The following is a 288,358-nucleotide window of genomic DNA, read 5'->3' on the forward strand; positions in this document are numbered from 1 at the left end:
GGGACTGATAAAGTAGTGCTTCAAAGTTCTTAGTGTTTTTTGTTTGGGTTTTTTTTTCAAATTCCATGTAAGATAGTATTATACATTGATCATAGTTACATTACTATGAGTATATTTTATCTCTAACTTAAGAAGCTATCCTACTTTTAAAGCTGAATAAGAAAAATTCTGTTATCTGAGTAATCCAGCAACTAAGTATTATGCTTTCCATGTGTTCATAGATAGGAAAAACATGAAATTGTTTGTAAAAAGACTTCTGAATTCCTCTGGTTTTCTACTTTTTATTTGTATTAGATCTTTATCTTTCAATGTGCTTGAGTTTATCATCTAATTCCATATTATAATTACATTATTATGTTACTTACACTGTGGTGCATTCCCATGAAAATTTTAACTGCAGGTTTGTGGCAAATATACAGTACACGAATTGCTGAATATCTTTATTACAGCCAGAACAAAAACCTCACAGGAAATTTCATAAGTATATATTTAGGCCATACAACTTTGAAGGGTTAATTTCAAACTGGCTTTTTATCCAGATGCATATTTATTGTCAAATATTTGCCAAGTTAAAATCAAATAAAACAAGGCTGATTCTGCTCTGAAAGTAGTTGCTGACACAAAAATTACTCATCTTTATGAATTCAGAGTATAGCAATACAGACTTCTTTAAAAATGTACTTTTTGGACCATGTGTGCCAATTTTGTAATTGAAATAATATTATTTTTAAAAATATAGAAACCTTAAGTGTATTAGCTTAGAGTAGAAACACATTTATTTAGAAGAGCAAGGGACAGGGGAGAATGTAAAACTTGCTGACTACCCAAGTTTGGCTTTGGATGCTAAAAGTGGGGAATGTGAAAATGGTAATGCAACAAAAATTAATTGAATCAACAACCAAAAGAATTTGCTTATCAGCATTGCACATATTCAGGTGCACTTGTCAATCTCCCCTTAGAGGCTTGAGAGGCAGTTCTGTTCTTTAGATAAAATTCTGAGCGCTGGAGCACCTCTCTTATGAAGAAAGGTTGAGGGAACTGGGCTTGTTTAGCTTGGAGAAGAGAAGGCTCCAGGGAGAACTCATTGTGGCCTTCCAATACCTGAAGAGGGCATATAAACAGGAGGTAAATAGTGATAGTTGAAGGAGGAATGGTTTTAAACTGAGACAGGGGAGGTTTAGATTAGATATTAGGAGGAAGTTTTAAACACAGAGAGTGGTGACACACTGGAACAGGTTGCTCAAGGAGGTTGTGGATGCCCCATCCCTGGAGGCATTCAAGGCCAGGCTGGATGTGGCTCTGGGCAGCCTGGTCTAGTGATTGGCAACCCTGCACATAAGCAGGAGGCTTGAAACTTGATAATCATTATGGTCCTTTTTAACCCAGGCCATTCTGGGTTCTATGATAAAAGATCAGAGATCAAGCTCAGGAACCGAACTCCTTAGTCCCCACATGGCTTGGGGGTTATTCCTCCTTGACTCTGTTCTTGACGACTGTAGGTAAACCCTCCCAATAAAAGTTTGCTACTGCTATCAGTTGCAAGGGTAAAAGCTACCTGGGAAACAGAGCTTAGATTATGTTCCTCTCCCTTTTTTTTTTTTAATTTTACTTTATCAATATAGATCTAGTCTTTCTCAGCAGACAGTCACAGACCTGAGAAGAAATGTGTATCCTGCAAGCACACTCTTTCTCAGCCTGAAGGCTACTGAATTTAGGCTATTTTTCTAATTATAAGGTATTTGATTATTACATTAATAATTATATAGAGACAGAAATTTATCCTTGCTATCAGATAGACTGTCATCCACTCCACCTTGGAATACAGAGTTGTGAAAGAAATTATGGCATTTTACAGCGTCTCAGTCAGGCACTGAGACATGCATGGATTCTCTATGAATTATACGTTATCATATTATGGGACTATTTTGTTATTTGATAAATGTAGAGAATGAGAAGCAGATATGGGCAGTGATGAATGACAACATGTTTCTCTTGCAACTGGAGAGTTCAGTTCCAGTAGTATATAGGCTATTCATAGGTGAGCTCACTCCCTTCACAGTGGTTGCCCTATATATTCTTCATATCACCAGCTACCACTCATTTTTCTTTCTTGCATTACTTCAACATCCTGTAGTGCAAAATAGTAACATGATACCTTGATCTCATATTTGCAAGCTCACATGTTGGCTGAGAACCTGGATAACAAAGAAAACTCTATTACAGTTTGTTATGAAGCACCCTGATGTTAATTTTTAACCCTACAGCCAGTTATAGCTGCAAGTCCTTGCACAACAAATGCTGCAGATCATGCATACCCTCCAGCACTCACCTTCCTGAAACCCTGGCTGACAGAATATTTCTGTCTAGAAACTTGACAGGTGAAAAGCATTCCTCCTATCTGACTGAGTTCCTAACTGTGAAATGTAAAGCCTTTTACTCTTGTCATACAGACAGATTCTACTCTCAACCATATCTGTTGAAAAACCAGTATGTCTATAGCAGTCAAATCTCTTATTTGGCATGAGTCCTCTTTTCAGTATAATGCATTCCAATTGTGTTTATATATGGTGGCATGCTAAAAACTGGAAAGATAGTTTTTTTGTAAAAACACTATATAGAAATAAGTGTCACACAAACTCCTGTACTGATCTTTCTCTAGTGAATATGAAGGTGCAATCTAGACAGACACTAGGGCACACTCACATCTCTATCCAGTTAAATACAATGAGGTTACATAGTACTAGTAACCAAAGAGATTCTTTCCACCACTGTTTTTCTAAAATTGTTTTGTTTGTTGGATATTCTTCTGTTTTAAGTACTGATACCATAAAATTGTTTTTCTGTCTTTAGAAGCAGCAAAAATGAGGGCCTTCTTCAGAATTAATGTCCAGAATCCAGTAAAATACACACTGTAAGGATTGTGGGTCAAGAATAAAGGCATGGATTTATACATAATATAAATTAATAACACTGCCTAGAATGGGATGAATATTATAGTAATGAATCACAGGTTTTACCTGCCTCTTACATGCACAGCAACAGGAGAAGAAAAATATTTCAGCTTTCTAAGTCAATCACAGTCTGTACCTGAAGAAAACCTCAGCTTTTCATCCCTGCAAAATAGTAGACCTATTTTGTATATCTTTAGAGTGGGACATGGTTACTGTTTTCCATTGATGTGGATTTTACAGATTCCTTCTGCCAAACATTCACATAAACAGTGTATGGAAAGTGTGAAGAGAAAAAGATGATAAGAGAAAGGGAGAACTCATGGCTGCTTTCCGTGACAGAAAATAAATGGTTTCAAGTACACATCTGAACAACAGATGTAGAAATATTAAATATTCCAGCGCTAAGCAAATGAGTTCATCTAATAGCCTCATTACAGAAGACCACGAAGCTGTGAAAATGCATTATCTGCAAGAATACTTAAGCCTGAACAACATAGGATTCTGACTGTGCCAAAACCAAGCGTGCAAGTCTAAAAGACATGCTAAATCTCATGAAACAAAATATGCTTCTTAGATTGTAGTTTTTTGTGGGTATTGATTCAAACAAACATTGCATTCAAACAAAAAATCTCAGTGACAGAGAGTTGTAAAAAGAATCAATAATGATAAAAAGATATTGGAAATTTACTGCAATATTGGTTGTATAGAATGGTAATGCAAGAAGTTTATATGCTGCAGCCTCCAAAGCTCCAATAATATCTGTTCTGCTGAAGTCTTAAAGTTCAACAGAGTTAAATGGGTTTGTCTAATTTGGAGAAAAGGAGCTAAGAATTAACCTCATTGCTCTCTAAAATTTCATGGGGAAACGGAGCGAGAGATGACAGTCTCCTCTGCCTGGTAACCAATAATAGGAAACATGAGAATGACATAAAGCTGCTGGAAAGGTTCACATATTAGAAAAACTTTCTTTGCAGTGAGAGTGATCAAACAATAGAACAAGCTTCCAGAGAGGTGACTGATGCCCTATGGTTGTCAATGTTCAAGGGGCACGTGGACAATTGCTGGAACAGGCTGCTCAGAGAGGTTGTGGAAGAACCATCCCTGAAGGTGTTCAAGGCCAGGTTGGATGGAGCCCTGGGCAGCCTGGTCTAGTATAAGATGTGGAAGTTGGTGGCCCTGCCCATGGCAAAGAAATGGAGCTTCGTGATCCTTGACGTCCCTTCCAATCTGGGCCACTTTGTGATTCTATGGTTCTGTGAATGCCCTTAGTGTTACGCATTAACTTTTGGTGAGAGCTGAAGTGGTCAGAAGCTGGCCTATTCAACCTTTGAGATCCTCTCCAAGTGAATTATTCTATTTTTCTTCTTTTAGTTTCAAACAATTTGGTCAAAGGTCTACACATGTGGATTCAGTTGTAGTGCCAACTGTCATTCTTACATCCATGTTACCCACCATTCATGCTGTTGAACAGAAGCATAATCATAACTTTTTTTCAAAGACAGATTTGACCTACATTAGGCAATATTAAAGCGATTCCACATAGTATGTCAAACTGATTTTTTATGGCAACGTGGATCAGTAGACCAACACCAACAGCATTATATATAATCAATATACTTTCCAGACAAACCCTTTACAACAGGGAATTACTAAAATTTGACAAAACACTCTATTCCCAGTCCTATGAATTTTGATTTTATAGTGCAGTATTGATTCTGTGTTAATGTAAGTCCCCAATCTCACTCACTGGTGAAATCTTTTTATCTCTCTCTTCAATGAACAAATCACTATGTTAGCAATAGTACCATAACCTAAGAAAATAGCACTGATTACCATTGCTTATCCCATCTGCACTGTTGTAAACTAAATGGTGTTAGTAATTTGCAACACAGCAGGCCATGACTTAAAGTCTACACTGGCTACTAATTCTAGCTGCTTTGCTTACGTACATTTTCATACAAAAGCAGAAAGCATTCAGGTTTCTAGTTTTAATATAAACTTATAATCACAAACATTATTTAGAATTTGGATTCAGAATATTTTCATAGCCAGTTATGTATGTAGTTGTTACAGTTTTTTGCAAACAGGAAAAAATATTTAAGATGAATTCAGAAATTATTTTATTTTTATGCACTTTTATGTAAACAGCATACATACATTTGAGGTATCAAAATCCATGCAACAGCCTGAACTCTGGTATTAGCTTGGATACAGATTAAATTTTTCAGTAATTGATGAAATATATTAATGTTCTTGCAACATATTCAAGGCATTTCAACACTGAAAAACATGAAAACTCAGGCTGTCCAAGTAACCTTGAATCAAGCCCTTCCATGCAAAACAGCATAACTAATGTCAGGTAGCGAAGAACAGTAGTTTTCACAAGACCTTTTCCTCCTTTCAGTACCTAGGAGGCATGATGTTCAAAGTAGATGTATTTATATATATCTATTCAATGTAAAGTTATCTAAACTTCCTTTTATTGACATTCAGTGGTACATATAATTTACAATATATAGCATCTACAATCTGCAATGATTAAGAAATTACTAACCTTTTAAAAAGATTTGCATAGTATATATATTGTATACATACCTCACAAGTATTAATGTTGTCTTCAGAAACTCATTCTCAGAAATTTTTTTCCTGAACCTAGCTGGCTGAGCCTTTTTGATGACTGTTTCCATCAGTTCTCTACTGTTCTTCATCTTTACTCATCATCCACTATTTCCTGTTTGAATCTTTTACAGGAAAATAATTAAATAGTATTGTGTAAATATTCGTTCATCATTCCTTATTTTCATTTCTTGTGCAGTTGTATTTTACTGTAAAATACCTTTTCATATTAATCAGTGTCCGAGGCTAAGTCATATAAATGAATCAAGTAACGTATTTTCTTCTCTGAGCATATATACTCAAATATCTGTCTAGTGTTTCTGGATGACAACTAAAAAAATGTTTGGAGAGGGAGAGGGAAAAAGGGAAAATGCACATTCCGAACTTCATGGACACACATCCCAGAAGGATTACACCCATAACACATATTCCCCTTGTTATTTCTTGTTCTTTTGCTGCCTTCTTCTACTGCATTCTTCCAGAACCACGAATTGTAATTGAAAAAGGAATAGGAAGAAAAATAAATAAATAAATAAATAAATATCTAGCAGATTAAATTAATGTATCATGTATAAAGTAAAATATTCAGAAATATAAGATTAATTGGAAACAACATCTCCCTTTGGATCCTCTCCCAAAAGAGAGGTTGAGATGTGCGTTTCTCTAGCTTGGAGAGGAAAGTAAGAATATTGTTAATGCATGTTAGAATTTCTGTTCAATTACACACTTTTTTAGTCATGATTGGATATATTTCTTTTATAAATTATCTTCCAGCTGGAAACATGTACAGAAGGCTCGTGATTTATTATGGGCGTTAGCCTGGGAAGGAGCTGCCAGCAGCTCCAGGTTTCTTTACCACATTCACACCACTAGACAGCTATCTCTGAACTCCCAGAAAAGCACATTATCATTGAACCTCAGTGAATTCAAATAAATCGAAGCTCTCATCACAAAAGTAGGGAAGAGTTTTCAGACTGTAAATGACAGTAAAAATGACTGGAACAAGCTCTGTTTGTTAATAATTTTTTAAGTCAGAAGGAAGCACCAAGAAGTAAAAAAAAGAGACAGAAGGACAGATAGGGTGGAGGCTTAGGATGTGCTAATAGATAGCACTTTCAAATGTGTTTGTTTATTAAATCCTCTAATTCAGCATAAAAAGGTCCATTGACAATGTTCATTTTTTATCTGAGACAATATTAATAGAAAATGGATAGCTGAAGACTGGTTACAAACTACTGGTGAAAATGTGAGATGTTGGAAGTGAAAAAAGAGTAATTAATTCTGAAAATAACAGAAAAGTTAATATTTGTACACTATATTTATTGCTTGTTAAGAGAATTGACAATTTTCTTTCTGGGTTGAGTCAGTGGGCATGAGAAAAAGAAATTTCGTAATCAGAAATACAAAACATTTAAAATGTGAGAAGAACAATATGTAGATTAAAAAGATAAAAAATAAAGAATGGCTGAATCTGTGTCTAATATTTGTTTGCTATCCCCTATGAACTGTTGGTAAGATTGGAAAAGTTGTATTATAACAGAGATGATTGACTAAGAGTGGGTCTATTACTGTTTTGACAGCCTTATGGAAAAGTAAAATACATTTTGAATTAATCTTTGCTGACATGTAGCAGGAATAATGAGACCTGAAGATTTTTCTGTTCAGTTTTAGAGCTCTGAAATTGCTTGAATTGGATTTGAAATTTTGAAGTGTACCCACAGAATTGTTTGATCTGATACAAGGCAAAGTATTTTGATCCATTTACATTATATTACATCAATTTTACATCCTCCTCAAGAGGAGTAGGTTTGGTTAGATGCACTTGTGTCATTGAACTAAACATACTTAATTTTCAACATGACAGAAAAGCTGATCATCATTTTAGGGGGCATTCCAATTGCTAGGAAACAAGTTTCTGTGCACAGTGTTTTTGCTGTTGTTCTTTATTATTTTTTTCTCAGTTTAGTTTTTTTTTTTTTTTTGCCCTAAGTGACCAGGCAGCCAGTACAGAACTCAATTTCATGGCTCTTCTCCCATACCAAGTAGTCATTAACATTTGCTTGATTTCTACCTTAGTAAAATGAAATAAATAAAGGCAAAAAGTGAAAACACTGAACTGAGTAAAGCATACTCTGCTATCAAGGAAGTTAGGATAACAGTATTGAATATTGTTTGAAAAGCATTCTCTGATGACTAAAACCTAGCATTTGGATTTTTTCACATTTACCAGGTGTTTGCCATTAGTCTGAAAGAAAATCTCCTTCCATTCCATTCCTTTGAGTCCTAGTTGGCATGGTACATTCCCTAAATTTTAAGCGAACCTAAGAAAAAGTACAGCACTTCAGTTTTATGGTTAAAATATTTCACACATCAGTACAATGCCATTTTCTGTTCCAGAGAGTTTCACTGTTCATACAAAAGAGTAGCAGCAGCAACTGTGACAACAAAGAGGTTTCTTTAATGTCTCTTGAATACTACTTTTTCCCTCCCAGCTGCCCAAAAGCCTTTAGTCTCATGGTCTGGGAACTCTTCTGAGCAAAAGGAAGGTTCACAGAGGATCAGAAATAAATCATTATTGGACAAATTCATCACAACAAACACTTGCTTTCTTTGAAGCAAACCAGCACCTGACAGAATGGAGGTAATCACTCAGTACTCCACACCTTTTACACATTTGCATTTGAAATGCTTCTCTTAGGTTTGTGAATAACAAGCTGGATTACAAGGCATGATTTCTGAAGTATCGCAAGGTAAACTTCACCATTGTTCAACATCATAACTTGTGAAGGCCTACCTCTCACACTGTTTAAAATTTAATGCATACTTGGATTACCTTGTGCTGCCTGTTACAGATTTAGAAAAACCAACCAACCAAAAAAAAAAAACCACCCAGATAAATAGTTTACTAAGATTCTACATCAAAATAAAAACAAACTAAACATATTTTTTCTGTAGTTGACAAATCTGGGTAGTTTCTTTTCAAGTTGCCAAAAGCTAAACATAATTTGCTAAATGTACCAATAAGTTTGATTTATAAGATCATGATCTATATTTTCTGGAATGCCAATATTTTTACAAATTGCAGTGAATTTTTACTTTTCTACTCTTTTCACGTTAATAACTTTCATCCCTTCCTTTTGTAACTACTTCAACAGGCAAAAATATTCTTACAAAGTAATATTTAAATTTAAATTGCGCAAGTCTGAGGCAAAAAAAAATCCACAGGAATTTCAGTGCATTTTATTATTGTTCTTATGTTTGATTCATTTATCATTACTTACCAACATTTGATTTATTGGTAAAGAAGACTCCATCTCCAATTACAATTATTCTACAATTCACATATTTCCCACTGAAGAGATGTGAAGTAAAAGGCATGCAAAAGGTAGGCCGTCTTTGAAATATCTTTTTGGTTTTTGTTGGATGGGTTTCGCTTTTTTAAAATTACCCTTGTAAGAACAGTATTTCATACTCTGAAGTTCTTTGGATAAAATTCTCAAGGTAAACCATGAAATGTTTGTTTTCTGAATCCATGTCATCCCTTACAGTAGTTCTGGTTGAAAGAAAGATTAAAGAAAATAATGAAAAAATTATTCACATTTTTGAATATAAAATATTTAAAAATATAACCTTGATTTCACAGGGTTGAAACTCTGTAAACTGCAAGGTGATTTTTCCCTTCTGGAACCCTGTGTCGATTTCACCCTCTGTGCATAATGCAATATAAAATAATTTACAATTAATTAATTTAATTATTCAATTAATTAATTAATTTGCAAATAATGCAATACACAATTGTCTAGCTTAAGCAAACACCATAGTTTTATATAACATGGGTTTATGAACTGAAATTTACATTTTCATTGCTGAAAATGAGAAATTTACATTGACGAAATTAATAGATGCCTTCTTTGTTCTTAAAATTGCAAATGTAGTACTGCTGAATAACGTAAACTGCAAGAGAAAAAAACGAGACTCAATCAATATCTCTTCTTTGAACAGTATAGAAAAGCACTGTTGGCTGATTTGTGAAAGAAGTTAATTGGGTCAGATATGAATACTTCTGCAAGAAATCAGTATGGACACCTGAACCTGTCCAAAATGTATTTCTTTGAACTGAGTTTCAGTAAAACATTCAGCTGTATATCTACATTTCTATGTAAACAAGAGCTTTTCTAATGAATGGTAACACAGATCCTGATAATACTTCCAAAATACCTTTTTTTCCTTATGCATGCCTCATACTCTCCCAACAATTTTTTTTAAAGAGAAAAATAATATCAAACACAGATTTGCCAAGACCAATCTTATTAAACGTATCTAATTTACTTAAGCACAGAGAAAAAAAAAAAGTTGACGTCAATTATATTGCCTTTATAAAACATTTGTCTAATGTTGCAAACAAGTTAGGAGAAACAGTCTTGCTGAAATATCTACATAAAATTGCTCAGATAGCATTCAGAAACTATTTATCATCAGCTTCTCTCAGCACTTACTTAAAGCACTACAGATTCTTTGAGGTCAAATGGTCTTACATGGAGTAATTAATAGTAAAGTTGTAAATTTGAGTATTTTCCTATATCAAAAAGACAAGCTAAGAATTTAAAGGTATTTTCGTTAAGGTTTATCTCCCTTTCAACTTCTTCTCCTTAAACCAGTGGGCTAAAGTTGGGATCCTTTTATTTCACAGGCATAGTGGCAGTTATTGGACTTTTGTCTTGGAGCTTTGGAATGTGATTATCTACCTCAGTCAATCAACCACTCCGTTCTTTTCACTAATATAAATATGTCCTACAGATATGAATGTTAAACATCTAACATTCTGAAGTGTTAAATTTCATTAAGAATGCAATGGAAAACTTAACAATAAGGAATGGAACATGTATTCATTAGATCCTTACGTAAATTTACTATATGTTAATATGGCAAAGAAAGATATAGAAGAATCAATATTAGGAAAATATCATAAGATATTATAAAATATCATAAAGCTCTACTGGATAAAACAGTGTTATGATATGTCTCATAGAAATATTACCTCATTGTCTTAGAGAACTGCTCAGTAGAAAACCATTATTTTATTACTCCACGTAGAGGTTGATGAGATAAGGTTAGATTTTATATTAAGTTGTTAGACATCAGAATTTGTATAAAACTGTTTATGTCTAAATTTCATACCTTGAATATTCAGATGTATTTCAGAATGAAAAAAAAAAGAGTGGAAAAAAATAGCGACACTCTGAAGAAGTATTATTATAATAGTAAGATTTTAATATTGCAGGAAAATATGTATCAAGTGACAAAGCAAGAAACTATACAGCTTTATGCTGACTTGTCACTCTATACAGACCAAATCTGAAAATATATCTTCAAGATAAAATTTTCAGGTTGGATTATTTAAAAAATATTATTTTGAACTCATACTTTGAAAAAAAAAAAACAAATAAAAATGAATGTCTCCAAAAATATGCAAGTCAGATATGAATTGAGAATTACAATTTTCATTTCCCAAGCAGTTTCTTATTACAGAGAATGGGACGAGTTAAATGAGTTAAACACTAGAAGAGCAAAAATAAAATGACGTAGAAGATTTTTGCTCTCTTTACTTTTCAAAGGCCCCATTTAGGGTTTGTCAGCTTTTTTGAATATCATCACATTCAACTTCACACATGCAAGACAACTGCGACTCTCTTTTCTCCGTTTTCTGAAAAATTCCCATGGGCAATGTGGAGCTTTTGTCTAAAAATTATGAATCTTGCAATTATTGATGCAAATCAAAGAAAAACCATGAAAATATCAAACAGAAATGAAATGAGAACTCTTTGAATGGCATGTTTAATCTCAGGAAACATGCTAATTCTAATCTTTTATAATGTGAAATTCACAACATGAAAATAAACAAGTCCATTTATCTAAACTAAATAAGGAGAAATAAAATGGCCAAACATAACATGAAGAAATGATATTACAGAGAACTACAGTGAGCAACTAAAGGTTATAAATCAGCTTTGGGATTTCAAAACAGAAACAAGCAAAATGGAAAGATTGTGTGGTGGGGGGTTAAAAAATAACCTCTAAGGAAGCTGATGGACTTTGTTTAGTCTAGAAAAGACAATGTGGAGGAAGGACATTGATAACAACTTTCTGGTAATTAAGTGGTTGTCATTAAGAGAACAACAATCATTTTTGAAGCATCTAGAGATAGAATGAGGAGTCATAATTTGTAGCAAAGAAAATTTATGTTAGGGAGTATGAATACTTTTTCCTTCCCTAAAACACTCCAGTAAGTATTTTAAAGTCATTATGTAAGAGTTTTAGGAAAGGTAATTCGTCCTGTGGTATGATCTAAATCTACTTAATTCTGCTCTCCATGATGAGACATAACCTTTTGAGAACTTTCCCTAGCTTACTTTTCTGTGTTAGTTTAATAAGGGAAGACAGAATAAAGAAAACAGAAAACAGAAACTATAATCCACGTTTTAAAAATGCTTAGGGACAAGGTTAGGTTATTAAAAAATTATAAAACTGAAAAAGGAAAATCAAGACTAGAAAAATTGTCTCTCCTTAACTCTAGATAAATATTTTGCAGGAAATAACTTTTTATGCTTATGATTCTCCCAGAAATTTTTTTAGCAGGAAGCCATTAGCACACAATTGCCTAGGATTTCATTATGGTTATGCTTTTGCAAGAGATTATTTTGAGAGTAACTGCAAGCATCAACAAAACATGTTGACTGTAGTTTAAATTGAGTTTAAGAATAGACCTAGCTAGTTTGGAAAAGAAAACCAAACAGCTGAAAAAGAATAAAATCAAACAGATTTGCTTTATTTATTTTTTTTATTTTATTTTAAGATGTATTAGATATCAAACAACACTAACAAAGCATGTTCATTAACTAAGAAAGTAGTTATGGATTCCAACTCACAGGATGATGAAAACTGTTTTTTATTGGTGATTGTAAAAAGTGGTGGTTAAAATGTTAGTGTGGTTCTTTAATTGAAATTTTACTAACAAAATTTACTTTTTTATTAACGTATATGTATAGATCATTACAAGAAATCTTAGTGGTAGAGTCTCCTGAATGTGACAAAGTGTCATTCAGTATTTTGACAATCAATTAAAATTTATTTCAATGAACTAAATGAACAAAAAAATGTTTAGTTACTTTATTACAGTAATTTTACAAAATTACTGTTGTCAACTTATTTAAAAAATGTATGTTTATCAAATCACCCAAACTAGAAGTATAAACATGAATCCCCTTCTTAATGCATGAGCTGGCCAATGTTATAAGGGTAACCAGTGGCTACATGCACTTTGTTTCTCAAGAATTTTTTTTATTCTATTTCACCCCCATCATTTACCTTTAACAGACTACAGAAAATGCTACAGCAGAACATCAGTCGACCCCTAATTTTGCAAGATGCATAACCAAATGTGTGAGAACATGTGAATTGTCAACACTATTAAAAATGGGCAGATACTTGAGAATTCTGCTGAACTAGGGACCCTAAATAAGGGGTAAGGGATACTGAATTAATTTCCTGGAAGGTAACTGTCAGCTTTTCCTGCTAGAACAGCACTAGTTCTGTTCTTGAACATGTCTGCATCAAGGACATGACAGAGAGACTGCCAGCAGTCTGTGAGATGTACTAGCTGCTGCTTTTTCATGTAGGCACCACTGACATAGCTGTCAGTAATCTAAAGAGTATAAAGAAGTACAACAAGGAGCTGGGAGCAGCAGTGAAGAACTCAGAAGTACAGAAAGTATTCTCATCAATCCTCCAGGTTAGGGGAATGGGGAGGGAAAGGACTAACAGAATTAAGAGAATCAATAAACGGCTAAGTGAGCGGTGTTGTCAACAGGATTTTGGCTGCTTATGTCACGAAACTAATTTCAAGAAATCTGCTCTTCTGGAGGAGGATGGGGTTCATCAGTCAGACAAAGGGAAGACCATCTTGTCTGCAGCAAGCTGTCCAATTTAACTGGAAAGGCTTTAAACTAGAGTTGGCTGGGATGTGGATCCTCAAATCATTGCACTTTGAGGCTGACAATGGTAATGGATGCCCTGGGCCTTGAGTCGGATCACCTAAGATTCATTACAAGGGAACTCTAATTGGTAAATCAGCCTCAGTGGGAGCCCAATTCAAGTGCCTGCACACCAACGTGTGGAGTATGGAGAACAAGCAGGAGGAGTTACACGTGTGTGTGTGCCTACAGGGCTATGATGTCATTAGCATCACTGAGATGTGGTGGGATGACTCTCACAACTGTAAAGTAGGAATAGATGTGTATAAACTCTTGAAAAAAGACAGGCAGGGGAGAAGGAGAGTGGGGTGTTGTCCTTTACATCATGACCTTTTTTTTTTTTTTTTTTTTTTTTTTAATTTCAACTTTTTGTCTTTTCTAATTCTCAAAACTAGTCGTATTAGTTAAGAGCTGTCAGATTTAGGAGCTGTATGATTTAACATCAAACTGCTTACAGACTGAACTTGGCAAACGTTTTGGAAGTCTCATTTTCTTCATCACTGTTTCACTGATACTTCGTTCTGTGTCCTTTAAAGACTAAATCCTCAAATGACTATAGATCTAAAAATGCTCTGCAGTTTATGAATTTCATTTACTGCAGTGATATTATTAAGGTTCCAAGCTAATTACATACAAATATCAGGTGCAATACTAACATGTCCTCTGCTGCAGCCAGTGCTATTGCTTATTCAAGCCTGAGCTTGAATAAGAGCTCCATCAAAATTGTTCTTTTTTGTAAGCTGTTCTTCTAATATTACTTGGCTAATTATCTTTATCAAAAAATAGGCAGCATGTTTATTCTTTTAATGGAAAAAGCAAGAGTACTGAGCACTATCTTAATACAGCACAGTGTTGGTATTTTTTCTCCTTTTGTTTTGCTGATTACAATACTTATTCAAAGACTTCTTTGAAATTTGAAATATGCATGAGATTTCTGCACAATTATTTACATTATAATAATCCAGAAAAAATAACAACTGAAAAAAAAGTACAATAAGTAGAAAAAATCAGACACTTCATCAATAATGTCTTAATTTTGAGACTTTCTAGAACATTCAGCAAAAAAAATTCTAGCACAGAAAGAGCAGATGGATTAAAAATTCAGCTCAGAACAAATACTGTGTTAGATTATGGATTCTGATCAGGTATATGATGACTCTAAATTTACTTGGAAGAATCTAATAAGGAATATTAAATGCTTTGAATGATTCCCCACAATATCTTAACATCACAGAGCAAAAAAAAATGAGTAAAAATTAGATCTTATGGCTCAAATTTACATTTCCCAAACCATCCACACCCAAAGGAAGAAAAAAAAAAAAAAAACAACATCTGCAGGATGGAGTAGGACCCTAAATCAGTCAAAAACCAGCCTATACTTTTTACAGTCTTTCATATCTTCATGCTGTCAGGAACTCAATAGTACTAACAGGAAAGTTAAGAACTAAGTCTGAGAAAACTAGAATTCCTGGCTCTCATGCTGGAAAAATTGAAGATTTGCTACATAGAAAATGTTTAGGAGAAAGTTCCAAAAATGATTTGTATGTGTTTCAGTAGAAACCTATTTCTAATTTAAATTAATACTAATGATTTAAAATGGAATTTATTGGACACTGTCTGCCAGAAGAAAGATATCTAATATACTCCAAACATCAAAGTTTTCAAAAGTTTTCTTTTACTGCAGACATCCCAGGATAATCTATTATTTGCTTAAAATCTCAGCCATGGATTGTTATGTTCATTGTACAACATTGTGGTCGTCATTTCTCTGACAGCCAACAAGGAAGCAAAAGGTTAGATAGGGTATTGTATGAATGAACAGATTTTTACAGCCAAGAAGAACCCCTTGCATTTTCTGACATGTGATATAATGACCAAAGGGACAGTAAGAAGAGAAATGGCAATGTAGGAATATCAGATGTTTCTGACAATCCATGTAATAAATTAAACTGGGATTAGAAGATATTTAAAAGTCATCATGAGGAACTAAAAGGCATGGGTTTCATTTATATAAGCATTGTTTCTATGGGAAGCCACATTGAAAATTAATCCACATATTTCTGTTAGCTGTAGAGCAGTGTGATCATTAGAAATGAAAAAAAAAAGGAAAAGAAAAAGAAAAAGAAAAAGAAAAAGAAAAAGGAAAAGAAAAAAAAGAAAGAAAAAGAAAAAGAAAAAGAAAAAGGAAAAGAAAAAAAAGAAAGAAAAAGAAAAAGAAAAAGAAAAAGAAAAAGAAAAAGAAAAAGAAAAAGAAAAAGAAAAAGAAAAAGAAAAAGAAAAAGAAAAAGAAAAAGAAAAAGAAAAGAAAAGAAAAAGAAAAAGAAGAAGAAGAAGAAAAAGAAGAAGAAAAAGAAGAAGAAAAAGAGTGAGGTTTAGCTAGAACAAGATTTCATAATTTGATACTTATTTTTTTTCTTCATATTTCATAATGAGCTGGGCAGCTCCACATTGGAATGATAAGCCAGCATCTTTAGGGAGAATTAGAAAAGACCTTGTGCTTAAAATGTCTGGCCAAAGCATTGCAATTCTCACTGCAGCACCTTTTGTGAAAAACACAGAGTTGAGAAGCAGATATAGAGGCTATTGAGTCAAGTTAATTTGGGCAATTTGTATGCAGTGATAAACTCTGTGATACTAGCTGATCTCTAAAAGCTACAGGAAACTAGTTAGTGTTCTTATTGACCACATAAGTAGAAAAACATCACAGGATGACTAAGTTTTATTTCCACAAGTTTAAGAATGATTATCAAAGAGCACAACCTAAATGGAAAGAAATAGTGTAAATGTGGCTTTGAAACCCTACAAGGAGCCCAGAGACAATGAAAGGAAACAAGTCCAACCAAAGCAACTACAGTCTGCTGCTACAGCAGACAGGTCTGGGAAGTCTAGCAAAGGAAGTTCACTTGTGGAGCATTTGAGTTAACTGTTTTGTTTCTGCACCATTAAATTATTTTTATAATTGAAGCAAAATCAGAGAAGTGAGGAAGACAACTTTTAAAATCTACACATGGGCTGGAAAACTACATCATCTGAGTAATAAGATTCTTCACAGAGATGAAGTAGAAAACTAAAATAGTTTATTTGTATGTAGTGAAATTGCAAAATTTTTGGCACATTGAAGAAGGTTGCTCAGATCAATACGGGAAAAGAACAAAAATCAGGCAAAAATTGTCTTTTAGCATCATAGGAGCTGCAGAAGATTAAATATCAAATGAAATATATTTAAGAATGTTGCCAACACAAATCTGAGAAAGAATTCTAGTGCATTCTTCTTAAATAGGTCTTAAAATCAAGACAAAAGTATGTATACACTAAGATCACAACAAACTAAAAAGCATGAAAAAAAATAAAGAGCATGCAGACAGATGATAAAAAAATTTCACAAGAAAAATTCTCAAACTGTATAATTGAACAGCAGGTATGTGGAGTTGTCTTCTTTATTTTTGTTTTATGCACTGTTGGAATTTGCTATGAAAAGTAGAAGTCATTATTGTAAAACAAATAGTTCAGTGACTAAAGATTCAAGAAAATCTCCCCCATACAGATGCTACACTATTTCTGCCATTCAGCTTTAGGAGCAAAGTGACACGAGGAATTGGCACTGAGTTGCTCCACAGAAGGATTAGATTGAAAATCAGGAAGAACTTATTCACAAAAAAAAAAAAAAAAAAAAAAAAAGGATCTCCAGGAACTGGAGCTGTCTGCAAGGGAAGTGATGGAGTCACTACCCTCGGAAGTGCTTTAAGAAATTATTCAGTGACAGTGAAAGTATTAGATTGGATGTTGGCCTTGATGATATTAAGGGTCTTATCCCTAAATAATGATCAACATGAGCTCCATCTTGGATGGACTGTTCACCAGGGACCATTATTCTACTTTTAGCACTTCCTGAAAAGCATAGATCCTCTCCACAATTATGGTTGACTCAGGTGTTTAGATGGCATGCAATTTTCCCTCTATTTCAGATCTTCTACTCAGATAATCTACTGCACCCCCTATTGCTTCTGTCAGTCCTCATTAAAACCAATACTGGAGATCCATGCTAGATAAATCCAAGCATATCTGAAAGATGTGAGTGAAAAGAGTTAAGCATTTTCTATACTTCCAACTGGATTGTTAACGAACACATAAATGAACCAAAACAGTTAAATTCTTTCTTTTTTTGCAGAATCTGTTTATATTCATAGAATCATAGAATCATAGAATCAGCAGGTTGGAAACAACCTATAAGATCTAGTCCAACCATCCTCTATTACCATTGCTACCACAAGCTACTAAACCGTATCTCACAGCTCGTCATCCAGACACCTATTGAACACTGCCAGGGACAGCGACTCCACCACCTCTCTGGGCAGCCATTCCAGTGCCCGACCACTCTCTGAGAGAAAAAGTTTTTTTCTCATGTCTAACATAAATCTCCTCTGGTACAACTTGCAGCCATTTCCCCAGGTTCTGCTTGTTGCCTGGGAGAAGAAACCAAACCCGTCTTCACCACAACCTCCCTTCAGGAAGTTGTAGAGTGCAGTGAGGTCTCCCCTGAGCCTCCTCTTCTCCAGGCTAAAGAATCCCAGCTCCCTCAGCCACTCCTCATAAGACTTGTGCTCCAGACCCCTCACCAGTTTCGTTGCCCTTCTCTGGACACACTCCAGGGCCTCAATGTCCTTCCTGTAGTGAGGAGCCCAAAACTGAGCACAGTAACTGAGGTGCAGCCTCACCAGTGCTGAGTAGAGGGGGATGATCACCTCCCTGCTCCTGCTGGCCACACTATTTCTAATGCAGGCCAGGATGCCGTTGTCCCTCTTGGCCATTTGGGCACACTGTTTGCTCATGTTCAGCCAAGCATCAACCAACACCCCCAGGTCCTTCTCTTCTTCACACTCATCCAGCCACTCATCCCCAAACCTATAACGCTGCATGGGGTTGCTGTGGCCAAGGTGCAGGACCTGGAACTTGGCCTTGTTGAACCTCATCCCATTCACCTCAACCCAGCAATCCAGCTTATCTAGATCCCTCTGAAGGGCCGCCCTACCCTCAGGCAGATCGACACCACCTCCCAGCTTGGTGTCATCTGCAAACTTACTGAGGGTACCCTCAATCCCCTCATCTAGATCATCAATGAAGATATTAAACAAGATTGGCCCCAATACTGACCCCTGGGGGACACCACTTGTAACAAGTTGCCAGCTGGACTGAACTCGGTTAACCACTACCCGCTGGACAGAGCCCTCTAGCTATTTTCCTACCCAAAGAAAAGTATACTTGTCCAGACCACGGGCAGCCAGTTTCCCCAGAAGAAGCCTGTGAGAGACCGTGTCAAAGGCTTTGCTGAAATCTAGGTAGACTGCATCAACAGCTCTTCCCTCATCTACCAATCTGGTTACCCAGTCATAGAAGGAGATGAGGTTGGTCAAGCACGACCTACCTTTCACGAGCCTGTGCTTGCTGGGCCTGATCCCCTGGACACCACACACGTGCCATGCGATCTCACCCAAGATGATTTGCTCCATTATTTTCCCTGGTACTGAGGTCAGGCTAACAGGCCTATAGTTCCCCAGATCCTCCTATGGTTCTTCTTGAAGATAGGAGTCACATCAGCAAGCCTCCAATCATCTGGGACCTCTCCAGATAACCAGGAGCTCTGATAGATGGCCAAGAGCAGCTCAGCAATCACCCCCGCCAGCTCCCTCAGCACCCGAGGGTGTAGCCCATCCAGTAGATAATACCAGAAGATATTCTTCTGTAAGTCTTACCTAGACAATGCCAAAGTGCCTGTGTTGTACTTAGAAGTTATTTCCTACCTCAGTAATCAATTCTGTGACTTTTTTTCTAGATACATTGTATTTCATATCTTTGATCACACCACTCAAAAATGAACTCTGCTTCAGAGAGGAGAGATCAGCTTCATTCATCGTGTGTCTATTCATGTACCTGTTCTTTGGCATCTTTCAAAGTCATACAAGATGGATGGCTCCTGTCCACTTTGTAGTTCTCCATATCTTTAACCCCTTACTAAGCAGCTGTTACTCATACATTCTGGATTTCCTGGAGCTTGGGCAAACCATCAGCTATGACTTCTACATCATGATGCTGACTAAGCAGAAGGCTCAAACTTCCAGAGTCAGGCCAGAGAGAAGACAAACTTTCTCCCACAACACAATAACACCAAGCCACCATACCAGATTGAAGTCTGTGTATCACATTGTCAACCATGTCTGGACTGTTCTGCCACACTCACTGTATAGTCCAGATTTGGTGCCTTCTGAATTCCATCTCTTTGCATCCATGAAAGATGAACTGCATTTGCAACATTTTCCTAGTGATGACACCATCTTAGCAGCTGTGAAACAGTGGCTTACCTTCACTGGTGAAAATATTTACAAGTGTGGTATGTAGACTCTTGTTCATCATTGGTGAAAAAGCATAGCTAATGGTGGTGACTATGTTGAAAAATAGTGCTTTGTAACTGAGACTTTGCTCTAACAGTGTTATTGTACTCTTTGTATCTGCTGTGGTTTCCATGGCAATAAATAGGAGGCAAACTATGTATATAAACTTATCTCTTATTTTTCTGGAGGGAAACAAAAAGCAAAATGCTGCAAACTGAGCCATCTTAATCTGTTAATACTACTTTTCACTGCAAACCAGAAATCACATGAGCTGACTGAATAACAGAGCAAAAGTTTCTGAGAACTCTGAATCCTCATACTTCTTTTAAGCTCAAGTTTCTCTTCAAATAAGAATTCCAAAACAAACACAATCCACTGGAAATTTTCTCAACTTCAGCTGGATGGAAAATGAAAGGGCTCAATTTCCCATCACTTCACCTTCGTTGGTACTCTGACCTTTGGTGTCCCATTCATAGTTCCTTTAACAGGCAGGAAGCCTTCTATCTGGCTTCCTTCAGCATATGGCTCTATTATTACTCTTGAGCCAGAGATCAGACTGAAAGTTTAAGGAGGCACCAGTGGCCACAAAGGACTCACTGGAGTGTGCACATATACTTGCAGATTCAAAGTTCTGCTAAAAATGTTTAGAAACACTGGTTTTGGAATCAGCATCCATGAGTTGTTGGAAACAAGTTATGTTGCTGAAAATAACCAAAACAACATAAAAATGTATCAGATTCTCTTTCATACTTTCGAAAACACACAGAAAAAAAAGCAGTGTCTGGAGTAATTAATTGTTAATAAACGGAAAGAGTTTGAGAAGTCAATTGATAAATGAGGCTGGAAGTCATTGGGAGAGAAAAAATTCAGGAACTATTGAAAAAAAATTCTTTAAAAATTCTTCCTGGCGTTTTCTTTGTTGGTTTATATTTTTTAATTTTTTCAACACTGAATTTTTCTCAACACTGAACAAGTAAAACACACATGGCAAGGGGCATCTAATCACTACTCTGCTTTAGTTTAGGCACAACAGTGCCATCATATGTCCAAAGTTTATGCATTTCAAAATCTTTTGTGAGAATCACAGTGAGACTTAGAGTAGCAGAGAATAAAATAATGTTCTGTTTTTCAAGCATATGAACAGTGTAGCACAAGCAGCTTCTGTGCAATTAAATGTAGATTCAATGATGGAAATTGTTCTGTTGGGTCGGTAATAAAAACAATTTCTATTTAGTGCAAATAGTTCATGAGAGACTTAGAATTAGAGTTTTCTATTTTGTAAAAATCTGATGACCGCAATCACTTAAGACAACTCCCCCGTGCAAAGAGCTTAGACATAAAAAAAAAAAGAGAAATCAATAAAAAATAAAGACTTAAGACCTTCTACAAATTTTATATCCATTGTGAGTGTACTTAAAGATATAAATGCCATTGGGAAATCTGGCATATTCTCTGATTTCTGACATACCTGAAGCTAGCAACCCTACATTAAATTCTGTTGCTTCTGCTTTTCCTAAAGAGAAAAAGTGTTATTAAGATGGCTCAGATTAAGATGGCTCAGACTGCAGCATTTTGCTTTTTGTTTCCCTCCAGAAAAATAAGAGATAAGTTTATATACATAGTTTGCCTCCTATTTATTGCCATGGAAACCACAGCAGATACAAAGAGTACAATAACACTTACAGCCAAGTCTGTGGCCACTGGAAGAAAATATCTTCAGTACTGTTGAGACCTCTGAATTCTTCTAACTCTAGAGAAAATTCATAGCAATCATCTCAGATCTTGTTATGGAAAAATGAGTTCTCCCTAAGCAAATCTGAGCATAAGCATGATTATCCAAAACAGCAGTCAAACCCTATGCTTTCATTCAGTTGGTTTTAGATTGTCCCTGGCATTTTCAATTTAAGATCTGCTATAAAGTTTTTACAATTATAATGTTCACGGCTTCATAAAAGCTGCCAGGGGAAATTGAAGATTTTCACAGTGGGATATTGGGCAGCTGGAATTTTTGGCACCTGAAAAAGCAAGGAAAGCAGCTTGCAAATGAGAGATAAGCACATTGGTTGGATTACTCAACACAAATATTCAGAAGATAAACTGTAAGCATGGCTGACATTTCTCTTGTCATTTTGAAGTTTCAGAACAACACCGCAATACAGACATGGGAATCTCATGCACTCTTATTGTTTCAGATTTTTTGCAAAGTTAAGGAGTCTTTACTGATATGGTGATATTCATGCTTTCATTTTCACTACTTCATATTTTGAAACCCATATTAATATTCCAAAATTATTAGTCTTGAAAAGTCTGTCTGGAATAGGAGTATTTACAGCAGAAGTAAGTATTGTACATACTGTGAAATACATAATGCTTTAGGTTTGTTTCAAACCTAAACAAACCATATCCAAAGTCTGTTGAGTGCTCCAACTTGCATGTTTCCTTATGTTAGCTGGTACTTAAGCTGAAGAAGAAAAGCAAGGAACTATACAAAATACAATGTGATGTAAGGAATAGGAAGTTATAAAATGACACAAATTTCCCCAGAATTCAAGACATATCAGAATGGAAATTCATTTAAAAGGAAAGAAAAAATCATTTTACATTCTCTAGAGAATATGGATAATTTCTAGAATTTCTTTTATTTAGGCTTTTTAACTTTTAATACTTGTAATAATTATTTTTGTTCTTATCAACTAAGCAACCAGAAGGAGACAATCTATATTTTCTACAGAACTGAGAAGACAAATGAGTAAATTTTCAGCTTGACAGAATTTCCATTTAAGTCAATGGACTTTGAAGTACCTTAGATAAAGTAAATTCTGATAAATGAATAAATTTAACAACCACTTTGTGCAGTTTGCTCAGTTGAGGATAAATCATGAGAAAGTCCAACAGCAGACTTGAAGCATGTTTCCTTATCCTGACTTTGTTTATAAAACAGAATTCTTAATGAAAATGAAACACCAATATCAAATTTCAAGAGAAATTTTAAAAGCCTATGGCAATACAATTCTTCTAAATTTAAAATATGATCCAAAAATCATATATTTGGCTCTCCCCATAATTACAAGGGATATGGTATGCTGTCCACCAATTTTTAATTCACCATAGTCAGAATCATGCCTAACAGAGTAACCATAGCATTAAAGAAATTGAAATGAATTAAATAAGCAAAATGCCATGCTATCTGCTAAATCTATTAAGGTAAAATTAGGAAGAATCTGCTTGATGTTTCAGTGAGTGGTGGAAAAGTGAAAGGGAAGGGAAGGGGGAAAGAAGAAAGGGGAAAGAGGAAAGGGGAAGAGGAAGGAAAAGGGGAAGGAAACGGGGAAAGAAAAGGAATGGAACGGGAGGGGAGGAAAAAGTGGTGATGTTAAGGAAATAGTGCATCTTAAAATGCTAAACTTCCTAAGCATGATTCTTCCTCCCTACCACATCCTTAAACATCTCAGTTGCACAAGATTACACATGAAGAGAAAACTTGAATTACACATAAAATCAGATAATAAGACAAGACATTGTTAATTACAGTCAATAAAATACTGCTATGATATTTTTATTCCATTTTCTGTTTAAACCTGTTATAGAACCAGTCTATATGGCAACAGTTTAACAGGCAAGGTCATCCATCATCTCCCAGCCACAGCTCGAGGCACATTATTCATAATGACATTATCAGGCAATAATATAATTTCCAATAGTGGGATCAGCTAGATTCATATTGTTCATAGTATTAATGTTTATCACTCCCATGAACGTGAAATGTAAGCTTTTATTTCAACAGAGCAGAGATTTAAGGGCTGAAAAATCACAAACTGAACTTCTGTTGCAGAAGAAAAACTTAATTAAGAAAAACAATTAGCAGGCGACAGAGACAACATTTGCATTTTATGGACATAAAAGAAATTTAAGTACTTGAAGTAGATTACAGAACTATACAAACGAATTTCTTTCATCCCCTTTCAGGAGTTAGTATACCATACTCACTTGAGTCATACGGCTTACAATTGTTAGGAATTCCAATCTGAGTGAGGAATTACATTTTTATAATTCTGTTGAATATAAGTTGTGAATTTAAGTTCTTCGGAAAGGAAGAAAAAAACCATTTACAGAATGCGTTTCTCAAGATAATCCAAAAGCCTTCGTCCCCCCCACAGTCACACATCCATTCTTTTGGTGCCATACATGAGAACTGCACCAACTGATGTTCTGAATACTTATCTACATGCTAGAAATCTTTGCGTGTTTAATCCAGTTTTATATTTCTTTTGATAGAGAAAAACTAGAGAGAATTTTCTCTTTCGTATACTACTTTTTTTCACTGTGTTTTGTTCTGCAGCATGTTTAGGGGTATATACTTTTCCTGAATACATAAATGATGGCCTAGTACATGCAAAACTACTCTGTCATTAAGAGATTTTTGACTGCGATTGTGCCAGGTAGCTTCTAAAGAGGTGGAATTTGATTCAGAGAATTTGTAAATATGAGAAGATTTTGGTAATGCACCCTATGGGAAGAATTGACTACTGCTTAGTCTGTGGGAAAGAGTGATTTTTGGATGATGCTGCTCAAAACAACTGTACTGAACGTTCTGATCTCTAGCTAGTAGAATCATCCAGAACAACAATTCAGAGTTCTGTAAAATATCTTTTTTTTTTTCTCTACTAGTAAGCAAGCTGATCTGCCTCCTCCATCTACCTCCTCCAGTTTTTTCACAGAGTGATTTAGAAAGATTATCAAAGTTTTCCAATATTTTTTAATAAAAAAATATGTTAATGACTTCAGAACTATATGAACAGATTGATTTAAAAGCTCAGGAAACAAGCAAACAAACAAACAAAAAAAACATAACTCCATAGAAAAATCTGGGCAGGAAATCTTGGCTGAAAATCAAAACCCTAAAAAAATGGAAAGTAGAGGAAAGGGAAGAAGAGGAGAGAATAAATAGGCTAGAAATACACTTATTCCATAGTTCCACAACTACCTATTTCAACAAGCAGAGATTCACTGAAGTGCCTCATTAATCCAATTGCCCTGTATTGGTGTTGATGAAAATGCTTAGAAGCCTAGCTTTCAAACCAGTAAAGCACAGTGTAAGCAGGACATGGTAAGGTTTAGTCCACACCTAATAATACGAATAAAAAAATTATCCTGATTTTGTATCTATTACACTCTCCATACAGAGTTTATTTTTCTCTTTTATGTAATCTATATTTTATTATTGCACCAGGAAATAATCTGTTTTGCATCTCCATAAACATTGGTTTTTTTCCTCATTATCTTGAAGTTTTGAGGTAAACTTACCCTTTCTGTTCTTATTTTGAATTCAAGTTCTGGAAGTTTTGAAAATCTGTTCTTAAAAGTTTAGAAAAGAAAAGAAAAAATCATCAACACATCCTAAAAAGAAAAAGAAAAAGAAGGAAGGAAGGAAGGAAGGAAGGAAGGAAGGAAGGAAGGAAGGAAGGAAGAGAGTATATATATATATATATATATATATATATATATATATATATAAGTATGTTTATTTTAAAATATTTTTGTAATTTCTTTCCAGATAATAATGAGGAATATGTTTGCACATGGTATACTCCTTTATTAAGATTAATTAATTTAGGAAAAAAAAAAAACAACAAAAAAAACAAGCTTTCCTTGCTGTTTCAAAGTGATATCAAAGTTTGTGTTTTGTTGTTGTTTGTTTGGGTTTTGCGGTTTTTATACTGCCTTAATTATCTGTTGTTTAATTAATAGATTTACAGCTGAGGAGCTTGAAACCGTGACAACAAAAAGTGCTTTTCACAGAGATCAAGGAGAAATGTTTTGACATTGCATTTCCACTGAATTGTTTGCTTGGGTGGTCAGAAACCAAGACAGTCTATAACTGTGGGAGTTCAGAATAGTCTTACTGCAGTATGCCTACAAAAAAAAAGTAATTAGATGTTTCAAGGGAATGGCTGTTTAGAAAATAAAATGGTTTTCTGTAATTTCTTTTCTGCTAATTCCACTGAAGCATTTTTTAAAAGCTCCACTTATATTCATCTACGAGTGGAAGCCAGAAGCAAGAAGGATAAATATCACCAGAAATTAATACTGCAACTTCAAAGAAAAAAAAATACGCAAGGTCAAATCCAGAAGTTCTTATTCATCCTTCTGTCCACAGGAGTCAGAAACCACATTTTCAGTAGAATTTGCTGATGACAAAATTTTTATACAAATAATAAGTGTAATTTTCTAAAAACATCACTGTTTCAAGCTATTTTGGTTGCCCAAAAGGAAAGATTTCAAGAAATATTTAACATAATCCAACTTTGCTGCAGCTGAAATTATTAAAGGTCAGAAGTTCAACAATGAACTCTGAAAATCTTCTTATTATTAATTTCAACTAATCTATTCACACTTTTGAGTTGTGAATGTGTTTTCAAAGATTGAAGGTCCAACAAGTCTTAGCAACATTAATATTAATTTATCTTTTTAAAAACAGAACAGCACAAAACTACCAGGACATTTTTGTCTTTTGAATAAACATATGCCTTGAAAATCTGTTTGATTTAGTCTACAACAAAATAGAGCACAATACAAAAACTACACTTCTCAGTAAGAGAGTTGTATGAACTTCTGAATTTGACTAGCATAATTCATTTGTATTTATACATTATATATATTGTGAATCAATTCTTCAAGTCAAGGAATGAATTTTTTCTTTGTTTTGTTATTTCAAAGACTATATAGACTGATTCTATTTTCTTCATACTAGAAAAGTTTCCACAGGTAAATTTTGATAAAGTTTGAGCATCAGCAATAGCCTTTTCACAGCACATTAAGGAGGACAAGTGGCAAAATCCAACAGAGAAGCTACACTAATATAGGGTAAGTTTCCCTGCTCCAAATTACATGCTATTGACAATATGATCAAGGACATTTGGACAGGACTTCTATTCATCTTTTCCACTCAGATGAGACAGTGAGCAGAGGCTCCTCTCTGGCCATCATTGTCATCCTCCCAAATCTCCTTTGTTGCTACAGGCCATGGAATGCCTGCACTGCAATCTTCTCCCCAGCACTGCTGTGTTCCCATCAAGAAAAGGACAATCATTTCTTCACTGAACAGGAATGATCTAGAGTAGTCACCAGCCTGCTTTCCTACAGTTACATATCTGTTCATACCTTATTGATTATCTGAGGAGAGTACTTAGAAAAATATTAACTTTTGCTGAAAACTGATCTTTACAGACCCCAAATTAATCAAAAAGTTGGATTTAATTTGGGTAATAGCTTCAGTGGAAAGAAAAAAGTGTGCAAGTGAAATGTTTTTACCATAATCATTTTCTGACTATCTGCAGGTTTCAAACAAAAGCTTTTCTTGCATGTTTTGACTCAAAGTCTCATTTTGGTTTAAAATAAGAAATTTGAAATAATGATTAACATGGAACAAAACTAAATCTGTCATCTTAGCTCAAAGAATATCTTTCAAGTACTTATTTTTAAAATAAATATTTTTTTTAATTTCTGATATTTGTCTCTGGAAAGCCTGGAAAGCATATGGCCAAGCTGTCTAACCTCAGGACTGAGAAAACTGTTTAGATGTATCATTCAGCACAGAGTGCATCAAAGTATGTGGTGGGTAAAAACAATCCATGCCAGAGTCTACCAGCAGGTCTACACCAGCTTGTCTTGAGGAGGAGGAGATAAAATGGGACATGTGTGTTTAGGGAGCTCCTTCCCACCCCTACTTTGTCTTTGAACCTGAATCTGGTGTACTACAGAGGCTTAGCCTTCAAGCAACATGCATATAGTTCAACTTCACCAAATGCTATTGAGTATTTCTCTCTTCTGTACAAGTAGGACACAAACTCTTGAAGGAAGCACTAAGGAAAGAGAGACAGAATTAAAATGCTTCTGCCTACAGATAGAAAGATGATGGTCTGTTTAACAGAGGCTTCCCTCTCTGCTCTAGGTACGCATACAGTGCTGTCAGCAGCATTTAGCATCAATGGTCACAAACTGCACCAAAGAAAACACATCATAAACACATCGTAAAATCCTCCATAGTTAAAACTCCTGAACTAGTGTGACCCATCCTGCCTGCTGCATCCATCAGGCCAGAAAACTGCCAGTTCACCATATTCCTGGGACTAATTATTTGGATGATCTTCCTGCAGAGAGCTTTGTGTCATGCTACAGAAAGATGATAATCTTCAGATCCATTATATTATCAAAGAAAAAGTCCTTAAACTGGTAGGAGTAAAATTTTTTTTTTTTTTTCTTTTTCCTCTCAGGAGTCTGAAACTTCCTGGCAGATGGAAAAGGCAAGAAAATTTATAACTATTTGGTATTCTCAAGTCTCAAGATGAATATTTTCACTGCCAGTTTGTGAGTTCATCTCCCCTCCAAAAACATTAACATAAACTTATTCAGAAATAATTTAAACAATTAAGAAAAACAGCCTGCCTTTTGTAATAGAAAAAAATGAGTCTTCACAGCTGCAATTATTATAATACCATTCTTTTGACCATCTTCTTAGCCAGGAAATGTTTTTCTATATCCTATCTTAGACTGAACAAAGAAACCATGCCAGAAAAAAAGTATTTCTTCCACAAATCCTGTTTTAGACTTATAAGTAGCAGAGAGTTCATTAGAACTGTTCCAGTTCTATCATCAATTAGCAGTAGAGGGCTAAAAGTGACAAAAAAATAAAATGAGAGGAGAAATGTATTTTAAAAAGAGCAGGAAAGAAGTAGCCAGTTCTTTTTTTCTCTCCAGAATAAAGAGGTGAATATCATACATCTATTTCATACTTGCAACAACCCACAGTAGACATGTATAATGATGAGTTTAACTCACCGTCTGCATGTCTAAAAAGATGTGGCTTGGGCTGAGCTTCTTTCTCTCCATTATTTCCTACTTGTCAGAGAAATAAGCTGATTAGGGGAGTAATTTGATTAAAAAACAACCATCTTCTACACAACTTTAATTTTTGACCAGATTACTCCCCCACATTTACTTCCCATCACATCACAGGAATCCCAGCCCAGGCATAACTAAATGATGCAGAAGATGACGTGTTTTAGATTAGCTAAAGATACTTCAAATCTATATCCTAAGTCTAGATCTTCCCATGCACATTAAGTAAATACTCTTGTTTTGAAAATCAGCCTAACTTCAGTCCTGATCAATAAACCCTGCTCCTGTACAATCCTTTGTTTTCTCTTATGGCAATAAATGATTTTGTGCCACTATCTGGTAAACTCAATCTGGTAAAGTAATACCACAGATCCATTCTCCAGCTGCACATTATAGCCACACAGAGGCTGATGCTTACAAGAGGGAAGGGAAGTGGGCTGAAGGGTGAGGTTGCTTCTTCAGGAAGATGACAGCATATTTGGAGAAGCTGAGCTGTCACTGACAGGGGTGGTCTCTTCCCTGGGCTCAATTGCTGTTTCACTCCTTCACATCAGATCCAACTAGTCCACAGCTGCAGAGTGAGTCACTTCAGCAATCCAATCTAATGGAAAAACAATTTTTTGTTTGTTTGGGGTTTTCACTGGATCTGACTCAAGGGAAACATTGGACATATGCAGCTAAATGAAGAACTGGAAGGAGTGGGATGAGTTTCTTTTAACACTAACTCACATGAACACTGGATTAGGGCAAATGTACAATCTGAGAGAAGAGGCAGAAAGTATCTATTGACTACTCCATACAGTATCTGCATTCACCTAAACGATTATAGGTGAAATCGATAAATCCAAGCTCACTGAAGTCACTGATAATTTGCTACTGAGCTAATATAAATACAAAATTCTCATCTTACTGAGAACTGACATTTTCTCCAAGATTTTTTTTATGTTTCCTTCTCTGTAATATAACAGACTGGCTACTTGCATGAGAGGCTTCTCAGCAGCAGATCTGGTTTGAATCATTACCACCTCGCACCCACTGTCAGATGTTTGTTCCCACAGTTTTCTCCTGCCAGATACACTGACAAACTGCTTAACCATTCCTTAAGCCTCATATGTAAAATGATCGAGGTTAAGAAAAAGAAAAACTAAAAACCTAAAAAATTGTAGGTCATTCTGAAAGTATTTACATGGAATTTACAACAGATACAAAGAGCACAATAATAATATTTGATAGAGCATATTCTCAGCTTACAGAACACTACTTTTCAACACAGTCACCACCATTAGTTGTACATTTTCACCAGCATCAAAGAGCCTGCATGCCATGCTCATCAAAATCTGCACCAGCAGAGGTGACCCACTGTCAATGTCATCATCACTGTTAACATGCACCACCCACCCCCCCACACTGTGCTCACATCCACTGTTTTGTCTCCATAAACATTCAGCAAGCATCAGTGAATGTCAACAGATGACATTTTTTCCACATGGAGAAATTCATTTCTACTCCTTTGCTTCATATGTGCTTCCATGTTTGACACTGTTTTGTCACACTGCACTTCTGCTGCCATCTGTCACACGGCAACAAAATGAAACACAGAATATTGGTGGGAAGGTTCTACCTCTACTGCCATATCAGCAACATCTGCCTCTGATGTCATGGGCCAGTATAATAAATGAGGGGCCTTGCTTTCAGAGCAGCCCTCATACTTTTTGCCTTCTTCACAGATCATTTCACATAAAAATTTGAGTAAGCAACACAGTATGAAGATATGTCAGCGGATTTGTGGGGCTAGAAACCTCCATCACAGTTATGAAAATAGTAGGTTTAAACTGTCCTGGGGCATCTTTGATCTCATTCACATCTTATTCCAGGAATTATTTGTGTGTTTTGGTGGTAACTTGTATTAGCAAAGATGTACAAACACAAAACACACTTTTAACCACATCTTAAATAGATGGAAGGTTGTACTTCCTTTTTAGTTTTTAGTTTTACTTTCCAATTAAGAAGTCTAACTTCTGAGGTTGGCTAAGCCACTACTCTTGAACCTGTTGGTCTGACATCCTGTTGATACTGTCTCCCACAACATCCTTGTTGTGAAGTTTAGGAAGTGTGGGATAGATGAGTGGGCAGTGAGGTGGACTGAGAACTGGCTGACTGGCAGAGCTCAGAGGGTTGTGATTAACAGCACAGAGCCTGGTTGGAGCGTTGTAACTAGTGATGTTCCCCAGGAGTTGGTACTAGATCTGGTGTTGTTCAACATTTTCATTAGGGACCTAGATGAAGGGATAGAATCTACCCTCAGCAAGTTTGTTGATGATACGGAGCTGTGAGGAGAGACTAACACACCAGAAGGCTGTGCTGCCATCCTGTGAGACCTGGACAAACTGGAGACTTGCGCAGGGAGGTTCAACAAAGGCGAGGGTACAGTTCTCCACCCAGGAAGGAATAAACTCATGCATCAGTACAGATTAGGGGCTGACCTGCTGGAGAGGAACTCTGTGGCTAAGGACCTGATTGTCCTTGTGGACAAAAGGTTGGTCATGAGCCAGCAGTGTGCTCTGGCCAAGAAGGCCAATGGTATCCTGGGGTGCATTAAAAAAAGCATGGCTCAAGGGAGGTGATCCTACTGTGTACAGTACTCCATAAGGATATTATGGGAATAATAGGATATTATGTCAAAGGTCTTAATGAATTCCAAGAAGACAATATCCATGGTTCATACATCATCCATAAGACTGGTCATTTTATTATAGAAGTCTGTCTGTGGTCGGTTAGCATGACTTCCCCATTGTGAATACATGTTGACCAGTCCTGACTGTTGTCTTGTCCTTCACTTACCTGGACATTATTCCAGAATTAGTTGTTCCATCACCACCCCAGGGAATAATGTGAGGCTGACCAGCCTGTACTTCCCCGGGTCCTCCTTCCTACTCTTCTTGAAGACAGAATCATAGAATCATAGAATAGCTTGGGCTGGAAGGGACCTCAAGAATCATCAACCTCCAACCACCCTGCCTCAGGTAGGGCTGCCAACCTCCACATTTAATGCTAGACCAGGCTGCCCAGGGTCCCATCCTCTAGTCTTTAGGGAGTTTTCTCATTTGCCACAATCAACAAATGTTACTGAATGAGCCCCCCATCACATTTCCAACTCCCTTAGCACACGTGGGTGCTCAGGCTGGTTTTCAACTTCACTGGCTCCAGTTTCAGCGTATTAGGACAGTCTGCTACTGTGCTTTTTATATTTCACTCTTGATGAATGTCCAACTTTTCTTTACTCTTTGTCTTTCAGAGCTTCTCAAGTGACTTCGTCGATCAAATCTCTAAATAAGCCAGAGTCTGCCCTCTGGAGGCAGAATATTTGTTCATCTACCAGTTGATCACACAGTTCCATTGCTATAAAACTCAAGGGTTTTGTAAGACTTTTTCTCATGCATCTAAAACAATATAGCTGTACACACATTAGGCTGCTAAAGGTCCTCCCTAACTATTTAATTTTTTAAAACTCTAGTCTTATAAAGTAAGGTACAAGCGAAAGAAAGAATTGCATATCTGAAAAAATAATGCATGCATTTTTACAAGAATTCTAGTTTCTTCAACAGAGCAGTAATTTGGAATGCATACAAAAATTCATAACAGTGAAAACAGTGAAGCAAAACCTTATGATGTTTGTTCAAAACTACTTTTAGCTATATTTACTGGAAAAAAATAAATTACAGAAAAGATTTATCCCTTGGAATCCTGTGCATCTCATGTATGGCATATAAGTTTAGCAATTTGATCTTAAAATTTCAATATTATATTAGCTACATTGTATAGGCAAATTATAATTACCTTATGAGAACTTTTTTATCAGAGCATCATATTGAGAGGCAGCCTTATTAGTATGCTATTCAGGTCACTGGATCAAAAACGATACATCTGTTTCAAATTTGCATGACTACAATTATTTTCATTGTTTTTCTTCCTATTGAGGCTGCGTGCTAAAAGATTTGGCATACAACTCTGTTTGGATCATATTGCTTCCTTCATTGTGAATTTCACAGATCTTGGCTATATAGGGCTCCATCAGCTCAAATTTCAAGATATTCTTTCAGGCGTCCTACATAACAGACACTAAGCATTTCCACTGCCACCACTTTCCACAGACCACCACTTAGATAGCCTAAGAACAGTTGCTGGAGAAGAAAAATATCTCAATGTCATCAGTAATGGAAAAAGTTTCCAGATTGTAATATCAAAGTGACAAGTTGCATTCTTCACCCGCTTTTGGTAACATCCCCAGTGCACACACAGTCACTCCTATACTCCATGAACTCCTTACAAATTTGCCTTGAGGAATTATTAACAAATTTTAATTTTGTGTGTGTGTTAGGAAGAAGCTACCACAGCTTCATAAACAAACTTGGTCCTCAAAATTCAGGTGAATTATGGACTCATTAAAGAAAAAACAGATAGTAAATGCTGTGAACAGGTTTGAACCATTCCCAAGGTACAAGACAGTATGGGCTTCTCGTTCACTGAGCACATTGCAACACATGCAGTAACAAGCTTCAGATCTGAATCGAACTTTCCCTACCATTTCTAGCCACATAGACACACTTCTAATTCACCAAGGCAATATATCACCTCCATCATGTAACTGATAACAGAAGCCTGGGAAGGCAAGAACCAACTTCAGCACACATCCTCACATGTTTACATAAACTGATTTTGAACTGTCTTCTCTTCATTGTTGTAATTTTCTCCTTTGAAAATGTTGGTGGCTACTCAGTAAATCAAATTCATGAGAAGTTCTCTTGTGTATCAGATTCCACAGACAGCAAAAATGTTATTCCTCAGAATTCTGTTTATTTTCCATTTATCTCTCAAAATTGGTAATAATTCTCTACATATCAAAGTGGGATCACTCAGTTCTGTAATTTATCCCTGCTATTAAAAATTTGTTAAGCGAGGCCTGAAGGTTTCATTCAGGATCCATTTTGTAATGTGCTATCAAAGCACAGCCTCTTCAGATTAGAGAGTTGATTGCATAGCCTTTGCCAGAACTCTGAAGAGAACTATACTTAAAAGTGTATTTCCTATTTTCACATAGAATCTATTAGATAAAATGCAAATTTGATTTATGAGAACTTGATTCTTTTGAAGTATTGTCAGCATATTTAACATTCTCCTACAGAATGTATAACTCTTAAGTGTTTCCTTTTTGTTTAAAGCAACATTTCATTTGCTCTCTTAGTGTAACAACCAGTTACAACCTGTAAAATATACTTCCATATAAAAACATTTAAATAATTAGGGAGTAGCTTATAAGCACATAGAACACTATAACTTGTCATTTTACAGTGTTAACTATACATGCTTCATAAATCATAATTTATAAAAGACAAGTAAAATCATCATGGTTTTTCATTCTCCCACAGAAATGAGTAAATTAGAGGAACAGCAGGAAGCTATTAAAAACATCAACTTAAATAAGGAAAAGAGGGTAGATAATTTAAAATTTTTGAAGTTTTAAGAGAAGCACTTTGGCCTAATAGTTTATAATAGACTGAAATGATAAAGCACTGGCTATCAGAATGCCAATCAAGAAGATACTATGACTCCAAAGGCTACTGTACTGAATTCACATTTGAAACTTGAAGTGAACATGCTGCAAGTTTTTCTACTGTTTTTCCTCTATTTCCCGTGGGCTGCCTAAGACAATATTGCATTCTAAAGCAAATTTAAGTGTTTGATCCCTGCAGCAACCTCCACAGTTTTTGCTTTTTCTGCTTCCTTGACATAAATGTGACTTCTGCATCCTGTATTAACCTGGCAATAAATATTAAAAGAGTCACTGACTAGCCAGAAACAAAGTAGTGTGACTAGATATTTACACATTTGTCTAGCTTGGCTTTTCTATTATTCCTCTCTTCCCTTATTTTCATTTGAGCTTTGCTTTTTTATTTGCTCTTTGCCTTGCTTGAAGGTACGTAGACCACAGACCAAACTCTTAACTCCTCCTTTGAGACACTAGTCTACCTTCTCTCACTTGGGAACTAAATCTGCTGCCACAAATATTTATATCTTATATTGCTGTTCTCTGTCATCTTTAATAGAGGAAAAAAGATTAATTTAATCCAGTGGTACCAACACAATTTGTGTTTCACTTGATCTAGGTATACTAGAGGAAGCTATTCACAAATACATAAGAAATTATACAACTATACATGAAAAAATATTGCAGCATGCTAAATGGAAATTGTAGAAGCTCCAAGAAAAGGCTTTCCTACTTTTATGTAATCGGTTCAATTGACATGTAGTCATCAATGTTAAGGAAATTATCATGTGTTGATGCTATAACCATATTAGTATTCATTTAACATTCAATACAATGCTTTCATCAAATAAGAAAATATCTGCCAATAGTCCTGATATGAATACAGTGGTATAGCTACCATGTCAACATCTATTTTGGTTGTACAATACTCTATTCTACTTTAGACGGGATTATTTTCAAACTGTCTCAAAATTACAATCTGAAAATTCCCTTAAAGGTAAAGCATAAAATAATTAATTTTTCAAATTTAAAAAAAAAAAAATAGGGACTTTTAGTAGGGTTAGTAATTTATTAGAACCAATCATTTGACAATGTTTTCTTCATACAGATGAGTTTTGATACCAGCGTACATTAAGTTATCCAATACAGCTGAATTCATTGTTTCATGACGTTTTCACTAGAATTAAGATATCTGATATGTGGAAAAGTGAGAAAGCTGGGAGAGTGGTAAAAAGGTATAACAAAAAGAGGAACACAAATATCAACAACATTTGGAAGCCAGTACTAATAGGCAAACAATAAAGCTGCTAGCAACAGGGAGAGTCTGGATGGAAGTAACCTTCAAAGGTTTGACTTGGTCCAACTCTCCTGCAATGAACAGAAAAACCTACAGCTTGATCAGTTTGCTCAGAGTCCTGTCCAGCCTGGTCTTGAATGTCTCCATGGACTTCTACCTCTCTGTGGAACCTGTTCCAGTGCTTCACTACCTTTCTTATACCCAGATAAGTTTTCCCCATTCTTACATCAGTGTCCAGCAAGCTACTCTCCCTTCCCCAGTCTGATAAACTTTATCTAGACATTGCCTTTGTGCTTTCTTTATTTTCTGGAGCATGAAATGTAGAGTCCAGCTTGATTAAGTGGACTGTATTTTTGGCAGTGTTTGAGAATTTTCATTAGGTTCATTTATATTCCTACAACTAAAATAAAAGGAAACATTTGACTACAACTCGTCCCTTCACCCCTTCATCTAAATGAATCATCCATGAAGCAATAAACAAGTCATTAGTATGTATGAACTTCTATCTTTATGTCTTATACCTTGCAGTTAATATATGAGCATAAGCTTATTAGCTTTCTCATCTTGAGATCACTTGTAAGCTGAATTACATGAGATATATAGAGATGATTTAATGGGTCATTCTGAATATATTTCAATAAGAGTTTTCAATGCATCAGCAAGAATGAAGGTTTCTGATGCAAAATATATATATATATATTTCTTCTGCCTGAAGCTTGGACAAAATCATCACTGCTGATCTATACTTTGTCTTGTAGGAAAATAAGTAACAGCCCACTGAATTATATTATTTATTGCATGGCTTCTTGAAAGGAAAGAGATTAACTGACTATGAGAGCCATAAATTCCTGTCACTGTAAACATTAGAATAGATCATGTTTTAAATAAGTTTCCATAAAGTAGTTCATTCTACCCAATTGCCATTTTCTTCCAAGAGACTTTTGTTAGCGCAAGGATATTGACTGGGCTGATCACCACGGTATAAAACACACCCTGATTGCTCTTCAAGGTTAAAAACTGAAAACAGATATGATGTTGTGTTCTCTGTATCTTTTAGTACACCTGAAATTGCATAAAATAATGAGAGGTTTTAAAGTTTTACAGACAGAAAGCAGAACATACAAGTTTTAAGGAACTGCTCTACCAGTGTATTTATACCTTAAGAGTTTACATTGCAGTGGTAGGCTCCACAGAACTGTAAAATGCTTCTCAAAAACAAAGTAGAGTTTAGATTCAACGTATAAATGAAGGTATTCTTCTCTTCTACTGTTGAGCTACTTAAAAAATGTTCTCAGATGTTACTCTATTGCAGTTTGCTGTGATAATTGTACCATGGATCTGTGCTGACCCATGTGGACTGCCATCTTATTTCCATCTCACATGCAAATGGGTGGAACCTGTCTTCTAAGTTTATAAACAAACTCCAAGGCAGTTATTAATCATGATTATTTATGATTCAGTGAGACAGCAAAGATACTCGTCTAGAAGTAGCTAGAAGGAGTAGAAGAAAGGAGGAGATGATGGAGAAAAATCTCACAAGCATGAAAGCAATTCTCAAGATGCTGGACTCCTGTTACTGGCAAAAGGGCTACTGAACAGCAATAGATTAACAAAACTCATTTTTCCTGAGTTTTATATTCTGTGAAAGAGCAGCTCCAGTGAGATATGGTCAAGATTACTTCATCCCAGAAGTCACATCAACTACAAGATGGGAGGCAGAGGGGAAAAAAATCCCTTCAGATCTCCCAGGTCCTGAAAGCTGGTCAAAACCACAAGAATACTGTATAAAAGACTTGACATCCTTCTTGGCATCTTTGGCATCCCTTTTTTTTTTTGGTCCAGCTTTGGTGGTCTTTGGAAAATAAAGATACATATATATGTGTTTAAGATAGGTCTTAGATTCACAGCGCTGAAGAATTTCCTGTAATTAAAAACCTACTACAGAAAACCTCCTAAATCTTAAAAATGATGAAGTGATAGCATCAATATGTCTGGTGAGTTATTTTCTTAGCATATCAAGAGTAGCTTTTTATCTGTGTTTGGAAATTCCTGCTAGCATCATTTCCTGGTTCCGTCCAAGCATACTGTACATTTTTTTGCTTCCTTTTCATCAGGCTGCAGTATTTTGATTCAACACCTGCTAGGTTAACTAGGTGATCCAGTTGACTGGTTTTACATTAATCTTGTCCTGTAACACAGTTTTCCTCAAAAACAAACAAACAAACAAACAAAAAAACAAAAAACAAAACCATGCACAACTTTAACTGGACTAGTTACAGTCTAACAGATTATACTAACCTGACTGCAGTATAGATAATAGCTACAGAGATTTGAATCGTCTTGCTTTTTTTCCACCTCTCCAACTTTTTGAGATACTTTTTTTTATAAATTTAAAGCTCAGCTAAATAAGAACACTCTTCTTAGGATGCCAGGCTTAATCTGCACCTCAGAAGCCAGCCGCTTTCTCATGTATCATTCAATGTTTTATTAACTGAGATACAATAATGGTTACCTTCGTGACAGTTATATTCTAGGTGTCATAAAGTCAAAACAGATTAGTACTGTCCTAAGATGTTCATATGATCAAGTAGGAATTTTAAAAGGTGAAGTAAACATTTGAGGCAGAAAACAGACTGAAAGATGTTTCCTTCCATAAACCAAAGAAAAGGACTGCCCCAAATGAGCAGTAGTAAACTAGCCTAAGCACGACTGGGCTGAACATAATTAAGATCTTGCATTCTATCTTTAACTGTCCCAAAAGAGAACAATTGCAGATTGCCTCAGAGTTTGAATTCAGCAGCAGGAGAATCTAAACATGCAAAGCTCAGACTGCTTTGTTGAGTGCTGTTGCTGTGGGCTCTTTTCTGTAATCTAGCAATTACAATATTTGCCTAGTACACTGAACAATTCTCTGTACAGCATTCTGCAGCTAAACCTGATGCAAACAAGCTCAAGTCACTAGGCCAAATTCTGTCTTCTGATTCACATGCAATAATCCCACTGATACCTTTGAGACAAATCCTTTCCAAAGGAAAAGGAAAGATAATGTCACAAGTGTGGATCTCAGTCCCAGTCAGGATTAACAGAGGTAAGGTAGGAATAGAAACAAAGAAACCAAGCTAACCTAACTGTTCAAAAAAAGCAAACAAAGCCACTGAGGTGGAAAAATACAATATTTGGTTTAAATGAGTCAACACGTATGTACATCTCAGTTTTATGTGAAACACATGCCAAACCAGCGAAGTCTGAAGATATCCTTGCAATCCTGTAGTCTGTAAATCAAGGAAAAATTTGATCAATTGCCTAGAAATGTATGTTGCAATTCCCCAGCAATTCCCCTAACCACTGAAAACTGCAGCAGTATAATACTGATAATCCGCAATTCATGTCTGTTTTATAAAGAACTACTCGTGGGAGAGAGCATGAAAAGGTGTAAATTATGAAAACCTGAGCAGAAGGAGAGGTAATCCATCATAATTTCAAGCAACCAAAGTTAAGTGCTTCTGCGAAATGTGATTTGTTATTTCATTCAGGGTTAACTTTTCAGACCGAATTATCAGCCTCTGAGAGCAACAATCCATCACAGAAGTGTCAAAGTAACTTTTTACATAACATCATAAAGACCAATTCAAATACAAAATTAAAGGTAAGAGGAGTTCACTAAGGTCATGTTAATATCACACGGTGTATTCCTGCACAAACATGAACATTTTGGCAAAACCTGCCATTTCCAGAGCTGTCTAAAATAAGATAATTTGATATTTGTGACCTAGCTGCTCAGAAGCACATTGCCGTTTCTATTAGTAAATTTTGCAAGCAGTCACTAAAAAGTTAAAAATAACACAACACTTAAAAAAATGCTTTTGGAATTCATTTTCATCACATCTTTACAATAAGTGAGCTAATATACCAAATGCTAAGCACAACACATTCCTGATGTATCTTAACTTCACTGGTATGCTGATGTCAGTGTTAAGGTCTCTCCTATCTTTAAAGGCAGAACCTTGGACTGTAAGAATATGATGTAAAATATTAAATACTTTAGGAATTTTCTTATCTTTCAATTTCATTAATAGATCTTATGCATTATTTGTAGGCCTTTCATTTTAACAGCACTGACTTCAAAATATGAATGAAATGACCATCATCAGTATTAACAAATAAATAGTATTAGCCTCTTAACTGAATTTTCAGAATTTAAGACTTACTGCCAAGTTTCCATATTCCTCTGTATGTGAATAACAGAAGTAGATTCAGTTTTATGGATTGATTAAAATAAAAATCATCAGAATTTTCTTTGGAAAATCTGGTTTTAATCTAAAGGAAAGGTATTAATCATTTCAATGTACAAGAGAAGGAGTAAAAAAAAAAAAAAAAAAAAAAAAAAGTATAAGGAAAAAGGAAACAGAAGACAAAGCAGAACAAACCTGTAAGTTATCATCATCTTGTAGACCAAATATAAATTAATGCATGTCAAGGCCATTTTTCTCAGCAATTCTTAGACTTTGTGAGAAAGAACTGGCTACTCTGCATTTCACCACAGTGTCCAAAACAAGATATGGCTGTGCTTCAATCAGCTGCTGCCTTTGCCAAGATTTAATTCGTCCCATGGGAATGTGACTTAATAACTGCAATCTCACAATTGAGCAGGCTAATGATCAGCAATTGATAGCATAGGTATAAAGCCTGATGTAGCTATAAAAAGTGGCACACACGTACAATATATGTACATTCTCATCAGAAAATTACTTTCAATACAGCTCTTATTTATGCATACAAAGTGCAATAAATAAAATACAAACAGTCTACTCTTAATCTTCTCCCCCACAAGCACAGAAATTATGCATCATGCTGATATATGGATATGTGTAACCAAAATTTTTGAAAGTTTGGACAAATGAACTTCTCAGGAATGAGCAGATGTTTCTGCTCATGCAGAAAATGAATTTACCACTAGCTACTAATCTTTGTCTCCAGCAGCTGCTCCACTGATGGAATAGTAAAACTTGACCTAACAATATCTTATTTTTTTATCAGATCATAGAATGGCCTGTGTTGAAAGGAACCATAATGATCATCTAGTTTCAACCCTCCTGCTATGTGCAGGGTCATTAGGCACTAGACCAGGCTGCCCAGAGCCACATCCAGCCTGGATGCTCTTCTTCCCTTATGTGTCTCAGAAACATCAGGAAAATAAGCTTATTTATACTAAAAATAAAAATAAAAATAAAAATCAAGAGAAATATATTATCTGAGGATGTATTTCTGGAATTCTTGGTAATGCACTTTTCTCTGCAGAACACTTAGGTAGGATTAAGTAGAATAAGCTTTTGATGTGCTTCTTGCATTAAATCTTTCTTTAAACTACTGTCTTAAGAGTAGGTTTATCATATTAAATAGTAGGTTAAAGTCTTTCATAAACAGCCTACAGCAGGACACAATTTCAGTACTAATATTATTTATCTCTCATTCAGCAGCAAGATAAATATACAGTCTATGAGCATCTAAAAACCATGCAACAACATTTGTTTCCTGCTTGAGCACATGCGTACAGATGTCATGTGTCAACAGCGCAAACCTGTAGCTATGCTGTACACATATACCAGGTGTGAAATGGAAATAACTTTAAGAAAGTACTGAAAAAAAAAAACCTGTGATTTTCATAAGGGAAATGACTAGCTTATAGGTCAAAGTTGAGGATTCAGATTCCACTATGTCAGTCCATTCTTGAAAGATAATTTGTTTCCCCCAAATATGTTTAACTTTTCCTCTCTTAAACTGTCAGCCTAAAAGATACTGAGATATTGCCTTTATTATGTTTACCCAGCCCCCTCTGTCAGTTCCTTTTAGAGGATCCCTCTTCATCCTTGGAGATAGATACTCAAAGCCATCTGGACACTGTCCTGAGCAAGCAGCTCTAGATGACTCTGCCTGAGCAGGAAGTATGGGACCAGGTGACATCCAGAAATATCTTCCAACCTCAACCATTCACCTATAAATCTAAACTCACAGTCATTTCTAAGAAAATATTATATTAAAACCAGTCTGGCATGATTATAAATATAGGCAAGTTGAGACACTGATTCTTTTGTTGCACATCAAAAACGTACATCTTCTTTCAAATTTGTTGGACATAGAAATAGTCATCTAAAATACATACGGATAATGAAATAATCAAAATAAATTAAAATTTATATCTTCTACTTAATAAAAAAGTAGCTTGATATGCTGTTAAAATGATTTCAAAGCCATCTAAACATTGCCATAGCTGAATTATATCATCTTGAAGCTCTCTTGAAGACATTTTTATTAGAATTTTCTGAATTTTTTTGACATTTCTGAGATGGCAAAAATTAAAAGCTAATTACAATCAATAAATTATTCAAACACTGATTAAATTTATTTTCTTTCACATTGTTTCCAAAATTTGTTTCCAAAATATTAACTTTCAGATATGTATGTATTATTACTTACTTTCTTAGTTTGTTAGAAAACAGTAGAACCTTGTGTGATTGTCATATTCCTCACTATTAAGTGGACTCTTTCTTGTTTTATGGGCATAACTGCAAATCAAAGTAATGGTACAGATTTAAGCTTAGGTGTCAATTAGATGTTTAATGTTGTTACATTAGAAATGCCCAAGGAGACAGTCTCTATGTTTCAAGCACTGCTGTAGATTATAGTTTTCTCTCCTCTACAGACAACTGAAGTTCAACATCACATTTTGTGATCAACTCTTCATCATAGAATCAACAATAAATTATAACTATCTTCCCTTTTGAGGACCACATGCATACACACATGAGGAAAAATTAACATTTTGTAATCAATGCTAAGCAATTAGACTCCTAAACATCACCAATTTAATGTTTCCTCTGGCTAACTCTCAAACAAGCTCAACCCTTGATCCAGATCCCTTGCAAAAATGTAGAACTAAACAGACAAGCTTTCTGCATGAAGCATCTTGAATATGAATTGTTTTATGAACTAAATCAACCGAGACTGCAGATTTCATACGTGTACTATATAATTCTCATCAAGCCCTCTGGCTTTACACTGACAAAGATACAAACACATTCTGTACAATGAACTCTAAAGGTTTATAGCTGCTCTGTTTCTCTCTGAGGGATTCCTCAGCCAAAGAGTAAAAACAATAAGCAAATGATGTCAGTATCACAAGAAGCACGTATCACTGAGTAAAAACAACTCAATGCTTGCTTAAGCTGTGCATTTATTTCTTACAAAATGATCACCATGCAATTATTAAGCAAATATTAAGCAGAAAGTGGAAAGGATGTGTTATATATTTGTTTCTAACTCTCACCCCCAATTATTAATTACATGAAAGACCACAGAATTGCTTTAAGAGAAGCAAAATATTTAGAGAATGCCTTTAAAAATGTGACGTTTGTTCATTTGTTTCTTAAAACTTTTTGCAGATGTAATAAAAATGTAATTTAGACCTCCAGATAAACTTGCTAGTATAATTGTAAGTTGTAAAGCTGTTTTCATAACAACTTTTCTGTCGCATGCTCTGCGGTAATTGTAACTTTGGATCACATTTAAACAGACTACACTTATTCAATTCTAAACTGAAAAACAAAGAACAGAGACTCAGCATCAGACTTGGCCATTTTATCACTTTTCTGATCAGTAATTCCTGCAAAATTTTATGTACAGCTGTGTCATGTGGGAGCTCATATAAAAATCAAATAAGAATACAATTTCAGCAGAGACTGTATTTGCTTTTCAGCTATAGAACACACTTGTAGTTATATATAAACATAGCTAACACAGTTGAAGCTGTTACCCAGCAGTCAAGTTTCTCAGTGTGTCTGTTGTTTCCTTGGAATTTGACATATTTGGAAAGGACCCTGAAAAAGAAACCACCAAGGCTAGAGAAAGTTAGAAAGTAGTAAGGTAGTACCAAATGTTGTAAAAGCAATATTAGGAGTACAACCCTAAAACACAGTTGTGTGAAGACTTTGGAGTTAAGCAGTGATACAGAAAGCTGGGATCATCACTTCATCTTCAGAGAAAGAAGGGAAGCCATTGTAAACACCCCCAGAATCTTTAAAACATTCCAAAAAGCCTAGCGATAACAACAGCAAAGGAATTGAAACCTCTCATACATGCCTCTCAACATCATACTCTTTAAGTTTTCTTCAGTTGGGAGTAAAGAGATCTTCAAACTTTGGATGATCAAGACAAGGCTCTGTTTTGTTTAGTTTAGTGTTCAGAGATGAAAATAGATTTGAAAAGAATCCTTGAAGAAACACATTGCTTTGGACAAGACATTCTCCTAAGCAAACTACTCAAACTTTCTTCTTTAAGGATGCTAACAAATGGCCAGCTACCATATTGATAGTAGCAATCAGTTTAGCCTCCATGTGTCTGCACATTAACAGCTGTTCTAACGTGTTTTTAATCTACTCACATACAGGAACATTTCCTAAGCTACGATAATCAAAACTAGTCTCCTTTCCAGAGAAGCTCTGTAGTGTGAACAGAATAAATGCGTGTGTTTAGGTAATTCCCTTGCTGCTGCTATTTTAATCTGCATTTTGCTATTTACAGGAATCCAGGAAGAATAACTATCTAATTTGTGATTTTGGAAAATGAACAATCCCTGTTTGGCTGCCTAAGGGGAAAAATACTGTCAGAACACAAAACAGTACATTTTCCTTTCTGAAGAAAGGCTTTTCATCAGCCCTATTAAAAACCAACCATTTAAATTGATCTTAAAAACATCTATGCTTGCAGTCCTACTTGCTTGTACTGATAATCCATACTGCATATTTGTAGCAAGCCACCACGTACCAAGCATAAAAAGAGGTGTTTTGCCAGTGTTCTTAGCTTGCACAAGTAATTTATAGAAGGATTCCTGATTTCCAGGGCAGAAAAGCAGTTAATGTAACGCATTCTTAGCAATAAAATGAAGAGTTGGAAGACATTGCAGTTCCTGCTACATTTGTATCTCTTCTGTTTCTCTAAAGGCATAATAATACTGGATATGGAGAAGAAACAAAGGCCAGATGGAAGAGAAGGTACTTCTAACTAAGTAGAAGTTTGCTAGATGATAGAATTTAAAGACTGGGAAAGATACCTGTTGTTTTTTTGTTTTGTTTTTTTGTTTTTTTGTTTGTTTGTTTGTTTGTTTGTTTTTTGCTATATGTCAGATCTATTTTTTAGACACATTCAGGGTAACTGAATCTGACAGGGAATTGTTGGAAAGTGGCAACACATATCCCTACTAGCAGATGCTACAAACTTCTCTCAATGTCACTGCCTACCTTTGCGTGTTTCCAGACTCTTTTCTGGACTTAGACGAACATGGTTAAATTACCCTTGCTTTTCCAATTCCCACTTTCTCCTCGCCTTCCTCTTGTTATTCTTCATAAACTGATTATCTTGGGGCTCTGATAGTGTCTCCTACAATAGCAGAGACAACACTATGCACCTCATTTCAGCTTTTTGCATAACATAATCCCTCTGCTTAGCATGCCTTTTCTTTTTAATTAGAAATATATATGTATTTGATTTAAAATTCAATGGCAAATTGTCCCAGTGCATATCTACAGAAAAAAAAAAGATTTGCATGAGATTTATCTCATCCAAAATCAGAGAAGTAACTGATTGCACGTGCAAACTGTTGAATTTCAGCATAATAAAGTTGATGTACTAATGAAGTGCTGTGCATGAGATTTGCTGTGCTCAGAAATCTTAGCATCCTAAGTAAGACTCTGCTTTTCAAAGACAGACTTTTGCACACTTGTGCAATACTCAGATTGTACCACATTAGTGTTTTCAGTTCAAAACAAAACTATACCAGTGTAGGATTTGCAATATGTGCATTTCTAACATTATTAATAAAGTCCAGTATATTTTTAGCTAACACTTAATTCAGCTATAGCAGAAAACTGAACATCACAATTAATATCATCACCACAAAGTTTTCTTTCTTTTGCAACATAGGCTCTTCCTTTCCTTTTTATTTCCTCTGGCTTACATGTTAGGGTCAAGCTTGAACATTAAACAGGTGATTTGACTTAACAGGTGGTTTAAGTTAATGGCAAAATCAGCTCATTATCCTCTTCTGTCCCTGATGCTATAAAGGCTATTTTACTTCAGTGACAAGTTTGCTATTGCATCAGGCATCAAGAATTCAAATCTTCTCTTTTGAACTTCTGCGTTCTTTGTGAATAAAAGTATGCTTCTCTATGAAATGTTTTTCTGGTTCCAAGCAATGATCAGTTACAGTTTTATTTGTCAGCTGTGCTAAATGATTTCATTAGTGTCAGGCACTGAAAGTTCTTAGTTGTTCTTTGTTGTACACAGGGACATTTGCCTCTGAATCCTTGGTTAGTACAAAGATAGACATTTTTTTAAAGAAATGATTTCAGTATAAGAAAGGAGGTTGTCAGAAAATGAAAACTTTCCTAGGATTAAGAAACTGATGGCAAAATTAGTCCACATTGGTCCTCCACCGTGAAGCAAATACGCTGAAAGCTGTGATGAGGGTGGATGTCCAGTTTGAAATGATACGTGCAAAGTCTGTCTTGGCTTGATGACTTTGCTGCTCAATTTCCAATAATTTAATATATAGCTGACTAAAGTGAAGTCATATGCTCCCAACATGCTAATCTTAGCTAAGAAACAGGATGAAAATTTGTAGTTTTTTTTATCTTTATTTCAGAGGGTTATCTTTTATTTCAAATCAACTCAGTGATTCATTTTATGTTGAAGACAGAAGAAAATTGCCAGAATAGCAAAGGATACTGCAAAATCTGGATGGAGGTAAGAAAAGACAGTAGAAGAATTCACTTCATAAATTACTTCACAAACTACCTTTGTTGTTAAGTCCAGCAAATCATGAAGTACAGCCCAAGCACACCCCACAAGAGAAGAAAGATAGTAGCTAAGACATATACAAGTTCATCAATCAGCCATATTTGTCTTTCTCTAGCTAATATATATTACATATTATTGCAAAAGTTAAGCAAACACAACAGTATGGCAACTCAGCAGTAAAATGAATAGATCACGGACATTATAGTTTTCTTAAGGTAAGAAGTTTTTTAAGACAGCAGTCATGGAAATGAATGTGGGTAAAATAAATCCTAGTACAACTGAGGCCAAAGACAAGATTCTGCATACCACAGCTAGAGCACCAAAGGTACTTATGTGTTTCTCAACATAGATGTTTTTCTTCACAGCCTGATTATGTACAGCAATTTCTACTGTTAGAACAGATTTTCAGGGGCTGCTGAGCCCAACATTTGAAAGTTTACAGCAAAAATCTTTAAGAAAGGAACAGCTTTTATTTTCTAAGCCCAAAAAATAACTGTTGGAGATACTTCCACCCAGTGCTGCTCATGGAGAATTGTATAGATCCTGGTGGGATCTTTCTATACAAAGAATGTAAGGAGAAACACTAATCGGAGAATTTTTATACAGTAGGGTTGTATTTCCAAAATTATAAAGCGAAAAAGCTAACACCTCCAAATTAAAGCTGTTTTTTATTTCATATTTTTATCTAATAAAAATTTGACTTGGTGCACAGTAAATCTTAATGGAAAGATAGAACTATCTATAAATTAATCAGCAATGGCAGATGCCACAAGCTAATTATAGTATGAAATATGGAAAGAACTATAATGAAAACTGATTACTATCCACATAATTTCTACAATTTTAATTATAATAAATACACTTAGTGACTGATTATACAAGTATGCCACATTTGCCTACTCCATTCCTCTTTATAAAAATCCTAGAGCAGTACAGTTGCTATGCTTCTTTTTTCATTAGTTAACTATACTGTACAACCTACTTTAAATTTATTTTTCTGAATCAGAATATTTCATTTATATACTACCCATGTGAAGAAACAAGAAGAAGCTCAGTACATCTCATCCATAGTTAAATTGCAAATGATACAAAAAAAGAAATGCATTATTCTTAACTCTTTGATGATAAAAGCAATGAATTACCAACTAAGTACAAACACGCTGCATAAATTTGTCTTTTTTCAGAATCTTATCAAAGAATCACAGAATGACTGAAGCTGCCAGGTTCTCTGGGCCACGTGGCCCAACATCTGCTCAAGCAGGGACACCCAGAGCAGGGGCCCAGGTCCTTTGCCAAGAGGCTTCTGAACATCTCTAGGGAGGAGAACACACAGCCTCTGAACAACCTGTGTCAGTGCTGACTCATGTTCAACTTTGCATTCACCAGGACCCTCAAGTCTTCTTCAGATCTACTCCCAGCTGTGTGCTTCTAGCATATGCTGGTGCCTGGGTCTTTTCCTCCTCAACTTCAAGCCCTCAACAGGACTTTGCATTTCTCTTTGTAGAACTTCATGATATTCCTGTCAGCTCTCATCTCTATCCTGTCAAGATTCTGTCAAGGTCTCCATTCTGTCATGAAAACCTAACGAGTCATTAAAAATTCCTCATGGATATCCAGAAGGTCACCAAAAAAGGGCTGATTTTAGGCCAAATGACTGAAAATTGAAGGAATCTTACAACTTCGGAAGTCGTCAGAGAAAGTGATATGTCATATGGGTAAGCAGCATGTTTTGTACTATCTTCAGTTAAAGTATTTAAGGATGATAGCATATGAACATAGTGGGCCTGTAGGGGTCTGAAGGGCTCATAAAAGCAAAAGATTATAAACGTGAACAGAAAAGGAAGGAAAGTTTCCTCCTGAAGGAGGAATAGTAAAGGTTTTCTTGAGAAGGTCAATCGGAAAGAACCGTTCTTGTTCCAATTTGAGTTCCTATTACCATCCTAAAGTAGGACACTGAAGAAAACAAATCAAATGTAATTTCAATGAAGAGACTGATTTATGAAAACTCTCTTGTGTATTTCACATTTACTATACTAAGCCTGAAGGGCTGGAGCTCTATGGCAATTCTCGATAAAATCACAAAAAGACACTAAGTCCATTAACTAGTCAGATTAAACAATACCAAATTCAAATATAACTAGTACTCTTAATACACAAAGTGCTAGTGCAGCAGATGCAAGCAATATCTGACTGAGCTCATACACATATGCAGAGCTCACTTTCAACTAAGAGGAGCACCTCTTCTGCATGCTTCAGGGTAGGTGACAACAGAACAACTCTGCAGATCTCCTCTGGCTGCAGTCACACCATGGCTCTGTGTACATGTACCCTCACGTGTATGTAATTCATTTTACACAAGCTTAATTCAAGCCTACATGCACACAGAAGAGTGGTTTCTAACTCTCAGAAGCTGGCCCCTAATGCATTATCAATTCGCAAAACGTTCACATTACCAAAACAGGCTTTGCACATGGGTAAATATGTGTCTTCTTTAAAAATGACACTATACATCCTTTAGCATTCAAGTTGTTTTGGATAAATCCATTCCAAATGACCTGAATTTTGAGTATGCTAATGTGTATTCTGCACTGTGGGACTGAAATATGGAGGATAGGGTACTGATGAGACTGGTAGAAGGATGGGAAGTGATATAAAATATTTAAAGAAAAAGTTTCGAAAACATGAGCCCAGATGCTTAACTGCCTCAAGTGTCCCTAGGCATGCAGCTTATGCCTAATGAAGCAGTATTAGTACAGACTTTGGATGTGCACAACCCATTCAGTTGCCCCTGACTCATCACTGAAAATAATTGGGACACAATAAATGATGTCAGATGAGTGCCAAAGATACGTGTCACTCAAGAAGTAAATGTCATAATCATTTAAACTGGAAGAAATGTCAAGAATAAAACCCTTGTAAAGGCTGGCAATCTGAAGTGCATTCTAATTTTGAATACAAATGCACTTTAAAATAAAACTGTGTTTTTGCTTCTCAGAGTTGCTTTATCTGCAATTTACTGTCATTCTTTACTTCATTCATTTTAATTCCAGTAAATTAGTTTTATTTTCTAATCCTTCTTAGCAAGTTACTGTGGCAGATGGAAAATTATCAGAATTAGAGTTCAGATTCTTCACTGCTCAGGGATTTTCATAGAGATTCCAAACAAATATGGATGGAATAATTGTTGTGCGTGTACAGGGTAAAGCTTGACCCAGAAAGGAGCAGCAGTCCTTTGACAGCATTAAAAAAATGTTGTTTATAAAATCTTAACTCTTCTATTCTTGTTGTATTTGTTATGAATTTTGTAATCAGACACAAAAATTGAAGTCTCAACATGATTAATTCAAAGTAGCACAGTGTTTCTGATCATAAAAACAAATCCTGCTCCCACAGCATTTGTCTCTGCAACCCAGTGTATACTGCCTTATGGACAGGCAGAAACCTGCTACAGTCTTGGAGCAAGCAGGTGAAATGCTTAGCTGAAACAATAGTAGTTCATTATTTTACATGAAAATATTTCATACATATTCCTCTAAGTCAGTGACACCCCTATGCAAGCATTCAATTTTCTACCTACCCGTACCATATTCTATTCTAAGACCTGTTCTGCTCAAGTTTTTATTAATGACTTGGAAGCATGTTCATAAAGTTGCAGATAAGATCAAGTCAGAGGGAGCAAGGAAATATGCTCAACAGTGCTCAGCAGCAGAGCCACCATCCATAGGGATCACAACAGGCCAGAGAAATGAGCCAACCTTCTGAAATCCAACAAGGACAAATACCAAGTCCTGCATCCGAGAAGGAAAAATTCCTGGCAACAGCACAGAGTAGAGATGGACTGTCTGTCTCTGCTGAGAAGTACCTGGGCTTCTTAGCTGATGGTAGGCAGAACACAAACCATCAGTGCTCCCTGGCAGAAAAGAGACCAACAGCTTTCTGAGACATAGAAACAGGAGCGCAGCCAATAGATCAGGGGAAGCGATTATCTCTTTCTACTCCTACTTGTTCACTGTAGAAACAAGATCTTTGAGAGAGATGTCACAGTGTAGAATCATAAAATCATAGAATCCTTAGAATTGGAAGGGACATTTAAAGGCCATTTAGTCCAACTTCCCTGAAATAAACAGAGACATACACAGCTAACTCAGATTGCTGAGGTCCTTATCCAGCCTGACCTTGAATGTCTCCAAGGACAGGGCATCTAGAGCATCTCTGGACAACCTGTTCCACTGCCTCACCACCCTCACTGTAAAAGACTTTTTCCCTGTGTCTAACCTAAATCTATCCTCTTTAAGCTCAAAACCATTTCCCCTTCTTCCACCAGCACCTACCCCGCTAAAGAGTCTGTTAGATATAGTCCACCCTCTGGACTCAATCCTTCAGCCAGTTCTTCATCCATCAAACAGTCTATGCATCAAATCCATCTCTCTCCAATTTGGAGAGCATTCCTGAATATTGACAGGAGATAGTGCATGGAAGCAGTAGGAGACAGTGAGCATTAACTGACATAAGTAGATTTAGACTAGAGATAAGGAGGATTTTTCTCCCATGTCTTCTTCGAGTAGGACTGTGGATAGACTAGAAGGATTTCCTTTCTTTTCAGATCCTTTCCAACCTGAATTGTGGTGTATGCAGAATGAATAGGAATATAGTTCTTAGTTGGACTAGCTTCATGCATCAGTCAGTGCAGCAATGTCTGCTGCTACTCCATCTGAATGTGAAGCTAATCTATCCCTACTTGTTAAAGTTTCTGAAAAGAAAGCTGACTTTGCAGTACACTGTCTTATTAAAAGCTTTTTATAAAGCATTAGTTTTTCTGAAAATAAATGTGCATCATGTAGAGTGAAGCATATGTACTTCTTTTACAAAACCTGGAATCACATATTCATTTATTAGTTCTTCAATGGTCTTAATAAACACTTCAAATTAATTGTAGAAATGAGGCTTCAGATGGCTTTGACTTTGATGTATTCTTGAATTTGAATAAAACAAACAAACAAAGGCCAGGAATCATTTCAGTTATAACATATGCTTTGAGTGTCAAAACAATGTGGATTTAAGGTTTATGTTTTTGTTAGATTTTGTTTGTATGTTTCAGTTGGTAGGTTTTGTTGTTGATGTTGCTGTTTATTCCTAACGTAGAAGTTGCTTTGTATTTTTCTGGTTCCCTTTCAATAATCCAAACAAATATCGGGGAAAACTCTTCTTGGAGAACAGCGCCGCAAATGCATGGAGAATTTGGAAGAGAAAGAAAATACTATTTTTCTCTCTTTGTTATAAAACAACATAGCTATTGTAAAAAAACAAGAGTTGATAAAGTTGTTAAATCACATAAATCATCTAATACCACAGTTATTTTTCAAGCATTCTAAAGAACTTGATAATAAACAAATATTTTTCTCAAAATGATCTTCTGTCTCAGTTTCCTAGAAGTCTTTCTTTTGGTGCAAATGTCTATTTTCAGTTCCCTTAGATGTGTAGCTCTCAGTTTGGCCAGGAAACTATACTCTTACATTCAGCATCTACATTTTAGTATGTGTTAGAAAAGTGTTAGTCTGGGGGTTTGTACTAAAATCATGACATGGTTTTAAGAAGTCACAGTGCCACTGTTAGGACCAAAGCCTTTTATCTTATGAATATTGCATAGCATGACAGAAGAGGATGTGGATTGAGGATAGCAAGGAGGAAAGGGATCCAGGCACCAACCACAGGCTGAGATGTCAGAACTGGTATAATTGCAGATAAAATACAGCAAGAAGCAAGCTTGTGGGAAGCAGAGGGAGAGGAGGAATGTTGAAACATAATTGCATCTTCAAAGCTGGGTTTTCACAGGGTAATTCTCCTCTAAGTCTCTTCTTGGCCTAGTGAGCACTGAGTGTTTTGTTGAACAGTGGCACATTTCCAAAGAGTAAACTATACTCAGAGCTTAAAATAGGGTGTATATGTAGAATTATCACAGGCAGAAGCAGACCTTTAAACCAGACCTGGCATATATGAATCGAATTTTAAAATTCTTGCGTTTTTCTGATGGCTTTCTGTTAAATCGCTAGAACTGAAACGTGATCAGTCTTGTCAGAAGTGTCCAACATAAGCCAGAACACTTTCCACAAATAAAAAGGTGAAAGTTTAAAAATGAAGATATGGCAGATGAAGAGCAACAGTAGTACTAGCTCAAGTGAATTTTGAAAAGATCTGTTATCAAACTGTTGAAGAAAAATGACATTCTGCCTCTAGCTAGGACTAAAATCTTCATTTGATGAAGAGTTCATGAGTGACAAGCCAAGATGTGATAGTCATTCCCTGTGCACATCTTCAAAAGGATCAAAAACCTGTCTTCCGCTTTGTGTTCTTCAGATTTTCAGTACTGTCTGTAGGGTCTGTAAAAAAGATCATTGTCAACGCAAAATAAGTTGTCGAGTTTGTTATTTCAGTACCATATTAGCGATCAAAACACTTCCATTCTTGACAGATCTCTCAAGAAACAAGACTTAAACACTCAAACATTCCAGCTCTAACAGAGGAAGACATTCAGAGAGCAAGCCAAGTATGCGGTAGAATACTCTGAGGAAGGAGATGAAGGACAGTACGCACTTCCAATTACAAATGCAAAAACAAGTACATAAAAATCCAGAAGTTTTATTAGCTCGTGTTATTCTATGGCATTTTTTCTTTTGTCATCTGAACATTCCACTGTGACAAGCAGGAAGCTAATGTGTATCTCTGCCTTAATATTTCATTTCTGCTTTGCTACAACAACATCCAAGGCTCCGTGAAGTTCCTCAAAAAGTACAGAAGTTAGGGATACAGTGGTTATTACTGAGAGTAACCTATTTCCAGTTTTACCATCTGCTACCTCATGTTTAATATTCATATTAGCTTACCAAAAAAAAAAAAAAATCCAGTAAGAAAAGTGTGAATAAATATTTCTCATAATATTACTTAATCAGTTTCATCTTAGAATTCAGTCACAGAAAAAAAAAAAAAAAAGCCTGAAGCCAGGAATGTGCTAATTAAAGTGCAAAAATATCAACCAGAAGACTTCAGGGGAAAAGAGGGGAAAAGAGAGAAATGACTTAGTTCCCCACACTTGAAGATGATAACTTGATACTAATTTTCAGGAAATATGAAAGGAGCAGTAAACATTAAAGAGAAATGAAGAGAATTTTCATCTGGGACAGAAGAAATCTGAATGGCTTCGGTAAACACTTTCCAAACCATAAGCAGAACTGTGGCTCTAAGAGCTCCCAAAAGACTTATTTTAGTCAATCAGCTGTGAAGAGCAACATAGATATTGAAAGAGATAAAAATAATCTTAACTGTTAAATAATTTTCAGTAAGATACTCTATTAACATTCTGATAAATTTTTTGTAAATCTGTTTTTGTTTACAAATTTGAAGTCCAGTAATATAATGTGACAGAATAAACAAGTCACTTCACCATAGAGTTGACAATTCTGTAAAACTTTCTGCATCATTTCCTACTTTTTCCCCTGAGTATCAAATCAGAACAAGTACTGCAATCTCAAAGCTGCACAGCCAGGTTCTCTACAAAGTAGCCTTCCCCAGGGAAAAAGGATGGGCACGGAAAACTGCAGCTTGTAGCAAGACACTGTAGGGAAGACACAAATTTGCTGAATTTCTGCCTGCAACAACTCTGTATAAAAACTGGTTACTCAAGGAAAAACTGGGAAAACTCTCTACTACACAAAAGCACCCAACACAAAAAAAAATGCTTAAAGAATAAAATGTCTTTTCAATACACAAATAAACTTATTTTTATATTCTTGGTCTAACATTTATTAATTTATTTTCTTTGAATTTATTTTTCTCTAAAAAGTAACAGAAACATCACCAAGAGCCAGGTTGGTGGGGTTTTGTGCGGTAAGTCTGATGTTACAGAGATTATGATGCACACTACTATTTAGGTTCAGTCTGGATCTAGATGTTCTCTTTCCTATCCCAAATTCAATGGTTACTATGAAAATATTGTTTCTATTTCCCTTGAGAAAATTTTGTAGAGTGATTGATAGCAATACTGGGGCTTGAGTTCCTATGGTTTTATTAACAATAGTCCAGGAACTTGTTTTTTTCCAGGATGTACCTATTGAGGTCTAAAATCATTAATCATGACGAGCTTAGGAAAAGGATTGGGGAATGTGCAAGGATACAATTGAGTAGTTAAGGAAAATTTCTAAAGAATAAATTTGGTAGAAGTTGATCAATAAAATGCTTCAGATATTCTGGTCCCACTCAGTGGGAGTTGTTCAGAAACTGCAACTGCACCTGACGCAGGTTTAATCACCAAATCATCCTAAACAGATAATACTCAGCTAACAAAACATTTGTAAGTTCTTATAAACCTTTCACATCACTAAACTCTGTTCAAAGAAGATGCTCAGCTCTGATCTCTTCTGTCTTTGAACAAAGAGTAGTTTTGTCAGTGTAAACAATTATGGTAGAAAAACTGAGATCATAATCAAGCCAGTTAATGTGAGGTTCGTATAGCTTCTACCAAAATGTCTTTCATGCCTTAATAATCATCCACTGAAATCCTGTCTTTTTTTAATTCTAATGTTCAATCCTCTAAATGTCAACCGAATGTCCTAATGTTAACATATTTGTTAATAAGATTTCACCCTAAAAATAAGTGTAAATTCTTCTGTTGTACTCCTGAACATACTGCTAAGATGTCTGTAATGAAGTCAAATGTTTTACTCACATTGTCATAGGGTTGATCCATGCTCTGTCTTCTTTCTGTAATGTATTTCATTGCAGAGGGCCTAAAGATTTTCTTGGAGCATCTCCTTCTCCCATCCATTATTTCAGGCTTCTTTCCTGGAAAACATGTAGGATGTAAAAAACAGAAAATACTTTTCACCTCCACAAACCTTATTATTCTTTCTTTTATTATGGAATACAAAATATTTATTCCTTGCCTCTGAATGATATAAACTCACACTTCTTTACACTCTAATCTCCTGAATATAAGGTGTGGTATTTATCACAAAACAAAGTAGTTGCCATATTTATACTTGTCCAAGCTGGTGCATTTGTCACAAGTTAATAACACATACTAAATCTATGTCAGGAGAGAAAGGCAGAGAAATACCTAAGATTTAGACCTCAACCAAGCATGAAATGGAGCTGAGATGTTTGATCTTAATGAAACTCAAGTGTTTCTATGCATTTCCAGACAACTTCTGTAAAAAATTGGTGGACCTTGGAAACCTAATTATCACAATCCGAATACAAATTAGCAAGTATTTTTGGCTTCAAATGTTCAATTTAATACTCAATTTATGTCACGTTCTGTTTTAGGCATACAAATTTTTTACAATCTTGTCTCAGATTCTCAGGCTACATATGACTTATATGTAGTTATATAAATGTATTATTTTGTTTTCTGAAAGATTTCTGTGATCCTTATCTCTTCAGAAAGGAAAGCCATCAGGAATCTCAGCATATTGGAAAGAATAGTGTTGGCTCTGGAATGGAATGAGAATTAGTTAATTATTAAAAATTATATCTCAATGAGTGCATTTTGTTTGCAAATTACTGCTGTGTCAGTGTTTTCTTAATGTGAACTGGATTTCTGACTGACAAAGAACAAGGCAACTAACAGGAACAAATTCATGACTTCTCAAGATGGTTTCCATCCTGAGAAGACAATCTGTCTTTCAGGAATGGAGCTCAAGAATCCAGATTAGAAGCCTAGTTTCCCTCTTTGTTGATGACAGACTGTTTAAAATATGATTAACAAAATCCAGTATGCTGAAGAAGATGGTATTTTATAAGACAGAGGGAAATGGTGGCAATCATCTCTCATCTCTCATTACATCTGTCAGAGGCCAGAGCTGGAAACAACCAAGAGGGGCAGGAGAAATATTTAGAGGGAAATTCATACTTGCATTAGAATGGATTGCATTTTTATGCAGGTGCATAGTATTCTCCCTTAAACAAATAAACAAACAAAAACTAACAATTAACCCCACTAGAAATAGCTGAAGGTAGCTGAAATGAATCCCAGATCCAGTATGAAAACCCACAAGTGTTCCTTATGTTGTCTATATTCAAATAAAGAAATTTAGAGAAGTAGCAAAAAACTAAGTGATTAGTAATATCATTAGCTTTTCACTGAGCACACTTCTGAGATTATCCTCTCCTTCAGTTAACTGTTGTCTTAGATTGCTGATAGTGTTGATACAGCCAGTGATCCTATAGCCTGAAAAGTCCCAGAAGGAGCAAGAAAACCAAGGAGGGCACTATCAGTATTTTGATTTCTTTTACCCAATCCACTGTAAGTAAGTAAGTAAGTAAGCAAGAACATATTAATTTTCCGTACCTTTACCAAGTGGCAAGCTTACACAGCAACAAACTCAAAAGAATCTGTTAGTTTTTTAGAAGAGTCTAAAAATCAGAGTAGCACAGATAAAGTCCTAGATGCCGACATGGTCATGATATAAAACATGAACATATTTAACCTGTACAATCTCTCATTTGAACTGACTGTGGACAGGAAATGCTTACAGGGAAAATGCATTGCAATTCTGCTTGTGTGTTTTTATTATTACTATTTTTAAAAGGTAATTTCTTAATATTTCAGATTCCAGTTTTATATTGGGCTGATTGGATCTACTGTTATAAAATTTCCTTTTTTTTTATAATCTGAGCCAACAGCTAAATAAAACATCAGAATTTGGCCATGACAAAATAGAAAGCTCAACAGACATTATCTGGTACCAAACAACAATCCATCTTTTTAAATTTATTACAGTTTTGCTGTACATAGCAAAAGAGAACGAAAGGAAATTTACAAATGAAGGAAGACAAAATGCCAGTAGCCTCTGATTTTCTACATATGTGCTTGAGTAGAAGCAAAGTTGAATTAACAACTAAGGATGCTTTTCCTGAGTTTGTTCATTAAGCCAAGATAGCTGTGAGGTATAATAAATGAAAGAGTTGACAGCATGGAGGAAGATGTTCAAGCTTTATTTTAAGAATAAATTTGAAGTGTTTTGTTTCAAAAGATTTAGAATATTTTACATTCATTCAGGAGCTTCTACAATACACGAGGAAATACTTTCTGTAAAAAAAAAAAAGTACTATGACATTAAGTCTCATTCTTGAGATTTCAGAAGATACTGCCCTTCAAGCTGATTAGATTAGCCTAAAAAAAGATGAACATATAGATGCCAATCTGACTACGTTGTAGTAGAATGAATGAATTGCTGCCATGCAAACGAAAGATATGTTGAAACAAAAAAATCATTATTGAAGTTCTTTAATATAATGAATATCAATTTTGTGTGCACATTGATAATCTTGCAGTTTAATCATAATTAAAACACCCTGGGGAAAAAAAAGATATGAGAACAATGATGTTTCATTTTAAATCCTAACATTTCAGTAATTTAACATATACAGTATTTATTGCAAATGTTTTATGATCTAGAAAACTTTATCTGTTTGAATTTGGGAAAAGAATATTTGTTTCATAATGAAAATTTACACAGCAAACCCAAACTCAGGCATTACCTTAAGTAATGTTACAATGCATTACTATTTTACAGGATAGCCAGAGACCTCGCCTCAGCATCTCCAAATGATAATGAAACCACTCTTCCTTGGTATTGTGTTTTCTTAAAATCAGAGCACAGAGTGATGAGGTGGAAAAACAGAATAAATACATAAGGAGAAAAGCAAGGACAGAAAAATTAAGATACATAATACATGGCCATAAGAAACTATGCTATTCATTTTGTTCATTGTACCCCAGAGTCAAATACAGTATTCCAGGTGGGGTCTCACAAGAGCAGACTAAAGGGGGATAATCATCTCCCTCGTCCTACTGGTCATGCTTACTTTGACACAGCCTAAGATATGATTGGCTTCCTGGGCTTCAAGTGTGTATTGATGGCTCATGCTGAGCTTCCCATCAATCAGCATCCACAAGTTCTCCTCCTCAGAGCTGCTTTCAATCCATTCTTTATCCAGTCTGTTTTTGTGAGTGAGATTGCCCCAGTCCAGGTGCAGGACCTTGCACTCAGCCTTGTGGCACTTCATGAGATTTAATACTGCTTTATTACTCCCAGGTCACCTATCTTCACTCCCACCTTTTTTAGGCTTTCTTTTTGTGTTTGTCTGTGAGCCCCTCATTTGTTCATGAACACCATCTGGCATTCTTACCTGTCTTCCTTTTGTTGAGATGCTTCATTCTTGTGCTTGGAAGAAGTGATTCTCCAGCTTTCTGGAACTCATCTTTCTTCCAGGTATCTATCCCACAGAACTCTACCAAGCAAACCCCTGATGTTGCCAAAATTCTCCTTGATATTCAGAGCTGTGAGGGTGCTCTGCACCTCCTTTCTCCATGTCATACTCAGTGCACCATGTCATATTCAGCCAAATAAATAGTTCAAAAGTACTTATCAACATTAGCATTCAGCATGAAATAGTAGAACACAAAAAAATGTTTTGGAGCATTAGTGTTTATACAGTGGTTTTCAAATCCCATGATAAGAGGTCTTGTAAAATAGAAGACGAATGATGGAAACATGTTGACTGAAGGCAAGATCTGCCTTTTTGTTATTCTATAAGTTGTTATAGTTTTGACATTAGAAAGGCTTTATAAAAATGATGTGCTCTGCAGGGACTGCTCTTACTCTAAGGAAAACAACAGAAGCCAGTCAAGATAGCAAGACAAAAAGCAGTCTAATTTAAAATCTGCCAGAAATAAGAGACCTCCTGGTGAGATTTTCTATGGTGAGGTCTTAGATATGAGATCAGATCCAAGGCCCCGATTCCGTAGTGGAATTTCACCTCAGCTGATTTCATAGCCATCATTTATACCAGAACTTTGTTATATCTACTGAAGTGCAAACTTTTTCACTGTCTGTTGCTGCATAAGCAAGTGATGTTAACTGAGTCATACAGAGCCACAGCTGAGACTCTGTATTCACCTATAAATTGTTTACCTTGCAAAGGCAACAGAAAACATTAACAATGTTTTATTGGGATTACACCAGCAATTAGACCCAGACGTTTGGCTTCTCTACCATGCTTTACCATACAGATTTCTACATCTAAAGATGCCTGTATTAGAGATTTTAATCAAGATCAGAATAGTAGCATTATTATATGATGATATAATTGCACAAAACACACATAAAGGTAGAAACTGTATTCTCTCTTTTATAGCCTTTTTGAAACCTAAAACTAAGCCTCCTGACTGAATCTTTTGCATCACTGAGTCCAATCTCCTGTCATCACAGCACTTATCATACTGTTATTAGTATTATCTGCAAAGTAACCAGGCTTTTTGCCCTCTAGTGCTCTGATCAGATGCAACTTCAGAACCTCTCTGCCATGGCAAACTCAAGTTTGTTGGCAATGAGTCTACACCTAGCATCAGGTAAAATAACACAGACCCACAGATACCTGCATGATGTCTTACATACAACAAATATTTATTATATTCAAATTTCTTTTTTAATATGAACACGTAGATATCCAAATTTTATTAACCACATATCCTCCAAAACATTTTAAGTTCCATAGTAGTGATTATGTTTTCTTCTGGTCTTTCATATTGGGTATCTTATCATAGGCTGCTAGAGCCCAAGAAGCCTTCCCTTTAACTCCACTGTAGAACAGAAGCATTTTACTTTTGTAATACAGGAAGAAACTTGTCTTAATACCCAAATAAATGGTCAATCTTGTTTAACTGAAGGCTCTGTAGAATCCTGCCTCATTATAAGTTCATGAACTCTAACCCCATTGCAATATCTCTCACAATGCTTACTAGAGTGCTGGGGAACAACTTGTTCTCTCATGGTCTGCAGGATTAGATTTCAAAGTGGAAGATTGACCTTCCTCAGAATTCTCATCCATAATCTTTCCTTCTTAATTCAGAAATGGTATGCAAAGCATTCACATAGGGTAATTTAGAAAAGTTGCTTCAGACCTCAGAACTGTTCTCAGGCAAAGAGTAATCCCCCAGAATGAAACTTCCTAACCTTTAAAACAGAACAACTTTCAAAATATGGGACAGTCAACAACTTTTGCCTTGTGAATAAATTAAAGGCACAAAAGAAAAACCTTAATGAACTTCCAAGTTGATTCACTCTGTAGGGAGTTAAAAGTTCATATGTTAAATTAAACTGAGGTTGAGAGTCGTGTTATCTAACTCTATAGAGTGGCATGCATTTTAAGTAAGTCATCTGACTCATAAAGACCTTTGTTTCTTTATTTCTATTTCTAGAAGGAGTATAGTAATCTAAAATTTAGATGTCTAGATTTTGTATGCCTGAGCTGTAGGAGATGATTTTCATGGTCAGGATATTGTCACTCAGAAAGTGTGCCTCCAGCAGAGACCTTCAGCATATCTAATAATTTGCATTCTCCCCAGTATCGCTTTTAGGCTACCAGAAACATTTCCTCGAATGTCCTATATTTGAAACCAGATTATTCAAAGCATTACAGAGAATTAAGAACTTGTGAAAACATAAATGAAACCTGGTAATGAACCAAATTTATTTCTTCAACCGTTGCTATATATGCTATCATTGGTGTGCAGCCTTCTCAACTCTGCTGTCCCTGAGACTTTTCACGGATCCAGAGATTTTAGCTCTGATGTTTCTTCCACTCAAGCAGTTTCACTATCAAAAAAGCTTCAGGCAACAACAAAACAAAACAAACACAAAAACCATAAGAAGTTGTGGTGTACCATAGGGCTGAAACTCAAGTATCAGTGACAAGAGGCGAAAAATCTCAGCTCTGAATTAAGATAATCTTTCTTGTTCCAAATGAGATAATGGTATGTCCCTGTAATTTCCCCACATCAATAGCTGATTTTGCCTAGGTATCAGAGGAAATCAAGGGAAAGAGAAGAAAAAGTTTAACTCTGCTGCACTCATACCAACATATTTTATCTTATTTTTACCAGACTTCTATGTCAATCCAGATCCCAGTTTCCAAGTTCAGGAAATAATGTAGATGCTGAGAAAGATCAGCCTCTTTTAAAGTCCTTGTGATACTCCTAGTGTACTTTTGATTAATTATGAACCCAGCAGGAATTTGTAAGGCATTGCTCAGTACAGAAACAACAATTATTTTCAACTGTAGTCCCAGCTGCCTCCTGGTCTTAAACCAGCAAGAGTTCTGATAATAACCATAGCAATGGCAGGCAAATAAATGTTTTTGCTCAACACAATCATTATTTACTAGGATCCACCCAAGTTGTGCAATTTAACATACACTTTTTATTCCTCACGTCTGTCAACCATTTGGCCAGGATACATGACACTGAGGGACATCTTGAATAACTGCACTATTCTGACATGGCAAAGAATCCACGGAGTGGAGCTGGAAAAACTGAATTAAAGAGACTCATGAAAATCTGTGCAGGTGTTTCTTGTTTAATTAGATCAACTCATGGGTTGAATACAAACTTGTGTGTCAAGGTGTAGAATATCATCAGCCATGACAGTAGCAGGTACTGTGATTTGTGTCAGAAAGAGGATCTCAGAGAAAATATCTAGAATTTAATTTCTATAGGATGAATAAAAAATGCAGTTTCCCAGCTGTAACTGTAAAGTTTTCAAGGAATGGGAAAACAAAAAATCAAAACAAACAAGCACACAAAAAGGCCCCTGAAATCTAAGTGCAGCTGAATTGGAATGTGAAATTTGAATGTCTCCAGGCTGTTAATTCTGAAGAGGCTGTAGGCATGAAATTGCTAGAAATTAAATGGAAAGTAAGTTGTGACATTCTTGTCAAATTTCACCTGCAAGTGCAGAATATTTATAAAAATAAACTCAGCTCAACCCTTCTGTTCCCTCAAAGCACGAAGAAAGAAGATTGAGATTATTTTCCAAATGTAATAAAAACGAATCTGCTTAATAGATCCAAACTGAAAAAAACAACAAAAACAAAAACAAAAACAAAAACAAAAAAACAACAGCAACATTTTGCAATTGTAACTAGTGTATTTATTCCACTCACTATATTGAGGAATGTAGAGTAATATTTTTGAAAGTAGCCAAGATTTTTTCAGTGGCAACACTTTGAGTTTTCCTGAAAAGTTTGTGTTCAGTTTAAGTGAAATGTGCAGAATAACAGTTGCCAGCCAGCACAGTTCTTGAGTAACAGTTCTTTGACAGTACCATTTTGAAAGCAACACTGATCTATATTCATCCTGCCGTGTTCATTTTTAACCTTTCAGTTCTCTCTGATGTAGGGCAAGATCACAAGTTCTTACACAGCGTTTCCCTACAGGATATGGATGAGGAACCATTGCTCTGAAATATCTTCAAGAGAAATAAACATTAGATATGTTGTCTGTAATGATGATATCTTAGAATATTAGAACTTTATATTTTATTATTTTTATTAAAAATTTTAAACCCGGTCCTTCAAGCTGGTATGTACAGATGGAAACCAGGTCTTCTGTAACATTCCACTGATTTCTGCAAAGCATTTTTCAGGCACGAGGTCTTATGACTAACACAGACTTGAGGTCTTTGCACCTCATTTTTTTTCCAAAGCAAAAACAAACAGACGTGTGCCATTTATTTCTACATTTGTTTTTCACTGGCTTTAATGCAGCAACATTACTGTCCAGATTCACTGTACCACTTCATGTTTGTTTACAAGCACTAAATGTACGTACATTTTAATGGGAATCACAGAGGCAATCACTGATATGCTTATTGTCATATAACAGTTATTACATTCATGTTCCAGCCTTCTTTGCTGCCTTTTATTTTATTTTTTTTTTAATGGTCTTTTATTGTTTTGTCTTGGTATCATTTTACGTTTTGCAATAACAGATTTTTTTTTTTTTTTTTTTTTTTTTTTTTGTATAATTCTTTGGCAGAATACCATTGCAGTGACAACTTGAATTTCTGAAAGATCTTTGGAAATAATTATTAGTTCTGAAAACCAGGACTTTTTGTGACCTAGAGGAGTGAAGATATCTTGGTTGCTTAAAACATATTTTCAAAGGAAAACAATAATTACATTTTTTCTCCACTCTCAATGGGAGTGAACGGATAGAAAAATGGGAGTGAAGCATAGAAAAGGCGTTTCAGAAGTTTCCCTCAGATGTGAGGCACTTTGCAGCTGTTATTAAAAAAAATCACTTTGACTCACCCACTGCTTGAAGATTTACTGGTATGATTATTCAGTTATAATGTTCTACCAAACAGAATATGGATGCACTATCTATGCCAAAAGATATTGCATATAATTATATGCTCATAATATGGAAAGAGGAATTGACTTGAGTGAGTGGATTTGTTCACTTACTGCAGAAAACTTAAATCACTATAAATGTTCAGTGCACTCAGCACCTTTTGTTGCTTCAGCAATCTCACTGTAGTAGATTCTTTTCACACTACAGTAGGAGCCAGGCTGCTCCAAACTCTTGTAAGCTCTGAATGCTCTAAGAAAGCTGAAGCTGAGGCTGAGAAAGCACAGCAATGGGCAACACTCACAGTCTGCAAAAGGTTTATTGAAGAAGACAGTTTAGTAGAAGCAGAATATATATCTAGGACTTTGGCTTTGTATGTAAAAAGAATCTAACTTACATTCATATTCTAAAAATTAAAAAAATAAAAATAAAAATCATTAAAGAGATTACTTTGTTTTATGTTTACAAAATGAGGTCTCAGCTGCAGCTATATTCCTAAAGAATGACTACATCAAATGCCACAGTTATCTAAATCTCGGTGGATGATGCAGAAAACCCGAACTACACTATGTAAACGATTTCTTAATCATACTAATTTCATGTGAAATTGGGCACACAAACAGCCACTGCTATTCCATTTCTTGGAAACAGTCTATCAAATTGTTTGTAAATAGTATTTCACTTCCTTTCAGAATAATGATTAAGAATAAAAAAGTACATTTAAGTACTCTAAAATAAATAAATGACTGAATTAAGATTGCCCATAAAATATTGATTGGCTTCCGTATGTATGACTGTAAGAGCTTCACTTACTTCATCACACAGGAGATCTGCATGTCTGTCAGGATATCTGTCTCACACTTCTCAGAAAGGCCAGTGCTTTTTTTCTTTCTTTTTTCTTTTTCTTATTTTTTTTTTTTATTTTTATTTAATAATTCTTGGCTGAAGATGAACAAATGGAGAAGGCAAAGAAATATCTCAGCAGAATTTCCCTAACAACAGAGAAATGTCACCATATGGCACCTCAAATATCTGTTTGGTACTATTTCAGAGAACTCTCAGGGTGTCCTGCATTAAAATATTATCTATCTCACTAGACAAGCTAAGATATCATTCAGCATCCCCCAGTGTACAGACAGCAATGTCTTTTTAAAAAGAGAAGAAATTCTGCATAAAGGATTTAATTAATATAGGATTATCTCACTGAGGTAACATGAACATCTTCAGCTTATGCAACAGGTTCTGATGTAAGATTTCTAGGGTTCATAGTCCAAAGAAACACTGGCCTCTGTATTTAATTTCTGGATATTGCTTAGCTCTGTTCTGAACCAAATCACAGGAACAATCACTTGAAACGGGCTCACCACAACCACAAGTTACTCCTATGACATATCCCAGAAGTATTTTTACAAAAGGCCAGGCTCTACCTGGCCAGAAACAGTCCTTTGAAGCTCTCTCAGGATTTTAGGAGTGACACTTGTACCATTTAGAAATCTAGTATCTAGAGGAGCATAAATTGTAAGCATCTCTATCAATAAAGCTCCAGGATGCTGCTTTATTTATCTCAAAGCAGCTTTATTAAATATGTTTGTTGCTTAGAATTTCTGTAAGTGCTCTTCTGATTTAGGAAAAGATTTAGGACTTCTTGGGATTATTCATTTCTTTTCTGATAGTGCATGGAGATGCAGGCATACTTTCTTTCAAGTTGTGTAGCAGATGCCATCCTAAACAAGTTTCCCAGATTCCCTGCACAGTACTGGAAGACAGCTAAGTTGCACCCACGCAGTCCCTTGCCTGAAGATGCAATCTAACTGTTAGCAGAGAATGATTAAACTTCTTTTCAGAGTGTTTTCAATCAGTGTTTAAAGTCAGTAACAAGATCTCTCCTAGAGACAGCAGTAAAAAGCAATATAGAGATGCAAAAGTGCAGGTATTTCATCCAGAAGTCACATCAATCTGTTACACGGAATCCAAAGTAACTTATTTTCCAATACACTGGGCAAATAATTTGGATTAATTTTCTTTATCTCTTTTTACATGACCTTGGTGTGGTACCATGTAGAATTCTGTTTCTCATATTATTTGTATATGGCCACAACAAAACAGCATTTATATTCTGTACATCATGGCACTTACTGGTGAAAAAAAAAGTCCCACTTCTTTCTAACAATTATCTGAAGAAGTGACAAGGCAAAATGAATTTATAAAATGTTATTTCTAATACCTTTGGGGAATAAAATCTGTCTCAAATCACGTTAATGTAAATTAGTGTGGCAAATGTGACATCTCTGTTTGAGAGCATGTTAATGTAATTTACTGTAGTGAATATCACATCCCCATCTGCTAAAGCAATCTGTTAAAATTCAGTAAGATTATTATCTTCAAGAGGCAGAGGTTTTTAATCTTTCAGGTTGTTGTTTTTTAAGTTCCTTCTGATGGAAATAGTGTCTAACATATGATGCGGACTGACAACATTTGATTAAATTAAAAATTGAGTATGTAAATTCCTAGTTCTTACCAGCTCACTGTAAAATAGCAGCTGGTAGGATGCTAAGAGCTGAATTTCAATTCCTCAGAAAGCTTGTTTCAATAAGGACTTCAGCATGAGCATTAGCTAGAGATCAATATTGAGAGAGTAATACAATAGCTCTTATTCAAGTTATAGCAAACCTTAAATAAACTTCATATATTGTAAGAGGTTTAAAAACTGCTCAAAAATAACGCAACCTTCCTTGAAAAGCAATGTAAATGGGTAAGGAAGGGAAGGGAAGGGAAGGGAAGGGAAGGGAAGGGAAGGGAAGGGAAGGGAAGGGAAGGGAAGGGAAGGGAAGGGAAGGGAAGGGAAGGGAAGGGAAGGGAAGGGAAGGGAAGGGAAGGGAAGGGAAGGGAAGGGAAGGGAAGGGAAGGGAAGGGAAGGGAAGGGAAGGGAAGGGAAGGGAAGGGAAGGGAAGGGAAGGGAAGGGAAGGGAAGGGAAGGGAAGGGAAGGGAAGGGAAGGGAAGGGAAGGGAAGGGAAGGGAAGGGAAGGGAAGGGAAGGGAAGGGAAGGGAAGGGAAGGGAAGGGAAGGGAATGATGAAATATCTCGAAGAATAACATATTTTTCCTAAGAGATTCCCAGTGTGTAACTTTAATGATTAGTTTTTATAGTTTTATAATATGGAAAGATAGATATTTTTTATGGTTAATTGAAAGAATTCTACAGTCTAATCTAAGGGAAATGCGTCACATGCTATGTATACACAAAGTATTAAAAGATTCTATTCCACAAAAGGATAAAATGATTCCAAAAGACAGTACTTTTAAATGGTCGTATGAATAATGACATTTGTTTTGGCAACAAAAAACGCTTGTGATCATTTCACTCTAACAGCTGACAGGTACTATGACTTAAGTATGAAAAATATTCATTAAAATATATTTGAATAATAACTTCAGGAGAAAAAGTAGGCAGGGTGCACTAGCATTTGAACAGCTTTGATTGAAGCCCTTCACACTAATCAATACCACCAAGCAGACAGTTTTCCAGTGTTTAGTATATTCCACTTGATTGGATAGGAAGCACAAAGACTTGGAGACAGAGATTACAGAGTTCTGGAGCTGTGGGAACAAGGAATTAAGATATTATTACTGGAGTAACGAGAATTAGAAAAATCTCTTTCCTCTCTGGATGAAAAGATTGCTAAATTTTCATTCTCCCTTTATCCTCAGATGATGGTTTTCTTCTGGTGGTGGTGAAACAAAGAATTTCTCAAAGCTACCTTTCAACATGAAACACCTAAAATATATATACTTCCTGTTCCCACCTCACTCTCTTCAAGCATATCTGCCTGCTGGACAGCTTCATCACTTTGGGGTATTGACAGCTGCTGGCCAGTAAAAAGTAGCAAACTTTTTTCTCAGGAGCTCAGTCCCATTGCTGGATGCATATGGCTTCCTATTTCTTTCCTGCCATATGGTCGAAAAAATCTGCTTCATTCTGGTTGCAAGGAAAAATCTTAACATTAAAACTGTTACATCTTAAAAAAAAAAAAAAAAAAGAAGAAAAAGTATGTTTTGGAGTTTGCTGTATTACTAATGTCAAGACATCCTAAACAATGGAAGTAGTGCCAAGTCTTTCCAAATACTCCAGTACCTCTAAACAAAAGCAATAGAGTTATTTGATTTCTGTTTTGCATATGTAACAAAAAAATACAACGCACCCTGAACTCCAGATTTTGTCTGAAAATAATTTGATCTGAAAGTATAAAAAGGGTCAGTCTGATGAGTACATGTGATACTGGTTTACATATTAATCTCTTCCCCCATTCTTTTCACAGCTTTTTAACTGTAGAATCTAAATAGAGGACAGAAGCCTTTTAAACATTTAAACATGGTTTTATTGGAAGTCTGGAGAAATTCATGAAAGAGAGAAATAGTGAGGATTGATAATTGCGCAGAAATGACATGGCTTAAGAAATCCCTGACCTAAAAAGATTAGAGTCTGAGAGATGGTCAGGGAAATGCAATTATATTAATTATTTCTACTTCTAACCTTCATATAACTTTTCCTATGCATTCCCCCTTGACTATTCTCAAAGTCAAGATATAAGATATTTTCTTTTGGTGTTGTCTCATATGAACCTTTAAATACTGCATTGTCTGGAAAAAGTTTATTAATGAATGCATGCCATCAAAGGAAATGCTTTGACTAATATCCTAGTTGTTACAAGTTGGAGCTTAGGAACAGATTCATTTGTACTCCTTTATGATTCCATTGAAGACAAGGCTAACAAGAATTTTCAGCTTAACTCCACATCAGATAGTATATTAACATGTGCTCTACCTAATCATAAAAATAGTGATTTATATATCATATATATTTTATATATGATTATATTATCTATTAAACCAATGTCACTCATTCATATTTTACAGACTATATGTGCAATACTAAAAACAGTAAGGCAAATATTTTAAGGGTGGAAATGTAATATTCATCTTTAGATTACATTAAATCTCTGTAATAATGTCCTTATGGAAAACATTGAAGAACTAAACAGTGTTATTTAACTGCAGAGCAATCCTCAAAACACTGACACTGACTTCACAGTCTTCGTCAGTTTTCTTCAATATTTCTGAATGTTTGTTTGAAAGCAAGCAGTAGGAAGAGTTAAATTCATTCCTCTAGATCTTTCTGGGGGATAAATTATTGTATTCAAATTAATTAGCCATGCTGATGAGGAAGATTTCAATCCAATAGTCACCATACTTTCACTGCAGGAAAAATAGAATGAAATTTTTTTTCACTTCAGCTCCCTTTGCCTGATCCAAACAGTCTCAACTACTGAAAAAAACATGAGATGCCAAAGGGGCATTGCACTGCAAAACATTTTTAACACCAGTTATTTTACATTTATATATATACAAAATCTTTAGTAATTTCTCTAGCTTTAATAGACCAGTTTATTATTCTGTTTCATGAGAATGGGAGACAGATATCAAAGCATTAATCTAATGAAAAGAGGAACTAAAATATCTTTATAATACTTATGAATGACAGTAAAACATTTAAACAACCAAATAATGTAATCCTGCATTATGAAAGCAAATAAATGTTTTGCTCCTCATTGAAGAACTCATGGTTTAAGACATGACAAGACACACAAAAATGAATAATACGTAGATATTAATAATGTGAGGGGAATAAAAATGATAGATGGAAGGAAGTGAGCTGATAATCAACAACTTGAGCAAAAGTATTTGTGAATGAAAGAATCGTCCTTTCAAACCTCCAGGGGATCTGAATATGTTTCATCATCACAAGAAGTTCTGCCTATATAAATGTTCATGCACAAATACAGAAATGAATACATACATAAAGCATGGAAATTTACTAATTCCTTTCTCTGTTTATGCTAAGGAAACACTGACTAGTATCTTAGAAAAAAAAAGACATAAACAAAACAATACAGAGATTGTACTGTAAAATAAATATAAATCCAGAATACAACATGTGGAAAAATGACTGCAAAAAAACTGGCTGGAAATACAGGTGATAACTAGCTTGAATCATTTTGTTGCTCTACTTTGAGCAACTAACTTTGCTGCCTAACTTTGATTTGTAGCTGCCTAACTTTGATTTGCAGTTCTTTTTGTAATGTGGTAAGAGTACAATATTGTTTTGCCAGTGTAGTTGGCACCAGTTTCCAGGCCTTGCCAAAAACCAACCGAAACTTCCAAAAATGAAGGAAAGAAAAATTGAAAGCAACTCTGTGACAGTTGGGAAGTTATTTGAATTTCCAGTCTGTTTTTAGAAACTCTGTAAGCATTTAAATGTTCCTGGTTATCTTTCCTTATTTTTAGATTTACTATTCTCACATTAAGAGGAAGAAAATGGTGTTTAGTTGATTGTCACTGCTGCAACTGGCCCAGAGGACAGTCAAATATTCATGCCCTAAAACAAAACATCTATTAGAGTTGATTTACTAATGTTTTTACCATCTTTATTAACCCTACTCATAGGTGTGTAGATGAGCGAGTTTTAGGCACTTACTGAATTCAGTGCTAATATAACAGATCTCCTCACATCTTGTAGCATTCTGCCTCAGAGCTTGAAACTATTTTCATAATACTCCTTCACAATAAGACATTTCTTCACATTTTGCAGAAGGTGAAAGCAAGCACTTGCATTGTTTGTACTTTAAAATATTTACATATACATACACACACATGCACATTCACACTCATATAAAGCCCTGGTAAGAGAATTTGCAAGCACCTAACAGAAACTCAAACCACAAACATTATGCCTTGAGAAGAATTTGTATTCCTTAAGATTTGCTAAAACTTTGCTAAGGATTAAGGCCAGAATTCTTGGTTTCCTGTCTGTACTGACAACTGTGCTGGCTCTTTCACACATAGGTCTGTCTAATGTTGACAAGCAAGGTAACTCTACAATTAAGCTCCTTTAGTATCCAGTCCCACAGAAATTCTAAGAACACACAGCCAGTGCAGATGTTAGTACAAAGCATAACAGTTTCAGCTGTTCCTACTAAATCCATAATATGAAGAGAAAGGACTACTGCCATCCTTATCCTCTGTATCTCAGAACTTCATGTTAGGAAAAAGGAAGCAGATCAAAGAGAAACAAAGTTTGTATTTTCAATGAGAGTATCCCAGATACCAGATGCTTTAGGCTAGGGTACTCCTCCTAAGAAAGAAAGATGTAATTACCAAACTCATTACAAGGAAACTATGCCCAGTATGTATACGAAGAATGCATAGACCAGGCACATCCAGCCCACAGTGCATTGCACAGTGATGTCATAGCCTGTTGCTCAGTGACATCATTTGCATTGGATAATTCCTCCAAGTTCATTAAGCTAAATTATTAATGTAGCACTGTCAGGTCTACCACTAAACCAGACCTGTTCAACCTGTGGCCCTGGACAGTCAGTAAAGCAGCCTCCCAGGATCATAATATTTTAAGATTTTTATTTGTGATTTTCAGCAGTATTTCTAATGAGTGGATTGTGTGCAGCTTAAATACAGACTGCATAAGCAACATCAGAACACTATGGAGTGGAGGATGAAGTGCAGTGCTAACCCCACTTCTCACACCGCACAAACACTTAATTAAACCGAAACCCACATCTACTTCACGTTATATGCGCTTGAGCCACTTGGCAAGAAAAATGCAGTGATTATCAATAACAATATTTCTACCCACCTATGTGTGTGTGCCTGTGAAGACATGCAGTTTTTTATTAAGTTGGCAGGTAAGTTTTCTTATATAATTATTAAAGTTGGGCTTGTGTTATTTTTATAACTAATTTATAAGCTAACACATTCACTTTGGAAGATATATCCTGAATACTAATGCATGCTGAGAAATTTTCAGCATCTTCAACATCTTCAAGGTGAAAATCTGCTTATCTGTTCTGTGTTTCAAATAGCTCTGTTCAAAATGAAACTTAAGCTATGGCAAACTCAAGTTATGGCAAAAAGTTTTATGCATTTGACTAAACACAGTCCTGTGAACAGTCAAAAATATGCAGCTTTGTTTTCCATTATGCTAAAAGAATTTGAGAATAAGATTTTAAATTAAAAAAAAAAATCATCAGGGATATTTGCAATTCCATTTTCTTTTTTTATGGTACGAGTAATGGAGCTCTGGTACAGGTTGCTCAGAGAGATTGTGGAGCCTCTTCTTACATAGGTATTCAAGACTCGTTTGATCGCCTACTTGTGTGACCTATTGTAGAGTACCTGCTTTAGCAGGCAGTTGGACTCAATGACCTCTTGAGGTCCCTTCCAACCCCTGAAATTCTGTGATTCTGTGATTCATTCAACATAAATACATTACCTGAGAATTTTCAAATAGAATGCACAGAGTTGCAATCAGTCATTGAACTCAAAGAAAAAATAGATCATGTCTCTTCACCAGACTTTTATAAGACCTGTCTCACAAGAGAGAAATATCCCTCACTTCACCACCACACTTTATTTATGGCATCACTTTTTGGTAGTACACACATTTATAAACAACTATTTTCAGTGATGAAGTACAGGAAGAGTAAAATTTCATCAGAAATCTGGCAGATACCTTGAGAACTTACTAGGAATTCCAGCTGCTTTCATCAAACCTCTGATACAAGGTCAAATATCCTATTAGATTCACGGGTTCTTTTGCTCTCTTTTTACGTTTTAATTAAAAACAAAAACAAAAACAAGTTTTGATACTTCTATATATCATCTATTTTATATATTTTAAATGAGGCCCTTTTCACTCAGTGCAGCCAGGCAAATGAGAATGTTGGACATCTGTGGCATAGACTTTAAACTGCTCACTGTTTATGGTAACCATGAATCTATTGCATGTCCCCCCAAAAAATTACTTTTGTGTGCATTAAAGAAGACAGGGATAATCCAGTCAGCCCTGAACAAATATTTATCCTTAGTATCCGAGCTGAGGTGAGACCAAATTTTAGAAAACTCATACTGCGTAGTGCAATCTGTTGCCCTACTTTGGCAGCTGGCACTTTTCATGTTCTCATGAGCCTCAGGTTATGGCCTGCTTCATCCCTGGGTCAAGAATTTCACTGTTTGATCTAGCCCTTACTCTGATTTTTTGCAGAGATATACATGATGGAACTTATGTTTCTCTTCATATATAGTACATCCAAAACATTTTACAAAATCTACTTAGCTGCATTATCAGGATAACTTTAACGTGAAAGGTATTAAGCTCTTTTTAACTGCTCATTCAGCAATAGACTCTGCACTGAATTATGCTTGTTTCAGAGCTTCAGAATTTTAGATCTTTATTTTAATAACCCTTAGATTATAACCTTCATATCTTCTCCAGCATTAACATTGCTAAAGTGGAGAGAAAAAAACAATAATTTACAAATATGGGACAACTGATTAAACAAGAAGATTCCATTATTTAATTTGTATTCAACACTTGATTACATATATATCTGTAAGCAGGTTCTGCTTCTCACCTTTCTGGATTTCCAGAATAATTTTATTAATGCATCTATTGAATTCTTGCAAAAATAGGGAGAAAAGGGGAGACATTTAATATTTTAAACACTAATAGTGAATTTCTGTCACTGCCCAAAAAATACACATTAAAATGAAATTTGTGAGTGTATATTGGAGATGAATATTATAATGCAATTCATATCTATAAGCCTAATTTATAAATGTGAGCCTATCCTCACTATTTCTCTTTTTTCTGATTAAAAAAAAAATCACTTTAATTAAACAAATTTTTCATATTAATTAGAAGTTTTTGTTTTCTGAAGCACTTTGCACATGGCAGGAAGAGGGAAATGAAGACAAGGGAAACATTTGTCACACACAGAACTGTAGGGTTTGGAAGGGACCTTCAGAGATCATCGAGTCCAACCCCTCTGCCAAAGCAGGTTCCCTACACCAGGTAGGGTTGTCCCTGAGGTTTCAGCAGTTTGAGGCATCTATCTCTGAATATTTCGAGTAATTTTTTCTATAATAGGGGAGTTTTGCTTAAAGAAGATCAGTGACTTTTTGTTAACAACACTATTCAAAATCCTACACTTCTAATTGTGATATTTTAGCATTTATGAACTCAAATTAAGTAGCTTAACAACTGCACTTACTTTTTTCTCTACAAATGAAGGAGTAAAACATAATTATGACTATGTGAGTGTCTTGGGTAAGTATTTCCATACTCTAAAACAGCTGGATTTACATTCGTTCCTCTCACTGGACTCCCCAGATGAAAAACATTTGGCTTCCTAGCAACCTAGTTTGTTCTAGGTCATTCAGACAAATTACTACAATTAAGTTCTAAACTTTTTCGGCTTGAAATTATAAAGATCACTCAAGTAGAAGATGTCCAATGTTCCTTTCTGTGAAACTCTTGCACTGTGTAGTGCAAACAAGCTCAAAGAGATGCTTAAAGTATTGTGCTCTCTGTTCAAATATTTTCTGTTCTTTATACCCAATGAAAGGATGTTATAAGTATAAACCAGGAAAAAAAAATCATGCCTTGCTCTTTGTGTATAACAGTAAGATAAGAAGAGACTCAGAGATGCCACACTGAAGTGAGCTCAGGAAAGACAACTCAAGTGGTCAGTGGGTCGGGGTGTGTGGCACAGGAAATGAAGGCAAGAGCACCAGGCTCCTTCAGTTTCCATGGCTGCCATTACCCTATCCTGAAATTATATCCGAAATGATGTCTTATTTCAGCTCCATGAAACAGCCAAACAGAGATGTCTGTACACTTCTAATCTGGATTTATAACACATAATATCACAGTTCTTGGATTATTTGTTGACGTTTCATATGGATAAGTCTCAAAACTTGATCAAACATGGAATGTACTTTTACAGCCACACAGACCTTGGGATCTCAGCTTTCATGTAACACAATTTGCACCATTTTGAATGCCTTCACTTTACAAAAAAAAAAAAGTAAAATAAAATTAAAAAATAAAAAATAAAAACAGCATGGCAATTTATACAGCACTGATACAAAAAAAAAAAAAATGAATTTCTCCTTACAAACGTACAACAAGGCATAGATAGGGATCTACAGGCATGAGTAGAACAGAGGCATTTTCCAGGTATGATGCCTAGTGATCAGAAATTATTCACTTTGAAAGAGAAAGAAATGCATACAAGACAGTCAGAGAATCACCACTCACTTTAAAAGAAAATATGGTTCAGCTAAGCTGACAGTGTTACACTCCATTGTAAAGAGCATCTCATTGATTGCAAATCACTGGGTTCAATCAATATCAGAAGTAATGCATACATAGTGGTACCCAAGCTTCGTATTCACCTCTCTACAAGACAGAATGACATGCAGAAAAGCTGAAGAATATCTGTTTTCTTCCTGATTTTCAGACTGAAAGGTGAGCACACTAACCATGTTAGAGTTCATAGTCATTTCAGGTAGAATTTCCTGAGTGTGTTTAGGCAGTGTAATTTACAGTTGGCTTGTGTTTGAGCCCAGTAGTATTTTTTACCTAAAACTGTTCATCAATAAGACTTTTCTCCATATGTAATGTGTTGTTTACATCAACTAATGATTTTTTAAAGTGGCAGATAATTTTTCTTGCTTGTTAAATAATTTTTGTTTTAAAATGTGCAGAACAAAATGTCACATTGTTTCCTTAAGAATGACACTTTAAGAATATCTTTATGAGTATTTTATCAGTACAGCTAAGCATCACAGTCTGGGGGAAATTAGATGCAAACATCACAGGTGTTGTTATGGATACAGTTTGACAGTGTCCAAGTTTGACAGTTTGACATCCAGTCAAACCTGGATGAGGAGCTACGAGATATGGTTTAGTAGCTTGCGGTACTGGGAATGGGAGGGTGGTTGGACTAGATGATCTTGCAGGTCATTTCCAACCTTGTGATTCTATGATTCTATGATTCTATATCCTGCAGAGACTAAAGTAGCAATATCTAATTCCATGGGTAAAACTGCCATCATCTTTTTTGTAGTGCTACTAACTGGTCTGATTACCCTCACAACCGAGCCGATTTTACACTGGAATGACTCCATCATCTTCAAAAAAGGTTGTCTTCATTTAAGTTTAGTCTGAGGAGGAAAGATTATGATTATCTTTTAATTCACATTAAATCATAAGAAACTTAAAGTAGGTCAGTTTGAGTCTTAAGCTATTTGATCATGCCTCTTGTAAAAGAAATAACCTTTTTAGCACTGAAGAAGAAAAGTCAAGAGATTTATCTATCATAATCACTTGACTTACACAGACTGAATGTACTTTTTATACCCTTTACTCTAAAGTTGTTATTATTTTCCAATTTCTGCTTCTTTATGCTACTTCATGTGAAATTAAATTAATACTGAACAAAACCCATATTTTTCAGGTTTAAACAGTGTACTCTACCAGAACATTTCTAAATGTATGCACCTATATATTTAGTTCTTTTTTTTAAAAAAAAAAAAAAAAGAGTAAGAAAGAAATAGTGCAGTCATTCTTCGAGGGGCAGTAAATTCTGCTTCCTTTCCCTTCTCCTACTGCCAGATTTATTCTTCATCCTACCTCTCCTCTTGGACCAAGCATAAACCACCATGCAGCTGGTTGATTAAGTGCTATGTACAAACTGATAAGTTTTCACAGACTTCTTGACTGACTGGTTTCTCTTTGATCAGCTCAGGGCTAACATTCAACACCAGCAGGAATATAGATTTGGATCTTTATCTAATTTTGTTAGAGTTCTATACTTTTTAGCTTTTGTGCTATTGATTTTAGCTGAAAAATTATTGGGGTGAACTAAAGATAAGTAACATGACTGTCTAAGACTCATTTTGTTTAAGTGTAAGCCTAAAAGCATGAGCACTTTGTTGTTGGAAGTAATGCTGCTCTGTTACATTTTGAGTCGTATTTGTATTGGGTAGTTTAAAGAAGTACAAAAACACAGAATAAGCATATCCTGTGAATTCCAATAAAAGCTTGTTTATCCTTCTCTGGAAGTACTTTCATCTTCTGGTTCTGTGAAAACTTTGCATGATGTTCCTAAAAGCTTAATGTAATGCTCCATGTACCTTTGACCTTAAAGTAAAGCAGAACAACGGAAATGTTATGTTTGTGGTGTTGTTTATTTGACCTGAAAATGCCTCAAGATTTATTGTAAATTTGGAGGCTGCAGAGCTCTGGAAGAAGTTTTTAGCAATTTACCAAATTACTGTCTTTGGACATACCCTGAAAGGTAGAGATACAGAATTTATGTTTATTCTTTTGCTCAGTCTTGGACTCCTTCATGTTTACATTGGCAAACACAAAACCACTTATAAGGAGAGAAATTCTTTCCAAGAAATTAGCAAGACTCACAGATGAAAGGACAAGAGTAGTTACCTATACAGGATTGAATGTAAGACTGTTACTTTTAATTTCAGAGTGAGTGAGGCCTTCAGGAATAAAAAAAAATGTATGATTTTTCAGCAGTAGAAAACGGAACAGTACATATGAAGAAATTATAAACCTGGAGATAAAGTAACACGAAATAAAACCAACTATCCTCATATAACCTTATATCTGCTTTGTCCAGCAGCATGTTTAATGGCCAGCTGGCCTGTGTTTCTCATGAGAGTAGTTTCCATCAGTCTGTTAATCAAATCTGTTCTACAATAGAGGGTAGTTTTCTTAAAATTTTAGATCATAACTTAAGCAGATTAACCCATTTGGAAACATAATTTAGCATTCTTGATATTACTTTTTGTCCAGTTCTGACACTCATACAAAATACTTTAACTGTTCTTTGAAGTCTGTGTTTCTTTTATCATAGTAGGAACTCCTATTTTAAGGAAAAAAGTGGAAAATCTTCAGCTACTTGTAGTAGCCATTATCTCTGTAGTACATATACAAGAGATATGAGAAGGTGTCTGATTGAAGTTTCTGAATAACATAGGTTGGAGTTGCCCACAAATCTCACTGACAGAAAAAAAAAAAAAAAAAAAAAAGGCAATAAGTGACCCTGCACAGAACTGATGGATTCTGCTTGTACATGCCCATCTTCTCTCTGTAGACCTTACTACTTTTACACAGGCAATAGGTCAAGTTACAAATGTAATGCACATTATCACTGCCTTCTTGAAAATAGAAATAAAATATTTTAAAAATCAGTCTTTGCTGCACTTCTCCCAGTGAGAGATTTCATCCTGCACTTCAGGATCATTTCTTGTCAGACTCGATGTGTGCTTTTCCAGGACAAGTTCCGTTTTGCTAAAACAGCTTGTTCTGATGGTGGAAATGGTGGGAAAAAAAAAAAAAAAAAAAAAAAAACACCTGGAAAATCCCCCAGTAACTTTAATTTCTCATTCCCTTCCCTGAGGCCACAACAGCAAAGGAGAGGACAGTGATGAGACGGTTTTTATTTTGTTAGACTGCTGTTGTCTTATAACTCTCCCTCAGAATATATTCATTCCTGGTCTCCTTTCATCATCATTTCAAATTGCAGGTGCTGCTATTCCCTGGGCTCCTCCAGCTGTTGCAGAGAGGTATTTTGCCCATCTAGTAGCCAGTTAAATCCGAAGCTTCCCCTCTCCCATGACAAAATCCCTGCTGCTGGAGCCGCTGCTGGCCGCCCGCAGAAGCCATTGCCAAATCCCTCCAGCGCCACCTCCCGCCCCTCCGTGCCTTCAAAGCCGAGCTGCAGCTCGCCTGGCTCGACTGTAAGAGCTCTGCGAGATATTTGTATCACATTTGTATCTCATTGGGTTTATCAGAAATGGCTGCGAAACTGAACATAGCAATGTCACCATCCAAGTTCAAGAAATTCAGCAGTATTTTATCATCTTTTATAGCAGGAATGTGTAAATGACTGCAAATACTGCACCCCATGATATGTTCAGGATATGCAATACAATGCTACCTACAAGGTTATTTATGTGACAGTGGCCTTAACGATAAATAAAGTGGACTTGACAAGGGCAGAGTTAATGATGTGGCTCTCTCATTTTACCTCCTGTTCTGTCTCAGGACATTGGTTAGAATTCATCCATTCCTAAATCGGTTCTCCTCGCAAGAACTGCCATTAACCTCTTGTGAACCTTTTATAAACTGAGGAGCATTGAAAATGTTCTAAACCAGTAAGTGGCACAAATATGAAACAAACGTTGCAGAAACACAGATCTGCTGGGATTTCTTCTTTGAAGTCTTTCACCTTACATGGCTCTGAAGATGACGATTTGCTTTCCCTTTATAATAGGTGTAATTTGAGTGATTGATTGGAAGTTTGAAAATTGTAGTATCTTCAAAATATGCTTTATTTAGGAACACAGTATATTGGGACCTTCCTTTGTTTACGGCTCAGTAGCTGCTCCAGTTTCTTGCTTCCAAAGATGCAGCAATTTTTCCCTATGCTTATGGTTGGCTTCTCTAGAAAACTATGTATCTTCTTTAATGATTTTCTTCTCAAAATTGCTTTCAAGTAATTTAAAACTTCTTCTCTTTCAAATAAACAAAACAAATCCTATAGAAATTCTTATCACAAGGGACTGCTAAGACTTATGTTCCCGTCTAAGTACAAATTCTCATCAGACAGTATAGTCTATGATTCAAAAATCTCATGGGATTATTCCAAAGCATGAAAACATATACACACACAGACACAATAATAAATCAGCAAAAACAGAGTGAGCGGAAGCTACACAGGAGTACAAGGACAGGATTCCAAGGTTTATGGCTTCACAGAGTATAGCAGAGTTCATGGAGAAATAACGTGTTTTGGTTTTTAATTTGTTTTTATTCCCAGGAAGACACTTAATGAATGATTAAACAAGTTTGAAAATTGCTCTGAAAGATAGGAGAAACTGGAGGGACACTCTTTACGCCTAAGACATACCTCAGAATTAAGATACCACTTCAAGCAGCTGAGAGGGTGAAAAAGTTTCCTCCTCTTCTGCCCAGTAGTCTGTCGAGTCTGAATTCACCAGGATCATAACATCAAGTCATATTTACATGGTTATTCTAATGTATAGTCATGAGCAATCTTCATGTGCTCCATAGAAAATTGTTCTTTGGCAACATGTAAATATCTCAATGTTCTTGCACTCAACATTCAGTGTAGAATGCTCTCCCACCTTGGTCTTTTTAGTCTAAACATGCAAATAACCTCTTGATTCTTCCATACTTAGCAATCTCATTATTAATAGCTTATTTAATTGCTGTTTCTACTCCCCTTTTAATCATTCATGTCACATTCTATTCTATTTTCTTCAGCTAAGTCTCCATTCAAGATCCCATTTAAAGTGAGAATATGTCATTACGTTTTCCACATATGCACTTATTTCTTGAATTTCTGAAAATATCCTGCTTTCTTTAAGCCTATCTTTTATATCATTATCTCTTCCTAGTAGAGACTATGATTAATTTATCTATTCAGATTTCTGAAATGAATTTATGAAGTTGAAAAATAGCAAAACGTTCTTTATAGACCATTGATCTGAACTGATGAACTGAACTCTGTATTTTAGCAATATGTGGATTTTTTGTACTTCTGATCTTCATGTATACATTTGGCAAATTGATGTTAGGAAGCACTGGTGTGTTAACAGATACAGTGGCTTATGAATAGCTGGTCAGAACAGAAAATAAGTGGCATTATGGGTAATCCTTTTAGTTCAAGTAAAAAAAACCCTGCAGTTCGGAATTATAAGATAAATCACTATGCTCTCATCCCAGTTCTCAGTCTGCCATAACAACAGAGGGTAGATCCTCTACCTTGAGGAACCAAAATTCAATTGTAACTATATTTTTGGCAAACCTTGAGATGGAATCACAGAATTGCAAGAGTTGGAAGGGATCTTAAGAGATCAGTGAATTCAACCTGTCTGCTACAACAGATACACTACAATAGCAATTCCAGGTAGGCATCCAGATGGGCCTTGAATATCACCACAGAAGGAGACTCCGCAACCTCTCTGGGAAACCATAAAGAATTTCTTTCACATGTTTGTACTGAGCTTTCTGTGCTCAAGTTTTAGGCCAGTATTCCTTGTCCCATCCTCACGCAACATCAAGAAGAAGCTGGCTTCACCCATTTGCCTCCTACCTTCTTTTAGGAATAATCATTAATCAGATCCCCCTGAGTCTTCTGGCATCACCAGGGCAGAGTAAAAGGAAGCAATCTCTTCTCTCTACCTACTGGCCTTGTACTTTTGAATGCTTCATATCCATTCATGTCATATATATCTAGTATTTATGTCTGCTATGCAGAGTACATCAGTTGATTAGATAAATCCAGCATCCAAAACCAGCAACCATTATAAGAGTTTTTCTGTCTACGTTATGTACACTATGAAGAGCTGGCAAGAAAATGACTGGTTACTTAGAGCCTACTATTTATCAAATCTAAAGCATAGTATGTTGGTATTACTGTATTTTTCTAGCAGCAGCATCTGGCTCCTTGACAGATTCTGTGGGAAATAAATACTTCACAGTCAATTTTAGCTTTGCACGTGGTTAAGCTACTCAATGAGGATGGATTGTAAGGTAAGCCCTTCTGTATAGCTGCTCCTATAGGACATTTATCTTGCACTATTGTGCCACAGAGCAGTACAGCAAATTCACCATACTCATATTCCAAAAACAAATACTTAGAGGAACAGTCAAATTTAAGTGTTTGTAGAAGGTCTGCTCTAAAAGAAATGCCTCCAATTTTTCTATGTCGGCCCACAGCATCAGAGGTTGATGTTGGTGGTTTGGATGTAGAGGTTGAACTTACATTGATTTTAAAGGGGGTTAAACAATTAAAGCCCTTTATTAGATATAGAACTTGGCTTTTACTAAAATATGTATCACTTCTAATTCACTGTTACGGAAAGAAAGAAGTTATAATACCCAATATTTTTCAGGGCTTTGGTATTACTTCATAACTACATAACGTGTGTAATGGTGTAGACTCTTGGGCTTATAACCCATTAATTACTTTTTGTCAATAAGCTGAAAGATCTTATCTAGCAAACCCTTGTTAAACAAAGTTTTGTTATCCCTTCTAAACAAAGTCTGCCTCCAAGCACCTAAGGAGCCGTAGTGATAATTTTATTTATACAACAATAGTCCAAGACACACTGATCTTTACAGTGTGCTCACTAACAGAACATCCACTGAAGAGAAAAACCAGTAATCCTCAGCTTGTAAGAGTTTTTTCTACAGCATATAAATAGGCAGAGGATACAACTATGGTAATGGGAGGTATGATAACATGAAAGAAAGTAGAAGAACTGAGTTATTTTGGAGACCACAGTACTTTGCTTCTAGAGTATACCCATCAGTCAGATGCCACTGAAAAGATAGAATCTTCACTGAAGACCAATCAGCTGAGTATGAATAACTGAAGAAGATGAAACTAAAAACAACTTTTCCAAATTTCCATTTGAGGAAAATTGACTACTGATCTGCTGCTTTATAGCTCTGATGAAACTATAATTTCAAAAAGAGATATAAATCTTCTGCTTTCCCTGATAAAATTTACTGCACTTCATAAACTGTTTAATCACGAACTTACTAGTGCTTGTGATTAATGACTGGGGGGAAGAAAAAAAGTCATATTTTATCTAAATAATAAATTGCTTCTCTGAAGCATTGAGAACCATAACTAAGCTAACTCTGTAGCAGAAGAGAAATGGCTTATTTCCAGCTTTTACTGTAATAATTGAGCTTTTAAATACTAAATAAAACTCTTTTTCTACTTTGTTAAAACCTCCAGCTTCGAGGAAAAGCTCTAACATGAGATGCTATCACATACATTAGCAAAGTCTGATATGATAGGAAAAAAAAAAACAACCAAAAATAAACACACGCACAAAACAAACAAGCAAAACAAAACAAAAAACATTTTAATCAACATTTTTGGGGGCTTTTTTTCCCTTCCTTAGATAGAAGTAGACTCCCAGAATTAGCAACTTAAAAAAAAAAAAGGGTGCATCTTTCTACAAGAGATAGTGTTACGACGTTGGATTCTCTTTATCTAGGTTTATCTCCAGCACACTTTGGAGTATGAGAACAGTGTCAAAGAGTAAGATAGCTGACTGAAGTAGAAGTATCACTGGGGTAAGTAACCATCTCCCACTGTTGATGCATTTATATGAGGATTGCACCAGTTATGTGGGGATGGAGCACCAGTACCTCAGATGAGTGCAGTTTCAGTTCATTGAGCTAGAGAAGGTTAAACTGTCCTCCTTGAATTATGTGACAGCTGAGTAGAGGTAACCTTAAAAATAAAGTAAGATGCTTTAGTAGAGTGCTTGGAGTATTTAAATAAACTATCAACTAAAATGAGAAGAAACCAGTTAAGTTTAAAAATATTTTTGCATTTAGCTGGGCTCCAATAGATATTATAGTTGTTTTCTATCTTAATAATGTGTCTGAATTAATTATTTTTAATTGAGAGAGCATGTTGTAATGATGTATACAATATTTTCAAGTGGAGGCAGTTTATTGTTCACACTGCCTTGAAAACTCATATAAAAAGGCAGCATGTATTCTTCACAGAATTACCTGAATCTAAGTAAACTACTTCCTGTCCAGTGTTTTAACCTATCCAGCAGTTCAGCATCACAGAGCTGCTTTCATGGTTCCAACACAGTAGAAAAAAAAAGCTTCTGACATGGCAAGGACCTCTGAGAGATCTCAAATCAGTAGTGATTGCAAGATATGATTGAGAAGAGACACAAAATTATCATAGTTTGAGATTATGTGGTCTAGTGATAGGGGCTTTATCAAGACTCATTCTTCCACTGAGCTAGTCCTTGTCTAGTGCTCCAGGTAGGTTTCACAACTGCACATCTGTTTCTCTTGGTCTGTGGGAACTCCTTTTGAATATACATTTCAGTGAACAAGTTGTTGACAAAGTTCTCTCATGTGACGAGTCACATTTTAGGCAGCAACACACAGTTACTAAAGAAATTCTGCCCATAAGCATTCATAAGAGGCACCAAAACATAGTGGTGATGTCTTTTTTCTTTGGGAGCAGAGAGAGGGGAAAGACAGATAGAGGAAAAAAATAAAATAATGCATACTAAGGGAGATGTGCTTTTACTGGTAGTCAGGACCTTTTCAGAACTTTCATTATGCCTACAGACCACAGGAATAATTAAAAAGAAGTAGGCTTATATTTTCCTTCTGTCTTATGTTCCATTTCTTTGATTCACACATTACTTTCATCAGAAGAGGTTACCAGCAAGAGCTGCCATAAGTTGCTGTAATTTTGGCAGGCTGACAGTCAGTTTTGCCACCTCTTCCAACCCACACATACATTACAGCATGATGATAGTATCGCACTATGGGCTAAGCCAGGATCCAGCGAATGTTCCAGAAGATAAGTTTGTAGGATATGGCTCCTACCTTAACTGAGTAATTTTATATAGAGAAATGTGAAAAGAAACAGGAAATATCAGTGCCCTGTCTTTTCCAGCCTATTGCTAAAGAAGTATTCCCATCTGTTTTTCTTGTAAACTGATCAAATTCTGTTAATTGGATTCAACATATGAAAGTGAGTTGTATAGGAAAAAGTGGAATCTTCTTGAAGGCAAAAACAAACAAGATTATTGTATATTTTCAGAGTACTCCATACCTCATTGTGGCCTTCCAGTACTTGAAGGGAGCATATAAACAGGAGGGGGAATGGCTGTTCACGTGGGTAGTGATAGGACAAGGGGGAATGAGACAAGAAAGGTTTAGATTATATATTAGGAGGAAGTTTTTCACACAGAGGGTGGTAACACACTGGAACAGGTTGCCCAAGGAGGTTGTGGATGCCCCATCCCTGGAGGCATTCAAGGCCAGGCTGGATGTGGCTCTGAGCAGCCTGGTCTGGTGATTGGGACCCTGCACATAGCAGGGGGTTGAAACTGGATGATCATTGTGGTGCTTTTCAACCCAGGCCATTCTATGATTCTATGATAAGACCCATTACTGTCTCAAACTTGGGCTCTAGATATTAATTCTGATACTTTTGTGTCATTATATATATACAACATAAGAAAAACCTTATGAATCCATGTAAGAATAGCTGTATCAAAACAGGGAAAAGTCATCTTTTAAGTAACCTATACCCTGACATACACAGTTCCAGAATCTTCTCAAGCACCTATCTTTGTTATTTCTTAAGTTGCCTTACTGAATGCTGCCAATATTAATGCATATCTCATCATGACTGTGGTAATAATTTTAGAGAGGCATTTCCACTACAAGCATCAATTCATTCTTTTTGTAAAGGCATAGTTTGTTAGAAGATGATAGGAGTTTTAAAAGCAAGAAAATAAGTTGATATAAAAATCTGAGCTCCAGAATATTTTTTGTAAGTATGTGTAAATATACATTAAAAAGTCCTACTGAAGTTCTCAAAATTACAGAAGACATAAATTAGTGCTTTGATTCTTGTTAATCCACAAAAACAGGGAAAAAACTGTCAAACCTTACACTACTCAGAGGAAAAGTTATGATAAATGCAAGGTGAGGTTTCTGACTACTACAGAACTAAGAAAGATATATTACTGTCAAGATTCTTGAATCCTAAAATGAACCTGAAGACAGATACCTATGGAAAACATCTGCATGTTACATTTTGCATTGTGGGAAGGTCTGAATGGAAGTGAAACAAAGGTTCTGATGTTTGTAATATGCTACACCTAATTTAATACGCAAATAAAAAACTCCATATGATGGCTATTGATCTATACATTCACACAAACAGAGCAACCGAAACTGTCTGTTGAGGAAGCAAAGCCATCCTTGGGATTCAATCTAAGTCCATTAAATATACTGATAGTTAAGTCTAGGCTCACAGGACTCATGTGTTTTATGATGAGTGTCAGGCAGGGGGAAGAAGTCATGCAACCTTTTGTATGTGCTTATGTTTTAAGAAGTACTGCTCCACTTAAAACAGTATCAGATGGAAAAAGTTCATGCCAGCTGTGTTGGGAGTGATTACATTTCAAGTGGATATGCAGCATTCAAATGACCTAAGTTTCTAAGACACCTGCTATGTTTCATGAAGAATAATCTCTTGCATAAAGTTTAAATATAAAATCCAGTCTGCGAATGCCTTGCTTCAAATTTACTTTTTGATTTAAAAAAAATCCTTGGAAGAATAATGCTACCCAAAGTTCGGAAAGTCTATACATATACCATTTTTTAAATAGGAAAGAAAAGGAAGTGGGCACACCATTAATAAAAATGGTTATATTCTCGACCTGTATGGAGAGAAAACTTGAGGCAGATTTGAAATCTCTGAATCCTCTAAGGTATGTCATAAATATAGCATATAGTAAGAAGTGGTCAAAGGCAACGTAGCTAAGCTAACCAGATACATGCTGTCTGGTTTGCTGCTGCACTCTTAATCTTCTTACTTAACAGAGCATTATGATATTCAATTAAGTGAATTGCTTTTAGCACATTCAGAGCCTGATAAAAATAACTAAATACCCATACTACATGAGAGAGAAATGAAATAAAGGCAGATTAATCGCTTTACTAGGGTCAGGAGGTGAACATGCACCTCCACTGGTATCAAAATATTATATTTGCTATGGTCTGCCTATTGCATCACATTAAGGAGTTGCAAACATCTATTTCATTAGTCACAGATCAACTCAATAACACATTCATTGACTATGGATGTCAACAGTTATTAACAGGTTCCCAAGGGCACTATCCTTTTAATGTCTGCTACATTCCTTTTGCATGTCTTTTTATTACAAATTAAAACCAGCAAATACATTACTTTTTTTTTTTTTTTTTTTTTTTTTCCCCAAAGGAAAAAGAAAAAAGAAAAAAAAATTGTAGCTTGGTCATTTTTTAAAATGAGAAATATGCATAATTTTGCAGAATTTCTTAAGAAATACATATTCTCCACTAATACATATTACTTTCACTATATTATGCTTTATGTACATCTTTATCACAGTTCAAGGAACATTCTCAATAATCAAGAAATAAATTTACTTATTCTAAAAATATATAATGAAAAATTATATGTTCATAATGAGAATATTGTTCTCAAAAAGGCTCAGTCTATAAATACACAATGATTAAAGTTTCCCACATAAACCAATTTAATCCTCTAAAATTGCACATAAACATAACATAAATAACATAAAAGATAAATATAAGTGGTGAGCAAAAGCCATGGCTAGAACAGACTGTAAAAGGAATTTCGTTAAGGCATCAATCAGAGCTAAACCTGATTAAGAATTTAATTGGCTTGATTACTGACAGCAAGAAAGCATATGTTACTACCTACTCACAGTAAAAGACTTACAGAGGCTTCAGGACAGCTGAATGGGCAAGATGTTTAAAAGACTAAAAGGAGTGTTTTCCAGAACAAAATTATCACCTGAGCAATCAGACAGTGAAAGTGAAGGCATTCCTCCACCATCCAAGCCATCTACAGACCAGGTATAGTGTATTGTTTATAGACTCAATAATATAACTTTTTGGTTGGGGAGTATTTATATTTAAACAGATTTACTTAAGAGCATATTGATCATTATTTTGCAAAACCAAAGAAATGCCTTTATTCCTCTCCTTTCCCACCTCTTCTTTATGAAGAAAGACTTCTTCCTTTAGCAAATTACTTGTCAAATAGAACTATCCTAACATTGCAAACAGGGAATTAGAAGCATTATTATGATCACTTTTGTTGTGCTGATGTATTTCTCTTCACTTTGTTCCCTGCAGGCAGAAAATGTCAGTATATGTATTCTGAATAGTGGAGTGGCATACAAGTGTACATCACCCTGCTTTTCAACTGTTTTGTGAAATCTAAAGCAATTTAGTAACCTTCTTTAAAATATATATTTCATTTGGCTTGCTTTTACTAATATAATTCAATTCAAAAAATACAGCAAGTCATTTTGGTCTACATTATTTTAGCAGTTCTTTGCTATAAAAATTAACTCATTCTTTTCATATCAATTAATGGAATATTTTTTAAAAAGCAGAATACTCTTCCTTTTTTACCTTTGAAATATTTTATATCTTTAAGTCTTCTACCAATAATGTCAGTAAGTGTTTTGAGTGTTTGTTTTGTTTCTTTTGTTTGTTTTATTTGTCTTACCTCGACATAATTACAACTTCACAAGCAAAATGATAACAACTTAGGATTAAACCAAATAGTTAGGACTGTGAAACTGGTTATTTAGTATCAGTCTAAGCTATTAATCTGAATTCAGAATTGATAAAACAATTTAAAAAAAAGTCATTAGAAGGCTAAATTTAATTAAGTGCCTTTTTAACATGTTTGCTGTAGTCTAGCATATACAACAGCTGACTTAAATTCTGTGAGTATAAATTTACATATACATAAGTTCCAAAATTTTACCTTATCAAAAGAAACATTGATAAGTGATAATTTGAATAATTTCTTAGAACTTGCATTCTTCTGAAGCTAACTGTTTTGTACAGCCTCAACAAGAGATGCAATTTAATCCAGTTGCTACTCAAATTTCATTTCTGATTGTTATAAACATAGAAAAAACAATTTTTTGAGCAGGCAAGTCCATATTGCCATCAACTCAAAATGGCATCATTGCATTACAGAATGGTTTGGGTTGGAAGTGGTCTTAAGAATCATCTACTTTCAAATCCCATTCCATTAGATCAGGCTGCCTAGAGCCCCATCCAACCTTGTCTTGAACATGACTATGGATGGGATATTCACAGCTTCTCTGGGCAGTCTGTGCAACTGCCTCACCACTCTCAACATGAAGAATTCCTTCTTAATGTCTAATCTAAATTTATCCTCGTTTAGTTCAAAGACTTTCATTTCATCATTTTCCATTCTTCAGTCACAAAAGACTTTCTCGGCCATGAATATAGAGCAAACCAGTTTTTAGAAGCTGTGTAAAGTATTAGCAGTTCACAGGAAACTAAAGAAAATAGTCTTATGAAAAGAAGCTGTGAAATGATGAACTCTGGTAAGTAAAAATCCAGTGAAGACACACAGGGGAAACACAGAAGTGTTGAAATTCACCAGAATTAGATGAATAATTTCTATTATTTTATAATTTCAGTGAAAAATTCTTTTGTTACATTTGTTTATCATGGTCTAATTATTTAGGAATATATTAATGAGCACGACACTTAGTGGAGGGACCAAAGCATCAGGAAAACTGATACAGAACTGCACTAAATTAAGAAAAAGTTTCTGATGGAGAATGATATAGTCCTAATACTTCTAAAGCATTTCACTTTAAAATTTCTAAAAGCTGCAGGGAAAATTGCAAAGGTAACAATGGTTCAGCTACAAAGGTCCTGGAAAGCAAAAGTTCTCACTTATGAGGAAAAAAAAAAACAAAAACACAAGTGTGTTCAATTCTGCAAGGTTATTCCACATTCTGCTTCCTTACAATGCATCATATGGCATTACTCACAAAAAGAAAAAGTGATTGAATAGCTTTTGGGCCACTATGAGTATTGCTCTTCACATCAACTGCTTTTGTGTCAATAAAACATTTTCTTGAAAGAAGAAAAATCCTGAATTTGAACAGCTGAATCCTGTTGTAGGAAAGAAATATATATCCAGATTTCCCTGGAGACATGGATTACTCTTTTCACCAGAATGATTCCATACATCAATGCAACACCCAAATGGTACTATTAAAATGATACTGCTAAAATAGAGGTAGACAAATGAATGAGTTAAGAATTAGCACATTTCTGTTTGTGAAAATATATCCTTTAAAGAGAAAAAGAGACAGGTACATAACATCTGGTAACTGTAGAGCATTATACTCACATTGATATTTTAATTTTTGCAGATAAATATATTGTTTTGGGAAGAGAAGAGAAAGAAGTGCAGGAAGCCCTGAAATCCCCTGAATTCAAATAATTTTCCATGCTCTTACAGTAGCCAGTATCTTTATTGTTACTATTACTAACTAGCATGATGAACAACAGGCAAACATATTTGGTCTGGGAGAATAAATGCTCATGAGATTGATTAGCACTGTGCTATGACATACTACTGTGAGCGTATAAAAATCCCTGTGCACTTCTCATTCCCACCCCTCAGACCAATGTCAACACTAATTAAAAGCAAGGTACATGGCATATATTAATTTAAGGATGCAAACTAACTTGTGAGTGGCAGTACTGAACAAGTTAGCTTTGACAACATTAAATAGGCTCTGGGACCAGCAGCAGAATTCCAGACTGCATAACTGAGGATGTGCAGCACATGTGAAGACATCAGTTTTTGGTTTCAGCATCCAAGTTCTTTTGTGAACCTAGCTGGAAATTCTGATCCAAGAACACGCATAGCACTCAGGAAAACAGCTCAGTAGGTGTTAAACTTGGTTAGCCAAATTGCTAGCAAATGCTTTAAATTTCAAATCATGCTTATCATTCTCAGCAATGACCATCTATTTTCTACTTCTGTTTATTTTCTTAAGAGTGAAAATACAAAAAAAGATGACACACAGAAAACTGAAGCCAATAAGAAGACAGAGCCTTCACCAAAGGAACAAGGTCAGTAAAATGTTTATGAGTTCTCCAAGATTATCTGGAAAAAAATATATGTATACTGTATACAACTGTAAAAAATTTTTTCCTCTGAAGAGTGCTGAGGAGTTGGCCTTGTTTTTCATTTCTGGGGAAAATTAAGAACTCTGAATTCTCACAGACTTCTAGCCAGTGACTTGCTGCAGGAGTACTATTCAACCATCATAAAAAGGCAACAAACTTTTCAAGCTTTTCACAAACTCCATTGGCTTGTCCACTTTCATCAGTCAATCTAACAAAACCTATTTTCTATTACTGTAAGCCTGATTTCTTCTTAGGAATTCTTAAAATAAAGACATTTACTGGATTAAGTAAGAAAACTCCATATTTCAACGCACCATCATACATGTAAAAAAATAAAAAATAGGAAAACGTTAGCCAACACGATATTCAAATCTACTGAGGAACATGATTAATTGAGCTGTCATTCTACAGACAAAAGAATTCAAGGCTATTAAAGATGATTTGCCATCACAAGATTTTCAGGTCTGGATTAAAGAGCGAAGGGCAGTAATACTGGGTAATTATTTCCCTGAACAGCTGGTTGCTGGGACTATGACAGGTGGCTATAGCTATTCTGCTCCTTCATATACCTATTTATTTATTTATTTTAATAGGCATATCTTATATCAGAGTACCATAGCTCTGAAAGAAAAAATAAAAAATAAGATAAACACACAGAATGAATACTGCACAGCTACCAAAATTAGGTGTAAGGATAAGTAAAGCAATAACCATTCATTGACCACAACCCTCCCCCCCCATCTGCAGCTCCTTTTTCCATGCTCCAGTAGCAAAGGAAAGCATAGAATCTATGTTTTTTTACTAGTTCATCCTTTTTCTTTCTGAGGACAATTCAGGTCCGCTTTCTTTCCATAAGTTATCTTTCTAAGTGAAGAACACTTCTGAAAGATCACCGGAAGACTTGTATGATCACTTCTTGCACTTTGTATAATTGTAGCTGGTGTCACAATCCCTTTCCTCATATCATGAAACTTTAAACAAAATACATTGAATGAGAAATATGAGAAGTGATGGCACAGAAACAACTGCTTCACTAATTTACGTAGGACAGTGTAGCAGTTAGCAGTGCAGATACTTGTCTCCATGTTTTTAAAATCCACAGTTCTCTAGAAGTTTAAAAGTCCTATTTTCAAACAACCAGAGGATAGCTTCTCTTTTGCATATGAGTATTAACAAGTTAGATACACAGTGGATGTACAGTCCAAAGCACTTACACAGGCACCACACTGCATAAGGAACTCTGTCTCAGGGAAGAAAAGTGAGGCAGTTCATGCCAAGGCTGCTGCAATAAATAAAGTCTCCTGCAATACTTAGTAATCTTTGTAACAAGTCTAAAATCCCATAGTCAGCTGCTAAAAAAGAAAATAAATCATATCTGCTGGCAAGCAAATGACAAGAGACTAGACACAGCACTTTGTGATGTATGTATGTATTTGGACAGAATTTTCAAAAGTACAGCCACAGCTCAGCCAAAACTATTTAAAAGACACCAGTTAAGGTGAGGAATTAAAACTAGACAGAGAAAAGGTTTTATGAGATCTCTAAGTAGTTTCTCTGGTTTAATCAGCATGAAGCAGATCAGTAAAACCTCTAATCACAAGCTCTTTGTGCAGCTCCACCATCCTGAAATACAAACCAACATCCTGAGGAGAGCTCATCTTCAGCCCCTTCTTTTCACATGCCCAAAAGCAGCCACCACCTTCTCCCTTCCTCCAAGCACTTCAAAAGATAGCGTGATGTCCCCTGCACTCAGGAGGCATAAGTGGTTAAAACTTGGCCATTTACATTCTCAGCAGAATATCTTACTTTTGGCTTCATTGCTGGCTGCTCATTGCCTCCTCTTCAGTTGCCTGTTCTCACTAATTGCTTTGTGATAGCTCCTGCACAATTAGCTCATTCTGTAACTCACTGTGCTAAGTGGATTTATTTCATAATGGATTCATTTTTTAATTTTTCCTTGTATTACTTTATGTACTCAACAAAATATTATTAAAAAACTTAGAGATTATCTATGATATTGAATCCAAGCACTATAATTTTTTTCATACTTATCACCTTCCATAACTGACTGGCTATACAAATGCTTCACCTGTTTTACACACTGTTTTTCAATATCTCTGCTGATGGTTACACTATTTAGAATGTCATGTACAGTCTCCACCTGCTAGCATGTCTGTTTTATCATCCTCCATAGTCCTGATAACAACCATATGATTCTTCCCAATCCGTTCTTTTTCTTTCCCTATCTCTAAGCTCTTCTTATCATCACACATAAAGCTCTTCTAGAGTCTGTTCTCCTTTCATTTACCTTTTCACTTTTCCCACTGTAGAAATTGTTTTACTCAATTCTAATACTCTGTCTTTCAGCCTCCCTACCTCTACTAAAATAGCAGGTCTCTCAAAGATTTTTTCCAGATTCATAGCCATATTTACAAAGCTTTCACTAAAGCCCAAGTCATCATACCCTTATTCTTGACTGAGTGAGAAAGCCAGTCTAAAGCTATCATAGATATTTCTATATATGACTTAATTGCACATCTGGATCAGAAAATAGACATAGCATCCTATTTAGGAGACTATCATGCGGATTTTCAGAGATATTTAGCCCGAGATGCTTTGGAAAGTACGTATAAAATGTCATATACCAACTTTCAAGTGAAATGCAAGTGCCATGCTATAGTGTAAATAAGAATTTGATACTTTTGTTAGAAAATCTATATTCCAGGTGAGAAGCCCAGGTAGAATCAAAAATGAATAAATTAGTACAAATTTAATTGCCATCTCTGAATGCCTAGCACCTACAAGTCAGGACAGCTCTAAAGGAATTTTAATCTGTTCCAGATTCTCTTCCCAAAAGTACACTTAGATACTCAACAAATATTCACTTTCCCACTAAAAAAGGGGAAGCTCTCTTTGAGAGCAGTGGTGCAGAGAAGGATTTGGGATGTTGGTAGACGAGAAGTTGGACATGAGCCAGCTGTGTGTGTTTCCAGCTTAGAAGGCCAACTGTGTTCTGGGTTGCATTAAAAAAGGGGTGGCCAGCAGGGAGAGGGAGGTGATCGTTCCCCTCAACTCGGCTCTTGTGAGGGCCCATTTGGTGTACTGCACCCACACCTGGGGCCCCCAATACAGGGAGGATGTGGAGCTCTTGGAATGGGACAAGAGGAGGGCCACTAAGATAATCAGAGGGCTAGAGCACCTCTACTATGAGGAAAGGTGATGAGAACTGGACTTGCTTAGTTTGGAGAAGGTTCCAGGGAGACCTCATTGTGGCCTTTCAGTACTTGAAGGGAGCATAGAAACAGGAGGGGGAATGGCTGTTCACGTGGGTAGATAGTGATAGGACAAGGGGGAATGGTCTTAAACTGAAACAGGAAAGGTTTAGATTACATATTAGGAGGAAGTTTTTCACACAGAGAGTGGTAACACACTGGAACAGGTTGCCCAAGGAGGTTGTGGATGCCCCATCCCTGGAGGCATTCAAGGCCAGGCTGGATGTGGCTCTGGGCAGCCTGGTCTGGTGGTTGCGACCCTGAACATAGCAGGGGAGTTTAAACTGGATGATCATTGTGGTCCTTTTCAACCCAGGCAATTGTATGATTCTATAATTCTTTGATAAATGTTTGGCTAAACAAATAAAAACAGCAGAAGATGCTGATAGCTGCCACTTTTTGTTTGTTAGCCTAGATGTTATGGAGACTCTTTCCTAATAAAGCAGTTCAAAATTAAATTTCTCATATTCCAGTACCCTGAATTCCCACATAAATCTGGACTAGAGGGATGGGGATAGGAATTTAATAACCTTCCTAATTGCTGGGCCACAGTGCAGAAATGAACTCAAAACCTGTGAAGACTGAGAAGTCAGTACAACACAGAGGCTGGATCTAACCTAGGAGTTACTTGAAATACTCACCTAACATTGTAGGAGGGAAGAACTGTGATTTCAGGAAATATTTACATCAAAACATTTTTCAGGAGCTAAAATCCACTCTTGGCCTGGTATGAATATGGCTCTTAAGCTATTTTATAAAACCCGGACCCTAGAACATCAAAATCCAGGGTATTTCAAAAAACGAAGATTAAATACATTTTGACAGAGCACACTGCAGCTCAATAAGCCAAACCTGCCAATGCAAATGCTTCTATGGAATAATCTTATTCCTTGTCTTCTGATCCTTTATACTCTTCATTGGCACACAATCAACTGACAACTATTATTCTGATAGAATGTATTTTTTCAAGATTATCCAGAACTTGAATATGTTTAATCAGCTTGCTTCCATTCCTGCTGATGTGAAACTTTTTAATTCCTTTCAGATATCCATTTTTCATGTGAATGACAGGGCTAAAAGCTGGGAAAACAAACTCAGCTTCTTTAAATGATCCTTCTTTTTTGCTGTTATTAACATGCAAAATAAGCTTTTAGAATATTACAGTTAGCCATCGAAGATGAGATTTGTATTAGAAGATACTGAAAAACCTCTTACTGTTTTGCTTCAAGACCACCAGTTTCTGAACCATTTTATCTTGCACAGAGCATTCATTCCAAAAGTTCTGCTTGGAAAATTACATATATTTTGTAATGCCAGTAATGAATTTTATCTCTTTCTTCCACAGGTTTCCCTTCTATTTAAGTTTCTAGGCATTTTGATTACCCTACAGCTACATTTTTCAAGTAATCATGGACGTAGATCCACTTCTGAGAGACAGGGACAATCAGGCAAATAACTATGAAAAAATTAACCCAGGAATTTTGTAGATCAGTTCTCCCATTTCCCACTCTACTACTTCAAATACAAAGTCATTTTTTATGCCTGCTATTTAAGAAAATCTTCTCTATATATGATAACATTTAAAAGCATTTCTGAGACTTTTAACTATAGTAATGTTTTCAAAAAATGAAAGGACAAAAATTACTGATTTTAACCGCGCAGAATTTTGTTTCTAAGGAATATGTCACAAAGACAGTAAAAAAGCAGACTGCTCTACCATTATCCATGAGGTTAGAGGCTTCTGTTAGCCTCTAGCCATGTCTTTATGCAGTGTTTCAAACAATGACTAACCTCAACTATTTCCATGTATTAGTAAAATTGCCAATATTGTTCCTTGTCTGTTAAGTAAAGTAGTCTTATCACATGAATACAGATACCAAATCATGTAAGGTTTTCAAGCAGACATTAAATTCGAAGATCAAAGATAAAAGAATTTCAGGACTTTTTCCTTTAGTGACAATGTCAAAGATTCTTTAAACAAAGAATGACAACATTAAGACTCATAATAAGCATCAGAAATATGCACTAATGTTGTGAGTGTATTGCATATATAGCATGACAGCTAAGCCTATAGCATGTAGTGTGTTGTAAACATCAATATATTTTAAAATATCCATATTTTTGTTAAAATCACTAAAATTTATTCATAGAAGATTCTAAATGATAATGTATTTAATTAATTAGAAAGTTGCCTTCTTCCCCATCCTTCAGCCTCCTGCTGCTGTTTGCATGGGAAGAGTGGGTCTCAAATAGAAGTAAATAGCATGCTTGTTCAGGCAATCTGCTCAGCTCCTCTGTCCCCATATTAGTCTTAGGAAGGAATTAGAGGAAGGAATTTTCCCAGCAAGCCTGAAGAGTTTGTAATTTCCCTTTGTAGGTCTACGCCCTTTGAAGAACTACAAGAGTAGGGCTGAGAACCAGACAAAATGACGAATTAGCAGTGATTGACTATGTACTTCTGAATGCTAAATGTTTACTGTTTAAGGAAATAAATTTGTATACACACTCTACTGTTTGAAGGATTGTTATAACCCTCATGGCCACAAGCTGACATATATCCATGGGTTTTAGAGTCCTTTGTTCTCATTGTTATTGTCCACAGAGAAGTCTGCAACTCTTCCTTGGGGCTTGTCTCATAACAGAGACTTTTGATTGCACAAATACTTAAGTATGCTCAAGACTAAACGATCTAAAAAATGAGACAAAAATTATTATAGTGAGAGTAATGTGTCCTGGCACTGGCAAATCTCCCTGTGCCCCTGTGGAAAAAGATGTGTGTGAGTTTGGAAGTAAAAATCAAATTAATTTGGAAAAACTGTAAAGACACACTATCCAAAGCAGTGATGTGAAAATGTGAATGTAAAAACTGCTTTGTAAAAGCAAGAACAAGGGAGCTGTGCGACCTGGTCTAGTGGTTGGCAACCCTGCCCATGGCAGGGGGTTGGAACTAAATGACCGTTATGGTCCCTTCCAACCTAAGCCATTCTGTGATTCTATGACATCAATGGGCTTCATGCCTGCCCTCCTTAACTCTCATCACAGTGGCAGCTTTAGCTACCTGTATTTCACTGTTACAGGAAATAAGTAAAATAATATCAACCCCCTTTCCAAATTAGGCCTGGATCCATCTGTTTTGAAAACTTCTTTAGATTTTTGCACCTTGGCATAATTCTGCCTTCTTTTGCATTCTCATTACTTCTTTACCATGTTCAAATTTATGTAAAGCCAATAGAAGGTTTATTGGCTGTTCCACAAGCCTTACCATCTATTTGATGGATTGTCATCTATTTTAGAAAGCAACTCTTGTGCTCTGAATGTTCTCTAAAATGACTAACATTGTTCCTTAAAGGCATTCCCTTGAAACTGGTTAGAAGTCAGAGGGGTATGATTTAGATTCTCTAAGCATTGAAGAGTATCTAGGGTATTTTAAATGTGACTACACAAACACTCCCACCTTCACACAGAAAGAAGCAACTAAAACTTGACATACAGCTGGCAGTGATGCCAGGCCCTGATATACTAATCCTAATGCAAATAAGCTTTGTGCTTGTACTGGAAATTTATGAACTCTAAAAATCTGTGGAAGTTTGGAATATTCATCTATTACAATGCTTTATATCAGCCCAAGTGCAGATAGCATTTAATGATCTGTGTAGGCTGAGACCTCAGACTGAGTATCTTCAGAGTATTTAGCAGGCTGAGAAGCCATTATCTTTCTGAACTGGGATGCTTGTATACAAGAATCTTACATTTTGTTCCTTGGTGGTCTTCCTGTACAGCATAAGTGTTGCAATGCAGACAAATTGTTGTTTAATGTATTATTCTGTGTAGTGTGTCTACACCAATACTATTTTTCAAAAGAATGCCCTTCTGAAGTCAATCATCTCTTTTTTGTCCCCCAGTACACTTTAGTTTTTCACCAAAAAGAATTCTAGTACTGTGTGACTGGTTTCCTTTAGAGTAAAGGGTGGCAAGGTCCTGGCAGAGACTGCCCAGAGAGGTTGTGGATGCCCCATCCCTGGTGGCATTCAAGGCCAGGTTGGATGGGGCCCTGGGCAGCCTGAGCTGATTGGGAGCAGCCCTGTTCATGGCAGGTGGTTGGAAGTGGATGATGTCTAAGATCTCTTCCAACTCAAGCTATTTTGTGATTCTATGATGAAAATAAACCAGAAGAAGCACTTCATGAGTATACCTACTTAACTTGAGCTGCTGATAGTCACTCAGTTCTGAGGATCACAGTAGACCCAATGTGACATACAACTTCAAACATACTGTTGGATGCCAGGTCTTCAGCATCATTACAATGTATTAATTGTTCCTATTCTTGTCTAATATAGGTGTATTCAGAGGCAGGTGCTATGATAAAGAAAATTCCCAAGGAGACAGAGGAATGCTGAGATTAGTCTTCCTGTCACTTATGAATTCATGGGCTTTTTTCTTTTTTCGAAAAACTGGGAAACTAAAATTGCTAAATTTCAGAAGGGAGCAGAAACAGTGGATAGAGAGGAAAATTTTTGCTTTTTCCTCTCATTTTCTACATCATGTTATGTTGACCACAAAACCACAGGAGGCTTATGTGCCAAGGAAAGCACAGAGCCAATAGTATCATTTGTAGACATCCTCTGGGATCAACAGAATTTTAACAGGTTAAGAAGAATTTAATAGGTTCCTTTCTGAATCAGTAACAAGAGACACAAATCAGTCGGTTAAAAATACATCACAAAATGCCTGTATTTTCTGAAACTAGGACTATTCCTAGGTTTTCTTATGATGTCAGTGAAATTCCTTGGAGAAATACATTTTATTTCATTATGAAAATATATTCACTGCATTAGAAGCCTGAATCCGTTTTAAAATACTTCTCTTGGCGTACATTTATATATATCTTAAAAGTCTTTTTTTACTAGAACTCAAAGAGAAATATTTGAACTGTGTAATTAAATGGCAGAGGATTCCTCTATCCCATCTTGAACCTTCCCAGTGACAGTAACAGCAGTAGCCCTCTGCTGAATTTACCTCCCTGTACATGGTCTATTTTTTCCTCAATAATCCCCAGGTGGACCCTTCAGGCAAGAGAAAATATTCGGCAGCATAGATTTCCAATAGAATTTTCCTCAAGATGGTACTGTGATACTAACTGCTGCAGATAGGAAACAATAATCTTCATTTCTATTAGGTGGGCACGATATCATTATCAATTCGAGCTATAAATCCTATTGAATGTCAGAGCTTTAAATGGAATTCCCCTCAAAAATCTTCCCAGCTTACTGCTGATAAGTAAGACAAATCCTGCAGGTTGTTTCTTCATACTTCATATTGCTACATTTCTCCCAAAGACTATTAGAAAATTAACCCCTAAACTTGCTAAGGCAAAAACAACCAGCATGTAAGAGAACATGGCTTTCTTTGCCTTCCCTCCAGTTCTCTGTCTGACTCTGGCTTGAGTATTTCTTGCATTTTCTTCCTCCACTCTGGATCTTTGATCCTGGTTGAAACACTAATTCCTTTAAGAGTAGCAGTCCCACTGGGCATCCTCACTTCCTAACCTAATTACTAAGAAAAGAATTCTCTCTATAAATGCCTGACTGGTTCTGTAAACAGTCGTTCATCCTGTAAAATCTGAAACTCAGCTCAAGAAACATCATGTCTGTTCTGAATAGATGCATGGAAAAAAACTTACCCCAGACCTGAATAGATGGTGGGATAGGGGTAGTTTGGGTTATCTGGTGCTGCAAACAAACTGACACATTCTCCTTCACTGAATTTTGTTTCAGTGCCTTTGAAGCAATCACCTTCCAGCTGGGCAGCTTAACAGTTTATTGCTGTGACTGCTCATATCCCTATGAAATGAGTAACTGCCTAAATAAGGAGATTAGCTATCAGAAAATTAGTCTTATGTTATCTATCAAAAATAGTCAAGGTTTTACTTCCTTTGAGCTGTCTTGAATTTAAAATACTACATACACAACAGGGTCCTGATTTATTTGCTACGATATCTTCATGCCAAGCTTTTTCCTCCTTAATCACATTACTTAAAATATTTATGAAGGCTGGGTTTATTACTCCTTTATGCAAAGTGGCAGACTGATGACAGCTTTCAAATTATTTTTCACCATGAACATTTAAAATAAAAAAATAAGACTAATTGGAAGAATTAATCACATAAGTTCCCTTAAGTGGCAAGAGAATATACCATTTGCATATAGGAAAGTGAAAGAAACTTCTTACTAAATTTCTTTTTAAAATTTCTTGTAATAAAAACCAAGTAGACTAGCCAAGGTTGTACATACCCTCATCCGTAATGATGCATTTTAATCATAATTTACTCATCAACAAAAGGGGCTATCATGGCAGCTGAAGCAACAAGAGATACAATGCAGTTCAAACACTGGGACATAAATAATGTCATCAGCATTTGCTATGGCTAAGCAAATATACTGCTTTTTATTTTTCCTCCTGTATTTCATGAGGTATATCTCAGCAGACCTATCTGTCCTCAATTTTTTAAATATGTACACACTATAATTCTACTATACTGCACATGTTCTTGTTGCTGTGTTTTGATCATTGTTGAGCTACTTACACAGACTTTTAGATTAAGAATCACAGTAAGTTTCATATTCTAAAAGATACTCTCGGCATAAACATGTTCTGTTCAACTCACAATGAAATGGATTTATGCTGGAAATCATTCAAATGCCAGGTGTCAGAGTCAGTGTCACAACCACTGAAGAGATAATGGAAGCCATGTTCTGATTCCTCTAAAACTGCTGACATAATTCTTTAAAAACTGGTATTTAGAAATTAAAATTTATTTCCAAATGCAGAGGGAGTTCCAGAAAAAGCAGCCAAGTCTTCACAAACTTCACAAACTGAAAAATCAACCGAACCAGCTAAGGCAACTCAGCAAGAGCAGCATCAGCTCAATAATGGGAAGGAAGATGCCAAGTGAGTAAAATCAATTTTAAAAAAAAATCGAGTTTTTTTTTGATTGTACATTTCTGTGTGCAGTGTTTCAGTTCTTAGGAATTTCTCCAGTACCGTAAAGATCTGAAAAGCATTATTTCAGTTCTAAGGCAACCACACATACAAAGTATTCATTTAGTATGTGCTTTTGATAGATTCATACCTCATTCTAACTTGCAGGAAAAAGGAAAAGGATTTCTTTAATACCCATACAAAATAAGTCTAGTAATTGTGATAATTATTATTATTATTATTCTACCTTAGCAAAGGTGTAAGCCCAAGGTTCCTGCTGTGAATATCTGGAAAGTTTGTCACATCATCCTGGCTTGAATGATTTTACCCTGTACATATTTTTGTACTGTTGTACATTTTTTTTTGTACATACTGTTATACTCTTAAATCACCACTAGAACATGCAGTTGATTAGAACACTATTTTCCTGAGAAGAGACAAAGAAATTAAACAATATTTGTTCTTCAGAGAAAAAGCCCTTCAGGAGAAAATCCTGGGTCATTCTACCTTTGGAAAAAGCATGGGTAAAAGTTTCTTTTACTAAAATAGGATTAAGAGAGAAAACCAAAAATGTATAATCCTATAATAATCTATTCTTAATACAGCACTATAGATTCATACAGTATCCAGGGTTGGAACCCCTCTCCAAAAGGAACCTGGAACAAATGTCTGCTAAGAATATAGAGGTTAGACCCAGCTTCCAAATTAGAACAAGTTGATGAGAGCTTTGTCCAGTCTAATTTTGAATCTCCAAAGATGGAAATTCTATAGTTTCTCTGGACAATCTGTCTACATCATTCCTTGCCTTTTTGCTGTAAACCTCCAAGAACAGTCTAGATTTATATTCTCTATAATCACTCATGGAGCAGTAGAACACTGCAATAACCTCTATCTTCTAAACTCTTCAGCTCTAGTCTGAATAAACGCAATTTTCTCAGTGTCTCCTAGTCCCCAGTCATCCCAATAACCCTAAGCTAGTGTTGTACCATGTTGTCAGTGTCTTTTTTTTTTAAGGGAGAAGCTAATTGTCAATCAAGTTCACTATTTTATTTTGTCTATGCATTCAAATTTACCTACTAGAATATTTTTAAAGAAAATAATTGCCTTTGTTATGTGAGAAAAGCTATATAAATAAAAATGTATGTGCAGAATTTGAGGTGAATGGAAATGATAATGGAAATGATATTAATGGAAAAAGTTTCACCTTATCTTCATTTACTGCAGCTTTCAATTTTTTTTAAATGTATCTCTGCAGACTCAGATATGTAAATTAAGGAAGAATAAAGGTAGTAGCCATGTTTGAAGCAGCATGCTTTACAGTTAGGTCAGGCCTGTATTTCTCCATATAGTACTTCAGGGTGAAGTGAAAAACTTCCACATAATTCAAATTTTAAAATCCTTAGGCTTGGGTAATATTGCTTTACGAGCATTCATACTAATGCAACTAACTTATCTGAAGTCAATAGGACTACTTATGACAGTCTGCAGGGTTGTGCACCAGGTGTGTCCTTCTTCCAGTTCATCTACATTAGAATAGACTTTTACTCATGATGCAACACAGCCTGTGTTGTCTACTAATAGGGAAGAAGTTTGCTGAGTCTCCTCTGAAAGAGCAAAATGGTTTTTTCTCTTGTTAAGTAAATGATAACTTTGACAAAGGCAGCATTTATTCCTGAAAACTCCCACATAAACTCTTTGTCCACAAGAAAAAAATTTGCTTTCCCTCTGGACATATACTCATTTTTCAAATATAAAAGTACACTGCAATGGACATTAATATACAGCAGAAAGACATAGCTCTGATTTTCCTACAGCTGTCTCAACACTATATCTGAAAGCATAGACACACAGACAGCTACCAAGGTGCTGAACTGCAACAGAGACTGAAACTTTCAGTGTCTGTTTGCTAATGGCTTAGATAGGATTCCACACAAGTCTGCCTCTCTGCCAATGCATTGTTTCTTCCCTCCACCTCTAATGACAACATAACAGAATAATAGTCCATTTCCATGAATAGCTATTTGCTGAGCAATAATAATTTCTAGGAAGGAGGGCTAAGAGTATGCTGTCTCTTCACAGCAAGAAATGAGGGAACAGAACAACACTCAGAATCTAATTGCACTCTAGTAGAGGACACTGATGTCTTATTGACAAGGAATTAGCATAAAACTTAGTTGCAGTCTTCATATTATACCAAGATTTCTTTCTACTGGGGAGGTTTTGTAAAAACATGTGTGCATGTACATAGCCATACAATTTTTTTGAAATGAGGCACAAGCATTTCGGGCAAGATACTCCACAGCATGTAAGCAAATGTGGCACATCCTCATGAAACAGCAAGGACTGCTCTTGCCTTGGAAGCAGGGAGCTGCCTGAAGGTCCCTGGGCAGAGGTCAGCCCTGGTTGAACTCCTGCAGTGCTTCTCCCCACTGTCACCAAAGGTAGGGCCAGCCTTCAGTGGCATTGCTTCAGATCTGGCCCTGAGCATAGCAGTCACACTTCCAGGAGGGGATAATATGCTTACTCGTATAACCATTTCTCATTTCTGTACTTTTTATTTTAAAATACTTCTTTTTTTCCTAACCTGAAAGATGACCTTGTTCCTTTACCACGTAGTTGAAGAAAGTTACCACCTTTGCAGATTCCAGGTTCTGCCAGTCTCAGTTCATATTGATGACTAAAGGAGGATGCAGCCCTTCGCTCGGTCCCATCTTCTCATCCTTTGTTTTACACTTGCTCAACCAGGTGGCTGCTGAACCAGCTAGATCCAGCTGGAAACATTCACTTGTCATATGGTTTCCTACAAACATGAAGACACCACAGAAAGGTTCAAGAAGGATGAAATGAAGTTGGCAAAATTAGGAGAATCAGACAAGTATTTCATGAGATTGGCACCCTGAGAATAATGGGCTCTAGCAAATAGAACAGACAAGACAATCTGATGGTTTCTCTTGGTCTTAAAATGTAAAAAAATTTCAAATACTTTGAAAGAGGCATCAGCAAAGTTACTGCTCTGCAGTGAAATAAACCCAGAAATACACCTCATCAATCACAAAGCTGAAGGAATGTCTTAGTTATGAGTAGAATAATTATGCTGACTTCGGTTCAAGTTAAAACAGTTGCAGTTCACTCAAAAAAATCCCAAACCCTAAGGTCTCCAGACCACCTTGCTCTGCAAGAAGAGTGGTACAGTCGTTTGTACACAAGAGAAGACACCATCATTTGCTTTGTGATGGTATTGTTTGGAACCCAAAATCTAATGGGCAATTTTGGGAAGACATAATTACAAATGTGACACAGGAGAGACAAATGCAAGACTTTGATATGATCCTGCACTGAAGGGTGGCAATCAGCATAGTGCTTGGCACATGTGACAGTTGGTTAAGACAGCTGTAAAGAGTTATGGCATAGAGGTGAGTAGAGGTGAGACAGATATATAAGGAAGAATTAACAGCGGATGTCTGGCCCCAAGGAGTGAGACTAAGAAACTGAAGCAGCCTAGAATACATAAAGGATGAAAGAATGGTACATGAAACAATCAACTGAAAGCATAGCAGAGAAAAAATGGAGGGATAAAGAAGCCTTCAATAGCCACTTCTCTCTTCTGTGTATTTTAAAAGCCTTTAAGCCTGGATAAAGTTGTAAGAGTGTTTCATCTTTCCAGATTACCAAGATGATTACACTGTACTATTTATACTAAGGCAGTACGCGGAAACCCCAGTCAAGGATGGTGAACTCTGCTCTGTAAAATGCTGTGTAAAATGACAGTCGATACTTGCAGGCCACATATCCAAGAGTATATGATGAAAAAAATATAGTAGGTAACCAGGACTTCAGATGCTTTCATATTTCACCTGAAAATGCTCTGTCTAGAAAAGAACAAAAAATTGAATCTGATATGCTGCCTACAGAATCTAGCTACCATTAACAAAACATATTCAAATAAAATGCACTAAACAAATTTTAATACAATATAATTATTAAATAAAATATGCTTAACATTCTCACACAATGTTCTGCTTTTGCAAATTCAGAAACCTAGCCTTCAATATTTTCCAGGAGAGATCTTGTATTGCAAACTGTCATGAGAGCAAGTGCTCAGGAAAACTGAATTGCATTCACAGTTTTCCTTTTGCCTTTTTCATAGCTACATACCATTACCTAGTAGGTTATGCCAGCCTTTCTAAAGCCTGTAAAGGAGATGTTTTTTCCTCTCTAATTTGGCTAATAGCAAAAAAAAAAAAAAAAAAAAAAAAAAAAAAAAGATAACAAAACAAACAGAGATTAAGAGGCAATTTGCTATGTGGTGCATAGCCGGGTTAATAAAGAGAACTCCTGCTGGTAGCCTGTTCCTACTGAGGAATGTACCTCATTTAGCTCAATTACCTCAACCAAGAAAATTAGAGTGCTTATTAGTGCTTGCCATCCACTAGTTGCTACACATCAATTCACCATGCAGATGTATCCTAGAGAAATGATGCTGAATCACAAGAACAGAATCTTAGCACCTCAGTGAAACAGGTCGATATCAACTCTCTACAGTTTCCAAAAATCATAGTTTACTGTTACCATACTAGGAACCTGAAAAGATTGCAGTCGTGGCTCTAAATTCTAACTGACTTGCAAGAAAGTAAAACAAGTTCAACACTGAGCAATTCTGAAAAATCCCATTTTAAATAGAGTTGCAAACATATTTTCTAAAGAGAAATACCAGCAGTACATAAAATTGCAGACAGTTGTAACACACTTTGTACATTTTGTAAAATCAGAATTCTTTTCTTAAATCTCATATTTTATTCTGCTTATCTGTCACAGCTCACAACTTTTGCTGCCTGCACTGGAGTTTCTGCACTGGATAAATAGAGAACCCAAAAAAATAAATAACAATGTGTTGGTGGGCCAAACTGGATTAAATTTGTTGAAAACATAGGTGAGGTGTATGTTCCTAAACCCTTTAAATTCTGTTCTGTTCTGCAGTTGCCAATGCTATCTAACGCTGTTCACACTGTAGGACAGTCAAGTAGGTAGCCTGCAGTTGGAAAAGTCGTGAATGTAGAAGTTTTTAAGTTTTTTCTTGAATATGAAATGAAAAGTGTAAAAGGACGAGAATGTCCTACACAGAATGAAAGAGCACTATTGTGCTCTTTTTTCTTCCTCATGTTATTTTAAATTATATATTCACCATGTTCATAAATATCTACTTCTCATTGCATAATCAGTAAAACTTCTTAGTTCAGAATGTGTAGGAAAACAAGGTTATGACTTGTTACTTTGTCAGTGATTTACTTCCTTAATTAAAAGCATTTTGAGTAAATCTTCTCTGGACCAAACACTTTTCAAATTAAGAAGATACCTTTTGGTGAAAGAAGAAATGATAATTTATTTAAAACGTTATCTTGGTTATTAAATATTTGCATAATTCTGGTGTGGGGGAAGCAAAACAATGAGCATCACAACAGGTGCACTAGTACATGTAATATATATGCAACACACAATAGCAAGGACATTAGTGTCTTTATTTACAAAACTAAGAGATGTATAAAACTAAAACCCACCATAATACTTGCTATAATTCAGTAGAGTAATACTGTCACTTACTTTATAACAAGTGTAAGTATTCATGTTTATAATTAGTCTTGCCCAATATTTTTCATTAAAATTCTCTGTATCCAATTATTTGCTCATTTTCCAAATATTAGACTTCAACACGAAGTCATCCCATGTTGTGGAGCACAAGAGAAGAACAGGTAGAGACGGGGATCTGACGAGAAGTCTAAGTAGTCTGGCAGTCCAGCCTTATTTCATTTTCCCTACTTTTGTCTAAACTAATAATAATAATAATAGAAAAAGAAAATATCAATGTTAGATAGATAGATAGATAGATAGATAGATAAATAAATAAATAAATAAATAAATAAAAAGGTGGATTTCTTATCCCATATTCACAGTTGTTAGAAAAATTTTGTTGAGAAAAACTCTTATGAAGAGGTTAGTGAAGCACTGAAGTAGATACTTTAGGAAGACTATGGAATAGCCATCACTAGAAATATTTTTTAAAAGTTTAAACAAGCATCAGTCCAGAATGGTGTAGATGTATTTCATCCTTTTTTGAGTGATGGGAGATAGGATTTTAGAACGTCCCAAAGTTCTCTCCAGTCCTACACACAATCACAGAATCACAGAATGGCCTGGGTTTGGAGGGACCTCAAGGATCATCAAGATTCAACCCCCACCCGCCATGGGCAGGGGCACCAACCTCCCCATTTAATACTAGACCAGACTGCCCTGGGCCCCATCCAATCTGGCCTTGAACACCTCTAGGGATGGGGCAAAAATATATTAAATTAAATATATTAAATATAAAAATATATTAAATATTATATATATTATATCATATCATATCATATCATATCATATCATATCATATTATATTATATTATATTATATTATATTATATTATATTATATTATATTATATGAAATATATATTTTACGATTTGAATGAATTCAGGTGGGAAATCAAAGTGTCAACTGAAAATAAAGCTTTTCATTTGGGAAATTTTATTGCAACCTTTTTTAAAATTCACACTTTGAAACATTGCAGTGTTTTAGCTTTTTATTCCCCTATAGTTATTAAAAATTAAAGAGTAGAAAGTTTAATGAAGGATTTGTGCTGTGCTCATCAACTCTATACAACGCTTATGTGTATGTGCTAAAAAATATCTTTAAACATTCCTGGTAAGAGACAGATACCTCAAACAGAGAATTAATCACTTACAAATAAGAATGCCCCAATGGCACAACAGCCTTGTTTATTCCCATATGGTGCTTTCCTATAATGTTTTGTTTTTGTTCTAGAATGATTAGTGACAGACATGATTCTGCCTCTATTTTTTAAGTCATGGTAAATATCCAGTGCAATTAAGCAACTTTATATCACTACTGACATTAAAGAAAGGTGATTATTAAAAGTTAATTGGTACTTTCAACACATATCCTACTTTGCTTTGCACATATCATACTGAAAAATTGCTTATTAAAATAAAAATCTTATTCATGTTTTAGTCTGGTACCTCAGATAGAATGTCATATGTTTGGCATTGAGGCAGCTTTCTCCCTGGAGAGTACCTTAAAGAAGATTAGAGGATTCACAGCCTGTTGTGATTGAATAACTAAGAGGATTGTCAAAGAAGCTAGTATGACAAACCTTTGAACTAAACAGGAGGAATGGCATGCAGCCTAGGTGATTAGATTTTTATCAGTGCTGCATGAGGAAGTTTGTTTGGAGCCCAATGTCAGTAGTTAACTCAGAAAGACAGTGAATGTTGTTTCTTCTTTGTCCATTATGCTGTAAGAATAAAACATGAGATATGCAAAATGAATTATCTTTATATTTTGTTTCAAAACACTTGCTTAGGGCCAACACAGGCATAATTTCTTTACACACTCTGAACAAAGGAATGTCATCAATTCCAGTGTGTAGTTTAATTTACATGGTGTTCACTTAAAGCTTAGTAATGTATATGGTCTATTCTTGAATGTATATATAATCAGAAGTACTCACCCAAGTATTGCATTGTTATCTTTAAATTAATCAAATATATTAAAAAATTGTAGAGGAAAAGTAACATCAACTTTAATTCAAACTGTATTGTGAAGCAAGCACAGCCCTAAAATAGAATGAAAATAAAAATTTATTTTTTCCTTTCTTAGTGCAAAGAAAATTTAATGTACTGCCAGTGTTAAAAAACATGCAGCAAACAGGAAAAGACACGATCTCTTGGATTACTAAAGTTGGGTGTCACTCGGCCACTTTTCCTCTTAAAAAAAAGAAATCATGAGGAGTGGGATGATACAAATTTTAAGACTGATGTGGAAAATTAAAATTAAATCAATGACTTCTTGAAATTCCATGGGATTGAAAGTGTCAACAATTTATTTCAAGTCCATAAAATAGTATGTGTGTGTTAGAAGCTCACTTCACATTATTAACATTGGAGCTGTTTAGATTTTTTATAGCAACTGACCTAGTGACACCTATGCAAATTCACTAACTTATTCACTTTCCCTGTCCTTATGTATTTGAAATTTTCCAAAGATTTCCTAGCTATTCATTTTATTTCATTCTTGGGCATCATTGTCTAAGACACCTTTAATGATCTTAGCTGATAAAATCTTGCAGTATATCACAATTATTTCAGCCGCTACTCACTCACAGAATCATGGAATCATTGCAGTTGCAAAAAATCCAGCTATCACCTAATACCAAGTCCACCACTAAACCATTCACTAAGTGCCACATCCACACATCTCTTAAATACCCTCAAGAACTGAAACTCTACCGCTTCTCTGGGCAGCTCATTCAGTTTCCTAGTTACACTTCCATGAAGAAATTCTTCTTGATATCCAATCTAAATCTCCCCTGGTGCAACTTGAGATAATTTCCTTACATTCTAGAATATTAGAAGGCTGTCTTTAAAGAGTTAAAAACTTTCATACTAATTCATGCTGTTTCTGTCCATATTTATTCTTGTTACAATACTGCTCAGCTCAAATATCTCTTTTCCCTGACTGTTTATCTACCAAAACTTAAAATAAAAATAAAGATCTGACTGCCTCTCAACATCTTTTGTAGTTCTTTTATAAGACAGGCTGTCTAGGCCCTCAATCATTCTAAGACACTTTATCATTTCCTATATGAATTCACCTTTATAGTATAGATGGTCAGAATAACTTCCACCATTTGTTTATATACCTATATTAATACATCCTCCACAAACAAAATGTTAGATGCATTCTACGGCTACATTTTCATCATTGTTTTTCATAAGCAAAATATAGTATGGTTCATAGGCATCCTGCTGTGCAATGAAACTACTGGATATTTATCTTCTGCCATCTGCAATTGAAAATACTACCATTCACAAAATAAATTCTTACAATACAATTTGATCTTAAATAAATGTATTCATTATGCAGCATTAGATATGCTCTTATTTCTATTATTGTCTAAATAGCTTAATTTTCCCATGTAGAAATTAATCCTACTTTTTGGAAGTAATCTTCCCAACTCAATTTCCTGTTAATCATCATTAGCAGACTACTATATTTTGTACTAAATAAATTATTGAAGAAAATACAAAAGGTCATTCCTAAATGTCCATAGAATACCTGTGAAGGCAAAGGAGGATAGACTCCTTTCATAAATATTTAAGAGAAGAAGCATCTTAGTTATTATGAATCTCTCTTCAGAGAAGTTTTCTGCTGACTATGAAGAAAGTTTAATCAGAATAGCTAAAGTTAAAGCGGAAGAAAACCATGAAGTTTCCTAAGTCATCTAAGGTTGGAAGTGGGAGTAGATATGGGTAGGGTTCTGGTCTCTGTAACTCTACCCACAGTGGACTTGATAGTGCATGCTGAGGATGACTTTGAATCAATACCTTTCATGATGACCAGGTTTACATTTTTCTGTCATACTGAAATCTTTCTCAGCTATACTATTGTTGTTTGTGGACATGTGTGCAGCTATGCATTGTCTCTTCTGAAAACTGGTTATTTGAAATAGAAGTTCCACATAATTTATTCAAGACAACAAATTATTTATTTAAGATACAGGTTCCAGTTTTGTCAGTAAAAACAGAATCTCTTGCAAGAACAAGAACTGCTTTCCCACATAGACAGGAGAAAGTTTATTAGGTGATGTAAAGAGAAGGATTATAACTGAATTCAGCAGAAAGAAATATGTTGGTTTTTTTTCAGAGTGCATTCATTTATGAAATACATTATCATAGTATTTCATACCCTACGGGGTGACACGGTAGATAAAAGAGGAAGTTGAACTCAGTATTTGGTATTCATGGACAAAAAGCAGAAAAGAATTGAACTCAAGATTGCAAACTAGTAAAGGTTAAAATTGCTTTATTCTAAAATCACCCATAGTATTTTGATTTCTGTATTGTTTGAACTCTTAACACAGAAAGATTCAAAGCTGCAGTACTTAAAAGATGTGACATACATTAGCACACTCTGTGCTGCATTTCCATAACCTGTTCTCTCAAGGCCTTTTTCTTCTGCTGTGCTATAGGTGCTTAAATATTTTTTCTTCACTTGGGGAAAATTACATCAAGGTAAAACCTACAAGATAAAAATACTTTAAAAAAATCATTATTGTTATCATTCTATCATTATGTATATATTTCCATTTCTAAAAAATACATTTCTACTGTAATTCTATCATTAGATATATTGCTATTGCTAAACAAAACGTGTTTGAGGTAATCATGAAGCCACATGCTCAGTACATGAGATTGAGTCCTAACTTTCCATTTCTTGGGCCATGTGAAGTTACTACTTCTGGAAAGTAGTTCCACTCTGTAAAGGGATACATACTTTTGTAAGTATAGGTCTAGTAAATGTAAAATACTGCATAAAGATAAATTTGCTTAAAGAATAATGCATCAGCTTAGAGGCAAATGCTTGCATTCAGCACAGATCAGCACAGAAAAGCAAAGAAGTGTTTTTCTGCCCAGCTAGGCAGTGTGCCAGTAAGGAAGGAGATTTGCCTCTGAATCTGCAAATCTGCTCCAGCATAGCACAAAATATTCAACTATGTAACACAGGCAGAGGAAAGAAGCAACTGGTCGATATCTCCAGCCTATTCACCCTCTGAAAACTTTCATACACAGAATAAAGCCAGAAAGAGCCCAGTGCAAAATCAATACAGTCTGTAATTGCATCTGTGAGATGAGAATGAATATGATTACATATTCAAATGAGGCATTATTTCCTTCACAGAGGAGATTAAAAGCATCAGTCATAGAATTGGAGAATCAGAGAATTAGAGAATCATTAAGGTTGGAAAAGATCACTAAGATCATCTAGTCCAACCATCAAGTCAAACTAGCCCTTCTCATAGGTACAAAATATCTGAGTCGTAGCGAACGGGAATCAGAAAATACTGTAATGCAGTGTGATGAACTAATTACTCTCATTGAATATGGTCTCTTTAAAGCAGAGAACAACTTTAGCAGGCTCTCATACCCAGAAAATATGCTCTTGCTCCTGATGGCTGTTCAAGCTTGTCCTACTGGCAGATATGTGCTTATATATACGAATTTATAAAACATCTATAAATAGTGTTAATAAAAGGCTTACACACTAAAGAGCACACACACAGGCAAAGGACCATCTCCAAACAAAAAGAGGAGAACACCTTAACTCTGCTGGAGAATTGATCTGAGGGCAGGCTGGAGGTACTACTGCTCCTGGCCCCAGTTTCCACCCAGAATACAATATGCAGCGACAGGTAGCCATGCGGCACTGGCATCACCTACCCATGGCAAGTGCCACTAAATATGTGAGAGAGAGAGGAGTTAGAAAGGGCTTCTTTAGCCAAGGCATTTTGAAGTGTGTCTTCACAAGAAGTACACACACAAATTACACCTTCAAATCAGCGGTGTTCAACTTCTAGCCTCTTCCATTTGTATTAACCACAGAAAATTTAAGCATCTCATTACTAGAAAGAGGAAGAAATCATGCAAATCCAGTGGCAAGGAAAATCAATTTCTTATCAACTATGTGGCAAATAGCTTTAAACAGATTCACGGATCTTCTAATCAATCCCAAATAACAACATGATTCCTTTGGGCTATACTGCAGAGATAAAGCTCCATGTTTATGATAAAGAAGACTTTAACTTGTCTTGGAGAGGCTGTGAAACAAGAAGAAATCCTACACATCTTTTTGGCTTCTCCCTCAAAAGCAGACAGCAGAGGCCTTTGTCACAACACTACTGATTTTTTATTTTTTATTTTTTATAAAATAGCTTATAAAATAGTGGATTTTTTTATAAAATAGCTAATGCCTTGGGCAAATACAGCAACAGAGAAGAGTAGAAACTATTTCAAATTCCTTGCATAGAAGCTGTAAAAGTAATTGTGACATGTTAGCTCAAAATAAGAAAGCATTTCATTACACTGCAGATGGCCAGGGTGAAGGGAATATGCGAAACAAAATAAAATGTGATTAGATGAAAAAGTGTATTAGAACAATTTGATTTATCTCCTGTCTGGGAGTTTTAAGAAACAGAATCTACAGAAGTCTTAAATTAGAGGAATGATAAGCACATACTTCAGACTTGTGCTTTTTCTGCTTTTAATGATATAGCTTCATTTTATCCAATGGTTTTATTGCTGTAGCATTTTCACATCCTTAAATTATACTTCTATGAGCAACGTGATATGTGTTGTGTCTCCAGAAAACTGTGATTCTCAAAAAGCTCTGACATTCTCCTTTTTTAGTTACAGCTTCTGTTAGGAACATAAAAGTAAGTTTAAATGTTGAGGAGACATTGTGTTTATTCAAAGATCACTTTGCTGTATTTTTCATGTCTTCATTCTCCAAGATATAGTCATGCCATCTTCCCCCTATTTTTCTTTGGGAAGTTCTTCAAAAATGGAAAATTTCAGGCCTGCTTCACTCTTCATCTGCTGCTTCTCTTACTGTAGCATTCTCATCCCCATGGTATTTGATACTGAGCTGGAAAATTGTTAAGAAAGAAAGGACAGTAGTCTATTGTATTCACTATATTGAGCATAGCTGGCAGGATTTCAGTACAGATGAAGCAGCTGAGACCAGTGTGGGAGTAGACCACCAGGTGCACTGCACCAATCACATCTGTCTCCAGCTGTCTCTGACACTACTGTGGAACACCAGCTGAAAAATGTGTCTAGGATACAGAACAAAATCATAGAATCATAGAATCACCAAGATTGGAAAAGACCTACAAGATCATCCAGTCCACCTATCACCCATAATTCCCAACAAACCATGTCCCCCAGCATGACATCTAAAAGTTTCTTGAATACCTCCAGAGTCAGTGACTCCACCACCTCCACAGGCAGCCAATTCCAGTGTCTGACCACTCTTTCAAAGAAGAAATGTTTCCTAACATCCAACCAGAATCTCCCCTGGCACAACTTGAGGCCCTTTAGTCCTATTACTAGTTACATGAGAGAAGAAGCAGATCCCCACCATACCATAATCTCTCTTCAAGAGCAGTAAGGTCACCCCTGAGCCTCCTCTTCTCCAGACTGAACAATCCCAGCTCCCTCAGCCATTCCCCATAGGACTTGTGTTCCATACTTTCATTGCCCTTTTCTGGTCACACTCCAGAGTCTTGATGTCTTTCTTGTTAGTGCTCAAACTGAACACAGTGCTCAAGGTACAGCCTCACCAGAGCTGACTACAGAGCAGTGATCACTTCCCTCCTCTTGCTGGCATCACTGCTTCTGATACAAGCCAGGATGCCATTGGCCTTCTTGGCCACCTGGGCGCACTGCTGGCTCATGTTCAGCTGTGCATCAATTGATATCTCCAGGTCCGTTTTCTCTGCACAGATTTCAGACACTCTGCCCTAAAATCCACATCCTAGTTTCTACATAGAATTGCAAATGCATGGCAGAGCTGGTTGGCACTCAAAAATGGCTCCTGCTTGCATAGTAACAAGTAATTGAGAATTAAGGTGTCAAACAAAAAATACTCTCAGCTAGATTTTCTAATCAACTGTGTGGTATGTATAGGTCTGATTAAAATCATTAGTGTCAATGCAGAATTTGTGAGTGCAGGTGCTTAAAAATTAAAGGTTTCCAAGCCTGAAGAAAGGATGAATGCTGGAGTGTAATCTTAGTGTCACTCCATGTCTGAGTAAACACAGAGTTAGTGACCTCTTAATGGCAGAGGAACTTTTAGCAAGAACACCATTATTCTGTTTTCAGTTGCTAAAAAGAGATATTTTTTTACCTACATTTATCTAGAAGTCATAAAAAAGCCTAGATAAAAAAAATGAATGAAGTTGGCATATTCTCTCTACCTGCACCACTGCATCAGAGTCTGTAACTCATAGTAATGATCATATTTTATTTTACAGATGGGAACATGCCTTGTTTCTTAGCCAATACATAGGATAAGCTCTATGCCTTAAAAAGACAAATAAGAATTTAGTGAAAAATAATGGTGGGAATTTATTTGTATTGTAGGCTGTACAGAGCATAGAGAACCCTGATCTTCTCTGCTTGCATTATCTTGTAGACTGCTGCAAGTATCCAGCAATGTCAATGGACATTAACAGAAAGCAACTTAAGTTAACTTATGTGACCACCTAACAGTGAATTAAATGATATGAATAACCACTGTGTTCAATACAGATCCAGTCTTAACTTTTGACTACTGCTTGTACTGTAGAATTAGCACAATTTCTTCCATAGCTTTCCACCACATGAAACTTTTCTCTTCCTCTTTTAAACAGCACACAGAATGCAACGTCTCAAGGATTCCAAACAAATGAATATGCTGATGCCCAGCTTCAGGAGATTGTCAGAAAAATGCGGGAAAGGACCACAGCCTATAAGGAAAAGCTGAAAGACCCCGTGTTGTCCTCCCCTGAAGGCAGTCCTACAGCTTGTAAGTGACTCTAGAATACATGAAACAGTTGTATATCTGTTGAGTGTAAAGAAAATTCTGTTGCTGGAACAGAAAATGCTGTGATAAAATTTTTCAGTAAGTTTACCTTACCACATCACATTTACTCATTGAAATGGGTCAGTTTGTGCCCAGTGAAGTCAAGTTATCTGTAAGTATTTGCAGTAAGCCAGGTCCCATGGTACAAGTTCCTTTTGAACCACATTACTGCAGAATTTGAGGGAAAATTTTGGACAATGTCTAGAATTGCCTCTGTCAATCAGTTTTACATATTTTAAAATAGATCCCAAATACCTTTATTCATTATGATGAATCTAAAATTTATGAGGAAACATATCTATCTCACTAGTAGATACAGGCCAGTTTGAGATTAGATCTGTTGTGTGAAAGTATACAATATTCTATCCATGACAGCAATCTTCCAGATACACTGATTTTATAATCAGTCACGCATTTCAAACAGAGCAAACTCATCTGAAATTCATTAAATATTGACTTTAGATAAAATATGAAACATCAAACAAATATAATGCTCTTCCTCTTTAGAGGAAAATTTGCTTTACTTTATTTCTTTTTCACAAATAATTGAATGTGGTGATTTGATATTCTGCCATTTTGAGATGTTTATTGTTTATCCAGTTTTTAATAAACTTGAAAAAAATAGTGTCAGAAGTATAATGAACTGTATCAATGAATAAAAGAACTCCACTTTTTTTGTTTTAAATTACTCTTCACTCATTTACCTTTTTTGTTCCCCTCATAGAGCTCACAATTATTTCTATCCGGTTGCTATTGATCCACTTCTTAAATTTGCTTCTAAGACTGTGTAACCTACTCAGAAGTAAAACAACCAGAATTAATTGGACAAATATGTGGGCAAGATTATCCAGCATAAAATGGAAGAATGGAGCTCAAAGGAATGACACTAGGCTTTCTCACCTTAGAAATATACAAAATCATAGGCTTCCCATTTGTTTCGCCTGCTGTGTCGTGCATATCGGATCTCACACAAGGGGAGAACTCTGCCTGTGGCAGTGATGTCTTTTCTAACCTCCATCCTAATTGTACATATTATATGCAACAATCATATAACAGGGTGAATTAATGAAAGCTGAATTATGAATTACTTCAGTCTTTTATGGCATTTGTTGTGGGCACTGCCCAAGGAACTGCAGTAACATATATACTGCACTCAACATGAAGTTGGGTGATAGTATTATTACCAGTGATTTTATTACTAGTATGACTATCACTATTAGCGATAGCAGATGTGTGTGATTGTATCAAATGTTATTTTATTCTCCAATCTGCTTTCTAATGTACTCAGTATTACAATAAATTGTAGCTTTCATCACTGCCAAGTGTGTTTAGAAGAGTTTTTTAATATGATGACGCTCTTGTATTTGTTAAAATAGGATATTGTAAATTAAGCCACTGTTAAAATCTCACATTTTGTGGCATTCTATGTCACTAGCACCATCAAAGAAGAAGCCTCCACCTCCATCAAAAGAAGAAAAGAAAGAAGAAAAGAAAGAGGAAGCAGAAGCAAAGCCAGAAGAGGATCACTACTGTGATATGCTGTGCTGTAAATTCAAGAAACCTCCACTGAAAAAGTACAAGACCTATCTAAAGCTACCAGAGAGCATAGATTCATACACAGGTAAATTAAAAGCTGTGCTTTAAAATGGGGTAAAACCATGTTGAAGTGATTCAGTTTAACATTGTACTTGCAAGCCAAAGTAAGATCTATATCATAGTTTCCAATTCAGAGACACACATATATTGTACCCTCAAGAAATTTAATTCCAAATAGGGAAAAGAATGAAAACTGATGAGAGTAGTAAAATTTAGAAAGACAGAGCAATTTCTCTGTTGCCACAAAGTTGGTGTATAAAATAACTACAGTCAATATTAGGTGTCACTTGATCTAGATTCTGTCCCATTCATTAGGGCCACTTAATTCTTGCCAGTTATAGCATGTACCAACAAAACATTCTGAGCTTTTTCAGATGCATTAAATTTTAAATGCTTTCACAAACTCTTCTGTTTACCCTTTTGCAATATCTAATGTAATTCTTAGTTTCAACCTGTGTCACTTTATCAGCCTGTGCTAATTAAAAAAGGGATAATTATAAGCAGCTCTCTCTGCAGGAAGGTTCCCAAATACTGCATTAACATAACTATGTCTAAAAGAATAAGAAAATGTTGTTATTTCATATCTGTAAATGCAATGTTCTGTCTTTCAGATCGCCGTTACGTAGCTTGGCTCATGCTTGTGACAGTGGCCTATAATTGGAATTGTTGGTTTATCCCCCTTCGCTACGTGTTTCCATATCAAACTCCAAGTAATACAATATACTGGTTTGCCATAGACATCATCTGTGATATCTGCTACCTGTGTGACCTGCTGGTTTTCCAGCCCCGAGTGCAATTTTTAAGAGGTGGAGATATAATAGTAAGTATAGGAAGTGGGATTTCCACAGGTAGTGACTATGCATTGAAGTACATTATAGAAATCTGCTAAGGTTTTTATTAATGTACACAACTTTTTGTACATGTACATGTAATGTACACAACTAATGTGCACAATCAAATCTACACAACTTTTTTGGTTAGCAAAGTATACCTATATTCTTCTTCTCTGACCTTTTATTATTCAGTTTTGGAAGAAGAAAGCATATGTTTTGGGCTGCATTCTGGACAAGCATTGGAATTTTACATACGAAAGTCCTTAAAAATAGTAGAACAGACTAGAAAATAACAGATGCAACAGGCAAAATAAGCATAAAGTGCTTTCTTACCAGGAGTAAATAGGTGCACCTTTATTGGAATGAGTGATTTTATGATTATATGCTCATATGTGCATTTACATTTTGGCATGTTTTATGTGAAATATTCAACTTTCCATTCACATTATTCTGGAATCACAGCTGAAGACATCACGTGTTCTGCTAGAGCTGGACAGGATGTAAATGTTTTACTGATAGTGAGATTGTAAGATTTTACAAAAACAATCTCAGGATATTTAAACAATTATTTATTTGAAATCTTTATGAGGGGAATACATATATATATTTATAAACAACTCTGCCTTTTGCTACTGTTTTATATTATCTTTTTACAGAATAATGCAAAATAAAACCATTAGCACATGCCTTAAAAATGGTAAAGGCTTACCTTCAACATATAAATAGGGCATATAGAGCATTAACTTTTCTTAAATATCTTTCCTACTTTCTATTCTGTAACATTTTATAGAAGAAAACCAAATGCACAGAACAAACGAGTTTAGAATTTCCATGTGACACTACTATGCCCAATAAACAAAAAACTCAAAATCATATATATTCAAAATCAATTTGGAATTAGATTTACTTCACTGCTTTTATGTAAAATTCTATATATTGTGCGTAAAAGAAATTGCTAATACATTTACAGAGGAAACTCAGATAGAGCTACATAAATAAAGTGCAGATAGATATTGAATGCAGTGCAATGTATTTTTCCATGCCTAGCCATTCAGTAACTGGTAATCTTGCTGAAATCCTACAATACTCAAGTTTTATGAACAAGGTTTAAATTGTAATGGAGGAAGCTAACCTTCCATTTCCCTGAAACAAGACCGCTGAAGCTGTTTGTACAATACAAAGATTTTAGTGAGTGAAGAGATCATCTTCTGCTGGATCTCCTGCATTTAATATAATGCCTAAAATGGTGATAGTAAAAAGTCAGAATGGAAATATCTTTAAGGTTTTAAGGCTATTTTTAAAGTGCTCCTGGTATAAATTCAGTAAGTATAATAATAGATACATTTCTCTGCTCTTGTGATTTGCCCATCTTATTAAGGTATCAAGATCAGTTCCAAACGACAGTAATTTAAAAACAAATGCCTAATCATTACTAATGAATGCAACGTTGATTATTATAATACTTAAAATGCTAGTATGTTAATGTTGGCTTTCATGAGCTAATTTTGTACAGCTCTATTAGAATCATTCTTTGCATTTCTCTAGAAACTACTGATGTCAAAAAGTTCTTTTGGCCCCAGAATTGAAAAGTATTGATCAAGCAACGTCTAGTACAAAGACTTTGAGAGGGAAGACGCAAATAAAGCATACTTCATTAGACAAAAGCTCAGATTTGGATAAAAAGCAGATAAGCCCCAAGGTCTAATGAAATTTAGCTTAAGGAAAAATTGGTCTAATAAAAATACTATTTCTTTATTGGATTAATTGATATTACTCCATTCATTCTTTCAGACCATTATTAATGGGAATATTAAAAACTTTATTCTTAGAAGAATATTCTTTCTGTAGAGTAGCAAAAATCATTCTTGACTTGTGGTTCTTGACTACACTTTTTTCTCTTTCCATCATCACTATAGTCAGACAAAGTGGAAATGAAGAAATTCTATCACAGCACTGTAAAGTTTCGGGTAAGCAGATCCTTCATTACTGGTGTCAATACTGTTGTTTCTGTCAGAAGGATTCCATGGGATCTTTTCTTTCCCTTAAAATCACAGCTGATTTTAAAAGTCAGCAGAAAGAGTAGAGTTGATGGCATGTTAGTTCTATCTGAATATGGTGTTGCTTCATCCTTATAAATGTTATTTACTTCTAAAACGTAATAATTACAAATACAATTCTAAATAATAATAATTTGACAAAGTAAAATTAGTAAAATTCACAGAATCATAGATTATTAAGATTGGAAATGACCTTGAAGATCATTTATTTGAACCATCCACATATCACCAACATTGACCACTAAAATATATCCATAAGTACAACATCTATGGATGATATGGAAAGGAAAAACATCCAAACACAACGAAAGCCAGTATCAATAATAATAATAATAATGTTAATAGTAATGAGATCCTATGATCCCATGATGAATATTCTGTGTGCAACAGATGGCTTTTGCAGGCTGAAAGCAAAGAGTCTAATTCACCATGCTTTCACACTGCTTTATGCATCCTGGCTTTAAAAGCAGTAGAAATTTCATGTGGATTTCTCTCTACGCTTCTGCTTTCCAGCCACATGTCTATCGTTTCAGTCTTGTCAGAACCATAGTTGAAATAACAGAATGTATTAATAGCCAAACATCTGAGACTGTCAATAATTCCTATGAAACAGGTGAAAATCTCAGACATGAGAGACTTAAAAGTAGGGCAGAGCAAAACTGTTGCTGTTTCCAAAGAGATAACCTTCCCTAACAGTACTTTGGAAGTTACAGGCACAGCATGCTGACTGTTGAAATGTTATACTCAATCATGATTTAATCTAAGTAGGTTTTTGACAGCAAGTAAGTGCATTACAATTATTTTGGATTTTAAACTGATCTCTTTGCTCTTCAACAGCTCGATTTGATATCAGTATTGCCATTTGACGTTTTATACTTTTTCTTTGGATTCAACCCAGCATTTAGGGTAAATAGGATGCTAAAGGTAAGTTCTGCATTAGTGATAGATGACTAACCACACATAAATGCTTCTAAAAGTCAGTGAAATATTGTTTATAATATTTAGGAATACGGAGCTTAGAAATTGGAAAATATCTTCAGGAATCACAGAATCACACAGAATCACAGAATCACCCGGGTTGGAAGGGACCTCAAGGATCATGTAGTTCCAACCCCCCTGCCTAGCAGGGCCACCAAACATACACATTTAGATCAGGTTGCCCAGGACCCCGTCCAACCTGGCCTTGAACACGTCCAAGGACGGGGCATCCACAACCTCCCTGGGCAGCCCGTTCCAGGGCCTAACCACTCTCCTCGTAAAGAACTTCCCCCTAACATCCAACCTAAATCTTCCCTCCTTCAACTTGGATCCATTTCCCCTAGTCCTGCTATTGTCAGCCCTTATGAAGAGTTTACTCCCCTCCTGGGTGTAGGTTCCCTTCAGGTATTGATAGGCTGCAATGAGGTCGCCCCGCAGCCTTCTCTTCTCCAGGCTGAACAAGCCCAACTCCCTCAGCCTGTCCTCATAGGGGAGGTGCTCTAGCCCCCTGATCATCTTAGTCGCCCTCCTCTGGACCCTTTCCAAAATCTCCATGTCTTTCTTGTACTGAGGGCTCCACACCTGGACACAGTACTCCAGATGGGGCCTCACAAGAGCCGAGTAATCATCTGAGTCTATGCAACATCAGTAAAATAAACAACAAAGAATACAAGTCAAGATATATTCTAGCCAACCAAAGTCCTTACTTATTTTTCTTGTGATTTCATTTCCTACTTTCTAAAGGTGTCTTGTGTTTAACACTGATTCATTTTCATTATTTGAATTTGATTAATCATAAATTACATCTTTAGTTTTCAAAGATCCGAAACATTCATTTAAGAACCAATTAATGCCAAAGTATTTTCTCCTTCTGATGGTAATGACAGGTTCTGAAAAGCAAGCATGTGAATTTTAAGGACAGCATAAACTGTACACAGCATATATAAAATTCATAAACAGAGTTTTGTTATAGACTACAAAGATGTGGAAAGTGCAATGGCTGAGGTGGGCTACACAGCAGCCCTCTCCCTCCCTTTCATTATACTTAACAGACCACTGCATGGGTTAACTTGGTTCCTTGCAGGCAGGGACAAACCCTTCTTGAACTCTCTGTGCTATATAGGCTTTGCATAATTCCCTTCCCCATTTTAATGGCTAAATGTGACTTTGGAACCATTGTCTTTTACTTTCTGTTGGTAAAACTGCCTCTGAAGTCACAGTCACGATCAAAATACTGAGTATGCAGATCCAAAACTATTATTGATAGTTGTGTGTTCCAAGGTGAAAGTTTGTTTTTCTTACAAATCATTTATGAAACTGTACCTGACATATGTAGTCAAACACTGACAGTCGGCTTTCATTACATTGAAGGTACAGATGAAAACTATGAAAACAAAATGATGGTACTCTTCAGTTTGCAACAAAACTTCAAACTTCTATAAGTCAGACTGCCCCTCTGCTGCCATCTGTCACACAGCTATAAAATGCAATGAAATATTGACGATCTCTACTGCCATACCACCAAAATCTGTCTCCGACATTGTGGGTTAACATAATAAAATAAGAGGCATTACTTTCAGAGTGGTCCTCATATACCCATTTCAGGATACAGAAGTCATTCATCAGCAGAAATCTGACCTCTAGAATGAGTGGGACACTCAACACCCAAAATATTCTTTTATTCAGTTTACCTCTTTGCTTTGCAGTTCATCTCTTAGATAAATTTATAAAGTTAGACTGCTGCAAATTACATTATTTTCAGAGTATGTATGTGAGCAACTGTCAGTACTACTGAAGAAAAAGATATGGGATGGAGGAGAGTGATTGGATTACTTTCACTTCTTTTCCATTCAGCATAACACATTCTTTGAGTTCAATGATCGTTTGGAAGCTATCCTGGACAAAGCATACATCTACAGGTATGTGCTTATTAAATCCCTATAATATGCAAACCCAGGCACAGAACACCTTCTGTCTGATTTCATAAGTTGCCAGTGAAGTACAGGATGGAATTTGGTACATCTTTAGCAGTTCCATTTAGGATTAAAAAAAAAAAAATCTTTTTTATCTTTATTGTAATCATTCAAATAATAAATGTAAAGCTTCATTCACATAGGGAATCCTGTCCATCTCAACTGGCCTGCTCGAGTACAGAGGCTATTTTCAGGTGAGATGTTCACCACTCTGAGGCTCCTGTCAAAATTTAACTTGTTTGAAAAATCTGACAGAAGTTTCTTTGGCTAAAGAGCTAAGGAATGGCATCGTAAGGTTTCTAATAGCAGTGTCAAATCCTCAGTAGTTGTTTATTTGTAATTAATAGTCATGAGCTTGAGCCTATGTCAAAATTTTTCTTCAAATATGCTCTACCCATGAACTTGGAAGTTTGATCCTTCACTACAATCTTCAAATGAGAATCAGTTCAGTACAGATCTCAAACAGTGATTATAATTCTTGTCTATTGTTCTCAGCTTCTGCATTTCCCAGAATTTTGGTTCCAATTCAGGCAACTCATGGACATGGATATGGCAATTTTCACAGCTGCCTCAGCAGTCAGTGTTGCTAGAACTCAACTCGTCTACTCTTTCACTAATCCTATCAGCTAATAATAGTGTCACCAGTCCTAGATTATCCTGTGTGATTCTTTCATCAACAGATTTCTTTGTCTCAGGCATGGGACAGGTTGTGCTCCTTTGTGCTTCTGCAGCATGAATACTATCTTATTAAAATAAAGACTAACATCTTATTTTATTCCAGAAATTATTATGCTTGTAGACTTGATATTCATACATTGCAATGAGATATTTTGTGTAATGTAGAAAATCAAAAAGGAAGTTGAAAAATTCTTTTCACAAATTCACTAGTTTGAGTTTGTAGGAATAGAGCTAGCAAAATTTAATACATCTTATCTACCTATTATGTTGGATTTGGTACTTGCCCAGAGAAATACAATATGCATAGTATGAAGGGCTTCCAGAATCTTTGTTAAGGCCTCAGCTCACCTGCCTGGGTTCAAACCTGTGCAGTAGATCCAGCATGGTCAGTATTGTAACATTGGTAGATTATGTCAGCTATCTTCTGTTCTTAACAGCTTACAGTCCTACGCAGAGCTGTCCTGGAATCACACCAACATTTAAACAGAGAAATGGCACTCACCTGCTGGCATCCTAAAGAAGAGTGCTCATAGGCAGATTGCTCAGTGACATGGAGATGCAAAGGAAGGCATGCAATGGCAAAAGAAGAACAGGCAAAGGAGAGCATTCTATTGAAGAAACCACAAAAATAGGATCTCCTGTTAACTTTATGGACCTAATTCAACCAGACTTTATTAAATTTTCATTTAACCACCCTCTCAGTTACTGTACACTCAAACTGTACTGCCTTTAGCTTTAGTAGATAGTGTCAGTACAGAGCAGTCTGTGTGTTTAAGCAAGTCCTGTACTTTTCCTTCTGTTTATCCCTTGGATACATGAATGTTTGAGTGGAAAGCTAAGTCCTGGAGATCTTCCTTTTGATCTCCATGCACTGAACAGAGGATACACAATGAGATCATTACTGTATTAAATAGAAAGCCACTCAGTGCTAAGTAGTTCATCACTGGTGTTATTTGAAGAACCATCCATAAGCATAAGAACTGGGATTAGGAATGATATAATGCCTGCTGTAGCTACTAAATCATACCATTCAGCAGATCTGTTGTAGGCTTCCTAGTAAAGCTCTTGTAAAACATTTCATTTCTGACCTCAGATATTTCTGGGCTCCGGTTCACAGATTTGGAGCCTATCTTGAATAGGATTTGGCAGAGATATTTGTACCCTCCAGCCTCATTAATATAGTTTCATAGCCAGTTAAAGAAGTGGATTATGAAATTCTGAGGAAACCATAATTTAAAAATGATCCCGTGTCAAACATTCTAGGAAATACATCATTTGACCTTGGACAAACATGAGAGACAGGATTTTTTGCTTGCAATTTTTTCACAGAGTAAATATAGGTGAGGAGCTACTTAGTGGATGCTTAGTATATACAGTGTTTACACAAGAAAAACAAAAAAAAGAGGTCCCATATTAAAAGGAGAAAAAACTACTAGTTTTTTTTATAGGAATTCAGTCATCTGTAATTTGGAATCTGTTGACTTTTATAGGGTCATTCGAACCACTGGATACTTGCTGTTTATCTTGCACATTAATGCATGCTTGTATTATTGGGCTTCAGACTATGAAGGACTTGGCAGTACTAGATGGGTGTACGATGGCCAAGGAAACATGTAAGTACTTTTCTCTTGCAAGCATTTTCCCTGATTTTGCTCCTTCCTGCGTCCCCTCCCTTCCCCATGACATTGCATGCAGGGTATATGTTGCTTTACAAATGCATGGGTAGCTAAGTTTTAGCACAATGTCTGCAGAAGAGCAGCTTTCACTACTAACACATATTTGGAGGGCAGGTGCAATGAATAATTGGTTTACTATTTTCAGCTTTTATAGGTTTATGAGTCAGTACTAAGCACTAACTTAATTAAACATTTAGAAAGCTACAAGAACCATAAATTAAAGTTACTGATTGCCTGTGCCCGTGGGAACTGTTAAAAGGATGGCAGAACAATACCTCAAGGAAATTGGAGGCACAGATTTCTTTTCTGCCACACAGCATTGTGTCATTAAAATGCAGCATTTTATTTTTGCTAAACACCATCATGACTGTTCTGAAAGAAATTCTACTGGATTTCTTTAATCTTTGGAGAAGGGCGTGCTTAACCATGTGGTAAGGGGTGTCCCCAGTGGGAAGGAGTGGGTGTTGACACTTGACACATGTTTCAGTAACTCCTTGTGACAGCACAAGGCTGGATGCCAGATAAGGGGCACTCATTAAAATGATGGAAAGGAAGCAAAATTAAAATAAGCAAATTCCTAACATATTCTGAGTATAGTTATATAAAATAATATACAGAAAATTCCTATGTATGAAATAATTTACATTTCTTTCACAGACCATAAAATAGTTAAAGACACCGAGGCTCAATTTGTTCATTAATTACATTATTTGCAAAACCAAATATAATGTGCTGTTGATGACATAAATTACCCGTAGAACAACTTTTCACGCTTCTCCGTTAATAGCTTGGAGACATGCTCTTATTGCTTTAAGTTTTTTTATACTTCTCAACTGTGATGTGAAGTCACTGTTTTGAAGGGTAAGAAAAATAGCCTTTGGAGTAAAACATATTTTGTGTAAAGTAGCATTGATTTTTTTATAATTAGGGTTCCCTCTTAAAAAAAAAAAAAAAAGACATCTGAAGTTTTCACATACAACTAAAATACACAGCTTGAACACGGTCACCAGATGAAAGCTAGCAGGACCATTGCTAGTTGCATGAACATTGCAGGTTGCTCAGGGGAACAACTTATGTAAGTAAAGTTACACAGGTATTTATTCACATGATCAAGTATTCTGGATATCTCACAAGAAAAATGTATATTGAAGTTCTTTCACAGCTTTTTCAGTTAATGTCATTCTTGGGAATACTTGCCTCCTAATTAAAAATCAAGATAACTATGACAAAACAACCTGAAGGCTCTCAAAGTAGAGAGCTTACTCAGTCTTTAAGCTTTTAATGCTTTTTCACAACAGCCTAGAAAACACAAAATTCTTATCTTTCACAGTAAAAATATTCTACTTTCTACATTCTACATTCATGTGAAAAATTGGTAGAAATTATTTGCTAGCTTGACCACAGACAAAGCAATTGTGCACAGAGGCAATGGTCAAGTTTTAGCATTTTGTGGTATGTTTTCCATGAGAAGACGGAAACACTTTTCATATGATGTTACATGGAAATCACATGGGATTTAGGGTAGAATTTATTATATTTATGTATTATATTTACAATAATAATAGATTAGTAATTTAAGTCTTTAAACTGAGATGATGAAATAAAATACAGGAGTATATATTCTCATACATTTCAGTAACCCATTAATCTACCTCATCCTCACTGGTGATGAATGTATACAATTAGTCTTTAACATCAATTTAACTCATGCTGTATTATAAAATCCCAAGTATGTTGAAACCCAAGCTTTACTCCCACTGCAACAAACCCAAATCAGACACTCAAGATGTTCCCTGCATTAAAACTGCATTTGATGAACTTCCTGTAATTAGGCAACAGACTTCAGTCCTTCCTAATGCAAGTGAATATCATCACAGATGCAGCACCATAATGCAGAGTTTATGTGAAGAGAGCAACAGGATATTGAAAAGGTCCCTTAATTATAGATAAGTGAACAATTTGAACCACATGTGTTTATTTTCAGTCTACTTCAGCTATGTAAGAGATTTGTTTAATTCCTTGTGAAAATGAACAAATTCTCTAGCAAGTGAGTCAAAGCAGGAACCTAATGTCATTGTTCTGAATTGACCCCCAGGCATATCTGTCTCCCTTGCCATTGCCTCTAAGGAAAATTAAACCCAGGGAGCTAAAATTCTCATGCAACCTCATCTATTCAACATGAAAGTTAGGCACAAATCATTTCACTTTGCTCATAATATATCTCTTGTACCATTTGCAAGTCATCCATGAGTGGAATGCAAAATTCCCCAGCATGTATACTAATCAAAACATCCATTTCCATATTAATAATGTTTCTCTATAGATTGATGCCTTCCAGCTCTGAGGCAACTTAGCAGGTATCTGGAAATCCCAGAATATAGAATCATAGAATGACCCAGGTTGAAGAGGACCACAACGATCTTCCAGTTTCAACCCCCCTGCTATGTGCAGGGTCGCCAACCACCAGACCAGGCTGCCCAGAGCCACATCCAGCCTGGCCTTGAATGCCTTCAGGGATGGGGCATCCACAACCTCCTTGGGCAACCTGTTCCAGTGCTTCACCACCCTCTGTGTGAAAAACTTCCTGCTAACATGATCACTGTATGTGCCTAGAATGATTCAACTCCTTTGGTTTGCAGTGTTCCCCCAGCATGCAGTAAGACTGCTGTAAAAGATATTGTAAAAGATGCTGCATATGTGCACATCAGCAGTAAACCTACAAAAACTGTGAAGGGTCACACTCCAAGTGTTTGCCGTAGAGATCATTTTGTGCCTCTGGAAAAAAATGTGAAAGTTCAGCCCAAGCCTTATAGACGTCAGATCTAATGCTTTCAGACCTGCTGCCTGTAGCTATATTTCGTATAAGCCTTTGTAGATTACACCTCACTGTCTGAGCTCATCATGCCCACTATTACTCAACAAATAGGTCACCCAGGAAAAAATAGGTACGAAGAAGGACATCATTAGAACACCACCTAATAAAATCTCTATTCTACTTCAAATCTGTCCTTTTTGTAATCAGGGAGGAGCCCTTAAGTAATTCCTCACTCAGCTGTGTGAATACCACCTTAAAATCTGACAGCTGTATGAACAAAATTTTCATACATCTATCAGATTAACCAAAACTATGAAAAAATTTCAGCATATTCTAAAATAGACTTTTCTGAGGAAGATATTTTCACTGGCATAACATTACAAGGTATCTTAAATGCAGTATTTCTAAACTTTTTCATACCTAGGACTTATTTTAGGAAAAAAAAATCTAGAACCTGGATTGCCTGAAGGATAAACATCCTGGCTGAGCTGTGCAAAAGGAAAATCCTCTTCTTGTCTCAGGTTGTTTGCTCTAACAGTAATCATACAGCAGTCAAGTAAGCCGTATGGTAAACAGTGATGTTTTCCAGACTCTCTAGCTCACTGGAAGCAGAGCTGCTGACACCACTGAAGCTGTAGTCTTTTTTCTTTTGCTGTCATTCCCTAAACAAATCTTACAGTTTAATTTCTCAGGAAACTTGTTCCCTTCTATTTCAACTGTTCAACAGTTATGTCTGATGAAAACAAAAACCAGTAAAATAAATAGAGAAGATAAAAACCTGTGCCTAAGAAACAGTGAATATCATGTCACTTTGCTAGTAGAAAAATTCCTTCGAAGTAAAATTCCAGAAAAACGCTCTGCATTAATGATGTCCTCAGAAAGAGGTGAGCAGCTGTGCAAAAATCCTGAGAATCTGCAAAGAAGCATAGCTAGGGCTCCTAAATTCTTCCAAGGAGCTGCTTCCATGTCAGACAGAGATGACCAGAATGGAAATTATATCATGGACTAACATGATAGATGTAACAAACCTGGCATTCAAGGCCATTGCGAATGAGAGAGTTGGTTAATTAGTTTCATTTCCTCTATAACTAGCACAGAAGTACTGCAAATTTCTTCCATTTTTATATTTATAGATTCTACCTGTTTCAAGCACTACAAAATTCATGGCTGTAACGAATGAATATATTAACCTGCCCCATATGACAAATCCCCTCAGACAAGATAGAGACATCATTTTACACCTAAATCTGTAGTTCTTCTAACACAGATCTGAGGCTTGCTCTTCCTTTTTCTTTGTGCTACAGAACTCAGAGTGAAAGCTGCCTATTACGAATATTTTGCTTGAAGCGTGAATAGGTGATGCTATTTTTGAGCCTAAGTTAAAATTTTGTATTGGTGTAATTTAGTTCTCCTTTCATCATCTCTAACAAGGAAAAATGACACATACACAATGAATTTTTTGGCTTACGGACTCTGAATGTCTCAGACTCAGTTCTGTCTGTTAAAATCTAAAACACAAAAACTACAGAAGTAATCACCACTACCGCATTTCAGAAATCTGAGAGCAAGAAAAATGTGATTGCAGTGAAAACAATAAAAAAAATTGCTTGGTAAATTCTGATGTTTTAGGTGAAATATTTGAAAGCACATTCAAGTAATTTAAAATGGAACATTATTCATTGGAACTAGTTGTTATTGTGAGTTCATTCTCTTCTAATTGCACAAAACTGACCCTCCAATAGTATTATTAGATGGATCATTTAGGAGGGGAGTTCATACTTTAATAAGAAAGGATTTAAAGGAAGAACCACCAAATTAAAATGTACACCTGAAGACTGCAATCAGATCAGGGGACCTCAAAATCCAGGCACGCATGAGAAGATGCATGATAGATGCATGATACATGATAGTCTCAAAACACTCATCTCATAAACAATTTCTTCTTTCTTATTTTGGGGAGGGGTAGAGGGATGGAGGGGAATCCTTTGTTTTGTGTGTGTTGTTTTGATTTTGTTTGCTTTTTTTATTTCAAACTCAATAAATCTCAGTAGAGAGAACTTTGATTTTTCAGATACAGTCATCAGTGAAATGATAGGAAATCATACTTTTAATCATTATAAAAGTTGAAATCTAATTGTATAGAGATTTATAAAATCAAATTCTAACGAGTGAACGATTGTGAGGTCTTGAAAAACATTCCCACAACAGTTGTTTGTTCACTCAGGAAAAAAGGAAACAACAGCACATTCATGGCAATGATCAAAACTAATTAATCCCCAGATGCATACTATGGAGGATGCTACACTACTAATAATACTATGCTTTAGCATGAGATTTTAAAAAGAGTTATAGAGATGCCAATTTATTTACATAAAGATTTAGTGTGGTTATTCTCATAAAATCTGAATAATTAACTCTGTACAGGTCCTTTTTTTTTTTTTTTTTTTTTTTAATAAACTTGAATGGAATAGACTCTTGTATGCATGGGGCTCCAAAAAGAAAACTGTAAAAACAGAACAAAAATCTTTGGTCAAAGGACTCACTCTAGAGTACAGGAAGTGAGATAAAGCAAATGAGTACAGTGAAAGTCAATATAACCCACAAGTCACAATACAGTCTTAATGAGTGACCATTGCTTACTGCTATATCTGGCTTCCAGATCAAGAGAATTTTTGAGAAAAACTTGAAGGGTGTTCACATGGTAGCCACGGATAGCTATTCCCAAGAATGGGGGAAAGTAGTAAAGAATGCAAGAATATGTTCGCTGGAAAGGTAGAAAGGGTAGTGGAGGGCAGCCACTAGGAGAAGTTAATGCAGAAGCCAATCTTTTGGTGCTGCATTACAGAGAGGTTTGGAGCAGCTGGACTAACATGCAGCTTGCGAGAAGGTGTAGCTTCTATTTGACATGACACTGGAGGTAGAGACAAAAAAAGACCACTCAGAAGCAACGTGAATAAAGGGACAGAAAAGTTAGGTGACTGCATTTCATTTGTTATACACAACATAAAGCTTCTCACTGCCATCATCAAATGAAACCACAGAAGACACTCTCAAGACGTGCATGCATCTAGTCTGCTACTCATAAAATCTGTCAAGTCTTTACACCAAGTCTTCTTGAAGTCTGCCCACTCCTTGGCATCTTCACTGGTCAAATTCTAATGCAGTTATTTCTACACAGGTAGTTTCACCTGTAGAAGTCTTCTGCATTGTTCCACAAAGTGACTGGAGAATGTGAAACAACTGATGCATTCTCTGTATATTGCATTTTGTTGTCAGTGAGAACATTCTGTTCAATGTGATTTACATAACTGTATCAACTAAAATTATAACTGTTCATAAAAAATGTTGAAGGTTTTTGGATTGAAAGGCATCACTGAAATGGCCAACCTAGGCATGTATATATTTAGCTTCAATCGTATTAGTACCTGCAGTGGATAACAAAATCTCTGTCTGTATCCACAGGTACCTGAGGTGTTACTACTGGGCAGTTCGTACCTTAATCACCATCGGTGGCCTTCCAGAGCCACAAACATTGTTTGAGATAGTTTTTCAACTGCTGAATTTTTTCTTGGGTGTCTTCGTTTTCTCCAGCTTAATTGGTCAGGTACATCAAAAATCCAATAACTATATACGTTCAGAGTACTGCAATGTAAAGATAAAACATCCAATTTTGTTCTATTTTTTTCCAGGAAAAACTTCAGCCTCATTATGAATATCCCCCTTTTTACTATCATCCACACTAATTCTTCTGATCACTGCATGTGTTTACTGATTTCCCAGTTTTGTAACTTTTTGCTCACAGGCTGACCTAAAGCTGTTAATGGAAATGTCAGAATTTCTGTCAGACTAGAATTGTGCTCTCTTCCAGAAGACACAAAATATTTGTTAACCAGAAAACTGAATATTTATTTTGGCTTTCATTTACCAGGAGGGAAAGAAAAAGCCCATAGCAAAACAAATTAGTTATACTTTTAAAACAAGCATAATCCAGCATGAATGATATCCAGTATGAAACTGTTAAATTTGAGCTTTAAATCCATAGGTTTTAAAATACCTTGCCTCCAGAAAAACGAATGGTGAGACTCCTATGTCAAACTATATTGGATTTCTGTACAAATCATTCCAGATCTTTTGATTCATACATGTCTGCTATTGGGAGAATTAAGAGGAAAAGATAAAGATGAAAACTGGTACAAGTTATTGGCTTAAATTTCAGAATTTACAAGGGTGTAAGTCTGTATTTTGCTAATTTGACATAACTGTCAAAGTAGATTTGCTTTTGGCAACCAGTGTAGTTAACTGCGGAATCAAAACTTACTATAAAAACAGCTTCATTTTAGTTTGTTGCAATTCCTGTTTATAAAAAGATCTTAAACTATTCCTGTTTAATGCACTTCTTTAAGACTGTTATTTCTTTTGTGATGAATTTTATTTCTGTAATCAGGAGCAGAACTTACCCCAGCAGCACACTGGCCCACTGCAGTATTAAGCCATTTTGCAAAATAAATTATATTTTTGTTGGAATGTCAAATCATGTTCCTGCACAAAAATGTTCAAGATCAACTCATGGCCCAAAGTGGATTTTTAAGACTGATCGAGATTCAGTTAACAATTTAAAACTGGCAGGATATTAGTTCTCTTGATGCCAGCCAAAGTTATTACAGAAGTTTGGCCCATTTTTTAGGGACAGGACAGGGGGGAATGGCTTTAAAATTTGATGTTAGATTTTAGGAAGAAATTTTTCACTCAAAGGGTGGTGAGTGCTGGCACAGGCTGCCCAGAGAAGCTGTGGATATCTCATCCCTGGAGGCACTCAAGGCTAAATTGGATGGGGCCCTGGGCAGCCTGATCTGCTGGGTGGCAGCCCTGCCCATGGCAGGGGGTTGGAACTGCTGATCTTTAAGGTCTCCTTCAAATTAATTTTATGATTCTGTGGTACAACGTAATTCATTTCTGGCTTGTGTGGCACAACAAATGCAGAATAGCCTTATTACAGGTATTTAAGAAAACATTATCTGTATTTTTCATTCAGTTCTAGAAATAAAAGAAGAATAAGCAGAAAAACACAAACGAGTTATTTAAAAATTATAATGCAGTCTGTTTCTTTCACAATTAGTTTATGTCTTTGATGTTTTTGAAAAAGCAGATGAAGCAACTCTATAAAACATAGAACTGAATGCATAATTAATCAGGAATTTTGTAAACAAATGTTTCACTCCTTTTTTATGTTGTTGACAAAATACTCAAATGAAGACTGTTGAAATGTGCAGTAACATAACTGATGTTTGCAGATGAGAGATGTAATTGGAGCAGCTACAGCAGGACAGAACTACTACCGTTCCTGTATGGATAACACCGTCTCCTATATGAACACATACTCAATTCCAAAACTAGTTCAAAATCGTGTTCGAACCTGGTATGAATACACATGGGACTCTCAGGGAATGCTGGGTAAGGCTTTCCAATTCCATTGATGTTGCAGCTTGAAGTGAGTGATCTCTGCAGATATGCTTATAAGGTGAAATGTACATTTCTTCTTTACTGAATTTCATGGGAGAGGGTGAGAGGAGGATATTCAGTTTCCTTCAGAAAAGCAAAAAACTCCAAAGTAATATGACACTACATCACAAATTTTATTAATTTACATAATACTCCAATTAAATCTTTGGACAGAACACACAATAAAAAGAAAGTAAAGGCATACTAGCCATCTTCCTCATTTGAACTCAGGAATGCACTAATTACTTCACAAACCACTTGACTTCTGTGAAGTTATATTTCTATACAGTGCTCATTTTTACAGACATTCTTTCTTTCCTTTATATCTGCATATTTTCCATATAACAATGCTTTGTTGTTTTTTGTTTTCTTTTTCAGATGAATCAGAATTATTGGAGCAGATGCCAACCAAAATGCAATTAGCCATTGCAATTGATGTGAACTTCGCCATTGTCAATAAAGTTGACCTATTCAAAGCAAGTACTTTAACAAAAGACTGCAGTAATGTGTGGTACTTGTAGTCTGGAAACCTTGTTTTTTTGTATCTTGCTACATAAAATAACATGTTTGCTAATACTCAAGGCAAACTAAGTCTATTATATACCTAAGTCAGTGGAGACAGGACAGGAAAAAGCCAAGGTATGACTTTGGTTTTGTGTGCGTGTGTCAAATCAGACATAAAAAAGAGCAAATGAGGTTAAGAAACAGTCTTGTCATACTGACCCGTTAAAGCTGATGTTATGGTCAGAGCCTAAGTGATTGCAGAACATTGCTAACCATGGCCAGATACAGAAGAATATGATTTTTGGTACAGTTCACCTTGCTGTCTACTGCTTAGCCCTGCCTGAGAGATCACCAATATTACCTGTTCTAAGAACATAACTTCGATGTAGTGAAAGCTGTATTTCAGAAACATTTTGTTCAAAGAACTTCCTCATTGTTATCATGATAGGTTTCCAGAGAGACTGCTTTAAAGCAGTACTTAACATTGGATTTGTGACACAAAAAGTGGGAAGACATTGCATTTTTAGAAGTAATCTTGAAATACATTAAGCTTAACAGGTTTTTTTTTAGGGCAATTGCAAGAAATCATGATATCTCTGTTTAAACATTAAATAGTAGAACTGTTTCTGCAATATTTTCTAAAGACATGGCATTCACAGATTCATACCAACATTTTACATGATCTGCTTTTTTTTTCTGGAACAGTATTAAAAAAATATATAAATATATCCCTAAAAGATCTACTACCCACAACAAATAACATTGTGTTTCCACAGCAGTCAAACTTAGATGTACAGAAGCTTACTGCATTAAAAAAAAAAATAAAAAAAATAAAAAAATTTAGAGATATTCAACCCAAAGAGAACTGTGTTAGCATCTGAAATGAAAGTACTTTTGTCTCCTTTATGAGCTGGTCCTTGCCACGTTTTCCTTTCACCTCCCTCTTACAAAACCCTGGATCATACATGCGCTACTTTGCTATCCAGTGTAAGCACTAATAATCACTTGTGTTCTTGAATCAAGACAGCATAATTCTTTTGACAGGGGTGTGATACTCAGATGATATACGACATGCTGCTAAGGCTGAAATCCATTGTGTATTTACCTGGTGATTTTGTCTGCAAAAAGGTGAGCTCTGTGGTGTAGTAACGCATAATAATATGTATTTTTGAAAACTGAGTTCAGATAAAGGTCAAAAGTAGCCTTCAAATAAAATTAATTCTGAGTGAAGTAGATAATATAAAAATAATTAAGATTCTGTGTATAATAACAAATTTGCTCTCAAGTTTCAACCTAGAACAAGACAATATGGATTTTATTATTATCTAACAAATTATAGTAGCATGGGAAAGTACTTACTGTAAATATGACTTATCTGGTGACACTTCATGAAGTCGATATTTAAAATGGAGCAAGATCAATTTTTGTACAGTTATATATACAAACAGCCTACAGATCTCAATCCATGATGCTTTGCATGTGCTTCATTTGCATATTACAAACTCTGAAGCTGAATTCCCAAGAACGTAGAAAATACAGTGCATCCCATACTGCTCCCTACGGCAGGACATTGCTCTGTATTCACTCAGTGCAATCTGCAAACTGTGAGCCGAATGCTGTCACATTGTCCCTTAGGATTTTAGATCATACATGGCCTTACATAAGAAAGGTAGATGGCTCATCTTCCGACCAAGTGATCCCAAGTCTGTTTGGTCCAACAACCATAGCATCAGCAGGTAATCCTACTGGTACTGTAACTTGTAGTAGGGAATAAAATCCTGTTGGAACTTGAGAGCTGGGAGCACCTCCTATGTGGATGCACATTGGCCTCATCACACTTCACCTAGGAGGCTCTGACAGGTTTGCAGAAGCAGATTATGAGATAGAAGTATAAGCCATACGTTTTCAATTCTGGTGGTGTTGCTGCTGCATTTTCACTTTTAAATTGAAATTGCTGCTTTACTCTAGTAATATAAGCAGAAAAATAATTATTTTCCTGTCACTGAGATACAAAGAGTACTGTTACAATCATGTTTACTCCAGGTTGCCTGCTTTTTATGATGATACTGATGAATCTTAGCAGATCTTGTGGAAGATAATAGGCAGGCTATAACACCTTAAACCATCCAGTCATTACACAGAATTTCACAAATTTTAGAACGGCTGTTTATTCTTATTTTCCTTGTAAATTAGTTAAGAGAAGCTTGGAAGTAACAGAATGAAAACTATGAAGCACAGGCTTTTTTGCACTACTCTTCATTAAATATGCTGCTGAATTACTTTTGTTTCCACTAGAATAGAAGATGAAAATGACTGATACAATCCTGGTTGTTATTAGTCTTCATTTTTTAGGTTGGCCTGGATGGTTTAACTCCTGCTCAAACACTGCCTCACATCAATTAGATACGCAAAGTCAGCCCTCACACTTGTGCTCAATGCTAGGCAAAGTAGCACAAACATTTATTTCTCCGTAATGCTGGTAAAACTGTGCATGAGAAAGGGGAGAGACATTTACACAGACGTTTGTCAGATGATTTTACTCTAAAAAGAAAAACAAAAAACAGTGATCATTATGTATGCGTTTCTGTGTCTAGGGAGAAATTGGCAGAGAGATGTATATCATCAAGCAAGGTGAAGTTCAAGTTCTTGGAGGCCCTGATGGCACAAAAGTCCTGGTTACACTACGAGCAGGAGCTGTATTTGGGGAGATCAGGTTGGTCCACCAGTGTTAATAACACTTTCCTCAGAAGTGGTTAAATAATGAATGATTAAATAAATTGTTTAGTTTCTTTCTGGTAAGCACGAGAGATTGCATGGAAAAGTTAGAAAGCTGGGTGAGATCAACCAAGAGAATGCTGAGCAGAGATGTACAGATAAGTGAGGGAAAGTCCATGTAAGTGAAACATCAGAGACTAATCTGCCAAGACCTCAGACTTGTAAACAACAAATAATGTATAATCAGTATTCAGAACAAGGTACACAAGGATATGGATTTCTCCTTCAGGATTTAAAAGGTTGAACATATCTTCCTATTCCAAAGTCTGCACAAAGGCAGAACCGAATGTATTTTATTGCCTGTATAGATAGACTAGCTGCCCTTACACACTACAGAGTAAAAATGTTAATTTCCAACAAAGGAGGTAACAAATCTAAAATAGCAATACAGATTGATTCATTTATGAGCTGAAGTAGAGATTAAGTTGCTGAAAATCAGCATCTACATTTTCATATGTATTTGTTTAAGAGAATACAAAAAAGAAAAGGGCTGACAGACCAGGTTTTTGGGTCTAAGTTTCTCTGGAGGAGAAAAATTTCCTTGAGCAGTTACAAAAGTTTTTTATATTCTCCACGTAGCTGCTTTGCAAAATCCATTAGCTCTTCTTGCCTTGTTCACCAGTTAGACAAGTAAGAGCTAGATTTTAGGTACTGCATCCCCTACTGAGGTCAGACTGAGGGAAAGAAACAAAATACATGTGCTGCTGCATGTGATAAACTGGATTCTTGATTTCTTCCAGCTGCACTCTTGTTACTGTTAATCCTCTTAAAGGTAGCCTTAATCCATCTTTTCAAAAGTGGTAATCAGCTCTGTGTTAGGTTTATATTTATCTTCTGCTGCATCTCCCGTTGTGGTAGTGGAAACTTTCCCATTTATTCTGTAGTGGGTGCACAGAGCCTTCTCAGAGCTGCACGTGGAGAACAGTTGATATATCCCATAAATACAGACCTTCCTCGTTGAGTTGGAAAGTGAGGCTATATCAGCTAAGGGCAAGAAGTTATTTTAAAAGTGTTTCTCTGTGTGACAGTACAATACAAGAACAAAGCTTCAAAACAAAATGGCGTGTTGTGTGCTATGCAGAAAGTCTCAGAACGCAGTGATTTTCAGGTAGGAACAGGTACTGAAAAGGTAAAAGAAAAGCTGCAGCATCCCAGAGATATAATACATACACACTTTTCAATTATTTATTAGTTCTGCATTTGGAGCAAGGACATTTTTGTTTTCAAACTGAGGAATGTTCATGACTGATTTGAAAACAAGGAAAGGATTTTCAATGTTTTGATCTAACAAAAGTGGGGACTTATTTCCAGATGAGATCCACACAGCTGCCTTTAAAGATTCATTTCCCAGTATGTTTTACTCTTCACATAGTTGCCAGGATGGCCAGCAAAGCCCTCAGCAGTGCTTTAAACCTATGCTTGTCGTCTTGTTTTATTCATCATTGACCTACTGTGTTGGTGGAGACAGCATACTGCTACATCCCTGTTACTTTGCATATAAATGACAGGCAATGGATAAACCTAAGGGGAAAACACATAGCAACTGGCAAAAATCTCTGAAATCGAAAAGCAAAGACATGAAGCACTAAGTATACCAGCAGAAATTTATCCTTTTCCTTGTGGCAGTACGTTAGAAAATAATGAGTTTATACAGTGCCCTTCTGTACAAGCTCTGTCAAGGTCTTCTGAGTACTGTACAGCAGAGGAAAATGAAAAAGAAAAGGCCTTTAATGAATGACATATTGCTTTATTTAGCACATCCAGGTTTTCTCCTCAGCATTCAAGTAAGCACCTGGTATTGAACTGTCATAATTTCCACTTGATTTTTTGAATCAAGATTTGTGTAGAGAATTGTGTCAGCTTCATTCTGAGTGGTTTAATCATATGAATTATAAGATACTAGCTATTTAATCTCACGGTTCGAAATGCTTATAAATCATGCTTTTAAAGTCTCTATGGGCAAAGGAGTTGAAGACAACAAAGAATGTTCATTCATTTCAAAAATATTTCCTGAATTATAATAGAAGGCCAATGCAAGACTGATATTCAATCCAGTCCTTTGCCAATCCTGTTTTAAAAATTATTGCAGATATAGATTAAGCAATAGGAGCTGCCTTCCAATGAACATCTTACCCTCATTACTACTTTCCTGTACTGATAATGTCATCTTAGGGAAAGAAAAGTAATCTCAGAAATACAGGCAAAAAGAATGCAGACAACTGAGAAAAGAAGAAATTCAAGAGAGGGGAACTACAATACAACACTTCATTAACCCAGAGAACTGTACACATCAAGCTAGCTGTCCTAAATCATCCACTTATTATTACCTCACTGGAATAATTTCCCATCAGAAAATGGAAATTCTGGAAAAATAGCAGCATTTTTGGCAGGAAGATTTGCTAAGTGTTTGGCTTTGTTTTTAGTCTTTCAGTGGTGTTGTAACTTTAACTTCCCTTTAAAAACTCAAAAACTAAAGGGAATATTTGTGAACGACTGAGTTTCTACTTTGGCCCAGCAGCAGTAGCTGCTGCTTTTCAGTGAACTCTGACATTTCAGGTCTGACATTCAGCTCAGACACCAGATCCAGACTCCTTCCTGATTTAGCAGCTCTTTCCAGATGTACAGATATGCCCAGTTGAAGAGCTACCACACTGCACATTCAGTTGATATGCACATCATTCCCTGGATCAGTTTGCTAATTTCAATGAACGGCTGCTTCCTACTGTGCTCAGCTATGAAAAAGAAATAGATACACTAAGTCATTGCTTTGACAACTTCATACCTCCAGATTTAAATTGCTATCGTAAGAATTCAGAAGTTATCATCTCATATAAGTATAAAATCATTTCAGGCTAACTGCAATAAAAACCATAAGGTAAAAAGGCAATTTTCCTTATTACTGTAGATGTTATAGCATCAAGAACAACTGTAGGGACAATGCCAATTATTTGTAAATATTTAGTCTACCACACAACTTTTAGCAGAATGGCCAAAACAGAGTCCATAATGCTGTTTTAGTCAAAGAGGATTCTGTTTGAGCAATGACTGCCTCCCTCATAAAATTCCCCTCACGTCATCACCGTAAGAAAAGAGCTGTTCTCTTTAGTCCTGTCTGCCTCAACAAAATGAGCTTGTTATTAGGAAAGCCTGAAAATGATTGTACAATTACTTGTTGAGAAGTGATTTATCAGAAGTCAAAAACTGTTTGCAATTTTCTTCAACTGCTTTTCTTATTGTGCAAATACTTTTCTGCCTGGAAACTGTACAGGATTGTAAAAGAATAATATGCTGCATTTTATACTTGACTTCATAGGTTGATTCTTATCTTGGATAGCAGCAAAACTTTATGTCTGTGTAAAAATAGCCTCATACACAGGATTCAGAGGTCTTGTGATCCTTTATAAATCAATATTATCAGTAGAATCTAATGCTTATAAATACTATGTGTATATCCTTAATACTAAAAAGTAGCATGGGTATATCCTGATCAGTATTGATGATAAGTACAAACTCATTTCTGATAGGGTCAAGACTATCCTTTATCAATAACTTTTAAATTTAGGTATTATAAAATAAACTCATTTCTGATAGGGTCCAGACTATCCTTTATTAATAACCTTGAAATTTAGGTATTATAAAATATTCTTTTATGCAGTAACACACTGTGAAACATTTTAGGGAAAAATCTCTACGATGAATCTCCTCAAATAGTGACAAAGCAATTTTACTACTAAGAGCAAAATGCAGCTTCTATTGCTTAACATCAAACATTAATCATAGAATCCTTAGAATTGGAAGGGACTTCTGAAGGCCATCTAGTTCAACCCCCCTGCACTGAAGAGGGACTCCACAGCTAGATTTGTAGTATGTTCAATGCTGTGAATTAACTCTTTTCATTTCATTTTCTTCATTCAAGATGGACAATTTAATTTTTATGTAGATATCCTTCCTATGTCTAACCCCTGCTAAATAAGCTGGTCTTACACTTTACTTTCTAAACAAAATAGCCTTCAGTTTCTGACAGACACATTTGTAACTGTCAGCTTGAAAGGTCTTCCAAATCCATATTCTTAAACTTGCCAACATCCAAACGTGAGATGTGAGAAAACCAAAACCCTACTCAAGTTATTCACTCAGGAAAACTACAATTCTTGGAGTCATTTATCCATTGTAAACATGCCTTCAATTATAATGTTCTTATGCTGCTCTCCCTATTGTATTAAATCATTTTCAACAATAAAAATGAGGAAATGCCAAGTTCACACAAGGACTAAAACAGATGCAGTCCTTGCTGTGGAGTCTCTTGGGAGAAACGTGTGTCCAGAGAAGGACAACAAAGCTGTGAAGAGTCTAGAGCACAAGTCCTACAGGAGTGGCTGAGGGATTGTTCAGTCTGGAGAAGTGGAGGCTCAGGGGAGACCTTATCACCTTCTACAACTGCCTGAAAGGAGGTTGTGGGTAAGGGGGAAAGTTGGCCTTTTGTCCCAGTTAACAGCGACAGGATGAGAGGGAATGGCCTCAAATTGCACCAAGGGAAGTTCTCCTTGAATATTAGGAAATACTTATTCTCCAAAAAAGTAGTAATGCACTAGCAGAGGCTGCTCAGGGAGGTGGTAGAGTCACTATCCCTGGAAGTGTTCAAGAAGTGTGGTGTGGCACTGAGAGATGTGATTAGTGGGCATGGTGGTGATGGGTTGATAGTTGGACTATATGATCTTAGTGGTCTAATCCAACCTCAATGATTCTATGATTCTGCGACACGTGTCTTAGCAAGACTTTCCACAGTCCAGGACCAACAATCCTGACCGGAAGTGACAATATGTCTTCTTGATACAAGAAGATATTTCCAATCACAACTGCAAAGGGACTTCACAGAAATCAGATAGAACACTTGGGTACATTAGTGAGCTGTTTTGTTATGTTTTCAGTGGAAAACCAACTTCAGAGGTTCCTCACTAAGTCAAGTAGTGAGGTGAGTAACAATGTTTATTTTCATTGCAGCCTATTAGCCGCAGGTGGAGGAAATCGAAGGACTGCCAACGTGGTGGCTCATGGTTTTGCCAACCTTTTCATTCTAGACAAGAAAACACTCAATGAAATTTTGGTGCATTACCCTGACTCAGAAAAACTTCTGATGAAGAAAGCAAAGTATGTTCTAAAAATTTTTTTAAATCACTGTGTTTAGCTTTTTAATGGATAGTTGTGGCTCCTAGACATATTCCCATTCATTTCTCTGGAGAATAATGTAAACACATTTGTATTTAGAGGTCAGATTTGTCTGCTAGTACATATGGGAAGCCATGCTTTCATGTCAGGAATTCCAATAGTTGTGAGAACGTGGTAAATAGAAGAAAGTCCTGAGTGCAGCTGCGCTTCAGGTAACAAAACAAGAGGCACAGATGTTTATCAGGACAAAACTCCTTATGTAGACAAGAAGTCAGAAAATGCAAGGCAGATGTGAGTTAAGCTGCAGGTTTTCAAAGATGCAACCAAACACCTGCAATTAGTTCTATAGAGATATGCTTCGATGCACCCACAGGCTTGCACAGAAGCTGATCTAAAGTAACACCTGGTAAGATGAAAGATAAGCACACAGATCTGAAAGGTGTCCATTCTGTGCAAAGAGATTCTGAAACAGGATTTCAAATCAGAACTGCTTCTTGTCCTCCTTTCGCTGGAACGCAGTTTACCCTGGCTTTGACAGGGCAAAATGCTATCATATTTTGCCGCAAGATTATGAACATGATTGCCTTACTACCTTGTAAAAAATTGAAATGCATGAATAAGACCAATAGCACACATTTTTGGCTTTCAGACTCAGTGAGGGACCCCTAAACAGGCTGATGCGATGCCCATGGCATCAAGCAAGGTAAAGGTAGATGCACAGATCTTGCCCGTCTGCTAAGTGTTTTCACATCTCTGGTCTTCAGAGATTAGACTTCAACACCAACAGGTAGAAAGACAGAACAAGCTCACTGACTGCTCATCCCCGGCAATTATCCTTCCTGACTTCCAGCTCGTTTCTAAACAGTGGTACAGTCATCATTTCTTATTTCTGTTTCTATGCCCTGCACTATCTTCTCCTGCTTCCTTGCCCACTGTAATCATATCCTGCTAAATCACTGCATTCTGCTTTCTCCGTGCAACTTCCCTCAATGGTAGGAGTTTAATAATTACCCATCCTTCATATCTACATCCCCAAAGAGAGGGCCCAAAGCCCTCTCTAGATATCAATCTTAAGAGGGTTTTGTAAATTAAAAAATGCACAATTTAAAAACCTGTGCAATTAAAAAAATATGTAGTGCCTTTCTTGTACTGGAGGCCATGTATTCTGCTCACCTGTCTGAGTATTTACTAAGTCTGTGTATGCTCTGTGCATCATAGAATCATAGAATCATAGAATCACTAAGGTTGGAAAAGACCTAGAAGATCACCCAGTCCAACCGTTCACCTATTCCCAATAGCTCCTACTAAACCATGTCCCTCAACGCAACATCCAGTCTTTCCTTGAACACCCCCAGGGTCGGTGATTCCACCACCTCCCTGGGCAGTCCATTCCAGTGCCTGACCACCCTTTCTGAAAAGTAATACTTCCTCATGTCCAGCCTGAATTTCCCCCGGCGTAGCTTGAAACCATTCCCCCTGGTCCTATCACTAATGACACGAGAGAAGAGGCCGACCCCCAGCTCACTACAACCTCCCTTCAGGAAGTTATAGAGAGCAATAAGGTCTCCCCTGAGCCTCCTCTTCTCCAGGCTGAACATTCCCAGCTCCTTCAGCCTCTCCTCATATGGCCTGTGCTCCAGACCCCTCACCAGCTTCGTTGCCCTTCTTTGAACACGCTCCAGGGCCTCAATATCTTTCTTGCAGTGAGGGGCCCAAAACTGGACACAGTACTCGAGGTGCGGCCTGACGAGTGCTGAATATAGGGGAACAATCACCTCTCTGCTCCTGCTTGCAACACTGTTTCTGATGCAAGCCAGGATGCCATTGGCCTTCTTGGCCACCTGGGCACACTGTCGGCTCATGTTCAGCCGAGCATCAATCAATACCCCCAGGTCCATTTCCTCTACGCAGTCCTCCAGCCACACCGCCCCAAGCCTGTAGCGTCGCCTGGGGTTGTTGTGGCCGAAGTGCAGGACCCGGCATTTGGCCTTGTTGAAACTCATCCCATTGGCTCCAGCCCAGCTCTCCAGCCTGTCCAGATCCCTCTGTAGGGCGTCGCTACCCCCAGGCAGATCCACGCTTCCAGCCAATTTGGTGTCATCTGCGAATTTACTGAGGGTGCACTCGATGCCCTCATCGAGGTCATCTATAAAGATATTGAAGAGGACAGGCCCCAGCACCGACCCCTGCGGAACACCACTCACGACCGGTCGCCAGCTGGATTTGACTCCATTCACCACCACTCTCTGCGCCCGGCCCTCCAGCCAGCTCCTTACCCAGCCAAGAGTGTACCCATCCAAGCCTCTGACTGCCAGCTTCTGCAGGAGAATGCTGTGGGAGACAGTGTCAAAGGCTTTGCTGAAGTCTAGGTAGACCACATCAACAGCCTTTCCTTCATCCACCAGATGGGTCACTAGATCATAGAAGGAGATCAGGTTGGTCAAACAGGACCTGCCCTTCATGAACCCATGCTGGCTAGGCCTGATCCCCCGGTCACCCTGCACATGCCGCATGATCTCCCTCAAGACGATCTGCTCCATAACCTTCCCTGGCACCGAGGTCAGGCTGACAGGCCTGTAGTTCCCCGGATCCTCCTTACGACCTTTCTTATAAATGGGAGTCACATTGGCAAGCCTCCAGTCATCTGGGACCTCACCAGTCAACAAGGAGCGCTGACAGATGATGGAAAGCGGCTCGGCTATCACCTCCGCCAGTTCCCTCAGCACTCTTGGGTGGATCTCATCTGGCCCCATCGACTTGTGACAGTCCAGCTGGAGCAGTAGGTCTCTGACTGTTTCTTTCAGAATCGCAGGGGGGTTAGTGTGCTCCCCGGCCGAGATTACCAGGTCAGAGAGAGGGGTATCCTGAGGATAACTGGTCTGACTTTTAAAGACAGACGTAAAGAAGGCATTCAGAACCTCCGCCTTTTCCTTATCCTCAGTGGTCACATTCCCAGCCTCATCCAGCAAAGAGTGGATATTCTCCTTTGTCCTCCTCTTACTGTTAATGTATTTATAAAAGAGTTTCTTATTCCTTTTCACACCAGCAGCTAGGTTAAATTCAAGCTGGGCTTTTGCCTTTCTGATTTCACCTCTACACATCCTAACAACTTCCCTGTATTCATTTTGAGTGGCCTGTCCCTCTTTCCACAGGCGGTAGATTCTCTTTTTCTCCCGGAGCCTCAGGAATAGCTCCCTATTCATCCACGCCGGTCTTCTTCCCCGCCGGCTCATTTTGCAGCTCAGGGGGACTGCCATGTCTCCAGAAAAACTAGGCACCAACAGAAGACTTGTGTTATTTTGACAGAGATTTGCAGTTCAAATTTGGAATCAAACTATCAGTGTTCCCAAAGTTACAAAGTATGAATTTCTACCATCATCATTCATTCTCACTTCCTCCAATTATGGTTGCCAACCAGCACAGCTACTGAAAAATGTGAAAATCTAGTAATTTTCATATACTCGGGGTAATTTACTGAAGAAGACCAAAATATGCACCACTACCTGACATGACTTAGGCTAAAAGTTTGGTTAACAGTTACTTCCTCAAGAATCAGTTAAACTCCAGAGTAATAAATGCTCTCTGAATTTGTATCCAGACATTCAGCAGAGAGACTTTCTGCCTCTTGTACAAGGCATTCTTCCCCTGCAACTATTTCTCACCTTATAAAACATATCTGCTTTGTAATACTTTAATTTGAGCCTACACTAGTTTAAGCTGTAAGAAATGAGAAAGCAACTCCAAATTAAAACAGTATCCTTCAATTTACTAGATACTACCAAAGCCAATAAAGCCCTCACCCTTACCTGCTTTCCTCCTGCCATTGAATCTAGGATTAAAAAAAATTTCTAGAGAAGTTGTCAGCTGTTCATCCACACATGACATTTTAGTTTTGCCAGAACTTTTCCAGGTTTCACTGCACTGCTGTGTGTCCCCATTCCTTCCTGCCTCCAGGGTGTTGCTGAAAGAGAAGGGGAAACCTGCTCCTGGACCACCAGTGCAGCAGCCCCGGGGCTTGGCCAGTCTGTTTGGGCAAAAACAGGAAACTCCAAAGCTGTTTAAAGCGATGTTTGGAGCTAAAGGAAAAGGAGGCCTTGCTAAGCTGCTGCAGCTGAAGAGAGAACAAGACATTCAGGTAATGTCACAGATAACAGAACAGATTCTGTCAAGTGCTGGGTAGAGAAGTAGGAAATATACTGGGAGGCTTGGGCAAATGGAACAGATGGAAACACAGCTTTAGAGCAATGAGTAGCAAAAACTCCAAGTAGCTGAGATACAGTCATGGTAATTAATCTCTGTAAATTTGGACTGTAGAATTTGGCTCAAATCTTTCTTGGTCTGAACCCTAGGAAAAACAGAGAAAAACAAGAGCAAGGAAAACATAAGCAAACATAAACTCTCAAGAAAAGAAAGGATAAAAGAGACACTAAAAGATACTAAGAGCATCTGATCTTCTAATTTTATACATACAGAAGTGAACACAACTGTCCAAATGCAGTAATCCTATCCAGTTGACTGAAGCATAAAGAGAGCTTTCCAGTTCAAAGTCAGACCTTTGCTAATAAGAAATCTTGAAAACAACATTTCAAGTAGAGACCACACAGCTAGATCTGTTTAAATATGTGATACTGTGCATTTATGAGAAAGCTTACTTCAGTTGATTAAAAAAATTCCTACCTTATATTCTGTTTAGAGAAACATTCATATTAGTAAGAACCTGTTCAGTTTTAAGTATTTGCCCAGAAGAGGCACAATACTTTTCTGGCTTTTATAGCTACTGTTGGGCCGTGTTTTTACTGTCTTTTAAATGAAATAAAGGACTTTACTTAAATGAGAGACTACAACAGCAAGACTGAAGCAGAAACTTCACCAAATTTAACGCATATTTGCAAACTTTAGCACAAATAGGCTTGGCCAAGGAAATGAGGCGTGTTGAGAATCACATAACACTTTTTCTTTCTATACCTGCATAAGTGCATAAAGGAAGGTGAGACCTGAGGAAAGGTTTTGTTCACCAAAGCTTGCCTGTTTTGTCCAGCTGTATTAATGAGAAGTAGATACTATCGCTACCCACAAGCTCTTCCTAGTTTTATTGTTTTCTGATCTTGAAATAGTATTTTTCACATAGAAACTGATTTTCAGCAGCTGAATACAAGTTTATATACAAGTTGAGTCCTATTAATCTTAGTATCCCATGCCATGCTTTACCACTGTATATACAGTGCAGAATTTTTTCCTGAATTTGTTTTGCAGCATTGGAAAACATTTAACATTTTGGTTATAGGAACATGAAGCTGAAGCGCAGAAGACTGAAAAAGAGGAGAAGAAACCACCAGAGCCTGCAGCCCCATCTGCACCCCCTCCGAAAAAGGAAGAGCCAGAAGCAGACACTAAGCCTAAACCACATGCAGTTATGCACAGAGGAACCACTAATGAGTCTCTGATCATCACTATGTCTCCTTCCCCCAGAGCAGGAGAAGGAGAGATCCTTAAAGTCGAAGCTAAAGAGAAGAAAAACAAATAGATGGTACTTTGGGCCGCATTTTGTTGAACTCAAAGGGCTCAGTGTGACTTTGCCTTTGGGTACAGAAGATAGAAATAGAGGCTGCCCAAGAGAGAATCTACCCCAGCTATTTTTCTTCCCTCCTCTCCTGAGGCAACGGGACAAATTGTTTGTACACTTACATCTTAATCTTGAGTCTGAAGAGAGAACTGCTTGTGTAATAGTAATTAGATATCTGATTGCATTTCAGAACAGCTTGCTTCTTGGTTGATCTATGCTCTCCATTATCTCTTACTCTGCCTTGTTCCTGCTTCTCCTTTTCCCTCTCCTGTTTATTCTCTCTTTCTTATTATTTTTCCTCTTCGTTAGTTTGCTTGTAATTTTCATGTCTGTTCTGCTCTACTTTCTTTTCTGGTTTCCTATAGCTGTCCTGTTCCTTGTTACTTCACTACTATTGCTGAGGTTACTCATGTTTCTGTCAGTCCTTCTCTCCCCTCCCCTTATACTTCTAATCAGCGACACGCTTTTGTGACAGCACTGGTCAGCACAGAAGGCTCTGGTGCTCAGCATTAGGATGTCTTAGCTCAGGATAGACAGTTACAAAATAAAACCATATAAATAAATTAATACAAAAATAACAACATACAATATGGGGAATCAGGCTGTGTAATTACTGCTAGCTTCCTGAAAGCAAAAGCATCATTCCAGGTGTCTGTATTGACTCTGGTGAGTTAGATCAGCAGAATTAAGATACTTCCCACATGCCCTTGGGGAGCAACCTTTAACTTTTGGTTGTTGATTTACACACTTCACCTTCTCAAGGGGTTGGATATTAATACTGCTCTCTGAAGAGCAACCATTTGATACTGGCTAATTCTTTTGAAGAACCTCTTATCTAGAGTGGCCAATTTAGAAATAAGAGCAGTTTTATAATAAGCAAGATTTACACTTTTTGGCAATGTGCTACACAATTCCAAGAGGCTGAATGCTCCAGTTGTTCATTTCCACCACAGAGCTCACCTGATAGCAACAAATGAACCACACACAGGGTGGGCTACATCATACCTATGAACTAAAGGAAATCGTTTGCCTAGAAAGCTCTCTCAGCTGTGTCACTGACAAGAAGCTACCAAAGTCAACCTTCTGCACAGACTCAAAGCAAAAAGGGATATAAATTAAACAAAAAGATGAAGCAGTGTTTTAAGCTTAATTCTCAACTGCTTCCATTTTACACTTAACATGTTACAAATATCTAAAAAAAAAGAAAAAGAAAAAAAAACCACAAGAAAGCCCTCCCCAGTAATCCTCTAAATTCTTCTATGAGTTTGTCTCCTCTCCCAGTCTACTTTCAGTCCCCAGTGCAAGCATAGTACTGGGAACTACAATCATTATCCAGACGCCTGCAAACAAATCATAAGGGCAGATTTTACAGTTCCTCAGCTGAACAGACAACCACGATACAAGGAAAACACCATGCCATAGTGGAAAAAAAATACCTTCACAGGCTATTTATGCTCACATGGGCTACAAATTGTGCAAGTCTATCCTATAATGCCTTTGAATACAATCATAGGCATAGCTGCAGAATCTGTGGGCATCTTGGCTGAGGAAAAACTAGATGACTGAATTCTGTATATTCTAAACAACCTACGACGTGTCTGAAAAGCAAATCTCTCTCAAAAAGAAAATTCTGTCGTATTAATAGTGAGGTCAAGGTTTAACATGGGAAGAACCATCTTTATTGGTCTGTCATATGCTAATTGATAGGTAAGAAAAGAAAGGATGCCACGTAATAGTGGTACAAAATGGTATCACACACCAATAAATGAGTAGTTCTTTGTGTCCATCTGGGACATCTCAATACTGGATCAAAATGAGAAGTACTACAAGGCTGCTTTAAAATGCGAGGCCTACTGTGAATATTAAAGATCTATGAATTCATTTCAATACACAGCTCTTAAATGACTTTTTGAGGGACAGTTTTCAAAACATTAAGTGGGAAAAGCACATAAACCCCCATGTTTACATTTTGATATTGATGAGCGAAGCAAAAAATACAGTCCCCTTCCATCAATACAAATTCTTTCAGGTCTTCAAAACAAACACTTCCATGGTTGGTAATATTGAAATTGAACCACGTGTTTTCAAATATTAAGGTCTGAAATGGCAGCAGTGGATGTCGCACTGGAGCAACAGAGCTGCTGCTTCACAACAGCTCTCAGCAACTGGGGTTTGCAAGGGGAGCTTGCCAGTTCTGTCTTCAAAACTATCTAGCTATGCAAAGCTCTCTTGTTCCTTAGATCCAAAATGAAAGTGTCAGTCCTTAAGCTCAGGGTTACATGAAGTCACACCCATTTGTTTTTCTGACTTCTGACTTATCTGCTGTTGAGTTATTTCCTAGAATCCATCTATATTTCTGAGTGGGGATGGACAGGAAGGATACAGGAGTTCAAAATTCAGCTATTTGTTGGATTTTCACAGAAAGAACAGACAGCACAAGACACCTCAAATATGTTCCTTGTGTGCATTAAACCTCCTGAAACTGATTTTACCCTGTGGACTCTTCATTTGTACAGAAATTGAGTGAACCACAATAGAGCCTCTACCTGGTTTACTAAGGTACTGTATGGCATTACACACCACTGTAACACTATGACTCCAGTAAGTCTGAGTTTCACAGTAAATCATCTGTCTTGACTACACCTGAATGTCAGTGAAGGGTCATTGGGTTTGAAATTCGCTTATTTTTAAATCTCTGCACTTCTCTACTTAAAACATAGATGCCATGGAGAAGAAAAAAATACTTGGAAAAACTGATCATAAGTGCATATTTCAGCATGAGACAGTCACTGCTAAAACTATCCAATTTCAGAATATCACATTGATAAAGTCAGTACATTATGTTTTATGAAATACAGACTGCACGTTCACAACCACCAAGTAAGAAGGCATTTTTCCCCTCTATCAATATATATTTATCTAAGCTGCTCAGCCTGTGCAATACTCATCTCAACAATCACAAAAACAGTATTCGTCGTTCCAAAGAAAATGCTGAATACAAAAGCACGACAGAAGACAATATACTGAAATGACAATTTTAATGTGTAGCATTGTAAACCAGTTAGCTTCAGAACTGAAATACATATGGAAAGTACTTTAAAAAAAAAAAAAAAAAACAACTCTGGTCACAGGTTATTTCTCTGCTGCACATATGTATATATTAAGCCATTAAACAGCAAAGGGTTCTTGATTACAGAGACTGCTATATATTACTTTTATCACAAGGTGGTGCAAGTGATCTACAAGCACATACACTTCCCAGAACTTAACACAATATTTTGCTTGGTACTCTCAAGCTAATATGGCATTTTTCACATGTAAAAATAAAAATTAAAAAAACAAAAACAAAAAACAAAAAAACAGCAAAATGAGAAAATTCCCCTTCCTCTTGATCCAATTTGGTGCATACCTTAGCTCAGAATACTGCTTCAGCCCAACATGGAAATTTCCAAAGTTTTCAACATGCTTTTAGCTGTATGCTCCAAAGAGAAGAATACCTGGAAAACGATTCTAGCCATTGTCAGGTCTGAAACATTTATTTTACAAAGCATAGGGTACCTTGAGATTAGACGTTATTGATATGCTATTTAATTTCCTAAGCTCGATGAATTCAGGAATAAGTTTTATTTTATACACAGCAGGTGATTACTACAGTTATGCTTATTAACATATGTTAATACATTTAAATGCACTTCCACAGCAACATAACTGAGATGCAGCATCATTTTTGGCAGAAAGCTCAAAAGGAATTTTTGAATTCCGATCAGTAGTACACATCCACTTCAATGAATCCAGACAAAGCACTAACACCCCATCCTGTTTGCTCCCTGTCTGCATGGAGCACACAACTGTGAAAGTTAACTGGTGCAAAATCATCCTTTATCAATCTAAAGCAGTGCGATTTAGGTTGATAACTACTTCCTTGATATTAATATTGTCTCTTGCAGATATAGCATAACAGTTCATTATATCTTATGTATGAAATACTGATGCATTTGCACTCCAGGTACAAAGAAATTAGTCCATATATTTTTATATGACCAAAACATGAATTATATATATATAAAAATATGTACGAATGTATATATATATATATTTTTAAAGAGTGCTTGACTTAATACAAAACAAAATATCTTTCTTTCATCTCAGTCCTAAAACAATTTATGTCCCTCTTCCACCGAGAAAAATCAATGAGTGGTAACTAGTCAGCTGCATATGGAACATTTGGACCAACCTACAGGATATGTAAAGCAATCTCAATACTCATCCATGATTGTTAATGCATTAACATGAATTCAGATTTTTGGCAGAATTATGCATATGTGGAAAAAGAACAGTGCAGCTCCAGCAGCCAGAAAAGGCACATACACTATAAACTGGTGCCATCTTGGGTGCCCAAGAAGGCTAAATTCAGTTTTAGCCCATTTTGTTGTAACGTGCTACAACTAGACATTCAAAATCCAAAAGATATTTACTTATAACTTCCTGCTAGGGGTGGAAGAGGATTGTTTTCTGCAGGCACTTTTCACTAGCTTTTGAGAGCTCATCAGAAAAATGCGTGATTGAAAATATGACAAAAATCAATATAAAGTAGAACCAGCTTTGCATGATAACATGCAGTTATTATACAGAATTTTCCAGTTAAAATGTTGATTTCTACTTCACAATGTGCCCTGGCCCTTTAAAGATCAACAGGCATATGGCTGTCTCAAAGGAGAGAAAGAAAAACACCTGAACTTCCTGTTTTTTAAGTGAAGTTCTCACTCAAATGTATGTTACAGCATCTACAGTAGTAGCCTCAAGGGCCAGCAGTATTTTTCTGAGATTTTTAGATATTTTGCCCATATTCAGACAGTCTTAGAACTAAGGCACTGGTCAAAGGCACTAAAGTAGTAAATGAGAAGTATGTACGCAAGGAGGACTTCTACACTTTGTTCTGAAACTCATGTAACTACATCACTACTGTCACGAAGTTTTCTTATGGTGCTCTAGTAGACACAAAAATGTCAAACATTCCAGATTTGTTGCAGCACATACAAACTTACCTGCTTGGAGATATGCCCTTTTTTCACATCAGATTGCTTTTACAATCACTGAGAAATTGCATTGCTTGGTGTTGATCCCCACTCAAGAAAGTAACTGAAGGAAGAAACATTCTCACTGGCCATTTATCAAACAGGCAGCCATTCTGCTCTTCATCATTCCCCTCCCTCTCTCTGCATAGTCAATCTCATCTTTTTCCCCCTCTATTAGTTTTCAAAATAAAACACATCCATGTAACATCTATCCCATAAATATACATTGAATACTAAAACAATTACAATTTTGGCCCTCAGAAGACACTCTTGGCAAACTGTTTTGTAGGAATAAGCTAACACATTAACACAGAGGTGTGCATATGTACATATACAGAGTACCTCAAGAAACAAAGTCTGTAGGTACACCAAGTAAAGAAGGCATGAAGACTCAGCTTCCCCACTCAGCCCACTCACTTTGCAGCAGAATTCTTAGGAGGTTGCAATTTGTAGGTGCTGAAGTAGTTCACCACCTGCTGAGGGACTTCTGCCAGGACACACTGAGCCAAAGCTTCCTTTGGAGACTTAAAAAAACATTAAAAAAAATAGAGAACATCAAGTTTCCATCTCTACCAACTGTTAAAGGAAATCCTAAGACAGGCAGTAAGTATCTCCACTACTAAGAGGAGTTAACATCTGACATTTACACAGTACCCTTGTAGGATAAACAGAAGTTTCCTTTTTATATAATTTTTACTGCAAGATAAAACAACTATTGAAAAATATTGCCACTTTTTCTAGGAATAAAAAACATTTTATAAATAATTATACACAATATTGATATTGCTCTCATTTCAGTTTATTTTACCTTTTTTATTTTATCATGAAGAAGTCTTCAATTTTTGTTTTTAATTCACTTCTTTCAGAGATTGGACTTCTACATGTCAGTCTATGTAACCTGTGCATATTTTACTGGGCTGTACAGCAAAAAAATCAAGACCCAATTGATTCATGTTTTGGGGAGTGAGAAGTATATATATGTATATACATCTTTCTTTTAATGAAAACTACCACTACTTTCTTTCTACACACAACTTCTAATGGTGAACCACCTTACCAACTTACACTTCAATTCTAGCACCACATTAAAACGTGACACTCATCTACATTTAAAAATGGACATGACCACAATAAGAAACACTTTTCCATAACAGAATCACAGTAATGTCTTCCTCCAAAATGAAAAACACATCCTCTTGTGTAATCTAATCTCAGGGGGCTTTACAATGATCATTCACCTGTAACAACTTGTCAGAAATGCATGCCAAACCAGGCATGCATTCTTTAAAACATGAAGCAGCTCACCTAACGGAAACTCTACAGATGCTAAAAGTCTTTGCTCTTACTTTGGAGCATTTGATAAATATATATCTCAGACTTCAGATCTTTTTAACGCCACTGCAAAAGCTCAGAACTGTATATAGGATATCCTAGCAAACCTACTATGCCTCCACAGTTTTTATATACCATGCCATTAAAATTACTTACATTTTGGAACTTCCTAAATGGCACAAACTGGACTATGTCTCTGACAGCTGGTTCTCCTGATGAAGACCTAAGAACTCCATTGTCACCATCAAGAAACTCCATAGCATCGAAGTCTGCTCCTCCAACACCAACAATGATAATGGACATGGGCAATTTTGAAGCATTAACTATGGCAGTTCGAGTTTGATCGAGGTCTGTTATCACACCATCCGTTATGATCAGGAGAATAAAGTATTGCTGTCAAATCAATTAACACTGTGTTATGATAGAAAGAGACAACACATGGGCATATGTGCTTAGAAAACACAAACAAAGGCTATATAGTGTCCTGATTGTAAACAAGTCCATTGCACTCACTGACGTTACAAATATTTGTGTTTTGCTCAGGCTTCTGTACAGTCCAAAGCAATTGATTTGGACAGTAAAATGTTCTAATATAAATCATCTTTCAACACTCCTTTCTGAAAAAACAATCCCATCACGCTTCCTTTCCTCTCTAAAATCCCCAAATAAACCCAAATAACATATCTTCCAAGTAGTGTCCTGAGTTATGAGGCAGTTTACTGAAGTTCCAAACAGAATACAGATTGCAATTGAAACTCTCATTTTTTTTCCTCTTCAGGTCTAACAGTACCCTTATGAAACACTAACCTTTGCTTCATTCATTTAAGAAAGGATGAACAGGAGAATGTAACCAAGAGAAACAGAAAACGCCTCTTCAAAATTACTAACTCTTAATACAGTCAGCAATTTGCACATGTTTAGGTCACTCTGAAAGTAACACCTTCTGTTTATTTCCATGGAAGCTACAACAGATAGAAAGAACATACACGATTCGATAGAGCAAATTCTCTACTACAAAACATTATTTTTCAACAGTCACCACCATTAGCTATGCAATTTTACAACAGTGAACAAGAGCCTGCATGCCATGCTCACAAAAATCTGTACCAGTGGAGATAACCCACTGTTTCATGGCTACTATGATGGCATAATTCCTAGGAAGACGTTGCAAATGCAGTTCATCTTTCTTAGGTCCAAAGAGATGGAAGTGAGAAGACACCAAATCCAGTCTACACACTAGGTGTGGTAGGACACTCCAGCCAAAATAGGCAAAGCACTCTAAGGTCTTCAAACTGGTATGGAGTCCACTGTTATCATGTTGCAAGATAGAGGTTGCTGTTCTCTGGTCTGATCCCTGGAAGTTCAAGCCTTCAGCTTAGCCAGTGTCAGGATGCAGTAGTCAAAGCTGATGGTTTGTTTGGGTTCCAAAAAAATCCAGAAAAGATCACCCCTTTCCTATCACAAAAGGCAACGTGCATCACCAACTGAGGAATAAATCTTAACCCTTTTCTCCAATGGGGAATTCATGTCACCACACCATGGATCACCATTTTGACTCGGCTCCTAGTGATGACAACCGGTCTTGTCACCAGTGATGATGTGATCCAAGAAAACTGTCACCTACAGCCTTGTACTGGTTCAACAGATCCTCACAGACTTGTATACAGTGTTCCTATGAACACTCTTGAGACTCACCAGGCCCAAACTTTGCAATATTCCAGCACAGCCACCATTATTACCAAGGCCGTTATTTGGCTCTGCACACAATTCTCTGGTTCTAATTCCAGGATTCGTGTGGATGAACTGATAATTACTCTTCATCTTGTGGTGTGGCAGCTGCACACAGTCATCCAGAAAAATGGCATGTTTTTCACATCACTGTCATCACTGCTGGAATGCACTACCCCCCACCTCACTGTATTAAAAACCACTGCTTAATATCCATAAATGTTCAGCAAGCATTAATAAACATCAGTGAGTGCATGAAGGAATTCAACGACTTTACTTCACCCCACACTTCCATATCAGATGCAGTTTTGTCAGACTGCCCCCTGCTGCCATCATATGACAAGACATAACAGAATATTGGTGGGGAAATTACAACCTCTACTGCCATGCCATCAATAATTGCCTCTAACATACTGGGCCAACATAATAAAAATAGGAGGCATTACTTTCAGAGCAACCTTTGTTTTAATATGTAACTGGGTGGAAAGGGCAAGGTACACAGCACCTACCGTTTTTTAATAAGGACAGTTCATTGTCCATGCTAACGTCCATTTACTATCCCTGTCTTCTCTTGTTTATATGATTTTGAGTTTTCAATAGAAACGTCATTAAGATAATGTATGTTTTTAAGTTTAAGTACCAACTCTGAAAAGTTTACTTTGATAATGAGAATTGTGAACAATCTGCTAGAATAAGCTAGATTTTATCTAGTTTCAAAGATAGCAAAAATCAATTCACAAGGTAAACGGACAGCTGTTAAAACAGGTACACTTAAAAGTTTAAAAGAAAAATAGTACTTATAAACAAGAATAGAAAGACAACTGAAAAATAAACACACTGATAATGAACTTACAGATGCTGTATGCTGCTGCGTGGCTGCAGCAGCAAATCTTGCCACATGATTTATAATTGGAGAAAAATTGGTTGGCCCATATAACCTCACTTGAGGAAGACAAGCACGATATGCATCAACAATGCCTTGGATTCCTAGAGAATATAAATAGTTTCAATGTACTACTTGCATAATAGAATATTTTGAAGCACTCAATTTTTCTAAAAAACTATCAGTTATCTAAAGTAACGGTGCAAAGACTTACAGCCAACCATGAAGATAAAAACTAAACTATTCACAAGTAATGGAGGCTTGGTTTCATGTCAAGAATAGAAAGGTCAAATACTATATGTCCAAGTACGTGCAACTAAATTTCAGCAGTTCTCTTTGGCTGGCAATTTGTGGTAATTAGCAGTGTGATCAGAGAGCCTATGCTGAACAGAATCTTGCAGCATAATACTCAAATTAGAAAAATTCACATCAGCAGAGTTTACCTGTACTGTGACTCTAGCTGTTAGAAAAGGTTTCTTCAAATCACTTCAGAAGAGACCAAAATGCTACTTCTGTTAATTAAGATGTAGGTTATAAAATTGCTTCCTGATAATGAGATGACTAATCTCATCTAATTAATGTGAGCAACATGTACCACAGTTCTCTTTTCAAATGCTTTTTTTTCATCCTTTCACATTAGACATTTTATTCTCTATGTCTGATGTTACTTTCTGTCACTTACCATTACAGAATGGGTTTGATGGGTTAAAATTTATAGGGAACTCATGTGACACCTGTTAATACACAAAAATCAGTCAGGAATATACATACTATTCCTTCCTAAAATACATGTTTTTAATTGACTTATGGATTCACATGCTCTATTACCTGATAGGAAGGAGGAATCTGTGCACCAAATCCAAAGACTGGAAACATCTTATCTCTAAAAAGGCAATTTTAAAGAAAATGAAATTATTGTTTTCCTCTAAAAGCTGTCCTACTTCAGTAAGTTTAGCTAATCAGTACTACCTTTGGTCATTAAAAATGCAGTTAAGAATTAAGAGGCAAAATTGGGTGCAGTTCTCCCTGTAATTGGTTCTATGAACAAAACAAGTTTTTAAACACCAAATTGGAAAAAAAAAAAAAAAATAAATCAAACATTTATTTAAATTAATGAGGCTCTTTACATCACAAATATAAAAGCTTTACTTGTTCTGCTGAAAATACAAATTTGCACCTGTGATTATGCCCTTGTGCAGTGACTACAGAGTCTTTTTTAGCCCTACATTCAGCTCAAAACTTTCACTGGCACATCTGCTGGCTACAAAAATCTATTCAGACTCTAAACAATGACTTAAAAAAAAAATTAAAACTTACGTATCATAATCTTGAATGACCATCCCTACGGACCAAATGGCTGTTAGGTATTCATTAACTCCATCAGGGCTTAGGTAGTGAAGGGAGTCAGGAGAGCGTGGATCTCCATTGGAGCCTGTGAAATCTATGCCCACCTGCCAAATGCAGTATTCAAAACAAGCTGCTGTTTGAGGTGAAAATGTGCATCTAATCACAGACAAAGCCAAAGTAAGAACTACAAAAGAATTATAAATGTTATTACAAAAATCTAACAGGCCCAATACTTAAATGTAAGTTTCTTGGAATTTTAAACACACATAAAACAATACCACCACAAAAATAGTAGAAGCCCTACATCTCTGGGAGGCACTGTAATTACTTCATCTGTCAGGTTTCTTTTGGCTGTGTTTACTTTCAGTTACCATTCACAGCAGCTCTTTAACAGCTGTGAAAATAAGCTGTTTCTTGTCAATTACCTCTTTCTGCTCAGACGTACAACTAGACAGACCCAATGGAAGAACTATTTGTAGACCTTCTCTGACCTCAAGAGGTCATCATCTCTCCACTGATGATGAAGCACTTATGCAGTATTAGTTTCGTGAACTACAGCTTACAAGCCAGATCCCATATGGTGGCTTCTGGATTTTACTTTCATTTAGCAAAGGGTCTTGAAAACCACAATCCTTGGTAAAGGGTAAAATCTTTAGTTAGGATGCAGTTGGCAAGCAGAAGAAGCCATTATGGGAGAAAAACAAAACAAAACAAAAACAACCAAAACCTGAATAAAGTCTGAACATCAGAGAACTCTAAATTTGTCCTTGGTTTTCTTCCACACAACTCAGCAAGTCCTTTCTGAAAATTATCACAGGTTTATCTTTATATTGTGAGCAAAGAAAATAATTTTTCCTAAACAAACCAGATAGGACACTGGCAAAAGCGTCTCCTTTGCATTTGGTTTATGTGGCAAGGCGTTGTCAATGGAGGGAAGCTCTGTAAGATCTAAAGGATGCTTCCAGCTGGCTCTCCACAGGGGAACAGTGTGAGAAATAGACTGAACTGTCTACAACCCCTTTTCCCAATCATTCCTACACCACTTGGTAGAGTAGAGGCAGAAGAGTCAGAAACAAAGCTGATTCTGGAAAGAGCATGTGGAAAGAAAGTATTTTTCAGTTTTATTTATATTTATCGCTATCTTACTGCATTTTTAGTTGGCAATAAATTGAATAAACCTTCCCCAAGTCTATTCTGCCCATGATGGTAATCAGTGAATGATCTTATCTTTAGCCTGACCCAGAAACTTTTCGATCTTATTTTCTCACCCTGTACTTCTAAGTAGGGGGGTGATAGCATGGCTTAGTGACCAGCCAAGATTAATTCAATACACTCCTCCACAGTACAGAACAAAATCTTATAATAATCAAATGAAGAGCACAGGCAATCCACAATACACTTCAGTTTGTCTCCAAAGTTTTGAAGTTGTTCTATACAGAGGATTTAACTTACTGTGAAATTCAGCTGACACCCACCCATGATGTAATCAAGGAATGTACATTCTACTATGATCTGAAAACAAAAGATAGAAAGTAACTTTTTTTTGAAAGGGAGAACAATAAATATTGTTGGAACCACTTCTGAGTTTTCAGATTTCTTATCTTTACTCATACAAATCATTACTTTCACTCTATCAGTATAACTCTCACTGTAGTGAGGATATTTACAGTCAACGCTATCAGCTACACTTTCATTGGAATCAGACTTGTTCCAAAGGTTCTTACAAACAGACAATGCAGCAACTCCAAAAGCACTATCATTTATAAAACATATTAAGACTTAGCAGATTCTAATTGAGTGTTAATTGAGTGATCTAAATTGAATGTTTCAGGAATGGCCTTACAAATTGGTAAGCAACCTTCAAGAGAATACTGAAGGGGATAGAGGTGGGAGACAACCTCAATGGCAGACATTATATAAATCAAAGCCCTTGAACATTTACTATTTCTGCCAATTCTACGCATTTTGAAATTTCTTAGTTTGAGAATGAGGTACACTTGGTGAGAGCTGTAATGCTTGAACAATCAAAAACAAAGTAATACCAGAATATATTACTCACCTCACAGTGCTTAACACTCACAATTCCAGAGTTTTTGTAGTTTTTCTTCTTTTGTCTTTTCTTCTCATTGATGCACTCAAATTCAACCTGCACAAACGCCAAAGAAAACAGAATACTATAAATATTATTTATGCAACACTTTCAGAAATTCTTCCCTCTAGCACCCATACATTTGTTTTAAAAATGCTTTTTGTTTCACTATCAAAAATAAACACAGCCGGCCCAATAACAGCAAGAAAAATCCTATTATCCTCCTATCAAAAAAAAAACCAACAGATAACTCTCTTATCAAAAGCTTGCAAGAAAGTTTATTTAGACAGCTGTGTTTTAACTATATGAAGAAACTCAGTACAATTATCTGAGGATTCTGCTGTCAAAGACACAGCAATTCAGGCAAATCACTACTCCCACAGCAGTGGCAGTCATATAATGAGATATAAGGTATACATTTAAGCTTTCAAAAAACTAAACTAATACTTTAACCACAAGGTGGGATCTGTAGCTAGCTATGTTAATGGTAATCACTACTGGCACAGTGTAGCGTATTTGGTGCATAAGAAGTCAGAGGAGCTATTTCAGCCATAACATCCGACCTGCAGCCAGAAAGACAAGCTTTACTTCTTTGGTTTAAATTAAACTACATTAAAAAAAAAAAAAAAAAAAAAAAAAAAAAAAGTCACCTTGCCAATTAATCTCAAGTGAAAAAAGGCACTGGGTACACTAACCAGGTCAGTACCTGAAAATTCTATATGCCTCTTCTTCTTTCCTCCTAGAAAAAAAATCTTCCAATTATAGCTGATACCGTAATTGTCTGAACTGAAGAACACACTTGGGAGTATAGATACTCCAATTCCAACACACACTGGAAATATTTTACAGATCTTATCAAATGATTCAGAGGATGTGAGATTAGAAATTAGTTCTTTTTGAAAGAAAAAGTATACTGCATAATATCTGCATTATCTTGTATGTTTACTCCATATTACTGAGACAGTGAAAGTAAAGGAAAAAATATATAGGAAAATATAAGGAAACCAGAATTCTCTGCAAATAACACAGAAAATTAAGAAGCAATAAATGGAAGCCTGTAGTAACTCAAAATGAATTCAGGAACAGATATTGACAAGAAAAGCCTGGCAAGGCTCAAAACAACAATAAAAAAAAAAAAAATCCAGAGTCAAGGCTGACTCCTCATCATTAACAGCTCTGAAGAATTTAGTGCAAATACAACACTCAAGATATTAAAAAAGTACAGACAGGCACTCAGTATATCTTATTATTGGCAATGCAGGAGTGATTCTGAAGATTTTCAGAATAAAGGAAAAGATGGTAAAATATTTTGGCAAAATATATGTCAATAGAGCAAACACTTTACTGCTATGGTTATTATATCTTCTTTCATTTTTTGGAATTGAATTAAAGGAGAGCTAACGTCCAACTGAACTATGCATTACAGTTGTTAAATGTCATATTTTACATAATTTTTTAAAATTATTTTCTTCTTTTGCAGAGGAATGGTTTGTTTGTTTGGTTTGTTTTGTTTTGTTTTTAGCCTAGATATTAGGCCCAGAAAAGCGGATTCACAGTGTAAATGTTGAGACAGCTTCAACTACAGCACTGTTCAGCTGTAGCACAATACAACTGAGGTACCAAAAAAAAAAAAAAAAAAAAGTGATATAAATTTTGTTCTGAAATCAGTAGAACAGATCAAAAATATACAAGTAGTTTAGACTATGTAAGACTTACAGGTGAGGACCGAGATGCTTCCTTCAGTTTTGACATCGTGGTTTGGAAACTTCCTATGATATCATGAGACCCATCACTATCATAGTCATAGCACTCAACCTAAAATGAAGCATTACCCATTGTTATTAACAGAAGTAAGCCTACAAAAACAATCAACGCTGCAATGGTATTTTTACATAAGCCTGAACATACAAAACATTCCTGGAACTCTTACATCATTGACTTTTTCTTGTGTTGCAGTCTTAGGTTTATACAAGCTTTTAATGATCATTGATTTCAACAGGGTAAAAGCCAAACTACCCAGTTGCTGATCCAATCCTCCACTGAAGTGAAGAGTTGAGAATGCTAAATACTGTCAGGTCTCAAGCAAATTTAACATTGAGTATCTAGCTTAAAAGAAAAATTGCTGAATTGTTAGCTCTCAGGAGAGTTTTATTCATACTTAAACAGCACATTAATCTGAAAGATAACTCAAAATTTGTAAGTATATGAAGGTTCAGCTTTAAATGTAGAAAGGAATTCATTTTGTTCCTAATACTAGAAAAAGTAAAGAGTCTCTATGATCCATGCTTCATGTATCTGAATGTCAGCTAAAAATCACTCCTTGCCTGTATTCAGCATTTAATGGTAAAGATTCAGTATTCAAATAATTCATCTTGCAACACCTCCAACGCAGAAAAAGGAGAAAACACTTTTTATTTTTTTCCTGTTTGAGAATATATTAGTTTAAGTGAACATATTTTTAATCACTGTTACTTTCTCCATAATGACTTTTTTTGAAATCTAAAACTCCAAACATTCCCCAATTAAGTAAAAATCTAAGTGCACACACTAGTTCCATCCACTTCTGATATTTTACTATAATTTTGCGTGCTAGTTAACTTACTGCAATTGATCAAATTATAGAAAAATAACTTTAAACCAATTAAAATATTAAAATTGAGAGTCCAAGAAGGAATTATTTTTGAAAATTATTTTGAAAAGATAAACTTAAAAAAACAAAAAACAACCAAAAAAAAAAAAACTTCAAGAATATGATCCTATATATGTATATAAAACTGCACAGCTTTTTTCATATTTTTCTTTCAACACTGAAAAAGTCTTGCTATATTTGAGAAACAATTCAATTCTATTGCCACTTCATTTGGGAGTTACAATGAAAACCAAACAATGTGAACATACAGGTCTGAATTCCTGAGAGAAATTATCTTTCAGAAAACAAGCAACAATGCCAAAGCACAAAACATGATGTGGAGATTCTAAACTGTGAAAGCACGCCTCAATGTTGCAGTTTGCACTATCTCTATAACATTCTGTATGCACTAATAACTAAAAAACACACACACATGCACTCAACAGCAACTCATATAAGCATCCACAATACCAACAGACAGATGTTCATTGCAAATGTTAGGTGTACTATTTTGAACGCCATAAGTAAGCCAATCAAATAATCAGCCAAGAGCTTTGGTACCTGAAATCAAAAACTGAAGACACTTCTTGAGTCAAAAGTTACAGTACTTGTTCACTGTTAACATTTATTTCATTTTTAAGGAATTAGTTTGTCTTGCTTGATATATTCAATCCATTGAATTCAATTGTCAAAACTTAGTCCAGGCAAGACAGAAACATTTATTTTATTCCATGTATACTCTCTTGAACACAAGGTAACATTAAGGAACCATGTGAAAAAACTGTACAAGAATTTTCCCCAGCAGAATTTGGCATGCATGCTCCAAATCAACAGCTCACATTCTCAGCACAGAAAAGCATCACCGACTACAAACACACTCCAAAGAACACAGCAATAAATCCAGAAAACAAAGAATCAACTTGGTTTGTGCATTGCTGGGAATACACAAACTAAGCCATTAAACAGATGAAAAGCAACTCATTAGGGAAAAACTGGTACTTTTACTTACTATGACAAATAGCCCATTATGTATGTAACTGTGCGCATACAAAAGTGTTAAAGCATTATTTAATCCTTCAATAATATGATACAATTTTGTTTGCATTTTAATGTTTGAAGTGATAGCTCCTGATTTTCTAAATTACTGCATACCAGCAGTTGGAATTCAGCCCCCTGTCTGTTTGCAAGTCAGTATCAACTCCAAATAAAATTGATTTCCTCTGGAAACAAGTCTGTGCTTCTGAGGTAAGATTCCAAAAGAATTAATTTAATCAATGTCTTAGTTTTATCAGAGATGTTTATTGAAAAAAAAAACCAACATATTTATAACATACTCAGAAGCAGTACAAGGAAACAGCTATTTCAAGGAAAAGGGAAAAAGAAAGAAATGAGAAAAGAAAAATCAAAGCAACAGCAAGGGAAGCACGGTCTCAGGTTCAGAACTTGTGAAACTGTTCATTAGGCTGCTTTATAATTATGTACTTAAACACATACAGGTGCTTGTAACATCCACATCTCTGTAGCTGTTAAGCATTTTCCAGGACTGCCTCAAGCCACAGTACTAATATCAGTCACATGTAGTTCATGTTCTCATTTGCTTTTCCCCAAAGAACAGAAAGTACAGTAGTTTCATTTGTTGTTATTGTTTTGTTTTGTTCTTACCAAATGCTAAAATAACAGGCTCTATGATGTTCACATTAGCTTATAAACAAAGTTTTGGTTGGCTACGTATCTTCAATTCCATCTTTAAACTATGGAAATTCCTGAAGAAAAATACTCAGAAGTTAAACATAGTTCACTCAAGGTAAGACTTGAAATGCTGGAGTTAAAGATAGTCCTTGTAAAACTGACTCCACAGATTTTGTTAACCTTCTGACAGTTCAGTTTCACCTGAGGAGAAAAGCTGCTCTATCTGGAATCTACAAGATTCACCTGGTCCACATTGGTTATCTCAGCTTGCATATTAAGAAAAAGTGCAATTAATTACATCAGGGAGCACAATAAGAGTTTCATTAGTGTTAGCATTAGTATTGCACCAGTTACAGTGTTACACAGTCCATAGCACAGAATAAAGCATATTCTAACCTTCACCATGCAACTTTACTGTACAGTATCTTAAGGCCACCAATACTGGCTGATGAAACATTGTAACTTTAAAAATCTAAATGACAAATTGACTTAGTCATTCCAAAGCCAATTAGGGTTCAGACCATCGAAGACCAGCTATGAGTCTGAAATTGCAAGATGTGAGATTTTACTTTTTTTCTTCCCTCAAGTGTGCCTATACCTAAATGACTTTCAAATGAATTTAAAACAAAAGCTCTAAGACTTCCATTTGTTTTCAAATAAAAAGAAACAATAAGTAGAACAACACATTTCCCACAAATTCATATATATATTTCTTATACATTACCTTGATGGGCTTATCCATGTCACTGTAGCACAGAGAATTGAGAGAGATTTTAAAGGGCCTCCAAACAGGATTCAAGTTGTTTTTAATAACCTGGCAGAAAAAAAAGCCAGATTAGTATAGTTCTTAAGAGTGAAAAGTAGTCACCCTCAATTGGTCATACCTTCATACAACAAACAAGACTGTTGACTAATGCTGCTGTCAATCACTTCCTGAAATTAAAATCTTAATGTATAGGATATAAATAAATAAAACATTCTTAAAATGCAGTATCATTGCCCAACAGAGATGGGATCTTTTCAACTCTATTTTCTAGACTTCACTGTGACCTACTATCCAACTCAAGTACACTGCAAAATTTTACATTTCTTTATACTTAAATACATAATGACATTGGGATATTATTTTAACATTTTCCCCCCCTTTGTTATACAAGCAACATGCACACAAACAACATACCAAGAAAAATGTGGAAAATTATTACATTTCTGAACACAGCAGTGCTCTGGAGATTACTTCTCACTCCAGACAGTGTTTATTACGAAATACTACTTACAGAAATATAAGCAATAACAGAGCTTGAGGACAAAAGGACACCTTGCTGCACATGGTCTCTCAAGCTTAAATTTAATCAAGTGATGTTTAGGAACACCACTGGAAGGTCTTCAGAATTTGTCAACTAAAAACTGTCCAGATACAAAAAAAAAAAAAAAAAAAAAAAACAACCCTCATAATAAACAACAAATACTTAATATCTTAATTAATACTTAATATTTACATTTCCAGCATTGCTGATATTTAGAGATAGAGATATTTATTTTGAAAATCAACATAGTAAATAATACAAATAAATGAACACGTAAATTAACACAAAAAGATTTTCAAGATCTGTAACATACAGAAATAGTCTTCCAATCAATTGCAGCCTGGAACAGCAAATTCTGGATTCATTATTTAAACTAAAGATGACTGAAATCCTTGTGGAAAATATACCTTTTATGCAGGAGAATGGCCTTGTGAGAGAAACTGGTTTTATAAGCCTCACACAAAAGAACTCTACCTCAACATCTGTCTCACACAAATATGGTCATACTCCTATCAATGTGCACACTACCTAGCTTTTGACTAGGGCCTGAGCTTACATTAGAGTCACTACCATGGAACCTCTCAGTCACTGCCGCGGAACCTCTGCCCCTCCCAGCCAGAAGGCTGCTGCTGCTTACATTTTCCCAAACTCCACATTGTCCTTGACATGCCCTTGCTATGCAAGCATTCAGTATAATTCCTTTCATTAGTAAGCCAGCTAGGAGACGCTGACATGAAAGAACAGCACATTTGCATGTCCAAATTCTACATTTAGAGTAGCACTTAAATGTTTTGAAAAGGAACTATATACAGACAGACTTGTCTTCTAAATTACAGAAAGTTTTTAAAAAATAGATGGCATAAACCACAACCAAAGTAAGGTAAACTTTCTGTCCTGTAGAAGAGAAAGTCAGTGGAACAGATGAGGTGACTTCTAACAAGACCACATGTGAACTACTGGGTCAGTATGACACACTGCAAATCAAAGAAACTCAACTCTAAGTTGCAAGCAAAAATATCCTACCTCTGTTCTGTGAACCATCACCCAGTTTCCATCTGCAGTCTGCTTGTGGAATTCCAGATAAGGATCTGACTTTCCAAAAAAATCCTGTATTTGAAGAATACATAATTATCCCAGAACAGCCTGTGGCATAAACACCATTAAATGCCACTTAAAAAACAGTTAAGATAAAAAAAAAAAAAAAAAAAAAAAAAAAAGTAAAGCAAATATTCAGGGAACAAACGCTTCATATGAAGAAATGTCATTTTGGTTACATTTCCTCTTCTGAAAGACAGAATTTCACTTTAAGATAAAGTTCTGCTATGACTACATACTACACACTCAACAGTTCAAGCAAACGAATACTTTGAGGAATAAGCATTAGGATACATAGTAAGTAAAGCTTTGATCTAATTAAAAAAAAATAATAATAATCATAAAATCAGCCACGACAATTGATAATACTTTTTCTGTTATTGAAATTACAATAAAATTTTGTACAAACAAACACTTTACAAGCACCAAAACATTTAACAGATTTATACACTCTAATTGAACTTTCTAATATTTTTTAGAGCACTTACTAGTAATCAGTTATATAAATATTCAAGTCAATAGATCTAGCAAAACTCCCTTACCTACACAATTAAGCGTAACACCACCCATTCAAATGGAGGAGTGCTGTCCACAAAATATCCCTACAACACACTCATTAAATTTAGAAGTGTTACAATTCATTTGAACATGTGCAGTGAAGTTGCTCTGAAGCTGTCTTCCTTCAATTTCTGTTTTCAGTGTAAGCAAAATCTTAGTTAATATCATCAATTGAGCAAAAAATAAGACTGAATATTTTGTTTTGTCCTTTGACAACATTCTGACTTAACTGCTTTATCAATAAAACAGCAATCACTTAAATACCTTATTGTCCAATTTCCTCGCTTCTACTTCAAATAAGACAACTCTGTTATCCTTCACTTCTTCTGCTGTAATCTAGATAAGCAAAAAGTAATTATTTTGTATCTAGAAACAATAATTTTCTTATTCTGTTCACAATATTCCTAAGATAACTTCATTTTATAAGTCATGCTTGCTCAGAAAGAAACAAGTAAAAAATTGGGGCAGGAGGAGTGACAATTTAGTTTGACATTGGGATCCACTAAAGCAATGACACTACATTGAAGATACTGCCAAACGTGATTATTCGGATGGGTGCAATGAGCCAGAAACTGAGCAACTCTCCCTTTGGATGACAAAGAAATAATTGCAGAGAAAAAAAAAATACTATATGACATTATTCATAGCAGTGTAGATGGGATATACTGTGCTCAAGCCTCTACATAAATGCAACAAAACAATATTTAAGGATAAATGCTGAAGAATGTTGTTGTCTTACCGTAATACTTCCTTTCCCAGCAGGTCTGCCATTTTTAAGTACTAATGGTTTCGTTAGAGTCTTGCTAGAAACTATCTGCCAAGACAAAATTTGAGTATCAAGCACTGTTAAAGCAATGTTTAATTGCTTTAGATTTAGACTTAGATTTCCAAATAAATGAAATAAGACAGTGATGTATTTTCATTTTGAGAGCTTTTCCTTTATCGTGAAGATGACAGGCAATGGCATTGTATTTATTTCCCGTGGTTTCCTACAGGTAAAATAGGTAATACTTGGTATACTTTAGAAGTCAAAGATACCAATGCAGCCAAACACATACAGAATTTCTGATGAAACTGAAATAAAATGCAATGCAGTAACACGATACACACCTGGATAACAATTTCTTACATTCCATTCTCAAACTGTTCTCAGAGTTTCCACACATACTTTTCAACCACGAGTCACTTTTCATAAACATCTTCAGTAAACAGATTTATGAAGACAATATACAACGTGCAAACAAATGTCACCTCTCTCTCAACAGTGCTATTTTACACTTTCCAAGCAACCATTTCTAAGCACATCTATTTGTCCTAAAGGCATTTCTTTAAGAATGAATTATTAATGAACTTCATTTCACAATGCTGGCAGGGAGGGAAATCCCAAGAAGACTCTCCTGAGAAGAAATGCCTTCAAAGGATGCTTTAAGAACATCTTTTAAGATAACGAAGCTGTTCAAGTGCAATAGCACCAATAGTATAAGCTGGCAAGGAAATGAGAGTGAAATCTACTTACAGTTCAAAGTAGAACCAGAATCATTGCCTGTCTTGAGTGAAAAGCAAATTACTAACATTAATGTGGCCTTTGTGAACACTCATATGTTGCTACACACCAGTTTTGTTTTGTTGTTGTTGTTTTACTTCAATGCATAAAAAAAATAATTTGAGTTTTAGCCTAAGTAAATAAAAAGCACTTATTAATTTGTGCTTATTGATAATCCACTTACTTTCAGAACAACAATCTCGACAGTCGTCATTTTAAAGCAAATTTTGAGGCAGTATATGAAAAGCTTTTGCAAAAAAACAAAAAACAACAACAACAACAACAACAACAACAAAAAAAAAACTACAGTATAAACTGAACTGGGACTTGAAAAACAATATGGAAACCAGTTTGGTGTTCCTCCACACACCTGTGAACTTTGTGATAAAGTTAAGGCAGAAGTGCTAAATGATTTGCATTGACTTTTATTTTCTTAATTTTAAGGGAAATCTGCATACTTACTTGTCCCAATGTACATTCAAATTCTCCTAGGAAGTCATCATCATCCAGTTCAATGGTTTTGTTATCAATATCATATACTCCAAATTTAAGTTTCTGAACAAGCTCAAAATAGTAATCAATTAGAAACTTCTTCGAAAATTTAGGGTTCAAGGAATTCTTAATTCTTTCTGTGCGATCAACCTGCAGTTGGAAAGATATCACTTAGCTCAGAATTTCATGAACAAACTACACCTGCGTAACACATTATTAAAGGTTGTCAGAAGTTCCTGTTAGTATAAGGACATGTCTTCCTACAAACCTTTTATCAAATGCAACTAACCACAGTACACAAAATCCACGGCTTTATTATCTGCAATCCTGTTTTCCTTTGCTCCCTATAATGAGCATCTCTCCTGAACAGAAAGATCAACATAACAGACTGTCAAATGACTACGTGATTACAGTTTGGGAATACTTTATTTCTAAAAGTACTTTTAAACACTCAGAAAAGTCCTGTATGTTTTGGCTAGTGTTCATCAGGTCTATGTATTTACTGGAAACAACAATTAGCATCACGCTCCCATCCAGTTAAGAGGTCCAGCAAGCTAGACCATATTTCTAGCAGATTCAAGAGAACCATCATAGCGTACCTCATACCACTGCTGACCACTTGTATTCTGGAGAAGAACACACAGCGGGTCTGACTTGGAACCAACATCCTTATCCAGAAGATTTGTGCAGGCAATAGTCAGCTCCACCTTAGTCACACACTGTGCTGCCATTTCTTAAGCTAGAAAGCAACAATATATACTTATTTTAAAAATGGATTAGAAAGCAAACACAGGGATTGTCACAGTGAATTAATTATTTGACTGATGATTAGAATCATTAGCTTGTCAGGAGTGAGATTCAAGGCTCTAAATGCCATTTCAGAGATTTATGATGTACCAGCATTAAAGTATGACCGTCAGATTCTTGGCTTTGCCGCATATGGATAAAACCTCAAAGTCTGCAAATGTGAAACAAGATCGAGTGTCTCAAAATGCTTGAGGAACAAAATGTAAAACAGGGAACATCACAAAGAAGGCACAGTGGCCTGGACTGCTGACAATAACACAAACTTCACATTTCATCCGATGAAACCCACACGAATGCCAGCAACTCAGGATGTAGATGTCAACAACAACGCAATGAATTAGAAAAATAATAATACTATATAATCCCTAATCAAACCTTTTTAACAAAATGCTGAATAAAAAAGCACAGCAGGATTGGGAAAAGAGTTACATGGGGAAGAAGACTAGGTGATTTTTGCCTCAGTAAATCTTAAACGACAACAGTAATTTTAATAATAGGGATGAGCAATTTTGAAGTCCAATTAAAGCCAAGAATTCTTTGTGGAAATTCATTTAAAAAAAAAAGCAAACAAAAACAGACGATCTGATAGCTTTCTCACATTTCCTCCGAAGTGTCAATTATCTTCTACAGGAACTGCAAAAATATACTAGCAAGTATTTACAAACATTAAGAAACGATGAAGACCGATGTGAAAACAAGCATTTGCATGCCAAACTGGGTCTGAGCAACAGAATATTTTCTATGAGACTCTTAATTTTACTTTTCAGGAATACAGTTGCCTATTTCCAACATCTCCTTTCCTTGGGAGGTAAGGTCTACCTGACTAAAACTTCCACATCTTTCCACTAGCAACTTGCCTTGGAAACCGCAAAACCTCCTCTGCTCCAGGTTCTCTGTCTTTATGGGAAGACCACAGCCCAGGCACAGCACTCATCTGCATTAACTTATTTTCAAAAGGCATGAGACAAGAAGGAAGGAATAGCATTTGCTTCTCCCTAACAAGTTCACTTGCACCATATACGGGTTACAGTGCAGTTGAACCTGAAACTGCATTTAACATTTCCTTTCACTGCACTTATATTGCTTCTAATGCAAATAAACTTCTTTTTTAAAAAGCCAAAAAGGGAAATGAAGGTGGAAAAGAGGAACAATGAACTGAAAACAAGAAAAACCACATGTAGAGTTTTCCTGAGGCTTCTTCTATTCCATGAGAGCATAGTTCTTACACAGCTTCTCCATTCCCACCTTGCTACCTTAGAGGTGGACCCTTTAAGAACCACTGAACAACAAAACTAAACACAAAGAAAGGTACTACTCAAACATCCATGCACATACATTATTTCCAAGAAGAACATCAGATTTACAGAAATTGTCTTGCACCTCAAACACCTAAACACAATTCCATCCATTCACTCCCAAAATTTTATCAAATTCCAGCCACTTTCCTTGAGGGAAAAAAGTCAAACACCAGATTGCAAGCATATAAGCATCTAAAGTTATGTTTCCTAGGCTTAGAAAGCATACCTTTAAAAAGTGTTCTGCTTCTTTTTCTACTGTTATTTTCCATTCCTACTGCTTTCCTGGCAGCCAGAGTACATTACCAGTTAGTGGCTTTGCCAGTGCCCAGCAGAGCATGGCTCCTTGATGGCTGCCTCCAGGAAAACCACGTTGGCTGACAAAATGATGCTCCAACACCACTGATGCTGCCACAGATAGTAGAAAAGCTTTCAGGAAGTGCAGTGGAATTCAAACTTGGACTGAGACATAATTCTCAAGTCTTGGGTAATGTTTCCATAATCACTCATAATAGGACAGCACCCAGTTAGCCTAAAAATCTGGTCAACTTTTTCTACTCAGCCTGAGTGTGTATGCCCCAGTTCCAACACCATGAGTGTTGTGAATACTTAAGTGAATACTTAAATTTTGTGAGTTCCACTCCTCTTCCACGCAGCACTGAGCTCCTCCACTAAGTATCTAATATGGGAACAAAATAGATTTAGCAAAAGAGGCACTACACAAAAAGCATCCCTTAATACAGAAAAAAATAAAAAACAACAAAACCTTCAAGAAGACCTTTCTGTCAGATAAGTGCTCTCCCTTTAAAAACTTGATAGAACAGAGACTGGCAATCTGTAGTCTCTTCAGGATGGCAGAAATAAGAACCTGCACAGCTGCACTAATAGCTTACTTCTTGAAACACCATTCTACAACACATTAAGGTCTATTAGGCAAGCCAGATGCAAAAATACTCCAGATGCATGACAGGATTACTTGCAGATTTGGGATTCTGGAATAAGTTCACACAGACAGATAATACTGTTTGGGATCCTGCAGAATGAGCTGACAGTAGGTTACATAACATGAGACATATTTATTCAATTAGCTGTTATTATGAAAGAAAACATGTTCCCCATTGGCCAAATATAACCCAAACCTCTGCCTTTCTCGATCTATTGGCTGTTTGTCTTGCAGATAGGGTATGCCTGGTAGCACGCTGGGATGGGGCCAGATGACAGGGATGAAATGAAATAGTCCTTTCTTCTGGAATAGATTTTAGGGCTGCAAAAGCATAACAAGATGTCCTGGTTTCAGCTGGGACAGAGATGCATTTTTTCATAGTGTCTGCTGTCACAGAATCATAGAATAGCCTGGGTTGAAAAGGGCCACAATGATCATCGAGTTTCAACCCCCATGCTATACGCAGGATCACCAGTGACTAGAACAGGCTGTCCAGAGCCACATCCAGCCTGGTCTTGAATGCCTTCAGAATGCTATGCTTTGGCTTTTGGAAAAAATAAAGTTGATAACACACCAGTTATTGTTTCAGTTGTTGCTGAGCAGTACAGAGCCAAGGATGTTTCAGTTTTCAGCTTCTCATACTGTCCTGCCAATGAGGGGGGCACAAGGAGCTGGGAGGGGACAGAATCAGGACAGTTGACCTAATCTGGCCAAAGGGATATGCCACGCCATATGGGATTCACATTACATGGAAAACTAAGCCAGGGTAGTGAGCAATTGCTTTGAGCCTCACTTGTTTTATAAATACATACATTATCATTACTGTTATTTCTCTCTTCCTTTTTGATCCTAGCAAATAATTTTATCTCAACCTAAGAGTTCTACTTCCTGAACCTCCCCCCTCCCCCTCTTCACTCTCTTCTCCCTCATCCCACTGGGAAAAAGGGGAGCAAGCAAAAGGCATTGTAAGGCATTCAGTTATGTGCCAGGTCAAACCACAACACAGGCACAGAGAACAGAGAACCCAGAATATTCTGGATAAGGGAAGACCAAACCAGTAAATACAGTAGAGCTTACAACATGCAGATTCTGAACTCCAACAATGCAAATTCACATGTCACAAGAGAGATGTTACTCCTGACCCTACAACAGGCATAGGCCAACCAAGAACATGACTAGATCAACTAAATACACTACACATCTTCTTCCCTGAGCTGCCATAATGAAAGCAAAGCTCTAAGTCATAGACTAGTCTTGTCTTGTAGTTACTGGACTCATCTAATAGAGCACTTAGGAACTACCAGACAGCAGCAATCATGTCAACGCTGCAATACCAGAGGAGAGTTCAGACTTGCCCAAATATTGCTTTCATGAAAAAGCAGTGGTATGTTCCTAAAAGCAGGTGCTTCCCAATTCCAATAAGCAGAAATATCTAACTTTAACAAGACAGAAGGACACTCAGTGTGATCCTTCATCGTTGTTGTACATGTAAAAAACACAGAATAAGAACATATTCCCATAAAATGCCACAACTGCTGCAAGAAGCTGACAGTGAGACTATGACAAACACAGAAACTGCCCATTTTTCTTCTCTTGTTACAGTCACAACACAGCTGATAAGACCATGTTGCAATAGCTGATGCAGTGAAAAGCTGAGTAATAGAAGCATATCAAACCAGTAGGCATCAATCTGAATCATCCTGTAACTATTCTAAGAGTCACACAAAACCCCAAACACAAGTTCCTTCTTTTGGTGTTCACTACTTAATATACAGGAAGGAACCACAATTGAACACATGAGATTGTGCTGATAAAACCATAATGACCACACACTGCCCATTTTATTGGAGATTATGCAGAGGAAAAAAATAGAAGCTACTTTTCAAGTAATCTGAGGCATATGAGTGAGATATTGTTTGCTCTATGGGCAATGAATCATCTATTTATACAAGCTTCATCAGGCAGTTTAAATATTTATCCACTGGATTGGCAGCATACTGGTGTAACAAGTCAGGCAACCATTAATAGGTAGTTCCTATACATAAAAATCTATCATTAAGTTATTTTTTCCAAATAATATATTTAGAAATCTATTAAAAAAAAATGCTTTGCAAAAACCAGAAACTATTGCATCTCCTGTTTGCATAATGACTTATGAATGGTCATTTTGAATTACCTTTCTTTTGTGCCGTTTTATCCTGCATGTGCATTCATCCTTCAGGTGTATTTCTACTGGTGAGGGCTCTTCACAGCACCCTCCTCACACAAAAGCTTTTTTTATGAAATCTGGGAGACGTTCAGCTAGTTTACAAAAGGCAGAAAATTAAGAAACACCGATCTCCTGACTTCAGAAAGATACATTTTTGTTTTTTAAACAAAAAACATCAAGCAGAGGAAAATCTATTTCTTGCATATATTTGATCAGAATATTTTTATACTTCATGCAAAACAATAACTTATTCAACACAAGCATCTAAAATTATGCATTCTTTATTCGATTTCTAGGTATAGAGCCACTGATGGACTTCAGATAACAAATATTACAAGAAAAACTTGTATCTCACCAAAACTGACTTTATTGTAGAAACAAAGTGTCAGCAATCCCATGTTTTAGATTAACCCTTCTCAGAGTCACATTCAAGGCTAGCATGTTGTGACTGCATTTCATTTAGTAGATATCAATTCTTAAAAATTGATTTATGGTGACCTAGCTCAGCAGTCTGTCTGTTGGCTTCTCAGCAGACAGCTACAGCTTCAGAAGCATTAAAGTGTGAAACGAAAGGAAATTAAACCAAAGAATTGCTCTTCCTGTGTATCAACGTAACAGATTCAAATGCATGTGTTTGAGAAACTTCAGTTCCTCTTAAAATGAGTAACCTGTCCACGACAACATCACTGTAAAGATTACTAATAGGAGGCAACAGCTTTGTTACAGGGGAAAAAAAAAAACAACAAACAACAACAGTCCAATTAAGTAATAAAAAACAACCAGCAAGTCCTTAAAAATTTTAAGAACAATTATGTAGTTGTAGTTGTCTTTTTGGCCCCATTTATTGAATACTTTTCTCTCCCAGTATGATGACAGTGTTTTAAATCAAGTGGAATCACTGACCTGTAAGCTCTGAGCTGGGCTTTCACCAAAACTGCGCTTTCCGGAACTGCTAAAAGTTCTCTAGGAAAAAACAATAAAAACACCATACAGAGAGATAGGCTGGAGAAGTCTGATATCTCAGCACAAACAATAACACTAGCTTCCAGCTGCTAGCTGGAGAATTATACTTTACTACAGCATGGACATCATGCAAACCCTCCCATAGTCAAGCAGCAGTTCTCCAGTCAGCTGCCCTTCCATTCTCTCCAATACCAACTATGTGCACTCAGCATTTATTGCTCCTGGGAGGCAATGCACACAGTGGCTCTGAACACACGCACAGCAAACGGGCCGATCCCTGGAGCCATTAGGTGAGTGCCCACGCACTGCTCACCTACTGCGTGGGCTTGCTGATAACTCTCCTGGGTGTGAGAAAATCCAGGAGTTGCCACTATCACCCAATGAGAACTGATTCATCCAGCTCAAAGGGTGGTGACACACTGGAACAGGTTGCCCAAGGAGGTTGTGGATGCCCCATCCCTGAAGGCATTCAACGCCAGGCTGGTGGCTCTGGGCAGCCTGGTCTGGTGTTTGGCGACCCTGCATATAGCAGGGTTGAAACTAGATGATCATTGTGGTCCTTTTCAACCCAGGCCCATGATTCTATGATTCTAATTGTACCTTGGATAGAATAGTGAGTCAACACACACACCAGGATCCAGATGCAACATAAGGAGAATCTATAGGAAATAACCCTTCAATCATAGAAGAAAGTCTGATCCAAACCATCAAGACAATTTCTTTAACAGAAATTCTGACACAGCAAGCCAGACCCAAAACAAAAATCCTTCAGAAATCTTTTGATCATTGAGCAAAGTCACCCAAACACCGGAGAAGAAGCACCACATGGGAAGTAATGTTAAGCACCAAATGAAGAAATTCAATCAAGATTCATTCAACACCAATCAAGGGAACCATATTTTCACCTCCTGTCTAAGTAAGAGTTTCAGTAAGCCACACCACAGTGTCAAGTTAATGTTCTTAATGTTAATAATCATAGTCCAGTTGATCCAAGAAGTAATACTGCTAGGTTTACCAGGAATTAGTGCTGAAAGATGCTAACTTGGCAATGTATTATTTATGTTGGATGGCATCGTGACTTTCACTGAAAAATGAAAAGCATTCATGAGGAAGGAGACAATGTAAGTTACCTTTTCATTTTTCACTAAATAACAGGTATTTCTTAAAGGCTACCAAAGCAATGACAGCATTTACCTTACTCTAAATCAGAACAGACACAAAACTCCACCCCAGGTAATAACATTAAGCTGACCCACCCGCAGAGATGAGATTTTAAGAATTAGCCAAATTACCCCACATTTACCCCCCAGAAATGGATCCTCATCACACCTATACAGTTACAAAGGCTTGCTTCCCTATAGCATTATTTCTGTTACACATAACACACACACACACAGAGGGAAAAAACCTCTGAGTTCTCTCTAACATCAGAACAGAAAAACAAGGACTTCTGTCTGGTTCTTGCTTCTCTGCACATCCTTCGTGCTTACTTTTTCTGCTTCTAATGAGTATCACTAGCACAGTGTTCTGCCTGCTCTCTGAAACAAATCTCATCTCTCCCGCTATACAGGCAGGTGGATCTATAAGCATGTATAAAATAAAATAACGATACAAAATGTAAGTTAATACTTAAAAACTCAAGTGGAAAGAAACCCCACCTAGGGCTCAGCTTGACTCTAAATACTGGTGTTAAACACACTCTTTTTGTACCATCGCTGGAATTTCTTTAACCTGAACTTCTGGAGCCATGAAATGCCCAAGGAAACGAATGCAGGGAGCAGTGCTGAAGGACTGTTTTCACACTTTGAATACGTGCTTAAAGAAGAAGCGGAGAGCTCTCGTGTTTTAACGCTATCCTAGCCAACAACACGCAACGGCAAAAAGGAAAAAAACAGACAACACTGTAAGAACAGCAGCTCCGTAGGTGCAACAGATCTTGTTTGTCGTAGTTCAAGGAAAGATGACAACGTTGCCAAGCTCCTGTCCGAAGCCCGGAGGCGCCGACAAAACAGCCTTAAGAGGCCCGCGGGACTCGTTCACGCGGAGCTCCCGGAGCTCGGGGCGCAGCGGGGCAGAGCCTCGCCCAGGGCTGCCGCTCGCTGCTGCTCCGGCTGAGCCGCGTTCCAACAGGAAGGCGCGTACCGCGGCCGGCCTGCACGGAGCGGGGTGCCACGGCCCTACCCCGCCGCAAAGCACCACCCGGACCGGAGGCGAAGCGACTCCCAAGACGGGCAGGCTCCGGGCCCCACGCGGGCAGCGCCCGATCCGGCCTCCCGCGGAACAGCCGCCGCCTCCCCTGCACTAGAGCCCCTCGCTCACCTGCGGGGCCGGATCGGGGCCGGCGTAGCGCTGTGCGGACCCTCACCCCGCGGCAGCTGTGGCCACGCCCGCACCGAAAGGGGCCGCCCCGCCCCGGGGCACTGAGGAGAGCATGCGCGACTTCTCGCTGAGCGCCGGCCCTGCTCGCTGGCTGGCATCTTCTCCTCCCCTGGCGGACGGCTCCAGGCGATGGCCTCTGTCGTGGCGGCGCTGGCGCAGCCCCTTCGCCTCCGCCCCGCCCGCCTGGTGCCGCTCCTTGGGCCGCTCCTGAGGGAGGCGGCGCGGGGCTGGCGGGGGCTCGGCGGGAGTGAGGTACCGGGCGGCGGCGGCGGCTGCGCGGGCCCGCTGTGCTGGGCTGTCCGCAGCGGCGGGAGGCGGTGCAAAGGGTTGTGTCTCTGGAAGTTGGGGTCTTCGTGCTCCTTTGAAACCATAGCAAAAGAAAAGACTTAATTCGGAGTTACGGTGTTTATTAATGTTCGCCTTGTGATCCCCGGCAGGTGCTTAAAAAAAGCCTTAGGAGGGGGGTTACTCTCGCCACGGGGTCCTTCGTGCTCTGTGAGGCTCTCAGGCTGGTCTCCGGCTCTGCTGTGGTTCATGCCAGCTTCAAAGGTAACGCGCGAGGAAGGCAATGCTGTTAGTTTCCCTCTGGTTTTTGTTAGTGCTCTCACGTGGGTTATGCACTACACTGCTGAGAGGAGAGACGTTGTTGTTCTTCCTATGAGAAACAAGGAAGAGATACTGTGTAAATAAGAGTAATAGGGAATGCCTGGTAGACACGCAAAGAAATAAAAGCCTGATGACTTAGGTAAAGTCTAAAACACCTAGCAAGCACTTTGTTGAAAAGTCTGAATTCTCAGCCTTCAGTCATTACGATACGTGTTCGTTACGATACGTGATACGGTGTTCAAGAGCACCTCAGGAAGCAAAGATAACCCACAAAGTTAGGAAGATGTGCTCTGTGGCGCGTGGTCCAATGTCCATGTGGACTAAAACATTTGGGAGTCAACATTTAGGGAGAGCAGAGTTAAAATGTTACCCGGAGTGCTCTCATCTAGAGTGAGTTCTGTTTTAGGAGCTTTTTCAGTTGAAAGTGGAGTTGTGTAGTTTAGTAATCTTTTATTTATTTATTTATTTATTTATTCCATAATTAAAACCACACTGCTGCAAAACACAGCAGCCATATCACAGCTGCCATGTTCAGCACATAACTTGAAAAAAAAACAGGATGCTTATACAAGAGAGAAATTTCTGAAGCAGGACTTGAGCTTATGTTTTCACTTAGATGTTTGATCACAAACCAAGGGCTAATACCAGAGATAAGTGTACCTAAATATCCTAAGAAAATAGGCAGAGCTTTGGACTTGAAAATATCTTTTTTTTTTTTTCATGTTTTACTGTTGGCAGAACAATAAGCATAGAATTTGTTGGTTGTTTTTTTTCTTTTTCCTATACAGCTACATGCTTCAAAAGAATGATCAACCTGCTTCCATTTGTGTTTTTTTTTTCCTTTCCTAATTCCCTTTGTTCTCATGTTAGAATCCTGCATTATGTATTGTCTATGAAATGTTATTTCATGTACTATATACATATATATATATATCAGATTATTACATTAATTCATTTACATATTTATCTTACTGCATCACTTTGCTGCAGGGAAGTTGGACTCATTGCAGGCAGTTGGATTAGATGACCTTTCACGGTCCCTTCCAACTCAAATGATTTTGTGGTTCCATGATTATATTCAGCTTGTTGTGGAAATAGTGATCCCATGTCTCTGTTGCCAGTTTTAAAATGTTTTGTAGAAAAATCTATTTAAATGTCATAAGTACAGTGGATGCTGAGGGCATAAATAGATGCACTAAAAAGGTAGCTCTGATTTTTTTCAAAATCCTTAAGGATTTCCTCTGGAAGATCTCTGAGCAGCTTTTCGTTTTGGTTTGCTGAGTAAAAGAATGAATCCTACTCAGCCTGCAGTTGTCTTTAGCAAGACTGTGGAACCATATGAAAACCAAGAATAAAATTGTGTGTGAATAAATATATACATTTAAAGTGATTAGATTTAAACTCTGCATTTATTAATGAAGGTGTTTTAGCACTCACTACTGCATTTGCTTTTCTGGTCATATTTTTCATGCTTTTTTTTTTTTTTTTTTTTTTTTAAAAAAAAAAAAAAAAAAAAAACTTTCCTGCCTTTTTCACAAAGAAATTGCTTCTGCTGTCTGATGTGTTAAGAACGCTATTAAGTGTTAAATCTATTAAGCACCCTAAGCTCTCTGTGTTACTGAAAGCCAATTCTTAATTCCATATATTTGGCACTGTATCTCCGCCTAGTTGTTCACTGTAAGCATCTTATCTGAGTCTGCCATGCAGTTGTGTACGAGGCCTAAAAAATTCATAACTTGTTCTTTGTGTTTCAGTTAAATTGTCTTGCTCTATAACATTTTGTTTTTGCCTTAATATCCTAATTACGTGTAATTTGTTCTTCTGTTTCCACGTTTTTCATCTGTTCTTAAGTGGCAGAAGTTATAGAGCAAGCAGACTACCTGTATGGGAGCGGAGAAACTGAAAAGCTCTATCGGTTGCTGGTTCAGCATAAAAATAGGTACTTGACTGCACTGAACATCTTCATGTTACTTTGACTTCTTTTTTTACTGTGTTTTTCTGTACCAGAGTCCAACTAATATTCTTGTTATGGTATGCTGGAGAGCCTTCTTTCAACTTCTTTTTAAGTAGGAAAGCATTCTTGATTTTTTTTTTCCATCCTGGTAGAAAAGTGAATGAAGAAAGGACTTAGTGATAAGATGAGAGGAAGTTCAAGTTGTGTTAGGGGAGGTTCAGTCTGGCTATTTGGGAAAATATCTTAGAGCGGTGAGGTTTTGAAATGGGCTGCCATAGGAGGTGTTTAAGAACTGTGTGGATGTGGCACTTAGGGGCATGGCTAGGGGCAATATTGGTGGTAGGTGGATGGTTGGTAGAGGTCTTTTCCAACCTTAATGATTCTGTCTGACTGTTAGCTGAATGCATTTGTGGAAACTGAGGGTTAGCCACAGTTTTTCATTCTTGCAGGGAGATTTTTTCTTTTCTTTGTTTTGTTACTTAGAAAATGCTTTAAAATATACTAGGAAAAAGTCGTAATGTGTCTGCACACAACCGCAATGACTAGAGTACCAAGAATTGAGGTATTGAAAACTTTTGGGAGTCATTGTTTCATTTCATGTTCATTGCTAACCAGCTGCTCCTTCTTTTAGCTTTCATTTGTCCCCTGTTAGGATTTGTCTGAATGAAAAAGCTCCTTACTTACACTGCCTGAGGATATAACTACGTATAATGTCAGGCTTCTATCTGTTGTTTGTTACCTTTAAGTTTCGTGCAGCCCAAATGCCAGATGATAATGCTGTTGTTGTATCACCTTCTTGAGATACATATTGAAAGACTGATTCGAGACCTTTGCTTCTTTGTTGCCATTACTACTTAAAAATGTTGATGTTTCTGTTCATAACTAGTGAGGATGCAGAGTTGTTATGGCGGCTGGCACGAGCATCACGAGATTTAGCTCAGCTCAGCATTACTTCTGCAGAAGAGAAAAGACAACTGGCATATGATTCCCTTGAGTATGCAAAAAGGGCACTAGAAAAGAATGAAGCAAATTCTGCAGCACACAAGGTAAGCCAAACAAAATAACGTAACTGAAATCTTGCTCTTTGATTTCTGCCAGTGGAAACCTCAAGTAATGTCATCGTTCTGTTTCAGCAAGCTTGTGTGTAATTTAACTTTTCAGTTAAGAAATGAGTGATTCTCGCTATAATTCTCACTTGCTTCTAGTTTTTGTTGATATGTTTCTGAGATTAGAGTTCAGACAGGATACAGGAAATGAAAGCTGGTTCAATGTGTGCAGGATCAAACCATTTACAGTTGGTCTCCCCTGACGTAGCCTGAAAAATGTTTCACACACCACCCTTCCAGCATGCTGTATGTGTGTACCAGTAGTTCTGTAGAGTTTTGTTGGAGAGACTTCAGGTCTGGCTTTATTTTGGGCTGCTTCTCTCAGGTAAGTAGGTAACAAAGTATGATCAACGGTGTTAGCATCTTGGATAAGAAGAGGATGTTGATTCCATTATCCATTCAGGCTAGCAGGTTTCTTGGCACTGCTAAAACTGTTCATAACAAATACTTGCTGGGTGGTGGTGGTATCTGTCCTGTTTTTCTGTTTGTTTGTTTGTTTTTAATGTTAGTAGATATCGTGCTTTATTAAATATTTTAATTTTGTACTTTGAATTACAGTGGTATGCGATTTGTCTCAGTGATGTTGGAGATTATGAAGGAATCAAGGTTAAAATTGGAAATGCTTTTATTATCAAGGAGCACTTTGAGGTAATTTAAATGACTGCCTTGATGTGACTAATACATGGGTTGTGTGCTAGTTAGGAATTATCTTTTGGTGAAAATTTGCAAATGCGAACTCTCCTGGTGTCAATTTGATTTGAAGGTTATTGTGCTGGTTCAGGGTTCCAAATCAATGAGGGATAAACTTAGCTCCTGCATTAACAAGTCCTTGTGGAAGAGAGTGTTGAGACAACTGAAGTGCTGCTGATATCTCTTAGGCCTATATTAATTCTAGCCGTGCTACTGAGAAAAGGGTGTGTGGCCATCACTGTAACTGTGCATTAGGTACCAGTGAAAGAGAACGGCTGGAAAAGATGAAGAACGATGAAGGTCTGCTGACTAATTTTGTTCCACGAGAAATAAGATCAACAATCTCAATATGTCGAGTCTTATGTGACACTGACCTGCTAAACATAACTGCTCAGAAGTCTGTCAGTGTCTAAAGGTTTTGGAGATGAGTGGATTCACAGAGCAAACACGGTCATGCACAGAGCAAACACGGTATCTTTGAAATTCTACACAAGGGTTATTGTGGCTTAATTAATAGTAGGGCAACAAGTCAGCGTGGTTTTTGTTGTTGTATTTTAAGCCAGATGTGTCAAACTTTTTTTTAAATAATTAATTTTATTTTCCTCCTGCACTAGAGAGCCTTTGAACTGAATCCGAAAGATGCAACATCAGTTCATCTTATGGGCGTTTGGTAAGTTAACATGTGGCAAAGAAAAATGCTAGAAAATACGCCAGAATACGGCAAAGAGAAGTGCTGGAATAATTCACTGGAAACCTGTTGAATGGGAAGATTTAGTCGTGCCTGCAGCATCTGGCTGTTAACCTTACACAGCTCAGAAAGTTGAAAAATAATTGTTCATTTTAGTTCCGTGTTATACTGTATTAAAATATCAAAAACTTATTTGCAGATGTATGTGCATCTCCGCAGTGCGTGTGAGAGGTTGTGAGCTCTGCTCATTTTGTTCTGACTAGTATGAATGGAAGCAAAATTCAACGCTGAATCAATATTGAATTTCACTAATGGCTGACACTTAATACAATCTCTGTTTTGGGAACAGCAACCAAATATGGTATATGTTCAAAATACTGTATTTTAAAAGTTACATTTAAGTAAATGCAGCTTAGGACTCCATATGCATTAACAAAAATCTTTGAAACTGTGTTTACTGCTTAGTGAAATTTGTACTAAGTGTTACTGTTGCAGTGCAGCAAAGTGCAGACAAAGGTCTAGAAGTACAGTTTTCTCTGCTAATGGCCACACTTCTGTGGAAGCAGTTCAGTTGAGTGCAGCATCTTTAATTTTTTAGTGGGAGTCTCCAGACAGTGTTTCTGGTTATTTAGGTGTGGTACCTTTGGCCTCTGTCAAATGTTTTATAAGGAAGCTCAGACCAATAGATGGACAAAAGACAGGGAGCTGTTGGAGAGGGTCCAGAGGAGGGCCACTGGGATGGTCAGTGGACTGGAGCATCTCCCCTATTAGGACAGGCTGAGGGAGCTGGGCTTGTTCAGCCTGGAGAAAAGAAGTCTGCAGGGTGACCTCATTGCAGCCTTTCAATACCTAAAGGGAGCCTACAAACAGGAGGGGAATCATCTCTTTGAAAGGGTTGATATGTGTAGGACAAGGGGAAATGGTTTTAAGTTGAGGGAGGGGAGATTTAGGTCGGACATCAGGGGAAAATTCTTTACAGAGAGAGTGGTGAGGTGCTGGCACAGGCTGCCCAGAGAAGTTGTGGATGCCCCATCCTTGGAGGTGTTCAAGGCCAGACTGGATGAGGCCCTGGGCAGCCTGGTTTAGCATTAAATATGGAGGTTGGTGGCCCTGCATGTGGCAGGGGGATTGAAGATTCATGATCCTTGAGTCCCTTCCAACCCCGGCCATGTGATTCTGTGACAATAAATACAGCCTAAGTATTTGTAGCATAAATAAAAGGTGGCTATGGATTCTATTAATTTATTTCTGTAGCTTTTCTAGGCTGTTGGATGTCAGTGGAAACTAATCTACAGCTCTGAAGTTTTGTGTTAGTTTACAGATCTCAGTTTTTCCGTATTTCAGCACTATTTATTCTCACACAACCTAACCACTGCAGCAGCTCAAGTGTTTAGGCAGATATGTATGTTCCCAACTGAATGAGTTTTGCCATGTCAGTTTTGAGATAGAAGGTCTGCTCTGGAAAAGCACTTAAGATGTTGTAGAAAAGATGATGAGAAATATGGGGTCTGCTATTGCTTTTGGCACTGAAATAATCACATATTGTATTATTAACTATATCTATTACTGAGTCCCAGCGCTGCTTCGTCTGAAGCTGGAATTCAGTAACAGACATTCTTGAGCCATATTCTGTAGTGTATCCTGGACTGACCCTGTCTTATTCACGTTTCTGATAAGGCACACCTATTGGCAAAATGTAACTGGGGTGGTGTATTCAGTGTCCTGCCCTCTCCTGACCCTCAGGCACTTCCATATTTGCATTCATTAATTGTTCACCTCCTCCCACATGCTCTGCTTCATGCTAGTAATATAAATATTCTTACAATCACTGTGTGAGACTAATACAAGAGAGTAGCATTGTTTAATGTGGAATGTGGCATGTTCTGTGTACACGGAATACTTAAATATTTAATTCTTTCATCATCTCTGAAATAGGTAACTGATTACCTTTGTTAATCAGTAGGTAGGAAAACAGGGCAGAATGGCCAAGCCTAGAACACAGCCGTTTGGTTCCTCTCATTATTTTCATTCTTATCAATCACAGTCTGTCAGGCTGCAGACCTGCTTTTGTAGCCAATGTTGGAGTGAGTTGCGCTCGTTATTGCAAATATTTTAGAGCAATATGAAATATGCATTAATTGCTAAAATACTATAAGCTGAAAGGCTGTCTGGTGGTTAATAACTGTCTCCAGCTTCATGTACTCAGAACTCCCAGTAGAAGATGCACCAAAACATCTAGCAGCAATTTCAAACTCTCGGAGTTGGTTCGGGCAGTTGTAAGAACTTATGCTGTGACTGCGGTTGTTGTGGCTCTTGGCAGCAGCTGGTTATGACATCCAATATATGAGCATTGATTCCAAACAGAGGAGTAATGTGAAGGTTATATACAAATGTTTCCTTCTGCTCCAGGTGTTACTCCTTTGCTGAATTGCCATGGTATCAACGAAAGATAGCTGCAATGCTATTTGCAACACCTCCGACTTCCACGTATGAAGAGGTACAGTAGGAAAATGTTTTGTGTTATTATTCACCCCACAAAGCTGCTGATGTATTTTTACTGATTTCCTTGACAGAACTGGCCTCTTAGAAGTTCTTAGAATAGCAAGCAATGCCAATTATTTTCTAAACAAAACTGTTCTGATGGAGTAAATATGGACTTGTGAGTTTGCAGCTATCCTTAGTAAAGTGAGAACAAAACAGGAGAGCGAGGTATGTTTAAAAATCCAGTGAGCCTGGAATTTTTTCAACTATGGCTCATAGAACAGTGAAAAATGATATTGTGAGGTTTCTGCAGCAGAGAGTAGCAAGCTATATGGAACCTCTTTTCTATGATGATCTGCAGATAGCTCTATGCTAGGTTAGTGCAGATGATTATAGAATCGTGTTATACCTTGGATTTATCTGATAGGAGTATTAGAGTTCTTATCTTTATTTTAAATGCAAAAAGCAACAGCTTGATTTATTATTATCCACTAATGAATACCTTTTTCTCATTCATTGGTACCATAACGTCTGTTTTTCAGAGAGGTTGAAGTATTTTTGGTGGTCTTTGCTGTGAAAATTTCTGCTGTCAGACACCCTGAATCTTACTGTGCAGAGGTCTGTGTTCTGGGGTGTCTAACACACTATGCATCTTATTTGTGTGCACAGATGTAGTGGCTTGAAAATTAGACTGGTCACAGAAAAGCTTCCTGTAGTTGCTGTACTCTTTGTGTTCTGTTAGAATAATAAAATCCCTGGCGCACAGTCTGTTGTTGTTGTCAGTTGAGAGGGGTGGGGAGTTGCTAGAAAGTAATTGCAGAAGACTGCTTGAAAAACAGAAAGTTATTGAAGAGCTGATTGCAGGAAAAAGAAAAAAGAGAGAACTTTGTAATGGAATATCAAGTCTTTGAGTTTTGCTGAAAATCACCTTCAGAAGAATACGGTGTCAGCCAGGATTTCTGTAGAACTTTGCCAATCCCAACTTCGAGTTCTGCAGCAGTTAAAGTCACTGAAGAAATAAAATCTTGTCCCAAATTCTGTGGGTGAGCCATGCTGGTAAGACTGGTACAGTTCAGTACAAAAACTGCTTTGTAGATACACTGCCATTGTAAGGTCTGTGGCAGTACTTTCTCTCCAGCTGGTGGCATCAGAAGGAGATAAGAATGGAGTGAAGGTTCTGAGGAGTGGGATGGAAAGCTAGCTGAAAAACGTGTGCACGTTTCATAATGGTTTACTCTCTTCAGGTAGGATGATACTGGATGATGATTTGCAGGAATTGGTTCTTCCCAAAGCATTTGTCGATATTAATGACAAGATCTTGTTTCAGTTATTAAGTTTATACTTGACAGCTAGCTTGGAGGGATTGTAGATGCACTGGAAGGTAGAAATAAAAATGATCTTGACAAGTTGAAGACTGGAAATAGAGCATCAGAATTCTTAAGCACAAGTAGAAGGTGCTGTACTTAAGAATGACAGTGGCGGGGAAAGCTGGATAAGTAGTGCTGTTGAGAAGAGGTTCAATCTGACTGTACACCAAATGAATGTCATGCTGAATTCCTGCAAATGAGATGATGGATGGGACAGATGTCCTTCCTCACCTATGTTGAGCATGTGCAATGATTTGGTTTGACTGCTGTGTTCACCTCAGTGTGCCCGGTATTAAAGACAGCCTTATTTTTTGCAGGCCCTTCGTTACTTCCACATGGCGGAGGAAGGTAATCCTTGTCGTTTTTTGCAGATACGATATTCACTTTTGTTGCAAGTTACATTGTATCTTTAAGAGTGTGCAACTGTAGCAGCACAATACTGTCACTGCAGGGATGCTTGTCACGCTCCCTGGTGGTCTAGTGGTTAGGATTCGGCGCTCTCACCGCCGCGGCCCGGGTTCGATTCCCGGTCAGGGAAAGCTTTATTTTTCAGTCGGCCTCCGCCGCTAGAATGGTGTTCCGGGCAGAGGCCGGCTGCGCGCGATGTCAGCCCGCGGGCCAGGAACGGCGGTGGTTCTTAAGTCAGTGCTTAACGTGCGCAGTTCTGGGCACCCCTCGGTGTCAGAAACGGCCACGCAGTGGAGAGAGTCCAGCAGGGGGCCGCCGAGATGGCGTAGGAACTCGAGCGCACGGAAAGGCCTGGGGGGGGGGGGAGGGAGGGGCGAGCCTCGCCACTGTAAATAGCTGAAGAAAAGTGCCAAGAGGGACACAACAGAGCCAGGCTGGGCTCTGCTAGGTGGTGCCCGATGCCGGGACACAGGCAGTGGGCACAAGCTGGTGGGTCTGGTGTCTTCCTTGGAGAGTCTCAGAAGCCCACCTGGGCTCAGGTTTGCTTGTAATTGAGCAGGTTTTGGGATGCATGGTGTCCAGGGTGCGTTGGGGGGTCCTTCATACTTTTTCCTGAGGCATCCTGTTCTATTACAGGGCAAAGAGGCAAGCAAAAATGGAATTTCTACATCAACCATTCTTGTTCATTCTTAATGTTCCAAAATCCCCTGTATTCTCAATAGGATGACAGAGACAACACTTTTATATGATTTCAGTTGTCACTGGGATCAGAGTACCTATCCAACTGGCAGCAAAACTGTCCTCATAAAAGAAAGTATGTAACTATTCTTTCCCCAAGAGAGAAGCCCCAAGCAAAACTGACAAGCTGAAAGATAAGGGAAGGAAATGTTCTGTATAGACGTGTCAGTGAAGCCTGAAAGAAAAATTTATTATCTGTGTTTCCCTGTGTGTCAGCTACTGCAGCTGTGGACTGGAATGGTAGACTTCACCTTAAAGCATGCCTCCAAACCACCTTCATATGTTTACCTATTTACCTATATTTGATGTTATATGTGTACAAAAATAGAAGGGCTGCTCTGAATGTAGTGGCTCCTATTTTATTACATTGGCCTACAATGTCAAAGGCAGATGGTGGTATGGCAGTAGAGGTTGAACCTTCCCACTTATGTTCCGTTTCATTTTGTTGCTGTGTGACAGATGGCTGTAGGGGGGCAGCCAGACCAAGTGGTATCTGACATGGAAGTGCGTAGGATGCAACAGTGTGTCACTGACTGGCTCCATGTGGAAAAAATGGCACCGCTGACATTCATTGATGCTTGCTGAACATTTATGGAGACCAAACAGTGGATGTGAGCACAGTGGTTGCATTTCTGCAGTGGCACAGTGCTCGCTTCTGCTGTTGCAGACTTTTACAAATGTGGCATGCACAGTCTTGTTTGTTGCTGGAGAAAATGCACAGTTAATCATAGAATTGTAGATGTTGGAAGGGACCTCTGGAGATCATGGAGTCCAACCTTCCTGCGAAAGCAGGTCCCCTACAGTAGGTTACGCAGGAAGAGTGCCCAGACAGGTCCTGAATATCTCCAGAGAAGGAGACTCCACAACCTCTCTGGGCAGCCTGTTCTGTGCTCTGTCATCCTCACAGTAGAAAAGTTGTTTCACATGTTTGTATGGAACCTCTTGTGTTGCGTTTTGTGCCTGTTGTCCCTTGTCCCATCGCAGGTGCTACTGAAAAAAGCCTGGTCCCATCCATTTGACTCCCACACCTCAGATATTTGTAAACATAGATGAGATCCCCTCTCAGTCTTCTCCAGGATGAGCAGTCTCAGGTCCCTCAGTCTTTCCTCACATGGGAGAAACTCCAGGCTCCTAATCATCTTTGTGGCCCTAAATAATGGTTGTGACGTGTTGAAAAATAGTGTTTTGTGTCTGGGAAAGTGCTCTATCAAATAGTGTTATTGTGCCCTTTTTAACTGTTGTCGTTTCTGTGGAAATAGATATGAGGCATTACTTTTGGAGCAGCCCATATATATTTTTATATTATTATATATAACAATATTATATATTTTTAGTATATCTTTTTTTTTTTTTTTTTTTTTTTTTTTTTTTTTAACTGATGCTAGTGTATCGTTTCGTGCAGCTATGATTTTTGCCCGCTGGAATTTGAAATGTTAAGGACAGAGGAATAGTCAATGACTAAAAAAACCTAACAAGTATTGGAGTATATAACCTTAATAGTGCTAAGGGCAGAGCTACAGCTTACTATTGAAGTTCGTGCATACTGCAGTGTGTCCCCCAGCTGGAAACGGGGATGGGAGCAGGCAGCACTGTTGCACTCAGGCTCTGCCTCCTTTATCAAACTACACTTTTTCTACAGCAAGGCATTTACTTACCTACATGTACTTTATTATTGTAATAATGTTAATCTTTTTCTGAAATGAGGATTAGAGGAGTGATGCTGTATCGTGGTTTTGATAGTATGCTGCTCATTATCATGGAATGCTTTTCTCTCCTGTCTCTGTACAGCTGACCCAAATTTCTACAGCAAAAATTTGCTTTATCTTGGGAAGACATACCTGAAGTTAAACAACAAAAAGATGGCTCTTCTGTGGTTAAGCAAAGCAAAGGATTATCCTGCACACACAGAAGAGGACAAACAGGTAGGAAGCTAAGAACTGAAATGGTAACCAACCTCTGTCACATCATGGAAACAGTGCAGTTACCTCAGAGTAATTTCTAGCTAAGTACCAATATTTCTGCATCACACCCGGACACCAGAAAATCCTGTCCTGTAAGCCTCTGAATTACAATAGTTAGAGATATTCTGTTAATAAAAAACAGTGATGGTTTTCTGGTGTGAACAACTACCCGTCCTTAACTGTTGCTGCGGTTAAGGCAGGCACCTGAGTTAACTACTTCTGAAATGCTGTACAGCTGCTAAACAGAGCTGACACTCTCTCCTTTCTGTTGGTCACTGTGTAAAACACAACAGTCACTGGTGTCACAAACATAGGAACCTAAACAATGTAGTCCATTAAGAAGGAAACTGATCTGCTACTGAGAAGCTGGAATTCTTGTTTCTGTGTTTGACAGAAGTAGGGCCAAGTAGGTATTATGAATTTTTTTCACCTCCTGCAGTATTGGGCTTGCAGTGCCTGCACTGCTTGCTATGTGAGGGCCGGAAGCTTTTTATTCTTTAGTACCACTGATCATCAAATTTTACTATTTTTACTCAGAATCCTCAGGCACAGAGAGTCTGGCAAACAGTCTTTCATATCCCCTTAGCTGCTGTCTGCAGTTTTCAAAACTCTAGGTTGGTTGGTTACGTCAGGAATAGGGTAACTCAGTACTTTTGGGCTAATAGTAGCATATCAAGAGTTCATCTACTGCATTCAACCCAATTAAACAATATGTTTAATAAGTCAATTATACTGAGAGGTCTGGTTTAAGAGGTCTATTCCCATCCATGTTTAAAACATTAAGCATCTTTAACTAGGGGAAAGTAACTGACTAGTCTTAAAATAACAAATCTGAAGAACTGTGGTGAAGCTTTGGAGTGTTTGCATGATAATAAGCTTTGCTAGAAAAGCCTGTAACTACAGAGTGTTATTTTGTTATGAGTGTATTTTTATATTTCAGGTACAGAAAGAAGCTTTGGAGTTGCTTAATTCTATATAACAAGAAACAAGATACTGGGAATTCAGTATCTCAGAGTAAGCAGCATAGGAAAAGGAACCTAAATACCATTTTTTTTCTCTTGAAGTTGTTAATAAAATTATAGTCTAAACTTGCTATTTCTTGTTTCAATTAAACTATCTACTGAAAGGCCTGTTTTATTACATCAATCCCTCTGTTAACTTCGAGGAGAATAAAGGGCTTCATGTGTTTATACCTATAAATACACAGGAGAAGGGGGTACTACAATTTCTTACACTTCAGCTGTGAGTAACTAATATAACTTTTAAGGAAAAGAAATACAGAACCACAGGATAATTATGATTATTATTATTATTTTTTTCCTAAAGCATTCTGCTGTATTGTGAAACTTCATAAGGATTCTTTCACACTTAAAAGCATACTGTATGTAAAACCAGTTCTGTGAGCCTTCCTGCACCAGCACCTTACTTCTGTGCTTCTGCTGCAGAAAGCAATATGTGCACAAAGAGGAAAATGGTAGATTGCTCAGTAAAGATCACTGAGAGTTTAGGAAAAACCTACTTATTTACCTCCCTGCAGGTAGAAAGGCACACAACCCAGGAACTAGAAAGCAGCTCCTTCAGCATTACATCAGTTTGCTTGTCTGAGCCCAAGCCTTTGCTGTTTGCTCCTCTTTGGACCTCTCTCCCCTCCCAGTACAGGTTGACTGAAAGCAAGACAAATGGGAAAGCAATGGCAGTGCAGGATTACAGGACCTCCCAGGTTAATTTCATACTCACACAATTATATGAATTATTAGGTTTGGGGGTTTTGCCTCTTAAGAACCATACCTGTAGTCAGTCCTTGGAAGCCAGTTATGTCCATATGTCCATGTAGAGAATGCTACAGAGTGGTCGTTGTTTCTTTCTTGCTCACTAACTCTTACCCCTAGGAAAAGGTTGCAGTTATGAGACAGCTAAAGTTAGCAGATCAATAAAGAAACTACATTCTTGTGATGTGCTGTCTTCTTTATTATTATTGTTTTGACAACTTACTCACAGATTCACAAAGTTCAGCAGTTGGTAGTGGGTTACCAAGTCATTCATTAGTGCAAATTCATAAGGTTCAACTGTATGACATTTTAGTCCTCTGAACTGTAGGGTTCACTTCTGTTGCCCTGCTTTTGACTTCTTTCAAGCTTCCTCCACTTCTAACCTGTAAGCCATAATTTTGGTGCTATTACACTCGAGATAACGATGTATTTATGAAAATGGCTTTGCAGAAGATATGTGGTGTAGTATGAAAATCTTTCAAATATTAGTTGTTGAAACTCTTAGTGAAAGTTCATGTAAGATAGTGCTTTCGTTGGGCCAGGTGCAGTACCACTGTTATCAAAGCTACATACAGCTTAGCAGCTCCACAGTAAACTGTGCCATTTTGAATACAAAGCCTCCAGAGAATCCAGTCTGTAGAAAAATAAAGGTTTGGCAGAATTCAGTGAATTCAGATGCTGTATCGGAAAGATACAAGAACAGATATAGCTGTTTTTTCTGCGTGTACACTTTTAACAGTGCAATATGATATGTTACAGAAATGTCTTTAATCTTATTTTAAGAAATCATTGTTATGTGTGTACAAAATTCTGTATAAGTTAAATGTAATGGAATTTACAGTTAATATTAAAGCATAATACAAATGGTAGTTTTAAACATTTTATAATAAGGAAGCACAGTTTGCTAGAAAGTAGCATTTAACAGAATTCACATGAATAAGGTGTCATAACTTTTTTCAAACATCTTTTCAGTTCAGCAAATGCCCTCAACACCAAAAAAATAATAATAATAAATCACTGATTACTATGCACGTAGGACAAACTTGGCCTACAGTGAAGAATGACAGGTTCTGGACATAATTCAGGTACATCTGAATTTCTACAGCAACTTAAGAGAAATAAGAGTATTTACTACTTCAAAATAGTTTTAACTGTGCAAAGCTTATGTCAATTTAATTTTATTTGGGTTTACTAGATCCAATAACAGAAACTGAACATGAGCATAGAAAGCAGCGAAGTTCACATTACCTTTCGTCTACCCTTATATCTCAGTTTACATTAATAACTATGAAGCTGTGAAAAACACATCACAGGTTGAAAAAAAATAAAAATAAAAAACCTGTAAGACAACAGACCAAGGAGAAAATGTGTAATAGTTTCTCTTTTATTATTATTTTTTCTTTGAAGATTACCTAACATCCTCGTGGTAATAACCCAAGGCAATATGTAAACAAATTTCAATGCTGCTCAAATGAATCAAAATATTCTGTTCAGCTCCTACAACAAGTCAGAACAGTGGCACCAATTCTTTTCAACATTAAATCACATTCATCTTATTGTACATTACTCTTGTGCAAGTAATAAAGGCTTTATTAATGACCTTGGCTACATCAGTGTAGTAAAGAGAGATATATCAGCTATTAATGTATTTTAAAAAATTAAACTGACAGAACATCATATTCTGTCGTCTCAAATACCAGCAGCATCTTTCTACATATTTAGGATACGTTTGGCCTAAGCCTTTAACACCTTTTAGAACAGCCATGCAATAAAACAAACTTGGAGATGTTTCTTAAGAGAGAACACAGAGCAGTTTAAACATTTTTCTAAATAACAAAGCCAAGATAAAGGAAATCCAGGCCCTTTTAAATGGCTGCAACTTTTCATACACTTAAAGCTCTATAAAACTAGAGCTTATTAGTATATATATTTATATTTTTAATATATATTTTAAATAAGACTCTTGTCTGCTTTCAACATTTAGGAGGGATTTTTCTGGTCTTTTGGAAGGGCAATAAATAAAAGTAGAAAAGGCTGAACTGTTTTGCATATCTTTGTGGAAGAACGGAGAACAATTCTACTTTTAGAGTTCCAGAAAGATCACTGTACAGAACAAAAAGCTTATATACAATTAAGTGTGCAATTTTAGTTGGCTGAGCCTTTTAATATGCAAAGTCTCCTTCTGGGCTAGAAGCTGCTTCTACTCTTGACCAAATCCCTCCGTCTCTTCAATGGCAAAGAGCAGCTTCTCTTTCAGTTGTTCGTAGCTTTTATAGGGTGGCAAATCCAAACGATTAAAACTGAGCATGGGGAAAAAAAGCAACAAAAAAACCTGTTAAGTTTATCTAAATGCCATACAGAACACTACTTGACTTCTATAGCAGAAGTGTAGCAATTAGAAATGAAGAAGTATCAGTTAATGCTATTTCCCCTCCTTAACATTTCTATGAACAGAAAAAACAAAGTTTTAAATCAATGCATTTAGAAACAAAAGGCTGGCATCACATCAGATTAAGAAACAGGACCTTTACTCCTAAGAGGACAAGTTTGCCAAGAAATTTAATTTGATACATCTCCAAATTCCAGCAGCAGCACGAAAAGGCCAAAGCCTTATCCTTTCTACACATGCCTGGAAATAAGTTTTAACTTTTCCTTAAGCTTGGCTCCAAAAAGCCTATGCCACAATTCTGTTTCATTCTGTGTCTTCCCAAAGTTATCTTCCTGATAGCAGTTTTAAAAGTACAATGAATATTAATGTCACAAGGTTGCAGTAGCAAAATATAAGATTAAGTTCTCAGTACTGGCATGTCAGAGCAATCAAAACTGAAGATAGAAATGATTCAAATTACATTTCTTTTGATTTGGTAAATGCAAGACCAGAATAGAGAAACCCCGAAAGTTTACAGAAAGTTTACAAGTAACAACTTACCAAGTGTGACTTCTTGGTAACCAAGTTTCCTTACCAACTTTTTCAATGCAGAATTTCTGAGGACCATTACTTCCTAGAAAATAAAATTAAAATAACCGTAATCTGTTCCTTTGAGGTAACACACAGGACAGCTGTTGGACATAAAACAATCCAGATAAAGCACTCAGAAATTGTCAGGTGCTACCTGTTACATGAATATGAATACACTGCTAATAGAAATAAGCTTATTTCCAAGTCATTTATAAAGTTATTCCATGTGATTTCTGATATAAAAGACCTGCTAGAACCAAGCTGATGTACAAGAAGTTCGTGGCATCCACTTGCAGCCTGGTTCATTTGCAAATGGAACAGTTACAGTCTAAAAGGTTGGGTCATTCTTCACTTACCCATAAGTTCAGCAAATCCACCCAGAGGCAATCGACAAGTGCCAGTGACAAACTGCAGAAGTCGCATGCGAACCTCGTTGTCTGTCTCTTTTACAAACTAGGTACAGAGATTCAAATTTAGTAAAAATTTGGACAAAGCTGGAGAGAACAAAACTTACAAGGCTGCTGAAAACACACAATTCCATTTCAAAAGAAACTTTGAGAAAAGCTCATCTGTCTCCATTTCTGTAAAATTGAGGGTGGGGGAAAAAAGACAGTGATTTCACATTATATGCACTATTGACTGTTACAACATGAAAGCTGGCAACAGCTATCAGCAAAGTATGAGGAGTTTTTATTTCTTTCTAAAGCACTAAAACACAATGATCATGAATCTTTCAGTAATGAGCTTAATCAGTTTTTTTTCCTGAGAAATCGTATCCTTGAAATCTTCCATTGCACTGAACACATAGATAAGCTAAAAATAATTGATTTGTATCATTTTTAGAGGAACTTTATCAAAAGCCTATCTAAAATTGTGATTTATCACAAGACAGGAAATGCTTAGCTGGGAGTTTCCTCTTGGGAAATTCATAGCTCCTGAGAGCCTGTTGTTTTGCTTGTCGTTTGTTTTTCTGAAAATAATTCTTAGCTAACTCAATTAAAATGTGAGTTATAATTGGTCAGCACTAGACTGCCACAGTTAATATGACGATAATCATAAATAATATGTGGCATTTCTGATGTACTCTACATTACGAACATTTAGAAGGTAGATCACTGCCAACAATAGAAAAAAACTGTACTGTAATACAGTCAGTTAAAAGGACATGATATAAAAATAAGTATTTGTGATTCAGCCATTCAAATTTGATGCAGGTATCTCACTGCCATTTCCCACCATACACTATGCTCCCTCAAGAACTCCGTTGTTTCTCAGAAAATAAAAAAGAAAGGAATAAGTGAGAACCTTCATTCAGATGGCATCCCTCCCCTTTATATGTCATTTGTGTTAGAAAACAGAGTAAAATGCCACAGTTGGAACTTTTACTGATCAATATACCTGCCAGAACCACATGATCTGCTTGCTATTCCTCGTATAATGACGATAAACAGTGTTCCTTTGCCAGTCTGCTAAATCAACTTCTTGCATACCACAGAGCATAACCTACAAAAGACAATGATACTTGACAATGTACACAGCTACACACAGAAATTAAGAGTTGTTTTAGTATCTTGTATGAGACATGTTAACAAAAACATCAATTCTTGTTCCAAACAAAGGTCTGGCAATTTTTTTCAATCTTATGCCAAAGTCTGCGGAACTCCAAAATTGTTTGTGTTTTCACGTGATCTAAAAGTTTACATATTGGAAACTGAGATTTCTTCCAATTACTAATTCAATAATAAAACATACAGCCTTTCCCATAAAAGGAAGTTCAATGTTAACCAGGACGATACCTGTCACATTAAAATCTTGCCTCATATTCCAAGATGATGACAATTACATTGCTACTACTACTACTACAACTACAAGAAAAGATAAAACACACTGCAAAGTTTAAGTTCATAAAATATTCACTATTAGAAGCAATGAAAGCTGAAAATCCTAAAGGCAAAGCCTCCTGAAAAAAAAACACAAAAAACTTTCAAAACACTGCTCATTAGGAACAGGCAGCCTTGGCAAGTCTCTCAGTAATAAATAAACCTGCTACTTCAAAGCCTTTTGTTCCTGCTTCAAATCAGAACCCTAACAGCACACATAGATTAGGCTGACTTTTAAGAAAGCTGTGTGTGTAACTGATACTTGTTATTTGCCCTCAGGCTGTGCACTAAGGATCTACAAAATTACCATCAAACCTTGTTGGTTCCTACAGCTTTATGTCCTGAAGTGTAATAATCCCAGAATCTACCACAGATTATGCACATCAAACCAAGCAATCACCACACACCAGAATCAACTCCCGTGCCACCTGTTAAAAGGCCGTCCTCTAGAGGGAAAAGTTTTCTAAAACAAATTGATCCATCTGTGATCTCATATTCCGATTCTTTCATAGAAGCTTGCAAAACACAGTCAGAATGGAAGAAGGAATCTAAAATTCACATCCACTGGACAATGCAAAGCCCAGATTCAAGATACTGTCTTGTAATTTACCCTTACTTCTCTTATTAAATTCTCCATGTCCCACAGGGTATAAAATGTAATGGGCCACAAGTAATAAATTCAAGCTGCCTATCTATTTATTCATTCTACTTTTGCAAAAGGTAAGAATGTTGAACAGAAAACCTCACCTCCAGCTCTTTTTCATCAAAGTAGTGTAGCCACTGTAGTGGAACAACTTCATTAAAACCATCAAGAAAAGCTTTGGTTTGTTCTCTAACTCCCCGAGAAAATCGCCACTCAGCCATGAGACTGGGATGGGAAAAAAGAAAAAAAATAAACATCAATTAGCACTCAATATAAAGAAGTTGAAATGTACATAATTATGTATGTGGCCCAGTGAGGCAACTTTCTCACACTGTACGAATCTGCAGCCTACAAAGAAGTTAGCATACTGATACTATTACAAATCTCCAAGTTCAAACGACAGTAACAACAGCAGGATGTTATTTACGTTCCCATTCAACAAAAAAGATTTATTACTATAAATCTTTCATTCAATCTAAATTCAGTAATTATTTCATGATAATGATGGTACTTAAGCACTGATTTTATTGTGGAAAAATTTGCTTTCGCTTTGAAGTGTATAATTCTAGCATTTCAATGGACAAAAAGAACAATTTCCACTAATTTTAAAATATAAGCAGCAGTGTCATTGCAGTTTAATAGCTATAACTATGGTTCCCAACAGCTTGCTTCAGCAAGGAGTTGTCATTTTCTGTTCTGAACATCTGACTTATGCTAAGATTTACAAGGAAGAGGTAACATGTTTTTTTCAAGTTTCAACTAAAATCGTCAAGCCATTTCTGAGTATAAGAAAGTAAAGTAAATATAAGTAGATACTATAGAAACTATTTCACTGCAAAACTAAAGACTACTAATTTAAGGTGTGAACTTTATGTACAGCATGGAACACATGCTTTATCACAGAAAAAGATCTTTGTACATGCTCTTCAGAGATCACTCAAGTTGATCAGAAAGAGGATCAAAACAAAAGACAGTCATAGAGAAGAAGCAGGAAAGAACAGTACAACAAAACAAAGACAAAAACCAGTTAAAGTCACACCACATTGTGCCACGCTATACACCATCCTCAATTTGAAGTTACCACAGTGACAATTTTGAAATCTTCTGTCAAATACACTTCTTTCCATTATGAGAAATTAATTAAAATAGGTTTGCTCATTTTCAATTTCAGCTGTTCACTCATTACATGTATAATAACAGTAGTAATGATATAAGTCCTCATCGTCTTGGTTTTTGGGTTTTTTTTTCGGGGGGAGGGGGTGGGAAGGGAAGGCAGGAGGTTTTGTGGCATGGGAAAAATGGGAGGAAAGGGAAAATGAGCAAAGAGGAAAAACCACCAAGATGCCACAAGTAATAAATTCAAGCTGCCTATCCATTTATTCATTCTACTTTTGCAAAAGGTAAAAATGCTGAACAGAAAATCTCATCTCCAGCTCTTTTTCATCAGTGTAGCCACTGTAGTGGAACAACTTAGACAGCATTTCAATAATAACAATGCTGAGCCCAAAAATACTAAAGCAACAGTTAAAACATGAAACACTTTCTTTGAAATCTAAGCCTTCCTACCCGATATACTCTTCTTTGTTCTCCTCAGTTACCAAGATATTGGAACCTCCTGATTTCAGCTCATGTGAGGTTACTTTTCCTAAAAGCTCCATATCCACACAGAAGTACATTTCCAAGTTACACTCTTCAATGTTATTATCCCTGAAGGAATGAAAAGAAAGAAAAACACAACAGGCTACAATAAATACTAAAACAGAGAAATTCATAAAAATTCCAAAAGAAAGAAATCTACAAACCTTATCCAAATTAGCGAGTTGTAAAATTCAGTATCGATAGATTCTAGATCCTTAATAGTAAGTTTCTTGCTCAGCATTCGTTTGTAGAAAGGCAAAGAAAAACCGGTGTCAATAAATTTCCCATGAAACAATGCCTGTTGAAACAGAAAAGAAAGTCTGTTCAGCTTTTACTGAATTACTGCATTGCTGGACTTGTATTCTTTTCTTTTCTCATCAAGTGATGATTTTTCTCTTCAAGTGATAAAAAGCAGAAGTAGCAGCTTTGTACTTCAACAAATAAACAAAAACAATGTTACATTAAGTGAGTACTAAGTTTAATTGACAAAATTTATTCAAGTGTACAATAAAAAAAGCATTTCACAAAAGGATATAGCCATTTTATGAGGAAATTGCTATGTTTCCTCCTTATTATGTGGATAGGTATGTATGCCAAGTGTTACTTAATCCTACTTGAGTATGTTTTTTGATCCTACCTGAATACTACTGACCATCTTCACTATGTGCATACATCCTGCAAAATCATCCTTTACACAATACTACTGCAGCTTGTAAAAACAATTAAAAATGCAATTAATGTTTCTGAAAGAGCTTTCAGAATCACCTTCTTTATGGGAAAAAAAAAAGAGAAATTAGACTCTTCCTATCAAAAATCACACTACAAAAATGCCTCACTACATACACACACACGATGTGACCCAGTTAGCAGCACTGAATCACAATATTATGCAAACATCACTGCATGCACACAGTATTAACCTCTATACAGACTCAGTTCTTCTGAAAGCTGATATTTTCACAGTAGTACCTGTGTTCTATTAGTTTTTCTCACTCTAATCCACTACACATTCTTTACTGAAATACCTCTTAAAAATCAGAATCAGAGAATCACAGAATGGCTTGGGTTGGAAGGGACTCCAAGAATCATGAAGTTCCAACTCTCCTGTTACAGGCATGGTTACCAGCCACTAGATCAAGTACTAGATCACACTGCCCAGGGCCCCATGTACCCTGGCCTGTTTAAAACCTCCAGGGACGAGGCTTCCACAACCTCTCTGGGCAATCTGTTCCAGCACCTCACCATTATCTCAGTAGAAAACTTCCCCTGACATCTCTCTTCCTTCAGTTTAAAACCATTTCTCCTTGTCCTATAACTGTCCAGAGGTCTCCATAAAAAGTTGATTTCCCTCATCTTTATAAACTGCCTTTAAATATTAGAAGGCTGCAATGAGGTCTCCTCACAGCCTTCTCTTTTCCAGGCTGAACAAGCCCAGTTCCTTCAGCCTGTCTCCACAGGAGAGGTTCTCCAGCCTCTGGATCACCTTTGTGGCCCTCCTCTGGACCCTCTGCAAAAGCTCCATATCTTTCCTGTGTTGGGGGCTTGGACGCAGTACTCCAGAGGTGGCCTCAGGAGAGTAGAATAGAGGGGGACAATCACCCCCCCTTACCCTGCTGGCTGCTTCTCTTTCGATGGAATTCAGCCTTCTGGGTTGCAAATACATTCTAAATCATTCTAAAAATAGGCTGCAGTAAGGCATTTATTGCTTGACTCTCCTTAAAGCTGAAATATTAAGAAAAAGAACCAGCGTAACAGCCCATTTTCTCCAGAAAAAGATAACATTCCATTTGATTGCGCTACATTCTCATTTCTCCTCTCAGGATTACCCTAGCATGCATAAAGACATGAGGCCTTTTTTTGTTTGTTTGCTTTTAAACTAGTCTAGAATTCTCATGGAAGAGTGAACTGGTAGAACCGGACAAAATAAACACTGAGGGCATTATCCAGCCATATGATTTCCTGTTGTTTGTTTTGTATTGTTTTTGTAAAAGTACAGTCTTAAATCATCTCGTTTAATAGCTACGGTAATCTTACAGCAAACATCACAATTGTAGCGTGCAGATATCAACTGCCATTTAACAATTTTGTTTTGTTAAGAGTAATGCAAGTAAGAGAGTAACACGGAGTAATACAAGACATATATTTACATTTAACTCCACTGCAGTCAAAAAGGTCAGTGGCTATTTCAATACTTAAAGTCAAGTGAAGTTTTTATAGTCTGAAAGCAGCAAGTCTTCTAGAATTCCGAGACAAGCAGAAGCTGTAACTGCACTTATTACAACCATCTAGAATCCTTAAAATGATTCACATTTAGGTTATTGCTTGAGCTATTTTAAGCCATTAGAAGGTATTCCAGGAAGTAGAGCAGTTAGTGCCATTCAAACCTTGAAACTATGTACATTAGGCACTATTATACTAGTCTCTCTTTTTCTTAGAGAATTTAAAATGAAAATATCAAACTGTTTCAAGAAAGAAAAGTTTGACTTTTAATGACTTTAAATACTTAAATTAAATTCTCTTCTATAATGAGGTAGATTTCTCAATTAAAAAGCATTTATATGATGCCTATGAACAAAAATCACTACAAAAATAAACAGAATTTGATTCTAGCACATAATTTGCTTTACCACATCTTCCTGCTAAATGGCACTGCAGTTTCCTCTATCTCTAGACGAAAGGATATGTTATAGCAAAACTCCATTAGAGATACTAGGCTCAGTGATACGAGGAGAAATGATATAACATCTCTGTTTAGCTTATAGCTTTAAGAGAAACATAATGGCAGTGATTCAGGATGCTATAAACTCCCCAGCAAGCTTCTGCTTTTCCACGTATGTGACCTCTGAACCTTAATTTAAACACATATTTGGATACAATGTACTTGCAAAACATTTTTAACACATTTTTTCTAACACACTGACATGTACCAAGTTTAACTGAGGAACCTTTTTACAAAAATATTAGTCACATTTGTCAGAGCATCAGTATTCAGGCAATAAGACAACTGTTTACATGAAGAACACACATCTAATTGACAAGATTAAAATGTTATTTTGAATTTCATATTCATTTCCATCACCATCCCAGGAAAATGCAGCATTTAAGAAACATAACACTCAGGAAACGTTTCAGGTGGACTTGCTTAAATTAAAACTGTAAAAATAATACCATTCAGAAATAATTGTATAAATACAAGAAACTTTAAAACTCTAACCTACCATGGCAATAAAACGCCCAATGAAACAGAAATATGAAAGATGGTCAGGATTGATTGTTGACGCTGGATTTATCTGTAGGCAATAGTTGCTCTTGCCAGCATATTCAAATAGGCAGTACATAGGGTTCAGTACTTCATGGGAGAGCAAGAAAAACCATTCTCTATGGAAAAAAAACAACAGGTATACACATAAAAACCATCAAATACACACACACACATCTTTATCACCATTCCCTTTAAGCATCTAATGAAATGGTCAAAATAAATGCAAACTTGGAAAAATAAGGTTAACAGTGTTGTATTACAGCCATAGAAAAATATAAAGCTTTATGCACTTTTAAAATATAAAAACTACCAATCCATAAAAACTATAATGCTACAGAATCACCATTTTCAGCTCTTAGAAATGATTGTTCTCTCCTTGAACACATTCTCATAGCATAGGTTTTAGCTGCCCAGGAGTTACACAGAATCCACCCTCACCATGCCTGCTTTACTGCATACGATTCAAATCTCTATTTAAAAAGTTCTGAACAATCCAGGTAAAATCAAACATCATCTTATTTCCGTTCCCAGTCTGTCAGCAAAACAGACACTGAGTTATAGCAATTTAACAAATTACCGTGCATCAGTTAAGCCAACATGACACAAAGATATGAAAATACTTTTTTGTTGAGGCTTGATACATTTCATTCCCTGGTTTCATAGATTCCAACTCAGCTGACCTGAAATTATAATAAGATGCAGGCTTGGGGCGGAGTGGCTGGAAGGCAGCTTAGAGGAAATGGACCTGGGAGGAATGATTGATGCTCAGCTGAACATGAGCCAGCAGTGTGCCCGGGTGGCCCAAGAAGGCCAATGGCATCCTGGTTTGTATCAGAAACAGTTGCCAGCAGGAACAGGGCAGTGACTGTCCCCCTGTACTCAGCTCTGGTGAGGCCACACCTTGAGTACTGTGTCCAGTTTTGGGCCCCTCACTGAAAGAAAGACACTGAGGCTCTGGAACGGGTTCAAAGAAGGGCAACAAAGCTGGTGAGGGGTCTGGAACACAGGTCTTATGAGGAGCAGCTGAAGGAGCTGGGAATGTTCAGTCTGGTGAAGGGGAGGCTCAGGGGAGACCTTATTGCTCTCGGTAACTACCTGAAGGGAGGCTGTAGTGAGCTGGAGGTTGGCCTCTTCTCTCTTGCAACTAGTGATAGAACCAGAGGGAATGGCTTCAAACTGGGCCAGGGGAGATTTAGAGAATGAGAGGTTTGCAGGTGTGTTTCTCCTAACAGTTCAGTGAAATTTAAGTAATGGATCACAACTTGATAAAATATGCTTCTAACTCAAAAGCTATTTAGAAAGAATAACAGAGAAAGGCCGCTAGGATAAAACAGCCCTAATTGGGTTCTGTGCATCTTCTAATAAGCACAAGAATGTTGCACACCATTCTATGCAAGCTTTTTAATGAGACAATTATATTAACTCTGTACAGCAGTATCAAATTTAATAAGCTTTTAAATTATATCACAGCCAGACAACAAGAAAAGAAACAAAGAAATCAGTCATCAGCAAGAAATTTGTAGAAGCAACATCTTTTTCATGTTAACAGCTAGACCTAGCCACAGGATAAAGAATTCAGATTGGTCCTGCCAAACAAGGTAAAAATCTGGAGGGAACACACACAGAGTTTAGCCAGCTAAAAGACAGGATGATTAATCAGGTGCATTGGCTTTCAATACTTGCGTTAACACAGCACTGCATTAGCAAGTCAGTACATGAGCACTTATTTAAGAACTCTCAGCTGAATTACAAGGAGATCCTTGCTGTTTCTTACTTCACATCCCATGTCTTGGGCAAGATTTATTACAAAATCTATGGAATTTTACTACTTGCATATTTCTTTTCTTAATTTATTCTGCCATACTTTGTGACTGATATCTTCAAGTTCAATTATTTTTCTTTGGAGTATTTCTGTTTCTCTGGAACAGGTTACTTGAACTCTCCTGGTTCCCAGCTTAAGCCCAGGGTCAACATCATAGGAACACCAAACAAAACAAAACTCATGGAAAATAATAATAATAATAATAATAATTTCTTCCTGCAGTACTCAAAAAATTTTTTATAATACTGTAATTCAGAAACATAAGCACACACATATCCAAAAAAAGCTCAATGTTCACAAAAAAAGGTTTCCTTACTTACTTACAAATACTGCACATTTTAACAGAGTAAGTTAGCTGGAAACAGAACAAAACCAAAACATAACTCATTTTAAAAGAGAAAAGAAAAAAAAACAAACCACAAACACAAACAAACAAACAAAAAAAAAAAAAAAAAAAAAAGAAAAAAAACCAACACAGCAAAGAAAATCTCTATCACCTACCACTAGATCTAGTTCTGTGGACCCGCAGTGTTAACTAACATTTTCATCCTACTAGCAGCACCTCAGTCAAGTAACTGGCTGCAGCAGTCAGTAGTTATCCACTATATGGACAATAAAGGAAATGCACTTTACCTGATTTCTTGTTAAAATTCTTTTGAATCCACTTCATATTCTAGAAAAACTTGTGCTCCAGCTTTTGGGTATTCCTACACAGCCTGCAAAGTCCTCCACCATTACTGCACGCCTGCACTGCTCTCTCCTAGCTCACGGCCATCCTGCTCATATCATCCCCTAACCTGGTATTTGTCTGTTTGATTTTTTCCTAAATAAGCAAAAATTATGTACTCCACAATCCCTATTTTCAACAAAGCTGAACTTTTTGGTAGAAACTTTCTGAAATAACTCTGTCTAGAGAAATTTATTGGCTCCAAAAAACTAAATCCAATGTAAGCATCAGTCTTTGTCAATGAACACAAGTGAGATCATAGTTTTACTAATATAATTTGTACTCATAACAATTGCCAGAGCTGCTAGTTCTACCTCCTTAATATATTAAGGGGAGCTAGAGAACTAACCAAGACAAGACTGTAAAAGCAAGCAGTTACTTTCTGAATAGAATGACATTAGAAATCAAGATTAGAATGCCATTAAAAAAAAGGGGGGGAAAAATAACACTTCCAAATAAATTTTATTTTACCTTGCCAATCCACCATAATCCAATCCTTCTTCTCCTCTGAATATAACATATAATCTTCTCCTCAAATCATAGGGTTTTAATGCCATAATCTATGAAACACACAAAATTCAATCTAAATTATAAACAATGTATTTTCAGTGCAATTGCTCCTCCAAATTTAGACTTAATTGTTACAGATATACCATATAGGACAAATGTTTACGAAGATTTGAAAAGCAATTACATCAACTCATAGAACATGCATTCAAGGAACTGAACACAAAAATGCCAACTCAGATTCAAAATCCTTGAGCAACAGATAAGCAAGAGCTTATCTGGAAATTATCACTATACGGTTGCCCTGTTCTTATACTCTTCCAAAGCTATACAATATTTGCCAATCTTAAAGGAAAATTGGCTAAAAAGCTTTTCATCTCACATAGTATAGATTTGGGAGTTTAGACAACTAACTTAAAAACATGATTTCCTCTAATCTAAAGTGAAATATACTTTCACTGATAATATACTTTTAGTTTATAGAGGACCCTACTAAAAGAGGCTTTGATGGAACAAGGGCAGCAAGCATTTTGATAATCACAGAGAAGAAGGAATATACATTGGCTACAGACTGAAGCTGAAAAACTTCAGCTTATAAGCATAACAAATTTTGCGGTCTTACTTGCTGGAAGGAATCCTCAAACAAAGTCTGTCTGGATACATTGATTTTCACATGGCTTGGCAGTGCATTGGACTGTAATCATAAAGTAATAATGTTACAAGGCATAAAATACATTTATGAAAATTCAAAAAGACTCAAAAACTGAGTAATTACTTAATCAGTACCTGACACAAGTAACGGAAATGAGCAAGTTTCCACCTAAAGCTACGCTCATAGGCAATCTGTGGCCCTTTATTTCTGTAAGGGAATATATTTGAGATACATTAACCACACAGATATCAAACAGAACTTTCAACACCAAACAAAAGCTTGCAGATTTCAAAAATGCACAAAAGATTGCAATCATAAGATACGATCACAAATGGAAATTCTTAATACATGTCCCAACTTGTTTTTGTATTATTTCCCAAATAAACAAAACGGTCGGTTGGCCAGTCTTCCTTTCCTCACCATTGCTACACCTTTTTGATGTTGTTGTTAAAGATATTACTCAATTTAGGAGGGTACAGATTCTGAGGATTTCAAATATCTATCAATTTTGTAAAAATTAAAAGCCAGACAAAGGAAAGACATCTATTATGTTGTCTTCACCGAGAGAAAGGCTGCAGTATGATCTTAATCACATCATAATCACCAGGGGTTAACATAGGTAATAAAGGCTTCAGCTGTTTGTGGAACCAAGAAGAAATTTATAGTACACCAATCTACAGGTTCTTTGGAGGAAATGGCATTGACTCATCAAAGGTAAGCTCTGTAAATGCTACTGTACACAAAAGGCATTAAGACAGACACCATCAGCTGGGTCAACACTTCTGATTAACCTATTTAGAAACAGAAGATCTGCAAGTAAAATTTTGACAAGTATTCAGAACTTGTTTGCTTAGCCATTAATATTATTAGAGCGTGTCTAACTATAAGCAACACATCTTACAATCATTTATCGTTTCCATTAAAACTGTTGATTAGTTATATTAGTTGAATTTATGACGTACTAGCTTACCTCACTTCCTTTCTCAATTTACAGTGCAATTACAATCTTCGTATTTGAACGGTGCATAGAAACTACTGAACCTTACAGTAGTACGGTGAAGCGTGGCAATTGACAGTTGAGAAATTGACAATTAAAGGTTGAAAATAGGTTTACAAGAAAACAACATGTTTATAATTTATTGCTCAATTCTAGCTAGAAGCATAGACTGTTTTCTGGTATGCGAAGAACTGCATCACTGAAATGTAACAAATGAAAATGTTAGAAAATACTTTAACATTTCCCCACTTACACAGAAGACTTCCCGGTACGAGGATCATTGAAGGTGGTAGTTCTTGTATTATGATCAACAAAATATCGTACACCTTCTCTAGTGTATCTGATTTCCCAGCCCTCCGGAAGAGGGTCCTCGTTTTGTAAACTGTAGGAAAAAAACAAAGACAGTAATTTTTGCCTCCTGCCCATATCATGACTTTTAAAGTGATAATTAAGCAAGATCTTTTCATTTATACAGTCAATATACACACCTACCCTTGAGTTCGAGGGTCTTCCCATTGCGTTGTCTTTGTGTTATGATTTACAAAATACACCCTATCATTTGAATCCACTCTCCTTTCTAGGGAAAAAGAGAAAACAAACAAACAAACACACACAAACTATACAATAATTGCATTCCAAATTTCTCTAACTGTCGTCTCTTCAAGTCAACAGCTAATTAACTTACCCCACCCTGGTGGCAAAGGCCCAAGTGGATCATTCTCTGCTGACAACATTGAAGCCTATTTATAAACAAGAGTACATCCAGTTAGGCCAAATAGTAGTCATTATTTTTTCCCATAATATGTTTGAAGTTTACCACTAGCTGTGTAGACTACACCTCTTGGATAGCATGCCATTTTTAGTCTGTTTTGGTGGAAAAACATAATTGTGTAACAATTTATGATTTGTTCTTTTGCCTCCACTGTTTCCAACCCTACATACCATACTTTCCCTTCTTATTGTAAACTTGAGAGAGACAGTGATTTTAAAAATTGTGCGGTTCACAAAAGTTATATGAAAAGATGTGCACTTCCTGCTTAAGAAAACACTTTATTATTAATTAAAAATTCAAAGTATGTGTTAAAACACAAAGTCTAATGCCAATTAAAGTATTTTTTCATATCCTCAGTAGATGATGTCTTCTCTGCTACTTTCAATAGCTATTTTATAGCTATTTCAAATATTTGTCTTTCTTTGTCAGAACACTTGCATTCCATTAAAATATTCAGATGTTTTTCATATAATACAGCAATGTTAAAGGGGAAAATAATTTAAGAAAAGATTAAAATACTATGAAGAACCATACTAAACTTCTAAAGTAAACTGTAAACTTGCAGAAGTCCTCCAGTAGCTCCCACGGATACAAAATATGGTATGATTAGAGTTTGAAATATTTTATGAATAGAATATATAAGGCAGAAATGACCCCAGACCACAGGATCCGTGCTCTAATTTATAACTAAAAGCACCCTCTTTAAAACCTTTACAATGGTGAAGTTTGCTTGCCTGGTAATGTAGTTCTTTTCCACAGAATTAAATTTTGATAAGTGGAAACCAATCTACATTTTCCAGAGTATCTTAAGGATCTGCTTACTGCCAGTACTGCTTTAGTTTTAAATAACATTTGCAATACAAAAATTCTCAAGCCCACTAAGAGCTTCCAAACAGCAAATTCACATAAGAAAGGCTGCAGTATTTTTTGGTGTTCCCCTGTGATACAGAAGCAGAGCAAGGATCGTAAGAAAAATGCAATGCATATACTCAAAATCAAGCTATTAAATACAAAAAGAGAATTACTATCATCTCAGAAGTAAATGAAGTTATTATTTTCTGCTTTTGGAATGTATATAGTCACTATGACCTTGTAACCAGAGATTTCTCTGTAGTATGTGTAAGAACAACAGCACACAGTGGAAAATGCTAACTGCAAAGGAAGTGAATGGTGGAATAATTCAGAGTTCTCTCATCTTTTTAATGTGCCCAATTATTTATACATGGCCAACAAATGCTATGTTCTTAATTAAACAGTATATTTAAGAAAACAAACCACAATATTTGACCATTTCTAACATATTTATCATTTACTACCTTTATATTATACACAAGTCACAGTTTTTAAATAATGTTAATCTTCCAAAACCCTTTTTTTAAGGCTTCTACTTTGAATGAATATTGACATTTTTTTCCCACAAATAATTATTTATTCTGTTTTTCCCTAATTCATTTGAATATAAATAGTTGACATATGTGATATTTACTAAAAAACAGCAATTTCAGAAATGTATACTGCAACTATGTGCAAGTTACAAGATAAGAAAACAAAGTCTGAAGCAACACTAATCACATTAAATATTTTGAAATATCTAAGTAGCCTTCCTAGACAGAATTAGTCTACACCTGGGTCCAAATAACAATGGATTTGGCTCAAGTATAAATTATTTTACGCTTACTTCCTTACATGAAGTGTCTAAGTAGCAATATGGTGCTGCTATGTTCCATGAAAAAGATAGTAAGAAGGAAGAGGACTAGTTACTTTTATGACAACACAACAAAAGAGAATGAAGCTAGAAAGTGATGCATAAAACAACAGCAAGATAATGAAAAACATCAATTCCAGGAGAGTACCACTAGTACTTTCAACAGAAAGAAAAAAGAGAAAAAGAACAAAAACGAGAATAACTGTAAGAATGGTAAGGCTGTGATTATTATTTCCTTCACATAACTTATCTTTGACCACTCAAGACAGCCAAAATTTCAACCTGTTTATTAAAAGGATTAAATTACGGTTTCCCAGAAAATAAACTGTGTTACTCAGAAGCTGCTATATAAGCAGAGTTCTGGTGTGTCAGAGGAAGACAAGTCACCTCATTTGACTATAACAGTTTGAGAAGTGTATAGAAGCACCTACCTAAAAGATAAAAATGGAAAGAAAAAAAACCAACCACTCATACTTTCTAGCATGCATTTCATAGCACTTCAATTTTTCTTCTCCTCAAAAATGTGAGTTCTAAGGATGCAACGGATATGCTACCTAAAAAATAGAGCCATAAAGAGATGTAAAAGGGATGCAAACAGTCCAATTATCTCTTCTCCTCCTTCAAGTATATTCTGTCTGACAAATTCCAATTGGATGATTTTAAGGTCAGAAAGTGAGAAATAAATCCACGGTGTTTAGCAAGAGTTATCATTAAATCAATAAAGAAACATGATCTAAATAAAAAAATACACTGCTCTCTCAGAGAATAAATCTAACTAAAAACCAAATAAATCTCAGATCAGGAGAAGTTTGTTTCCTGAGATGTTTAAGCAACTGATCAAAGTAGTACAAAAACAGAGGAAGTCACTCAGAGAGACTTCTTGGCTTCAGCTGCAATTACCACATTTGCAGTTAAGTCTCCTTAAGTTATGCCTCCTTTTTTTATTTTTCAAGTTTCCTCTAAAGATAGCAATGGAAGATTTGCTTTTTTTTTTTTTTTTTTTTTTTTTAAATCAAGAATCAGCTTCTTTTTATTCTTTCGAATAGATATTCAATTCAATTGCAACATTTCTCAAATCACCCATATTTGAATGGCAATTGCCATTTTTTCATTAATACTGCTCTCAAGCAACTTACCAAAATGAGATGATAAAGTCTGTCCCAATGTTTTAAGCAATGTCTAAGCAGCTAACAGTTCTGACAGTATGAACAGATTGGCACAAAGTAATAATGACAGGGCACGATCTGAGCAAACAGCACTCCAGCTGAGCTGAGAATTCAGTAAAATTTCAGTACTTGTTAGAAACAAGTCAACAAATCTAGGAAAAAAAACACAAAAACTTCAAGCAGCAAAAAGCAATGGTTGACAATCCCCATATCTCCCTGAACGAACAATTAGCTTCTCATTAGATTCAAACTCAGAAAGGGAGCGCGCAGAAGGCAGAAGCAGGAATAGGTAATCTCCAAGAAATAGACATCCTTTGAGCATGCAGGGATGAGGTTACGAAAGCCAAAGCCCTAGCAGAATTGACACTAACTAGGGATGTCAATGACAACAAGACATATATACTTCTTTAACTACATCAGTGACAAGAGGAAGACTAAGGAAAATGTGGGCTCACTGCTGAATGAGACAGGAGATCTGGTTGTACAGAACGTATAAAAGGTTGAAGGCATTCTTTGCCTCAATCTTTACTAGCAAGACTGGTCTTCAGGAATCCAGGGTCCCAGAGACCAGGTAGAAAGTCTGGTCACAAAATTGTAGAGGTTAGAAGAGACCTCTAGAGATCATCTAGTCCAAGCCATGAAGATGTACCCTTCAAGCCATGAAGATGACCAGATCAGGTCAGAGACGTTCATAAATCCATGGGCCATGGCAAGGGAGTGCTGAGGGAGCTGGCATTAGAGAACAATGGATATTGCCTTCCTCAACTTCAGTAAGTCCTTCCTTTGAAACTGTTTCCCATATGATCCTCATAGACAAGCCACTGAAGTACATTCTGGATGAGAAGACAGACTGAAAACTGGTTAGTCAGACCCAAAAAGAAGCTGTCAGTGGTGTCAAGTCTAGTTGAATCCAGTAACAGACAGAGCACTCTAGGAGTTAATACTGGGTCCAGTATTGTTTTATATCTTCATTAATGACCCAGACAATGAGGTAGAACGCGCCCCTGGTAAATTCACAGATTACATAAAACCAAGAGTGATGGGACTGATACATCAAAGGGTCATGCTGGGAGACATAGCAGAATGGAGAAAGGTGATGGCAGGAGCCTCGTACAGTTAAACAGGAATGAGTGCAAAGTCCTGCACCCAAGAAGGAATAAATCCAGACTGGGAGCAACTCAGCTGGAAAGCAGCTATGCAGAAAAGTAACTCAAGGTCACAGTGGACAAGTCTAACAAGAGCCAGCAATGTGTCCTTGCTCTAAGATGGCTAAATTTATTCTGGGTGGCAAAGTACTGCCAGCTGGTCAACAGAGGTAATCACTCCACTCTACTTAGCACTGGGGAGGCCACATGTTAAGATACGCAGCTATTGGAGAGGGTCCAATGAAGAGCCACAAAGATGGCTCTTCCAATCACAATCATTCTATAATTGTGTGGGTTAAATAGACTATGATGCACAGCACAGGACTGAAGAAAATCAATGGCAATACATATTTCTGCAATTGCTGGTGATATGTCTAATTAGGTAACAAAAAGTTGAGAAGTATTAAACACAAGAATACTGCAACATACTTTATTTCAGACGGGATACTTGAAAGAAGTTTATTAAATTTAGAGGAAATTTAGCCTTCCTAATGCACACAGTCCTAGACCAGAAGTCAAAATGAAGTTGCTTCTCCTTCAAGCATTCCAGCTGTGTTTCATTTGTGAAGTCTCTAGGACTGGATCTTAATATAAGAGAACGAACCCAAGTCTTACAATGAAGTGTTTAGAAAAGTGATACACAAGTGCCATGGAGGAAAACAAAAACAAAACCAAAACAACATAAAAAACTGTTCTATTTATCCAGTCAGAAATGAAAAAAAAAAAAAGTCTCAATAACTCAATACTAGATTTACAGAATGACTTGAGTTGGAAGGGACATTAAAGATTATCTAGTTCCAACTCCTCAGCTGTAAGCAGAGTTGCCATCCACAAGATAAGGCTACCTAGGGCCCCATCCAACCTGGCTTTGGCTTTGAACATCTCCAGGGATCATCCACAGCTTCCCTGAGAAACCTGTTTCAGCACCTCACCATTCTCCAAGTAAAAAAAATTCCTTCTCACATCTAATCTAAATCTCTCCTCTTTTAGTTTAAAACTGTTCTCCCTTGTCCCGTCACTGTCTGCCCAGGTAAAAAGTCACTCCCCATTTTTTTTTAAGCCCCGTTTAAGTACTGAAAAGCCACAGTGAGGTCTCCGTGGAGCTTTCTCTCCTCCTGGCTAATGTAGTCTTTGAAATTGCTCGTGATAGTTTTTACCAGTAGATTTAAGTAACCACATGAGAGAAATGGAAAGCCATGTTTGAAGTTGAACCAATTCCCTAAGCTTCAAAATGAGCTCAAAGAAAAAGAATTACCACCTGTACCGATGAGAGACTCCTAATCACTAAAGAAGTTTTGAATGCCACTTAATATATAAAGTGCTCATAATACAGGTTTTACACTCCTTTTCAGTTAAGGGAGTGCTTTACTTTTACCAGTTACTGCTATCGTTAAAAGTCTTAAGTTTCGTGCAGTTCACGTGGCTCAAATTAGGGAACCAATTCAAAGGGAAATATAGCTGTATCTCTCTTCTCGTTTCTAAAGTGTATACAGAATTTACCGAATAGAGGTATCGTTGGTTAAATTGTTGCATAGCTCCCTGCAGTTGATTACGCTGAGACTGCCACTGCTCAAAGTTCCTGACTGACTCCATTGTTGGCCGCTGCCATGTCGTTGTTCTGGTGTTATGGTCCACATAGTAAACTCTTCCACGATCATCAACTCTTCTTTCCCAGCTATCAAGAAACACAAACATTAACAGCTAAACTTTCCAGTAATATTGCATAGCTCATTTTCTCTTTATGCTAAGTTCCTAGATATTATTTGAATGGAGTACTGGAATGATAGGCATAATCTTAATTTCTAAAGTACACAAAAGCACTCTCCAGCTTTACTGGCTGCGGAGTAAAGCACACTGGGCAAACATTACATCCTTGTCTCACACTGTCACCCTCAGTTTTAACTGTGTAATTTCTTGTGACAGTGATCAATATTGGCAGGTTTCACAGAAAATCCAATATCTCCTGGGAATCAGAGGTTGGTAATCACTGCACCACACTAGTGATGCCATCTAAATAAAGATGGTAAAATCTTCATTATTTTCACACTGAAGTTTTAAAGGAAGAACAACATAATTCAGCAGCTGTGTTTGAACAAGTGATCAGAATGAAATACGTATACATACACCAATATTCTTATGGAAATTAACACAGTTCTAAGCTAACTGCATGTTAAGATTTCTTAATTTATAACGTATGATACATTTTCAATGAGCTGCTCATTAAAACCAAGACAGTAGGGTTTGTTTGTTTGTTTGTTGTGCACTAGAAGAAAAAGAACATAGCAGCATTATCAACTTTAAATCAAGAAAAGTCTACAGTACCCAGGAGGCAAGGGCTGTGGTCTTTCCCATGTTGTAGTTCGTGTATTGTGATCAACATAATAGGTTCTCCCATGAGGATCCTTTCTTTGCTCCCACCTTCAGGACGAAAAAGACTTTTATGTAAGTCAAGGTGAAAATATTTCCCTAGGGCTCATTTCCCAGTAAGCCAAAAAAAAACATTTTGCTACTGAATGAACACCCTACAAGTCTAAAACAATTCTAAAACATTCTAAAACACTGAAGGCAATGCACACTAAAATACATATAAGATACATTTACTTCCTGCTTGAACTGGTACCACCATAAAGGCTTCTTTAAGGGATGTGGAACCTAAAATGAACACACACTGATATTCAGAAGTACTTCTAAATTCTATTTGAGGTATCTGAAAATGAAAGTGATTATCTGCTTCAGGTTTGGATGCTTCATTTTAAAAGTTTAGAAACAAATTATTTGCATTTCCAAGCATGTCTCATCCAATAAACAACAGGATCTTTCAGAGTGAATCTCAAATGTGTGCTAGCAGATAACTCTCCCATGTTTCTACTTTCTGTCCTGTTTCTCTACCTGATTTTCCTGGGGATTATTTCTTCAGTTTTGGTTGCAAAGCTCTTACAATGAAGATGGATAAAACATTATGAGCAATTCAAGATTTGTGCTGCTGAGGACTGTCATGATGCAATATTTATCCTCATTTCCCTTCCCATTATTACATGTTAGACAATGAACTGAAGACCTTACTTGTGTTAGATTTATGTTTTTCATATAAGCATAATTACTTATCTCCTAAAAATGCAGGCAGAACATCTTACTTGCTATTCATAAAATTTCTACAAATTCTTTTGTAGTTCAAGAGCTTAAATGCCAAGATTATAAGGTCATAAAAGAGGAGTAGAAGCATGTTAGAGAGTTAATAAGGCTAAACGTAATGGAGATTCAAATAAATTTGAGGAAGGAAACTCACTCAGGGAACAATGGCAAAGTAATGAATTCAGACGTAGTGTCCAATAGGCCTGAATTCAAGACCCTGCCAATGGGAAAGCATATAACTAAAGAAGAAAAGTGGGGAGGGGAAATAAGAGAAATTCCCTCCTATAAAGGATTTCCTTTGTCAAAATAATTGAAAATTAAGAACCTTGTGACATCTGCTCAACAAAGTATCTGCAGTACTTCTGACTTTTGAGACTCCCATTCTCATGTTTATCTACAGGAATTCAAGTGAAAGGTCACTAATTACTTACTGAACCTGTTTCAGAGAGAGCAGATACAGGAAGATCTGAGACAGATCTCAGAAAGATCAGCCACAATGGCACAATGTATATATACTTCCAGCAAGTAACTACTTCGGTGTTAAAAAAGATGCTAAAATAATATTTAGAATACTACAAAAACTTCCACATCTTCAACTAGTTACTGAGGACATCTTTGCACCCAAACAAGAAGTAGATCTCAATATAAATAAATAAATAAATAAAAATTCAGATATCTATTTGAGTACATAATATGTTTTGATTTGATGTTTAAGCTCATCTTTGACTTTGCATTTAAGGTTTAAGACTACAGCAGTAGTTTCTGTTTGGGATAACTAAAAGTTTCTAGCTATTCTGACCACATACACACACTGTACTTTTAATATTATTGGCTACACACCTACACTGCAAGAATCTACTTTCTAGACTATTTTATTCATTTTTGTTTCTTCATATTTTAGTCCCTACTACATACCCACAGTATAAGAACCAAAGAGCAATGAATTATGACCAAAGTAAGCTTGAATATATCAAATGAAAATTCTTCATATCCATAATGCCCAAGAATTCCTCTATTATATTACTGTCTCAGAAAATAAATGATCAGCTGCTAGTTTCTGGGACATAAGCTACCAGCCAGTTACAGAATAGTACAAACCTCATTTTAGATCATATAACCCCATCTCTGGCAGCCCTTGTAGGGAATTAAACTGTGATTTCTCTGTACACACATTAAGACAAAACACAATAACAGTGTTAAAATCAAGCCCACATACCCTGCTGGTAAAGGTTCTGAGCCAGCACTAACAGTCTGCTGTCTTACAGGCTCTCCTGATGCACTTGAGGCTGAGGAGGATTCCCTTGGTTTTGCTGCATCTGCTGCTGTACTGTTTGTGGTATTAGGCTGAGCACAGTCTGTAGTAGTTGAAGCTTCTAGTCCAGCAGACACAACGGATAGCGTAGAAGTGTGGCTTTCAGAACAGCTAGCTGCTTCTTCTGTTGATTGAGGTTCTGCTGTAGTGTTAGTGCAATCTGTAGACATGGGAGCTTCTGAACCTACCATAGCTTCAGAGACAGAAGAATTACCAGTTTCTGGTACAGAGGAAGATGTCTCACCATTAACTGAGAAATGGGAAATTAGAAAATTTGCATATCAGACTCCAAAGAGTTGAACTTTTTGGTCATATTTTGGATTAAACTACATTAAACAAAATACATTAAACAAAAAAATATTCCTTTTTTTTTGATTAAAAAAAAATTTGCCATTAAGTAACACTTTTGCCTAAGATGACAAAAAGTCACAGTGCAACAGCTTCAGTTAAAGCTGTAATTAAAACTTACAGTCTGCAAGCCATTCTCTATACTTCCATGTGAGGTTATTTCTTAGTTTCTGCATACCTTGCTCAATACAACATTTACCTTATTCCTTAGATTAGCAAAAAGTAAACACTTCACTTCCCAAGAAACAGTACTGCCTTACTTGAGAACTTGCACCAACTTCAAAAAAATATCTTGATTAGCATGGCAGGAAAGAAAAGTATTGTGAGCCAATTAACTACACGAAATGCAGAAATAAAGAGGCAGCTCTTACAGATATTTTTTTTTTAACCCTTTTAGGAGTTGAGATACAAAATTCTACAATAAAGCAAATATCATCTTGTGTATCATTAAAAAATCACCCCAGTATCCCTAACAAGATCAATATGTGCTAAAAAATTGCATTTTGCTAACTGTTTTGAGCTAACTCTGATAGACAGCTAAGCACCACACAACCACTCACTCACTTCCACCCACGGCGTGACTAGGGAAGAGAAAACAAAAAGTAAAAGCAAGAAAACTTGTGTGCCAAGATAAAAAAATATTTAGTACGAAAAGAATTAGAAGATGACAAAAACAGTGAAATAAAATAAGTGGATGTGAAGGCAATCATTCACCACCTCCCATGGATAGAATGATAGCAATCCAGTTCCCATGCAGAAAGATGACTAACCACCCCAAACTTTCTCCTCTCCCTTTTTATTGCTGAGCAAGACATTTTATGACAAAGCACATCTCTTTGGTTGGTTCAGGTTATCTGCCTGGATGCTTCCACTCCCAACCTCTCCAGCACTCCCAATCTGTTCATCAGCTAAGAAGAGGCTGAATGAGAAACACATAAGGACTTCATATTGTGAAGAAACGCTTCAGCAGCATTTAAAGCACAACCATGATATCAGTATGATTTTGCTCATAAATCTGAAACACAGCATCATACAAACTACTATGAAGAAAATTAACTCCATCCCAGCAGATCCAGTCTACTAATGCAACTGATACAGACTAAAAATTTACGAAAATTATAATAGAATCAAAGTAAATTTTTTTATTCATGCAAGCATAATCTCATAGAAGGTTTAAAGCAGACAGATTTGGGAGGAAAAACGGGCTAAGAAGGCTTTAGTATTCTCAAGACCATTTGGCTGGCAATTCATCAATACCAGTCATAGCCATGGAATTGCTTGAGTTGGAAAGCACCCTTAAAGGTCACCCAGTCCAACTCCCCTGCAATAAACAGGGACACCTACAGCCAGATCAGGTTGCTCAGAACCCCATCCAGCCTGACTTTTAGTATCTCCAGGAATGGGGCACATCTTTAGTGAACTGTTCCTGTGCCTCACCACCCTTACTGCAAAAATCATTTTCCTTATACCCAATATACATCTCCACTCTTTTAGTTTGAAACCATTCCCCACTGTCCTGTCACAACACACCCTACTATAGTCTGTCTTCTTCATCCGCAGATCTTAGCAGAATAGTATCTCAGCATAAGATCTTGCCTCAAACCAGTGAAATCAGGTACAGTAGTCAATATGACCCCATTAAAAGTCAAGGACATTGCGTGAAGTAGTGAAATATCATTCACAGCTTTCATTTTCTGAATCCCTAGTCAACACCAACCAGTGACAATTATATTTAAGCTTGCCAGTTTATACCTCTTTTAGAGTTCTAAATCTTTTTCTTCAAGATAAAATACCATATGCAACACACACTTCAAGTTGTTTTCTAACTGACAGCACATTATAAGCTTCCAATTCTAAGAATTGAGGCCAAAATACTAAGATTTCTCTACACTCGTAATCTTATTGATAGAAATGTGCAAAATTTAACTCTAGCCTAGTGCCTATAAAATGGTGTTTCATCATTTTAAAGAGTTCATTTCTTTTAATCCTGTACAGTACTCTTACAAATAAAAAAAAAAATCAAGACTACTTACTACTTGCAATAGCTGTAATGTCAACATTTGCCGGCTTTCTCAGAAAGCAAAAACAGACACTGGCAAATTGTAAATCTCATCTTCCTTTTAAAAACACATGCACAAATTAAAAAAACAAACAAACAAACAAAAAAAAACCACCACAATTAAGCAGTAATCACTAATATATTCAAAATAGCAAGTCAGTTTCTTTAAGGAATTATCACTAGGCCACATATATTTGCTTACAATGCATACTGACAAGCATGATTGTAGAAGCAGTAGGAGGTGTGCAAGGTCTGTAAAAGGCACTGATTCACGAACATAGCTATTCCAGGCTAATATATCACTACTTCCAGCTCACATAAAACAGATTAACTACAACAAGATATATCAAGAACTCATAATATTTAAACAACATATAAAGCATGAGATTAAAAAAAAATTAGTACAGACAATCTGATCAGTTTTCTTTAAATGTCTGCTTTAGCTACAGTAACAACTTTATCAAAATAGAAAAAAGCCAGCTTAACTTTCAACTTTCATTTAAAAAAGTAATTTCAACTCATCCACATAAAACAATCAATGGAATGACAGAATTAAGTTAGGATCAGAATAACTGACAAATCATCAGCTCTTTTAGTAAGCTGATCTCCAAAACAGACACGTAAAACATGTTGCCGAAGGAGGTTGTGGATGCCCCATCCCTGGATGCATTCGAGGCCAGGCTGGATGTGGCTCTGGGCAGCCTGGTCTGGTGGTTGACGACCCTGCACATAGCAGGGGGGTTGAAACTACGTGATCATTATGGTCCTTTTCAACCCAGGCAATTCTGTGATTCTACGATGATTCTATGATACACTAGCTGATTACCTCACCAATTAGATTTAAAACAGCAGTTCCAGCAACATCATAAAAAATTACAATTCTGCTAAGTAAAGAGGAAAAAAAAAAGAAACCATGTGATCAACAAATGCTGAAGACTCATTTTATGTTTTTCCTAAAAATAAAAATGCCTCCACTAACCAATACAGTAGTTTAAAACTGTCTCAATGCAAGTTCAGTGATGATTTCATCAGTATTACTGTTTGAACAAATCAATTACTACTGCAATTACTCTATACAAATTCCAATTTAAAACAGATCTCTTAGCAATTGAAGAAAAAGAGAACAGTGCTTAAATAGTACATATGCCCTTTGGCCTTCAACTGAAAAGAGAGAGGAATCAAATTCAAGTTGTCTAAAAAGAGATACAGTTCACAGAGGCCTAATTTAATTACTACCATTTAAAGTTTATCATTGTTTCTGCCATCTTGCCACCATTCCGCTATTTTCCACTCTATTAAAGGAAGCTTAACTGTCTCTGTTCTCCTGTTTCTTAACAGCTTGTGTATTTCTATTTAGGAGTATCTTTTTCCTCCGCTGTCACTGCAATCTCACTCAATCAGCTGAGGCAAGTGCTTTAAAAATATAGTCATGATCAGATACAAAGCTTTGCCTGAAGAACAAAAATAAATACCTGCTTTTCAATTCTTTTACTGTACCATATGCTTCCCCTAATTAGGATAAGTACCAAAGTTTTTGTGTTTAAGAGAAGTGTGAAATTTGCTATTTTGCCAATATCTGTTTTAAAACAGCATAGCTTTTCAAAAAACAGAAACCAAAATGTGTCTACGTTTTAACTCTAGGCACAGCAGTTCCTAACAGCACTAAGCAGCAGATTTATCCAATAGCAAAAGAAGCCTAACCGGAGTTATTCAAATGAATTATATGAAAGAAATCTCAGTCTTTCCCCCAACAATCAGTTATGTTGTTTGGTAATCTGGGACAGAGAAGGAAGTTCTGGATATTTTACTTCTTACTTCATCCAATATGAGAATTCACAGGCAAGTATGACAGTTAGTACACTTAATAATGGATCTACTACAGAAAAAATAATGGAGTGGAAATACAAGATTATAAATTAAAGCCCAGAGACACTCCTTTCAATATTTCTTGAAATCTAATTTTAAAAAGTGCAGAAAAAGTGATTCAGTTTCAGATTAATTTTGATTAGACAAAAAGCTTTAACATAAACGTTCTTATAATTCTCCCATTCCTACCAGTGCTGTTGACAAGCTCAGTTCCGAGTGGTTTTGGTACAGGTGTATTTTTGGGTCTGGCTGCAACATGTATAGGAGATGGTGAGTTGTTCCCATTAACAGCTTCGATACAGAATGCATTCTGTACTACAGAGTCTGAAGGTACTTGATTGTCATTCCCATTAGAAACATCACAAGCAGACCTTGGTAAAAATAAAAATAAAAAACCACCAGCTTATATTAGTACAAACACATTTAATAGTTATGCACAGAACTGAAATCCTACACTATAGCATACAAAAGAAATACACAAAGAACATAAGCAAATTCACAATAGCTTATACATTTGCAGCCTAGATAGCAGTCAAGTGCAAGACAAAAACAATTACAGAACAAGGCATAAATCCTGAAGAACTTCAGAACACTTAGAAAAGATTTCCCATTTCCACTGTGGCTTTACTTTATGAGATATTAGAGAGTTGAGTGGGAGCAACTGATGCATACATCTTCCAAAAATGCCTTAGGGACCATCCCAAAGCACCACTTATGAGTATAACTCTTTCTCTCACTGCATGAGGAACAAAGAAAATAATCACATGCACAAGGATAAATGCAGTCCTGTCACTCAAATGCATAGTGACTGTACACTTATTCACACTATCTTTTAAGTAAAAAACTTAAATTGTTTGCATTGACTGCAAGACAACTGGCAGACCATTGATCTGAACACTGGCCAACTCAACTCACTAGTGGTTGAGAGGTCAAAGAGCCTCCTATTTCCCTGTATGCAGTCCATGAGCTGGTAAAAAGATGGTGGCTTCAAGAACAAAGCTTGAAATTGATCTCCAAGTCTTTTTCTTACCATGTTAGGTTGAAGCTGGCAAACTCTTTGGCTCAGCATTCTGAATACTACCTCCTAAACATAGTACAAGTCTGTTCAACAACTTCCTGATCTCAACCTTAAAAAAGGAACTGGGTGAGAAGGAAGTCATTTAGGCTTTTTTCTTTTTCCTTCCGTTCAGATGCGACATTGCAAAAAGTTGGTAGACATGAACAGAAACTGCTCGTAAGACACCAGAAAAGAAAACAAATGAACACATTTGTTCAACATATTGTTCAACACATACAAAACCATCCTGTGCCACTCTCATCTGCAGGATTTCATAAAAAATTCAAGCCGTTTGAAATCTATTTTCAGAAGGCTACACATCAAAAAGGTAGTCATGCACTAATGGAAAGCAGGTTTTAACAGGAGAGGAAAACCAGAATTGTAAATTTAATTATTGCCAAGCTGAATTATGTCATTGTTAAACAAACTATATTTCTAAAACCTATGGTAAAATAATTAAGAGTTTGATAGATAAGATTTTTGGGTCTGGCTGCAACATGTGTAGGAGATGGTGAGTTGTTTCCATTAACAGCTTCGATAAAGAATGCATTCTGTACTTTAGAAACAAAAAAAATGTCAACTGATAAAAACTGATGTACTTTACACACAGTCTAAAAAACAAAAATAAATTCCAACCTTGATGCACTTCTTGCAGAAGCATCTCTGTTTTCATGCACAGCCTCTCCATTTTGCTGAACTTCTACTGAACAGTAAAAACAAACAACAAAAAAGAAATCAATACAAATATTCTACTAAATCTGTCTGCAGTATTAATCAAAATATTGACTGAATTGTTTCAACTTACTGGTTGCTGGTGAACTGAGATTTGTAAGAGATTCTTGTTCAACAACCAAACCATCTAACACGACTGTCAGTTCGCCTGTTTGCACCATGCCACTCTTGTTTTCCAAAGATAATTTCAACTGTTCTTTCACCTTTTCCACTACAAATGAAGTTGGGATGGGTAGGGGAAGAGAAGGAGAGAAGGAATAAAGGAAAGATTAAATCCTAAGCAATATTGAAAAAACACTGCCAACAAAAAAAGATACATTTGCACAAAAAATATATCTGTACAAAATGTCACACCCAGATGACTTGAATAACATAGAAATCACTAAGGAGCTATGAAACTCAGACCAGCTGTGCATAAATGCATAGTTTAATGTAAAAATAAATAGCTTATTTATACAGTATGCTCCAGGTATACAAAAGGATCCATATAATTTCAGTACTGCATTGTAAATGACTCCCCAGGTTTATTACTTCCACTAAGCCCTTTTGAAATCATGCACTACTTACCTAACACAAGAAGGCTTAAAGTTAAACAACTTGTGAATGACACATCCAAATACTATATGTGACAAATCACGGGGAACCTTATTCTACAACCTAAGTTTATGCTTATTTCTCATAGGTGGTGGTAGGTATGCTTATTTCGCATAGGAAGGTGGTAACACCTTCCAAAAGTAATTCTAAGACACAGTAGAAAAGCACATCACTTTGAGGAAAGAATAAATACAAAAACTGCACAATCTTTCCTTTTTGTTTTTTTCTTTTTTTTTTTTTTTAACTTTTTAAAAAAAAAACAAAAAAAAACACATTAATGAGGCAGTAGAATAATTCAATATAACTGATAAGAAATGCACAGATGTATAGACAGAGACACATAATCCAGAGTTTAAACATGCTGTGGATGTTGCATAACTCTCTTTAAATGAACCATTACTAGTTCAGCATTTAAAACTACATGTCAGACAACTAAACAAAGTAAGCTCTGAGTTCACATTAATCAGGTTAAAATGGTTAAGGCCTTTTAGTATTTGTGGTCTCAGATTAAAGGATTATTTTTTCAAGATGTAACAGACTGTATCCCTCAATCTGATAGAATTTCAAGCCAAAGTTAAAGCTCACTGTGTAACTTGTACATCCATGCGCTAAGCCAGCACTTCCATATGTTTTCTGTTCTTAACAAACATCAGAAATGAATAGGAAACATAAGAACAGAGAATGCTAGCATCAGTTATTGCCACAAATGCCCAAGACGTTACTGAGATCCTAAGAGTCATTTTGAAAAGAAGACTGAACTCTGTACTGTCAGGCAGCAAATCTTAGTAAATACCCACTGTGACTCTAGAGATGGATTCTGCAGTACTGTAAACTGCTGGAGTAAGCACAAAGCTGCCAAATCTACTACAGAATTATTGGTCTAGAGAGAAAGGAGGGGGAGGAGAAACTAGCCTACCACAGAGCTGTTAAACTAGCATATTCATAAACTGCAACGGTGATTTGTTCACTCTCTGTTACTTTAAAAGGTCACCTTCCAAAATCAGACCAATGGTTTTACTCCAACTGAGCCTGCAAAAAAGCTGGGAGGGGTGTGGGCAGCAATACAAGGCTAGTGGCATTTAGTAGGAGAAAGTAACAGCACTAATTCTGAAATTTCTGCATTTAGACTTCCCCTTCATATCTTCAGTAAAGAGCCTTTCAACTGCTGCATTTCAATCAATAACTGAGTGACCAGATTAATCTTTCACTGAATTACTCAGTAATTCAGTGTGTGCTGGACTGTTGACACACCGAAATCAGAAGCAGAGCAGGTAAATTAACTTTGGTGCAACGTACAGCTAACACAGCCAACCATATCCTGAAAGAATCTGCCAAGTTGTTGGGTGCACAACTCCTGGATCTCCAGTAATAAAATCTTAACTTTTTTTCTTTTTTTTTTTTTTTTGCTATTATTATTACAATACAGTTTCTGATATAGCCAAAACATAAATTTTCACACATGAAAAACATACAGGAAAAACATACAGGAAGTTTTACAATTACTTTTCATCCTGACATTTCAGGATTATTTTTATAGTATTAATTTTGTTATTTATTTATTTTAAAAATAAGCAAATTTTCTGCTTAACTACGGAATCCCATGCAGAATCTTCATCATACTGCTGAAGAAATTCCACTGGATTGTGGATTCTGTTTCAATTTTCTCAAAGAACCAGAAAAATGAAGCATTTGCAAAACTATCTTTTCTTCCACCTCTCTAAACTGAGCTTTCAAGTTGGTGTATCGAACTTGTGCAAAATACTGGTTTAGCTGGAATTCTACTGCCACTCTGGAGTGGAATTTAAAGTGTGGATTCACCATCTTCTTGTATTCACAAAAAAAGTTTGAAAAGCAAAATAAAGAAGACCTGTTTTAATTCTATTAAAGACAACAAATGTTAGAAGTAACATAGAATACCACAATCATGTTCTAAAAAGAAGTTCTCAATTGATTTTTGTATCAGTGGTTTCTACTGCTCTCTGGACAGTTAAGTTATGAGAGAAAAATATTTATTCAAAGAAGAAAAACAATGTAAAAAAATACGTTAGATTTTTTTTTGTTTTGTTTTAAAAACAAGATTAAAACAGATCTTCTAGCAAATTACATACTAGTTTGCCACAAAACATTTTATTTAATTACTACTGCTTTTACTTAGTAGTGACTTGGACCCTGGTATTTGCTTCAAAATTATACATCTCATTATTACGTTTCAATTGTTCTCAATAGCACAGTTAGACATGTCCAGGAGAGACAAGAAAAGACATCAACTGAAAATCAGTTGTAATTACACATATAGTTAGTAGTTTGTTTGCCAGTTTTGATATAAAGATTAGTTATAACAATTCTACTTAAAATATCCTTCAGGATAACTTACATTTTCTATTGTGTATTTCCAAAGCTTGTTTCAAGTCTACAGTGGCTCTTCCTAATAAAGCATCTGCTTTTAAAGTGTGATGGCTCCACACTCTAAATTCCAGCGTAGTCTGTGGAGTCACATTCCTGCATATAAAATACATTTTTAAATATATATATATACAGATTTAAACGTATTCATTTTTCTAACTTGGAGTGTTTGACCTTAATTCATTTTCTCATATTTATTGTATTTCTTGATACTAATTACGTGAAAAAAAAGTTTTCATAATGTGAAGGGCAATTTTTAATGAATAAAGCACTGTAAACACTGCAATATCTATACTTGAGATCAAGCTTAAAGTACATTACTAGAAGTAGCATAAGGAATTTGGGGAGTATCAGAATAATCTAAACTAAGCTCAACTCTCAGTTATATAACAGCATATCTCATTTCTGAAATATATATTTTCGTTATTCCTCACTATTCTAGAATTCTAAATACATTCTAACACAATTTCAAGTGAATAAAAAGATGGTAAGTAAAAGTAGTTTGTCTGTCACTGGGAAGAAAAACACCATGTATTAGAAAAAGAAACGAAAATACAACCAATCAGCTACTTGCAAACAGGAACCCACACCACAGCTGTCAGCTTGCCATGAAAGTGCTGATAAAACATTACTTATGAATCCACAAATATATATAAAACCATAATGCACAAAAATCAGAGGGGAAAAAAATCCAATAGTGAAATTATAGTGGAAACAGAAGGGAAGCCCCAATTACAGTAATATTATTACAAACTTCAGCAATGATCTCCCCCCTGCTCAAGAAGGAAAGTTAAGAACCTATGTTAGGTCCTGGAAAGTAAGTCTCATAGAACAGTTTCCATTACAACAAGAGTGCTCCTGGCTGTGAAAAACAGAGCAGAATTCCTGTACTGCAAGAAGTCCAAGGTCACATACCTGCCAGCACTACAAAAGTGAAGGTATATCAGCATTGCTGAAAATAATGCTAAAAACTGTCCCCAAGCCCCATCATTAGAGCTAACTCTATAGGCACTTTAACACATGAGACAACATGGATCATTTTTGCAGAAGTTTATAAGGAAGTATATTTTTGTGTTTTGAATAGGCTGCCTTCTAATGGAAATCTTATTACAAGATCAGATTTAAAAATAAAATAAAATACACACAGAATACATTACTGGTGCTCTTGCAGAACCCCCGCTTCAGGTCAGGGGAATTTGGTAAATTGGAGAGTTCACTTATCCCAAGGAAGACTGGTCAACTGAATCAATAACACCATTCCAAAGTGGACCAGAATACCTTATCTGTAAGTAACACATCCTAGGTAATATGGATGATGGAATGTCTGTCTGGCTGTACTGTGTACAAATTACTTCATTTCTAACAAGTCACCAAATCCTGCCAAATCAAGCCTGTCTCCTCAACAGCAGCTCTGGTCTCTGTGGTAGCTCAGTACTTGTGCTAGTTATAATTCCTGGAAATCATTGTTAGGTCCAAGACTATACCATTCAGTTTTGCAATACTGCAGAGGGTTAAATAAGCTCTACTAAACCTAAAACACCAAGAAGATTGACACAGGAACCACCCTACTTGGTTTGCCACAGATCTGCAGTTACCAAATAATAGTGTTATCAAGTAAATGACTCCCCAAAACTAGGTATGCAGTGCCACTCCCCATTCTCCAGAACCAAACTAGGTTCTTGTAACTAACAAAGCTGGCTATCGCACACAGGTAGGTCAGATACCGTAATGTGTACAGCACTCAGTGCCTTTTGAAAGTAGCTGTGATGTTACCAGACCCAGTGTTGTTCATGCAATAATGCTTTCTAGCCAATTACACTGTGCAAGATTTGCCAGTTCTTCACAGAGTCGTATTCAGGTATTCCTGCACCTATAGTACAGTAAACCAAATTAAGCCATTATCACATTAAGCAACTTGAATATTAGGAAAAGTTACACGGCCACTTTATAGCAACTTGTTTTGTAATCACATCCCCTCATTAGGAAGTTCAAAGGAAATGTGACCTTCCTCGTAGCCTACTCAACAAGTTGTGAATTCCTTCCTTTCAAAGTTGAGAATGACATAATTATAACTACTAAGATCTTCTAGAGGGGAATTTTAAACATGAGATGTCCACAGTGCAAATAAGTATTAAGGGCATACTGTGGACAGCAAGTGTACACAGAACACTCTCCTCCAGAAAAAAATGCATAAATACACACACACACACATACATACACATATATATTATTCTCATAACATCATAAACACTGAGAAAGAATTTTCATTAAACATCACCTTATGTCTGCACATAGTCAGCAAAAGCCAGAAAAAGTCATGTAGGCAGCCAAGTTCAATAAATATTTGCCTACAATGGCAGGCCAATAAATAGTACCAAATAATCAAAATAAAAGTAAAGAAATAAATCTACTTACACTGTCAGCTGTTCATCCCACTTTGGATTTGAAGAACTACTTGATTTTGCTGTTTTCTTGATTTCTCCATCTGCAGTTAATTCAGTGTAGAAAGTTGTTCCAAACCAATTCTTTTTCCGTTTCAGTTTGGCACTAGAAACTAATAAAATGCATTGCTTTATCTTCAGCACAGCACTTAGTGAAAACGAGAAAAAGTACCGTACTAGAAAAAGCGTACGGAACAGAGCACAGCAATGTTGTTCCTCATCCACTCCTACTTCTGCTGAACAGAAAGAGGTCAATCCCAGAATGGTACCTTTCATTTTCAAGAACTACTTTGTCAGGTAGTTCAAACAAAGCATAGTAAGTTCTCTTCACTGTGTAATGGCAGGATGGGTAAGACAGCACAACAATTATTTTATTTAAAAAAAAAAAAGAAAATCATACAGTCTATTAGATTTTCTCACAATTCTTTCAGCAACTGACCAAAAAAGTTCAATTTTTTTTTTATTCTCCAAACCTCTGGTGAGATCCTCAGTGTTCCTGAATACAAATCTATTCTTTTCTTTCCTCACCCAGCTGACAATGTTACTGTAACAACCAACAGCAGCCTAGCTGCCAACATTTCAAATGGTACTTCAGGCACCTGCTCCAGAAAAGATGGTTGGACTCACAGCAATATGTACCTGCTGGCTACGCTTTCTTAAGCCTCCCATACGTCTCTGAGATTGCTTTCCAATAGAGAATTAACCCTTCAGAAAACCAAGCCAAAAAATCAGACAGGTTTCTGTCCATTTCAGTCTTTGAACCAGATCTCCTGAAGTCAGAGAAGTTTCAGTGCCAGGAAAACACAAGAGTACTTATAGAGTAAAACAGAACGGGACATCAGAATGATAATTTCTGCATATGTGCCCTGAAGTTACAGGCTGTTTATTTAACTCAGTTTCTTACAGTTGTTCATACACTACGCTATCAGTTATAGTTGATTCTGACAATTCATCATTCTATCTTTATACACAGTTTATTAGTTGTCCCACAAAGGATTCCTCATTTAATTTAACAAAATATCCACTTTGGGGACAGCGCAACAATGCATTTTTTCCTCAGATAACCCAGTCACCTTTCTACAACCCAACATGATGCATCTTTCTTTGGATATAACTTTTTTTAACGACATAGCATCTTACTGACTTTTTTCCCAAGTTTTGCTCATGATACACTTAAATGCATTCCCAATCATGTATTTTTTTCTTACTTCAGGGTTCCCAGATTCTTTCTGGATCCCTGGAAAAGTTCAGATTATGTATTATCAGTGGTAAAATAACATAATATATACATGCATACATATGTATATGAAGGCTTTTTATTGAATGGCCAGCAGATTTTGCAATCCCTTTCAGTTTTCCCACAGACTTTCCACAACACTGCACGCATTTTTACTTGCAGTTCCCCATAATTGCCAATATTTCTTGTATAATTTCAGTAATAGGTGTTTCTCTGTACAGATTATATGGCATTAATTACTTCTTCTCTAGCACAATTCCTGTCACTACTGCTGTATTGCATCTCCATGCTTTTCTCATTTGAAGCGATCATTAAACTGTCATCCACCTCATTTCAACATTTCTACCTAGCTTCAATTCATTTATGTATGTTACAGCTATGCTCTTAATTGTAACCTTCCAGTGAATTAAAATGCCGATTATACTGATCTATTTTTCAGATCTGCTTCAGCTTTCTTTTTTTAGAATATTTCCCCCTAAAAACCAGTGACACAAATTATCACTACTTGCCTGTCACTTGCATCTGTAACCTTCCATTACGGTTGTTACTTGTATCAGTTCTTGGTGAGGCTGTGGCCATGTCAGAAGTTTAGGCTTTAGCCTAAATTTAAAAAAAAAAAAAAAAGGAAAGAAAAAGAAAGTAAGTAAGAAAAAAGGAGACAGTTTATTAAAACAAGCAATTAATTAGCAAGACACCAAGCATCACTTTGGCATGACAACTCAGTTTTTCATAATACTAGTTAAAAAAAAAATAAAAAAATTAAGCTGCAAAATTTGTCACACTTTGCCTTTGATTATGCAGAGGCACTTCAGTAATGTTTACATTTACCAATTTACCAAGCTTAGAACAACTGTTAAAGCAAAGAAAAAACATACAGCAGCAGTATCAATATTCCTGTCTCTAAAAGTTATGCTTATAATCCAGATGAACTAAGCACCAACAACTTTAAGGAAACAACATCTGAAATGTATACATGCTTGAAAAACCAAGCTGTCCTAGCAGCAACATAAGCAATTTAGACAATTTGAAATCTATTCCTAGGCCTGCCATCAGCTTTTTCAACCACTGATGCCCACCTTCCTCACCTATCAAAGCAGCAAGAACTTAGCAAGGACCATCCTATGCCACCATTCATCAACAAGCACACCGTGGCTCTGATGTGAGTTGGGGCACCCCCAGCACTTGAAGGGCATACCTTCAAGTGCTTGAAAGGCAGCACCAAAACTAGAAATATTATTTAACAGACAATTCTATTTGTGTCATAAAATAGACTGGCTGGATGAATGCCCTGTGTTTGCCTCTGAACATCAACTGCTAACAACAGTAATATGGAACAGTGCCATGCAAACCTATCTGACTGTACATGTGTCAGTGAAAAAAATGTTGAACACGCACCCCTGGTATGCACACTTCTATAAAATTATATGAATGCACTAATAAAATATTTTGTATATAATAAAACACACAAAAACATAAATTGAAAAGGACAAAAGAAAGAAGAAATAAAGAGTATTGTTATTTTTTATTTATTAGTGATACAATAAAAAACTTCCATTGAAAATACAATTATTTCTCAGAGAGAGCAATGTGATAAAATATGCTTATGTGGTGGTTGGTTTTTTTTGTTTGTTTGTTTTTTTAATGTTGGTTTATCACTTTATAAAACAGTCACTTGAAGGCCTGGTTATAAACTCAGTGTAACTTCAATACTTGTCTTTAACGTTCATCATATCTGGAGAAGAAAAATCATAAAGATGCATATACCCAAATGGAAGAACACCATTGGCTGCACTTACTATGTCATAATAATCATTTTTCATTCCCACTCATGAAACATGTTTCATGGTATACGGCTGGTCAGTTTATATCTTCCCTGGTGGCAAAAATCAGTTCTTGAAAATCAAACCAAAGTTGTTTCATTTTTCTGTTTTTGGCAAGTGGGTCAAAAACCCACTGAAAATCTTCATTTGAAAAACTTAAAATAGGTTATGAAATTGCTTCCAGTTTTAAATGTAAGAGCTTTTATGGGTGACATGTTTGCATCATTTCTGGCAACAAAATCACGAACATTTCAAAACATCTACTTTCCAAACATTCCATAGTCCAAACTTCTTTCACAAAGCAGCTACTTCCTCACCATTAAAGAATTACCTCTCCCTGGAAGGGTCACACAACCTTTTGTTGTTGTTTTTATGCATCTACTAAAGTAGACAACTACTTCTCATAACAGAAAAGTTGAACAAATGCCTAATCATTGTTTAACAACTCTTGCCGTGAGAAAATCAGCAAACCTCTGCATCACACAAAAGATCTTCATGGTCACTCCTCGTGTCACTGCAAATATTGTAAAGACTCTGCTGTTAAGAGTTTCCTTTCATATTATTAACTGTGTCAGTCACATCCTTCAGCACTTCATGTGAACTTCTGACTCCAAACTCCTTTCTACAATAGCCTGATGCAGCAAATGAATTTCACATTTCATTTCTGCAACCTTACCTAGTTGAAAAAAACAATATCTGACAATGTAGACACTCTACCAGTGACTACATTTGCACATTATTTCTATTAAAAAAAAAAAAAAAAGTTTCTATTAGATAAGTCATTTACTGATATGAATATATCTTTTCTGGTATATCTTTCCTTTAGTGGCTTAGTTCCTTGTACGTTTTGTTACAGAAATAGAATCTAGCAAATACAATAAATTGAGATGTTAGAAACATCTGTATGTTCATTATATGTACATCAACTCTATAACAAATCTCACACATGGTGCAATTTGTTCCAGTACTTTTTTTTCCCCTCGAATCTTCAGTAATATTTCCTATGGATTTTTTAACAGCAATTGCTGACAAAAGAACATATTTTGGTTTGTTGCCATGTTGTTTCCCATGCATTATTTCATACATTTTTACCACAGCAGAAAGAACAAGTGTCTTCCTGATGTACATAGCTTTTATCTTTTGCTATTATCTAAGAGTCTCAGAAGAGGCATCTAAAGATTTAAATTTAGTGAAAAATTCTAGAGTACTGGATTGTTTATCACATGACTTTAAATAACACAGAGAAAAGTGTAGCTGTTGACCTTCACATTTCAGATGCACAGTTTTTAAATGCCTTGCTGGTCATGACAGTGCTTCATATTATTAGCTAAAATCTTCCTACATTAGCTGATATCTTAAGGTACAATATACATTTCAGATGAGATTAATTATTAATGATTGTGAAGATACATCCATATTTCAAACAGCCTCCTTGATAATGTTGATTTTTCTTTTGCTTACTTCTCATCAGATCTGATCAGGCTGCCATTATTTTTACTTCATCATTTGGTCAACAAAAATCTCGTGCTAGGAGCAGGAGAAGTGTCTGCTCTGCCATGTTCTTGTTGTTTACTTGTACTCACATTATCAGTATTATCTTAAATCCGTTGTGCCTCTGGATCCATCTATTCAATCCTCCTTTTCAACTAACCGGGTACAAATGGAACTGCAATACGTGGAAAGTGAATGAAGAAGTGCAAGTGCCACTGCGAACCCCATAGTGTTGCAGAACACTCCCTTATCTCTGGATCCCTAACAATGCTACTAGAAGCAGGACCACATGACGTTCCCAGTGTCAATACATATATTAAACCTTACTGATGCTTAATTTCTTTCTTTTTCACTCACACAACGCCCTCTCCCACTCCCCATCTATAATCACAAAATGGTCGAGGCTGGCAAGGACCTCTGCAGCTATCTGGTACAACTCCTGCCCAAACAGAGTACCCAGAGAAGGGTGCTCAGGAACCTACAGCTCAGGCTCACATCCAAGCAGCTTCTGAACATCTCCAAGGAAGAGACTCCACGGATTCTGGACAACCTGTATCAGTGCTCCAGCACCCATATAGCACAGCAGTGCTGCTTGGTATTTAGAGGGAGCTTTCTGTCTTCCAGTTTGTGTCCACTGCCTCCTGTCCTGGCAATGGACACCACTGAAAAGAGCCTGGCTCCATCCTCACTGCGTTCTCCCTTCGGGCATTTGTATACATTGATGTGATCCCTTAGTCTCTTCTTCTCTAGGTTGAACGGTTCCAGATTTTTCAACCTTTCCTCATAAGAGAAGTGCTCCAGTCACTTACACATCTTCATGGCATTGCATTACACTGTCTCAAATACGTCCTTATCTCCTTAGTACTGACAGCTCAGAACTGGACAGTTTGCTTAACTATTCCCAGATTTCATCTTCTTCCAGCAAGGTCACATTCTTCTATGCTCCAGCATATGGACCTGGAATTCCTGACCTCTCCTTAGCATTGTATTCCCATCATTTTAGATAAAATATACATACAAGCTGTAGAATTTTCTTTCCATGTTTCAATGGATCATCTTGCAAACTTCACTTTAGAGATCACTGATGTGGAAGTCGATTACAGTGCAACATGTGCAATCAATTCTGTGGCAACGTAATTCAAACTCTTCTCAAGAAATCAATGTCTGCACTCTAGTCCTAATCATAAACGTACACATTAGGTATTTTTTTGTAACTCATCAAATTAGCATCATTTTTACAGGTTTTTTCCTTGTTACTATGGTTTTTTGAGGAACTAGTTGCTGTTTTATGCTTTTAAAAAATGTTTGCATTTTAATTCTACTCCTACGGCGCACAAATCAAGATAAATAAATGAAAACAACAAAAGAAAAATGTGTCAAAGTCCTCATACAGACATGGTACACTGTTCATTGTCTAACCTACTCAGGTTTCAAGTGCTGATTTATCTGCAAGGCATACAGCCTGCTCTAACCTGAATTACTGGCTCTGCCTGCTCCTAAGCTACAAACTGAATTTGGCATACACGTGTTTACCCACATCCTTGTAACACTGAAGTGAGGATTCTCTACACAGTTTTTTATCTTTCCCCATGAGGGAAATACGATTATAATGGCTGGGAAGAAATGATTACAATGCAAGGAAGATGCAACACAGATCAACAGAGCAAGGAGATAAAGTGAGGCTTGCTTTGGCTGTGGGACTGCATGTTTCCATGACACACACACACACACACACACACACACACACAAAAACCCACAAAACATGACAACACTTTAGACAGCTATTTGTTACTCTAATCCATTACTCTAATCAGTAACTATCCAAGTTCACCTTTGAACAAATCAGTCCTGATCCAGGTGGCTCTTTCTTATGGATAAAGAAAGAGCCCGCTCGCATCATGTTTGTAATTTTCACTCAAGATCCAAAGAAACAAATAAACGAAGGCACTCCGTTGTCTGATGCATGCAGATTAAAAACAGTTGGACAGGACTTTCTTTGAGGTAAACAAAGCCTTCAGGAAGAAAAGTTGGCCAAGTTATATCATACAAGATGAAGATTCTTATCTAGAGATTTGAAATAGAGACACCCATTACTCTCTGAAGGCTGTTTGGGATATAGGACAAATGCTGTTGCATGATCAAAGAAGAGAAGTACCAACAAAAGCTTATTCCACCAGGAAGTGTCCTTTAACAGGAAAATTACTATGTTGAAGTAGTCACAGAAATATATATTTAAAAAACAAAACAAAACAAAAGAATCTAACATGTAAGCATTTCAAGTAGTGATAAAAATAGTAGTAGCGATATTATGTAAGATACTGGGGATAGACTGCCTTCTACAAGGGCAGGACGTGTAAAGCATTACTGGGAGAATAAAGACAGAGCAGTCTAACAATAATTAAGACTGAAAGTAAAAGATGAAGAAAACAAAAATAAAGGTTACTGAATTAAAAGAAAACTGTTTACAAAAAAAAACAAACAAAACAAAACAAAACAAAAACCTCAGGCTTCTCAGAGGGCAGTGATGCAGCAAAGACAACAAGCATAAACACACACTGGATGAAACTAAGCAGGGACAGGAAAGAAGTCACATAGCAGAGGGACTAACAAATTTGCAGTAGGATGTGAGTATACCACCACATTTTTAACTCATTTGAAGTGAAAGTTTTCTTGAACTTAGAAAATTCAAATTAGAAATAATCTAAATGTAAACTAAACAAGTCGCCCAATCTTGATGAAGGAGGGAAGGAGACAGAGATTGTAAGAAGTCACTGAAGCGATAATAGTGATCCAGAGGTGTAAGAAATCTACACAATCAGAGATGACAAAAGGAAAACACCAGAATTTTCTTGATCTTATTTGCCAGAAAACCTACATGGGAAAGAAAAATAGCTGCTGAAGATGAACAGAAAAATGCTTTAAAAAATATATTCACAGAAGTGCAAGACTTAACAACCAGTGGACAAGGTGTCCTATGGGCAGCATTTACTGCTAAACTCAGCTCCCAAATTATAGAATCATAGAATCATAAGGTTGGAAACGACCTATAAGATCATCAACTGTCTTCTCATTACCATTGCTACCACAAGCACTAAACCATATCTCGTAGCTCCTCATCCAGACACCTCTTGAACACTGCCAGGGACGGCGACTCCACCACCTCCCTGGGCAGCCATTCCAGTGCCTGACTACTTGTTGTGATTTTTACTCAAAACAAATGCCTAGTTTGGCTACTGAATCTATTGATTAAGGCTTAAAATCATCACTGTTATTTCTAGATATTGCATGGCTCTTTGAAGAGTCATGGGAAAATAATAATGCTGACATTAGTTACTCTTACTTGTTACAAAGTGTAAACAAGGCCATGTTATTTTTTATTATAAAATCCTACAGATTAGAAACTTTAAGAAGTTTTTAATCAGAATGATTAACAAACTACCCAACTGCAGGATTATCAATAGCTATCAGAATACAACCATGATCCATTTAAATCTGCAAACTATCACAGTATTAAAAACACCAATTTGTTCTCTACTCTTCAGCCATTTCCTCTGTGTTCTCCTGTCTCTACATATACAAACTCTTGTCTTCAGGATTGGACAGCGTTGCAGGCACAGCCTCAGTCCTCCTGTAGAAAGAGGTCCCAAAAGCAGGACGAGAAATGTGAATATTTTTTATTTTCCCCAACCCCTGGAGCTGTCTCTTTTGTAATAAAGGCTACACATCCTCCACCTGTCACGCTGTACTGCAGGCTCCACCATGGACAAGAACATCACTTCTTCCCACACTGCACACTCTTGAAGATTAAAGGAGCACACGTGGATCACACTAAATGGAGATTCTGATCCCTACAGCCTCCTGAAATCACCACTCACCTAAAAAACTTTTATCTTCACAGTATCAGAAGTGCCTGTACTGTAACAGCACACAATAAAAACACCTCTTTTCAGTTTCAGGTGCTGGCAAAATCAGGAGTAGAATCTGGGGAAGGGAGAAGAGGAGCAGGGAGAGTAGGAGGGAGGAATGATGACTCCTCTCCAATAACACCAAAAATCTACAGTTGGAAGCAAGATTTTTGTTCTAAAAATAAAAATGAACAAAATTGAGAAAAGAATGAAAACAATTCTCATGTCAAATGCAAAAAAAATTCTTAACTTCCTTCCATTCAGATCTCAAAAACAATTGAAAATAGAATTTCTATTCAATGCAAATCCGATTCGAAAATCTATTTCACCATTTATCAACAATAATAATGGCAATAATCGCCAATTTCAAGAGTATCATTAAATTTAAGTGAACACTTTTAACACCAAGACCCCTTAAGTTTGCATATATTCTCACTATGTCTTTACTAAAGCTACAGTATTTTTCTCAATTACTTATAGCAAATTGAACGCATTTCTTTCTCATTAAAAAAAAAAGCAACAACTTCACAGACGTAGCTGTATTCCTTTCAGAAAAACAGTAATTCTGTATCATTGAAAGAAAGTAAAAATTAAACATTTCCTTTTCACGTTGGTAAAATTCCACCTCAGAAACTGATCACACACAAATAGAGATCAAAGGAGGACTTTCTCCTTGCAAGAAAGATTCAACTTTTAAACTACTCTGAAAATACTGCTCACAGATTCCACCTTCTGATAAATTTCTATGATCCTTCCTGTACCCAATATACTTAAGGGCATCTCTGAGCAATAAACGTAAACATGTTAAAGTGTTTCTACAAACATGGCAAATATCTCAAAAGAACTATCATTTACCAGATCCTAAATGTGCCATTTCCAAGCTGTACTCAGCGCATATAAATCTCTCACCTTGGCTGACTAATCAAAGACTGCACAGTGAAATATCTTGGACTAATCATTACCTCTGATTTCTCAGTCCTCATGCCCAGTGCAGCCCACAAGACAGTTTCTGAAACAACTCGTGACAAAGTTCTGCCCATGTGGAGCCTGCTCCTCTGCATATCTGGAATCACACATTCAACAGTTAGTTTTATGGCATATTTTAGACTTCCCTCCCCCTTGCTTGCCTAGTCATGTTTCACAACCTAGAAATCACTTCTCGTTTTTCCTCCATCATACATGCCACTTTTCCCCATAAACACCATGACTCCTACTCCACAGATAGTATTTTCACTCTCAAGTATCTCTCCAGTGCATACCTAACTAAATTCACAACTGTTCTTTAATATTCAACTCCCAAGTTTGACATTTTTGTTTCAGATCTGGAGAATGGTCTGCATAACGCACAAAAACATGTTAGCCTTTATTAAACAGAGCAGAACAGCCAATAAAAGATTATCCCAACATCTCTTGTCCTGTCTACAGCCAACACCAAAATAGTCTAAGTACTGGCACTCCCTAAATGCATAGCTTTGGTCATCAACTAAAATTGTGACATTACTTGCACCTAGGGAAATATAGAGTTTTAAAGTCCAAGTTTTACTTCCCTGAGCTCCACAAGCATGCTTGCTACTCCACAAGCATGCTTGCTACTCTAAGTCATAATGGAAAGATTATGCTTATCAGTAAGGGATATCTTCCATAAATACTAACAGGCCATCTGAGAACTATTAATTTTTTGCTTGCTGTTCGTGACAAAATTTATTTGTTGTTCTTCACTTCTTAAAAACTTAAAAAATCCTTTTCCATTTAATAAGCCTCTGAATTGTCAAGATCTAGTACAGGCTAATTAAAAGGAGAGCAATTCCATTCCCATTTCTGATCAAATATATATGGCAAGTAAGGACAGACTAGAGATACAGGCTAGAGACAGATGACAAGACAAAGCAATAACTTTTATTAACTAATACTATATTTGTATATGTGAGGGGGAAAAACTGACCTCCAGTGAACAGAAGCTTCAGCTAGAAACTATATCCAAGGATATCTTCAGTCAAAATACTTAATAAGTCTTGATTCCTTTCAATACGGTGCCTGATTTTAAGATATGCACACATTGTTTTATAATCCTCCTTTTCACATATAACTAATTAATTTTATTAACTTTAATTAACCCCTACTTGGCATACACTTTAATTAACTCCTACTTGGCATACACAAGGAAAGCAAGGTCCAAATTACACAAACATCTCTAACCTTTGCTTTCTAATCCAACTTCTTCACTTTGAAAGGCTTACATTCTGCCAATTTAACTCAATAGATCTGTTTTAGAACATTGAAATGTTGCACATTCTTCACAGAATATGTTAAATTCCTTGTCTTTTGATGTTCTGCTTTGGTACCAATACAAATTACCAATTCCCAATCACACTACTTTTCCATCTGCTTAAGTTCAATCACATACTATTTTTACTGTGCATTATTTTTTCACTGTTTTCACCTTTACTACCTTCAACTTCCACCCTATGAATAATTTTGTCTTCGAGTTTTCCACCTAAACTATCTAGTAGGTTTTTTTGCTTTGTTTGGGAGGAGAGGGAATATTTTAATAATCTATCACAGAAGCACATGAGAAAACTGTAAGTTAAAAAATAAACAATATTTAAGATTGGAATCTTAACATGACTCTAAACACGTAACATGCACATTCTCCATCAGTTTTTATGACTATGGCAGTCCAAACTTCTGTGACAATATGCACTGAAGGGATTGTTAAATTTATGAGTCCACGTGAAGATGATTGTAGCTGCAGATCTGTGACACAACTGAAGGTAGAAAAAAAAAAAAAAAAAAAAAAAAGAAAGAAAGAAACGCACAAGACATACAAAACCATTGAATAGAGATTTTTAACAATTAACTTGGAAATTTGTAAGATGCAGTGAGCAGCATTAAGTGGTTCTTTTCTATTAAGTAGCACTTGCAAAAGCATTGTAATAAGTACTAGCTGTAGCTTGAGTCAGCATTTAAACAGTAGGCAAAGTAGGCAACAAAATCAGATTTCCAGTGACCATTTAAAATAACACTGCTAAGAGTACTGGCTCGAATTCTCAGCACACAGGGAAAGCACACCATCACAGTACTTTTAGAGCAATGCTGTAATACGGCACTCATCCCTTGCTGAGCAACATATTCTGTTCTGTGGCACTTGAACTTTAAACTTCAGTCAAACAAATACTGACAGACATGCAGACCTACACTTAAAAAAAAAAAAATGATACCAGTTGCTAAAATGGAAAACAAACAACTTTCAAGTGTTTAACACAATACCTAGAAACTTACAAAGACAAGACTCTTGCAGATGCCTTTACTACAAACTTTTACTTTTTAATGGCTTCTCTGATTCCTTGGGCATCGCTGAATTTTGAGCATATGTAGATAAAAATTAAAAAACAAGAACCTAAGACCATTACTGTTTAAGAAGTAAACACAGTAAATGCAGCAGTATTCTATCAGACTTGTAGACGTTAACTATACAAATGTATCAATCCAGGAAACAAGGCAGAACAATTGTTTCAAAACATTTGTAACTGTAGGATACATTCTATTCTAATACTGAACACTGGACTCTTTTAAGTCCACTAAGGGTGATCCTAGCACTAAACATTCACCCATAAACCATACATTCACTATATGTCCTGTTTATACCAAGCCAGAGCCCAGAGTGTACTACTGGGGAGATGCCACCAGCTTCCTTACAACTGATGCTTCAACATTAGTAGAATTTCAGCTTTGGCAGTCTGCTGCTCAGAGTCCATAAAGCCTTGACAGCAGGACAAGGCAGCAATTCTTGGCAACTAACGGCTTCTCCAAAGATGCTCCAACATTTCAAATAAATTGCAAATATTTTTTTATTAAGTTCCAAGTTACCAGTATTACAGCATATCTACACAGATCTGAACTGTAAAGCAAACTACCACTCTTCTTCAAACATCAGGTTAGATAAAAGCATGGAGAGCAAGCTATGCTTAAAAATATTGCATCTTCTGTAATTTACCACGTACGTTCACTGACCACTGTTTTAGATTGCTCCTGCAGGGGGCTTAAAATTAGATGGTCTTTAAGGTCCCTTCCAACTCAAACCATTCTATGATTCTATGCTGGAACTATGCATTAACTGCAATACATTGCCAGCCTCATATTCAGGTCTAAGAAAAAAAATCAGTACAGAGGTTTACAAAACCTGCTTTTGAGAATGTTATGCAAGAGGTCTAAACAAATCACAGACTGTGATTCCACTGCACATGTCTGCCTGTTCTGTTTTGTCTTAGACTAGCAGCTCTCTGGCAGAAACCTTTTTTAGCCTGGTTTCCCAAGCAAACATCACATGTATGACTCATACTGTCCAATCACTTCTTCCCACTCTTCCTTTCACCTCCATCCCTCTAAACGCATCTGTTCACCACCAGATCCAGTTAAATTAAACTGCAAAGTAATGCCCTCTGATACACCTGGTTTCCAGGAGCTTCAAGAAAATCAACAGCTAGGCAGAGGAAAAAGAATTTCCTGTGCTTGCTGAGCAAAGGACTGCAGCACCAACTGAAGTTATCTGCATTGCCTGACTCAAAGGCCATCACAGACACAAGTTTGATTCAATCTAAGCTGGATATTTTTACAAGTAAAAAGGTCTAGAACAGCAGAGGGAGAAAACAACTGAGGACGTAAAAAATTGTATGAAACCTAGTTTCACTGTACACAGAACAACTTATTTGATCAGATACTTAGGGCACACTGTGCTTGTGAATCACAATCACGATAATGCCATGACAAAAAACATCACAGTGCCTCCTCTGTGTATTACAGTTAGGCCCACATGCACAGAGGTGAGACAACTAGAGTAAACAGCTTCCATGTTGTTTGAATAGAACAGAAGTTACAACACATGTCAAGAAATCAGAGAAGAGTATTTTTACCCTCATTTTAATGTTCAAGTGAATGGCCTCCACAACTGTCAGAGCACCACATACATAACAGACTGCTTATTAGGTGTCCCTGCCTATAGCAGGGGGGCTGGAACTAAATGATCCTAGAAGTGCCTTCCAACCCAAACCATTCTATGCTTCGATGATACAATTCTCCAGGTTGCCCTCCACTACGGAGAATTCTTATGGTGGAAATAAGTTACTGTATATCAGACTTGCATCAACAGAAAATTAAAGTAATATATTAGAATATAGCCCTAAAATATTAGTCATGTTTAGAATACCTAACTGGCAAAACGAAAACTTGCCCATAGTTAAACATAGGCACTCCAATATATAATCTAGCTCTGTGTATTACAGCAATATGGAAAATGGAGAAGTACAGGCTTCAGAGTAGGAAGGCAGCCTGACACATACCAAGAGTGCCAGGATAGCTTACAAAATCCACTCACTACAATTCATGCCTATCACCACGACCTTATTAGTCACAATAACCGTGACTAGTGTAAACATGTCTATTGCAGTCACAGTAGAACTTACAAAAAAATTCCAAAGGAACATAAAATAACACTGATCAAGAGCTTTTTGTTGCTCTGTTGTGCCCTCATCATTTCTTTCCCCTTGTTTTTGTCAGGTTATAAAGAAACCATGATTAAGCAATACCCAGTACAAGAAATGCATTAATGTTGTCTCACAAAATAGATATTTCCCAGTTTCCCCTTTGTTTTGCTAAGTCAATGAAAGACAACCAGTCAATACTCAGAGAAGAGGAGAAGAGAAACAGCCTCAAGTTTAAAGGTTGAAACGGTAGACAGGATCTCTGCACATCTTTTGCCAATAAGAGTTTGATGTGCTGCACCTCTCCTCAGTAACTACCTCAAAAAATAGCTCCAAAAGGTGTAAGTAGAATTCACTCCACGTTCCCACTCTTTTCTCCAGTATGCTTTTTATAACGTGCTATGCAAACATCTTTTCAGCTATCCATCTCAACATGTCCCAATTCCCAGCACAGATCCCACTAGTCTTATCTATTACAGCCTCGTATCACTAAGCTAAGCACTGTCCCCTAGTTTTTCAGAAGCCATGAAGTCTTTAAAGTGCTGGAGGATTCAACACAACCCTTAGTAAGGTGTTCAGGTAACAAAAACTCTTAGTTATTAAAGCAGAGCTGCCCGCTTCTGCTAATTATCTTCCAGGGTGGTTCTGACATAACCCAATTCCAAAATTTAACTGCTTTAAGAACACCTGTCATCACACTAAAGCTACAAGTTTGAGAGCATGAAATTGACTCATACACAAGACCTACCAGAAGATCCCAAAGCTTGAATTCTTAAGGGTAAGTACTGAACCACATCAATACATTCCACATCAAATTTAATTCAAAGCTACAAAAGAATCAGTGGACTATGTGAAAACAACTTCAATTTTGTAGTAAAATTGTTACAAATATTCATTTATACTTCAACAGAGAAAACGGAGCACAGAAGAATGCAAAAACACTCTCGTAAGCAGAAGTACCCTTCCTGATACAAAGCAGAAAACTATGTTATAAAACCTGCAAACATTACTAGCTAATGCTGGAGGACACCACTGCCTTGAAAACTTCCATTTAGTGACTACAAACACTGCAAGGCAAAGGTCATTCAACTCAAGGAAGTCAATTTCCAAATCGTTCCTACCATTCATGTTCATTTTAGGGGAACTTCTGAAGAGAGATAGGAGAAGCAGTGGAGTGACAAGGGAAAAGCATTGAAGCTCCTCTTTTCCAGATAACCTAAACTTTCATACCATGGTCAACACAACCTTTTTGCTGCAAATCTTCTCAATTCATAAATGCAGATAATTAAAGTACTAAGTGATTTTCTGAGAAGCTGAGGGATCTTTGTAATAGAATTTGCACATTAACTGCTCCTTTTTCACAAACCTGTATTTCCTTAATCAGTATAGCAATTTCTGCTCTCTCAGAAAAACATGAACTTAAAGATTTTCCTAAGGACATTCTCCTATGATCAGCCCTGATTCCAGAGTCATACTCACAGTTAGGTCCCTTGAAAGAGACATCAAGCCAAGCAATCAATCATGAATCATAGAATGGCCTAGATTGAAAAGGACCACAATGATCATCGAGTTTCAAACCCCCTGCTGTGTGCAGGGTCCCAACCACCAGACCAGGCTGCCCAGAGCCACATCCAGCCTGGCTTTGAATGCCTCCAGAGATGGGGCATCCACAACCTCCTTGGAGAGCCTGTTCCAGTGCTTCACCACCCTCTGTGTGAAAAACTTCTGCTTAACACCTAACCGAACCCTCCCCTGTCTTAGTTTAAGAACATTCTGCCTTGTCCTATCACTATCTGCCCTGGTAAAAAGCCATTCCCCCTCCTGTTTATATGCTCCCTTCAAGAACTGGAAGGCCACAATGTTGAGTGGGGGGCTGGGTTGGGGGGTTGGGTGGGGGGGGCGGTTGCGGGGTGGGGAGGGTTGGGGGGGGGGGGCATTGTGGGGTGGGGGTGGGGGGTAGGGAGGGGTTGGTTGGGGGGTGGGGGTTGGGGGGAAGGCTCCCTGGAGCCTTCTCTTTTCCCAGCTGAACAAGCCCAGTTCCCTCAAACTTTCCTCACAGGAGAGGTGCTCCAGCCCTCTGATCATCTTAGTGGCCCTCCTCCGGGCCCGCTCCAAGAGCTCCACGTCCTTCCTGTACTGGGGGCCCCAGACCTGGACGCAGTACTGCAGATGGGGCCTCACAAGAGCTGAGAAGAGGGGGACAATCATCACCTCCCTCTCCCTGCTGGCCACCCCTTTTTTTAAACGCAACCCAGAACCCAGAACAGTTGACCTTCCAGGCTGCAAACACACACTGCTGGCTCATGTCCAGCTTCTCATGCACCAGGACCTCCAAGTCCTTTTCTGCAGGGCTACTGTCAAGGAGATCTTCCCCCAGTCTTCATAAACGTGTGGGATTGCCCTGACCCAAGTGCAGCACCCTGCACTTGGCCTTACTGAACCTCATTAGGTTCATATGGGCCCACTTCTCCAGCCTGTTCAGGTCCCTCTGGACGGCTTCCCAAGTCAAAAACTTTACAGACATAAATTTCTAATTGTAAATATACGGTGTAAAGATTCAAAGACAGCAATATATTGCCCTGAGCTAGCTCACAATAGACTAAAATGTGCACGAGGTATTTCATAGTACCACATAGACTTTACATCTACAGTAACAAGTTGCACACCTAAGCTACAAGTTTTTTGAAGAACAGCTGTTGTGTTTTGAAACTAGTGCTTATCACTGCTGTTTCATGTGGCCTTTTTCTGGTTTTGTTTTGTTTTTTTCTAAAAAGTACCGGAAAAGAAACTAATCAACCACACCATTGTTTATATCAGCCATGATGCATTGCCTTTCTTCCAGCCTGAAGAACATTAAGAATCCTCAGTCATTCCATAAGTCTTCATCCATAGTAGTGAGTCATTATTGTTGCCCCCTTGTACTTTCTCAGTTCTACTATATATTATTTGAGAAAAGGCAATGCATCAGAAATGATCAAAAAAATACACAAAACATTAATTTGAGATGTTGTATGGATGTTGCACTGGTTGCACAGATAAAATTACCTGTTTTACTCTCTGTTCTATTCCTATACTTTTTATAGCAAACTTCAGAAAATCATCTGTTTAAGCTGGGAGAAGTGGCGTCAATCAACATCTGAAAAAAACATTCTTACTTCCTGAAAGTGCTTGAAACATAATTTTCAAGTACATAGAAAAATAGGCGCAAACAGTATGCCTTTGTAAATAAGATTTATTTCCTCTGATTTTGCTTTCTTATGGCCTTTCAAGGTTTGAAACTGAAGCAAGCTACAGATAATAGATTTACTGAACATAGGCAAGTACACCAAAATCTTCTGACAGCAGGCTGACCCAGACAGTTGGAAAAAAAAAAAAAAAACTGTAGTGGGCAGTCTAGAATAACAGGCAGCCTAAAATAACTTCCTCATAGGAAGTATTTAGACATAATTAGTTAATGTCCTGGACTTAATGCCTATCATCTTTTTATTGAAACAACTATTATTTAGCAACAGATACTCTCCGTGATTATGTAACAATCATTTCTATATTTAAATATCTTTATAGATGATCTAGGTGAGAGAATTCAGTGCACCCTCAGTAAGTTTGCAAATGACACTAAGTTAGGAGGTAGCGCTCAGCTGTCTGAAGGTAGCAAGGCCACTCAGAGGGATCTGGACAGCCTGGATTGCCAGGCTGAGGCTAATGGGATGAAGTTGAACGATACCGGGTGCCAGGTACTGCAGTTTGGTCACAACAACCCCATGCAATGCTACATTCTTTGGGCAGAGTGGCAGGAAAACTACACTGAGGAAAAGGATGTGGGGGTGTTTGTCAACACTTGGCTGAACATGGGTCAGCAGCACGCCCAGGAGCCAGAAAGATCACTGACACCCAGCCTACATCAGAAATGGAGCAGGCAGCAGCACTACAGAGGTGATCACCCCCTGTGGTGAGGTCACACCTCAAGTACTGCAATCAGTCTTGGGCACCTCACTACAAGAAAGAAATTAAGGCCCTGGAGAACATCTAGTGAAGCTGTGAAAAGTCTGGAACATGGGTCCTTTGAGGAGCAGCTGAAGGAACTGAGATTGTTTGGTCTGGAGAAGAGAAGGCTCAGGGGAGACCTTAAAGCTCTCAACTACAACCTGAAAGGACGTTGTGGCAAGGTGGGTGTTGGCCTCTTCTCCAAGGTAACTAATGACAACAGGGAATGGCCTCAAGTTGCATCCAGGGATTTTCAGGTTGACTATTCGGAAAAATTTCTTCCTAAAAAAAGTGGTGAGTATTGAAACATGCTGCTCAGGGAAGTTGGTGGAGTCACCGTGCTTGGAAGTGTTGAAGAAATGTGTAGATGCAGTACTTAGGGACAGGTTTAGTGGGCAATCTAAGTGGAAGGTGAACTGTTACATTAGACGACCTTAGAGGCTCTTTCCAACCTTAATGACTCTACGATTTTGAATCATACATCAGTCAACCCAAATGTATCTTCTAACAATTACTTCCTGATAGACAACCCTACTCAAATTCTCAATACAAATAACCAAGAAGCACAACAGACCACCTGTGACAAGATTTAAAGCAAGAAGGTCCCCAAATAATACCAAGGCCAACCACCATACTACAGTAATATTTAGCAGTTTCTAAATAAGCTTACAAAACTAATATAAAAATAGCATGCAAGCTAATGTATGTCATATTCCTAACACTTTCCAACACTTGCATTCTAGTTCATTCCTAATCAGATGTTTTGATACAATAATCTATAACCATGTCAGGCTTTTATTACTAAATATTCTATTTACACTCCATTTGAATGAATATTCCCACCTACTCCTTCCAGCACATGCTGGGTCTCCTATGCTAACACAAAAGTGCTGATAATCATTAAGCTAGCCCATTATGACCTTCTGAAGTTCTCACTTTTATTATTCAAAAAATAATCTCAACACTTTCAGATTTTGCCAGTTAACTTTTAAATCCCTTTCCCTAACAGAAGAATATGAGTTACCATATTTTAAGCAGGTTTTCTGCCACACTACAATCTAAGCCCCCAGCTAGGTTTCCATACCATAGTATTTACAAAAAGCAGTTTCACTCACCATTTCATGGCAAACCAGTTTTGGCAGCAACTTCTTACAAGGCAGGCAGATAGGGATATTTTTATTTATTACTTTTTATTTGTAAACGACAAGCAAATTACATTGACCTTCTACCAGATTTTCAAGACTTAATTTTTTCGTATCCTTGTAACTTGCATCCAGAAGTCAAAAAAAAAACACTTTATCCAATCTATTTAGACAGAAAGCTTTCCAGAACCCTTAATAATGCAGTGCTCATTTTTTGACAAGATACTGTAAGACAGCAACTGAAAGTGAGAAGGAAAAAAAAGAAAAAGGGAGGGGTGGAAGAAAGGGAGTATAAAGAGAACTGAAATTTAAGGAAAAGCAGCTCCCACACTTCTATCCTGAGGGGAAAAGGGAAACGTGGCAATCCTGTTGCTCTTCATTTTAGCTTTCCTCTTATGTTTTACTTTTTGACTGTTATGCTTATGCACAGATACTTTAATGTCAACGTGCACAGTAAAGAACACAAAAGTTAATTCATTATACCAGTCAGTAAAAACAAGGTCAGTAAAAATAGTAAAAAAAAAAAAACACAAAAAACCAAGCACTGTGTTTCAAAACTGGACGTGTGTTCTTTCTTCAGCTCTGATGCCTGAGTGTATTGTGCAATTTCACAGATTAGTAACACTGTACTTCCTGTTTGCTTTCCACTGTTTTAAAACTATAGCTTATTTGTTTGATTTATACAGAAGTATCACTGACTACATTAAATGTATATACAGCCCAAGCTCTCTCATATCTTTCAGCCAAGTACACGAGAAATAAAGGAAAGGTTTCATCTGTTTGTTGTTGTTTGTTTTAAAGGACTGCACTGCTAATCTGCTGCTCCATTAAAATGTTTTCAGTAAAAAAAAAAATCTTGGTTAAAAGCCCCAGAAGCTAGAAACGTGTGCAAAACATACTTTCATCATTCTCCTCTGTATCACAGAAGCACAGACTAGAGCTCTCTCATACCTACTTCAGGTTACAAAGTGATGAAGCTTGAAAGTGTAAAAAAGAAATAAAACAAACAAATGGAGCAAAATATTATTGTTAACTCTGAATTTCTAACAGAAAAAAAAAAAACAGAACAATTTTGTACTTCATTCTCACTTGAAAACATCAGCTATGAGTGTTTCTTTGTACGTTGTGCCATTTATATCTAAGATGGATCAAGAAAATGTGCTAGTCTTGTTAGGAACAGAATATTACATTTAGAGGATTCATTCAAAATTGCTTTCAGGCAATGAAAAATTCTTTGCTTTAGACTTCAGAGGCTGAATTTTTCCTAGAGAAGAAAAAACTTACTGGCAAATAGTTGCATAACTGCAAGTTAATGTCCCTGACAGCGAGGATGTCAAAAGGTCTTCAGGTCTTCTATGAACTGGTTACAGTTAAGTATGTTCAGACTCTAGTCACTTGAAGTAGAACTATGGGGAGTTGGACTAGATGACCTTTAAAAGGTCCCTTTCAACTCTAAGGATTCTATGATTCAATGAACACTAACATCTTTAACATATTCCAGTAATAAGATAAATGATAAAAAATGCAAAACAAAAATCAGAAGCCCAAGCAGACAATCTGCTTTGTTAAACAAAATTCATTCCAACTTCTACTAAAGACTTTATTCTAGTCAAAAGCCCTTATAAAACAGCACTACTAAGTTTATTGTTCAAAGTCAGGAAACTTGTAAGTTAAATCTGAATTCATATTTTCTTTAAGAAAGATTTTGGAAGTGCTTTCACGACTGCTCTGCATTTGTGAGGACTGAAACACTGTGTTCAGATGAAAAGTCTTCAGTATGGGAGAGATGCAGACCTGTTGGAGCACACCCAGAGGAGGGCCACAAAAATAATCCACGGAATGGAATATCACTCCTATAAGAACAGGCTGAAAGAGCTGGGGCTGCTTAGCCTGGAGAAGGTTCTGAGGAGCAGCCATTCAGTATCTAAAGCTGTAAGAAAGACGGGGACAGACTCCTTAGCAGGGTGTGCTGTGACAAGGCATGGGGAAATGGTTTCAAAGTAAAGTAGGCAGATTTAGATTTGATATAATGAGGAAGGTGTTTTTACAGTAAGAGTAGTGAGGCACTGCCACAGGTTGCCCAGAGAGATGGTGTGTGTCCCATCCCTGGAGACATTCAAGATCAGGCTGGAAGGGCTGGGTGTCCCTGTTCATCGCAGGGGAGTTGGACTAAATGATCTTTAACAGACTCTTCAAATTCAAATGATTCTATGATAATGTTAAATTATCAAACTTTACATTACATGAGAAACTTACATAACCCTCACAATTGACTAATAAGCAAGGGAATGAGCACGGTGGCTTGTCTGCCACCTATCTATTGTTACAGAACCACAGCAGTATGTGCTCATGCAAACCTACAATCAGAAATTACTTCACACCACATTCCACTTGTCTAGTAGCTACCAAGACCTACACATAATGCAAGGACTTCCCTGAAATGTTAAAAGGAAGGAGAAAAAGAAACAAAACAAAACCACCACAACACACTCCCAGTGTATGACTGTGACATCATTTCAACCATTCTGACAGTTCATAACTTCCCTGGAGTCCATAGCATTCATCTGTAAGCAGCATTAGGAAAGCAAGAAAGAAAGAGCTCAACTCTGTCCTGGTTAAACTATTAAGTTCTCAAAAACAGTAAAATCACACATCAAAAAGCAGTAATTAGAACTTTCCACTTAGAGAAAATGAATTAAAAAAAAAATAAAATAAAAATAAAAAATAATAAAAAAAAACCTTTCCCTTAAAAGTTGCTGTAGTAAATTTTAAGGAAAAACAAACAAACAAGAAAAACCATGTTGGTGTTCTGTATGAAAAGAAAAAAAGAAAAAAAAAAAAGGTACATCACTCAAAAGATCTGCTCTACATGCTACAAGGGCTGTTCTGAAAGCCCTTAGAATGCTTCTCCTGGATCACTTCAATTCCTGATGATTGGGAAAAGGAGATTTCCCCTTCAGCCAAACCATGTCCCTTTCAGAAAACAGAGGTAAGATCTCTGAAACGTGCAATGGTCCTCACATATGATTTTTTTGGGTCGTTACCTGAGAAGATCAACAGATTATCCTAAGTCTGAACTAACACCTACAGATAAAGAAAGAAGGCTACAGATGCAAAGAAAACAAACTTTTAAAGGCAGTGTTGGATAAAACTAGTCCCTGTTCTTTATATTTGTACACAGACCAAAACAATTAAAGAATGTCACTGGCTGTAGTTTAACTCAGGATTCAAAGGAAGTTTGGCAGTTCTAGTTTACAAGACTCATAATGACAGCAAAAACGACATGATTTGCTTAATCTGACACTACCACAGAAACCGCAGAACAACACTGCCACCCTGCCCCCAATTTACAAACTTTTATTCCGGAAGGCACACTGGAGCAGCTTATCTACAGACTTAGAGTCTTAAGCAATTTGTTAAGAGCTCAGAAGACACTTTTTAATTGAGGTGCAGAAGTAGGTAAGCAGAGTACTAACCAAGCTTAAAAGATAATGACATATTTATCCCTTCTCTTCAGTCTTTATAAAGAAAGAAAATATTTTTACCCTAACTGAAAGTAACTTCCAAGAGTCACTTAAGCACAACTTGAAGGAAGGCATGATACACAGGTGCCCGCATTTATCCATCACTCAATTCATTCCCCCTCCAAGCCACTTCAATTTCTGCATTTTAGCAAGTGGACACACATATTTTTTGTTAGTCTTTTGGTTTTAAGCTAACAGTTTTGTTTAAGTGAATAAACAGTATGCCATATTTATTAATTGGAAATTGTTAAGTCATTAGTTGTGTTTTTTTTTTTTCTAAAATTTCCAATCTAGTGTTTTAACAGTGTAAGGATTCCGAAGCATGAAAAAGCTGAATACAATACCAACTTCCTGTGACAGATATTGGTTTTTGGGAGCAAAGAAGAGTCAGGTGGAAAAAGAAGAATCTCCTTTCCTATGTACATTCTTCTCAGATAAAAATAAATAAATAAATAAATAAACAGGGAAACGCATAGCAATTTCAACTTACCAAAGTTCTCAATTTCACATGAAATGGAAAAGGTCGAGCAACAGAACTAGCAAACATTTCTTCCAAGGAATTAGGCAAATAAATTGGCTCTGAACTCTGTGAGTACTCCCAAGATTTAAGAAGCACCTTCAGATAGGCGATTATTTTAACTTTATTGACAATCCTTAAACAAGAACACATAAACTCGCAATGTTTTGTTCACTGATGTTCAACAACAAATGTAAATCATCTTTCCAACAAAATGAATTTACACTCTTTCAGTAGCAAGCTGTTCCATGCTGACAGATTAAACGTGTCCCAGGTACATAAAATTGCTTTCATGTTTTCAGGCATTATTATGTATTTAAGGGAATTATCCTACAGTATCACTGAAAAAATAATGGTTAGCTATTTGAGCTACATGCATTTACAAAATCACATCTTTATTCTTAAGAACTAAAACACACATCAAAGTGATAAAAGGATTCTAAGCAGTTTCACAAGCATCATCAGCTGGAAACATTTCCAGTTGCTCCATCTGAAAGCGTCTCCAGTTTTCAGATAAGCTATACTTTTACAACTGCTAAACGTTTCTCAAATGGAAGAAAAATCCTCAGATATTTTCTACTGAAATTTCTTAACTTTTACTCATATTAAAATAATTATTCGGTGTAAACCTCTACCAACATGGCAAACCATACCAAACGCAGAGGACACATAAAAAAAGCAGCCCAAGTTAATGAAGAATTATCACAGTCAATCACTAATCACTTAAAAAAAAAAAAAAAAAAAAAAGATTAAACTAAATTAAGGGGAGACACTACCATGGCAGTATTGTCTTTCAAGCATACATTTATAAATAACCCAGCCATCTGGGGTTAGTGACAGTAATAAAATTGGCTTACTAGACAGTAAACTTGCACAACCTGGACAGAATTTTCAATATGACAGAGGTCCCATGTGAAAACACAGCTGAAATACGAAAAGCACTTTTTGTTTCATGCAAACACTGGAGAGCTCCCCTTAAAAATCAGATGGCATTCAGTCCTTTTCTCTCTGATGCACAGTTTAAACAACACGCAGATCTGGAAGCAGAGGTAGAACATCCTGCTTTAACTTGGCTGAGAACTGGTCCTGTTCCAAATGTAAGACTCCTACCCCCTTCCCAAAAAAAAACACCAACCAAACAAACAAAAACAACAGGTAAACAAGCAGTGACACCAAGTTGTAACATCTCATGCCACAACACAAAGATAAGTGGCACAAACAGGTTCTCTGAGGCCTGACGCTCACACAGCCCGCTCAGCTGAACGCACACGCGGAGGCCCCAGCCGTGCTCACAGCCAAAGCCGAGCGGTGACCTCTCCCGGCGCGCACGCAGGAAGGTGACAGCGGCTCGCTGTGAGGGGCAGTGCTCCTCCAGCTCCTCGCCCTCCTCCTCAGTCCCACCCCACGAAGGTGAACCCGGCCGTTACACCACCTTCCCCCCACTCCTCTCTTCCATCCCAGCCGGGCGCTGACAGCGGCGGGGCTCAGCCCTCGGACAGAAGGAACGCGGTGCCGGGCTGACAGCGGCATCCCGTTCCCTCCGCCGACAAGCCGGGCCGGGGGACTCTCCACAGACACTGCCAGCACCGAGGGGAAAGCGGGAGCCGCCGTGCCCCTCCGCCGCCCTGCAGCAGGGCGCGGGGCTACGACGGGTTAACGCCGGAAAGCCGGAGCGAGCACTCGGCGCGGCGCCCTTCGCCATTTTACCCCCACGCCCATCGCCCTCCTCCCGCCGCGCCGTGACAGGGCAGCCCCCAGCCCCCGCTTCCCCGCTGCGGACGCGGGGAAACAGGAAAGCTGCGGCCGTTCTCCTCCTCAGACCGGCCCAGACCGCACGGCGGAACGGCTGAGGCACCGTTTCGTTCCGTACCGTGGCTTGCAGCCTCCCAGCTGCTGCCCTCGCCTCCTCCACGCACCTTTTTCTCCTTCTCCTTTCTCTCCCGCCGGCTGCTCACCCCTCCGCGCCGCGCTCCGCCGCGCAGGATGATGCCATCTCACCGCGGCATCGGAGGATCGCGCACGGCACCCCCTGCGCGCACCCGCCGGCCGGACAGCCCCGTGTGCGCGCCCCGGGCCCGGGAGCAGGAACTCGTGGAGCCTCCTCCGCCGCCCGGGCCCAGCCGGAGCCAAGCAGTGCGCAGCGGCAGTGGGAGGGAGAAAGGAGAGGCTGAAGCGAGGCTCTTCCAAGGGGACAGGGCTTATTGCGAGCGCCTGCCCCGGGCTGAACCAAGTCGGGCGCTGCGGCGGGGAGAGAGCCGGGCGCGCTGAATCAGCCGCTCCGCGCGGGGAAGAGGAGTCGCGCTCCAGCACGGAGGTGGTGTCCGTGCGCGGCGTGCGCGGGCCGGATAAGGGTGACTGCGGTTAAATCGCCTGCCCCGAGAGGGCACCGGGAGGTGCGGGGCCGGCGCACCCAGCAGCTCTGCGAGCGATAAAACGGAGGCGGCTGCTTCCGGGACCTGCCCGGCTGGGCTCCTTCCCTTCATGTCCCAACTCGGGAGCAAGCTCGGAGGGGAAGGCAGCTGACAGGAGCACCAGGGCGGTGCGAGTTCCCCTTCCCGCACGGCACCTCGGACTCTGCGCCGGGCTGGGCGTGAGGCTGCCCGCGGGGGCCTACGCTGCCCCCGTGCATGAGGCTGAGGGGCCGCTTTGCTTCTTCACACCATGTAGCATACAGCGTGCTGCTAACGTGGTGATAACGCAGGCTTCGGGGTGTAAACAAGGCCTCTGAGGATCTGTCACAACGCCCAGCGCCGCTGTTAATTGCATAGAACAAAAGCTTGCAGTGTGAGACCCTGAAGTGACTGCCAGCAGTTTTGTTGTTTCTGAGAAACAACATGAGTGCCAATAGCCTGATTTGGACGCGTGGATTCCTGCAGGAAACAAAAGGGAAGCAAGCAGATAGAAGTTCTACTTTCCAAACTAATCATTCTTTATGCAGGATTTGTAGGAGAAGCACAAAGTTTGGGAAAGATGATGTTCTGTAAAGTTAAAGTTTAAGAAATATCTTAGACTGGGCTTCTCAAAGGGAGTGTCCCACTCAGCTCTGCCTGGTGCAGCCTCATCTCAAGCGCTGGGTGCAGGTATGGGCACCACAATATCGGAGCTATTAGAGGGCAGTCAAAGGAGGGCTGTAGGGCTGTGGAGATGGGGAAGGATCTGAGGGCAAGGTGTATGAAGAGCAGTTGGGGTCCCTGTGTGTGCTCAGCGCAGAGCAGAGGAGCTGAGGGGAGGAATGATGGTGGCTGCAGCTCCTCACAGGGAGTGGAGGGGCAGCGCTGAGCCATGCTCTTTGTGACAGCTACAGGAGACGGGTGGGTGGGGATTGGGGACAGGTTCTGCACCAGAGTGTTGAGACCCTGGAGTAGGCACCCAAAATCAGCAGTCATGGCTGTAAGCTTCCAGAGTTCAAGAGCGTGTGGACAGAGCTCTCGAAGGAGTTGGATTCAAAGATCTTAGTGGGTCCCTTTCAACTCAGGATAACCTATGATTCTGTGATCTTCTTTTCACTGATACAACTCCCTGGAAACTGAAATATTTTGAGTTTTTGCACACTGCAATTGTAACATGTTGGAAATATCTGAATAATTTATCAGGACGGTGTCTCTGATAACGCAGATTTTATTCACAATTGCAATGGCGGGCCTCCTGCAAGCAGGACAGCACCCAGAAAACTGTTACATCTTTTTATGTCCAGTTGCGCGACGCTTATCTCATTCTCCCCTAGTTCCTCATTTGCTGAGTACTTTAGGTTCACAGTCTTCTCAACGCTTCACTAAACATACAAACACTGGAGAAACATAAGTCTTCACTGGTTAAGCGTAAACCTCCAATTAATTAATTAGCTTCTGACCCTTCCTCCACCCTTGGTCATTGTTTCTGGATATCTGCTTGTCCTCCCTTGCATAGAGATAAGCTCGGAAGGAGGACAGAGGGGAGTATCTTGATGCCTGCCTGTCACATCCCAACCTTCCCAGAGAGTGAGACAGTCCGGCCTTGTATAGAGGCCCTAGCTTCTTTGATGTTTGCTAAATCTGTTTTTCTTTAGCTGGGAGTTTCTTATCCTAACAGAACAACCCTACAGTATGTTTTCTAATCCCTAACACTATACCCACATTGTTTGGAACATTTAACAACTATTGCAGTTTTGCAAGAAATAATCACGTAATTCAGCAGCTGCATTTCTTAAACATGCTGCTAACATATACAGTATTTCTACTTTTTAGATCAACTATATCTAAGGATAAGTTACAGAATGCAAATACGTTATGTTCTACTTCTTCAAACCAGTTGCCCTTTTTAATATCTAATGCAGAAACAACATTCCATTCCCACAATTCCACCTTCCCCCCCCCCCCCTTTTTTTTTTTTTTTTTTTTTTTTGTATAATGTTGATTTCTGCAATTCTTTTCTAGGGTACAACTTGAAAGCTATCTTCTTCTTCCTCACTCCTCACTTTCTTCATTCTCCATTTCTTCTAATACCATCATTTTATCCGAGTATGGCGGTGGCTCTATTCTTGTTTGCTTCAGTAGTGCTGTCTCGATTAATCATTGTACCAGTCCCCTCACCCAGGGGATAATACGGCAAACTGTGGCCATCAGGACTCCTACTACAATCAAAGATGTAAATATGGGCACAATCATCCCCTTCCATTTGCCAGACCAGGACTCCAACCATCCAGTAATAGAAGTATCTATTCCTGAATTTTCTGCCAATTCATCAGCAAGAGTGGTAAGCCCTTGGAATGCTTTAGTCATTGTACCATCCGGGGCTGTGTTATTGGGGATGAAGGGTGGTGCCCAGCATTACACATATACCCCCTTTTTCAGCTAGTATCATATCTAGAGCAATCCTGTTTTCCCAGGCCATCCTGCTTGTAGCATCCAGTTGTTCCGCAATTCCCTTTTTTGTCTCCTTTGTGTAGTTTATAAATCTCTGTTGATTGTAATAGATGTAGTTAATCCAATCTATGTTTTTGTTGACTGTCACCCACCAGAACAGTAACTTGAACCCTGCAGCAATTTGGTTTTTCACCATAAATTCGTCAGGGACACCTCTAGGCACTCCAATTGAATCTATATATATTGCATCATCAAATGAGACCCTGAAGCCCCTTTTATTCCTTCTGTGTGTGTGTGACATCCCCCTTTCGAATGCCAAGGTGAATGATATAGCTAGTTGAACAAGCACACAGATACCTCCCCAATTAGATGGGAGAGTGGACCATAAGATCTTCCCACCACAATACCACCAGAGATCCTCTCTAGAGATTCCCAATCTCAAATAGTTCCCTGCTGTATCTTCTGTAACATTCAAAGTCTCACTGCAAAGAGAGAAATTCCCTATATGCCTGGTAGCTCTTAAACCCTGCCTTGAGAGGCAGGCTGTATGATTACCTATGGCTGTGGAGAATCTGGCTACTGGATCTTTTCCACGTATGTCTATTCCAAGGCCAAAAGTGATGTTAACAAGACTGTCAGCCTTGTTAATTGTTATGGCCACTGGATTACATTATAAGGCTTGGCAGCCTGGTTGGGCAACCCCTTTAAACATACTAATCCTATCTTTCAGTGTATGTGCCCACGAGGCATCAAATATCCCAGGTGTGTATGTCCAGCCTTGGTAGGTAGTTGTCCACCATACATTATTCCACCCTTTACAAGGGGATCCTCTATTCATACCTAGTTCAGGACATAAGTATTTATTTTCATTACTCAATTGTCGTTGAGTACTTAGGCTCCCACAGGCTATCAAATGACAGGCATCGAATGTGACAGTCTGAGGCATTTCTTTCCTCGTCACATTCACCCACATCTTAACAGGGTACCCTCCCGATCCCCTCTGTAGGTCATCCTTTTTCCAAGTAATCAGTTGACTAAGACATTCCTTGAAGAGGATTATTATCAGGACCAAAACTACTAATTGGTCCCTACCCATCATCATTGTCAAATCCTAAATCTCTGAATAGTCACTATAGTGAAGAATAGGATATACCCTGCTACAAAACACACACACAAAAAAAGGAAATTCCCTTTGAGTACCTTAATTCTATACAGATTAAAAAACTCCCCACTAATACTATTGAGGAGAAAATACAGATTAGCTTATGATAACTTTTACAATTTCTTTCTGATTTTCATCTTTAGAGGATCTTCCATGGCAACAGCTTCCCACGCTTCAAGGTTAGTGGAAGATTTTACCGGAATGTAGTGAGTCCAACCTTCTCGGCTGTCCTGACAGCTGTTTCAGTTGTTAGAAGTACTTGAAATGGCCCTTCCCAGTCAACTGCAGCTTTGTCTCTTCCCAGATCTGGATCAGGACCCAGTCCCCAGCCTGATGGATGAATCAGAAATTCCAGAGGCGGTGTTTGTGCTAACAGTCCTTGGATCCTGAGGGACAATAATGAGGAAGACAATCTGAGTATATAGTTTTTGATCTTTGGTTACAAACTGCAGTATCTCATTTTTCTTTCCTAAATATGGTAACCCAAACAACATTTCATGTAGAGAAACCCCCGCATCTTTTCTTGGTGCTGCCCAGATTTGGAGAAGTACCAGAGGTAAGCACTTGGTCCAGGGGAGTTGAGTCTCTAGGACCAACTTATTCAGGTGTTTCTTTATTGTCTGATTTATTCCTTCTAATAAGTCCTGCCAGTGTAACAGTTTTGAAGAACCTGGCATGTACAAGGATTTATGTATTCCCACTTGTTTTCTCAGCCTATATTTAATTATCCCAAAAGGTAAGCTTTCTCTTGTTGTCGGTAGCTCCTACTACTGTTGCAAAATCATCTACAGGTGGTGAAAGGCACCGGTATCCACCAGAAAATAAACCTTTTTATCTTGCTCCCCTAGCTGCAATTTAACCAGTGAATCTGCTAGGGTAAACTTCCCAGCTTCCCATTCAACTTTTGCAATTAGAGATGGTTCCCTCCTGCTCAGCTCGGTACACATTCTCTGCCAATTTCATTTCCCTGCAGTTTGCACTCTGCTTTTGATCCACTGAGTGCAGAACTCTCCTTGAGCCCTTCCAGGTCCTGCTCTAGTGAAGCAGCTGTTATTCTTCCCAATTTTCTTTTTTGTAACCATTCCTGTTTCTATATATTCTCCAAGCCCCCACAGGGCCCAACTTTTCTTCTGTATTCCTTTCCCATTCTTGCACAGCTGCCCACCTAATCACGCCTCTTTCTTCTCTAGTAAGCAACACATTCATGATAAACATCATTTCCATCCATGACTAGAGATCATGCTCTATAAATTCATCTAATTGTTCTGCTACTCTTATAGGATCCTCAATTAAGGGATTCATTTCCTTCTTGAAATTCCTAACATTTCTGCTAGTAAAAAGGGGGAGTCATCAACATACCCTATCTCCCCTAGGGGGGACTAAGGGGGAACTCCCCTAGGAGGATATATTGAAGTATCTGTAAGATTAGTATTAGAGAAAGGAAAATTCTCTGGATCACATCTGCATCATTCCAATTCCCTCAGTAATTAAGAATAAGCACTCTCTCAAGGACCCTGCACGGGATCAGTAGCACGGCCACTCCCTGCCTCCGCAGAGACTGCTGCTGCTTACATTGCTTCAGAACTTTAAGGGCGGGAAGTTATCTAAGGGATCCCATTTATGATCTTTTTGCTTTTCTCCTTTCTCCTTTGAACTTCGACTCTTTTTTGTGAGGGACTGTCTTACTTTTTGCACCCATTAAGCAGCATAAGCCAAGTCCGTTTCAGATAAAGGAGTCTTACTGTTTACATACAAATTCAAAGTCTGACAAACCCAATCTCTGTCAGACCCACATTTTGTTAAAAATATTTTTCCATGTAGTGGCTCTCTAGGCTATGTCTGTACACAATATTTAAATATCTTTTTCCTGTTCTTGTCCCTAGCTTTGGGATTATGTTTTCAGTTCTGAAGCTTATTTGCCAAGGGACTATCTCTAGGCACAATTTCGGGGACCCTTTTCCCCTGTTTTTGGGAGCTCCTATTACGCGTCCCTCCAGAATGCTGCCATGAACTACCCACTCACAGGTTACCACACCCTGATTCTCGGATTTCTGAGCCCAATCCCTCTGGAGTACTACGCCCTGATCTCTCAGATTAATAGGGGTGTACTGCTGACACTTTGTCAAGTGCACAGGGTACCATATACTAACAGCTCCCTCCCGAGACTCTTCCTTTCGTCACCACCACGGTCACTTCGTCCGTCTCTGGCCATGCACCTCACGGGACAAGAGAACTGCAAAGCAGAACTCCATGCTCACTTCGTACTGAAGTGTGTCTCAGTCACACACACTCAAGAGTCTCAACCAACCCGCAAGCCAAGAATTAAATTCCCTTACCTTGGTCCGTGCACGAAGTTACTGGGTTGCAAAGGCCAACACCCGTGCCTACCTGCCTGTTGGCTTTCACATACATACAGGAGCCCGTCCTTTATGCAACAGTCTTGATTTCCTATCAGCCGTTCCAAGGAATCACCTCCACACCCAGACAGGAGCACTAAAATCAGCGGGATACACCTGTCCTGTCCAGGGCAGCGGGGGAGACCCCAAGAGGCAATGATGATCTTAGACGAGCACCCAAATTGTTGGAAATATCCAAATAATTTATCAGGACAGTGTCTCTGATAAAGCAAATTTTATTCACAATTGCAATGGCGGGCCTCCTGCAAGTAGGACAGCACCCAGAAAACTGTTACATCTTTTTATGTCCAGTTGCGCGACGCTTATTCTCCCCTAGTTCCTCATTGGCTGAGTACTTTAGGTTCACAATCTTCTCAACACTTCACTAAACATACAAACACTGGAGAAACATAAATCTTCACTGGTTAAGCGTAAACCTCCAATTAATTAATTAGCTTCTGACCCTTCCTCCACCCTTGGTCATTGTTTCTGGATATCTGCTTGTCCTCCCTTGCATAGAGATAAGCTCGGAAGGAGGACAGAGGGGAGTATCTTGATGCCTGCCTGTCACATCCCAACCTTCCCAGAGAGTGAGACAGTCCGGCCTTGTATAGAGGCCCTAGCTTCTTTGATGTTTGCTAAATCTGTTTTTCTTTAGCTGGGAGTTTCTTATCCTAACAGAACAACCCTACAGTATGTTTTCTAATCCCTAACACTATACCCACATTGTTTGGAACATTTAACAACTATTGCAGTTTTGCAAGAAATCAATCACGTAATTCTTCATTCTACTTCTTCAAACCAGTTGCCCTTTTTAATATCTAATGCAGAAACAAAATTCCATTCCCGCAAACAGAAGGATCAATCTGCAGACTGACAAGGTTCATCATGAGCAAAGTTTTGAGGTTTTCAGATGTACCGAATTCAATAAATACTTTTTTATGCTTTATGTTCATGAACTAAAGGTTACATTCAAGGAAAACTACAGTCTTGCATCTGTTCTGGGCCCCAAATTAGGTACTAATTTTCTCAAACAAACAAGGATTTTTTATAATCCTTGAGAGTGTGCTAGTAAGTTCCACCTATCTTTACCACTTATTTTTTTTTTAATCTGACGTAGAGCAGTCTAATTGAAACCTAGAGTAAAAATGCCAGTACACTTAGGTAGCAATAATTTTAATGGGTAAAAAAAATATACCAAGGAGCTTTTCATTGGATGCAGCATTGCATTCTCAGCAGCGCAGGAGAAGTGGAGGAAACAGCACCATTTGTATCTCTTTGTGTACGTATGCTACTAATTTCTCCGCTTCTGTGATTCTCCTCTTCCTAGGCTTTGCTTGTTGGTCATGTTAATAACCTGATGCTGACATGAGCATTATTATTTCAAAATAGTCTACATGTATAAAAACACATAGTGCTTCCTTCTTGCTTTATGAAGTATGTAAAATGTGTAGTGGCTTGAGACAATACTCTGTACACAAGCTGTGGTCTTCTCTGGCTTGCTTCCTCATTGTTTCAAAAGAAGCCTTGCCGTACATTTGTCTCGCCCTGCGCAACAGTGACATTCCAAGAATTATTCTCTCTTAAAAAGTCATTTGATACCCTTACAAAAACAAAATGTCACAAATTCGTTAATGTTACAATTTTGGCTTTAAATGTCTTATAAAACCTCAAGATTCTTCACCTTTGTGAATTTTTCCAATTTTAGGATTAATAGGTAATAAAGTATATGCATAATGTTCGTAATCTATACATGGAAAAGTCACTAAAAACATTTAAATTATACTTAAGAGCTATGCTTGTTAAGAATCACAAAAAGTATAAACACAGCTTTCTTCATTTTGCACATAATGACCTTATTTTTTTCTACTGTGCTACGGCCAGTAAAGAAATACAGTGCTGAAGGCCTGGGAAGAATGAATACTGCTTCAATTGCTTTTGTGCCTTAAAGCTCTGTTCTTTAGGGGTTAGAATACATAAGCCTTATCAAAACATAAATCAACCAAAGTTTGACCTTTGCAAATAAGTCTGCATGAAGATTTATTTAAAATACAATATAGAAGTCATTTGTACACAGTATTCTTGATAGTCATTTATGAGTCCATTAAAAGTATTATTACTGTGTCTCTTTGGGTGTATTTCTGCATTTTATTTTCCTTGCAAACTCAGGATGGTTACGGAAAAGTCAGATTCATACTTGATATCTACAAAATAGACTCCAACATACACTGATTTTATTCTTAAATGTTTTTAGATATTTTCTGACACGGTTGAACAATTGGCATATTTAATAGGTGTGGATTTGGGTTTTTTTTTTTTTTCAAAATCTAGGTTATAGAAGATGAGTGTCCACTGCTTGGAGTTGTCTTTTCCGTGAACTTAAGAAGTTTGGGATCCAGACAGTTGTTAGTGTATCAGCTGAAATCTGTGGTGAGCTGGATCAGAGGGAAATGACTGGGATATACCCAATACACAAATGTCTGAAATCAACATGAAGTATGGAAGTTACTGTAAGGACAGAAGCAGAGGGAAATGTAGCAGCAGGGATTGCCAGACTTACAATGTCATTGTGAGTAGAGAACTTGGGACCTATGGAATCAGTGTTTTGTGCCCTCCTCAGTTTCAGAAACCCAAACCAACTACAAGACCTGCTCTTGTGCATTTTTTTTTTTTTTTTTTTTGCAGCTTCACAAAGGCACACTGAGTAGTGCAAGACTACAGCTAGGGAACTTAGTTGGAGCAGCTGGAAAGTTTTAGGTTTTGGTCCTTCTTCCCAACAGTATTCAGACATAACCAATGGCTTTTCAATGCACAATATTGGCTCCTGTTCCAGAACAATAAACACTCCCTGTAACAACTGAATGTCTGCACTGTTGGCACACTGTCAGAGTCTCCTCATATTGCTCTTTCTGATTCCATGGTTGTTACAGTCTGAAAGTAGACTGCATGTTATTATCCAAATGCAGGATATTTTTATATATATTTATGTAAAATGTATCTTAAACATATGAAAATATTTTATTTATATGGCAAATAAGGGGCAGGGTTTTCTTCCAATTGTAGTATATATTTTTCCACATTATGCTGGAAGTAGAATCCTATGTTAATCTGCATATTTTAAAAGTTTCTAGTTTTAGAATACTTAGGGGTATTGGGTACAGTACCTTCCAGTTATCACACACAGAATCACAGAATCACAGAATCACAGAATCACCCGGGTTGGAAGGGACCTCAAGGATCATGTAGTTCCAACCCCCCTGCCTAGCAGGGCCACCAAACATACACATTTAGATCAGGATCTACTCTTTCGTATCTCCTCCCATCTCTCTGAAGTATGCATATATTGCTTCATATTTGAGCTATGAAATACATGTTCTACTGTTATATACACGATACCTGATACAGTAACGCTCTATCTCACACTCTGTGATCCCTGATGCCTAGCAAGAATTTGCTGATTGATTGCGTAGAAATGATTCAGTTTTTGAAGCAGCTTTGCAGAGAAATTTAAAAATGACAAATTGCAAAGACCTGATTCCAGTTCATAAAAATCAATAAAACTGTTTGGCTCTTAGACAATATTAATTTATTTACCTAGAAATTTAGAAATAAAATGAGAATCTTTCTCCTGTGTCTGACCAAAATAAGTTAATCCATAAGTTGTACTTGCAGAGGATGAATGAAGGACTCAGTGGGGCAAAAAAACATTGATTTTCATCTACAGTTCCATAAAGTGTAGGTTCCCTTATGTACAAGCATCTTCTGATCTTTTGAGAGTACATTTCAATACCATGATGTTTTCTTTTTTTCAGATCTGTTATTCATCCTTGAGGCACTGGGGAACTAACAATACATTTATTACTTTCTTCATGTAAGCATAGAGTTTTGTGTGCCAAATCCCAAAAATCAATGAAAACAACTTGTGAAAGTGTTCTTTCTGGTGGGCTATCTCTTTGCATCGTAGAACATAAGACTTTGTGAAAATAAATTATTTACAAACCAGTACATCTCATCTCCCACTGTAAGGAATCTACCCATTTGCTTTTTTTTAAATCTGTTACTGCAAAGTCTAAACTTTGAAAAAGAAATTTTACATGAACATGTTTGAGATGCAGACAAACCATATAGTATCTTTTTATCAAGTGCTATTTTCACGCTGGTAATAGTGTGAAATTTATTAATATGAATTCACTTCTCTTAAAATTGTAGCAGAAAAATTTTGATCCTCTGTTTGATGTCCTTGCCTCATGCAGGATTGCTGTTCTGAAGAGTGTCTGCATTTCTAGCTTAGAAGCAAGGCTCAGATTGGGTGATGTTGGGAGCAGATAATTAGTAAGTTGGGTGTTGCTCAAATGTCTGATAAGTCAGGTTATGGTGAATGAGGGACTCTCCCTATAGTTTATGGAAATAAGTGGTATACAACAGAAGAGTGAGAATGTGTAACAGGCCAGTGTGGAGCTGTAGGAAGGAAGGAAATAGTACTGTCCAGAAGGCATAAGAAGGCATTTAAGTAAAGGGACAGGAATAGTTTGTTTTGTTAAATTTGTATTTCAGTAGCTAGAATTTGTGTTTGTTCCTTTTATCCCCAGTAAACGGACAACGAATTTTGGAAAAATACATTCAGAGTATGGAAAATAAAGTCAGTGTCGCTCTCTGTAGAAGCAAGATCAATGTTGAGTGCATGTGTATTCACTGACCAAATTCCTCTACACCTTCATAATAACTTTAATTCAGTAGCCAACTTCAGATTATCTTGGCTGCGGTTGGACTTGATGATCCTCAAGGTCCATTCCAACCTGAGTAATTCTATGATTGTATGATTCTATGATTCAAAGACTAATTCCTACAAACTTGGAGAAAATAGATGGCAGACAATAGTAGAAACCTTCTCAAAATGTCTTTTGGAAAGTCTACAGAAAAAAAGGAAAAGCTGCATAATTGAATTGCACATTATTAACCACTGAAGAACGGGGAGCAGAGAAATAAATGTTAAACAGGAAGGCATCCAGAATAAAAATTTGGATAATTTTTGAGTCTTCATTTGTATTTGTCTGTAATAGAAAGCCATTGTGACTACTTTGGCACAATAAACACAAGATGATCTCTCAGATTGTTTTTTTGGGGGGTGGGTGGGTGCTTTTTTCTTTTCTTTCCCCAGAGGTTAAGTGATCCTTCAGTTAAAGAGACTGAGAAATATAGTGTGCTGAGGATCACAGTCACAAAATCACGCTTCTGTTTGTCTTAAAAAAGCTGTATGTGCTTTTTCCTTTATTGAGCTCTTTAAGTAGCAGAAGCAAAAATTCTCAGGTGAGCATAGTTTGTGTTCGTCTACTATGATTGCATTACCTAAGTGAACCATCAGTTTGAGCTGCAAGTTTCCTGATCCTTTCCTGAGGACTAATCAGAAAAACCAAGAAATCCAAATCTTCAGCTCTGGCATTATCTGAGACTTAACCATCTATTTTGTTCTCTGAACATTACAATGATTTTTACACATGTTCATGGTTCTTTCAGAGCTGAATTCTGTCTCTTCTTTTGATATAAAACTTGCATGTTGCATTTCTGTACAGAACTCTTCTTAAGACTTTCTTTTCTTCTAAGGAAAACCTCAGTTTTCTCCAGACCTGCCTCTCTGACCTTTCTTGGATTCTTAACTTCAAATCCTGTTTTCCTCAGGTACTCCTTTTGCTTCTGAAAATCATCTCTTCTTTTCCTGAACTGGAGATAAGACTTAGCCCAACATACAATATGCACATCAGTAAATAAAATACACTTTGATTCCAGTGTGTTCCAATATGACAGCTTTGATATTTTGGTGCGGTTTTGTTATTGCCGCTTGTTTGTTTTATCAAGTACTTGCAGTGCAGTACTGTTATTTTTCTTTATATGTAATTCCAATGTTTAAGGTATGTGCATTTTAATTTTAAGGCAATACACACCCATGGTAGAACATAGTAATCTTGGTGGAAAGCTCCTGCCATGACTATTTAAACTGCTAATAAAAATAGACCAGAGGATGTTTAACTTAGGAATTTCTATACTCCTTAAGCTTTCCTATTATTTTCAGTTTTCCTGCAGCTACAAGATATTGTCCCCAGATTGTAATTAAAGGTTCACTAGCAATTTGTGCATGTTTCATATTTTAAAATGAGATCTAAAATTTATATTCATGTATACTTAATTTGCTATTTAAAATCTTTTTAGACTCAAAGGGAATAAGAATATTTATGAATGGTTATTTTTAACGCTTATGACTTATACAGGAGTGTTTCAACCATTTAAATATTAATATGGAAAAACACTTGCATATTTACTGTAGAAATCAATGTATTGTTGCTCTTTAAAAGCATTTAAAATGAATTTTAGTTTTACTTTCACATTCTGCATATTCAGTTAAAATGTAGAATTTTTTAGCACAAATCTGACGTGGACAAAAGACTCATTTGAAATAGAGGCGTTCTTCACTGTTTTTATCTTTTGCATTCACCTGGATGACACCAGTGGCTTTGGAAGGACAGTCTGTTTTATGATCACTAAAATATTGTCAATGTCAAAAGTAAAATGGAAAATGGCTTTAAACTGGAGGAGTGTGCATTTAGGCTAGATATCAGGAAGAAAGTTTTTATTGTGAGGGTGGTGAGACACTGGAACAAGGCTGTGGATGCCCCCTCCCTGGAAGCATTCAAGGCCAACCTGGATGGGGCTGTGAGCAACCTAGTCTGAACGGAGGTGTCCCTGCCTTTAGCAGGTGGTTGGGACTAGATGATCTTAAATGTCCCTTCCAACCCAAACCACCCTATGATTCTGTGATTCAGTGAATTCCAAGTACTGTTTCCTGCTGTACTCTCAGATATTTTTGATGACGTGGCCAAAAGTGAGTTCCAAGTGAAAGCCCATGAATTTTTGTTTAGAAAATCCAAATTAATCCATAGATCTTTCTCTGTGTGATGCAAGATTTTGTAGGCAAGACTTTCTTCAGAATTTTCAAGAGTATAGATTCCTATATCCTAAAGTATTTGGAGAACATATGGGAGATAACCTCAAATAGATTTTTTTTATTGTGTATTTAAAGGACTTTTTAAGAAGAACTGCTTGGATTAAGAACTGGTGTGAGATACTTTGTACAAAAAGACTGCTTTATGAATACAGGTTCAGGGTTGGTTTTTATTTCAGAAAACAGTACTACCCACCACTATCTTACCTTCATGTGCTGATTAGTAGGAGAAAAACTGACACAAAGTTGAAAAGAGAAAAGTGGGAGAAGATGGATCATCTGGAATAACAGAAATCTGTAAGCTTTCTGTCCATACGCAGTATTATTATTGTAGGCAATGAAACATGAAACGTAGCTGATGCACAGTTCTTTTAAAGATTTTTTTTCCAAATTACATGTAATTTGTTAACTTTACTTGCAATAATGAGTTTCCAAACTGTCAGTTAATCAACACTTTATTTGAAAGTGGTTCAACATTCTATCTACGTGTAATAATATTACAAAATTGATTAGGAAGGCCAATGTCCCCATGGTACAGGTTTTCTTATGAGTGAAATTAAAAATTATGTCTGGGGGGAGAGGGTTAACTTGTATTTCTTAAATGTAAAAGTCTTGTTTTTTCCTCTTCTTCCCAGGATGTATCACATTAACTTTGATAATGAACATGCTAGTCCACATGTTTTCAGAGAAATCACAGACCAAGTTCATTGATTTGTTTTGGGGTACAGGATTATTTTCTTATCTATTTTATGAAAATAGTCTGGAAAAAAAGAAAAGAAATAATGAAAGTGTAACTCAATGAAACAAAAAAGATAAAATATTCATGTATCAATCAAGTGAGAACTCATCTAATTTTGGACAGTACAGTTTTTTAATAGCTACTTGCCTTGAACGTGAATGATTTTAAACACTCAGGAAGGTTAAAGGCCAGCCACAGTTTGAAAGGGAAATGGAAAGAGCAGAAGGAAGTGGAGATATTTAAGCAGAAGTAATATCCTTCTAAGGCAGAGATGATCCAAACTTATTCTGAAATAGTTTGCTCATAGCAAACAACAGCTTGAGCTTTCTGCAAAGCTGTAGAAATCTCTTCTTGTTCAATTACATTAGCATTTTGGTATAACTGAACCAGATTTCTTTCCTAAGACACTGTACACGGTAGTGGTCTACACACTAGGAGTTGCTTTTCTCAAGAGCTGTGTTTGCTGCACTGCCAGTGGTCAAATAGCTAGCATAAACCTTGGAAAATAGTGTTAAGATGTGGTAGTTGCATCTTTGCTCTAGATTACTTTGTAATGGAGATGAGAGGGCATTATGTTTTATAAAACAAAGCTTGAAAATATACAGATTTAGCGTAAAAGTTAAAAATTGTGTATGTGTTAAAAGATTCTAGTTTCACTATTATTTTTAATATACTGAAATACCTGAAAATAAATAATTGATAAAAATACTGAGATGTAAGCAACTTTTTATTGTTATGACCGACATAACTAAGAATGCTAGATAAGCTCTAATCAGGAGAATAAAACCAAGATATCTTTTTGAAAGTTTTGTAATCATTAGTTAGAGCAATTGACTACTTGTCCCAAGATTATCAGTTATTAAAATCTCTTCTAGTCTTCAACATTGTCAGTTTTTCAATTATTTAAGGGCTGTTTCTTGCACTGCTGGCCTGGAAGGCATTTGTGAGTTTAATATCTTTTTTTTCTGCATGGTTTAATGCAAAATGTGTCATTTTAAATTCCTTTGTTGATGTTGTTGCTGTTGTGCTGGATTTTTTGTTGGTTTTTTTTTTTATATATATATATATCTTTGCTGTTCACATATTTGTCAAATTTCACTTAGACAGTAAGCACAAGAAATATAAAAATAAATAAATTAAATTCATTGGTTTTGAATGGGAGTAAGACACATGATGGAAGCAGCTTATTAATTTTATGTAGCTTGCAGCTTGGAAGAAAGCAGGAATGAGATTATTAATTAATTATTAATTAATGTATTAATATGGCAAAAAGCAATCCTAACTGTTATTATTGGTAATAATAACTCATATCTTTATATAGGCTACTAAATACATGTGTGCAGGAAGTAGCCATTCTTTACCATTGTCTTCAGAAGACAAAAAGCATTTCAGATTTTGTTCTGCAGCTTAAGTTTGATCTTGACAAGGGGTTTTCTTTCCACAGAACAAGTTTTTCTTCTGCTGACCAATAGTTTGGCTATTATCTAGTCCTCTTTCTGAGATAGGATCCCTTCATTGTTGAATTTTTTTTTTTTTTTTTTTATATTAATGTTGTAATAGCTTGCCTGACAGTGGAGAGTGGGTGGATATTAATGTATAAATGGGCACCATGAATGTATAAAAACATACATGTCCATTTCAAATACTTATAACTTCCATTAAGTTGGTGGATTTCATCGGTAACAGAGAACTGATAGATTATTTTCCGAAATTTTGGCATGTTATGCTTACATTCATAAGTCACTGTGTTACAGAAAGAGAAGCCATTGAGCTGAGAGTGAGCATCATTTTTCTTAGCCAAGGAGAAACTGCTCCCAACATATCTAGATAAAATATAGCTTGATCTGCCCTACATTTAATCTTTTAAAAATCAATCTATTGCAGATAGTATTAGCTTTGTAAATGTTAGCAAATATTTTCTAAAATACAGCCTCCCCCCCTTCAGGTGCAGACATGGTACTTAAAATAAATACAATGCTGTCTTCAGACAAAATTTTTGTAGAGTTGGATATTCTGTATTGACTTCAGAATACCAAGAGACTATGTTATTTTATTTTCTTAGGCTTATGGCAGCTTTTGATATCGGTCTGTATATTTCTGATTCCTGGTTTTGTAAAGACAGACTGGCTCTTTTTCTTTCACTAGAACTCAATCATTGTCCCCATTTTGTCTGCTGTCTGGCTTTGCCAAAATATGTCAACCATTTGCTCTTTTTCTGACTTCAAATAGCATCTGAATAACAATTAGACTTTGTTTTCCATCAGGCTTCACTAGGTGATAGAACTCTTTTGGGATACTTGCATTTCCAAAAGGTTTTCTTGATCTTTCTTTACATTTATCTTGCGTACTCTGTAAGTGCCCATACTGATATGTTTTGAGAGAGTTTTTAATAATCATAATTCTCAGTAATGAGCCTGGTGCTGTGCCCAAAACTGATCTGAATTGTTGCACTTCAGAAGATGTGTACTAATTGGAAAGAGTCCAGAGCAAATCAGCAGATTTTATCAGGCATCCAGAAAATGTGGTCTACAAAAAAAGGTTGCATTTAGATTCCTTAGCACAATCAAAGAACAGTTTTTTTTTAGGGCATGATAATTTGACCAACTCATGATGGAGGGGGGAGTAAGAAACAGAACATTATTGGTAAGATTATCTGGGAAATAAATCTTTTTAAAAGAGTCTTCTGATGGAAATGCTGGGCTAGGCCGTGAGAAATGTGTGTTCGGTTTTCGTTTCTTTTGCCAAGGCAGCCTTGGGAAATCACTTTGTTCTTTGATCCGCTAGCACAAACGTGTTAATATTTTTCCACTCCGTGTTGTTTATAGGGCTTAAACCAATTAGGACTTTGGCATTGAAAACAGAACTCTAGCATGCTTGAAGCTTTTGATTCTAAAATTGCTTCAAGCAAACCTTGTTCAGCCTCTGATTCTTCAAAATGTCTGAATTCACCTGTGATTTGATTCCAAGGTTTTCTAGTTTGCTGGTTTTCTGTCTGCCTGTTGCTCAGAATTGTCTCAGTTGGAACAAGTTAGTGACTAGGTCTTGCTTAAACTCAGTAGCAGGAACTGATGCAACACCAAGTTGCTTCTTGTCATTCCGAAGAAATCCAGAGGCCTAAAATCTGTTGGCTGCAGGGCTTGTTTTCATCTGAGTTCCAGTGTCTCAGTCCTGCAAGTTCATGTCTTAAAATTATGCTGGTTAGAATATTTCATTAGCCTGGATTGTTCAGCAGCCAGCCAAAACTATTTCAGCTGTTTTACTGTTGAATACAAAGAAGGGTTCTGGCAGCAGAGACCAAGACCAAGGTCTTCTCCCTGTGGAGGACTTTAATTGATAAGTTAATGCAGTTGTTGGCAGCTATACCTTGGAGAAGCCTCTAGATTCTGATTAGCTATAGATACCTTTTCCAGCACTGAATTTCCCACTTTTGCTTCTGCAAAATGTAGATGTGCGCTACACTTAGCATTTGCTTTTGATCAGCAATATCTGTCTCTTTGCTTAGTGTACAAGATCCATTTTGAGTCGCTTGAGCAGTCCAGACAGTGCATGGGAGGAAAAAACATCTTAATGTTACCACATCCAGTGAGGTGGCCGAGTTCCTGGCAGTCTTCCAGTATTTAGTCCATTGAGTGATTATTCTGATAGTGGGCGAGGGGCCTCACTATCTTGATTAAGAGCTACAGATATTGAAGTTCAAATAAAAATGTATCTACATACTGTAAGTAAAATCAAGGAGCAGAACACTCCTTGTAAGAGCTCCTATATTTTGTTATCACTTCATTAATACAGGTGAATAATGTTTTGTAAGTGTGTTTTGTCTGTAGCATTTCAGAGGCTCATTACTGATAGGCAGCTGTGCTCTTGTTTTTATTTTCAAAGAAAACAAAGCCTAGAATTAAAAAATATTGTAATACTTTAAATCTGCTAGAAAAGCAGAGAGCTTGGTCTATCAGTATCTGAAATGGTACATTCCACATATTGTCCAGCTCAACATGTAAACAAAAGCAACATCTTGCTAAAACTGAACCTAACCACTAGTATGGCAGCAGTGGTTCTGACTATGCCTGCGTGGCTTTGCACAACTCAATCTAGTGGAACGCATCCTAGCTCACAGCAGAGGGGTTGGAGACAGATGAACTTTAAGGTCCCTTCCAACCCCCCAAACTGTTACATGGTTTGGTTATTGTCTCTGCTTTAAAATCCTTCTCCCACTTTCCCAGTGTGTGTAGCTATGGTTACAAATAACTGCAGTAACTTCTCCAGCACTGGAAATCTTACTTAAAACTGTTGCGATATAAGACTGCATCTGTTTATTTTGCACAGAAAAATAGGAAAATGGTGTTCTATTACTCTGAGCTGGCATTTGCAAAATTTGTTATTTTTCATAATATGGGAATTCAAGAATTGTCCTGCTTCCAAGCAACATCAGATGAGCTTAATTTGCCTAGTGAGCTGTTTTGTTTTGTCTCCTGCAGGGATAAGTTGTGTCTGATACCATTCATTGGGTGGTATTTAAGAACAATATGGATATTCCTATTTTCCTTTGGAACTGAAAGTCCAGGATGGCTACAAAGAGGATTCTGATATTAATCCTCAATGCAGTTGCTTGAGTAAGATAGCGCCTATTATTTGTTTGTTTCTTCTTCAAAGCAGTATGTGGTCTACTCAGACAATTTCAGTCCATAATGGCCACTAGTAAACTACACTTACCACCTGCAGTTGGCTTTGTACTGTTCTTATAAAACAGAAGTTTAAATATCCCAAGTCTGAAAATGTATGTGACATTCGTAAAATTGTTCAACTGGATAAGGAGTACAGCAGCTTGCTTCACACTTAATTCACATGAGAAAAAACTATCTAGTTTTTTTATTTCCTGTTTATTATCATGTTTTCCTGCTAGGTCTCGAATCCAGTTCAGGGTTGTAGAGTTCACGCTACTCTGAGCTGTTGAGTAAATAGCTGTAATGTTTCAGTAACTTAACTGTTTCCAGAGTTATTTCCAAGGAACCCAAAGCTTAAGGACACGACTGAACAGCTAGATGGAATGTTTGTTCAAGGTATGGCCCACACCTTTTGAAGACTTTTGCAATAAGACATTTGATTTGCTGAGAGACACTTAGATAAAAGAATATTTAGAGCACATGTGATTAGATTGAATAGGTCTGAGTGGAAAGGCAGGCATTTTAATCAATGTCTTAATACTTTTGGCAAGAATTTGTTTAAATACAAAACTGCCTTGTTCTTTGTAAGAAAAAGGTTCAGAGAGATTTAAATTAACTGTAACTGTAACTGCTTCTTACCTGCTGTGATTCTATAGCACAGAGTGATCTAAAAACAATGGAAGGAAAAATCTACACTGATAAGATTACTTTTAGGCTGATAACCACTGTTTCAGAGTGGAAGTTGTGGAAGTTGCTCTTTTTAAGAAGCAGTGTTAAAGTTCACACACTGAAATGATAGATTCTGTGTAAGAATGATAAAAATTTACTCACTGCCTGGTCTGATGTCTGCAGTTGTATCTCACGTGTCTCAAAGAGGAAAACAAATCCTAGCCCAGGAACAGGCAGGGCTTTTTGAGAGGGCCCTAAACTAGGTGTGAATGGGAATGGGATAAAGCCAGGCCATCTAGAGATGAGCCTGAGGGAACAATTTTAGGGTCAGGGGAGAAACGAATATCTCCGCTGAAGTGTATCTACACCAATACATGCAGAATAGGCAACACACAAGAGCAGTGGAAGCCATCATGCACCAGACAAGCTTACTTAAATAGGGTGGGATCACTCTCATGACTGAAGTGCTGCAGTGGATGGCTATAAGCTTTTCAGACGGGGTAAGCAAGGAAGGAGGGGTGGTGGCATGGCTGTCTGTGCTAGAGAGTGTTTTAGTGTTGAGCTCAGGGCTTGTAATAATAAGGTTGAGTCTCTTTGGATAAGGATCAGGGGAAGGCTGACAGGGATGATACCTTGGGGATCTGTCGTAGACCACTTAACCATGATGAAGAGATGGACAAGGCATTCTATGAGCAGCTGGTAGAAGTTGTGCAATCACCAGCCCTTGTTCTCATGGAGGATTTCAGCTCTCTCTATATATGGTGAAAATACAATACAGCATAGAAGGAACAGTATAGGAGGCTTCTAGAATGTGTGGAATATAACCTTCTGATGCAGCTGGTTAGAGAGACACGCCTCAAGTGCTGCGTTCAGTTTTGGGCTCCTCACTACCAGAAAGAGATTGAGGCCCTGGAGCACATCCAGAGAAGGGCAATGAAGATGATGAAGGATCTTTTGAGGAATGGCTGAGGGAACTGGGAAAGGAGCAAAGAAGCCTCAGGGGAGACCTTATCACTCTTGACAACAGCCTGAAAGGAGGCTGCTGTGAGGTGGGAGCTGGCCTCTTCTCCTGGCTGACTAATTGTAGGACAAGAGGGAATGGTCTCAAAGTTGCATCGGGGGTGTTCAGGTTGGCTATTAGGAAAAATTTCTTCTCAGGAGGAGGAGTGAGATATTGGAACAGACTGCTCAGGAAAGTGGTGAGGTCTCCATCGCTAGTGATGTTCAAGAAATGATTAGATGTTGTACTGAGGGACATAGTGAGCAGAATTGGTAGTAGGTGGACAGTTGGACTAGATGATCTTAGAGGCCTTTTCTGATCTTGGTGACTCTATGATTCTATAAATGAAGCTTTGGTAAGTAAGCTATGACATGACTTTATGCAGTTGCATTTACTAGCATACTTTACTGCAATAGCATCCACTGTTTGGTTTCCATGCGCTTATGTTAATCAAAATGAGGAGGCTTCATGTGGTTGCCTCCCAATATAATAATTTGAATAGATCTTTTTTATTAGTCAGACACTCCAACTTGTGATACCTTAAAGAGCTCTTAAAGTAGATCATGAAGATCAGAGAGTGAAGTCTGTGATAATAGTGATGGCAGAACTTCTAAGCTTCTGCCAACCTGGAGTGTTATTGAAATGTGCTCAAAGAAGTTGGTATTATCTGCCATCAATAAACTTACATGTCAGGTTTCTAAGAAAATGTTATCATTGTCATTGTCAATCAGTACTTTGCAACCTGCTGGTTAAGTACTTCTCATGGCAGTTCTTCCTTGCATCCTGGCTGTTGCAGTTGGACACTGTGGGCAGTTCTAAGAACAGATGCAGGTTTTTTTCATATATGTATTTTTTCCATAAACAGCTCACAAGATACACAGCAACATACTCACTCCAGAGGTTCTAACTCTGCTCCCGCTGAATACTGACATTGGGAATATTGCCTTTTTTTTTTTTTTCCATTGGTGGACTATGAATTACATCAGCTTTCATTGTACTTTTATTGTACTTCTAAAAATAATTTATTGAATTTTTAAGCAAGAAAATAGTATAACATACTATTTAGGGTAATTTTGAGTCTGTTACAGGTTTTCATACATCTATAAAAGTCATAATGTTTGCTATAAATAAGCTTAATCTGTTTTGTTTTGGCTCCATTGGTTTCTATATGTTTGTAACAGTATTGGTATTCCATGAAGCAGATAAAGGATAAATACCCTTTAGTTTTGTAAAAGCTAAATGATTCAATTCTATGTACAAGATATGTGTATATTAAATGAGGCATTTTTTTCAAAACTCCATTACAATCTGCTTGACTGGAGGGAAGCTTTTTAAGAGAATAATTTTAACTGAGTTTTCGTAATTTTTTACCTAGGGCAGAGTTTGTGTGGCTTCCTTGTCTGCTTCACCCAGAGAAAAGACAGCTTTTGTCTCCAGACTCTGCCAACCTCAAGCTTGCTTGGCTTTTGGTTTGTTTGTTGTTTTGTTTTTGTGTTTGTTTTTTTTTTTTTTTTTTTTAGTTTGGTTTTGTTGTTGGTTATTTTTTGTTTTTTGTTTTTTTTTAATGCATTTTGAGGTTGTAAACACTGCTCATGTAGGACTCAACTGAATTCTATGGCTATATTGCTATAGGCATAAACAATTTTCATGAGTTTAGATCTGGCCTGTAACTATTTGAGTGCTCTCTTTTGCCTTTTGTGCTCTAAAGTATTAAGAGAATGCAGTCCCAAAGAAGTGGTGATTTAATAGATTTAGTTTGAAATGCATAAACTTTGCTTTGTTTGATTTTTTGGAAAGGGTCCAGGGGAGGGCGACTAAGATGATCAGGGGGCTGGAGCACCTCCCCTATGAGGACAGGCTGAGGGAGTTGGGCTTGTTCAGCCTGGAGAAGAGAAGGCTGTGGGGTGACCTCATTGCAGCCTTTCAACACCTAAAGGGAACCTACACCCAGGAGGGGAGTAAACTCTTCAAAAGGGCTGACAATATCAGGACTAGGGGAAATGGATCCAAGTTGAAGGAGGGAAGATTTAGGTTGGATGTTAAGGGGAAGTTCTTTACAAGGAGAGTGGTTAGGCCCTGGAACGGGCTGCCCAGGGAGGTTGTGGATGCCCCGTCCTTGGACGTGTTCAAGGCCAGGTTGGACGGGGTCCTGGGCAACCTGATCTAAATGTGTATGTTTGGTGGCCCTGCTAGGCAGGGGGGTTGGAACTACATGATCCTTGAGGTCCCTTCCAACCCGGGTGATTCTGTGATTCTGTGATTTTAATGAATTTTATTCAAAATCTTTTGAACGCATTCCATTGCAACATTTTTAAATTTCCTTTACAGTGATTGACCGAGTCTTGGCTCCCACACTTTCTAGCTGGTGTGAGTCTCAACATAAAATGTTGATGTGCATTTGTGTGCGTAAGTGTACATACACATACAGAAGTTTCAGAGAACAACATTGCACAAAATGAATAAAAATTGTAGTACATACTTTTAAAATAATCCTAACAAGATGAGAACATTTAAGTTTTGTAATTTGTAAAACAAGAAAGTATGGCCATAATTTTATCCAAGGCCTTCCATTGCTTCCTGCTGCTTTTCAAGCTCAGTCTGAGTTGCTGATACACACATGTTAGAAGTAACAAGTTAGAACACATAGAAAACTCATGTTGCTTTGTATGCTGTATTTCTTGACTGCACTGTGCCACTGCTGGACATCAGTGTTAAGATAAAGCAAAGCAAGATCTCAGGAAGATTGGTAGTGACAGCAGATTCTGGTGACAACAGATTTGACCATCCCCAGGGTGAGAGCCACACTTGGGTATAAAAACAGTATTGAACAGATATTTTGGGATAATTACTTTTTCACAAGACTGTACTTGAAAATTCTTGTCAAGATTTTTGCCTCAGGCCTTTCTCTTCCAAAAGGCTCAAAACTTTAAAGTTTCATTTTAGCGGATAATTTACACTATAAAAATGGCACATGTCAATAGTCTTGTGACAAATTAATTGCAGTTATCTGTTGCAAAATGACAGATAAATTCACTTTTTTTTCTTTTTTATTCTTTGTATGCCTGCAGAAGCCCAAATCTAATGGGAGGAAAGGACGTTTATTTCCTGGCTTGCACACAAAAATGGGATTGTCAGTGAATAAGTTCGGTGTCTGAGATGTTTGCATTAACACTGACAGATAGTCAGATGTTTCTCTGTGTGTGTCCTCAATATGAAAACTTATATCTGGAATCTTTGGGAGATTTGTCTTGCCTTTTAACTTGTTTTTCTTTTTGTCAGTCAGAAGATATCTCAATATATTTAATAAGTTTCTGTGTTTGAGATCAGTTTCTGTGTCATATAAACTGTTGAGTGCCTTATATGTGCTACTGCTATTTTTTTCCTGAGATTTTTATTGCATCATACATCCACCAGTTGTCCAGCACGTCGCTGGACTTTGTCTTATCGCTTTTGTAAGCCTTTATATTAATTTTCATGTTAGCAGCTTTATAGTTCTGATGCAAGTATAATTGATGGCCAGCTATCCTTCTGTTCATGTACTTTAGATCTGCTGTTTTGGTCGTAAGTAGAATAGTTGAAAAGTTAAATATACTGTGTAACTTAGGCATACTTATTAAAAACAGAATGCATCACATTGTCAAGTATGAAAGAAAATGAAGTTGCACAATATTAGCTTTAATATACATAAATATACATAGGACAAATAAGGTATTGGATTATTTTTAAAGTTATGCTGGAACTGATCAAAATAGAATAAGAGTCTCTACAATTGTCAACTGACTTTTGGTCCAGATCGAGTCTTAAGACCATATTCTGATATCATTTATCCTATAAACCGTCTGTTTCTAGCATGGACACAAATGATCATCTCTGCAGAAAAGCAGGATTGTTCAGGGGAAGTGCTTCAAACACTGCAGTCCTACCCATGTACAGTGTTGCTCACATCTGTTTGTGAGCAGATGGCAAGACTTCAAGCCTGAGCTACAGCAGACGATGAGAATGAAAGATTCATAAAGATCAGAGCTGAGCAGAAGATTGATCCTGGTTCTGTTTTTCATCTGCCACTGAAAATCTAGGCAGAGGAGTATAGTCATGATAATCTTATTGAACAAACTTGCCTGGAATGGCTTAGCCATTTCAGAGCGTGAACGCAACATCCATGGAAGAACAAGAAAGATAGCTCATTGCCTCATGTTCTGCTATTCAACAAATTGAGAGATCATTAGTAAGTTGATGATGCTTGCAATAGTGATTCTGTGATCTAGACTTCCCCTACAGGTATTGTCAGAGATTATTTATGATCATATATATTTTTGTAGGTGATATAGTTATATATACTAGTACGGAGACTGATTTGTTAGAAAGAGCAATTTAAATTGTACTCTCTGCAGAAAAACCTGAATTTATTAGGACTTGTATGTTTGACATCCCAGTTCCCATTTTAGTCTGTTGATTCTGTTGCTTATTCTTAAATGAAATGTAACTGTTGCCTAGTACATCTGTCCTTAGCAAGTACCTAGAAGGTTGGTATGAAAAAGATCCAGTCAATGCTGATGCTGTCCTTTTCATAGTCTGAAGAACTACTGTCATCAACATAATCGTCTAAGCTGCAACTCCTTCTTTCTTTCTGAGCTGACAGTATACACAGACCGTAGCAATAGCAGCTGCATATCTTCCCTGGCACAGAATGACTTAGGGTGGAGAACAGATTCTTTCCCCTTCAAATCACTTCATAAAATTCTTGGCAGAAAGCCAGATGATTTGTTCTGTTCAAGTAAGGAGGTTTGAATTATCAGCACAGGAAAAGTATTCTTACAACTGTGCTGAAGTGCATGAATTTGGTTTCTGAATCCTGGATCTGTTGATTGTTATGTTCTGCTCATAACCATTTTTAAATGCAATTAGTAAGCCATATGGAAAAATGAACATTATAGACAGTGTAGCTCCCTTGCTGTCTTTATTGTAGTAGTTTGCATTGTAGATGGGGACTGGAAAGTGTTGGTCAGAAATTGGAGTGGGAAATAACATATTAAGAAATGCAAGGTAGTAGAAGCAGTGCAAGAGAATCACACAAATCAGCTTTTTTTTTACTTTTTTTTTTCCTTCTGTATTACTATGTTTACTAAATAAAGAAGTCTACATACAGAAATAAGATTTGTATTATTTCTTTCTAATCAATTCTTCCGAATTCTTGATGAACTAAAGGAAACTTTCTCTGAAAATAGTTTTTAAAGTAATAGTGTAAGATTCTCTGTGCTTTGTGATAGAGCAATAAAAACTTTCCTAGTTCTCCATTAAATCAGTATGGGATGTCCTGGGCTGTAACCTATGGTTACAATTACAGTTTAAGAAGTGTAGCTTCAACTATTAAAAAGGTGATCTTTTTCTATTTTTTAAATGTGTGTGCATGTGTATGTTTATAAGAGGGAGAGATGCTTCCCTGTTCTCAAATCCGCAATGCCTGAATGCCATAATTCTGAGGCGTTGACATCATATGTATTTATATTTCTGTTTACTCAGCAAGAAATGGACTTCATTTCTGCATCATATTACATTCTCAATTGAAGACTGAGATGTGCTGTTGTGTAGCCTGAAGCTAAAGAGTCATGCAGATAATCGAGGTGAGGGCTGTTTCAAAGACAAGAGGGTGAACTTCTTGAATGAGTATGAAGTATGAATATGAAGGCAGAATGTTGACGTGGCTTTCAAATTCCTTAATTTTTCTTCTGCAGAATTAATCTTGTCCTTCAACAATCAGGCTTCAACTGTTCTCTCTATTTTTAGATACTGATCTTAGCCAGTTCCTCAAATAGCTCAGAGCTGATGTTGTTTGTGCCTGATGTAAAACCGATACAGACTTGGCTGATATTTTCATTCATGTTTCATAATCTGCCCTGGTGCTCACACAAAGACGGTGTCTTAGGTGTGGTGGGAGGAGGTAACTGAGTTGTTATGAAGTAGATCAGACACCCACTGCTTGACACAGTGCACCTCATGTGATCCATAAAGGAGAAAATGAAGATATGATTGTGGCATCCCAATAGTTTATTTAAATTTAACTGCAGCAACTGGTCACGGTTACAAAGGCTCAGGAAGTTTGCTTTTGAGATTCCTTGGGGGGAATCTCAGAGTAGCCCTAAAGTTTATCCCGTTGGTGTGGTACATTCTTCATGGAATCTTGTCTGCCATGAAGAAGACCATATGTTTGAGGTAGAAATAGTATTCTGTCTTTTCAAAACTTTGTTTAAAGTTAAGCGAAAGTTAAGCTTTACAAACTTCTTTGGCATAAGAATTACTTCCACAGCAGAGAAAGAACATGCATACAAGACCTTGCAGAGACTTTTTATTGATTTGTTAAATTAAAATGGTCGCAGTGGGGAACAAACCTATCAACAAAAACTATGAAAGAGCCCATTAACATTTCCTCACACTTATATCTCTAATTATATTACTTTTTTGTCATGTTGTTATGTAGAAGGAAGATTAGCATTACAGTTAAAATCATAATAGTTACATTTTAAAATATGATTTTTCTTCTTTTATTTGAACAAGTACTTCTTTTCAGGCACTGCAGCATTATAAATTCTCAGATTTAGAAAATTGGAATGTAGTTATTAATTTTGGTTCTGTGTCTTTGAGAAATGCATTCGGCAATCCATACAATATTTCTACATTCTTGCTCCTTTAACTTTATATAGGCGTAAAATACTCCAAAATGAAACTGATTGTTGAATGCAAGCACATTCAGCTTTGTCTGTGGAAAAGATTAAATAAGCATTACAATAAAATATTGAAGAAGGCAAGTGTGATCAAAATTTCTGTGTAACTTTGCAATCAAAACTGTACTTAGGAAACTCCTAAGTAGAAAAATAATTGACACATCATCTCTGGATTAGTTTTGGTAACAGAATACAGCAGCATTACAGGTAAATAAAAGGCTATGATGAATTAACTTATTCAATAGACTATTTAAAGGACGTTTCATTAAGAGGTTCATATGAGATGGGCTTTGGATAGGCTATCAGAACTGACAGTTCTATAACTATTCTTCAAAAGAATGTCCTGGGATTTATTATATTTGAAAAGTTAAATTCTTCTACTTTATTTCATTGGAAAGTTACAGCCATAGCAATTCTGTGTTTTTGAATACAAAGCAGAATGATGCAGTAAGGTAGAATCAAAAGCATAGTACGTCATTATTGCTTTAAATGTTATTCCACGGGGGTAACTTACACTTTAATACAATATGATTAGAACCTCTTACCTCATGTTCAAAAAATGCATCTTCAAGTGTCTTTTCTCCACTGTCATTCCCTACACCTTCAAACACAGCCTTGTATTCCTAGAAACATAAACATCCACCCAATGGAAACAAGATACTTTTGTATTCTGTGCAATTCATTGATTTATTGATTAAACTACATTAAGTTATCTTTCTTTATAGAACTTGGGTATAGATTGAAATTTTCTATAAATCAAAACTTAAAATTATATAGTCACCAAAATCAAAACAGGGTGTCTTGCTTTTCTTGCTGTCATTTACTATTACTTAAGGTAATTTCTTCAAGGTACTAAAAGAGACTGTTTGCAGAATGACACATGACCTTTCAGTCCTTTGGATAGAGAGCACTAAACTTCTTGTACAAATAGTAACCATCCGAGCCAGATTTGTAAATGGAGCCAAACCCTGAACTCTGATCCTCCCACAGCTGATCATTTTATTTCCAGTAGTCAGATGGATTTAACTCATCTTCATTAATGTTGTACCAAAATCCACCAATCTGACATGTAATGCTGTAATATTCTGCATGGATATGTTTGACTTTGCTCCAGATGTGTTACCATTCTGCGTGATTTTCTTCTCCCCGTGTTTGTTTTGTTTTTCCAATAAAGTAACAGTGCAACATAGATCTATGTCAAGGTTTCCCAAATTCAGCTAAATATCTCACCATCACATGAACAGATGCTTTTTATCACAGAGACATGGTGACACATTTCTAACACACATTATGATCATGCACAGGAACAGATATAGAAAAAGCTGTAGATTGAACATAATTTTGTTTTGTGTGCCTACCCTGAGGTAACTTAATCAGAGCACCACACTTAATTCATAAAGCGCTTCATATTGGGTCACCTTTAATAACAGCCCTAGCTTAATCAGTATTAACTAACTCCATCTAATTTGATTCAGTCAGCAATTTAGAGATTTTAGAAACACATTTTATTTTTACAGTACCCTAGCAATAAATCAGGTTGCAGTCACGACTGACAAGAATTGTTTGATTTACTTATTTTAAAACGACTTAAGCTTTTGCTCCAATATCTTGGGGGCAGCAACTCTGAAGTGAACCTCTGTTTGAGGAGAGTTAAGAATCAAGAACAGCTTTGTTTATTAGGATATGATATGATAGCATTTAACGCGGTAAGAAGAACTTTGTATTGCACTAGGATAGCAAGTTACCCTGTGTAATCATATCAAATGCCTATGTGAACTTTCATTACAATTTTGTCGATGTAAAAAGATGTTAAGTTTTTGCATATTCATTCTTTGTTTCAGAAAATTAGATTACTTACTGCATAGTAATCTGCAACACACTTCACTTGCTCGTAGTCATCTGCATTGGCCAACAGATGTAAGCCTTCTGGATAGAGTTTTCCACAGGTTGGATACAGCTTCTCTCTGTCTTCTTTACTCAGCTCAGTGCCAAATGAATTAATAGTGATGATAAAGGCACGTCTATCTGCTTCAAACTTAATGTGTAAAACAAAGAATAATGTGTTGCTAGAGATGCCATTGCAAAATAAAGGAGGGTATTTTTTTAGTGAGCAAAACTATGGAAACTTAAGAAAGAAAATGGTTTATTAGAAACATCTTATTTTACAAATTGGAAATTCTAGCTTGCAAATAGTTGTTAAATTTTAACTAGAAAATCAAACAGTGTTTTGCAAACACAGCTTTTATTCTGTGAATTTTGTTCTGAAAATATCAACACTGCTATTTCCTCCTTCCCCTACTTACATGACAAGATGCTGGCAATGAAAAATCTCCCTACAGATCCTTTGAATTTTGAAATAATATTCTTAGAAATAATAATATTGCACATAAGGATCAATAATCAACTGTACTGTTCTGGAATAACTCAGAGTGCTGTTGAGAGTAAAAGTTGAATGGAAATTTTGGGAATTTCTGGAATTTCTGGATGCACATTTAAAACAATAATTTAATTCAGTGAAGGGGGCTGTTTACTTGGTAAGTTAAAGTTTTCAAGTGTTTCAAGTAACAGTTAATCTTTAATGCAGAGAAACAAGAGCTATATTCCTTCTCTCAGGGTTAGAAGTATCTAATCTATAGTTCTCTAGTATCTGTATTTTCCCTGCAGCAGACTGAAAGTCATTCTAATGCTTAGGTCTTGGGTTCTTCTTTTGTATAACCAAAATATGACCTGCCATAACTTTAATTCATACAACATGAATTAAAAATATGGGAAATTAAATTTATCTTTCTTAATTCTGTCTGATTAAAATCTATTCTTCTGTTGAGATCTAAACAGGCTATGATTTTCTTTTTTTTTCTTTATCTTCTAAGAACATTGATTACACATGATACACTTCTGAGTGAAAATAAGCATTCAGAGATTTTAGGCAGCTTGCAACATTTCTTAAGCTGTGAACTTTTGAACTCTTTTGAGCAGAAAAGTACACTTTTCTGTTGAATACAACTGACACATGCCATTGCAACACTGTTCTAAAAATTTAGCAGTTAAGCACATATTCCTAGTTCCTACTCCTGTGTACTGGAACATATTGTAACAGGGACCCAACTGCCCTCTGGCACTGACTTCAGAATAAGGAAAATGAATAAACAATACAGAAATAACGAGAAGAAAAGAAGTGTGCTTGAAAAGTTTTCTAGCTAATGAATAACTGGGCCAAATTTGACTTTCCTTATTAATATGAACAGGAATATCAGCCCTACTCAAGCTGTTTTGTGGAAGGATGAATGCTTTTTTTTTTTAACCTATCAAAGCCACATAGAATTTAGCTGTTAGATTTGTAATGTGGAAAACATTGTGTTTTCCAAATGTATTTTGGAAATGTGGAAATTTGGAAAACATTCTCCTGTGCAACTACAAATAATGCTACTGGGCTTGGGTCATAGTCCTGGTGGTTTCCAACTTGAGGAAATTTGCAGGATCAATCTAGACCTTTCAATTTAGCTAATTATTGGCACATGAAATTCTTCATAGTGAATAATGCCATGAGGCAGTTATTCAGTGACTTTAGTGACTTTAGACTTTTGTTTCATTGCTGCAAGTAAAGATAGGGTTACAGGATGACCATTTGCAAATTGCTTCATTTCCCTATGGAGAACTGAAAGTGTATGTCTGCTATCCGAGAATGTGTGGTGTCTTTCCAACATGCCTAACACTAGCTACAGTGCAGTCCCACAGTTTATTGTGAGATGCAGGGCTAAACAAGCAGTGCATGTTGCCCAAAGAAAAGAGATCACCAATGTTTTAGTGTGAATGGTTAGTACCATGACTGATGGTCAAGAAGCCGAGGAATTAAATACAGCTACCTCATTTTCACAGGGTCAGAATAGATAACATATATTATCTTGAGTAATTAAACTTTGACTTTTTCTAAACTGAACAGCTTGCCTTCAGATTACTAAAATGTGATAAAAAGGAAATCTAGAGAAATTTTATCCTGCTGGCTGATTGATATTACATAGGAATTTGAGAGAAGCTTATCACAGACCAAACTGTTACCACTGGTATAAGGAGAGTTTAACAATATGCTTAACCTGTTTTCCATCAATAATCTTACCTCAACGTGAATGTCTAGCTAAAAATGAATTTGATGTAAAATGTGAATACACTGGGACATGTCTTTAACTCTGCCAACCACTCTCTTAATTTTTATTTTTCAGAAAAGGAATAGTTGCAACATTTAATTTCTGATCAGTTTAACTTAATTAAGGATATTTTCTTTAGAACATAACCAAAAACATTATGAAATGGTTAAATAAAATATGAGATTGCATTCTCACTTCAGCACATTATTTGTGAAGACATAATTTAGACTCATTTTTCCTTCAGAAATGAGCTCCCAGGTTATCTTTTTCCCATCATGCAAAATTTTTGTGTGAAATTGTAAGATCTCAATGAATTTTGTTCAGTCACTTTCCAGCGTATAAGTTTTGCTGATCCAGAAATATAGAACTCCTGTACAGGAATCACAGAATCACAGAATTTTAGGGATTAGAAGGGACCTCTGGAGGTCATCTAGTGCAACCTCCCTGCTAAAGCAGGTTCCCTACAGTAGGTCAGCCAGGAAAGTGTCTAGGCAGGTTCTGAATGTCTCCAGTGGACACTTCACAAACTCTCTGGGCTGCTTGTGGTAGTGTTCTGCCAGTCTGAAACATTGCAAACAGTTACGATAAACCATGGGGGAAAAATTAAGCTGAATGCTGAGAACTTCATGTTAGGAATTTATTCATCTTTTTTTCTTCAATAACAAGATAAGACAATAGCATTTCCTATGCTGCAGGTATGCTTTGGGGAATAGGAGGTTGGGAATGCTGTATGTCAAGGAAAAAATTAAATATTAAACTTTTCTGAATTGAGTTAAAAATAAATCCTGGAATTTTCTGCATGACAGTAGATCCAAAGGTCACTCAACTCTAACTTCAACCATTAATTTTCATGAAAGAGTAAACAAAAATGATGGCACCATTAAATGTAAAGATAATTAATTAATAAATATACATTAATGCTTAATGTAGGTGTGAACACCGTGTTCAGTTTTGAGCTAGGAAATGTAAGTGCTCCTTTAGTTTTAGTATTTCTACATTATACAGAAAAATGGTAAGGGGCAATACTCGGGGCTGGTGAAATGAATTTGTTCTGCTCTCTGTTGTAGAAGAATAACAACTGAGGCTCCCTCCTCCCTGGACTAGTTTCTCTAGTCAAGATGTGAAAGTCATTTTAGAATAAATAGTACATCTAGGATATATCATAGCAAAACAGTTATTATTCCAACATTTGACAAATAGCTTTGCAGATGGAGAGAAAAGGAGCAAGAAAAGCAAAGTGAATTAATTATGAAAGCACTGTGGAGTACTTCAATGCACATAGAGTTAATTTTATTCTTACCTCAAGAATAGGTTTCATTATTTCTGCTGTAGTACCTCCTTGTTTTTCGCAAAACTTGTAGAATGCCTCAAGATAAGACTACATAACAGGAGCAGAGAAATATTTTAAATGCAACTTAAGACCTAGACCACGTAGTCACAAATCTCATTTTTAAATTCTTCTGTTAACTTTCGTAATTCTTCCTGTTAATTTAAATTTGAGTATGTGCTTGATTTGCTGGATTTAATATTTAAATTAAATTATTTTTTTCTTACTACATGTTTAAATGTTTTTAAAAGATGTTTTCAGACAAACATTATGCTTTCTTTGCTCTCTAAATAATGTTCTTTAGCTCCATTGAATTTCTACTGCATAATAAGCAGATGGCCGAACGAAACTGCATTTATACTGTGGAGGAAGGGATTTGGGTATATGCCACGGCTGTTGGGCCAGCACTATGAGAATACACAAATTAATCCTTACCGCTCTACGCTTCAAAACCCTGGATTAGAACAGAACAGTGTATAAAGCTTATGTAATACCAATCTGTATAGCCCTCAGGTCTACTGAGGATTCAGTCCTTTGCACCCACTTCGGTGTACCTGAGCAGGAAGGACCTGAAGTATCTCATAGAGTTGTTCCTTCTGTCTCCCTTTCCTCCAAAATACCGTCTTAGGAAACATATCATCAAAGTATGTTTGTCACACAATCTCATGCAGAGAAACTGTCAGTATCGATGCAATTAAGTGATTTTTAAGTAGAGACGTCTCAGGGGGATCTGCTGCTTGGAATTTTGTGTTAGGTTGTGTATAGTGCTCCCTGACAATATAGCTGAAATATAATTGATTGCATTGATAGCTGAAGCAGAGGAGAAAGGATATATTAATAATTTAAAAGTGTTTGCATAGTGATCCCCTGATACTTAGAAAAGGAAAAAAAAAAGTTAGATTTAGTAAGTGTGAATGTATGGTCATCCACACAGTAAATGTGAATCAAATCTGTACATAAAAAAACAGAGGAAGTGCCTAATTTATTAGTAACTGATTTTGTCATGAATTAAAGGAGCAGACTATTTGAGAATGAAATATTGTATTGGGAATTCTGAAATATCAGTTGTAAGAAAAACAAAAGTATTTTTTCTTTCCCCACTTAATTTCAATCAGATCACTGTAAGATCACTTCCTGCAGTCTGAGGCATCCACTGTGAAAGACAAAAATGAAATCAGAGAGAATGTGCTGGGTGGAACCACTAACAGAATGAAATATATATAGCCCTTAAAGAGACAAGCATGAGATTATTGACCTGTGTGCTAATATTTGGAAAGTACCTTAAAATCACAAGGCGCAAATTAGATGCACATCCTTACAGCAGTATGTTGTAACAAGTCTAAATATAATTTAAAAAATGAATGAAAATTTTAAAAAATGCACTCTAGACTCAAATCAATTACACATTTTCAGATCCCATCTACCGTTTATAAATAAACATAAATGCTAGCCAAAAGGCTGCCTAGGATCAGGTAGGAGATAACAGTTCTGTGGCATTTGGAGGATAAATGCATAAACAAATGCATCCGGATATTCATCTGACATCTAGAGCATTTTCATTAATGAGGTATTAAATTAGAATTTTGAAGCAGACCCAACTTTCGAAATCTCTCCAAACACTGGAGTAGAAATCAGAGGAGCTAGAATCGATTCCCAGACTTGCCATCAGCCAGGTGACCTTAGGCAGCTTGCTTCATCTCGCCATGCTTCAATTTCCACATCCATAAAACAGGGTTAATGATACTGACCTCCTTTTGTAAGATGCTTTTAAAATGCTGAGTATTATTATTATGTTGCAAGAACTTGCCTTGTACAGTTTGTTGCGCATTATTTCAACGTTCATTTCATCCAGGTCATTTTCAGACAAGCAGTCTTGAAAGAAAGCAGCTAAAAGAAGAGTTTATTACATTGCAGTATAAATGTACATGCTGATAATATGCAATTCTTGTCCATTGCCATTTACCAGTGTGTGAGCAAAAGTATTACATTTCTGTTGTATAAGAAAGAGGAAGAGAAATCCTCTTCATTTTCTCCTTATCCCCTTATTCCCTCCTCTCTAATGACAATCTGTTGCAAAGGGAATCAGTGCAGCAGCCAGAGTCCACATCTCCCAAGATCATCAGATGGGAAATGTTAATGAAAGCCCTAATCTCTGAAGTAGATGGTTTTGTCATTAGGGAGATTTTCTAGTGGGGATGTGAAAAATAACTTTTGACCTAAATCTTGCAGGTATTCTGCATTTGTTAAGGTGAGTCCTCTTTCCTAGTTTACCTCTTCCTTCAGTATGTTTGTCAGAGACAAGAGCAACAGGATGCAACTAGAAAGAAATGAAGTCTTTGACCTTGACTATGCACAGATCCAAGTCCTCTGCTAGAACTGTGTGAAGAGCTAGCTTTTGAACTGGCAGGCAGGGGATGCAGTTCATTTGTGTGGCTGGGCCTCTTAAAAATAGTATATTCATAACTGGCAAAGGTATGCCAATCTCTCACATCAGTGGGGCTAGCCAGTGCCATACTGCCTCAGACACTGGCAACAAGACTGTGCTCAGGGGGAGCATGTGAGTCTGGCCAAGTTTTGAGGTCTCCCTTTTTCATTGTGAAAACATGCTTAAGAAAGGGGAGAAAAATATTGGACTGAGCACGGAGAAGGGATCAAAGAGTGAGAAACTGCAGGGGAACACCATGGTTGGAAGAGGAGAAGGACTTGCCCCATGTCATAGAATCATAGAATCTCAGAATGGCTTAGGTTGGAAGGGACCTTAAACATGATCCATCTAGTTCCAATCTCCTGCCACAGCAGAGTTACCATCCAACAGATCAGGCTGCACAGGGCCTCATCAAACCTGGCCTTGAACACCTCCAGGGACAGGGCATCTATAGCTTCTCTGGGCAGCCTGTGCCGGTGCCTCACATCCATGTCTCTGAAGCAGATATTCTCTGACCCTTATGGAGAGTGTGCACTGGAGCAGATGCTCCTAACAGCAGCTGTAGCCTGTGAAAAGCCCATCTGGGAGCCAAAGATGTGTGAGAAAGAAGAAGCTACAGAAAAAGCACCATGTATTGACCATCATCCCCTGCCCATGTCTTTCACTGCCTTGTTGGAGGGACTGAACTAATCTGGAGAAAAGGGAAAGGTCTGGGGCTAGGGAGTGGGAAAGGAGGAAGAAAGGTGATTTTCATAAGTGTTTAAATGTCTGTATATTTTTTGTTTCTTTCTAATGCTCAAATCAGGAGTTAAACCTACGTAAATGGCAATATATTAGTTTTCAGAGAGTTGATCTATTTTGTGTACAACAATAATATTTTTCATTTGCTTCCCCCATCCCATTGGAGGTAGTGAGAGAACAAGCAGCTGGGTGGGATTCTGGCTGCTACCTGAGGCCAACCCAGCATCCCACACCTGGCTGGGCAACAGGACACAAAACCATATACAGTACTCAAGATGAGGGTACGCGGTTCTTTCTTGTATGGTCAAATCCATTCAG

General features: G+C 36.9%; 5 protein-coding genes across 5 annotated transcripts in view; 2 read left to right on the forward strand and 3 right to left on the reverse strand.

Annotated features, from left to right (window-relative positions):
• Nucleotides 1-78,316: 78,316 nt before the first annotated feature.
• On the forward strand, nucleotides 78,317-147,138 carry CNGB3 (cyclic nucleotide gated channel subunit beta 3; the record flags this gene model as incomplete). The annotated part of the gene is made up of 16 exons (XM_079533400.1): nucleotides 78,317-78,441; nucleotides 114,853-115,007; nucleotides 116,500-116,685; nucleotides 117,272-117,480; nucleotides 119,410-119,460; nucleotides 120,388-120,474; nucleotides 122,383-122,447; nucleotides 124,670-124,792; nucleotides 131,133-131,274; nucleotides 132,962-133,121; nucleotides 133,548-133,645; nucleotides 134,718-134,801; nucleotides 136,268-136,386; nucleotides 141,450-141,596; nucleotides 145,569-145,749; nucleotides 146,899-147,138. 16 exons carry the CDS (start codon nucleotides 78,317-78,319, stop codon nucleotides 147,136-147,138), a joined length of 2,172 nt encoding a protein of 723 aa, XP_079389526.1.
• Nucleotides 147,139-152,665: 5,527 nt separating this feature from the next.
• On the reverse strand, nucleotides 152,666-169,675 carry CPNE3 (copine 3; the record flags this gene model as incomplete). The annotated part of the gene is made up of 15 exons (XM_079533295.1): nucleotides 152,666-152,776; nucleotides 153,741-153,977; nucleotides 156,166-156,299; nucleotides 156,878-156,929; nucleotides 157,024-157,078; nucleotides 157,513-157,646; nucleotides 158,995-159,054; nucleotides 159,602-159,688; nucleotides 161,348-161,446; nucleotides 164,674-164,763; nucleotides 166,280-166,363; nucleotides 167,174-167,245; nucleotides 167,649-167,723; nucleotides 168,915-169,094; nucleotides 169,544-169,675. 15 exons carry the CDS (start codon nucleotides 169,673-169,675, stop codon nucleotides 152,666-152,668), a joined length of 1,602 nt encoding a protein of 533 aa, XP_079389421.1.
• A 7,994-nt stretch (nucleotides 169,676-177,669) lies between these two features.
• On the forward strand, nucleotides 177,670-190,518 carry RMDN1 (regulator of microtubule dynamics 1; the record flags this gene model as incomplete). The annotated part of the gene is made up of 10 exons (XM_079534026.1): nucleotides 177,670-177,792; nucleotides 177,978-178,089; nucleotides 179,998-180,085; nucleotides 180,987-181,146; nucleotides 181,765-181,854; nucleotides 182,511-182,566; nucleotides 184,994-185,081; nucleotides 186,750-186,780; nucleotides 189,367-189,500; nucleotides 190,480-190,518. The coding sequence occupies 10 exons, from the start codon at nucleotides 177,670-177,672 to the stop codon at nucleotides 190,516-190,518; spliced, it is 921 nt and encodes a 306-aa protein (XP_079390152.1).
• Nucleotides 190,519-193,508: 2,990 nt separating this feature from the next.
• WWP1 (WW domain containing E3 ubiquitin protein ligase 1) lies at nucleotides 193,509-228,943 on the reverse strand (the record flags this gene model as incomplete). Its single annotated transcript, XM_079533935.1, has 23 exons — nucleotides 193,509-193,608; nucleotides 194,238-194,310; nucleotides 194,624-194,720; nucleotides 195,666-195,770; nucleotides 196,895-197,015; nucleotides 198,357-198,497; nucleotides 198,593-198,726; nucleotides 201,647-201,806; nucleotides 204,711-204,799; nucleotides 205,369-205,440; nucleotides 205,533-205,605; nucleotides 206,649-206,777; nucleotides 206,888-206,972; nucleotides 207,081-207,135; nucleotides 212,684-212,858; nucleotides 213,506-213,601; nucleotides 215,532-215,877; nucleotides 220,090-220,271; nucleotides 221,594-221,660; nucleotides 221,763-221,900; nucleotides 224,658-224,782; nucleotides 227,102-227,233; nucleotides 228,867-228,943. The coding sequence occupies 23 exons, from the start codon at nucleotides 228,941-228,943 to the stop codon at nucleotides 193,509-193,511; spliced, it is 2,772 nt and encodes a 923-aa protein (XP_079390061.1).
• A 50,335-nt stretch (nucleotides 228,944-279,278) lies between these two features.
• Nucleotides 279,279-288,358, reverse strand: part of ATP6V0D2 (ATPase H+ transporting V0 subunit d2) — a gene marked incomplete at both ends in the record, with an annotated part of 12,504 nt that continues 3,424 nt past the window's right edge. Inside the window, 5 exons of the mRNA XM_079533401.1 lie at nucleotides 279,279-279,440; nucleotides 279,951-280,028; nucleotides 281,264-281,440; nucleotides 284,848-284,925; nucleotides 286,682-286,761. Of these exons, the coding sequence (XP_079389527.1) occupies nucleotides 279,279-279,440; nucleotides 279,951-280,028; nucleotides 281,264-281,440; nucleotides 284,848-284,925; nucleotides 286,682-286,761 (575 nt within the window). The remainder of the gene's footprint in view (nucleotides 279,441-279,950; nucleotides 280,029-281,263; nucleotides 281,441-284,847; nucleotides 284,926-286,681; nucleotides 286,762-288,358) is intronic.

This window comes from Tetrao urogallus, assembly GCF_951394365.1.
Source record: "Tetrao urogallus genome assembly, chromosome: 3".
Classification (NCBI taxonomy): domain Eukaryota; kingdom Metazoa; phylum Chordata; class Aves; order Galliformes; family Phasianidae; genus Tetrao; species Tetrao urogallus.